The sequence below is a fragment of the Mytilus californianus genome, unplaced genomic scaffold, assembly GCF_021869535.1.
Source record: "Mytilus californianus isolate M0D057914Y unplaced genomic scaffold, xbMytCali1.0.p SCAF_46, whole genome shotgun sequence".
In the NCBI taxonomy this organism is placed as follows: domain Eukaryota; kingdom Metazoa; phylum Mollusca; class Bivalvia; order Mytilida; family Mytilidae; genus Mytilus; species Mytilus californianus.
This window is the reverse complement of record NW_026262697.1, coordinates 382,998-671,355: the sequence shown is the minus strand read 5'-3', so window position 1 is coordinate 671,355 and position 288,358 is coordinate 382,998. Positions and strand designations below refer to the sequence as shown.

General features: G+C 32.9%; 7 protein-coding genes and 2 long non-coding RNA genes across 66 annotated transcripts; 4 read left to right on the top strand and 5 right to left on the bottom strand.

Annotated features, from left to right (window-relative positions):
- Window positions 1-21,408: 21,408 nt before the first annotated feature.
- Window positions 21,409-23,570, bottom strand: LOC127699997 (uncharacterized). Its single transcript, XR_007981340.1, has 2 exons — window positions 23,033-23,570; window positions 21,409-22,630 (listed from the first exon to the last, which is right to left on the bottom strand). It is a non-coding gene; the product is annotated as an uncharacterized LOC127699997 (long non-coding RNA).
- A 3,364-nt stretch (window positions 23,571-26,934) lies between these two features.
- LOC127700020 (polycystic kidney disease protein 1-like 2) lies at window positions 26,935-86,154 on the top strand. The gene is made up of 21 exons (XM_052203459.1): window positions 26,935-27,164; window positions 28,082-28,263; window positions 55,445-55,618; window positions 58,631-58,774; window positions 59,060-59,184; window positions 59,782-59,934; window positions 61,158-61,316; window positions 63,159-63,296; window positions 65,408-65,510; window positions 66,191-66,426; window positions 68,781-69,011; window positions 70,018-70,465; window positions 71,778-71,923; window positions 73,753-73,983; window positions 75,660-75,830; window positions 77,013-77,173; window positions 78,869-79,514; window positions 80,233-80,365; window positions 82,500-82,753; window positions 84,761-84,784; window positions 86,013-86,154. The coding sequence occupies exons 1-20, from the start codon at window positions 26,935-26,937 to the stop codon at window positions 84,782-84,784; spliced, it is 4,089 nt and encodes a 1,362-aa protein (XP_052059419.1). The 3' UTR covers window positions 86,013-86,154.
- LOC127699996 (uncharacterized) lies at window positions 30,414-34,090 on the bottom strand. The gene is made up of 17 exons (XR_007981339.1): window positions 33,970-34,090; window positions 33,607-33,870; window positions 33,475-33,573; window positions 33,310-33,441; window positions 33,145-33,210; window positions 33,079-33,111; window positions 32,914-33,045; window positions 32,848-32,880; window positions 32,650-32,781; window positions 32,518-32,616; window positions 31,952-32,484; window positions 31,820-31,885; window positions 31,688-31,786; window positions 31,391-31,456; window positions 31,193-31,291; window positions 30,660-31,090; window positions 30,414-30,626 (listed from the first exon to the last, which is right to left on the bottom strand). It is a non-coding gene; the product is annotated as an uncharacterized LOC127699996 (long non-coding RNA).
- LOC127699992 (uncharacterized) lies at window positions 39,251-50,156 on the bottom strand. Of its 50 annotated transcripts, none has more exons than XM_052203405.1 (7): window positions 50,022-50,156; window positions 40,445-43,668; window positions 40,176-40,212; window positions 40,065-40,138; window positions 39,769-40,027; window positions 39,584-39,657; window positions 39,251-39,546 (listed from the first exon to the last, which is right to left on the bottom strand). In XM_052203405.1, the coding sequence occupies exon 2, from the start codon at window positions 43,663-43,665 to the stop codon at window positions 42,145-42,147; it is 1,521 nt and encodes a 506-aa protein (XP_052059365.1). In that variant the 5' UTR covers window positions 43,666-43,668; window positions 50,022-50,156; the 3' UTR covers window positions 39,251-39,546; window positions 39,584-39,657; window positions 39,769-40,027; window positions 40,065-40,138; window positions 40,176-40,212; window positions 40,445-42,144. The 50 variants fall into 50 exon arrangements, 49 of the variants coding, with proteins under 49 accessions (XP_052059365.1, XP_052059371.1, XP_052059358.1 ...); XM_052203411.1 differs by having other exon boundaries at window positions 39,621-39,657; XM_052203398.1 differs by having other exon boundaries at window positions 39,251-39,731; window positions 39,769-39,842; window positions 39,917-40,027.
- Window positions 86,155-107,028: 20,874 nt separating the features above from the next.
- Window positions 107,029-112,609, top strand: LOC127699991 (thioredoxin, mitochondrial-like). Of its 2 annotated transcripts, none has more exons than XM_052203370.1 (4): window positions 107,029-107,076; window positions 109,134-109,527; window positions 111,289-111,427; window positions 112,424-112,609. In XM_052203370.1, exons 2-4 carry the CDS (start codon window positions 109,139-109,141, stop codon window positions 112,535-112,537), a joined length of 642 nt encoding a protein of 213 aa, XP_052059330.1. In that variant the 5' UTR covers window positions 107,029-107,076; window positions 109,134-109,138; the 3' UTR covers window positions 112,538-112,609. The 2 variants fall into 2 exon arrangements, with proteins under 2 accessions (XP_052059330.1, XP_052059329.1); XM_052203369.1 differs by having other exon boundaries at window positions 107,035-107,072.
- A 1,472-nt stretch (window positions 112,610-114,081) lies between these two features.
- On the bottom strand, window positions 114,082-182,288 carry LOC127699990 (annexin A4-like). 7 transcript variants are annotated; one of them, XM_052203368.1, is made up of 16 exons: window positions 182,205-182,288; window positions 176,801-176,942; window positions 176,450-176,542; window positions 173,678-173,797; window positions 170,345-170,618; window positions 170,172-170,302; window positions 141,570-141,651; window positions 141,019-141,113; window positions 139,501-139,614; window positions 135,697-135,787; window positions 133,537-133,616; window positions 132,813-132,869; window positions 128,460-128,649; window positions 126,461-126,519; window positions 119,417-119,539; window positions 114,082-115,917 (listed from the first exon to the last, which is right to left on the bottom strand). In XM_052203368.1, exons 2-16 carry the CDS (start codon window positions 176,927-176,929, stop codon window positions 115,855-115,857), a joined length of 1,701 nt encoding a protein of 566 aa, XP_052059328.1. In that variant the 5' UTR covers window positions 176,930-176,942; window positions 182,205-182,288; the 3' UTR covers window positions 114,082-115,854. The 7 variants fall into 7 exon arrangements, with proteins under 7 accessions (XP_052059328.1, XP_052059323.1, XP_052059322.1 ...); XM_052203367.1 differs by adding an exon at window positions 118,857-118,919 and having other exon boundaries at window positions 115,775-115,917; window positions 170,172-170,618; window positions 182,205-182,275; XM_052203363.1 differs by having other exon boundaries at window positions 170,172-170,618.
- A 5,929-nt stretch (window positions 182,289-188,217) lies between these two features.
- LOC127699989 (uncharacterized) lies at window positions 188,218-194,470 on the top strand. The gene has a single exon (XM_052203360.1). The coding sequence runs from the start codon at window positions 188,501-188,503 to the stop codon at window positions 191,066-191,068; it is 2,568 nt and encodes an 855-aa protein (XP_052059320.1). The 5' UTR covers window positions 188,218-188,500; the 3' UTR covers window positions 191,069-194,470.
- Window positions 194,471-204,564: 10,094 nt separating this feature from the next.
- On the bottom strand, window positions 204,565-279,275 carry LOC127699987 (lysosomal alpha-glucosidase-like). 2 transcript variants are annotated; one of them, XM_052203358.1, is made up of 21 exons: window positions 279,216-279,275; window positions 275,171-275,815; window positions 263,675-263,826; window positions 262,957-263,125; window positions 262,328-262,424; window positions 252,181-252,419; window positions 251,395-251,523; window positions 250,200-250,307; window positions 233,989-234,102; window positions 232,272-232,356; window positions 228,046-228,163; window positions 226,051-226,184; window positions 224,585-224,736; window positions 217,801-217,949; window positions 216,798-216,882; window positions 213,677-213,858; window positions 212,845-212,900; window positions 212,563-212,595; window positions 210,398-210,447; window positions 209,440-209,592; window positions 204,565-208,176 (listed from the first exon to the last, which is right to left on the bottom strand). In XM_052203358.1, exons 2-21 carry the CDS (start codon window positions 275,783-275,785, stop codon window positions 208,114-208,116), a joined length of 2,883 nt encoding a protein of 960 aa, XP_052059318.1. In that variant the 5' UTR covers window positions 275,786-275,815; window positions 279,216-279,275; the 3' UTR covers window positions 204,565-208,113. The 2 variants fall into 2 exon arrangements, with proteins under 2 accessions (XP_052059318.1, XP_052059317.1); XM_052203357.1 differs by lacking the exon at window positions 212,563-212,595 and having other exon boundaries at window positions 212,812-212,900.
- Window positions 237,721-250,088, top strand: LOC127699988 (uncharacterized). The gene is made up of 2 exons (XM_052203359.1): window positions 237,721-237,830; window positions 247,518-250,088. The coding sequence occupies exon 2, from the start codon at window positions 247,704-247,706 to the stop codon at window positions 249,189-249,191; it is 1,488 nt and encodes a 495-aa protein (XP_052059319.1). The 5' UTR covers window positions 237,721-237,830; window positions 247,518-247,703; the 3' UTR covers window positions 249,192-250,088.
- Window positions 279,276-288,358: the final 9,083 nt, after the last annotated feature.

Genomic DNA, 288,358 nt, shown 5'->3' with positions numbered 1-288,358 from the left:
TTCTTTACTTATAAAGATATTTTTCGCTCGTATTTACTGTAATATATTATTGATTATGTCAGTCATATGTTTCGCTACGGTGGAGTTGATCTGTACTTTTGAAACGTCACTCAGTCATTTTGAAATTCAAATTACAGTAACACATTGCTTAGGCGGAGGATGACAAGCATGACGCCTTCAAAGCGACAAAGGATTGAGCAAGAACGTATTGACTTCTATTTCATATTTCCACTCAACAGAAAGTAATACTCTATTATACTCTCATGAAAAAAAAAGTTCCACGGCAATATTATTTACCTACGAAAATATGTTTAACCCCACACGCACCAGCCAATTAATAACATTGCTGAAAAATGATCCCCAGTCAGTAAGCTCTAGATATATTTAAAGTCTAAGGTACGGACCATTTGATTTGATAGGGCAGTCTGAGATATTTTAGAGAAAAAATTCTTACCCTGATTTTTGCCTTAAACAAAAATTCTATCCGTATCTGTAATGAAAACAATTATCGTGTCCCCTTTTTTGCTATAAGAAATAAAAATCCAACAGAATTATTCAGCATTAAATGAACATGGTGAATAAAAAACGGGCGTAATTTTTTTTTTGGGGGGGGGGGGGGGTTGCATGTAAATCCCATATCTTGATTTGGAACCCCTCACTTCCCTTGTTGAGTGAAACATTTCAACCAAACATTTGGATAAAAATTGCTTGTTTGTCTTTTTTTGTGTCGGTCGTATTATAAACTTCATTGAATAGCCGTATATCATGTTTATAACAAGTAATCTGTGAGGTTATGCTAACTAACCATACAACAAACGAGAATTTTCCATGTCCATTTTTAACTGACAAATCCCACATCAAATATACTAGTACATAGCTTTAGATCCATTCAATCATTTTATAATAGACAACTAATGGAGAGAATGCGGCATCAAAAATGTCCAACCCAAGCTTACCGGCACTTTAACTATAAAATATACATACCCCACGTTAGAAACCGTCACTAAAAATGTGCATTTTACACTTATTTTATGTTTTGTAGCCAAAAAAAAGGTCAAAAAAATTTTCCATACACGCCCCCCTTTCCAAAATCCTGGATCCGCCCCTGGGCTAATACGAGGGTGTTAATTTACTCTATCACATGGCTAAGCGGGTGACAATTTTTTGAATGTCACCCTCTCGTCCAGACCAATCAAAAATCGATAATTTAAAGGACAATGAATTGAATTTACATCAAGTAATTAAATACAATGCTTAAGTTCTACGTTTTGGCTCAGATTTTATTATTTGACTGTCAAAATAAAAAAATAAAACATCTTGCCTCACTTTTGTTGTTTTTTCTAATACCCGTAACGTTGTTATGTTTGTGACGTCATAGAAAATACTTCTAAAATAAAATTAATATGTAAAAGACAATAATGATAGGACATTCAGTATAATAAATTAAATAACACATAGCTGAGAGGGTGATAGAGCAGATTAGTACCCCTCGAAAAATCATTGTCAGCCTTGGCTTCAGGGTAACAATCTGCTCTATCACCCTCTCAGCTATGTGTTATCTATATATTGACACCAAATCCACCTTTTTAATGACAGAGGTTAAATAATAAACATCTTTATGACTAGTTTTCTGGTCTGCTTTCGGTTACATAAAAAAGGGAGATGTGGCTAGTTGAGCTGAATAACTGTAAATGAGATTAAGTTCGAATCAGTGGAACCCAAAACCACTTCATGAGACAGAAAACGACTCACCATAATTTAAAAGTGCTCAAATGCAACCCTTAATGGTAGACTTTAAAAAAGAATGCCCTCTAACATTATTTATTGAACAAAAATGTGATCGTCTAGTAGCGTGTAAATGTAACAGTAAATTCAGTCCTGTAGTAAAACTTGTCCCATGGACTTTTTTCCTATGTAATCAAGTCCATGACCATTATTTTCCTAGGCCTGAATGTAAGTCTCAGGATAAATTTTCCTAGGAAAATAAGTCCATAGCTAGTAAAATATGTCTGGCACTAGGAAAATTAGTCTGGGACATAAATTTTATGAAAAGATTAATGCACAACAAACAAACTCAACAGTTATAATAGGCGGTGACTTTAATTTAGGTCATATAGATTGGTCGAACAACTTTGTCATCTCAGGAAAACCTGACCAACACCAACATAATTTGTTACTTGACTTGATAAATGATTCAAACTTACATCAAGTAGTAGACATACCAACAAGAAAAGATCGTATACTCGACCTAATTTTAACAAGCAACCCTACTTACATTAACAAAATAAGCACACTTCCACCTATTGGTCTTAGCGACCATGATATTGTCTTTGCTGAGGCAGATATCTGGCTAAACAGGGTAAGAGAAAAACCACGTAAAGTTTTGAAATATAACAAGGCAAACTGGAACAACATAAAATCAGAGTTAGAAAAAATCCATTCAGACGTAATAAACCTCTATAAACAATCAGACGTAAATACTTTATGGGAGCTTTTCAAAACAAAGACTTATAAACACAATCCAAGCAAATATTCCATCTAAAATGCTAACATACAAGCATACACTACCATGTATAACTAATTCAATTAGAAAACTCATAAACAAGAAAAACAGACTATATAAGAAACGCAAAGATAGCAACTTCTCTGACAAATATTTAAAACTTAAAAGGAAAGTACAAAAAGAACAAAGAGAAGCTTACTGGAATTACATTGAAACAATAATTTGTGACCTACCTATAAACGAACCACACAAACCTTCAAACAATCAGGCAAGGCCAAAAAAAAACTTTTCCAGTTTATAAAATCCATAAGAACAGACAAATCCTGTATCTCGGCTCTCAAAAAAGATGGTAACCTCATAACTGACACCACTGAAAAAGCCAACATCTTGAACGACCAATTTCAGTCGGTTTTCACATCAGAACCCAATGACACCATACCAGATAAAGGACCTAGCGAACATCCAAATATTTCTCATCTAACCATATCTACACCTAGTATTACAAAACTTCTAAAGAACATAAACCCCCACAAAGCCACCGGCCCAGACAACATTAATGGTCGAGTTCTTAAAGAACTACACGAACAAATAGCACCAATATTACAGCCTATTTTCAAAAAGTCCTTTGACACTGGGCAAATTCCAATAGACCGGAAATATACTAACGTCTCTCCAGCTTTTAAAAAGGGAGACAAACATAAAGCAGTAAACGCAAGTTAATGTAACACATAGTTACAAAGCATTTAATGATCCACCTTGAAAATAACAACATCCTCTATGATCACCAACATGGCTTCCGAAATTCACGCTCGTGTGAAACTCAGCTACTTTCCTTCATACAAGAATTATCAGAAACAGACAATAAAAACATTCAAACAGATTTAATTATTATAGGGATTTTGCTAAGGCATTTGATAAAGTTCCGCATCGAAGACTTCTCTATAAATTAAAATATTATGGCATCTCTGGACAAACACTTATCTGGATACAGGCATTTCTTTCGAACGGTACACAAACTGTTGTCATAGATGGAAAGTCATCTTAAACTGTCCCTATCACATCTGGTGTCCCGCATGGTTATGTATTGGGCCCTGTCTTGTTTCTAGTATACATTAATGACCTACCAGACTACTTGACCCACAGTAATCTCAGGCTATTTGCAGATGATAGCATAATATACAGACCGATCAAATCCCAGAGTGACTGTAATAAACTCCAAGTAGATCTAGATGCGGCAGCCAGTTGGGAGAGGGATTAGCTGATGACTTTCCATCCAGATAAAATGTACTGTGCTATCTGTCACAAAAAAGAAACAACCTATACAGCACAACTACATTTTAAATGGTCATACACTTGAATCAGTAACATCAGCTAAGTACCTTGGTATCACAATACAGTAAAACCTCAAATGGGACAAACATATAAATGACACTACATCCATTTGAAGGTAACAAATCACTGGGTTTTCTAAAACATAATCTAAAAACAACAAACCCACACACAAAAACCCGGCAGGCATACCAAGCACTATTCCGACCTAAACTTGAATATTCTTGTTCTGTTTGGGACCCTCACACAACCGAATCGGTATCCAAAATTGAGATGGTCCAACGACGAGCTGCTCGGTATATCTGCAATAAATACCACAATTCGAGTAGTGTTACAAACATGCTTACCACATTAAAATTACCATCACTATCAGAACGTAGGGTACGCACAAGATTGGTAATGATGTATAAGATATCATACCATCTTGTTGCTATTCCATCTGACATACTCATTAAAGCAGACTCAAGAACTAGGAAAAACCATACACTCACTTCAGGCATATACATACATCTAAGGACTCCTACAGACATTCATACTTTCCTTATACAATATTATACCACAGTGGAATCAGCTGTGTGAGCTCCTTGTGGTACTTGTCCAGGCACCATCCGTTGATAGCTTCAGAGAACAGCTCACTTCAGTTGTTCTCTGTACTATTATTTAATAGCATTAATTAAGATTGTATATAGTTTTAATCACAAATTTGCTATTTTCGCACTAAATAATTACATTTTGTTTAAATTGGGGTAAAATTTTGTAAATAGTCCACGTATGCGGACAATATGTAATCATCGGATGTCGATGGAATATTGTAGACCTATACCAAAAGAAGAAAAAGACAACTCTTAAAAAAATTATTAAAACACAATAATTACAAATTCCATTGTTTACATGTAAATGATTTCTTTCCTTAAAAATTGTCCTAGTAAGGAATATTAATGACATGGACATGACTGATTCCTAGGAAAATAAGTCTGGGGACATAAATTACTGACATCGGACTAAAAATACTAGTTAATTCTGTAACCATGGACTTTTTATACCAGTAATATATATCCACCGGACACATTTTACCAAGACTAATTTATCTCTTACATAATTGAAGCACCTGTAAGACGCCAGTAACGACCAACATGTCTCTGATATATCTCCACTGGAATAAACTCCGGATAATGAATTTTACCTTGCATTTTCCCTCTATTCGAATGCTGATTTGCGTCTCACCATAGATGGGTTTATACATCTATGGTCTCACCAAGGATACTCTTGTCACAATGTTTTGTCCTGATTCGGAATCTTTCTTCAGTGTTAACGTTTCTATCCATCATCGTGTGGAGAGTTAGTTTATTGACTTCCGGTTCATGTTGCAGAGAGGCAGGCGACCATATATATTATATACACTGCCAGAGACATATAGTACAATTATATGTCTCTTACACTGCGAAATTCAATCTCGTAACTACTTTTATCATAATTATGGCTGAGTTTAAACCCGTGACTTAAAGCATGTCATGAGCCACTGTCTACCCTTTTTTCGTACGACATTCTTAGTGGCGGATCCTAAACTTTTTCTATATAATCAACCAAATGTTTCCCACAAAAGGGGGTGGGGCCCGGTTCCCCTAGGCCCCCACTGGATCCACCTATGATTCTTGCCATGCTAGTTCAACAGTCTTTTTTCATGCTTGTGTATATACATTTGTAATTGTGTACATCTCTATTGATTATTGTGTTATATGCATTGATTGTTATTTTTATTGTTCATTTTAATGTGTGCATCTAATTGCATTCTCCATCCTCGTTATAAGGGAGCTACCATTTGATTTTTATGGGGGCTAGGATGAAAAATTTTGTCCTGCATTTTATTTTAGTTGTAATCCATGTCCAGCCTTTTTATTTTTCACTCTATTCGGTCCTTCCTTTTTTATACGACCGCAAAAATTAAAAATGTTTTGGTCGTATATTGGTATCACGTTGTCGTCGTCGTCAGCGTCAGCTCGTCCGAAGACAGATGGTTTCCGGATAATAACTTTAGTATAAGTAAATAGAAATCAATAAAATTTTAACACAAGGTATATAACCACTAAAGGAAGGTTGGGATTGATTTTGGGGGTTATGGTCCCAACTGTTTAGGAATTAGGGGCCAAAAAAAAGGGGCCCAAATAAGCATTTTTGTAGTTTCCAGACAATAACTTGTGTTAAAGTGTATGAATCTCTCTGAAATTATACCACAAGTTTCCATACTACGAAGGGATGGTTAGGATTGACTTTGGGGGGTTATGGCTCAAACCATTTAGGAATCTGTTTGAGAACTTGTAAACGGTCGAGATCCCCACCCCTAAACCATATATATTCATGTATGGGACTATAACAAATCAAATGAAATATATAGGGAGTCCCGGCTGGGGTTACCCCTGCCCCTCCTGTTTGATAACTTGGAAATGGTCGAGATCCCCACCTCTAAGCCATATATATTTATGTATGGGACATTAAAACAAATCAAATGAAATATAGGGGAAGTCCCTGGTGTCACCCCACCCCTCCTGTTTGAGAACTTGTAAATGGTCGAGATCTCCACCCCTAAACCATATTTATTCATGTACAGGACAATTTAACAAATCAAATGAAATATATGGGGAGTCTCTGGGGTCACCCCACCCCCAACTGTTTGAGAACTTGGAAATGGTCGAGATCCCCACCCCTAAACCATATGTTTACATGTATGGGAAATAAAACAAATCAAATGAAATATAGGGGGAGTCCCTGGGGTCACCCACCCCCTCCTGTTTGAGAACTTGTAAATGGTCGAGATCCCAACCCCTAAACCATATATATTCATGAATGGGACAATTTAACAAATCAAATGAAATGTATGGGGAGTCCCTGGGGTCACCCCACATCCTCCTGTTTGAGAACTTTGAAAAGGTTGAGATCCCTACCCCCCTACCCCATATATATTCATGTATGGAATAATAAAACAAATCAAATGAAATATAGGGGAGTCCCTGGGATCACCCCACCACTCCTGTTTGAGAACTTGGAAATGGTCAAGATCCCCACCAATAAACCATATATATTCATATATGGGACAATATTAAAAACAAATCAAATGAAATATAGAGAGAGTTCCTGGGGTCTCTCCATCCCCTCCTGTTTGAGAACTTGTAAATGGTCGAGATCACTACCCTAAACCATATATATTCATGTATGGGACAATATAGCAAATCAAATGAAATATATGGGGAGTCCCTGGGGTCCCCTCACCCCCTACTGTTTGAGAACTTGTAAATGATCGAGATACCCACTACTAAACCATATTTATTCCTGTTCGTCATTTCAAAAAGATTTGACTGACATACAGGGTCAATCCCCTAGGCGTCACATATGCATATCACTTTACTAGACCAAACCAATATGTACTGGACTTTGCCCAATGTCAGGCGACCATGGGAATGACGAATTATGGGAGCTCTGCTTTTGAAAACCATGATGAAATATTAATCAATTTGCCTTAATAATCAATTCATTAGATAAACATAAATGTACAATATACAAATGTTTAATGTTTGTTCTTTCAGATCTTTAAAAATAAAAATTGAAGCAACACTGGCACAAATTTCATATTACGTTTGCCTATGGTTTTTGGTTAACTGCCTACAGCGCTTACAGTGCTTTGATTTAAGGTGTACTTATTAAATTTTTCTTTCATGTGATTTTTATTTGAATAACTCTATTACTAGTAGTATATGTCTTAAAGATGTACACAGCTGAGGAGCCAAAAATTTCTAGAATTAAACTTTTTTTCTTAGACTGATTTTTGGGTTTATATGACTGTAAGAAAATAATTGATGAAGAAAAAAATCATGTGGTGGTGCATTTCTTCTTTTGCTACAGCCATTTGAAAGTACCCATTTTTAACAATTTTCCAAATTTTTATCAATTTTTACTCGTTTTTGGGCAATTATCATGAAAAAAAAATCACAGTTTCAGAATTAAACTTTTTTTCATAATTTCAATAAAGATGAAGTGGACCAATCTGAATAAATTTAACTTTAAAAAGCTATAGGTTGGTGTTAATATTAGAAAGTTTTATAAAATTTTTTGCTTTTTCGTGTCAAATTGACCATGCTGTCAATTTTGTAAATTTTGGATTTTTCTCTCCTTTTTTTTAGAACAAAAAGCATATTATTTCAACTTCTTTGTTTTAAATGATTGAAAAAATACATATCTAAGAATTTTGAAAAGAAAAAAATTGATATGGGATGTACATATTTTTGGTAAAATCATTTCTTTGTACCCCTCATCCATTTTCTCAACATTTTGGCAGATGAGACTGACCAGATTGGTTATAAAATTTAAAAATTTTATTATTCAAAAAATAATTATTGTAAGTTCACATTTTTTTCTCAGAGTTTAGTTTGATTATAATATTTTTTGAATTCATTGATATTTTCCACTTTGAATAACTCGAACGAGATTTCAACGAAACTGAAACATCAGAAGAATACATCCTTAATCTAATCTAAATCTTATTCAGCATGTTGAGGTTCATCACAAATTACTATTGTTTAAAATGGCTGTATTTACACCCAAACATTTACTCTTTGTACAGACAAACCTGTGCCACTACAAAAGTTTTAAGGTTAGGAAGCACCTAATTTTGAATATATAAAGTTAAACACCAATTCCATACATTTTATTGTGTACTAAATTCAGTTACATACTTGAATGAGTTTAACTGTTGATCTTATTTTAATAACAGATTAGGCTGCGTTACATGGGTTCCAACAAGTGTTTTATGCTGTGTAATCATTAATTCTCCATAGGATTCTTTTATGCCTTATACTTTGTTGAATGCACACTATCTCTCCAAAATCAATCAATGTGATGCTTGTTGCATGAATGATGAAATCATTCCCAATTTTTTCTGATCAGATTTCAAATGGATTTCAAGCCTGCAGATAAGAACATGTGAAAAAGTGGTTGATTAATTATCAATTTTATTTCATTATATAGATACAGATTATGCAACAACAGACAGTATATCAACAAATATTCAAAGTACCACAACAGAAGTAGCCACAGAAAGCCACAATTCTGAACTGAACAGTGCCACTGATAGCTCAGAAGTATATGATACCACTTATAGCCACAGAACTGACTTGAACAGTGCCACTGGTAGCTTGTCAACGGAAGTATATCATACCACGGATAGCCACACAAGTGAAGTAAATGATGCCACCATCGTTCATTCTCCAGATATGTATAGCACTTTCAATAGTGAAGAAAGGACCACCAGTAGTCTTGAAGATTCCACCAGCAGTTATACTACAGATGTGTATAGTACTGTCACTAGTGCAGATATTGCCATTGACTGCCCTACAACAAATGCCATCAACAGCTATACTACAGATGTGTATCCCTCAACAACAGATGTTTTCAATACAACAGATAATGGCAAGACATTCAATGTTTCACCTACCCTATTTACATATATTCACCCACCTTATTTCATATAATCACCTACCATATTTACATATATTCACCTACCCTATTTACATATAATCACCTACCTTATTTACATATATTCACCTACCCTATTTACATATAATCACCTACCCTACCCTATTTACATATATTCACCTACCCTATTTACATATATTCACCTTCCCTATTTACATATATTCACCTACCTTATATATTCACCTACCCTATTTACATATAATCACCTACCTTATTTACATTTATTCACCTACCCTATTTACATATATCACCTACCCTATTTACATATATTCACCTACCCTATTTACCTATTTACATATAATCACCTACCTTATTTACATATATTCACCTACCCTATTTACATATATTCACCTACCCTATTTACATATAATCACCTACCCTATTTATGTATAATCACCTACCCTATTTACATATATTCACCTACCTTATTTACATATCTATTTTCATATGTATAATCACCTACCATATTTGCATATATATATATTATCACCTGCATGTACCCTATTTGCATTTATGAGCCTCCTCATGGGGTTTTTAATTATGTGATTAGTTGGCTGTTTTTAATAGTGATTATTTGATTACCAGACCAAATATTTCATGATTATTTGATTATTTGATAATCTAGGACTGTATTTTTGATTATTTGATTATCTTGTTTAAAAAAATAATTAATGATTATGTGATTATATTGGCAAAAAACTTGTGATTATGTGATTACTTGGACACCCCAATGAGGAGCCTCATTTATAGATAATCACCTACCTTATTTAAATATACTTACCTAGCCTAATTATATATTGTTGTATTGTTTGCCTTCCACCCCTCAGGGTATAAATATGCATTTCTTATGAAAAATACAAAAATTACACCTGGATACAAAACCGATCACTCAGCCATTGTTTTCACATTTTCTGCCAGTCTTGATAAAAGGGGTAAGGGATATTGGAAGTTTAATTCACAGTTGTTGAGAGATACTGAATATGTTGAAAAGGTAAAGATGTGTATTAAGCATACTGTTTCTGAGTTCTATCTTTCAGACAGTATAGATGACCTATTCCATGTACAATTTACTTGTAACGATCAATTTTTTCTTGAAGTACTGAAGATGAAAATCCGATCCTTGTCCATTACACACAGTATATCTAAATCAAAAGAAGAAAAAAAAGCCACTCTGAAACTTGAAGAAGACATACAAAATTTAGATATTATTATGAATACAGCCCCTACTGAAGCTGTACAGACCACTTTAAATGATAAAAAAATGGAATTAGAATCCATGAGAGAGCAGAAGATAGAGGGTTTACTATTACGGTCCCGGGCAAACTGGCATGAAAATGGTGAAAAATGTTCCCAATATTTTTTAAAATTAGAAAAGAGAAATTTTATAAAGAAGACAATGGTTGAAATGATTGGTGATCAGGGTAATCATATATCTGACCAATCCACGATTCTCTCAGAACAACATAATTTTTATAAAAATTTGTATTCAAAGAGAAAAATTGATTGTTCAAGTGAAAGTTTTTTTTCTCACGATGTTGCCCTTACACAGGAACAACATGACCTGTGTGAGGGTAACTTGACATATGAGGAATGTGCTATAGCATTGAGTAAGATGAAAAATGGAAAATCCCCAGGAAGCGATGGATTTACTGTCGATTTTTTCAAATTCTTTTGGAGAGATCTTGGACCATTTGTTTATCGATCATTATTCTATGGATATGAGTCTGGTCTTTTTTCAGATTTTCAATATCAAAGTGTCATAACTTGTATACCAAAAGAAGGAAAAGATAGGCGATATATTAGTAATTGGCGACCTATCAGCCTATTAAATACAGACATTAAAATAGCTTCTGCAGCTATAGCAAACAGAGTCAAGTCTGTATTACCATTTATTATTAGTGACACTCAAAAGGGATTTATCAAGGGGAGGTTCATTGGGGAGAATACTAGATTATTGTATGATTTGATGCATTATCTTGAATATCACAACATGAGCGCCTTACTTTTATTGGTTGATTTTGAAAAGGCATTTGACTCTGTTGACTGGGTCTTTTTACAAAAAGCATTAAAAAGTTTTAATTTTGGTCCTTCGATGTGCAGATGGTTCGAGACTCTCTACAAAAGTGCTAAAAGTTGTGTAATCAACAATGGCAATCTATCAAATTTTTTCAATCTTGAGAGAGGTTGTAGACAAGGGGACCCGCTCTCCCCTTATTTGTTTGTTATTGGTGTAGAGTTATTATCTTTGAAACTTAAGTCAAACCCCAAAATTTATGGTATCCTCATCAATGAAAAACAAACACTATTAAGTCAGTATGCAGATGATACTTTTCTAACTTTAGATGGTAGTGAGACATCACTACAAGAAAGCCTCAATTGTTTTGATTCTTTCTATATGTTATCTGGATTAAAAATGAACAAATCAAAGACAAGAGCTGTCTGGATTGGTAACAAAAAATATTCTGATCAAATATTGTGTCCTAATTACAATCTTATGTGGTCACACACAAACTTTAAACTTTTAGGAATAGATTTTTCGCTTGATTTAAAATGTATTCTTGATATTAATTTTAGAAAAAAGATCAAAGAGGTTTCAGCTATACTAAAAAGCTGGCAACATAGAAAATTAGCATTACTAGGTAAAATTACTGTAATTAAGACTCTGGCATTACCGAGACTGATTCATTTGTTGACTGCCCTGCCAAATTTACCTCACTCACAATTAAATGAGCTGAGTGCTATGTTTTTTAATTTCATTTGGAATGGTAAGACTGATAGAGTCAAGCGTAGTACTCTTATTGCAGATTTTTCACAGGGAGGATTAAATATGGTGCATTTGCAGTCTTTCTGTACATATCTTAAATTATCTTGGGTAAAGAGATTTTTATCAAATCCAGATGGTACTTGGCAGAATTTATTACTAGCAGAACTAAAACAGTTAGGTGGTGACAGAGTCTTTACATTACAAAAGGATAAGATTAAAGAAGTTTCTAATTGCTTAAAAAATCCATTTTGGAAAGACATATTTGATTGTCTACACATGGCAAAGCCCTATACAAAGTTATGTGTTCCAGAAATTTTGTCATTGGATATTCTAAACTTTATACCAATATCTGAATATCCTGTATATATGAAATGGAAGTTATATGGTATACAGTTTATAAGGGACATTGTAGATAGTCAAAGTAAATCACTATTAACATTTCAACAAGTAAGACAAAAACTTAATTTGGAAAATTTTTTGAAATACTATAGTTTATTATCTAACATTCCAAAATATATCAAAAAATACATCAAAGATTATTGTGATTTGAACTTAGAAAATTTTGTTCCTTTTGATGCATTTTCTAAAAGGATCTTGGAAAATAAGAAGTTAAAATTTGTATACAGAGATCTTGTAGATAAAATATGCATACTCCCATATGAGAAATTTTTGAAATGGGAGGATGTAACAAATTCTGAAATCTCAGAATGGTCGAAGTATTTTTCTCTTTTGAAAAGATGTTGTAGTAATACATATTTAAAGAATTTTCAATATAAAATATTACATAGAATTATACCTACTAATACATTTTTATATAGAATTAAGCAAAAGGAAACAAGTCTATGTACCTTCTGTAATGAGGAAGAGGAAACAATAGAACATTTATTTTATGATTGTAATGTTACATACAATTTTTGGTTGTCATTTTTACAGAAAATCAAATTATTTGATGAGCAATTCAGCATCAGTAAGATGGAAATTTTACTGGGATTTATTACTAAGAGTTTGTTTATAAATTTGTTAATTATTATAGCTAAAAACTACATCTTTAGATGTAAGTTAAGAAATATAGCTCCTAGTTTTGTAGGACTTAAATCCAGAATAAAACAATACCAATCAAATGAATTTTATATTGCAAACAAAAATAATAGAGCAGCATCTTATGAAAGATTCTGGTCCCCACTACATACAATTTTTTCATGATTTATTATCGTTTATACTTTAAATTATACTATAGTGAGCAGTTGATATTTGATTTTTACTTTATATATAGACATACATGCATACTAATGGTAAGATCGCAAGGACTGTGTGTAAGTAGTGAGAGAAAGTGTGAGTGTGAGCAGCTATATTTATTTATTTATTTATTTTTTTTTCTTTAATAACTATATTCTTGAATTATGATAATGAATATAAATTAAAAAAAAAATGGATAGTCTTGTATATAACTTTCAGTGTTTGCCCCAAAAACCATAGTCAGGTGGTGATTGTAGGGGTATTGTAAAATCCTGACTATTGAAAACAAATAAAAGATAAAAAAAAATAAATATGCATTTCTTAATAAATATATATATTTACCTACCCTATTTACATATAATGATCTACCATATTTATATATATATATATATATAATCATCTACCCTATTTGCATATAATCACCTACTCAATTTACATATAATCGATTACTTTAATTACATATAATTACCTACCCTATTTACACATAACCAGCTATGCTTGCTCCCGGTGTGTCAGATTTGTTCCAAGTTTATGTTTCTGGTAGATCAGGTTCACAAATACTGTCTTAAGATTTCTACAAAACATTTAATAATTTTAATAAATTAACAAGCGAGTACACAAATTTGACAAAAGCCTATTTATGGTGAAATTCTGACCAGATCTGCTTTATAAGTTGATTTATTTGGTGTCGATTAGGCTGATTTTTAACAGGCCTCTTATTTTAATAATTTTGTGATGACAATTACTTGATTTTGATCCTTTTTTAAAATTATTTTATCAACATTAAGGTAGAATTTTTAAAATTCTTTGACAACCAGATACCTACTTGTTATCAACTGCATGTTCATTGTTTTAACCCTCAACAAAAGCAGCTGCATGATTCACAGATTTGTATTAAATTGTGTTTGTTGCATATCACATATCCAACTTACACAGTGGAACCTGTCTAAAATGAACCCTACCTTCACTTAGATTTATATCAGTAGGGCAATTCAGTAAAAGGGCTTCTGGAATTTAACCTGTTTAATTACCTGTCAAATTCAATTGAAATTGCCAAAGATATTGACTTTTGACAGGTTTCACTGTATTTATATCTTCCACTTTACCTATATATTGATTGTTATGGCTGTATATGTTGTATATAACCAACAACAATACCTAATTATGCACTCTTATAAAAGAAATCCTAATTTTGACAAAAATTTTGCCTAAATTTGACTAGTTTTTGCTTCAAACGACATAGGCCACATACAAGAACCAAGGCCACATACAAGAACCAAGGCCACATACAAGAACCAAGGCCACATACAAGAACCAAGGCCACATACAGGAACCAAGGCCACATACAAGAACCAAGGCCACATACAAGAACCAAGGCCACATACAAGAACCAAGGCCACATACAAGAACCAAGGCCACATACAAGAACCAAGGCCACATACAAGAACCAAGGCCACATACAAGAACCAAGGCCACATACAAGAACCAAGGCCACATACAAGAACCAAGGCCACATACAGGAACCACTGTAAATTTTTGTTAGGATGTGTATTTGACCCTTGTTTTTATAACAATTTTATTTTGGTCGAAAGGTGTGGCCAATGTTTTCAAGAAGGAAATAGACCTTACAAATGAATTAACACCGGCACTTTGGCTAAAAACTAGTAAAATATCATACTTATGATGCTTTCAACATTGTTAAAACAAACAGCAGACAATAAAAGTGTTTTTCCAATGTCCGTCTAAATTTGCATATTTAAGATCGTAAATATAGGTTTCTACATATGGTATTACAAAGTTTGATTTTTAGTGCCATTTACCGTAAATGAAGGTTGTTCCTGAAACATGTTGTGAGCATGCAAATCATTAATAGACATTTTTTTTTTAATTCAAATTGACAACTTGCATTTGAAACTTAACATGGAACACCTTTTCAGGTTCCACATATTTATTTACTAATATGATATCGATGAGGAATGAAATTTCAGTTGAACAAACAGATATTTTAAAAGAGCCCAGTATTGAGCGCCAACTTTTTATGTTAATTAATTTTTCTTCTTTGTACATACTCATGATAATATATCTATGTAAGTTCTTCGTACATAATATATATATAAGTTATAACACTAGCCTTTTTATTGATTGTATTTTTATCTTTTACCATATGTTTGCATCTATTTTTTTTCATCAAATTTATTGCATGATCTATTACTTTTATTGAATCCTGCATGAGGCCCTACACAGAATAATTTTGTATATGGTTGTACATTATATGAAAGATATCAACTTTATATGCATGCAGTATTTATTTACCTAATTGATTATTTGGGTGGTTTTTTTTGTAGCCAATTGAATACTGTTAATTCAGAACTTTTGTGTGCATTTATTATTACGAATGTTGAACAAAAATTCAAGATTAATTTTAAATTATTGTAATTTTAGGAAAAGCTTCAAACAAACAATGCTATCAAAATGAAGGTTATGAGTTTTTATTTTTGATAAATCTATTCAGTCGCAATTTTGCGTAAATTATGATAAAAACATTGAAAAAATTTCAGGTTTGTACAATTGGAAAGTATATTTATAAAATGCAGTTTTTATATGTAAAAAGTAAAATAACAAAAATACTGAACACTGAGGAAAATTCAAAACGGAAAGTCCATAGTTAAATGACAAATCAAAAGCTTAAACACACCAAATGAATGGATAATCAACTTTTGTGAATCATTGAAAAAAGGTAGTGAAAGTATTAGTAATTTATGGAGTAATTTTTATAGAAAAAAAAACAAGTTAGTGTTTACTATGTATACATATACATGTATGTCTGAAAAGCTGAGAAGTTATTTGTAATAATTTTTTACAGGTACAGTTGAAAGTTATTGGCTAAAATGGACTGCTTGGGGACCTTGTATGCACAACCCAGGATCTGTGGACTCTTGTGAGGGATATCATTCTAGACAAAGACAGTTTTTTAGTACAGGACACTGGATAAAAACAGATGAACAGTGTCAGAAATGTTATTTTACAACTGGTAAACAGATCATCATTTATTTTTTTATGTCTGCCTGTGATTTCTCAGTCTGTGTTAAATTTATTTTCAGTCTTAAAATATCAACCAAAAATCTTAAAACAATGTCATAAACCTGATTAAGTGACCGTTTTTAATGTTCACACTTGTAATATTGGAACAGTCTTGTTCCTGTATTGTTAGGAATCACAGTTTATGGCCAAAATCGGGAAAAATCTGTCTAAATTCCATAAGAAATTCACAATGAAATATTGTCCCGAAGAACCTTACAAAATTTCACGGAGAAAGACAGACGCTATTTCATAATGATATATTGTCCTGGACAGTATTTCATTATAAAATGTTGTTTATGGACAATATTTTTCTATGAAAAGCAGATAATATCTCATGAGGGACATAATTTTATGCTGCAGGTTCAGAACAAAGTTATTGTTAGCAGGCTACAGGTACATAGATTGTTTGAGGTCAATAAAAAGGTGCTTGTTATTGTGAATAATTTATAGCTAAAAAGATATCTTAATGTTTTTAGACAAAATCACATTTAAAACATTAAATATAATGGAAGGATTTAGATTTGTTCATTTTTGTCAAGCCTGCGACTTTTGTCGCAAAAGCGAGACATAGCAATCCTACATTCCGTCGGCGGCAGCGGCGTCCACAAACATTCTCTCTGTGGTTAAAGTTTTTAAAATTTTAATAACTTTCTTAAAATATCCTGGATTTCTACCAAACTTGGACAGATGCTTGTTTATGATCGATCGTAAGATAGTATCCAGAAGTAAATTTTGTAAAATAAAAAATCCTGTTTATCTGTATTTTACTTATAAATGGACTTAGTTTTTCTGCCAGTTAACATTACATTCACTCTGTGGTTAAAGTTTTTAAAATTTTAATAACTTTCTTAAACTATCCTGGATTTGTACCAAACTTGGACAGAAGCTTGTTTATGATCAAAAGATAGTATCTAGAAGGAAATTTTGTAAAAAAGATTTCCTGTTTTTCCGTATATTACTTATAAATGGACTTCGTTTTTCTTCCAGTTAACATTACATACAGTCTGCAGTTAAAGTTTTTAAAACATTTATTAGATTCATAAACCATCCTGGATTTTTACCAAACTTGGACAGAAGCTTCTTACAATCAAAAGATAGTATCTAGAGGAAAATTTTTAATAATTTTTTCCCTATTTTTGTTGAGCCTGCGACTAACAGCAAAAGTGACGAGACACTGGGTTCCGTGGAACCCTTACGAATTTTTTAATTATTTTTTTATTATTTGGTGAGAAAACAATTGAGAAACTTTGATTGTTGAAAGGGATTAAGAAAGAGTGAGACTTTGTCTAATAGATACCCCATGCTCCTGAATAAGAAGTCAACAGTAACATATAGCATATTAATTACCTTTATCTAAAACTTTAATATTTCTGTCTTGGTTGGTTGGCACTGAGAAGGATATTACATTGTGATTTTTAGATCTCACTAGCAAGAACAATAGTTTTACTTTTTGGAAAATCATCTAATATTTTTCATTTATTTCTTTGTAGAAAAAGTAAATGGGAATTATTCCACCTGGACAGAATGGGAAGACTGTTCCACTAATTGTAAAGGGAAAACAAGTAGATACAGAACATGTAATAACCCTTCACCGTGTAATGGGGGCAGGAATTGCAGTGTTCTTGGTGTAGATACACTCACAAAGGACTGTGGTATGTTGATAGCCGACCATATTTACACTTTAATTGTATGTTGCTAGTGTTTTGATCTTGTACAAAATGATTGGAATACTCTCCTTTATAGAATGGATGGTATACTGCCAGCATTATGTCCATCCATCTGTCTGTCTGTTCACAGTGTTCTGATAAAAAATGATGGAATTTCCAAACTCATAAAGTGGATAGTACACTGCATACACTATATCCATCCATCTGTCCATAAATAATCTCATATCAAAGTTACCCAGGCGTATGATTTTGTAAGCCAGACACCCGTTTTGTCTACAAAAGACTCACCAGTGAGCCTTGAATCCACAGAGTTCATTTAAGGTCAAATAAAGTACCAAGTTGAAGAGCATTGAGGAACCTCTGTCTGTTCTCCTGTTTTTCTATCGAAGAATTATTCTTCAGCTCTTGTTTTAAGGAATGATTTGATAATTGGCTTGGAACTTATGATGAGTTGTACCATATTAAGAATTTTCCAGTTTGGTGATACTTTTGATTTTTATATTACTTGCTAAAAAAACTTTGAACATATTTCTCAGCCTTTGTTTAAAGGAGTGATTTGCTATTTCTTGTTGAACTTTGATGAGTTGTGCAATATGTAAGTAATTTCTTGTTTTTAAGTCACATCCTACTTCACATAATACTTAAAATGTTCATAATACCTGAGTATGGAAATTGTCGGTCCCACATTTCTCTGTTTCTGTATTATAATGCGTTGATACTTTTATCTTGAACACATTATGAGGAGCATCATGGTGTAAGCAATTTTCAAGCCATTTGAGTTTTTATCCCTTCACATTAAAATTATCTCTAACTTTAACTTTTAACCTTGACCTTAAAATGGTTCCTAGTTTCAATCATAAGGTTGCCCTTTAAAATTTATTGGCAATAAAGATTTGTTGATCCTTATGTAGATGACAGACGATTATGGTAGGTATACAGTCAGCCAAAATGTTGCTTTTGTTAATATTTTACCATGTGCTCCTAGAAAAATTGCAGTTCTTTTCAGGCCTAGTGCTGTGGATTCAATTTTTTTGTGGCTACCAATTTTTAGTGGATGGAGAAAAAAATAGCGTTTTAGTGGATATTCAATTTTGTGGTTTTGCCAAAGTTTGAATATTAGCCCAAAGAAAATTTTTACATCATTGAATATTTAAATTCATGGTTCACTTGAATACCCACCAAATCCCCCAAAACTGGAATAAAAATGAATTCACATTTTATGCTGCTCTACTTGGGGAGCATGGTCCATAAAATGAATCATTGGGTTTTTTTCATGTCTAATAAAAAGCAGTTGATCTTCTTTGAGAACATAGTCCATGAAATGAATCATTATTATTTTTTTTCAGGTCCAATAATTGGTGACTATCCATCCTAGAGAGCATGGTCCGAAGAAATAATCATTATCGATTATTTCAGATCCAGTAGATGGTGGCTGGTCTCTTGGGGAGCATGGTCCATAAAATATATCATTGTTAATTTTATTTTAGGTCCAATAGATGGTGGCTGGTCTATTTGGGTAGTATTGTTCATTTTTGAACATTTACTTCTTAGGTAGCATGTTACAGTAATTCAATCACTGATATTTTTAGGTCCAGTAGATGATGGCTTGTCTACTTGGGGAGCATGGTCCATAAAATAAATCATTATTATTTTTTTTTTAGGTCCAGTAGATGATGGCTGGTCTATTTGTGGACCATTGTTCATTTTTGAACATTCACTACTTAGGTATCATGTTACATTAATTCAATCGCTGATATTTTTAGGTCCAGTAGATGGTGGTTGGTCTACTTGGGGAGAAAGGATTATTAATTCAATCACAGATATTTTTCAGGTCCAGTAGATGGTGGGTGGTCTATTTGGGGAGAATGGATTATTAATTCAATCACTGATTTTTTTCAGGTCCAGTAGATGGTGGCTGCATGGTTTACTTGGAGAGCATGTTACAGTAATTCAATCACTGATATTTTTCAGGTCCAGTAGATGGTGGCTGGTCTACTTGGGGAGTATGGTACAGTAATTCAATCACTAATTTTTTTCAGGTCCAGTAGATGGTGGCTGGTCTACTTGGGGAGTATGGTACAGTAATTCAATCACTGATAATTTTCAGGTCCAGTAGATGGTTGCTGGTCTTCTTGGGGAGATGGATTATTAATTCAATCACTGATATTTTTCAGGTCCAGTAGATGGTGGGTGGTCTAATTGGGGAGAATGGATTATTAATTCAATCACTGATATTTTTCAGGTCCAGTAGATGGTGGGTGGTCTAATTGGGGAGAATGGATTATTAATTCAATCGCTGATATTTTTAGGTCCAGTAGATGGTGGGTGGTCTACTTGGGAAGAATGGATTATTAATTCAATCACTGATATTTTTCAGGTCCAGTAGATGGTGGCTGGTCTACATGGGGAGAATGGTCTACCTGTTTACCAGAGAATATGACATCTATTTACGGTATTGGGAATCATACAAGATCACGTAACTGTTCTGATCCTGAACCTGTCTGTTCAGGCGGACCTTGTGAGGGAATCGCTAATGAAACTGGCTTATGTACAGGTAACATATCTGTTATAAAATACAGCAAACCAACAACATCTGTTAACCAAGAAAGTCATATGTTTACAGCTTACCACATGATATACATATGCCAATGTCTTTATCTATAGTTCTTAAGATTAACATGTAGACTATCCACAAATATTAGTAAAAAGAAAACTAGGTAATACATTGATAAAAATAAATAGTTTTTTAGACTTACAAATAGAATATCCATAAAGATTAGTAAAATGAAAACAATAGCTTATACATTGATAAAAATAAATAGAGGAGAAGAGGATCAAAACAATAAAAGGGTGAGGTTTCAGCTTGACAAATAGAAGACCCTTCTTATTGGGAATTGTCTAGCCAGTGATGTTTTTGTTTGATTTCATTTCTGCCACCATGTTTAACCAGTGATGTTTTTGTTTGATTTCATTTCTGCCACCATGTTTAACCAGTGATGTTTTTGTTTGATTTCTTTTATGCCACCTTGTTTAACCAGCAATGTTTTTCTTTGATTTCATTTATGCCACCTTGTTTAACCAGTGATGTTTTTGTTTGATTTCATTTATGCCACCATGTTTAACCAGTGATGTTTTTGTTTGATTTCATTTATGCCACCATGTTTAACCAGTGATGTTTTTGCTTGATTTCATTTATGCCACCATGTTTAATCAGTGATGTTTTTGCTTGATTTCATTTATGCCACCATGTTTAACCAGGGATATTTTTGTTTGATTTCATTTCTGCCACCATGTTTAACCAGGGATATTTAAGTCTCCCAAACGAAGTTTGGGAAGACTTATTGTTTTTACTCAGTTCTTATTATTATTATTATTCTTCTTCCTCTTCCTCTTCCGCCGCTTTTAAATTTGAACTTGTCCGCACCCGTTCTCCAAAACCGCTTGTCAGATTAACTTAGGATTTCACAATATGTTAGACTAACATGTCTAGTGGTGCAATCAGGGTTTTGTTTGTGCAATGGGGTTTATAAAGGGGTACTTTGAGGGGCAAAAAGAAAAGAGGGTTTTACTATAGAACCCTATGGGATTTTATTTTTTAAAATTTTCAAATGATTATAAATTGAAAACCGTTTGTGATAGACACAATCTTTTTAATTGAAAATGTTCTAAATGATAAAACCCATTAAATGAAATACAGGGTTAGTCCCCAGGGGTCACCCCCACCCCCTGCCATTTAAGAAAGTTCTAATACCTTGTAAGTGGTCAAGATCCCCACCCCTAAACCATATATATTCTGGTTTGTCATGCTAAGATGGTTTGAATGATATACAGGGTTAGTCCCCAGGGGTCATCCCGACCCCCTGCCATTTGAGAAAGTTCTAATATCTTGTAAATGGTCGAGATCCCCACCCCTAAACCATATATATTCTGGTTTGTCATGCTAAGATGGTTTGAATGATATACAGGGTTAGTCCCCAGGGGTCATCCCGACCCCCTGCCATTTGAGAAAGTTCTATTATCTTGTAAATGGTCAAGATCCCCACCCCTAAACCATATATATTCTGGTTTGTCATGCTAAGATGGTTTGAATGATATACAGGGTTAGTCCCCATGGGTCATCCCAACCCCCTGCCATTTGAGAAAGTTCTAATATCTTGTAAATGGTCGAGATCCCTACCCCTAAACCATATATATTCTGGTTTGTCATGCTAAGATGGTTTGAATGATATACAGGGTTAGTCCCCAGGGGTCATCACAACCCCCTGCCATTTGAGAAAGTTCTAATATCTTGTAAATGGTCGAGATCCCCACCCCTAAACCATATATATTCTGGTTTGTCATGATAAAGCACATCAAATGAAATACAGGGTTAGTCCCCAGGGGTCACCCCCACCCCATGCCATTTAAGAAAGTTCTAATATCTTGTAAGTGGTCACGATCCCCACCCCTAAACCATATATATTATGGTTTGTCATGCTAAGATGGTTTGAATGATATACAGGGTTAGTCCCCAGGGGTCATCCCGACCTCCTGCCATTTGAGAAAGTTCTAATATCTTGTAAATGGTCGAGATCCCCACCCCTAAACCATATATATTCTGGTTTGTCATGATAAAGCAAATCAAATGAAATACAGGGTAAGTCCCAAGGGGTCACCCCCACCCTATGCCATTTAAGAAAGTTCTAATATCTTGTAAGTGGTCAAGATCCCCACCCCTAAACCATATATATTCTGGTTTGTCATGCTTAGATGGTTTGAATGATATACAGGGTTAGTCCCCAGGGGTCATCCCGACCCCCTGCCATTTCAGAAAGTTCTAATATCTTGTAAATGGTCAAGATCCCCACCCCTAAACCATATATATTCTGGTTTGTCATGCTAAGATGGTTTGAATGATATGCAGGGTTAGTCCCCAGAGGTCATCCCGACCCCCTGCCATTTGAGAAAGTTCTAATATCTTGTAAATGGTCGAGATCCCCACCCCTAAACCATATATATTCTGGTTTGTCATGATAAAACACATGAAATGAAATACAGGGTTAGTCCCCAGGGGTCACCCCCACCCCATGCCATTTAAGAAAGTTCTAATATCTTGTAAGTGGTCGAGATCCCCACCCCTAAACCATATATATTATGGTTTGTCATGCTAAGATGGTTTGAATGATATACAGGGTTAATCCCCAGGGGTCATCCCGATCCCCTGCCATTTGAGAAAGTTCTAATATCTTGTAAATGGTCGAGATCCCCAACCCTTAACCATATATATTCTGGTTTGTCATGCCAAGATGATTTGAATGATATTCAGGGTTAGTCCCTAGGCATCACTAATGCATATAACTTTACTGGACCTAACCAATTTTCACTGGACTTTGCCCAATGTCAGGCGACCCTGGGAATTACGAATTATGGGAGCTTCGTTTGGGAGACTTCGTAACAGCATCCTGTTACAATCATTTCTTGTTTTGTTTGATTTCATTTATGCCACCATGTTTAACCAGGGATATTTTTGTTTGATTTCATTTATGCCACCATGTTTAACCAGGGATGTTTTTGTTTGATTTCATTTATGCCACCATGTTTAACCAGTGATGTTTTTGTTTGATTTCATTTATGCCACCATGTTTAACCAGGTAAATTTAGTTTGATTTCATTTATGCCACCATGTTTAACCAGGGATATTTTTGTTTGATTTCATTTATGCCACCATGTTTAACCAGGGATATTTTTGTTTGATTTCATTTATGCCACCATGTTTAACCAGTGATGTTTTTATTTGATTTCATTTATGCCACCATGTTTAACCAGTGATGTTTTTGTTTGATTTCATTTATGCCACCATGTTTAATCAGGGATATTTTTGTTTGATTTCATTTATGCAACCATGTTTAACCAGGGATATTTTTGTTTGATTTCGTTTATGCCACCATGTTTAACCAGTGATGTTTTTGCTTGATTTCATTTATGCCACCATGTTTAACCAGGGATATTTTTGTTTGATTTCATTTATGCCACCATGTTAAACCAGGGATATTTTTGTTTGATTTCATTTATGCCACCATGTTTAACCAGTGATGTTTTTCTTTGATTTCATTTATGCCACCATGTTTAACCAGGGATGTTTTTCTTTGATTTCATTTATGCCACCATGTTTAACCAGGGATATTTTTGTTTGATTTCATTTATGCCACCATGTTTAACCAGGGATATTTTTGTTTGATTTCATTTATGCCACCATGTTTAACCAGTGATGTTTTTGCTTGATTTCATTTATGCCACCATGTTTAACCAGGGATATTTTTGTTTGAATTCATTTATGCCACCATGTTTAACCAGGGATGTTTTTGTTTGATTTCATTTATGCCACCATGTTTAACCAGTGATGTTTTTGCTTGATTTCATTTATGCCACCATGTTTAACCAGTGATGTTTTTGTTTGATTTCATTTATGCCACCATGTTTAACCAGTGATGTTTTTGTTTGATTTCATTTATGCCACCATGTTTAACCAGTGATGTTTTTGCTTGATTTCATTTATGCCACCATGTTTAACAAGTGATATTTTTCTTTGATTTCATTTATGCCACCATGTTTAACTAGGGATAAATTTCTTTGATTTCATTTATGCCCCCATATTTAACCAGGGATATTTTTGTTTTTATACCCAACGAGTTGCGGAGGGTATAATGTTTTTGACCTGTCCTTCCTTCCGTCAGTCCGTCCGTCCGTCAGTCCGTCTGTCCTGTTTCTTGTCATCGCAACTCCTCTCAAACCACACAACAGAATTTCACGAAACCTTTTTAGATAATAAGGACATACTATGTAGTTGTGTATATCGACAGGAAATTACGATTCAATTTTTTTTCCAGGAGTTACGCCCCTTTGAACTTATTTGCCCAATATACTACTGCAACAGTTTGTCATCTCAACTCCTCTCAAACCACACAACAGAATTTCATGAAACCTTTTCAGATAATAAGGACATACTACGTAGATGTGCATATCAACAGGAAATTACGATTCAATTTTTTTTTCCAGGAGTTACGCCCCTTTGAACTTATTTGCCCAATATACTACTGCAACCTTTTGTCTTTGCAACTCCTCTCAAACCACACAACAGAATTTCACGAACCCTTTTTAGATAATAAGGACATACTATGTAGTTGTGCATATCGACAGGAAATTACGATTCAATTCTTTTTCTAGGAGTTGCGCCCCTTTGAACTTATTTACTTTAATGTACTACTGCAACAGTTTGTCATCGCAACTCCTCTCAAACCACACCACAGAATTTCATGAAACCTTTTCAGATAATAAGGACATACTACATAGATGTGCATATTGACAGGAAATTATGATTCAATTTTTTTTTTGATACAATTTTTTTTCCTTACACTTATTTTATTTCTCCAATGACAATGTGGGGACGTGGGGTATGTGAGCACGCTCAATAAGGTTCTTTCATTATTTCAGTGATACCTCCTTGCCTGACTAGTGAAGTGTTTGATCAGAATTATTTGTCAGAGGATTCCCCCATGGTTGTTTACACATCTGCTAAGGTCATTATTGAAGCACTGCCTCAGAACTTATGTTTTACCAATACATCTATATTTTATTCGTGGGAGCTATTTAAAAGAATGACCGATGATAATGGTACAGTCACAGAGATCAAAGAAAACCGTACCAGTAGTTCCTTTTATTTTTTACTCCAACCCCATGACCTTAAACCAGGGTTGTATCGTTTACATGTCAAGATTGGTTATCCCGAAGACTTCACACACTGGATGGTAGAATCCATGTATTTAAAACTAGAACATCCTCCACCAAACACGTTCATTAAAGGAGGAACAGGCAGATATATTGGTGAAGGTTCCGTGAACTTAGATGGAAAGTCAGGATCATACAGTCTGAAAAATGGACCAGGAGATCCATCAGGACTTGTTTTTGATTGGGCATGCTTGAACTTTGTCACAAACGACATTTACAAATTACTTAGTTTCAAGATTGATCCGTTGTATGTATTTCTTGAACAGCAAAATGTGGAGAAATGGTACGACACAGATTTCTTACAAGAAGTAGATGAGAAATTAATGAGAATAAATGCTTCAACTTTATATACACATGTACAATCCCTGGATAATGCTACTGGGAAATTAGCTGACGATTACAATGTAACTATAAGAGAAAGATATAAGACGAGTTATGTAGCTGGTCAGGACGATGGTTCGTCAAAATATGATTTATATGTCAATGATAACTATACAAATTATTATTACTATGTTATAGAAACCAAACCGTTTCAGGATTTCTTCCAAATAAAATATATGAAAGAACTGTCCAAAGATGCTCAACCAAAAATATTCAAGGAGATAGTTCTACCGAGTGATAATGAGTTAGTTAGGAATGAGTATAATGAGCTGGTTAATGACCTTTTCAATGAGGAGTCTTTATTCGTTGATCACTTAATGGATTTTCTTGACCTTCTTTCAGATAGTTATTTAACAATGTTAAGTCTTTACAACTTTGAAGGTGTACCTATAGAAGATTTGACAACTAATTCACCATTTCTTATAGTCCTAGATGATTGGTTAAGAACAATTAAAGACATTCGTGATGACCTTGACCTGATGAATTCTACCATTAATACGTATGCATCTTATGTTGACATAATGGAGAAGGGGTTACAATTAACGGATTATATCAAAATGGACGATTTTCTTCAGTTGTATATTAGGAAAACAGAGAAAGAATTTAAACATTTCTACCTTGACTTTTTGAGAGATTTTTACAATATTATAATACAAATAAACCAAGTGGATTGGAATAGGTTAGAAATGATAGAGAAAAACTATACACATTGGCTGTATGGTTTAGTGGAGGACAATCGATGTGCCCACTTTAGTCCTAAAGCTGATGGGTATGCTGAGTTACAGGTACAGAGACATGACGTAGTTAATGGAGTTGGTTATCTTATATACCTGCGTACCATCTTTGAAGGATCGTATGGATACTTTGTACAGCATGCTCAGACTATTGATGGAGATCCACCAGAACTAGAATTAGAGTAAGTTCTTGTTTATTAAGGTAGTTGTTATTGGCTTTGAGCTAGTTTTCAGTTACTACAAGTACTTTAAATCAGTGATTTGTGTCTATTTTTTTATTTTTTCGTGCTTCTTACTGATCTATTGAGTTAAGCCATTTTGCAACTGATTTTTACAGTTTGTTTTATGTTATACTGTTACATCACTGTACCAAGTTAAGAGAGGGTTGAACACACACAAACATGTTTAACCCGCCACATTCTTAAAATGCCTGTCCCGAGTTGTTTTGCTGTAAATTAGTCTGTTATATTCTTTAACATGCTATTGTTCATAATATTTCTCAAGCTCTAAAACTCTTTGAGTGTATACAAATCGTCAATTAATGTGATAGTGACTTCAAAACCTAATCACCTGAAGGACCACAAAAATATCAAATGACATTAAGGTTCTTGGATTCGGAAACACACATGAATGAAGTGCAGGGTTAAATGAGGCATCCCTGTTTTGTCTCAATCAGTGTACAACATTAACTAGATACAGAAAAACTCATATTTCTGCGAAACCAATATAATAGAAAACTAAGATAATTTAGTTCCCACAGTCCCCAAAGTGGATATCAAACCAATCTCAGACTAGAACAAATAAAAAAAAACTAAATAATATGATGTTCAAGATTGTTGACAGCTACTGAAAACAAACTCATAGTTTTCCTGACCCTACATATATATACATGTATACACTTTGTAAACCAGGGTATACAGTTTTTGTCACTGAAACAATATAACTTAGGAAATTTGTTAGCTTATATTTATAACCAACCCAATAATAGTGATTGTATAAATATTACAAGCTAGACATCCTGTTTATTTTGTATATATATAAGTATTAATTTATGAATATTTGAAAACATATTGATAAAAATTGTCTGATTCAATTTAAGATGTCGCCTAAACTGTATGAAGAAAACAGCAACAACTTCAATACTGTCTCTGGTAGCAGTTTGTCCATCTTGTACAATGTCAGAACTGACTGATGCAAAGTTCTCATGGAATTTCAAACATTTTCTTATTGATACAAGGAAAGTTGCAGATTATCCCAACTGGCAAGACATGATGTTATCAGGTTAGTATGAATAGATAAGATGGAAGAAACTACATCAGTGATCAGTCCTACCTAATATGAATTGAAAATTCACTAGACCTCCTCCTCAATAGAATGCTTGTCCCATGTAAGTGTAAAGTTAACTAATGCTCATTATTGAAGGCCGTACGGTCTCTGGTCAATAGTAATGTCTCATTGTTAGGCATACTGCATATCCTTATTTTTATAATGTTCTTGCTGTTAATACCCTCTGTATCTCAAATTATAGAACTTTTCACCTTGAGGAGTATTTTCCTCTTTCTGAACTCACCAGTCATCATTTGTAGTAATGTATTTGTTAAGTTTGTAAATTTAAATACAAACAATTTTGTATTTATACTTGCCTTGTTACTAATATGTCTACAGGATCAGTATAATCTTTGAAAAGTTTTCACAGTTCGAACCTCTGAATTTAACAACATTTTTAAAGGATTGGCTTTTTAAATAATTTCAACCAATATTACCATTTTTGTCTTGCCTGCTATGTAAGCGAGGTGGGGGTGGCGTAAACTATTTGTTTTCAGCTTTATATTTCAGAAGGTTATAAGACCTGGGTGCTTCATACCTTGTATGAGGATCCCTTATGTTACGAAGTTTTCATCCGTCATATGTTCATTGTCCTTGATCTCTTTTTCATTGTTCAGTGACTGCTTTAAAAAAAAATGCAGTTTTTCCTTCATTTGAAATACTCACTTATCATGATTAATAGGATAACTATATTTGGTAAATGGGATCCTTGCAAGGGGTTTACATGTCTGTGTGTCAGGTTTCACCTTACCTCGACCTCATTTCATGGATCAGTGATCAAGTTTAAGTTTTTATGGTCAGGTCCATATCTCAGATAATTTTAGCAATAGGTCAACTGTATTTGGTGTATGAAATGCTTGTAGGGTGTACATGTCCGACTGGCAGGTTTTTTCTGACCTTGACCTCATTTTTGTGGTTCATTTCTCAATGTTAACGTTTTGTGGTTTGATAGGTTTTTGAAATACTATAAGCAATAGATCAGCTGTATTTAGTGTATGGTATGATTGTATGGTGTATATGCCTGTCTGACAGGTTTCATTTGACCTTGACTTTTTCTTCATGGTTCAATGGGCAATGTTATGGTTTGAGGTTTTAGTCTAATTCTCAGATACTATAAGCAATAGGGCCACTATATTTGGTGTATGGAATGATTGTAAGGTGTACATATCTGTCTAGAAGGTATCATATGACGTTGACATCATTTTCATAGTTCATTGGTCAGTGTTTTGTCAGTTTATCAGAAACCACAAGCAATAGGTCAACTACTGTAAATTCAATGTTTTAATTAATGCGAAAATACAACAGTAAAGGGTTCGCAATAATAAAAACTTGCTCTAATAATTTTAGGAGTGATTTTCCTTCACAAAACTTTTGCCATTGCATTAATTATATCTCACATTTTTACCAGTAATCAGTATTTCGTAATAGTAAATGCATGCATTAATTTCTGAATTTACAGTATAGTTGGTGTATGGAATGATTGTAAGGTCTACATGTTTGTCTGGTAGGTTCATCTGACCTTCACCTCATTTTCATGGTTCATTGATCATGGTTAATTTTATGTGCAACTTGTAGTAAAACCTTCAAAAAACAGACTTCCAACATAAGGTCAATCATGATTAGTAAAACAGGCGAGACATTTCAGGGTGTTCACTCTTGTGTCTATTTTAAGATGAACGAGAATAGGCAATGACCCACACAGATGGACAGATATATGTTGTGTTGTTACACCACTGTCCAAGATCAGGGGAGGGTTGGATGCCCACAAACATTTTTAATCATGCCACATTTTGTATGTACCTGTCCCAAGTCAGGAGCCTGTATATCATACTTGTTTTTCGTTTATTGTGTTTTAACATAAAATAGGCTGTAAATTTTCTAGTTGAATTGTTTTACATTTTTCATATTAGAGTTTTTTGTAGCTTATCTATGGGGTATGGGTTTTGTTCATTGTTGAAGGGTATATGGTGACCTATAGTTGCTAACTTCAACATTGATTGGTTTCTGGTGGATATTTCCCTCATTGGCAATCATACTATATCTCCTTATTTTATATATCAATAGTTTAACACAACATGCTTCCAATAATTTCATTCATTATACTGTTAAAATATTTACAAGTTTATTAATAAATGTACACAACTTCAGACATATTGACAAAGAATACCAAAGTTTACTACATAAACCTTAAATAGGAGTCATCTAGAGTCTACATAAACCTTAAATAGGAGTCATCCACAGTCTACATAAACCTTAAATAGGAGTCATCCACAGTCTACATAAACCTGAAATAGGAGTCATCCAGAGTCTACATAAACCTTAAATAGGAGTCATCTAGAGTCTACATAAACCTGAAATAGGAGTCATCCAGAGTCTACATAAACCTTAAATAGGAGTCATCCAGAGTCTACATAAACCTTAAATAGGAGTCATCCAGAGTCTACATGAACCTTAAATAGGAGTCATCCACAGTCTACATAAACCTGAAATAGGAGTCATCCAGAGTCTACATAAACCTTAAATAGGAGTCATCCACAGTCTACATAAACCTTAAATAGGAGTCATCCAGAGTCTACATAAACCTTAAATAGGAGTCATCCACAGTCTACATAAACCTTAAATAGGAGTCATCATCCAGAGTCTACATAACCTTAAATAGGAGTCATCCAGAGTCTACATAAACCTTAAATAGGAGTCATCCAGAGTCTACATAAACCTTAAATAGGAGTCATCCACAGTCTACATAAACCTTAAATAGAAGTCATCCACAGTCTACATAAACCTTAAATAGTAGTCATCTAGAGTCTACATAAACCTTAAATAGGAGTCATCATCCAGAGTGTACATAAACCTTAAATAGTAGTCATCTACAGTCTACATAAACCTTAAATAGGAGTCATCCACAGTCTACATAAACCTTAAATAGGAGTCATCCACAGTCTACATAAACCTTAAATAGGAGTCATCCACAGTCTACATAAACCTTAAATAGGAGTCATTCACAGTCTACATAAACCTTAAATAGGAGTCATCCACAGTCTACATAAACCTTAAATAGGAGTCATCTACAGACTACATAAACCTTAAATAGGAGTCATCCACAGTCTACATAAACCTTAAATAGGAGTCATCCACAGTCTACATAAACCTTAAATAGGAGTCATTCACAGTCTACATAAACCTTAAATAGGAGTCATTCACAGTCTACATAAACCTTAAATAGGAGTCATCCAGAGTCTACATAAACCTTAAATAGGAGTCATTCACAGTCTACATAAACCTTAAATAGGAGTCATCCAGAGTCTACATAAACCTTAAATAGGAGTCATCCAGAGTCTACATAAACCTTAAATAGGAATCATCCAGAGTCTACATAAACCGTAAATAGGAGTCATCCAGAGTCTACATAAACCTTAAATAGGAGTCATCCACAGTCTACATAAACCTTAAATAGGAGTCATCCAGAGTCTACATAAACCTTAAATAGGAGTCATTCACAGTCTACATAAACCTTAAATAGGAGTCATCCAGAGTCTACATAAACCTTAAATAGGAGTCATCCAGAGTCTACATAAACCTTGAATAGGAGTCATCCAGAGTCTACATAAACCTTAAATAGGAGTCATCCACACTCTACATAAACCTTAAATAGGAGTCATCCACAGTCTACATAAACCTGAAATAGGAGTCATCCAGAGTCTACATAAACCTTAAATAGGAGTCATCCAGAGTCTACATAAACCTTAAATAGGAGTCATCCAGAGTCTACATGAACCTTAAATAGGAGTCATCCACAGTCTACATAAACCTGAAATAGGAGTCATCCAGAGTCTACATAAACCTTAAATAGGAGTCATCCACAGTCTACATAAACCTTAAATAGGAGTCATCCAGAGTCTACATAAACCTTAAATAGGAGTCATCCAGAGTCTACATAAACCTTAAATAGGAGTCATCATCCAGAGTCTACATAACCTTAAATAGGAGTCATCCAGAGTCTACATAAACCTTAAATAGGAGTCATCCAGAGTCTACATAAACCTTAAATAGGAGTCATCCACAGTCTACATAAACCTTAAATAGAAGTCATCCACAGTCTACATAAACCTTAAATAGTAGTCATCTAGAGTCTACATAAACCTTAAATAGGAGTCATCATCCAGAGTGTACATAAACCTTAAATAGTAGTCATCTACAGTCTACATAAACCTTAAATAGGAGTCATCCACAGTCTACATAAACCTTAAATAGGAGTCATCCACAGTCTACATAAACCTTAAATAGGAGTCATCCACAGTCTACATAAACCTTAAATAGGAGTCATTCACAGTCTACATAAACCTTAAATAGGAGTCATCCACAGTCTACATAAACCTTAAATAGGAGTCATCTACAGTCTACATAAACCTTAAATAGGAGTCATCTACAGTCTACATAAACCTTAAATAGGAGTCATCCACAGTCTACATAAACCTTAAATAGGAGTCATTCACAGTCTACATAAACCTTAAATAGGAGTCATTCACAGTCTACATAAACCTTAAATAGGAGTCATCCAGAGTCTACATAAACCTTAAATAGGAGTCATTCACAGTCTACATAAACCTTAAATAGGAGTCATCCAGAGTCTACATAAACCTTAAATAGGAGTCATCCAGAGTCTACATAAACCTTAAATAGGAATCATCCAGAGTCTACATAAACCGTAAATAGGAGTCATCCAGAGTCTACATAAACCTTAAATAGGAGTCATCCACAGTCTACATAAACCTTAAATAGGAGTCATCCAGAGTCTACATAAACCTTAAATAGGAGTCATTCACAGTCTACATAAACCTTAAATAGGAGTCATCCAGAGTCTACATAAACCTTAAATAGGAGTCATCCAGAGTCTACATAAACCTTGAATAGGAGTCATCCAGAGTCTACATAAACCTTAAATAGGAGTCATCCACACTCTACATAAACCTTAAATAGGAGTCATCCACAGTCTACATAAACCTTAAATAGGAGTCATCCACAGTCTACATAAACCTTAAATAGGAGTCATCCACAGTCTACATAAACCTTAAATAGGAGTCATCCACAGTCTACATAAACCTTAAATAGGAGTCATCCACAGTCTACATAAACCTTAATTAGGAGTCATCCACAGTCTACATAAACCTGAAATAGGAGTCATCCACAGTCTACATAAACCTGAAATAGGAGTCATCCACAGTCTACATAAACCTGAAATAGGAGTCATCCACAGTCTACATAAACCTGAAAAAGGAGTCATCCACAGTCTACATAAACCTGAAATAGGAGTCATCCACAGTCTACATAAACCTTAAATAGGAGTCATCTACAGTCTACATAAACCTTAAATAGGAGTCATCTACAGTCTACATAAACCTTAAATAGGAGTCATCCACAGTCTACATAAACCTTAAATAGGAGTCATCCACAGTCTACATAAACCTTAAATAGGAGTCATCCACAGTCTACATAAACCTTAAATAGGAGTCATCCACAGTCTACATAAACCTGAAATAGGAGTCATCCACAGTCTACATAAACCTGAAATAGGAGTCATCCACAGTCTACATGAACCTGAAATAGGAGTCATCCACAGTCTACATGAACCTGAAATAGGAGTCATCTACAGTCTACATGAACCTGAAATAGGAGTCATCTACAGTCTACATAAACCTGAAATAGGAGTCATCCACAGTCTACATAAACCTTAAATAGGAGTCATCCACAGTCTACATAAACCTTAAATAGGAGTCATCCAGAGAGTCATCCACAGTCTACATAAACCTGAAATAGGAGTCATCTACAGTCTACATAAACCTGAAATAGGAGTCATCCAGAGTCTACATGAACCTGAAATAGGAGTCATCCAGAGTCTACATAAACCTTAAATAGGAGTCATCCAGAGTCTACATATTCAAGACTTTAAAAAAAAGGAATTTACATCTTATATAGTATCACAGCTGATACTACATCTATTTTTCTTTTAAAATTACTTTAGTTTAGAAAAATGAATTACTTTTACTGCAAAAGAAGTAGACATAACTTATTTTATGACCCTACTCACCAAGACATGATGTTCCTTTGTACTATAATAGAAAAACAAAGGATATGGGTTATCCATCCATGACACAAAATCAATACATCCACAGCAAAAAAAACCACACAAAAAGCAAATATTCTTATCTAAAAGGGCTTGGTCTTTTCACAATGCTAGTTATAGCCAAATGGATTATTTCAATTTGTAGTTGGGTTGTTCCTTCAAACTGATCAATTGGTGAACATTTGTTTAGCCCATTACTACTGAAAGGTTGTTATTGTTAAGCAAGTGTAAGATAAGAAAAAGAAAATTCTTACCAACCAATTCATATGTTTCACATTCTTCATTCTTAACTATTGTTGATACAATTAGACACCTATTTGTCAGTAAGATCAGTTTCAAAAGTATGACTTGGATAATGGCACTAAACAAACAGATTGCCTAGGGAGCAACCATTTAACTTCAAAAGGGGGGGGGGGGGGGTATGGTTTTTTTGTCTGAGTCATAAATGTTTTTCGCGCAAAGAAGGAACATTTTTTTTTAGTTTTTTGACGCTATTAAATAATTTTTTTCAAAATATAACACTATAAGTTATGGAAAAAATCTAGATTCAGAACCTTTTTTTTTTGTCATCTGCTTGACCACAATTCTTTTTTTCATCAAATTGGGGATCAGAATATTTTTTAGGAAAAAACCATAACCCTCCCTTGAAGTTAAATGGATGTTCCCTTATATATAAAAGTTGCCAACCTGCTATTATGGAAATGTTTCAGGAATTTTCCCTCAATTTTTTCTTCTGAACTTGGGAACTAGTCAAATTTTAGCAACACTTGTGAAAAAGACAGTACCTATTTTGAATAATCAACTCCCCCTACAGTTTTTACCTAATGTCACAGTACCTAAATTGCACCGAGTACCCAAATTGCACCTATTCAAAAAAAATAGCTGCGGAAATCTTACAAGTTTTCCTTGAGACTTAACAATTTGTATTTTTATGATTTGACATTGTATGCGTCTTTCAACATAGGTTAATGTATTTAAATGTACACAAAACTTTCACAATATATATCTAAAGATGAAGCATTCACTGGAAAAAGTAAAATCTACAGAAACGTCGCATTTCTTAAAAAAATGAAGAGTAGGCATGGACTAATGTCAAATTGTTCTAAATATTTGAAGAAATAAAACAATACATCTGTTATTCGATTTTTAAGGATGTGAACTTAAGTATGGATGCAATTTGGGTACTCCTCATTACAGAATCATGAATCGTTTGGAGGTGGGTTCAAACCCATTTTTCTATCATTCAATATGGATTCAAAATCAAATTGGTGTAACTATATAGTAAATTAGGATATGTCTACAAAAAAAAAAAACCCACAGAATGGAAACTTTTGTCTAGATCATAAAAAAACCTAGGTGAAAAAACTGTCAAAATAGGGGCAATTTTGGTACCCTCACGTAATATTAATTAGCAACTTTCCCCATTTTCCAGATAAACGAATTTAGTCATACCTCAGCAAAATTTTCAAAGTTATAGAGGTTGTGAACCTGATTTATTGTTATTGTTGTTATTGGTTTTGGTAGGCGGCTTACTTGTGTAGTAATTGTGCTCATTCCTTAACATATTTTTAGTATTACATTTTGGCGAGTAATTATATGGAACTGGGATGAACAGGGTTGACTGTTTTACAAATAAGTATACATATAAAATTAAAATTGAGAATGGAAATGGGGAATGTGTCAAAGAGACAACAACCCGACCATAGAGCAGACAACAGCCGAAGGCCACCAATGGGTCTTCAATGCAGCGAGAAACTCCCGCACCCGGAGGCGTCCTTCAGCTGGCCCCTAAATAAATAAGTATACTAGTTCAGTGATAATGGACGTCATACTAAACTCCAAATTATATACATATGTATACAAAAAAAAATAATATTAAAAAACAAAAAAACAAAAAAACAAAAAAAAACAAATTGAAAAGATAATTCCTAATGAAATGTAAATTAATAACTGATAGTTATCATAAAATTGTTTAGAAATTTACTCAAGTCTGTTCACCTTTGTGTTGTTTAGGTAGCTGTGATATACTTAGAAAAATAAAGTATATCTTGATAAAATGTAGAATAAAGGTCCCCTTTTTGAATTATTTCTCTCTGAAATCCTACTTTTAAATTTGAATGTTGATACTATATTCTGGTAAATGTTTTGCAGTAGTTTCCAAGTAGTGCAGCCGGAAGGAACTATAAAAATTCCTATTTCTTCCAACTGAATTCCCAGACTATGGAAAAATTATTGGCATAAAATATTTAAGATTATAAACAATTAAGAATTAAATATGGTCCCTTAATTATTCCCCCGGTAGGTTATTATATCGAGAAACATAGAATAAGGCATGTGCTAGTTAAATGCAACCAATGCTGGGACGATTGATGTAGCAGAAAAAGAATCCTTTAGTAAGGATTGAGATTTTGTAGCCATTCCTTTTCCATAACGGTCGCATATATTATTACGAATATCATTCTAAAGACATACTGGTATTTAGTGTTTATGACCTCCACCCCTGATGAGAAAAGAACACTTTTGTCATTGAATGAGAAATCACCCCTACCTACACCCTTTGTCGCCTATTTAGCTATATATACATGTAATATATATTAGAAGAAAAAATAGAAAAATATGAAAAAATATTAATACCAGTATAATATTAAAAAAATGTAATTGTTTAATTTTGTTTTTTAAGTACAGAGATTGTCAGCTAAACAATAGTACAGGGTTGTGCATATATATTTATATTAGAACCTGATTTAAAACAAATCCCAGATTTTAACTTTTTATTTTTCTGTATATTAAAAATGTGCATTTTAGACCATTCACCATTGTTCAACACACATTTTATGCATCCTGACTGTTTGAGTCTTTCATCCTTTTTTTACAAAGCAAAGCAATTATTTATTGCTCAATAAAAGAATGTTTACAACTAATTACCAATAACACTGACATAATGATGTATCCTCGTCATAGTATTACATTGATCAGTTTGAAGAAATTGAATCAGACTTTAACGTGCTAAAACATTAAAGCCAATTGAAGATGTAAAATCATGGACAAATCTTCTGACAGTTCATCTATTAAAATTGTAAAAAATTGTAAAAAAGAATTAAATATTACAATGTGTCCTTGTGTTTCAAATGTAAAAATTTTACCCTTTAAAAGTATGAAAGACCATTATTCAAAATGCATGTAAATGCAAAAATGTGAGACAAAATGAAAAATTCAAAGTTCAAAGAATGTGTTAATTTAAAAACTTTTTTGAATACTTCCACAATTGAAGAAAATAAAAAATTTCAAAATACGACATCATGCAAGTTCATATAAAAATTCAATGTATAAAAATCATGATAACAAACACAAATAAAGTAAAGTGTAAACATGGTAAATCAGAATGTTTGCGACTAAATTTGATATTGTTTTTGTCAAAATTAATGATATCACATTGGTCATTTTCACCGCATTTATCATAAAATACAATATTATTAGGGCCCCGCTGAATGGCGGACGCCCTATAATGATCAGTCTGTCCGTCAGTATGTCCGTCCGTCTGTCCGTCCGTCCGTTCGTCCGTCTGTCCGTCCGTTTGTCCGTCCATCCGTCCTTAACAAATTGTGTCCGCTCTATTATCTAGAGAACCGTTATGATTTCAAAGTTTATGCTTGACATGTATATTAACCAACACCAGAAGGTGTGTCATAATGTATGTACAACTTCCTTGGTCAAAGGTCAAGGTCAAAAACTTTGGTTTTAGTTGACAACCCCATGTCCTATGGTAAAGATTGTGTCCGCTCTATATCTTGAGAACCGTTATGATTTCAAAGTTTATACTTGACATGTATATTAACCAACACCAGAGAGTGTGTCATAATATATGTACAACTTCCTAGGTCAAAGGTCAAGGTCAAAAACTTTGGTTTTAGTTGACAACCCCATGTCGTATAGTAAAGATCGTGTCCGCTCTATATCTAGAGAACCGTTATGATTTCAAAGTTTATACTTGACATGTATATAAACCAACACCAGAGGGTGTGTCATAATTTATGTACAACTTCCTAGGTCAAAGGTCAAGGTCATAAACTTTGGTTTCAGTTAACAACCCCATGTCCAATGATAAAGATACAAATTTTTTACCACACATTATTCACAGTGGGCCCACAGAGATGGCTCCCATCTCAATGATATCTAGTTTTTCTCAAAATTCTTTTTGCAATAATTTTTATCTATCCGATTAAAAATGTTAATTGTTACTGACATTTCAGTATATAAACAAGTCAATGTTCAGTAAATCTTAGAACATAAAATAATAATTGGTGTAAAGAGTGGAGAAAAATTACGTTTAATATTTGAAGTTTAATGGCAACAAATATTTTTTTGAATTTGATTAATTTCATGGTGAACATTTTTTTTTTTATTCTAACAGGACAAGGTTCATTAGGGGGTTGATTTGGCCCTGTAAATTTACCAAAAACAAAACATTGCTTGATGGAATACAATACAAGTTGTAATGGCACAATATGAGCTAGATTTTTGAGATATTTATCTCAAACGGTCTTATTGAAAGAACATTCAATTAGGGAGCTACCATTTGATTTTTATGGGGGAGGTCTAGGATGAAAAATTTTGTCCTGCATTTTTTTTAGTGGTAATCTCTGTCCTGCCTTTTTATTTTTCACTCTAATTGGTCCTGCCTTTTTCTTTATTAGTTTACCCTGCCTTTTTTTTACATAAATTATCATCCTGCCTTTTTTTTTGCCAAGTTGCTCGTCCTGCCTTTTTTTTTACTCAAAACTCCTGTCCTGCCTTTTTTTTTTAAAAATTTCATCTTAGCCCCCCCCCCCCCCCCCCCCCCACCCAATATAAAAATCAAATGGTAGCTCCCTTATGCTATATTAACATAAAGCAAAAGTGCTCCAAAATTTATTTTGTTTGTAATTTTTTGGTTTGTGAATAGATCAATACAAATATGGTATATATTGATCTTGATCATTCTTTAATTTAATGTTTAAAAAGAGACAACTTCCTAGTTTCAAAGAAATCAGAGAAGAAAGCCTAGAGCACCTAAAGTTTGATATATGATTAGGTAGTGCACCTAAAGTTTAATAAGGGGATATGATTAAATAGTGCACCTAAAGTTTCATAAGGGAATATGATTAGATAGTGCACCTAAAGTTTAATAAGGGAATATGATTAGATAGTGCACCTAAAGTTTAATAAGGGAATATGATTAGATAGTGCACCTAAAGTTTAATAAGGGAATATGATTAGATAGTGCATCTAAAGTTTAATAAGGGAATATGATTAGAAAGTGCACCTAAAGTTTAATACGGGAATATGATTAGATAGTGCACCTAAAGTTTAATAAGGGAATATGATTAGATAGTGCACCTAAAGTTTAATAAGGGAATATGATTAGATAGTGCATCTAAAGTTTAATAAGGGAATATGATTAGAAAGTGCACCTAAAGTTTAATACGGGAATATGATTAGATAGTGCACCTAAAGTTTAATAAGGGAATATGATTAGATAGTGCACCTAAAGTTTAATAAGGGAATATGATTAGATAATGCGCCTAAAGTTTAATTAGGGGATTTGATTAGATAGTGCACCTAAAGTTTAATATGGGGATATGATAAGATAATGTACCTAAAGTTTAATAAGGGAATATGATTAGAAAGTGCACCTAAAGTTTTATAAGGGAATATGATTAGAAAGTGCACCTAAAGTTTAATTAGGGGATCTGATTAGATAGTGCACCTAAAGTTTAATATGGGGATATGATTAGATAGTGTACCTAAAGTTTAATATGGGGATATGATTGGATAGCTATATATAGTGCACCTAAAGTTTAATATGGGAATTTGATTAGATAGTGCACCTAAAGTTTAATAAGGGAATATGATTAGAAAGTGCACCTAAAATTTAATAAGGGAATATGATTAGAAAGTGCACCTAAAGTTTAATAAGGGAATATGATTAGAAAGTGCACCTAAAGTTTAATTAGGGGATCTGATTAGATAGTGCACCTAAAGTTTAATATGGGGATATGATTAGATAGTGTACCTAAAGTTTAATATGGGGATATGATTGGATAGCTATATATAGTGCACCTAAAGTTTAATATGGGAATTTGATTAGATAGTGCACCTAAAGTTTAATATGGGAATATGATTAGATAGTGCACCTAAAGTTTAATAATGGGATATGATTAGATAGTGCACCTAAAGTTTAATAAGGGGATATGATTAGATAGTGCACCTAAAGTTTAATATGGGGATGATGAGTAACTATCATATTTATTTTTACTGATACTATAATAAATACATTTTCTCTTTCAAGTTTTCCATAAATATTTTTATGATTATTTCTTATGCCCTATATATATAGAGCTGAAGGTTTAAGTTTAAAAAATTATCGTAAATACATATTTGATTTTTTTATAAAGATTGTCCTTTTTCCATAAATAATTATTTAAAAAAGTATCTTATTAAATCTATAATTCTAGATATTTCTTCAATCAGAAGTACAATGTATAAAGATATGTGATTGAACATTAGCTAACTTGACCATACTAAAAACACAAACATCTATTCACTTGCCTACATTTCTCTCACATTCAAACACTAAACCAATATCATCACTTAGGAATATAAGGATTTGTGATGTGAATATTAATTAGACAGTAACCCAACAACACAATAAAACATACATCTATACACTTGCCTACTTTTCCTCTCACATTCAAACTCCAAACCAATATCTCAACTTAGAAATATAAGGATAAGTAATGTAAATATTAATTAGACAGTAACCCAACAACACAATAAACACATACATCTACAAACTTCCCTACTGGTACATTACCTCTCACATTCAAACTTCACACCAAATATCACCACTTAGGTATATAAGGATATGTGATGCGAACATTAATTAGACAGTAACCAAACAACACAATAAAAAGATAGCTCCATACACATGCTTTCATTACTTCTCACATTCAAACTTCACAACAGATATCACCACTTAGGAATAAATAGTCCAGCAACACAATGAAAACACACATCTTCACACCTGCATACATTTACCCCCACATTCAAACTCCAAACCAATATCAACACTTAGGAATATAAGATATGAATATGAACATTAATTAGACAATTACCGGGTACCTAAGGACACAATAAAAACATGCATCTATACACTTGCCTACATTTCCTCTCTGCATTTAAACTTCACACAAAATATCTACACATTGGAATATAAGGATATTTGAATTGAACATTATTTACACAGTTACCCTAAATTGCAATAAAAATATACATTTAAATGCTTGCCTTCATTTCCTCTCACATTCAAACTTTACACCGCTATCAACACTTAGGAAAAATTATGATATGTGATGTGGACATTAGATAGTCAGTAACCCAACAACACAATAAAAACATTAATTAGATAGTTATCCAAAACTGTTTTGGTTCTTTAATATACATCCTTGGCTTTCAAATATTCAGCTTTGAGCATTCCTGATGATGGTAAATTCAGAAAAGTGCTTCAGAGGAATGAAATTTATAAAGTGTTTAAAAACATACATTTATACACTTGCCTACCATTTCTCCTACATTAAAACTTCACACCAAATATTACCACTTGTTACCAATATATTTGTATATTTCTGACAAAGTTTCCTAATCAGATAATATAATATGATTCCTTAGTGTGTATGTCATCCTGTAGATAAATTAAATTTTGTCAAGTATGTGCTATTGTAATCACAAATAAAACCTGAAGACTCATTATGTTTAAAACAAATACACTTTGGATTCTCCAGTCCGTCCTCTTTACTAATCAGTACTTTACTATTCTGTCCATCTTTTGATATTACTATTATTCTATTAGATCCATAGTCTGCTACAATAATGTTACCATAAGTATCTGTACAAAGTCCTAGTGGTCGTGATAAATCCTGTGTATATTGCCAGATCTGTTTACCTGATCCATCCACACAGTATACTGCTTTACCTATATAGTCACTATAGATTACTCTGTCATTACGGTAAACAAGGTGATTCAGGTATGATTTACTCTCAACTTGTATTGACTTCAGTGTATTTCCTTCCAAGTCTATAATACGGATTTCATCAGGATACAAACCTACAGCCAGAGAATTATTGTAGAATGATAAACCCCTGCATCCTTTGTCTAATTTGATAACTTTGGTAACTGTTTCATTCTCCATATTGAAGATCTCAATGGCTTTCTCACCAGGATAAGTTATGGCTATAGTATCCTGATTGATCTGTGTAACACTCCAGGGTTCACCAGGTATAGGTAGTTGTTTCTGTAGTTTGCCATCAGAAGTAAGTAGGTAAACATTACTATACCGTTCCACTACTATAACTCTTCCATCCATCAGACAAATCATTTCATTAATCACCTTCTCCATGTTGATCTCTATCTTTGTCTCAATATTCATGGTCATGTTGTTTATGTTGGATTGTTCTTGTGATTCTACTTGTGCTTTCCTCTTTACACTTGTTTCTCTATTCATGGCTACTTCTGTCTTTATAACAATGACTTCTCCTAAGGATTTTAATGATCCTAATTTAGTTAGTATTTTTTCTATGTCACCATTTTGCTTCATTTTGATGTCAAATTCTTTGACTCTTTCATCTTTTTCCAGATCTTCAACATATCTTTGACATTGATGTACTTGTTGTTCAATCTGATGTACGCCTAGAAAGGATTGTAGTTTAGAAGTATTTGTTATGACTGGTTGTAAATGTTCGTTGATTTCTTTCAAGGTTTTCTTTTCACCTTCAATTTCAGAAATGAAATCAGTTGTTTTTGATTTTTCCTGATTCCAAATAATATCTGTTTCTTGGCATAACTTTTTCTCCAGGTGGTCTAAATGTTTGTTTATTTCTTGTCTAATTCCTTTAATTGATTTCTTAATGCTACCAATTTGATTTTCTCCTGATTTTATGTTTTTGGATTTCTTGTTGATTAATGTTTCCAAAAAAGATAAAATAGAATTTATGTCCTTCTCTACAGATTCCTTTGATTTTTCAATCTTGGTTTTCTCCACTACACTTGATAAACTTTGTATTCCAGTACATTTTGAATGACTAGTGGAAATACATTTATCACAGCAAGGCATTAAATGACCGGGGCAGTACAAGTTGAGCTGTTGACCATGTTTGTCACATTCTGTTTTGATAGCTTGGCTAGGTTTACTGGATGCCATGACCTGACATATAAAAAAAATTATTTAACCTGCTTAGTACAGTCTACATGGGTCAATTAGACCTAAAAATGTAAAAATCATAAGTTTATGTTTTTGTTGGATTGTACCTGCTTCAAGATACAGTCCACTTGGGTCAGTTAGACCTAAACATGTAAAAATCAAAAGTTATCTAACTTGCTTGGTACAGTCCACGTGGGTCAGTTAGACCTAAACATGTAAAAATCACAAGTTGTCTAACTTGCTTGGTACAGTCCACTTGGGTCAGTTAGACCTAAACATGTAAAAATCAAAAGTTATCTAACTTGCTTGGTACAGTCCATGTGGGTCAGTTAGACCTAAACATGTAAAAATCACAAGTTATTTAACCTGCTTGATACAGTCTAAATGGGTCAGTTAGACCTAAACATGAACAAATCATAAGTTATTTATCCTGCTTGGTACAGTACATGGGTCAGTTAGACCTAAACATGTACAAATTATAAGTCATTTAACCAGCTTGGTACAGTACATGGGTCAGTTAGACCTAAACATGTACAAATTATAAGTCATTTAACCAGCTTGGTACAGTACATGGGTCAGTTAGACCTAAACATGTACAAATTATAAATCATTTAACCAGCTTGGTACAGTACATGGGTCAGTTAGACCTAAACATGTACAAATTATAAGTCATTTAACCAGCTTTGTACAGTACATGGGTCAGTTAGACCTAAACATGTACAAATTATAAGTCATTTAACCAGCTTGGTACAGTACATGGGTCAGTTAGACCTAAACATGAACAAATCATAAGTTATTTAACCTGCTTGGTACAGTACATGGGTCAGTTAGACCTAAACATGAACAAATCATAAGTTATTTAACCTGCTTGGTACAGTCCAAATAGGTCAGTTAGACCTTACATGTACAAATCATAAGTCATTTAACCAGCTTGGTACAGTACATGGGTCAGTTAGACCTAAACATGTACAAATTATAAGTCATTTAACCAGCTTGGTACAGTACATAGGTCAGTTAGACCTAAACATGTACAAATTATAAGTCATTTAACGGTTAACCAGCTTGGTACAGTCCACACATAGGTCAGTTAGTTAAATTATATTCTTTACACCTGATAATTGCTCTGAGAATCAGTTACTGTAGATAAGAATTCTAATGTGTAAATTACAAGATAATTAAGACTATTTACCTTGAATTAATGTCTTCATAATAATTAACTTTAGGTGAATGTAAAATTGTGAATGGAAAGCTTGTTCAGCTTTGGTTAGTGTCTTTGATCTCCGTCCAGCTTGGGTTAGTGTGTTTGATGCCTTAGGTAGCAATACACAGTTAGCCATGGTGAATTTTTTAAATATGAAAGTGTTTGTACAATAAAATTGATTTTTAGATAATTGAAGAATAATATAGCCTTCTTAGTGGGTTTATATGAACATTTATATTGTTTTTAGCATGTTTTATAGGCCATTTTTCTGTTTGACTGTCCGTATTTTCCTATCCGTACCGCCCATAGGTCCATAAATTATTGTAGTGTTTATCAACAAAGATTTTGCGCTCGATCTTTTCAATTCAATTTTATGGAAAAACGAGCAGAAATGCATATGATTTTTTTTGGACCTCTTGATAGATATATGTCTATGGATTCAGGAAAGGTATCACTGTAATTGATTGAAATTTTCCTTTGGACCAAATTTTGGAGACTTTTGTGACATGTTCACCCCCCTTTTATGCAATATTTTGTATCAAAGAAATGCAGATTGTTGCCATGATTACACCCAAAAGAGATTATATTTCACCATTATAACCATTAGAAATCAAATCTATAGAAGATTCTCGTTCTATAAATATACACATGCATAACACAAATATTATTTGTTAGAAAGGAAGGGAAAAAGGGTGTTTAAAAATTATGAGTGTCAATTTTCAGTTTTTTTCCTAACTGTGTATTGCTACCTTGATAATCGATTTAAATATATGCCTTTGGGGTATTTTTTGTTGTCAAATGAACTTGAAACTTGGTACACATTTTCATTATTATGTGATTCCAATCTTAATCGACTAGGATTGCCAGTTTTCCTACCTAAGGTCGATGGTTCTCTTGCTTCCTGAATTGTAGATCTTGTCTTGCTGATCATTTTTGCTAATTTAAGTTTCTATCTATCATAATTTTTAAGATATAAACCAAAAACTCAAAAAAATTGGTGATAAGCATCATCAAAGGGCAATAACTCTAATAAGGAGTAAATTGACGATTTCGACAATGGAATTTATTTGTAGAACTTATCTAGCTGATCATTTTTGCAGTTTAATGTTTCTCTGTATCTATTAAAGTTTTCAAGATAATAGGCAAAAATAAAAAAAAAATTGTCAATCAAGGGCAATAACTCCCGAAGTCATCTGACAATTTTGATGATATGGACAATTGGTAGAGCTCAACGTTCTGAACATTTTTGCTCCTGTCAGATTTTCTCTATTCATAACAAATTTCAAAATAATAGACAAAACTTGCATTTTTATCCCTATGTTCTATTTTTAGCCATGGCCGCCATATTGATTGGTAGGCAGGGTCATCGGACACATTTATTAAACTAGATACCCCAATCATGATTGGCGATGACTTTCGTTTAATTTGGCCCAGTAGTTTCAGAGGAGAAGATTTTTGTAAAAGTTAAAGGACGACGACAGACGACGGATGCCAAGTGATGAGAACACTAAAAAGGACTAAAAATTGAAACCAAACAGGACATTGAATCAGAGCTATGCATAAGGGAGATAGATTTCTAATTTAAAAAGAATTCCATAATTTAATAAAGGCAAATTTTAGTAAAACAATATCTGTATTTTCATGCCAGTATCAATGTAATGGTTACTGGGCTGGTGATACCCCTGAGAAATAGGCCTAGTTGTAATAATAATATTTACAGTACCAAATTTACTGCAAAAGATGCACATTATGACAAATAAGCTAGTCCAAACCAGTTACAAATCTGAAAGAGCTGAATCTTTTAAAAAAAAAGCAGGACTAAAGTTAAACCAAATTACCAGTAAGGTTTTGACCCATTAGTGGTTCACTGAAAATGGCATGGTGAGCATGGTGTTCAATGGATACTTATATATTCTTGTTGAATTGTGTAATCACCCACATTTCCTGGCATCTGAAAAAGATTCACTTGACATTGGCCTCATTTTAATGGCCTTAGATTTTCTAGCTTTTTAGTGCCTTTTATGTTGGAATATGTGGTATGGGATTTGCTCATTGTTGAAGGCCTTAAGGTGACCTATTGTTGTTAGCTTCTATGTCATTTGATATCTGGTGGAGAGATGTCTCATTGGAAATTAATCATACAACATCTTATTTTTATAAATCCATTTCTCAGTTACTATATATGTGAAATATCAGTTTACTATAATTGGTCAATAGAATTATGGTAAGGTGCAAATAAATGTCTGGTTCAGCTGACCTTGACCTCATTTTAAGTTTTCATTAGTCAATGTTAACTGTTTGTTATATCTGTAGAAATATCTTAATCTCAAAGACTTTTAGTATGAGCCAGTCTTAAACAGTAAATCAAATGTGATATTGAAGTGTGTCCACTCTCGTTTTAGTATTGCCATACAATAAAAGTTTTAGCAGGAAATTTGATGAATATTATTATTCCTCTAGACATGACATTTCAAATGTATCCACTCTTGTATTAGTAATGTTTTACGAATAGGGTAATTGTAGGAGTATTGGGAAATTATCTTACTAGAAGATCTTGTATTAGTATTGTCTTACGAAAAGGGTAATTGTAGGAGTATTGGGGAATTATCTTACTAGAAGATCTTGTATTAGTATTGTCTTACGAATAGGGTAATTGTAGGAGTATTGGTGAATTATCTTACTAGAAGATCTTGTATTAGTATTGTCTTACGAAAAGGGTAATTGTAGGAGTATTGGGGAATTATCTTACTAGAAGATCTTGTATTAGTATTGTCTTACGAAAAGGGTAATTGTAGGAGTATTGGGAAATTATCTTACTAGAAGATCTTGTATTAGTATTGTCTTACGAAAAGGGTAATTGTAGGAGTATTGGGGAATTATCTTACTAGAAGATCTTGTATTAGTATTGTCTTACGAATAGGGTAATTGTAGGAGTATTGGGGAATTATCTTACTAGAAGATCTTGTATTAGTATTGTCTTACGAATAGGGTAATTGTAGGAGTATTGGGGAATTATCTTACTAGAAGATCTTGTATTAGTATTGTCTTACGAATAGGGTAATTGTAGGAGTATTGGGGAATTATCTTACTAGAAGATCTTGTATTAGTATTGTCTTACGAAAAGGGTAATTGTAGGAGTATTGGGGAATTATCTTACTAGAAGATCTTGTATTAGTATTGTCTTACGAAAAGGGTAATTGTAGGAGTATTGGGGAATTATCTTACTAGAAGATCTTGTATTAGTATTGTCTTACGAAAAGGGTAATTGTAGGAGTATTGGGGAATTATCTTACTAGAAGATCTTGTATTAGTATTGTCTTACGAAAAGGGTAATTGTAGGAGTATTGGGAAATTATCTTACTAGAAGATCTTGTATTAGTATTGTCTTACGAAAAGGGTAATTGTAGGAGTATTGGGAAATTATCTTACTAGAAGATCTTGTATTAGTATTGTCTTACGAATAGGGTAATTGTAGGAGTATTGGGGAATTATCTTACTAGAAGATCTTGTATTAGTATTGTCTTACGAAAAGGGTAATTGTAGGAGTATTGGGGAATTATCTTACTAGAAGATCTTGTATTAGTATTGTCTTACGAATAGGGTAATTGTAGGAGTATTGGGGAATTATCTTACTAGAAGATCTTGTATTAGTATTGTCTTACGAAAAGGGTAATTGTAGGAGTATTGGGAAATTATCTTACTAGAAGATCTTGTATTAGTATTGTCTTACGAATAGGGTAATTGTAGGAGTATTGGGGAATTATCTTACTAGAAGATCTTGTATTAGTATTGTCTTACGAAAAGGGTAATTGTAGGAGTATTGGGGAATTATCTTACTAGAAGATCTTGTATTAGTATTGTCTTACGAAAAGGGTAATTGTAGGAGTATTGGGGAATTATCTTACTAGAAGATCTTGTATTAGTATTGTCTTACGAATAGGGTAATTGTAGGAGTATTGGGGAATTATCTTACTAGAAGATCTTGTATTAGTATTGTCTTACGAAAAGGGTAATTGTAGGAGTATTGGGAAATTATCTTACTAGAAGATCTTGTATTAGTATTGTCTTACGAATAGGGTAATTGTAGGAGTATTGGGGAATTATCTTACTAGAAGATCTTGTATTAGTATTGTCTTACGAAAAGGGTAATTGTAGGAGTATTGGGGAATTATCTTACTAGAAGATCTTGTATTAGTATTGTCTTACGAATAGGGTAATTGTAGGAGTATTGGGGAATTATCTTACTAGAAGATCTTGTATTAGTATTGTCTTACGAAAAGGGTAATTGTAGGAGTATTGGGAAATTATCTTACTAGAAGATCTTGTATTAGTATTGTCTTACGAATAGGGTAATTGTAGGAGTATTGGGGAATTATCTTACTAGAAGATCTTGTATTAGTATTGTCTTACGAATTGGGTAATTGTAGGAGTATTGGGGAATTATCTTACTAGAAGATCTTGTATTAGTATTGTCTTACGAAAAGGGTAATTGTAGGAGTATTGGGGAATTATCTTACTAGAAGATCTTGTATTAGTATTGTCTTACGAAAAGGGTAATTGTAGGAGTATTGGGGAATTATCTTACTAGAAGATCTTGTATTAGTATTGTCTTACGAAAAGGGTAATTGTAGGAGTATTGGGGAATTATCTTACGAGAAGATCTTGTATTAGTATTGTCTTACGAATAGGGTAATTGTAGGAGTATTGGGGAATTATCTTACTAGAAGATCTTGTATTAGTATTGTCTTACGAAAAGGGTAATTGTAGGAGTATTGGGGAATTATCTTACTAGAAGATCTTGTATTAGTATTGTCTTACGAATAGGGTAATTGTAGGAGTATTGGGGAATTATCTTACTAGAAGATCTTGTATTAGTATTGTCTTACGAATAGGGTAATTGTAGGAGTATTGGGGAATTATCTTACTAGAAGATCTTGTATTAGTATTGTCTTACGAAAAAGGTAAGTGTAGGAGTATTGGGGAATTATCTTACTAGAAGAGATATCTATTGTCTGAGTATTCCTTAAATTAAAAGTGAAATAATTGTTATAGGAATATTACCCCTTATTTTACTATGTACAATATTCTCCAATAAGATTACATTAACAATATTAGTTTTACAAACATATACCCAAAATAAAAGTATAAAGTGTACCTCTTGATTTTAGGTAAATATCACTTCATCTGTATAGTTTTCTACTCTACTTTAATTCTTCTCTGTCATTTTCCCAAAATTTTGTTTGTACCAGGAAGTTTATTAAGACATGTTTATACATGATCTATGTAACCAGTAAACATTTAAATGACTGATAATACCTCTAGATATGATATCTTATAATAATCTTAGTTTAAAAATAGATTTAAAAGTATTTTTTTTTGCTTTACAATAAAAGTTCAAAATTTTTCTATTCTGTTTTTGTATTTAAATACATTTGTAATTTCTATTTTTTTTTTTTTTTTTAATACAAATGTTCAATGTTTAATTTATAATATTAACTTGAATACTTTCACGTATAGGCGGAAACAGCAAATTTAATTAGCATTGCAAGAACTATGAAAAGGTCATGGTTAGATGAAACTACAATATTGATAATATGACTGGAACTATTTATTGACTATTTATAGGAGTAACTACCTTTAAATGATGACTTTTGACCTATCATAGTCTCTCATCTATAAAAAAATATACAAGCAAAAACTGAACTTAAAGGGGCACTAGCTACGAGATATATAAAAAATCTAAAGTACGATTTTTTGTTTGTTCAATCATTAATGAAAGTGAAATAGTGAAATAATATATTGCTTTCAGCAGCCAGAATGGTTCAATTTTGTCAAAATAAGCTTAGAAACATTGATGATGAATTATTCACTTGCAAGTGAATAATTCGACCTCATTGAATCCGTATTTATGTGAACTTCAATTTAACCCCTTAGCTAGAGATTGTTACCGCATGCATTGTGCGTGTTCAATTATTTAAAGGAAAAGAATGTCAACATTGAAAGTGAAACAAAGGTAAATCATTTAATTGACTGATTCGATCCACAAAAAAACATTCTTATACAGGTAAAAACGATGATTAACATATATTTTTAATCTATAATATGAAATTAAACAGACCTAGAAAAATCCAAATGCACAAGTCTGATATCTGTTTATATCTATATTTATGTTTATATCGCTTATATGGCAATCGGAGGTCTTCAGAGGCCAACTCGACATTGACAGTTAATTAGATAGGGTCTAGACTAAAATACACACGAAACGAAGCTACATATTATTGAGCCCATGCCCGGTATATTGTTTATTTTAGACTTTTTATAATTTGGATAAATGTTTTACATTGTTATAAATCAAATATGAGAATTTGAGTCAAATCGGTAAACATGAATTTGACAGCTAGTGCCCCTTTAAGTTGATATCCCTATATCATGTATATAATTTTTTTTTAAATATTTTGACGTAACTGCATAATTATCTTGACAACTGAAATAGAAAGATATTTTGACTAGTAAAAGAATTAGTAGTACAGGATCTATAAAAGTGCATTTTATGACTGAAATCTAGTTTCTTTTTTCAACAAAAGTTGAAAAGTGTCTGCTTTTCAGTTTTTTAATTGATTTCATTAAAGCTGTATTATAATTGTGAATTCTACTAATTTTTGTTTTTATATGCAATCAAACTTTTAAGTTTGAACAAATAATACCTAAGAAGCATATGATAAAATGCAAAAAACAAAGCAAACATAATTAAATTATGAGTCTCCTGTCATTAAAAAGTTGTTTAATTGACCAATATGTTTCCCTAATACTGCAAGGCTATTGTAAAATGTCCTCATGGAAAGTTGGCATTACATTGAAATTGTTGAGGGTTGAAGAAATAAGTTTAATTTTGCCACATTTTATATGTGCCTCTACCTTCTCAGAAGGCTGTAATTTAGTGGTTGTCATTACTTACTGTTTGTTTTATCTGTTTTACATCAACTAGATTCTCCACTTTATCAACCAATAGAATGAATAGAGAACAACTGTCATATTCCTGACTTGGTACAGGAGAACAACTGTCATATTCCTGACTTGGTACAGGAGAACAACTGTCATATTCCTGACTTGGTACAGACAATATAATGAATGGAGAACAACTGTCATATTCCTGACTTGGTACAGGAGAACAACTGTCATATTCCTGACTTGGTACAGACAATAGAATGAATGGAGAACAACTGTCATATTCCTGACTTGGTACAGACAATAGAATGAATAGAGAACAACTATCAAATTCCTGACTTGGTACAGGAGAACAACTGTCATATTCCTGACTTGGTACAGGAGAACAACTGTCATATTCCTGACTTGGTACAGACAATAGAATGAATGGAGAACAACTGTCATATTCCTGACTTGGTACAGTCAATAGAATGAATGGAGAACAACCGTCATATTCCTGACTTGGTACAGACAATAAAATGAATGGAGAACAACTGTCATATTCCTGACTTGGTACAGGAGAACAACTGTCATATTCCTGACTTGGTACAGGAGAACAACTGTCATATTCCTGACTTGGTACAGGAGAACAACTGTCATATTCCTGACTTGGTACAGACAATAGAATGAATAGAGAACAACTGTCATATTCCTGACTTGGTACAGGAGAACAACTGTCATATTCCTGACTTGGAACAGACAATAGAATGAATGGAGAACAACTGTCATATTCCTGACTTGGTACAGGAGAATAACTGTCATATTCCTGACTTGGTACAGGAGAACAACTGTCATATTCCTGACTTGGTACAGACAATAGAATGAATGGAGAACAACTGTCATATTCCTGACTTGGTACAGGAGAACAACTGTCATATTCCTGACTTGGTACAGACAATAGAATGAATGGAGAACAACTGTCATATTCCTGACTTGGTACAGACAATAGAATGAATAGAGAACAACTATCATATTCCTGACTTGGTACAGGAGAACAACTGTCATATTCCTGACTTGGTACAGGAGAACAACTGTCATATTCCTGACTTGGTACAGACAATAGAATGAATGGAGAACAACTGTCATATTCCTGAATTGGTACAGGAGAACAACTGTCATATTCCTGACGGTACAGGAGAACAACTGTCATATACCTGACTTGGTACAGGAGAACAACTGTCATATTCCTGACTTGGTACAGGAGAACAACTGTCATATTCCTGACTTGGTACAGGAGAACAACTGTCATATTCCTGACTTGGTACAGACAATAGAATGAATAGAGAACAACTGTCATATTCCTGACTTGGTACAGTCAATAGAATGAATGGAGAACAACCGTCATATTCCTGACTTGGTACAGACAATAAAATGAATGGAGAACAACTGTCATATTCCTGACTTGGTACAGGAGAACAACTGTCATATTCCTGACTTGGAACAGGAGAACAACTGTCATATTCCTGACTTGGTACAGGAGAACAACTGTCATATTCCTGACTTGGTACAGACAATAGAATGAATAGAGAACAACTGTCATATTCCTGACTTGGTACAGACAATAGAATGAATGGAGAACAACTGTCATATTCCTGACTTGGTACAGGAGAACAACTGTCATATTCCTGACTTGGTACAGGAGAACAACTGTCATATTCCTGACTTGGTACAGACAATAGAATGAATGGAGAACAACTGTCATATTCCTGACTTGGTACAGGAGAACAACTGTCATATTCCTGACTTGGTACAGGAGAACAACTGTCATATTCCTGACTTGGTACAGTAAATGGAATGAATGGAGAACAACAGTCATATTCCTGACTTGGTACAGACAATAGAATGAATAGAGAACAACTGTCATATTCCTGACTTGGTACAGACAATAGAATGAATGGAGAACAACTGTCATATTCCTGACTTGGTACAGGAGAACAACTGTCATATTCCTGACTTGGTACAGGAGAACAACTGTCATATTCCTGACTTGGTACAGACAATAGAATGAATGGAGAACAACTGTCATATTCCTGACTTGGTACAGGAGAACAACTGTCATATTCCTGACTTGGTACAGGAGAACAACTGTCATATTCCTGACTTGGTACAGTAAATGGAATGAATGGAGAACAACAGTCATATTCCTGACTTGGTACAGACAATAGAATGAATAGAGAACAACTGTCATATTCCTGACTTGGTACAGTAAATGGAATGAATGGAGAACAACAGTCATATTCCTGACTTGGTACAGACAATAGAATGAATAGAGAACAACTGTCATATTCCTGACTTGGTACAACCAATAGAATGAATGGAAAACAACTGTCATATTCCTGACTTGGTACAGACAATAGAATGAATAGAGAACAACTGTCATATTCCTGACTTGGTACAACCAATAGAATGAATGGAAAACAACTGTCATATTCCTGACTTGGTACAGACAATAGAATGAATAGAGAACAACTGTCATATTCCTGACTTGGTACAGACAATAGAATGAATGGAGAACAACTGTCATATTCCTGACTTGGTACAGACAATAGAATGAATGGAGAACAACTGTCATATTCCTGACTTGGTACAGGAGAACAACTGTCATATTCCTGACTTGGTACAGGAGAACAACTGTCATATTCCTGACTTGGTACAGACAATAGAATGAATGGAGAACAACTGTAATATTCCTGACTTGGTACAGACAATAGAATGAATGGAGAACAACTGTCATATTCCTGACTTGGTACAGGAGAACAACTGTCATATTCCTGACTTGGTACAGGAGAACAACTGTCATATTCCTGACTTGGTACAGACAATAGAATGAATGGAGAAAAACTGTCATATTCCTGACTTGGTACAGGAGAACAACTGTCATATTCCTGACTTGGTACAGGAGAACAACTGTCATATTCCTGACTTGGTACAGGAGAACAACTGTCATATTCCTGACGTGGTACAGGAGAACAACTGTCATATTCCTGACTTGGTACAGACAATAGAATGAATGGAGAACAACTGTCATATTCCTGACTTGGTACAGGAGAACAACTGTCATATTCCTGACTTGGTACAGGAGAACAACTGTCATATTCCTGACTTGGTACTGACAATAGAATGAATGGAGAACAACTGTCATATTCCTGACTTGGTACAGACAATAGAATGAATGGAGAACAACTGTCATATTCCTGACTTGGTACAGACAATAGAATGAATGGAGAACAACTGTCATATTCCTGACTTGGTACAGACAATAGAATGAATGGAGAACAACCATCATATTCCTGACTTGGTACAGTCAATCTTTTTTTAGCTTAAAATTGAAGAATTTTCCAACTTTTCTCATCAAAATTTTCAAACAGCTGTCAATCATGTATCAATTTTGTGTATCAATTCATGCAGTTTTCACAGCAAGTTTGCACTTATTCTTAAGTTCCGAACCTCTCATTATAGAGTTGTTTGAAAAAGTTTTCTTCTTTAAATATTTCCATATATTTGAATGTTTATTATAAACCCTTCTCCATTGTTGAAGAAACGTTCTGTGCAACCCAACCATTTGAAGAACTGATCATTTCTTTTATTTAATAGATACTAACAACAGACGGTTTGTGATGAAAGCAGGACTTGCGCAGAACCAAGGTTATATTATAGAGGCTACTATTACCTTGCTGGGTGGAAGACTGAGTAAGAGTATGTGGATTGTAACTACCGATTATCTCCCTTATGGAGGGTCTTGTCGTGTGGAACATAGTTCTCATTTTGGTGAGTACTTTTATGTTGGTTGTCCCTACATATTATCTCCCTTATGGAGGGTCTTGTCATGTGAAACGTAGTTCTTGTTTTGGTGAGTTCTTTAATGTTGGTTGTCACTACAGATTATCTCCCTTATGGAGGGTCTTGTCGTGTGGAACGTAGTTCTCATTTTGATGAGTACTTAATGTTGGTTGTTACTACAGATTATCTTCCTTATGGAGGGTCTTGTTGTGTGGAATGTAGTTCTCGTTTTGGTGAGGAACTTTAATGTTGGTTGTTACTACAGATTATCTCCCATATGGAGGGTCTTGTCGTGTGGAACGTAGTTCTCATTTTGGTGAGTACTTAATGTTGGTTGTTACTACAGATTCTATTCCTTATGGAGGGTCTTGTTGTGTTGAACGTAGTTCTCATTTTGGTGAGTACTTTAATGTTGGTTGTCACTACAGATTATCTCCCTTATGGAGGGTCTTGTCGTGTGGAACATAGTTCTCATTTTGGTGAGTACTTTAATGTTGATTGTCACTACAGATTATCTCCCTTATGAAGGGTCTTGTCTTGTGGAATGTAGTTCTCATTTTGGTGAGTACTTTAATGTTGGTTGTCACTACAGATTATCTCCCTTATGGAGGGTCTTGTCGTGTGGAACGTAGTTCTCATTTTGGTGAGTACTTTAATGTTGGTCGTCACTACAGATTATCTCCCTTATGGAGGATTTTGTGACGTGGAAAAGTAGTTCTCATTTTGGTGAGTACTTTAGTCTTGTTTTTCATGAGAAATTTAGTTAGTTATTACTACAGTGTATATTTCTTTTGGAGGGTTATGTGAACTCATTTTTAGCTCACCTGGCCCTTTTCTCATCACTTGGCGTCCGTCATCCGTCGTCGTCCTTCGTCCGTTAACTTTTACAAAAATCTTCTCCTCTGAAACTACTTGGCCAAATTTAACCAAACTTGGCCACAATCATCATTAGGGTATCTAGTTTAAAAAATGTGTCTGATGACCCCGCCAACTAACCAAAATGGCTGCCATGGCTAAAAATAGAACATAGGGGTAAAATGTAGATTTTGGCTTATATCTCTGAAACCAAAGCATTTAGAGTAAATCTGACAAGGATAAAACTGATTATCAGGTCAAGATCTATTTGCCCTGAAATTTTCAGACAAATCTGACAACCTGTTGTTGGGTTGCTGCCCCTGAATTGGTAATTTTAAGGAAATTATGCAGTCTTTGGTTATTATCTTGAATATTATTATAGATAGAGATAAACTGTAAACAGCAATAATGTTCAGCAAAGTAAGATCTACAAATAAGTTGTCATGACCAAAATTGTCAGTCGACCCCTTTAGGAGTTATTGCCCTTTATAGTCAATTTTTAACAATTTTTCGTAAATTTTTGTAATCTTCTACAAAAATTTTCTTCCCTGAAACTACTGAGACAAATTTAACCATACTTGGCCATAATCATTATTAGGGTATCTAGTTTAAAAAATTTGTCCGATGACCCCGCCTTCCAACCATCATGGCCGACTTGGTTAAAAATAGAACATAGGGGTAAAATGCAGTTTTTGGTTTATATCTCTGAAACTAAAGCATTTAGAGCAAATCTGACAGGTGTCAAAAATGTTCATCAGATTTAGATTTATCTGCCCTGAAATTTTCAGACGAATCCGACAACCCGTTGTTGGGTTGCTGCCCCTGAGTTAGTAATTTTACAGAAATTTTACAGTTTTTTGTTATGATCTTAAATATCATTATAATATCTAATATCTAATACCATTAATTATGATTTTAACCTTATTTTACATGATTTCCAAAGCATCAGTAAATACAGGTGAGCGACACAGGCTCTTGAGAGCCTCTAGTTTTACATTGCGATGACCGTGAGGGCATTCCGATGTATTAATGTTGCCACAGAGATTTCTACTTACGAAACTTTTGTTTTTGACTGGTTACCGATCTATAAATACGCAGACATTATCGAGTGCAAAATAACATTCCTTATCGCTTGTTATAAATTCATTTCTTCAATGGATACTCATAAATATTTTTTTTTAGAACATAAATTAATAATATGAAAATGTTTTGTCGTTAGAAATATATATATATATATATAAGTAAAAAACTCATTAATATCTATGCACATGTACAGAAAAATTGTGTTAACGCATGTGGAAGAATATCTCAAGAACGTTTTGCAGGAAAATATGAATGCCTAATCAAATCCAATCTATTAGAAAAATCGAATTATTACAGAAGAGTGTCCACCATGCACTTGCACTGCACTATTATTAGAACAGTAGAATAGAATGATATACAAATGGATGAAAATCATATATACATGTAACTGTTTTATACAAATATTAATATAATATATAACAACAAACCAAAGTATACTGATTTGTATCACTACAATATAATAGTTATAACGGTGAGGTGGAATTCCCTGTCATTTATTCATCATCCATGCACAAACTTGTCTCAGAAAAAAATATATCTCTGTACATTAACTTCACTTTCAAGTTATAGAGATGTGATTTTTTTCTGAGACAAGTGCTTGTGACCATCCACAAGAACTTGCAGTCATCCGATGTTCAGTACTTCAGTTTGATTTTATATGTGGCCTGTGTTAAAATGATGTGTGGTCTTCTGAAGTAGCAGTCAAATTTTAGCTTTTGGCTTAGTTTACTAATGTGTGGCCTGGATTCAGATTATCTTGTTGCCTGCAGTAGTGCAGTTTGTGGATTGGTAAAAAGTATATTATTGTGGTAGAATAAAATGTATTTCTATATTCTATGATGCTATAGGCCCTTAAAGTACACACCGGCATGGTGGGTGGAAGTACTTTTTGGATTTAGCCACTATAAAGAATATAATGTATACCTTGGTCCTTAGTACACACTATTATCTTTGATACTGTCATTAGCTTAGTTGATTTGTATTTATGTATTTTAATCTTTCTAAATATTTTGTCTGTCATTTTGACATTTGATATTAACAGAGCATACCTTGTTTTTTTAGCTGATCAATGGCAAGTGACAGCTAGTGGTTGGAAAGATGAAGGATTTAGAGACAGAAGAGATAAAAGAATAGATTGGAAAGAACAGCTTAACTATCGAATAGATCAAGTCAACTCTGAGGACTCATCTTTACTGTATTATGGGTGTAAGTAGGAATAGCAAACACAGAGATCACTCCCAAGATCACACAAGATAACTCCCAATATCAACCTAGTGACTCCCAAGATCACTCATGTCTAATACGTATATTTTCTGTGTAATGTGTTGTGTTTTGTAAGTTGTATCTTCTTACATTGACAAGTTCTGTCTTTTCTTAACCAAGGTTTTTTACTCCAAACTTCACTGGTATTTTCGTTTTCTCTACTTTTGTGATATATATTGTGTTTTATCTGTATTTATCTATTAAAGATCTATGATTTGATATTTCTAGATGAAGCAGTCAGCCATATAAAGATAAAACCTGGTTTGGAAGTTGACAGTTACACAGTTACATTAGAAATACAGATTTACGATATATTTAAAGATTATGCTACATGTACTTTACAGATTGGTAATGTAAGTATATCTGCAAGGTAAAAAATGAAATTAAGAGAGGCAGATTTTCTAAATATTTAAAAAATTTAAGCTGCATAATTAAATAAGCACTTTATCCTTTTGAAATAGCCCTAATAGTAAAAAGTTGTTTTAATTCAAATTATAGATTACAACAAAAGTGCCACTAGTGTTAGTCATTGAATATTTTTATACAAACATTAGTGCATGGCCGTATGGGGAGATTAGTATTAAGATGAAAATATGTATACTTATCCCGAAATTATTGTGCCATTTCTAGGTGGATGGTGTTTTATGTAACTGTATAAAACATTGAATTCAGTGCCTGAAATATCCATGCCAATTTCCATGGTGTTGATATTCTGATCGATTACATGCCTTTGGCTCTTTAAAAAAAAAGTGTTATGATTTAAACTGATTTTAAGTTATACTGAAATGTTCAAGACCAAGTATTAATGCTCATGACTGATTATTTGTGAAAAGTTGCTGATTTAGAGTAGAAATATTAGTGTTGACCTGTCGACTTAGGTTTTAACAGGTATGGAATAATGACTGATTAATCTACTCAGTAAATAACTGGTATAATTCTTACGATTTCAGTTAAGACCTCCTGTTGCAGACGCAGGTAATATCCAGGATATCTCAGCTTACATCAAAGATTCAAGTACTGATATAGAATATTATTACCAAACAGGCAGTTATAAACTGGTGGCAATGAATACTGAAGTGGCTGGAGCCACTGTTACTAATTTGGTTAGTATCTCTACAGAAAAGGTAGTTGTAAATAGGTGGCAATGCATTCTGAAGTGGCTGTAGCCACCTTCACGAATTTGAGCTCAGAAGGAGAAAGAAGCCATTTCAGGTTAGAATATTTTGTATACAAAATATGGTTACATGTATTTAAGGAATGACTGTAATATTTTTTCTGTCTATGAAGAAATAACATCAAAAATGTGGTGCACACTGAATAACCCGCGTAGCGGGTTATTTTTAAGTGTGCACCACATTTTTTATGTTATTTCGAATGGACAGAAGAAATATTACAGTCTTTTATTATAATTTAATTCTTAATTCCATTTTAAACCGGAGTAAACCATGAAAAAACGTTGATGACGTCACGGTCACATGACAAAATTATGTCTATGAGCTGATAAACAAAACAACGTCAGCCAATCAGAAGACGCGTTACATCCAAAATTAAATTATTACCAAATGGACTTGAATACCGGTACTTAACTTGAAATTATCACAGTCACTTATTAGCTAAATTAGTTTCAATACAAAACTGTTTTTTTAGATGTCTTTTGGTAACTTTTGTCATTGGATTGCTGTCTCAATGAAATATAGCCCAACCCTGAATGCCCCTGGTTTTATTCTAGGAAACCAGTATCTGAAATACTAACTCCCAAATAAGCATTTTCCTGAACAGATAACTCATTACTGCATGACTAACACAGGGACGTAACAGACAACTCTCCTACTCCAAGGACAACCTACCAACTGTATTTTACAAACCACTGAATACTGGTTAAATTACCATTCTTAACAGATAACTGATGTCCTGATAGCTACAGATAAATTATCTGGAACATTTTATCCACTGGATAGCTCATAGTAAGGATAATTTCATTTACTGGATAACTTATCTGAGACAGAAAGGAAAATTCTGTCTTTCTTTTTACATATCCAGATGGAATAATTATATCAGCCAGCTGGTAACAACTAATAAATTATCTGGCAATGGGTATATATAACATTTAATCCAGAATGGATATTAACTTTATTCATTAAATTCACCCATTAGGTATCTGGAAGTGGATAAAAGCCAGGAAACTATTAAAGGATCTCTAAATTTACATCACATTATTCTACCTCCGAAGAATGGCTGATATTGTTTCTACACTGTTAAATAACAGTTATTTTGTCAAATCCAACTATTACTCCAGCCTATAGCTTGAAATATTCTATCTTTACAGCAAGTACCAGTAACAGCTGTAGATGTTGACCCCAGTGACTGGGTCAATCTTGGGTACCAGGAACTGTCTGACGGTAGCACAAGACAATACAATTTTGATGAATTGTGGGAAATCTACCAGAATCCACCACAAGAAGATTCCACAGATGTTATACAACATGTGGGTAAAAGAAGTCGGCAAAACAGCTCATACTTGGCCCAACATTAACTGAAAATTATAAAGTAACCAGGCAAAACAGCTTATACTTGGCCCAACATTAACTGAAAATTATAAAGTAACCAGGCAAAACAGCTTATACTTGGCCCAACATTAACTGAAAATTATAAAGTAACCAGGCAAAACAGCTTATACTTGGCCCAACATTAACTGAAAATTATAAAGTAACCAGACTAAAAAGCATACTTGGCCCAACATTAACTGAAAATTATAAAGTAACCAGGCTAAACAGCTTATACTTGGCCCAACATTAACTGAAAATTATAAAGTAACCAGGCAAAACAGCTTATACTTGGCCCAACATTAACTGAAAATTATAAAGTAACCAGGCAAAACAGCTTATACTTGGCCCAACATTAACTGAAAATTATAAAGTAACCAGGCAAAACAGCTTATACTTGGCCCAACATTAACTGAAAATTATAAAGTAACCAGGCAAAACAGCTTATACTTGGCCCAACATTAACTGAAAATTATAAAGTAACCAGGCAAAACAGCTTATACTTGGCCCAACATTAACTGAAAATTATAAAGTAACCAGGCAAAACAGCTTATACTTGGCCCAACATTAACTGAAAACCATAAAGTAACCAGGCAAAACAGCTTATACTTGGCCCAACATTAACTGAAAATTATAAAGTAACCAGGCAAAACAGCTTATACTTGGCCCAACATTAACTGAAAATTATAAAGTAACCAGGCAAAACAGCTTATACTTGGCCCAACATTAACTGAAAATTATAAAGTAACCAGGCAAAACAGCTTATACTTGGCCCAACATTAACTGAAAATTATAAAGTAACCAGACTAAAAAGCTTATACTTGGCCCAACATTAACTGAAAATTATAAAGTAACCAGACTAAAAAGCATACTTGGCCCAACATTAACTGAAAAGTATAAAGTAACCAGGCAAAACAGCTTATACTTGGCCCAACATTAACTGAAAATTATAAAGTAACCAGGCAAAACAGCTTATACTTGGCCCAACATTAACTGAAAATTATAAAGTAACCAGGCAAAACAGCTTATACTTGGCCCAACATTAACTGAAAATTATAAAGTAACCAGACTAAAAAGCTTATACTTGGCCCAACATTAACTGAAAATTATAAAGTAACCAGACTAAAAAGCATACTTGGCCCAACATTAACTGAAAATTATAAAGTAACCAGGCAAAACAGCTTATACTTGGCCCAACATTAGCTGCAAATTTCAAAGTAACCATACATGATCGAAAAATTTGCCCTAACATGGCTACGTGAAAAGTGAATATAACTATTGCCAAACCTTAAAAATTTAGAAAAATATTATGTTTTTCTTGTTATTAATCATCTTCAGAGTATATTTTGGATTAAAAAAGGTATATGTACATAGGAGACAAAACTATATATTTAGAGAGATAAGTAAATAGCTTTAAGAATTATGCTTCACTAAAGTTATTTTGTTTCTTGATTGTGCAAAATATTTCCTTAGAGGAAATACAGATGGAAATTGGTAGCTAATCAGAATTGTTCTTCATTGTCATGATTTAGACAATATAATTAAGAAATTATGTCATCACAACATTAAAAATCAGGTCAAAATCATTTATATTTCTTGATTTATGCATTTCCCATTATTATTTTCATTTTCATAAAGCATTGTCTAAATGAGTTACAGCCCCTTCTCCCTTCTGTCAATAATTGTTTTTCTTACAGTTTTTGACATTTCTTATTTTCAAAAACTAAGAAATGAAAAACTGGCTAAAATTTTTTGAATTCACAATACATACAAATATTTTACAGGCCTTGTCTAATTTCTCTAATGTACTTGATAAAGTATCAACTGAAATGGAGGCTAACTCTATAACCAACATACGTCAAATAGTAACCAGTATGGGAACAGTCATAGAAAACAGAGATTATGTCATCAACTCATCAGCAGTAAGTAGAAAATGTCTTACACTGTTAAATCCTTCAAATCACTAAAGGTGCACTCTATTACCCACGTAAATCAACATTTGACAAATAGTAACCAGTATGGGAACAGTCATAGAAAACAAGGATTATGTCATCAACTCATCAGCCGTAAGTAGAAAATGGCTTACACTTTTAAATCCTTCAAATCACTAAAGGTGCACTCTATTACCCATGTAAATCAACATTTGACAAATAGTAACCAGTATGGGAACAGTCATAGAAAACAGAGATTATGTTTTCAACTCATCAGCAGTAAGTAGAAAATGTCTTACACTTTAAATCCTTCAAGTCACTAAAGGTGCACTCTATTACTCACGTAAATCAACATTTGACAAATAGTAACCAGTATGGGAACAGTCGTAGAAAACAAGGATTATGTCATCAACTCATCAGCAGTTAGTAGAAAATGTCTTACACTATTAAATCCTTCGAATCACTAAAGGTGCACTCTATTACCCATGTAAATCAACATTTGACAAATAGTAACCAGTATGGGAACAGTCATAGAAAACAGAGATTATGTCTGCAACTCATCAGCAGTAAGTAGAAAATGTCTTACACTTTTAAATCATTCAAGTCACTATAGGTGCACTCTATTACTCGCGTAAATCAACATTTGACAAATAGTAACCAGTATGGGAACAGTTGTAGAAAACAAGGATTATGTCATCAACTCATCATCAGTAAGTAGAAAATGCCTTACACTGTTAAATCTTTCAAGTCACTATAGGTGCACTCTATTACCCATGTAAATTAACATTTGACAAATGGTAACCAGTATGGGAACAGTTACAGAAAACAAGGATTATGTCATCAACTCATCAGCAGTAAGTAGAAAATGTCTTAATACACTGTTAAATCCTTCAAGTCACTATAGGTGCACTCTATTATCCATGTAAACCAACATTTTGCAAGTGGTAACCAGTATGGGAACAGTTACAGAAAACAAGGATTATGTCATCAACTCAATAGCAGGAAGTAGAAAATGCCTTACACTGTTAAATTTTTCAAGTCGCTATAGGTGCACTCTATTACCCATGTAAATTAACATTTGACAAATGGTAACCAGTATGGGAAAAGTTACAGAAAACAAGGATTATGTCATCAACTCATCAGCAGTAAGTAGAAAATGTCTTAATACACTGTTAAATCCTTCAAGTCACTATAGGTGCACTCTATTACCCATGTAAATTAACATTTGACAAATGGTAACCAGTATGGGAACAGTTACAGAAAACAAGGATTATGTCATCAACTCATCAGCAGTAAGTAGAAAATGTCTTACACTGTTAAATCCTTCAAGTCTCTATAGGTGCACTTTATTACCCACATAAACTAACATTTGACAAATGGTAACCAGTATTGGAACAGTCATACAAAACAAGGATTATGTCGTCAACTCATCAGCAGTAAGTAGAAAATGTCTTACACTTTTATATATAATAAACTCTATATAAGTTTAGTGTGTATAAAGTGCATTTCAGCTTTTCTTAATTAGGAACCCTTAAGTCTACATTTGAATGCCAGGGATATGTGAATATGCTTCAACATTAGGAGCTATATGACCTGAAAGGTAAATTCTTCAAATCAATAGGAAAAGGTGCTCTCTATTAGCTACATTAACCAACCTACATTAGATAGTAAACACCAGCATGGGAACTTCATAGTTAACAGGTTTTATGTTGTTAGCTCCTCAGTTGTAAGTAAAAAATGTCTTAAAACTGATAAATTCATCAAATTGATATGAAAAGGTGCTCTCTTTTACCTACATTAACCAAGGTACTTTAAAAATCAATAAGAAAAATTGCATTTTATTAAAATAGGAAAGGGAGGTGTCATTCATATAAATGATTATATTGTCCAAACCTCTGCAGTAAGAGCACTTGATAAATACCTCAAATCACTAAGCAAAGGTGCACTTTATTACACACTTATAAAATAAATAACAAAAGAGCTGTCATTTATATCAATAATTGTCAACTCCACACCAATAAGTAAAAAAATATATCATTTACTAGTCTTTCCTTTTTCCTTTCCTTGGAATGTTTTTTAGAAATATGTTTGTTTTGTTTCAGTCCAAAGCCTTTGAGGGAAATAGAAGGTTAATTGATAAATTCATCAACTTAAGTTCGACTGATGCTTATCCAAAGTATGAAGATTATATTTCAACATCTGAAGGTATGTTGGTTTTTTTCAACATAAATACAACTGATATTTGTGTCCCAAGTATGAAGATTATATTTCAACATCTGAAGGTATGTAGTTTTGGTACAACATAAATACAACTGATATTTATATTCCAAGTATGAAGATTTATCATTATATTTTAACATCTGAAAGTTTAGGTTTACACCCTTAATACAAGCCATTTGTTTTAACATTTATTTGCCTGTAAACTTTTATAAAAAAAAAAACTGCTATATCTAGAAATTTTATATTATTTCAGTCATTGATAAAAGGAGATGCTGATATTTTCATTCTATAATGATATGTTATCATGTAATTTTTCATTCTACCATGTCAATTAATATAATTATATGTATGCAATAGGTCTTATAATTTATAACCATTTATTGTTAATGAGTTTGTGCCAATAAAAATATTTGTATTTGTATTTGTATATGTTTAGCATATATTCTTTTATATTCTTTTATACTTTTTAAAGAGCCTGTTTTAACAACAAATCAAATATATGGCTTTGGAAGGTCTAGATGATATGAGAGTTTAGGAAATGGTATTAATTGAATTGGAAAACTATTTCTGCTTTTCATGAAAGGTCCACAGAATCTTCCCCTATGATACGTCTTTACAAGTTGTTTAATTTTTCAAAAGTGTTTAAATCTCCTACTATGTTTCAGGAATAATAAGAGTATTAAGTAATGCTTTAAATGGGATCTTACCAGACTTGTCAGCAGACGTTCCGTCGTCAATAGATATCTATAGTCTGCAGCAGGATTTGTCTTTCAAAAAACAATTTGCTAAAAATGAAACTAATGGAACAGATATGGTTGACATGACAACGATGGAAAGAGCCTACATAGCAACACAAATAGCTCTGAAAAAACAACTTAAATTAGAGGATAAAAGTCTAGATGTAAGTTGAAAGGTTATTGGTTTCCATGACAACTGTCACTATTATGTTTGATTATCAACACAAATGTCTATATGGAAAAGTCTTTGAATTTTTTTGTGGAAAAACTGAGATGTAACTGCCAAATGGCTAAAAAAAGGATTGTGAATTTGGCATCAAGCAATTTAGTTGAAAGCTGTGGTAGTTGTATTAAAACCTCAGAACTCAAGATAGTAGAAATTTTGATTAAGCATGTTTTTTGTATGAAATTTTTTAGATTGAGTTTATAAAGCATCCAATTCAAAACTCCGAACTTTTTTTATGTTCAAATAAGGCTGTTTTAATGCATGTACATTGACTTGTCTATCTGGTACTTTTGATATTATAAGTCTATTATTTTAGAAACCAGTTATTCCAATGATATTTTCTTAAATTCTACAACATTCAGAACAACATTTTAAGTTACTTCAACCTAACTTTTATTCTTAATTATTGAAAAAAAGTTTAAGGATCATGTCTTAGGAATCAAAAATATTATTGATCACTCGAGTAGCAGTAGCCTGATATGTAAAATTATCACAAAATAAGATCAAAGTGAAAGCAAAATTTAAGAAAATAACGTCAAGTGTAATTCTCTTTTAAAGTACAATTTTTACAAATTTACTAAATTGTGTATACCATCTGCTACATTTCATACTTGAGTAACTTTCATGTTTAGGTCAAGATTGTAGACAATGATATTTTACCTTTCCTTTTAATTGTATTTCATTCATTTCTTGAACATCCTTTTAACATGTTATTACAAAAAGTGTTTAGCTCACTGGCAACAAATGTTACCTCATTTTCATGGATCAGTGACTTTTTAGAGCTAACACAACTCTTTATATACATAATATGAATATATGGAATTGGGGTTTGTTTGCCAACCATTGAAGTAACTATACCATAAGACTGTCAACCAATAATATAACTATCCACCATAAAACTGTCAACCAATAATATAACTATCCACCATAAGACTGCCAACCAATGAAATATCTATCTACCATAAAACTGCCAACCAATGAAATAACTATCCACCATAAGACTGTCTACCAATGAAATAACTATCCACCATAAGACTGTCAACCAATGAAATAATTATCCATCATAAGACTGTCAACTAATAATATAACTATCCACCATAAGACTGCCAACCAATGAAATAACTATCCACCATAAGACTGTCTACCAATGAAATAACTATCCACCATAAGACTGTCTACCAATGAAATAACTATCCACCATAAGGCCAAGTAAATTTAATTAGTAGATTTTCATCCAAATTTTTGAAAAAAATGGGGCGGGTGGGAGGATTTTATTTTTTATTTTTTATTAGATATGAAACGCTCTTGTGACGTGTTCTTCATATATGCAAGTGTAATAATAAGGTTCTATCATGTATATACATGTATAACGAATCAAACATAAAAAGAAATGCAAAAACCAAAATTTGAAACAGGAAGTTATTAAAGAAATGAAATTATCGACAGTTACCGGTAACGAAAATGAACAAAATCCGGAAATCTTAAATTTTTCAAAATAAAAAAAATTGGGGCGGAACGATTTCAGAGGGGCGGGCGGGGATGAAAATCTATCAATTAATTTTAATTGGCCTAAGACTGTCAACCAATGAAATAACTATCCACCATAAGACTTCAACCAATGAAATAACTATCCACCATAAGACTGTCTACCAATAAAATAACTATCCACCATAAGACTGTCAACCAATGAAATAATTATCCATCATAAGACTGTCAACTAATAATATAACTATCCACCATAAGACTGCCAACCAATGAAATAACTATCCATCATGAGACTGCCAACCAATGAAATAAATATCTACCATAAGACTGCCAACCAATGAAATAAATATCTACCATAAGACTGCCAACCAATGAAATAACTATCCACCATAAGACTGCCAACCAATGAAATAAATATCTACCATAAGACTGCCAACCAATGAAATAACTATCCACCATAAGACTGCCAACCAATGAAATAAATATCTACCATAAGACTGCCAACCAATGAAATAACTATCCACCATAAGACTGTCAACCAATGAAATAACTATCCACCATAAGACTGTCAACCAATGAAATAACTATCCACCATAAGACTGCCAACCAATGAAATAACTATCCACCAGCTTTTTTCTGGATTTAACTTCATCAGAAAAGCTCAAACCTAAGCTCTTTTCTGGATTTAGATTCACAAGAAAGCTGATGATGCAGATAAACTAAGATTCATTAGGTGCTGTACGACCAATCAATCATTACTGAGTTATCAAATTCCTACAGTTAAAAACTAAAAATTTTATTTTGTAGGTACAAAATGAGACTCCAGGAATATTCCAATCCTTGACATCCCTAGGGACTATATTAGAAATGTTGAATCACAGGAAACAGTTACCAGTCTATGTGAAGAAAGAAGGAATTAGTACCAGTATGGATAACAAGACCATTCCAGATATACTAAAGGATGGTATTTCTCAGGACTCAGTCGACTTAGAATTCACTACATCCAGTGTAGATATTGCTGAGGAACAGAAAGTTCAGGTCAAATACACAATTTTCAAGATTTTATTCTTTTTATATACCTCTCAAACAAAGTTTGGCAATATGATAATCTGTCCAAATTAAGGCTTGAGTCCCTTATACAATTTAATCCAAACGTTTTACAATTATAGATTATTGTGTGTCAAATTTGAAGTAGGAAGGTTGTGTTTCTTAGTAAAATATAGGACTAACCTTTATGTTCACAAAAGAAAATAGGCAACAGATGAAGGCATCTCTCAGACAACAAAAATTTTAAACATCATATTACTGTAAACCAACTTATTTTCACGGATACTTTATTTCGCGTCTAGCCCTTTCTAGTCCACTTCGCGGCGATTTTATTAAGCAATTTTCTAATTTACTTGATGTAGTTAAATAGGGAAAGATCCAAGTTTTACATATTCGCGCAATTTATATTCGCGTTATTTTTCTACTCGCGAAAGTCGCGAAAAACTGATAAAGATCAGCAGTATAACACTTATATTGTCAGCAATTTACTTTTTTGTCTTGTTATAGTTTGATGTCTGTATCCAGTCATACTGTAAACCATGGTTATCTGATCCTCCATATCAAGGTCTAGAGCCCCCTGTCAAATTATCCATACTCATAACCAGACACATTACAATTCAGAACAATAATTTCTTGCAGGATAATGGAGAGTCCATTTGATTTCTTGTCACATTACAATTTAGAGCAATAATTTCTTGCAGGATAATGGAGAGTCCATTTGAATTTTTGTCACATTATAATTCAGAACAATTATTTCTTGGAGGATAATGGAGAGTCTATTTGATTTCTTGTCAAATTACAATTTAGAACAATAATTTCTTGCAGGATAATGGAGAGTTCATTTGATTTCTTGTCACATTATTATGGTAAAAGTAGTAATCTGTTATATGTATATATATATGAAAACAGTAGAACTTTTTCATGAGATAATGGAAAGTATATTTTTCCCTCCTAAATTGAAATGGTGAAAATATTAACAAGGTTATATCTATTACAGATTACAGTGTTTGAGAACAATCCATTTTCCTGGGACAAAACTGAGTCTAAATTTATTTCCTCTGAGACCATCTCTGTGTCAATAGGCACTGATGGAAACATGGTTGTACCTTCTAAACTCAAGTTTCAAAATTCTGTGGGGTCATCTAATGGTCTGACAGTCCAGATAGCCATACCCTCAGATGGGGAAATGAGTCAGAAGATCATGTATAAAATGTATTGGAGGAATCCAGAAGACAGTATCATAGTGGGTATAGGTAATGCAGAAAGTTCTCTCGAACATGTTGTATATATCCGGAAAGATTTACATCCCTCCGAGTCGGTATATGATTTAAAGAAAACGGTGGACTCTGGACATTGGACGTCTGCTGAATCATTTAGTGTGTTAATAAGTGGAGGATTATATGATGAGACAGCTTTAGTTTATATAGGGATATTTTTAGAATCAGGTTTGTACATTTATTGGATGTGGGTTCAGTAACAGATAATTCATGAAAATTGGGAGGTTGGTGGATAATTTTATAAGCTAATGGTAACCCTGGGCATTAAGTAAGGTCTGATATATGGCTTTACAAAAAGTCAATGTTTGGACTGATATATAGCTTAACAAAACGTTACAGTTTTGAAAATTTGCAAATTGAAAAGACAATGATATTGTACAAATACAAATATTTTACAAATATTTTATTGACACAAACTCAATTACAATAATTGGGCCCATACAACTAGTATACAAGTGGTTATGATGCAGCAATTAAACAATACTACATAACATATTAATAGGCACATTTCAAACAATGAAATTTGCAGTTATATATATATTAATATACATAGGTTAATATAGAATAGGCTACTGACATATATACATTGTATGTTATAGCTTCATAATGTTCATATTACTCATTTGTCAGGACATTTTTCCTTAATTCAAATGATTGATTAATAAAAGATGATATTAATCAAAGTGTTTTTCTACACTTGCTATTAAGTAGTAGTTTGATATATTCATCCTCAGTTTTGGATTGTTTGTCATAATTTTTAAAATTGGACAATTTTGATATAAGTACATTTCTTTGTGATTCATAATTTGTACAGTGCAAGATAAAATGTTTTTTCGTCTTCTATATCATTATTATGACATAATTTGCACAAATGTTTTTCAAAGATCATATATTTTAATGCCACTGTTGAGTCTGATGTAGAAACACGCATCTGACATACAAAATTGTAAGTCTGGTATCTATGATGTTTTATATTATTACTCTCTTTAGAAATAAGAAGATGTGGTATGAGTGCCAATGAGACAACTCTCCATCCAAGTCAAAATTTATAAAAGTAAACCATTATAGGTCACAGTACGGTCTTCAACACGGAGCCTTGGCTCACACCGAACAGTAAGCTATAAAGGGCCCCAAAAAATTACTAGTGTAAAACCATTCAAACGGGAAAACCAACGGTCTAATCTATATAAAAAACGAGAAACACTTATGAACCACATCAACAAACGACAACTACTGAACATCAGATTCCTGACTTAGGACAGGTGCAAACAAATGCAGCGGGTTTAAACGTTTTAATGGTACCAAACCTTCACCCTTTTTCTGAAACAATAGTGTAACATCACAACATAGAAAGACGCTCTATAAAATATCAACTGAAATAGCTTAACTCAATCAAAGGCTTTGTATATTTAAATGGTGATTTAATACACCACAACACAAGTCATTTGATTAAGATTTTTCCCTTTCAATATATATTTAGACAGTAATTCTACTGCAACATCCAGAAAGAGAAGGTCAGCCCTGGAGCAAAATACTACTGTCATAGAATATTCTGTCTTGGCTACTACAACAGGGTGTCGTGTGTGGGACGATGTCACACAGCTATGGGAGAAAACATCTTGTCAGGTAGGTAGAGAATACTAATTTATGTGGATTACAACAGGGTGTTGTGTGTGGGACGATGTCGCACAACAATGGGAGAAAACATCTTGTCAGGTAGGAAGAGAATACTAATTTATGTGGATTACAACAGGGTGTTGTGTGTGGGACAATGTCACACAGCAATGGGAGAAAACATCTTGTCAGGTAGGTAGAGAATACTAATTTATGTGGATTACAACAGGGTGTTGTGTGTGGGACGATGTCACACAGCAAACGGAGAAAATATCTTGTCAGGTAGGTAGAGAATACTAATTTATGTGGATTACAACAGGGTGTCATGTGTGGGACGATGTCGCACAACAATGGGAGAAAACATCTTGTCAGGTAGGTAGAGAATACTAATTTATGTGGATTACAACAGGGTGTTGTGTGTGGGACGATGTCGCACAACAATGGGAGAAAACATCTTGTCAGGTAGGTAGAGAATACTAATTTATGTGGATTACAACAGGGTGTCGTGTGTGGGACAATGTCAGACAGCAATGGGAGAAAACATCTTGTCAGGTAGGTAGAGAATACTAATTTATGTGTAATACAACAGGGTGTCGTGTGTGGGACGATGTCATACAGCAATGGGAGAAAACATCTTGTCAGGTAGGTAGAGAATACTAATTTATGTGGATTACAACAGGGTGTTGTGTGGGGGACGATGTCACACAGCAATGGGAGAAAACATCTTGTCAGGTAGGTTGAGAATACTAATTTATGTGGATTACAACTGGATGTCGTGTGTGGGACGATGTCGCACAACAATGGGAGAAAACATCTTGTCAGGTAGGTAGAGAATACTAATTTATGTGGATTACAACTGGATGTCGTGTGTGGGACGATGTCGCACAGCAATGGGAGAAAATATCTTGTCAGGTAGGTAGAGAATACTAATTTATGTGGATTACAACAGGGTGTCATGTGTGGGACGATGTTGCACAGCAATGGGAGAAAATATCTTGTCAGGTAGGTAGAGAATACTAATTTATGTGGATTACAACAGGGTGTCATGTGTGGGACGATGTCACACAGCAATGGGAGAAAATATCTTGTCAGGTAGGTAGAGAATACTAATTTATGTGGATTACAACAGGGTGTCATGTGTGGGACGATGTTGCACAGCAATGGGAGAAAATATCTTGTCAGGTAGGTAGAGTATACTAATTTATGTGGATTACAGCAGGGTGTCAGACAGATATTTAAGAACACCTCATTTTGAGAAAGTAGGATACAGATCAACCATTTCATAAAATAAACATAACCCCAGCAAGAAAATAAATTATGATCAATTTTGATTTGAAAAAAAATTGGAAAAATTTGATTGATCATAAAAAATTTAGATTAAAAAAAAAAAGATTTATATGTAAATTCTTTTTGAACATCTATTGAATATTTACTCCTAGGAAAGAAAATTAGGAGATAGAATTATGGCTACTGAAATATCCTACATATTGGGCTTTCATATAGTTGCTTGCTTGGTTATATTTCAAATTTTAACTAAATGCAATTTTGTGAATATTATATTTTTTACATATTTTGTTAGTTGTTTACTGTAAATTCCCCTATGGGTCAGAAAAGCTTAGTATTTTTGTTTTTAATTTTAGCCTTCGACAGAGTCCACAGTAAAGTTAAGTATTTTTCGTTTGTTATTTCAGCCCTCATCTTAGTCTACAGTAAAGTTAATTATTTTCGTTTGTAATTTCAGCCATAACTAGAGTCAACAGTAAAGTTAAGTATTTTCGTTTGTAATTTCAGCCCTCATCAGAGTCAACAGTAAAGTTAAGTATTTTCGTTTGTAATTTCAGCCCTCATCAGAGTCCACAGTAAATGAGACTGTCTGTTTATGTAGTAATCCACCAGGGAATAACTTTGCCACAACATTCTACGTACCACCAAACACTATTGACTTCAGTTCAGTGTTCTCTAAGTTTGACATCAGTAACTCAGCTGTATTGTTCACTATAATCAGCATCATAGTCCTGTTTCTTCTAATATCTATCTGGGCCTTCAGACAGGACAAAAAAGATCCAGAAAAGGTACAGTATTGAATGGTTTACAAATACCTAAATAATAATTTCAAAAGGAAACAATATATATTTATAACACATAGCTGAGAGAGTGATAGAGCAGATTGTTACCCCGCGAAAATATTGTCTACTGAGGCAAAGCCAAGGTTGACAATGTCTTTTCGAGGGGTAACAATCTGCTCTATCACCCTCTCAGATTTGTGTTATTTAATTTATTATACTGAATGTCCTGTTATTACTGTCTATTACATTTCAAATTCAAAGTAATAAACTATGTCGTCTTGTACATAACAATCATCCGTATTTATTAAAGCGAACACTTGAGCAAGCATCTCCTTTAAGGGTAACAGAGTATTTGCCATGGGATAGAGTAAATTGTCTCCCTCGTATTAACCAATCAAAATCTGGCATTTTGACATGAAGTATAATAAATGTTAATAACATATTGCTGTTGCTATTGATTGAGCAACCAACTGTAGGCATGGGTGGAAATAGGAGATTTTTTCTAGAAATGGGAGATTTGACCCAACTATCAAGAGCGGTCTTTGAAGGGAAATTTCTGAAGTTAAACAAATATAGTTGGAGGCTGGTATCTGGAGAGTTGACATGTATCTGGAGAGTTGATCATGAATGTGGAGAGTTGACATGTATATGGACAGTTGACACATCTGGAGAGTTGACACATATCTGGAGAGGTTTGACACATATGGAGAGTTGACACATATTTGGAGGGTTGACACATATCTGGAGTTGATATGTATCTGAAGAGTGGATACATATTTGGAGAGATGACACTTTTCTGTAGAGTTGACACATATCTTGAGAGTTTACAGGTATCTGCAGAGTTGATACATATCTGGAGATTTGACATGTAACTGGACAGTTGACAGATATCTGGAGAGTTGACATGCATGTGGAGAGTTGACATGTATCTGGAGAGTTGATCATGAATGTGGAGAGTTGACACATATCTTGAGAGTGGACATGTATCTGGAGAGTTGACATGTATCTGGAGAGGTTTGACACATATTTGGAGGGTTGACACATATCTGGAGTTGATATGTATCTGAAGAGTGGATACATATTTGGAGAGATGACACTTATCTGTAGAGTTGACACATATCTTGAGAGTTTACAGGTATCTGCAGAGTTGATACCTATCTGGAGAGTTGACATGTAACTGGACAGTTGACAGATATCTGGAGAATAAACACATCTGGAGAGGTGTCGCACATATCAGGAGAGTTAACTCCTCTCTTGAGAGATGACAAGTATCTTCAAAATTGACACATATCTCGAGAGGTCTGACATATATCTGGAGAGTTGACACATATCTTGAGAGTTAGCATATATCAGGAGAGTGTACACATAAATGGAGAGATGACATTTATTTATAAGGCAAAGGTTATATTGTCAATGTATTTGTTGCTCTGTATGCAGATTTTCCTGAAATCATTAATGTAATTAGCATTTTTGTCCATTCTTAAAAAAATGCAATTTAACAAATGCTTACAATAATTTCTGAATTCACAGTACCTAAAAGTATTATGACAAGTAAAACAAACATGAAAAATCTACTCAATTAAAACCAAATAGCCCTTCAGGAGCTCATCAGGTAGCACCAGTCTCATATTAATGAATACACAGTATTACATAATTTTTCTTTCTTATTTTATCTCTTGTAGTGGGCCATCTCCTATTTAGTTGACAATGCTCCCACAGATGAATACCTTTATATGATAACAGTATACACAGGACTAAATAGAAATGCAGGGACTAAATCTAATGTTAGATTTGTGATCTCTGGGGAGAAAAAATCAACAGAGGTTAGATATCTTGATGATGGACAAAATAAGGTAATTTGTATGATGTAATTAGGGTTTATACCTAGTATTTGCATTTTTCAATGTGATTTCAGCCTTTTTCATAAAAATTCTGGGGAAGTAAATATCGGTTCATGGTTTGAGATGTATGATTTAGAGGATTTTATAAGGTAAATATAATTAGCTCTCGATATCTCTGGTTTTTATATACTGTCAAAGATGAGACGTTTTATAGTATACCAATGTCCATCCGTCCTTCAACACTTTGTACTATAATGCAAATCACTTTAACTAATTCTCATATAACTTTAACAAATCATTGGAATTGACAAAAAAAAGCTCCCTTTCGATTCTTTATTTATTTTATATGTCATTACGGAACTTTGACCTTTATATTTAAGGCAATTTTCCATGAATTGAGCACTTACTCAAAGTTTCCTGATTTTATTTTCTCCAAACTACATTATTTTGCAGCTTGATGAAAGGAAGCCCCCTTGTGATTCTTTTAATTTTCTGGTTTGTCATTCCAGAGATTAGGGAAATTTAACTGTTACATTTAAGGCAATTTTTCACCAATAATGCACACAAACTCAAGTATTCCTGGATTGATTTCCTCCAACTTTACTTTATAATTGGGATTGATTTCCTCCAACTTTACCTTATAATTGGGATTGGTGAAAAGAAGCCACATTTTAATTTATTTAATTTTCCAGTTTGCCGCTCCAGTGTTATCGGAGTTTAAATGTCTGATTTTCAGAATTCTTTTTCACATATTGTACCATTAACTTGAGTTTGCTTTAATTGATTCAGTGAAAACTTTACAGAATTGTTGGAATTTGTGAACATAAGATTAAATGCCCTCAAAATATCCCATTTTATTCTTGCAACAATTTCAATATGCACAATAAGGGCGTACCATGCGCTCATAGTGCAGCTGTTAATTATCTAGTTTTGTGAGGTTTTTCTCTCCATGATGCTTGCATCACATATCTAAATCAAATTTGAATTGTGTTGAGTATTTAAATGATTAATGTTTTTGGTTCTAATAGGATAATGCTGATAAATGGTCAGCTGAAGTAAAAGAAAGATTGTTTAGCATATAACTGACTGATAATAATCAGATAAATTATATGTATTTACAAGGCTTGGATAAACACCAGAATAATTATATATTTACAAGGGTTGGACAAAGAACAGAGTCATTATATATTACAGGGTTTTGGGATAGGCAGTACAAGGAGATTTGTAATGAGTGTTGCCCAACAAATACACAATCCTGCATTCTTACAAATATGGCATGATAATACCGGGAAAGGTGGTGCTGCATCATGGTACCTAAATAAAGTCTTGTTGGAAGATGTACAGACAGAGGAAAGGTAAGACAGAGGTCATTATTGTTGTCATGATAATACCGGGAAAGATGGTGCTGCATCATGGTACCTAAATAAAGTCTTGTTGGAAGATGTACAGACAGGGGAAAGGTAAGATAGAGGTCATGATAATACCGGGAAAGGTGGTGCTGCGTCATGGTACCTAAATAAAGTCTTGTTGGAAGATGTACAGACAGGGGAAAGGTAAGATAGAGGTCATTATTGTTGTCATGATAATACCGGGAAAGGTGGTGCTGCATCATGGTACCTAAATAAATTCTTGTTGAAAGATGCACAGACAGGGGAAAGGTAAGACAGAGGTCATTATTGTTGTCATGATAATACCGGGAAAGGTGGTGCTGCATCATGGTACCTAAATAAAGTCTTGTTGGAAGATGTGCAGACAGGGGAAAGGTAAGATATAGGTCATTATTGTTGTCATGATAATACCGGGAAAGGTGGTGCTGCATCATGGTACCTAAATAAAGTCTTGTTGGAAGATGTACAGACAGGGGAAAGGTAAGATAGAGGTCATTATTGTTGTCATGATAATACCGGGAAAGGTGGTGCTGCATCATGGTACCTAAATAAAGTCTTGTTGAAAGATGTACAGACAGGGGAAAGGTAAGACAGAGGTCATTATTGTTGTCATGATAATATCGGGAAAGGTGGTGCTGCGTCATGGTACCTAAATAAAGTCTTGTTGGAAGATGTACAGACAGGGGAAAGGTAAGACAGAGGTCATTATTGTTGTCATGACAACAGTTAGAATTAAAGTGTGGTGCTTGTAAGTCACATTTACAGACTTTAGATTAGTAGGACATAGCTTGTTGGACATTGCATGTCTGTAACTCCTCCTCCTTGTTAAGATAAGATTTGATCCTGAGATAATTTGGTATGAGGTATATTTAATATGAACTTAGCTGATACATAATAGATATATCACAATTTAAACTATCCAAAATCCATCTCAAAAAGGTATTCTTTAGTGTTTTACTCAATTTATCTTCATATTTAAATTATAATAACTTCCTTACTAACATGTTTCAAATTGTAGAAAAAGTTTTTACTGATCAATCAATCTTGAAATTGAGGCCAGAGCATCCTTTTGAGATGAATTTTGGATATTTTAATTGTGATACTTCCATTATGTGTTTGACACTTCATCTTAATATATACTTGAAGGGGAAAACAGCATTTTTGTCCCCCTTGCTTTAAAAGAAATTGTAACAAGACTTACCCTTAGGCCCACTGTTTCCAGTGACCTCAACATTAATTTGGTTGTTGATTTGGAAAGTAGAGAACCATAGAATAAATATGTAAAAACTATGGAGTTATTAAATGTATTCAAAGTATTAAATTTTCAAAGAACTTATTGTGTGAAAAAAGAAATTTTTTACCACGACGAACCACATCACGAAAGGATTTTCGGGGTGTGCTAAGTTACGGAAAAAGAATCTCACTTCATACCCTGAAAATTTAACCAGATATGTGAAAATGTCTCAGCTTATAAAAGAGCCATCATACATATCCAAGTTTACGATATGGATAGAGCTTATATGTTACCATTACCACCTATGGGAAATCAATTGTGTATATTGGCCCTTATGCATGACATGTCTTGATTGTAAATTGAAATAAAATGCTTACCCTTAGTTTGAGTAAACAGATATATATGTGAAGTGTATGATTATATTGTAGATACCTGTTCCTGTGTAACGAGTGGCTGTCATTGGACCATGACGATGGTAAAATACAGAGCATCATCCCTGTCGTGGATACAAAAGAAACCAAACAGTTTTCTTTTCTTTTCAACGAGCAGACACGAGAAAATACTACAGACAGCCATCTTTGGTTGTCAGTTGGCCTTCGCCCAGAACCAAGTAATTTCTCTCGACTACAAAGATTAGCTTGCTGTCTGACATTACTGTTTCTGACCATGATTTCTAATGCTATGTTTTATGGCCAGGGAACAGAGTCCAGCCAGGTGTCATTAGGACCATTGAACTTCAGTTTAGCAGGGATTTATATATCCTTCATCAGTTTATTGTTAACAATTCCAGTGATGTTGATGATAACATATTTATTTAGAAAATCTTGTCACTTGAGGAAAGACACAGCCATGTCAGACATGGAGAGATTGACAATATCTAATGGAGGAGATGAACGTACATTACCATGGGGATGTCAGATCATAGCATGGGCTTTAGTTGTATCTGCTGTAGTCCTATCTGGATTCTTTGTTATATTGTATAGTATGGAATGGGGCAAGACCAAGTCAGAACAATGGCTTCTATGTTTCTTCCTCTCATTCTTTGAATCTATGTTTGTGATGGATCCATTAAAGGTAGGTCGTCATTAAATCTCAGTTGTTTAATGAATAAATACTGTGGATTCATTTATTTTCATGGATTGAGAATAAATTGAATTTTTGTGGATGTCTCATTTTGAGGTTTTGCCAAAGTCTGCAATCAAACCTACAGAAAATTTGCACTTTGTTGATATTTAAATTCTTGATTCACATTTACGCCTCAAATAAAAAAAATTGGTATCCCACGAATACTAATGAATCTACAGTAGTCAGGTCCTTTATGATAGTGTAATGCTATCTTGGGAGGTAGGATATCCCTGCATCAGTTACATTCATCATGATTATGTTATAAAATACTATAAATGATCATAAATTGTAATGTTTAAATCTTGCATGGTGAATATTAAATAATCATGTTTTGTATAACGATTTCAACTGGTCTGTGAGAATCAATATAAAAATTAGGAGGTGTGGTTTAATGATACAACTATCTAAAAGAGAGCAAATGGTGTAGACTCAAGCAACTAGAGGTCTCCATACTGAGTCAGCGATGAGCAAAACCCATTCTGTAATAGTTATTAGTAAGCAATGAAAGGCCCCGGCATGACACTCTTTTTGAAACATTATAGTCGTTATAATTGTTTAAAAAATCTGATTAAAAGTCATGTCCTATATTTTAAAATTATCTCCAGAATTGAAAGTAAATCCTTCTGTGATAATTTGTTTTAAAATCTATTTTTCCCCCTAATTTCAGATAATTGTTATCTCTACAGTTTTTGCCTACATATCTAGAAGAGCAAAACAAGAAAACAATGTTGTATACAACAAGGAATTATTACTAGAAGAAATCAAGAAGAAAGCAGCTTCACCCGTGTCTTATTTTATTGGTATGGAAAAGTACATTATATAATAAAACATCTAATCTACGACAAGTAGATAAATGTCTTAGCCCCAGATCTAATGCATTGCTAAAGCCTGTAGTAAAATAATACAATATACATTCTATAGAAGTGCTCCTTTTCAAATGTAATTGTATAATATATATGCAGTTTCAAAAATTACTTCTTACAAATAAATCAAAAATTATGTGGGATATACATTAATGAGACATGAACCTAACACTACAAAACAATAGACCACTTTTGAGTTTGTTGCATTTTGTCAAAAACTTTGGTTTTAGTGATCATCATTCGTGCATTTAGGGGCATCACCACTTCCTTCACATTTTGAGCGAGAGGTTGAAAAGTATGCTACTATATTGCACGACTATTTGGCAAATTAAATTCTTATAACTGATAATCAGCACTGCTGTCATTAGGGAATTGGGATTAAGTGCCTACCGAACAAACATTATTTCTAGTTTATCCTGCACAATGACAATCATGAAGATGCTTGATGAACTTTAATAGTGGAGGGATACAGGCAGGCTCCTCTATCTGGCAAATGACGTCATAATGGCGCACATAATTGATGAACTTTTTGGGTGAATTACAACTCGAAAGAGGTCTATTCCTTAAAGATATCTTGTTCTTTACACATATATAAAAATAAGGAGATGTGGTATGATTGCCAATGAGACTATTCACCAAAGTTCAAATGAAGTGGATTTAAGCAATTATAGGTAACAGTACAGTCTTCAACACAAGAGAAAATCCTTACCGTAAGGTTGGCTATAAAGGCCCTGACATGAAAAATATGAAACATGTATGTTTTGCTGTATAATAGTCCGATGCATGTTCTGCCAGTTACTTTTGTCATTATCACAGCTAACAAGGCTCACTGATAACTGGTTGAATGCTCAATTTGAACATCTTGGCATTTTCAGTCTTTGTGTACAACACTTTAAATATTACAAGAGAATTTTCTGTTATTAATTATCAGAAATTTATATGTCCCTATGCAAATTAAATTTCTCAAAATACATAGTTTTTGTCCAGCCTGCGACTTTTGTCGCAAAAGCGAGACATAGCAATCCTACATTCCGTCGGCGTCGTCGAAACTTGTTTATAATCATAAGATAGTACCCAGAAGAAAATTTTGTAAAAAAAAATCCTGTTTACCCGTATTTTACTCATATATGGACTTAGTTTTTCTGCCAGTTAACATAACATTCACTCTGTGGTTAAAGTTTATCAAATTTTAATAACTTTCTTAAACTATCCTGGATATGTACCATACTTGGACAGAAGCTTGTTTGTGATCATAAGATAGTATTCAAAAGTAAATTTTGTTAAAAAAAAAATCCTGTTTATCCGTATTTTACTTATAAATGGACTTAGTTTTTCTGACAGTTAACATTACATTCACACTGTAGTTAAAGCTTTCAAAATTTTAATAACTTTCTTAAACTATCCTGGACTTGTACCAAACTTGGACAGAAGCTTGTTTATGATCGAAAGCTAGTATCTAGAAGGAAATTTTGTAAAAATTATTTCCTGTTTTTCTGTATATTACTTATAAATGGACTTAGTTTTATTCCAGTTAACATTATGTACAGTCCGCAGTTAATGTTTTTAAAACATTTATTAGATTCATAAACCTTCTTGGATTTTTACCAAACTTGAACAGAACTTCTTACAATCAAAAGATAGTATCTAGAGGACAATTTTTAATATTTTTTTCCCCATTTTTGTTGAGCCTGCGACTAACAGCAAAAGAAGGCAAGACACTGGGTTCCGCGGAACCCTTACGAATTTTTAGTCTGCTTTGAACAATTTTTTTTTAAAGTTACGGTTAAACTTCAAATACAAACCCAGTGGCGGATCCAGAGGAGGGTTCGGGGGTTGAACCCCCCCTTTTTTTTTGGACGATCAATGCATTTGAATGGGGACATATAGTTGGAACCCCCCTCCCCCCCTTTTTCCTGGGTTGGGAACCCCTCTTTTAAAAATGGCTGGATCCGCCCCTGATACCGGTATATCTGTTGGTATTATATTGATTCCTCCGTCTTAGTCAAACTATCTGTCAATACCATTTTATAGAATAGGGAGCTGAAAAATTAATTTGAGTCTTTATTTGTAGATACATTTAGAAAAGAGTCTTCTCCATTAAATCCAGATATTGTCTCCAAACTGAAGGTACAGAGAAAGGAAGTATTAAAAGCAGAGCACATCTTTACAGAGTTAATTCTGTATGCTGTATTTCTTACCGTACTGTATCTGATCAGCTTCAGTAACCGGGATGTACAATGGTATTACTCCAAACAACATATTGAGCAACAATTGGTCGTCAGTAACAAGGACATTATATCATGGGACACAATGAGGTTTGAAAATGTAAGATTTCTTAGTGTGTGTTAGTACAATATCTGCAAAGCAAAAAGGATTTGTAAACGTATAAAATTCCTTTAAAGATGATCAATTCACTAGATATTATTGTTTACTTTGAATTTAATCTAACATCTGGTTTACATATATTGTATTTTGGCTCACCTGACTACAAGTGCTAGTATTGGTCATGTCATCACAAAACATTTTTGTCCCCCGTGTAACGCATTGCAGAGGACATGGAAATACCAGGCGTCCGTCCGTGTGGCCTTGTTAGCGCTCTCACAGGCACAATTCTTGCCAGATTTTTATAAAACTTATACTATAGGTGAATATCAGCAATATCTCTGACAAGTTTCATAATGGTGGCAGATCAACTTTTTTAAAAGAGTTATGCCCTTGGTAATATTAAATTTATGCAAAAAATGGCCTCGTTTGCGCTCTCACAGGTACAGTTCTTGCCAGATTTTTATAAAAACTTGTACAATAGGTTAATATGAGCAATATCTTGGACAAGTTCTATAATGGTGGCAGATCATCTTTTTTAAAAAAGAGTTATGCCCCTTGGAAATATTTAATTTATGGAAAATGGCCTTGTTTGCGCTCATAACGGTACAATTCTTGCAAGATTTTTCTAAAACTTATACAATGGGTTAATATGAGCAATATCTCTGACAAATTCTAAAATGATGGACGATCGACTTTTTTAAAAAGAGTTTTGCCCCTTGGAAATATAAAATATGAACAATGCAGGGGACATTGGAACTCTGTTCTTTTATTTATCTATAGTTTACATCATTTTTATCCCTTCAAAACAATTTTGACGAGCAACATAATGATGTCCACTAGTGGAGCAGGATCTGCTTACCCTCAGAGCTCCTGAGATCATCCCTAGTTTTGGTGGGATTAGTGTTGCTCAGTCTTTAGTTTTCCATAGTTATAATGTTTTGTGAACTTGTTAGTCTTTTTGTTGACTTGTTTATTGTCATTGTATTGTTAGTTTATCTTTTACTAAGAGTTTTGATTGTCCACTTGTTATCTCATTTTGGTTAAAACCAGCTTCTGAGTGGGTAATTTCAAATCTTGTCCTTTGAAAAATAAGGGTTTATCTAAAAAAAAATGAGTAGATAAGGTGATTTGAAAGCTATTAACAGAAACTCCTCTTTTAATTTTGATACTGTTGATAACAGAGAGTTTGACGTATTGTATTAACACTAACTGTTGTTGAGTGAGAGCTTGACATATAACCTTCTCCCTCCTCCCTCATATTTTAAGGTCTTCCATTTAATATCCACTTCACTTTTTTAACATGTAAACATATTTATGTATTCTACTGTATTGTTTATTTCCTCAACATATGTACCTTTGTAATATTGCATAATGTCTATGGAGGGGTCTAAATACAGCACAAACAACATTTTCCAAAAGACCAAAAAAGTGAAAAAGTATATTTTAACAAAACGCATTTGACTAACAGGTCGAACAACAAATGTTCTTAAACCCTGCTGACTGCCATTGGCGATTGCCAAATAAACGGATCACCGATGTAATAAATGGATCTTAATTATAAATTTAATACTAAACAGAAAACAATAAACTTGCGGAAAAGATGGTATACCGCAAATAAAAGGTGCAAAGATTTTAGTACACCATATCCGGATTTCGACAATTAATGTCTCTTCAGTGATGTTAGGAATCGAAACGGTATTTGGAAAGACATACAATTTACCTCAATTTAGGTTAGACTCTTGAATTTTGAGGAGTCAAAATAGGATGAACGGATCATATAAACCTGAAGGCAAATATAATACAAGCCCAAACGAAAAAATATAAACAAGTCTAAATTGAAAACAACGTTCAAACCTATGATTGCGTTGGATAAAAATCGCAATTTTTATACGTGTGCATGGAAAACAAATTTCTTGGTAGAGGGGTTTAAATACAGTACAAACAACATTTTCCAAAAGACAAAAAAAGTGAAAAAGTATATTTTAACAAAACGCATTTGACTCACAGGTCAAACAACACATGTATATATAAGTAAGTATATACATTAACTTTTGGTGATCTTGTCACATAGTATTAACACTTAACTATAAATTTTTTTGATGGAGAGCTTGACATATAGTATTAACACTAATAACTGTTGGTGGTGGACAGCTCGACTTAAAGTATTAATACTTATTGTTGGAAATCACTAATGGAGAGCTTGGCATATAGTATTAAACCGTATTGTTGGTGATTGAGAGCTTGACATATAGTATTAACACTAAATGTTGCTAATGGAGTGCTTGACACATAGTATTAACACTAAATGTTGGTAATGGAGTGCTTGACACACAGTATTAACACTAATGTTGGCAATGGAGAGCTTGGCATACAGTATTAACACTAAATGTTGGCAATGGAGAGCTTGACATATAGTATTAAAACTAAATGTTGGCAATGGAGAGCTTGACATATAGTATTAACACTAAATATTGGCAATGGAGAGCTTGACATTTGTGTTAACACTAAATGTTGGCAATGGACAGTTTGACATATAGTATTAACACTTATTGTTGGTGATGGACAGCTTGACATATAGTATTAACATTAACTGTTGTTGGTGGAGAGCCTGACATATAGTATTAACACTTATTGTTGTTGATGGAGAGTTTGACATATAGTATTAAAACACTAACTGTTGGTGATGGAGAGCTTGACATATAGTATTAACATTAACTCTTGTTGATGCACAGCTTGACATATAGTATTAACACTAACTGTTAGTGATGGAGAGTTTGACATATAGAATTAACACTTACTGGTGTTGATAGAGAGTTTGACATATAGTATTAACATTAACTGTTGTTGATTGAGAGCCTGACATATAGTATTAACACTAACTGTTGGTGATGGAGAGTTTGACATATAGTATTAACATTAACTGTTGTTGATGGAGAACCTGACATATAGTTTTAACACTAACTGTTGGTGATGGAGAGTTTGACATATAGTATTAACATTAACTGTTGTTGATAGAGACTGACATATAGTTTTAACACTAACTGTTGGTGATGGAGAGTTTGACATATAGTATGAAGATTAACTGTTGTTGATGGAGAGCCTGACATATAGTATTCACACTTATTGTTGTTGATGGAGAGCTTGACACATTGTATTAATACTTGTTCAAAGTTGACCTTGTGTGTCTTTTATGTGTTTGTAATATCAGGTTGTCTCATTTGCATATATCTCACTTCTATTCAACATTTAATTATTACAGGTAAAATCAACTGCAGATTTTTACACCTGGCTGAGTGATACACTGGTCCCTTTCGTCTTTCCTAAACAATCTTACTATGCAGAGAACCTGACAGCCTACTACAGACAATACTTACAGGACCAGGTTAATTTCAGATTAGGACCAATCAGATTACGTCAAGTCAGAGCTGTTGAAAGTAAGTTGTTTTCAGAATAAAACCAATCATTTGAGAAGATAATGTGTATCTTGTTATGATAAATATTCCCTGATTGCAAAAGATGTCATGACACTCACTCATGTCAAATATATTGAAATATTTTGGCCATCTGCAACACTGATGACAAGTGGCGTTGCTGGACATATTTTGAAGGTGAAGCCGAATTTCGGCATGGGGTCTGTGAGACAAAAAGGCCCCCAGTGGTTCCAGGGAAAAGCCCTGCTTGGGGGAAGCTCCTGGATTTTAGGGTTTAAGACCCACAAATACGAACTGAAAATATTGAATATTAAGGTTGAGTCAAAAGCATTTTTGTTTGATACAAGTCAAATATTTTTGTGAAAAATTGTATATTTTTCCTCCTAGAAACTAAAATCCAGAAATTTAAGAGGGGTAGAAAAAAGTTATATTGACTAGTATAATTAAAACCACCACATTGTTTGGAGATAAAATATAAACAATATATCCAGTTAAAGTGGGTACGTACAGATGGGCAGCGAAAGACAACTTACGAGATCAACTAAATGGAAAAAGACAAACGAATGAATATAATTAGGGGATGGATCACACTTGCCTTTGGTTGTATTTAAAGCAAACATCGTGTAAAAGCTGAGCAATATTCATGGTACAAAATTATGCATGATTCTAAGTTTCCTGCCATGTTTGCAAGTGAATAAACTCAAAAAACTGTTTTGTTTTATTTCAAAATACAAACTCAGTAGGGTAATTGTTCGAGGAAGCATGTCACGTAGATAAAGTCAGTCGAAACCTTATGTGTGGTTATTAAGTCTCCCAAACGAAGTTTGGGAAGACTTATTGGTTTTGCTTAGTTCTTTTTCTTCTTCTTCTTCTTCTTCTTCCGCCGCTTTTAAGTTTGAACTTGTCCGCACCCGTTCTCCAAAACCACTTGTCAGATTAACTTAGGGTTTCACAATATGTTAGACTAACATGTCTAGTGGTGCAATCAGGGTTTTGTTTGTGCAATAGGGTTTATAAAGGGGTACTTTGAGGGGCAAAAAGAAAGGAGGGTTTTACTATAGAACCCTATGGGATTTAATTTTTTTAAATTTTCAAATGATTATAAATTGAAAACCGTTTGTGATAGACACAATCTTTTTAATTGAAAATGTTCTAAATGATAAAGCACATTAAATGAAATAAAGGGTTAGTCCCCAGGGGTCACCCCCACCCCCTTCCATTTAAGAAAGTTCTAATACTAAGTACCTTGTAAGTGGTCAAGATCCCCACCCCTAAACCATATATATTCTGGTTTGTCATGCTAAGATGGTTTGAATGATATACAGGGTTAGTCCCGAGGGGTCATCCCCACCCCCTGCCATTTGAGAAAGTTCTAATATCTTGTAAATAGTCGAGATCCCCACCCCTAAACCATATATATTCTGGTTTGTCATGATAAAGCACATCAAATAAAATACAGGGTTAGTCCCCAGGGGTCACCCCCATCCCCTGCCATTTAAGAAAGTTCTAATATCTTGTAAGTGGTCAAGATCCCCACCCCTAAACCATATATATTCTGATTTGTCATGCTAAGATGGTTTGAATGATATACAGGGTTAGTCCTCAGGGGTCATCCCCACCCCCTGCCATTTGAGAAAGTTCTAATATCTTGTAAATGGTCGAAATCCCCACCCCTAAACCATATATATTCTGGTTTGTCATGATAAAACACATCAAATGAAATACAGTGTTAGTCCCCAGGGGTCACCCCCACCCCCTGCCATTTAAGAAAGTTCTAATATCTTGTAAGTGGTCAAGATCCCCACCCCTAAACCATATATATTCTAGTTTGTCATGCGAAGATGGTTTGAATGATATACAGGGTTAGTCCCCAGGGGTCATCCCGACGCCCTGCCAATTGAGAAAGTTCTAATATCTTGTAAATGGTCGAAATCCCCACCCCTAAACCATATATATTCCTGTTCGTTATGTCTCGAACATTTGAATGACGTATAGGGTCAGTCCCCAGGGGTTCCCCCCACCCCCAATGTTCTAGTATCTTGTAAATGGTCGAGATCCCTACCCCTAAACCATATATATTCTGGTTTGTCATGCGAAGATGGTTTGAATAATATACAGGGTTAGTCCTCAGGGCTCATCCCGACCCCCTGCCATTTGAGAAAGTTCTAATATCTTGTAAATGGTCGAGATTCTACCCCTAAACCATATATATTCCTGTTCGTCATGTCTCGAACATTTGAATGACATATAGGGTCAATCCCCAGGGGTTCCCCCACCCCCAATGTTCTAGTATCTTGTAAATGGTCGAGTTCCCTCCCCTTAACCATATATATTCAGGTTTGTCATGCCAAAATGATTTGAATGATATACAGGGTTAGTCCTTAGGCATCACTAATGCATATAACTTTACTGGACCAAACCAATTTTCACTGGGCTTTGCCCAATGTCAGGCGACCCTGGGAATTACGAATTATGGGAGCTTCGTTTGGGAGACTTCGTAACAGCATCCTGTTACAATCATTTCTTGTTAATTATTAAAAGAGTCAATCTCTCTCACCAGTGACTTTAAACAAAAATGCAAGCCTCTTGTCCTTTTTGGTTGCAAGACAATCAATTACTTTATCAATGTCAATGGGCGTCTCTTTGTATGCGTGAAGGATATATAGACCCGAAAGTCATACAGTTGTCATCATAGAACGCAGATGTTTTGACCCTGCACATGACACTGAAACTGCGTTCAGCGGTGGCAGTGGTTACTGGCATTGTCAAAAGAATGAGCAAACGAGTGTAAATGATTTGATATAGGTCAAAATTGGTCAAATTCAAGCAATATTAGTCTGCTCTAAAAAGAGGGGGGATAAAGCGCAGGGGATGGTAAGGAATGGGAGTATTAGAAGTGATGACGTTGACTTCAAAAACTTTTTTTATCTAATCGCATATTGTCCATTTCTCCTCCCCCTTCTCATTCCCTCCCTCTATTTGTTTTTTTTATCAAAACGATGTTGAAGCCTTGGTTTCCGCGCTTCTGGTCCGAGTACACAGTTATTTCGTAGTGCATTTCTTTTAGACAATAAATGAAAATTAAAAAAATCCCACCTGCGCTTTCTCAATAATATTTTTACAGTGTGTTGTACTACTTTTGGGACAAATTATATCAAAATTATAGAAAACTTCATCGGCTCTAACTCAAAATATGGACAATTTCATGCTAAGGGGGTCTTCAAATCTTTTGACAGCTTCCGAAGTGCTAATTTTTAACATTTTTCAGCTGGACCAAATCACTACTTTACTTTAAAATTCATGACCCAAATTTTTTTACAGTGTCATTTCACCCCCCTACTTACTATTTGAGTCATAAAACATGGAGAAATAAATTCGGAAGGGGTATAAAAAAAATCGACAAGTAACACACTGTCCACACTAGGGACTATATTCGTGGACAACGAAAATCAAAGGACGATAACTGTGTACCCGGACCTAATAGGGTAGAAAAAGTTGACCAATCTTAATGAAACTTGGTATGACTAAAGCTTATTAAATTATAAGACTGCTTACAAAGTTTCATGGCAATAGGATATATATTATAGACAATATGACTAATTCTATATTCAACTTTGAGTGTTAAATTTAGACGTTAAAATTGAAAATTTTCAACTATCAACATTTGGGGCTTAAAAAATTAAAATATTGCAAAAAAATACTTTTGAAATGCCTTAATATATAATATATTATGTATTAAAAGCAATAGAGTACTCATTTGATTTATCAGACTTATCATAATTATTAAAAAGTCAAATTTATATGAGCCTGTGGCTAAAAATGGAGGTTTTCCAATGAAGGGGGGCCTTACATGAAGATGTAATATTTTCCAGCAATTTTAAATTTGTAAAGCTTTTTGGTTATAAATAATCCTTACATATGTATTTAATGTACTTTAAATGGAAAGAAAACTTACAAATAACATATCACATTAGTTCAAAAGGGTCTTAGGCCAAGTAAGACTGAAAATAATTTAGGGTCAATTTAGGCCGTATCACATATTTACATTTAAAAATGCATATTGAAGCTATATGAAATAAAATTTTGTGTCTTTTCTATCATTTCTATACTCAGGTGACATGATACAATAAATTTGAGCACAAAAAGACTCTTGCATTCAACTTTTTTTGCAGACAGTATGGTCTGATACAAAGATTTTTCACTTTTTAGTGAAAAACATGCATGCAATTTTAGTCTCAACAGGCTTATATTTGAACCACTTGCTATCCTACTGAAGAAAAGAAAGATATTATGTGACATAAAACAGGTACAAAAGACATTGTTAAGTGCTTTTTATACAAATTTAGTGAGGTCTTTATAATGGACTTCAACTTTTATGTTCCAAGCTCCTGACATTTAACTTGATCCAAACAGGGCGTTAGACGAGGATCATATATACAACACATTTTGCACATATTGTCTGAGATAATCTTCTTTTCTGTAGAGTCAGAGTTCACAAATGAGTAATACAACTGGATTGAAGCATAGAAACACAAATATTGACACATAAAAACCTGTCAGATAGAAAGTCAGAATGCCACTTATGCATCAAAATTGAAAAAGCTGTGAAATGCTTATTTTGACCATAAAATGCCAAAATTGGTCATTTTTGCAGAAATTCTATCAAATAAAAGTTTAAATCCTTTAGTTTTATGCTATTTGATAAATTGACACCATCAAATCATTCAGGGAAGTTGCCAAAGTACAGATTCTATATTTCCTGATTTCACCTCTTAGGTCCGAGTACACAGTTATTTCGTAGTGCATTTCTTTTAGACAATAAATGAAAATTAAAAAAATCCCACCTGCGCTTTCTCAATAATATTTTTACAGTGTGTTGTACTACTTTTGGGACAAATTATATCAAAATTATAGAAAACTTCATCGGCTCTAACTCAAAATATGGACAATTTCATGCTAAGGGGGTCTTCAAATCTTTTGACAGCTTCCGAAGTGCTAATTTTTAACATTTTTCAGCTGGACCAAATCACTACTTTACTTTAAAATTCATGACCCAAATTTTTTTACAGTGTCATTTCACCCCCTACTTACTATTTGAGTCATAAAACATGGAGAAATAAATTCGGAAGGGGTATAAAAAAAATCGACAAGTAACACACTGTCCACACTAGGGACTATATTCGTGGACAACGAAAATCAAAGGACGATAACTGTGTACCCGGACCTTCTGCCTAGCTAAGCCACTGATGACTTGTCAAATTGAGCATCTTAAGCAAAAAAATTGGTTCTGTGAATGTGATTAATTAGTTACAATGCATTTGTTGCAGTAAAAATTGGTACTGTTAATGTCAATTATGCATATGCTGCAGTAAAAATTGGTACAATTAATGTTATTTATGCATATGCTGCAGTAAAATGGTATTGTTAATGTCAGTTATGCATATGCTGCAGTAAAATGGTATTGTTAATGTCAATTATGCATACGCTGCAGTAAAATTGGTACTGTTAATGTTATTTATGCATATGCTGCAGTAAAAATTGGTACAATTAATGTTATTTATGCATATGCTGCAGTAAAATGGTATTGTTAATGTCAGTTATGCATATGCTGCAGTAAAATGGTATTGTTAATGTCAATTATGCATATGCTGCAGTAAAATTGGTACTGTTAATGTTATTTATGCATCTGCCGCAGTAAAATTGGTACTGTTAATGTTGTTAATGCATCTGGTTTTAGTTGACAGTCATATAAAAATGAGGAAATTGATATAACTTGCTATGATAAATATTTCCTGGTTACTGAAGATTTCACAACACTCTCTCTCTCTCTCCCCTCCCTGCCCCCCCCCCCCCCCCCCCAAAAAAAAAATAGGTTAAGGAACTTATCATTTTTTAACCTGGGAAGGGGGGACTGGTCAAAATGTAGGGGGATCAAGTTTTTTCTGTAAGTGGAAAAGGGGGTTCAATTTTTTTTATAAATTCAAAGTGAGGGGGGGGTCAATTTTATCTCTAATGAAAAATTTGTGAACTTTTGAATCTTCAAGTATATCCTACATATCATGTGTGTCAAAGGTAAATGTTTTGCATGTTAAAATTTTGGCATGTTTAATAGAGGGGGATCACATTTTTTTAAATGTTTTTAAGGTGGGGATAAAATAAAACTAGTGAAATATTATGGGGGGATCAAGAAAATTTTATATGTTTGATTTCAAAATGACCAGTCCCCCCCTCCAAGGTAAAAATTGAGAAGTCCCTAATTTATTTTGTGCCTGTTTTCATTTGACGTACTGTCCTGTACAATTTTGGGATGATGATATAACTTGCTATGATAAATATTCACTGGTTACAAAAGATGTCACAACACTCCCCCTCAAATAAGTTAATTAATACTGTGTCTGTTTTCAGTCAACTGTCCTGTACAATTTTGGGACGATGATATAACTTGCAATGATAAATATTCACTGGTTACAAAAGATGTCACAACACTCCCCCTCAAATAAGTTAATTTATATTGTGTCTGTTTTCAGTTAACTGTCCTGTACAATTTTGGGATGATGATATAACTTGCTATGATAAATATTCACTGGTGAGAGAAGATGACACAAGTTATTGTGTTGGTTGGGAGAGTGGACCATGTGTCAGAGAAGAGGCTGTCTATAATATAACATCAGCAGCATGGAAGTTTGCCTCAGCAGTAGATATCTGGGGACTACCCACTACAGGACTCCATTCCATATATAGTGGTGGTGGATATTTAGCAGACTTTGGTGTAAATTTTGAAATATCTAGACAGATTGTGAATGACTTATACAAATATGTTTGGATTGATAGAAAAACTCGAGCTGTTTTTACAGAATTTACATTGTATAATGTTAATGAAAATTTATTTGTATATTTGTCATTTTTATGTGAGTTTCCCGAGGTTGGTGGAGTTTTACTGACTCCATCTATTCAATTTTTTAGACCATACCAACATGTTGGTAGTTATGGCCTCCTTGTGTTTATCTGTGAGATTTTTATACTTTTGTCCTTCATCCTTTTTATGGTTAGAATGATTATTACCATTTGTAAAGAAGGTGTCAAATTCTTGAAAGAGAAGTGGAATGTTTTTGATTTATTCTTAGTAATTTTATTTTTCATTGGTTTCATTATGTACGTTGGTAGATGTGTGATGATTAACAAAAGCATGGATGCTTTCCACAAAAATATATACAAATTTGTAAATTTTGGTCACCTAGCAACATGGGATGAAATGTTAAATGTTGTCATAGCAATATTGATTTTTTTAACAACAATTCGTTTAATGAGAGTTTTAAATTATAGTACAAGAGTTACACAGTTGGCTACTGTTTTGTCGCATGTCGCTAAGGATTTATTTGGTTGTTTAATATTGTTTTTCATTGTCTACATGGCATTTGTAGGCTTCGGCCATCTTATTTTTGGAAGACATTTAGTCACTTACAAAACATTGTTAGTGTCCGTGACAACCATTACTAATGCTATCATTGGTAAAAACAGTATTGACGATTTATTTGTAACTGCTCCAGTTCTTGGACAAATTTACTACTTTCTGTTTGTGTTGTTTGTTATATGGATATTAATGACAATGTTGTGTGCCACACTTAACATGGGTATAAGGGAAGTTAGAAGGAAATCTGTTGCTCTACCTACACCATACGGCATCCTTGACTTGACCTCTAACCTATGTAACCAGGTCATAGCCTCTGTCTTAATGTTAAATCCTAAACACCATTCGGATGTAAAAGAGAACCAGTCAGTAGGGAACTTCTCTGAAGTTATTAATTACCAGACAAAAGACTTAGATCTAAAGGATCTTTTTATTGACGAGTTCAATCCATCACATAACTTCCTCTATGACAAACCTAAAAAGAAAAAAAATATTCTTAATGCACCCCAATGTCATTACATTCAGAAAAAACAAATTTGAATTAAAGATTTTTGATAACAAATTTTTGTTGCAATCAGTACTTGACAAGTTTATGAAGAAGGAGAGCCAGTAACCCTGATTATTGAACAGCCCTGTGAAGGTGAATTTTAAATTCCAGTTGTTTGAATCAATATAATGTGTATGTATTGCTCAATGTATTTATTATATTTGAAAGCTATAATAAAAAAAAAGTGTACATCTTCTTCATATTTTATAAATGTATTAGCCTGAAATAGGAAAGACATCATTTTAGTCAATTTTTCAAAACAATTGTCACTTTTATTGACCTTATTTCATGATTTCATATGTGGCGCCACCCCTAGCCCATTGAAATTTTGATTGTAAAGTAAAGAACATGATTTATAAAGAACATTTCATCAATAATATTTTTGGGCATGGGATGGCACTGCTGTCAATTTTGCAGAAAACTCATAAATTTTGGCAAATTTTGTTAAAACCAGGTTTTAACAAAGTCATCTACGTTAGTGACCTCATAAAATCACTACTGACACATTTGGTGAGAAACTTCTTTTACTGAAACAAGAGTTTAATATAAGTTTTCGTCAAATTTTCACAACATTATTGCAATTTAATTTTTTTGGGATTTTTAGGGCCAAAATTATGAGTAAGTGAACCAACTCTTTTGTGAAAGACATTTGTTCTTGTTTATAGCATAAAAGTTAATCTTCATGTAATTTTTTCAAAGTTATGTGTCTTAAAAAAACCTATCTTGCATGAAAATTTATCTTCAAGACATAAAAAGTAATACACAAAGATATTGTGATTGAATCAAACTTTTAATTCAGTTCCTTCTGTACTGTATTAATTTTTAACTTTTTATATTGTATTAAAACAATAACAGTTGTAAACATGTTTAATTAATCAGCAAAAATCAAGCTGCAGAAACTTCAAAATATAATGCTAAAAACATGAATAATTTAATCTATAAAAATTGCACATTCAGAACTGAAACATAATTAATTTAACCTTTAGAAACTTGCACCTTAAGATCTAACATCCTTCTTAACTACACTTTGTACAACAGTAATTCACGTTGAATTCAAACTTTAAATTACTTACTTATATACCAAGTGTTTTCTTTTTATTATCATGGTAGCTAAATGTTTATAGTTTATTGTCGAGCCTGCGACTTTTGTCGCAGAAAGCTCGACATAGGGATAGTGATCCGGCGGCGGCGGCGGCGGCGGCGGCGGCGGCGGCGGCGTTAGCTAACTTCTTAAAAGCTTTATATTTTAGAAGGTGGAAGGTCTGGATGCTTCATACTTTGTATATGGATGCCTCATGTTACGAAGTTTCCGTCAGTCACATGTCCAATGTCCTTGACCTCATTTTCATGGTTCAGTGACTACTTGAAAAAAAAGTTAACATTTTTTGTAATGTTAGATTCTCTCTTATTATAAGTAATAGGATAACTATATTTGGTATGTGCGTACCTTGCAAGGTCCTCATGCCCGTCAGACAGTTTTCACTTGACCTCGACCTCATTTCATGGATCAGTGAACAAGGTTAAGTTTTGGTGATCAAGTCCATATCTCAGATACTATAAGCAATAGGTCTAGTATATTCGGTGTATGGAAGGACTGTAAGGTGTACATGTCCAACTGGCAGGTGTCATCTGACCTTGACCTCATTTTCATGGTTCAGTGGTTATAGTTAAGTTTTTGTGTTTTGGTCTGTTTTTCTTATACTGTATGCCATAGGTCTACTATATTTGGTGTATGGAATGATTGTCAGGTGTACATGTCTAGCGGGCAGGTGTCATCTGACCTTGACCTCATTTTCATGGTTCAGTGGTCAAAGTTAAGTTTTTGAGTTTTGGTCTTTTTTTCTAATACTATGTGCAATAGTTCAACTATATTTGGTATGTGCGTACCTTGCAAGGTCCTCATGCCCGTCAGACAGTTTTCACTTGACCTCGACCTCATTTCATGGATCAATGAACAAGGTTAAGTTTTGGTGGTCAAGTCCATATCTCAGATACTATAAGCAATAGGTCTAGTATATTCGGTGTATGGAAGGACTGTAAGGTGTACATGTCCAACTGGCAGGTGTCATCTGACCTTGACCTCATTTTCATGGTTCAGTGGTTATAGTTAAGTTTTTGTGTTTTGGTCTGTTTTTCTTATACTGTATGCAATAGTTCAACTATATTTGGTGTATGGAAATATTTTATGATCTATTGGCAGTCACGCAGGTTTTATTTGACCTTGACCTCATTTTCAAGGTTCATTGCTCAGTGTTAAGTTTTTGTGTTTTGGTCTGTTTTTCTTAAACTATAAGCAATAGGTCAACTCTATTTGTTGTATGGAAGAATTGTTAGCTGTACATGCCTGCCTAGCATGGTTCATCTGACCTTGACCTCATTTTCATGGTTCATTGGTCAATGTTTAGTTTACTTGGTTAATGTTAAGTTTATGTGACAGTTGTAATAAAGCTTTATATTTAGGACTATCAACATAATATCAATGATTAGTAAAGAAGGCGAGACATTTCAGCGTGTGCACTCTTGTTGTTTGATGAAAGGGAGATAATTATAATTTTTTTTTCTAAAAACAAGTTCAAGATTACTTTTGGCTCTTTATCAAACCTCATGTTACTCAGAAAATAATAGTTACAATCTATCATAACAAGTTCAAGGTCACTTTCTGTGTATTTTTAATACCTAATACTACCTAATGACCAAACCCATCAATATTACTCAAAATAAGTCCAAGGTCACTTTGAATATACTTACCGTTATGCTACTTGATATTCCAAAATAATAAAAACCACAAATTATGCTACTTGATATTCCAAAATAATAAAAACCACAAGTACTATTTATACATTCAAAATGAATTGATAAAAAAGGATTGCTATTATTTACTATTTATATTAATAAAGCATCATTGACAAATAAGTTTTCATTGTGTTATTCCAATATTTGATGTCCTGATTATTAGAAGTACTGTTCAGTATCGACCCTTTTTTATGTGCAGCTGGCCTCAAAGGCCATGTGAGCTTTTGCCATCACTTGGGGGTCTGTCGTTATCATCTCTCTGTCATCAACTTATAAAAATATCCTTTCTGAAACTACTGTGCCAAATGTTACCAAACTTTACCTGTGACTGTTGATTATGGCAGATAAGGGACTTGAGCTATCAACAAACATAGCTGGTGTTGCTAAAAAAGATAATACATATAATATTCTATTTTTGACTTTATTTCAAAAACTAAAATAGTAAGAGCAAAACCGTTGTGGATAAAAATGATCAACAGGTCAATGTCTTATTATCTTCTATGAATTTTTCAGCAAAATCTCACAAAAATTTAGAAATTATGCACCGGAAGAGCACACATATCACATTTACAGGACAGCATAGATAGCCTGCTTCTTATGAGCTTATGGCCATTGAGGAAGAGCTTTTCATAATCAGACCATACATCTCTCAATAGCTGATACTAAAACTGAGAGAGCAAAACCAGGTCAAATAAACAGCTGAAAACAGCTAGTCAAAGATTGCTCTACCTACTCTCAGTCATTTAGGGAATTGAGTCATAGCAATATTAAACCTATCTTAAATGGTTGGCCCCTCAAAGCTATTGACAGTAGGTTATGAAATAAACTGTTCAGTCATGTTGAACCTCAACTGATATCATCGCCTCCCTCAAAGCTAGTGACAGTAGCCTATAAAATAAACCGTTCAGTCGTGTTGAACCTTAGCTTATATCATCACCACAGGATCAATTGACACATGCCATTCAGGTTAACATCATTATTTATGGAGGAATGTCAGGTATTTGTGGTAATTAACATCATTGTTTATTGAGGAATGTCAGGTATTTGTGGAGATTAACATCATTGTTTATGGAGGAATGTCAGGTATTTGTGGTGATTAACAACATTGTTTATGGAGGAATGTCAGGTATTTGTGGTGATTAACAACATTGTTTATGGAGGAATGTCAGGTATTTGTGGTGATTAACATCATTGTTTATGGAGGAATGTCAGGTATTTGTGGAGATTAACATCATTGTTTATGGAGGAATGTCAGGTATTTGTGGTGATTAACAACATTGTTTATGGAGGAATGTCAGGTATTTGTGGTGATTAACATCATTGTTTATGGAGGAATGTCAGGTATTTGTGGAGATTAACATCATTGTTTATGGAGGAATGTCAGGTATTTGTGGTGATTAACAACATTGTTTATGGAGGAATGTCAGGTATTTGCGGTGATTAACAACATTGTTTATGGAGGAATGTCAGGTATTTGCGGTGATTAACAACATTGTATATGGAGGAATGTCAGGTATTTGTGGTGATTAACAACATTAATTATGGAGGAATGTTTGGTATTTGTGGTGATCGACAACATTGTTTATGGAGGAATATCAGGTATATGTGGTGATAAACAACATTGTTTATGGAGGAATGTCAGGTAATCTGTGCTGATTAACAACATTAATTATGGAGGAATGTCAGGTATTTATGGTGATCAACAATATTGTTTATGGAGGAATCTCGGGTATTTGTGGTGATTAACAACATTGTTTATGGAGGAATGTCGGGTATTTGTGGTGATTGACACTATTGTTTATGGAGGAATGTCAAGTATGTGTGATGATTAACAACATTGTTTATGGAGGAATGTCGGGTATTTGTGGTATTTAACAACATTGTTTATTGAGGAATGTCAGGTATTTGTGGAATTTAACAACATTGTTTATGGAGGAATGTCAGGTATTTGTGGTGATTAACAACATTGTTTATGGAGGAATATCAGGTATTTGTGGTGATTAACAACATTGTTTATTGGAGGAATGTCAGGTATTGGTGGTGATTAACAACATTGTTGTTTTGGAGGAATATCAGGTATTTGTGGTGATTAACAATATTGTTTATGGAGGAATGTCAGGTATTTGTTGTATTTAACAACATTGTTTATGGAGGAATGTCAGGTATTTGTGGTGATTGATTATCTGATTTATTGTTTAAAGCAATGGTATATTTCATCTCTTCTCTCTGTATTGATATTCATGGGAATGAATAGTCTAGGCGAGCACAATTCGTGTTCTAGATTGTTAACTCCATTGGTATCGTTAATCTGCTCTGACGTTCAGTTATTTTGGTGGTTAAGCTTCTATCTAAAAAGAATGTAAAGTACACACATCACAGTCAATATTCAAAATAAAAAAACATCAGTAGAAAAGACAAAACATTTCATCAGAAATGAAAATAAAAAAATAAATAAATATTTAAATTTCGGACATCACAAATAGGAGAACATGGAGGATGAGCATCTAAAGTTAACTGGTTTATTTGTTATTGACTAACATAAAATAATGAATATCATGCATCTGCATCATAAATGCATAAATATATAACTAAAAAACAACAATGGCATTTCAACAAGGCAACAATAACATATAAACAAGACAAGACGACAATGACTTATCAACAAGACAACAATGACTTATCAGCAAGACAACAAAGCAACAATGACATTTCAACAAGACAACAATGCAACAATGACATATCAACAAGACAACAAAGCAACAATGACATTTCACCAAGACAACAATGCAAAAATGACATATCAACAAGACAACAATGCAACAATGACATATCAACAAGATAACAATGACTTTTCAGCAAGACAACAAAGCAACAATGACATATCAACAAGACAACAATGCAACAATGCAACAATGACGTATCAACAAGATAACAATGACATATCAACACGACAACAATGCAACAATGACATATCAACAAGACAACAATGACTTATCAGCAAGACAACAAAGCTACAATGACATTTCAACAAGACAACAATGCAACAATGACTTATCAACAAGATAACAATGACTTATCAGCAAGACAACAAAGCAACAATGACATATCAACACGACAACAATGCAACAATGACGTATCAACAAGATAACAATGACATATCAACACGACAACAATGCAACAATGACATATCAACAAGCAGAGATGGGTCCGATTACTTTCAATGTAATTGATTTAATTACAATTACTTTGTAAATTGTACAATTAAATTAAATTAATGATTACATCATTTCTCAAAGTAGCTGATTAAATTAATGATTACATTGGCAAGTAATCATGATTACATCTGATTACAATGAATTTTCAAAATAACCCATTTTAATGATGTTAATATATAAATATAATAACTGTAGCATGTTTTGAGAAACAATTTTATTGGATAAAATTTTCCACATTAGGAAATGCCTGTACTAAGTCAGGAATATGACAGTTGTTATCCATTCATTTGATGTGTTTGCATGAGCTTTTGACTTTTTGAATTTTCCATGGAGTACAGTATCTTGTTATTTTAATTTTTGATATGTTATTAATGATAACTTAAAAATTCATCAATTTGACATACCAAAAAGATTCATAACATATATGTACATGAACATTTTGTCACTGGTTATGGCCCTTTACACTTTACCCTTATATAATTATTAATCTTTGAAATATTTTGACTTCGGTTGAATAAGATTTGCATATTTTATGTGTATTTTAGTTATCAGTCAAAAACGTAAAAAGATATCTATAATTGTTATACTATTGTTTAATAATCATTGCCCATTTTACATGTAATTATATATACCAAAATGTGTTTATACAACCTATTTTTCACAATTTTTAATTGTGCTAATTAGATTAATTTTCTTTTATCTTTTATAATATTGCCCTAAGAACAGAATAGGTAATTGAAATAAAAACATACTTTAATTGGTCTCCTTCCTGTCAATCGCAATTCAAAGGTGACAATAATCACAACATTAACAAAGGATTAAGATATAACTTGAATATAGACAATAGTCTTTATCAAATGAACATCTTTTTATTGTGAATATATGTATAATACTTTTTACTCAGGCTTAAAAGGACTTTCAATACTGTAACAGTTTTTTTTTAAAGAAGTAAATGAATCAATTAAGCCTAAACTAATACTAGCATGAATTATTTACAATAAAAACCTATGGTCAATAAAAAAGTTATTCCTTCATACATGTATTTCTTTTGATTTATTCAGTAAAAATTAAACTCAGGATCTTAATTGTCATCATTAACCTAATAAGTCAAACTTATTATGATAATAATCCTTATCTTGAGATGTGTCAAAAAATTTGAAGTTGCCTTTGTATGTCCAGATATAACACCTGTACAACTTAAAATGTTCACACAATTATATGATTTTGTTTTCATTGTAATCAGAATGTAATTAAAACGTAATCAGGATTACAAGGTATTTTGAAAAGTAATTGATTAAATTAAATTACATGTAATCAGATTTTTGGCTGATTAATGATTACAATGATTACTTGAAAAATTGTAATCGATTACAGCGGATTAATATATAACAATTACAATAACCCCAAGTCTGTCAACAAGACAACAATGCAACAATGACGTATCAACAAGATAACAATGACATATCAACAAAACTACAATGACATATCAACAAGTCAATACGGTAACAATGACTTATCAACATGTCAGTTCGACAACAATGACATCAACAAGAAAACAATGACTTATCAACAAAACAACAATGACATACCAACACGACAACAAGGACAACAATGACGTATCAAAAGGACGACAATGATTTATCAACAAGGCAACGATGACATATCATCAAGGACAACAATGACCATCAACAAGTCAACAATGACATATCAACAAGTAAATAAGGCAACAATGAAATACCAACAAGACAACAATGACGGATCGATAGGACAACAATGACTTATAAACAAGACAACAGGGCAACAATGAAATATCATCAAGGCAACAATGGCCTATCATCAAGGGCAACAATGAATTATCAACAAGACAACAAGGCAATAATGACATATCATCAAGGCAACAATGGCATATCATCAAGGACAACAATTAATTATCAACAAGACATCAATTAATGACTTATCAACAGCAACAATAACAACAAATAATTTATTTGAGTCTCACCTCTTTAAAACATTTGATATAAAACACAATATAATATTAACAGATCAATTTATAAAAGAGCCCCGCTCTAGAAAGAGTTATGAGATAAAATTGAGAATGGAAATGGAACATGTGTCAAAGAGACAACAACTCGATCAAAGAGCAGACAACAGCCGAAGGCCACCAATGGGTTTTCAATGCAGCGAGAAACTCCCGCACCCGGAGGCGTGCTTCAGCTGGCCCCTTAACAAAAATGTATACTAGTTCAGTGATAATGGACGTCATACTAAACTCCGAAATATACACAAGAAACTAAATTAAAAATCATACAAGACTAACAAAGGCCAGAGGCTCCTGACTTGGGACAGGCGCAAAAATGCAGCGGGATTAAACATATTTTTTTGAGATCTCAACCCTCCCCCTATACCTCTAGCCAACGTACAAAAAACAAACACACAACAATACGCACAGTAAAACTCAGTTCAAAAGAAGTCCGAGTCCGATGTCAGAGAAGGTAACAAAAGAACTAAACAAAATGACAATGATACATAAATTAACAAAGGACTACTAGCAGTTACTGACATGCCAGCTGCAGACCCCAACTAAACTGATTGAAAGATTATGTCTTCATCATATGAATATCAAGTACACTCCCTCCCGTTAGGGGTTTAGTATTATACCATCATAAAATATATGAGAAGAACATAACCCGTATCATGCCAACAACTGGTTTTAGAATAAATGTGTTTATTTCCGATGCAAAGACCCTATAAGTGAATCAATATTAAAGCCAAAATATGCAATCTTTAATGACCTGGCAACAGTAACGTAACTATATCCCTTCTTAATAAGTCTGTTAAAAGGTTATTTTAGCTTTTGAGGTGAATGCCGACATTTTTGTGCTTTGTAAAGAATATTACCATAAAAAATTAGATGTGAAATACCTGAACGTATAAGATGTCTGCATGTTGAATTATATTTACGAATGATGTCCTTGTACCGATGATAAAATTTAGTAAATGTTTTGACTAGTTTGTGATATCGAAAACCCTGGTGCAATAATTTTTCAGTAATACACAAATTTCTCTCGCTAAAATCTAATACGTTGTTACATACACGAGCGAATCTTACAAGTTGAGATATATAAACATCATAAGATGGTGACAAGGGAACGTCATCATCTAAAAATGGATAAATAACGATAGGAAATGAAAAATCATCTTTTGTATCATAAATTTTGGTATTGAGTTTCCCGTTAACTGTAAAACACACATTAAAAAAACATTTATATTACATATATAACATATATCAATATATCTTAGTATAAAACATCATAATATTAAAAAAAAAATTATACAAATTAACAATAAAACATTCTATACACTTATTACGAGTATAAAATACACTTTCTTTTAAAAAGTACTTCATCAACAAGACAACAATGACATATCAACAAGGCAACAATGACACATAAAATGACTTATCAACAAGACAACAATGACATATCATCAAGGCAACAATGACACATAAAATGACTTATCAACAAGGACAACAATGACTTATCTACAAGACAGCAATGACATATTAACCAAACAACAATGACATATCAACAAAACAACAAAGACAACAATAACTAATCAACAAGACAACAAGGAAACAATGACATATCAACAAGACAGCAATTACTAATAACAAGACAACAATGATATATCAACAAGACAGCAATTACTAATAACAAGACAACAATGACATATCAACAAGACAGCAATTACTATAACAAGACAACAATGACATATCAACAAGACAAAAATTTCTTATTAACAAGACAACAATGACATATCAACAAGACAAAAATTTCTTATTAACAAGACAACAATGACTTATCAACAAGACAACAAGGCAACAATGACATATCAAGAAGACAAAAATTTCTTATTAACAAGAAAGCAATGACATTTCAGCAAGACATCAATGACTTATCAACAAGACAACAAGGCAACAATGACATATCAACAAGATAACAATGACATTTCAGCAAGACAACAATGACTTATCAACAAGACAACAAGGCAACAATGACATGTCAACAAGATAACAATGACATTTCAGCAAGACAACAATGACTTATCAACAAGACAACAAGGCAACAATGACATGTCAACAAGATAACAATGACATTTCAGCAAGACAACAATGACATATCAACAAGACAACAAGGCAACAATGACATATCAACAAGATAACAATGACATATCAGCAAGACAACAATGCAACAATGACATTTCAACAAGACAACAATGCAACAATGACATTTCAACAAGACAACAAGACAACAACGACATTATCAACAAGACAACAATGACATTATCAACAAAACAACAATGACATTATCAACAAGACAACAATAACTTATCAACAAGACAACAAGACAACAATGACATATCAACAGAAGGTCCGATGAGATATTTGTTTCCAGGTAAAGACATTCCTAATGTTGGATTGTAGTTCATGTAGCTCTAAACCTCGTCGTTTATTATCTCAAGTTCTTACAAAATACAGAAAAGACATAGTATTCGTCAACAAATATCTTGAACTACAGCAATGGTTGTGACATAGGTACCTCTGATGCCTTAACCCAAGTATGACCCATAAAAACAAACAAGTTTTTTTTACAATGGGGTCCTTATAGTCTTGGTTTAAAAAAAAAAGAATCATTCAATATTACAGCAATAAATAGTATGCATGAATCACAGCTTAAAACATTCGTATAAAAAGCAATTTAATGAAATACAAAATCTGCATCTGACATTGACCTGAGTTTACTCATTAGGTGTTTTTTTTAACTTCATACTTAAATTTTATTTTTGAATTCACATGAATACCTTTTACAATATCTGGCAAAGCATTCCAGTTTTAATACAAATAAAACAGAAAGAAGAAGATTCTACACCTTTGACATAAAAATTGTAAGCAGTTGTTCTAGTAACTATTCGAGGAAGTTCTTGAAAAAAAACATTTTTAAGTATTCTGGACATTTGTTGTGAAAAATATTAAATACATGATTCAGACGATATGTTCCCGGCATTCAAATGCATTCATCGTCCAACAAATAAAAAGGTTTTAATAACACTTTTGCAAAATTTTGCTATTCCAGTAAGTGTAAATAAATCTGATGAATTCATCAGTTCTTTTAATTTTAAAACATTTGGGCTATTACATATATTTAAAGGTAAAAATTTAGCTCTTACATTGTTGAAAAAGGTACATTTGAATAAGTAATGAAACTCGTCACCAACGTGAAACGAGGACTATAAAATTCATGAAAACCAAACAAAACTTTAATAATTATCTATAGTGTATGGTGCAATAAAATATTATAAGATAAATAAAAAAATATTGTACACACGATGCATAGAAATCTAGCTATCGACAGCATTTGTTCTATGAATGTTGAATACTGAAATGTATATATCTGCAAATTATATCTGCAAATTTTGCAAAAGTGATGCAGACGCAAAAGAATCAAGTGTTATGTTCAGTTCATGTCTGCAGTGGCAGCACCTTTCTGGGGCCAGACTAAAAAAAAATCACCAAAAAGCAAGGCACTGGTTTTGCAACGCTTGTAAAGCAGGTACGGGTTGTTGGGTGTTACTTTTTGTTTCAAAACTAATAGGATATTTTTTTTAAAGTTTTAATCAGAATGTCGATTTTGTATATGGGTTCGTATGTTTTGCTTATGTGTATTATATATTTTTTTTAAAGAATTTTTTTTATAACTCCTATTAAAGAAAAAAAGTACTAGTATCATTTTAATATTTTACTTTTTAAAATTTTTTTAAAAAGACATGTTTTTAGAGACTGTAAAGAATATCAATTTTAATATGCACGTTATGTATAAATGTTTAAAGAAGACTATATAGTTGTATAGAGAGTTCTTATTGAAGTGTATGTTTCTATATTTTTTCTATTATTAATTTCTCTACTTCTATTTTAATCTTAATTAAGACCGGCAAAATAGCAAAACTCTATGTAAATCGCTATTTTGCCGGAGCCGGCAAAATAGCCACTGCCTTATTTAATAGTGTCCCAATTACAAATATTGTTTCATTCTTGAAGGAAGTTGGAATATATTATAAAATATAAAAATGTTGTATAAATTCAAAATGATTTTAATTTTTATCACGTTATATATCTTAGTATTTGAATTTTATTTGTAAATAAAGAATTTGCTTTAGACTTGAATTATAGTTTATTGAAGGACCTTTTGTCTCATTTTAAAACTACTGTCCTGTCTGTAAAAATGGGGAAATTGAGGATGAACAACATTTCTTATTACAATGTAATAGATTTACCTCAAAACGAGAAATATTAGAAAATAAAATAAATGTTATATTTAAAATACAGCGTAACATTACCACTGATGATAAAATATCTCTATTGGTTAACAATAGCTCAGCATTATTACTAAGACTGTCCTCCTCTTTCATATCAGAGTGTCTAAATATAAGAAATAGCGAACTAATATGAATCACCAATATGTAACTTTTCATTCTATAATGATATGTTATCATGTAACTTTTCATTCTACCATGTCAATTAATATAATTATATGTATGCAATAGGTCTTAACCATTTATTGTTAATGAGTTTGTGCCAATAAAATATTTGTATTTGTATTTGTATTTGTAAATCGTAAAAACATTTGAATAAGCTCTCGCCGCAATATAGCCTTTTTGTGCTCATGCGGCGTAAAGCAAACACCAATCAATCAATCAATCAATCAATCAATCAATCAATCAACCAAAATAAAATGTTCTTAGTCTTACATCAGCACGGTTTAATCACGGAACGCCGACACGAGTTTTCCAATATCATTTTATTGGTTACAATATTTGTTCTAGATATTAACCCTTATGTAAAAATAATACCCTTGGTTTTTTTTACTGTGTGAGTATGTACACGTCTCTTATATATAACCTTAAACTGAGTTAACTAACAATTTAATAATCAATTTTTAGTTTACCAGACCCAAAGGTCCAAGTGAGCTTTTGTTATCACTTGGCGTCCGTCGTCCGTTAATTTTATAAAAATCTTATCATCTGAAAATACTGCCTTACTGGGCCAACCAAACTTGGCAACAATCATCGCAACTTCCGATGCAAGGTTGTCGGCTCTCCGATTTAACTACAAAACACATACGACCATACATATACATAACATCCCGCCCCTGAAAAAGAAAATTTCCCAAATTTTATTAAAATTGTGGATGTGTTTATTTCCATATACAATTCAAGTAAAGAGAAAATGCAATATAAATTCAAACTACATAATCACTTCCGTGTTAAAAAAATCTGTTTCAAAATAATCTTTGTAAATACACATCTGTAATAACTGAAATATTGGTTGCTGACCAGTTCTCACATCTAGTATCCATTTGCATATACACCAGTATCAACTATGCAGAAAATCCGAATGTCTGGCATCTCAGTCTCCCCCTTAGGACCTTATGCACGCATTACGTTCATTCATCTACAAGAACTTAAAAAAAATATGCATTTGATGCATTTACTCAATCAACTAAATGGAAAATACTAGAAATTTGTCATAAATGTAGCTGTATACAACAAAATGATAGATATTCATCAGAGACCTTTAACTCTTAAAAATGGTAAATATTACATCAATATATATACCGAAACACTTCATAAGTTACATGTGCATGTGTCAGTAAAAGAAAATATGACTATTTCTCCCTCTCTCAATCTCTCATACTACACACTCACAAAATAAAATAAAGATGAAACATATGAAAAGCTCCAGAAATGAAAATATCAACCTAGGTTTTATTTATGACTATTATCCCATAGCTACTGACAATCCGCTGTCCAATCAGGCCAACTGTTTTCAGAAATTTTGGTGTATAAACAATACATATACACACACCAGAAAATTTATAAAAATGCCTCAGAAAAGTTTTATAAAAAAATTAAGTTGTAATTCAGAGTCCGTTTTTTCCTTGTAACTGTGTAGCGTACGACGAGATAAATCTCACATTTACCATTTCTGTAGTAGAATTTCTTAATCGTCCAAAACTGTTATACATTTTCCCTGCTATGAACATTGCAAATATAATACATAGGTCAAGCCAATTAGTTCCTAAAGATAGTAAGTCTAATTACAAAGCATCAATTACGAAGTAAGATGATAGGACGGGACGTCACATTAACACAGGTTACAGTTATCAGCACACATAAACACACACAGCTGTTTTCTTGATGTCTTACTCAAATGTGGTTAAAAGTTTGTTAGTGTAGAAATTTCGATCGAGTTCAAATGAAAAATTAAAGATCAGATGACAATAAACAATTACGAAAAACTTTTGATATTAATAAACATGTAGTTTAAAAACAGTTCTTTGAATTTTACAGTTTTGTTTTGTTGACGAAAAACTCCCAGTTTTCTTTGGTTGAGGAAAACCTCGTGGTCTAGACTATTAGAAAGTTGATTCTTCATCTTTGGGACAGCTCACATAAAATATACTTAAAGGGATCGTTTTGAAGTCCTCCACCATATTACGTACATGGGGGGACATATACTTGCCTCCCCATGCTGCTAAATTTATAATTGCTTAAGAGCAACAAAAACACATCTATTGCCATAGCACGTTTATTCCAAAGAGACAGATAACATCACATGACAAATATGCATCATACAAAGGGACATAACTCTCACGACTTAACTACAAAACACATTCGACCATACATATACATAACAATTGTTGTAGAAAATGCAACAGTATTGATACGTAATACGACTTTGATTAAACTGGCGCTTTAGTTCTGATTGCATCATAATAATTTAATGTATGTAGATTGTTTCCATAACTTAATGTCACATTTTTGTCCATTTTATAAAAATCACAACAATGAATGCTCTATCTGTAAAGTCAGGTAATAGACATGTAATTTTACATTAAACAAATATTAATAGTTGTTCTTTTTCTTCCAGAATAAATGACAATACAGATTTCAACACGTATCTACTTACAATATGGACATCTCATTTCACCATACTTGAGGATGGTTATTGGATCAAGACAGAAAGTATCCCGTAATACAGCAGGCACTTGTTTGTCAAAGTTCTCAACAAGAACATTATCACAGAAGTTCTCTAGGTCAACACAAACATTGTCACAGAAGTCATATAGCTGTTATTTTCTGACACATAAACTAGTACAGAAGCAAACATTACTATCAATAAATCTACCAGCAACTGTAAGACAATCTCTACAATGTTTATCCACAGAACCAAATTTTGAGCAATTTATTATACAAAGTGAGAGTGATTTTGATAAGAAAGTTTTAGAGAGTCCAATACCAGTTGTAGTTTATTTCTTTACAAGGTGAGATATTTTGTCAGGGAAAATACAATAAATATAAATGTAATGAAAAAAGATAATAACTCTTGAGGCGATAATAACTTTCCAAGAAATATAACTTGCAGGAACCTATGTGTTTGAATTTGTGAGAAAAATCTGATAGAAATGTTTCTATAGTATTTTAAAAAATCAATATATAATAAAGAAAATAATTAATTAATGAATAAGAAGATTTAGAAAAAAAAGCCAAATGTCAATTGATATAAAACAAAAGTAATTGTACCATCTAATCATAACAATATCATATAGGTACAAAGTACAAAGGAAAAGTCACAAGTCTACAATCTTACCAGTACATTGTCATACAAGTACAATGTAATCAATATAATGTCATAATGTCATTCAAGTACAGTGTAATCAGTATAAAGTCATACCAGTACAATGTAATCAGTATTAAGTTTTGCAGGTAAAATGCAATCAGTATAATGTCACACAAGTACAATGTAACCAGTTCAATGTCATACAAGTACAATGTAACCAGTTCCATGTCATACAAGTACAATGTAATCAGTATAATGTTATACAGGTACAAAGAAGTCATTGCAATGTCACACAAGTACAATGTAATTAGTATAATGTCATACAGGTACAATGTAATCAGTGTGTCATACAGGTACAATGTAATCAGTGTGTCATACAGGTACAATGTAATCAGTGTGTCATACAGGTACAATGTAATCAGTGTGTCATACAGGTACAATGAAAGTAGTATAATGTTGTACAAGTACAATGTAATCAGTATAATGTCACACAACTACAATGTTATCAGTATAGTGTCATTCAGGTATAATGTAATCATTAGAATGTCACATACAGGTAGCTACAAAGAAAGCAGTATAATTGGCAAACAAGTACAAACTAACAGTTGATTTACAAGAACAGGGATCTGCTTACTCTTCTGGGACACCTGAGATTACTACAAGTTTTTGGTGGTGTTTGTGTTGCTCAGTTATTAGTTTTCTATGTAAAAAGAAAATTAAAAAAAATACCGAACTCCAAGGAAAACTCAATACGGAAAAGTCATTTATCAAATGACAAAATCAAAAGCTCAAACACATTAAATGAAAGGAAAACAACTGTGTAGTGTTGTGTAAAATTTTGTATGTCTCTAGATCTCTATAGGCTTTTGTTTCATGCCATGGTGATGTTGGTTTTTGTTTCATGCCATGGTGATGTTGGTTTTTGTTTCATGCCATGGTGATGTTGGCTTTTGTTTCATGCCATGGTGATGTTGGCTTTTGTTTCATGCCATGGTGATGTTGGCTTTTGTTTCATGCCATGGTGATGTTGGTTTTTGTTTCATGCCATGGTGATGTTGGTTTTTGTTTCATGCCATGGTGATGTTGGTTTTTGTTTCATGCCATGGTGATGTTGGTTTTTGTTTCATGCCATGGTGATGTTGGTTTTTGTTTCATGCCATGGTGATGTTGGTTTTTGTTTCATGCCATGGTGATGTTGGTTTTTGTTTCATGCCATGGTGATGTTGGCTTTTGTTTCATTCATGAATGTCCCTTTAGTAACTTTTGCCTTTCTCTTTCAAAATTATCTGTGCAATATTTGTATGTGTGTAACAGTGTACATGTACAAAGTAATCTATCCAATTATTATGTAAGAACAGAGAAATAAATACAATTGTAAGAGTACAAAGTAATTAGTACAATTGTTATACCTGCATGTCCTATTTCAATAAATTCAACATAAGTACGTTATATTTGTTATTTTTAGAACTTGTGTTCCATGTGCAGTAATGGCACCAAGGCTTGAAGACATTATAGTTTCCTATGGAACAGCCATAAATTATTTTAAAGTTGATGTAGACAGCCACAGAACTTTGGCTAAGACATATGTACAGGGTAAATCCGGGGTATGTATGACTTCTTCGTGTAGGTGTAAACAGCCATCCAAGTTTGACTAAGACATATGTACAGGGTTAATCTGGGGTATATATGACTTCTTCGTGTAGGTGTAAACAGCCATCCAAGTTTGACTAAGACATATGTACAGGGTTAATCTGGGGTATATATGACTTCTTTGTCTAGATGTAAACAGCTGTCCAAGTTTGACTAAGACATATGTACAGGGTTAATCTGGGGTATATATGACTTCTTTGTCTAGATGTAAACAGCCGTCCAAGTTTGACTAAGACATATGTACAGGGTTAATCTGGGGTATATATGACTTCTTTGTCTAGATGTAAACAGCCATCCAAGTTTGACTAAGACATATGTACAAGGTTAATCTGGGGTATATATGACTTCTTTGTCTAGATGTAAACAGCCGTCCAAGATTGACTAAGACATATGTACAGGGTAAATCAGGGGTATGTATTACTTCTTTGTCTAGATGTAAACAGCCGTCCAAGTTTGACTAAGACATATGTACAGAGTAAATCAGGGGTATATATGTGACTTCTTTGTTTAGATTTAAACAACAGTCCCAAGTTTGACTAAGACATATGTACAGGGTAAATCTGGGGTATATATGTGACTTCTTTGTGTAGGTGTAAAAAGCCATCCTAGTATAGCCAAGACATATGTACAGGGTAAATCTGGGGTATATATGTGACTTCTTTGTGTAGGTGTAAACAGCCATCCAATTTTGACGTAAGACATATGTACAGGGTAAATCTGGGGTATATATGACTTCTTTGTGGGGCAGGCTTGACATAAAATGAAAAATTGAAAAGGTAAATAAAATAAATTCATGTGAAATATCCCCAGGTTAATGACTTGTAAAATTGCGAACTCATTCACAGTTGATGTGCAAGTTTTAAAACCCAAGCAAAGAGATAAGGCATTGAAATCAATAAAAATCACCAAAAATATCCACATTTAGTTATAAATCTTATTTAAAATTTCAGGTCAAGGTTATGCCAACCCTAATTGGAATGAAGAATGGACAAGTTGTTAGTAAGATTCGAGGACTAAAAAGTGAGGAACAAATAAAAAAATTTGTAGACAATTTAGTGATATGAAAAAGCACTTTAAATCTCTGTTGCCAATATATGTTTATAGTTTTGTGTAAAATAAACTTGTTATTTTTATAAGTAGACAATTCATGAATGTTTTTATGCCCCAGTTATGGGCATTATGTTTTTCAGTCTGTGCATCCGTTCGTCTGTCTGTCCCGCTTCAGGTTAAAAGTTTTTGGTCAGACAAGGTAGTTTTGGATGAAGTTGAAGTTCACCTTTCAATAATCTTATGCATTTTTTATTTGTTTTTCTTTTATTGTTTTGTACATAAATCAGGCCCTCAGTTTTCTCGTCTGAATTATTTTAAATTTCTCATTTTGGGGTCTTTAACAGCTTACTTTGCTGTATGGGTTTTTCTCATTGAAGTCCATACAATGACCTGCAGCAGTTAACTTCATTTAGTGTCTTGTGGAGAGTTGTCTCATTGGCAATCATACATCTTCTTACTTTTATATTGGTAATGTTTTCAAAAGCATATAAAAAGATGTTGTAGTTGGTTAACAAAATTCAAAACCATACAAACTCAACCGATAATGTTATATTATTTTCACTTGATGTGAAATAACCCAGAGTTCTATAGATTGTGAAATGGTGAATTGACTCCTTTCATAATATCTAAATTGGTCTAGACATTGGACTTGTGTGTTATCATGTATGTCCTCCTCTGTAGACTAGTGAACTCTAGATATATTAATAGATATGTACAGATGTAGGTATATGTCAATCAGTAACCCAACATAAAAAACAACCAGACATTTCAATGATTTAAATTTTTGGTGCATCCAAGTTTTAAAAAAAAACTAGAAATAATGTTTGTTGAGTTTCTTATGGGAAAATATCTGAAGAAATACATATTGAACTTACTGAAATCAAAATCCAGACACAATAACTAAAATGAGTATAACGTCAACAGCCAATCAATGATCTGACCAAAGACCTACCTATGAATGTAACAACCAAAACAAGTCAATAAGGTCATTTTGTACCCAATTATTGCAAAAGACGCAAATCAAATCCTGATAAAAATCTTAACTTCATCATGTCTTATCCTGCCACATTCTGTATGTGCCTGTACCAACTCAGACTCCCAAGTCATGAGCCTGTAATTGAGTGGCTGGTGTTGGTTGCTGTCTATCATATTTGTTTATTGTTTGAACATAAATCAGGCCTTTGAATTTCTCTTTTCCATTGTATTACATTTTGTCATGCTGGGACTTAACTAGATGTTAACTATATAATATGGATGTACTCATTGTTTAGGGCCTTGCTGTGACCCATAGTTGCTTATATCTACATCATTTGGTAAATGTTAAATAGTTGTCGTATTAGAAATAATATCACGTCTTCTCTTTTTTATATTCAGTACCTTCTAACAACTCACTCAATTTGGTCAAGAAGCCCACATGTCAGAAATAAACCTTTATCAAAAATTGAAGAAAAGAAGAATGGAAAATAAACAAGACAAATTACTACATGCTTTTCGTCAAAACATCTCCACTTTTAAGTGTCACAGTACCAAATTATTAAATAGTATCAATAAAATAAAATTCAACTTTTGAAATATTTATTTAATATAAAATTTGAAGTATTTAAATAATATAGCAGTAACAAATACATCTATATAAAGGAAACCATGATTTCTAATGAACACAAATATTTAAATTAGGGGGCATATTTCATTTAATAACAACATCTAGCAAATCAATAGTTTGATCAAGGGAGATAATTATTCATATTTGTAACTTCAAATAAACACAACTTAAATTATTCTAATCTATTACCACATCTCCAGTGAACAACAGTCAAAACAATATTGGAATATAAGGGAGGTAATAAATTTAGAAATTCGAAAATGTCAAATAGGAAAAAGGAACAATAGAGATTTTGTAACAGCTCTAGAATTTTTTTATTAAATAATTTTATATCTAAATAAAAGCTTAGAAAATAGTTTCCCTGCATCTTTCTTAATATGTATAGTACCACTACATCACAAAATTATTCTCCTTTTAATATTTATTACTAATCAGGAATTATTATGCTCTTACTGTGGTAAGGTTAAATATAAATGTTGTATATGACATTTAAAAAGATAAGATTCATAAAATATAAATTAGTTATATTAAAGTTAAGTTCAGCATTCCTAAATTAAAGAAAAAAATCAATGTAAATACAAAACATTGTAAAAAGATAATGTTGATAAGAAAGTGTAAGTTGAAGCATAATTACCACTACAACATATCTACTAGAGGATTAATACACATAAATTAAGCACTTTTAACACACAAATTAACAAAAAACTTTTATAACATGCACAAAAACTCATCTTTAACAACATTATTGGCATAGATTTTCATCTCATTTCACTCCCAAAGTTTTAACCTGTTATTTCACAGGAAAATGCAGGCAGTAGCAGACGTCCAAATGACCAAGGGGGAGAACAAATCAGAAGGGTGCAGCATGTTAAAGGGAAAAATTGTTTAGGACACTTCACCTTTGATTTTACTGCCAAAATAATTATTTCACAAATAAATCCATTTGAAAACTTATTGATCAAATTTTCAATACTTTGAACTATGAGATTGGAATCAATGGTTCAAGTATATAACATTTTAATGAATGAACTACAAAGATCAAAACAAATTGCAAGAACTTTTCTTATTCATGTAAAAATGAGAAAGACAAAATTTTGAGTCAAAGGTTCAACATGTAAACATTGCAACACTTTACACCATTTAGAAACTATTCTGTCATCACATACACTAAGCACTAGAATATACTTTATTATTTTATTTGAGAAACATTATGCATTTGTTTTTAAAATTTCTCTTCCTAAGCATGGAACTTAATTTGTTTATATCTATGAAAAAAGTATACCACATAAAAACATACTGACTAGTACTGTTAATAAAATGTCATCAAACTATGTCAATGGGAGATAACTCTTGCAGTACAATTAGTTTATAAAGGATGATGAGACTACAGGAACAATCTTGATACAAGAAAACCATTTGGTTATATTATGCACATTTGCATATAAAGGTTCTTGTTGATGTTGTATAATGATACAAATAAACCCCGTTCCCTCCTGCCGTAATTTTACAATCCATAAAAAGTTATGAAAGGAAAACCATCAAATTTCTAAGAATAAAACCATAGAATCTAATACACATAAAATTGAAAAGTGTTCAAACAGATTATATTTATACATGTTTTTTCCCCCACAAAAATCAAGTAAAGAAATGCTGCCAAAAACTGTAAATTACAAATGCTGGTGTAGAATGAGAGGACGACTATAAAGTAGAAATGTCACGGTCTGTTGATCAGTATCCTCCCTGAGCTACCAGAGCCATCAGTACCTTCTTATAGTCACCTGATGTGTCCTCCTATAATACAAATATCATGTGATTATCATGTGACATTAACAAACTGATGTAGTCACCTGATGTGTCCTATAATACAAATATCATGTGATTATCATGTGACATTAACAAACTGATATGTAGTCACCTGATGTGTCCTATAATACAAATATCATGTGACATTAACAAATTGATCAACTCTATTATATTATTTATTTGATCACTGACAATGACAATGATTGAGGAAAATAATTCTTGCCAGTTTATTTAAAACATGGAATAAAATGGCTTCAATTATAATTGGTTATTAGACATTTAGAAATAAGAATAATTTGTTTCTAGAAAACCAAATCATGTGATACGATCTGAATCATCAATTGGTCCAATATATTTATTACACTCTGACAGATTTTATGATGTTTTAGTTTAGGCCAGCGCCTGTTTCTAATGAACTTGTGTTGTAAGATTACTGTCTTATATAATGTACTCAATAAAACTCCTCTTATTCATATGTTAAAACACAGTTATTGAAATTCAGAAATCAGTAACAAGAACATTTTAATTATCAATTCTAATGGAACATTGTTTAGTATGTTCAGTTTGAAAAAGGCAACGAATTTCAACGCATCAATAATAAGATTGATTGTGTGAATTGTGCACCCAGTACGGAAATCATGTGACTGATCTTAGAATGTATGAGTTAGCAGTGTTTTCTTGTAGTTGCGTTGGAACATAATGGAATGGAGATAACAGTATTGTACTTGAAGATTTGTGGGTATCAATCTTTTATTTGATGGTCTCAAATATCTGTTTACTGGCTCCACTAGCACATTGCCAGTAATCTAAATTTAGGACTATTTAATCGTCAATGGATGCCTGCAAATCTTTAAATACCAGTACAATACTTTAAATATCTTTTGAAACTGGTCTCATCTGATCCCAGAGAGTTCTTAAATTGCAGGAAATACATGCAAAATTTATCTGACAATCAACTGACTATAAATGAAAAACTTCTTTGTAACAAACACTTAAAGAACCTTTCTATCAGAAGTAATTTAGAATTTAAAATTCATAGTACAAAATGTATAACAAATGTAAAATTCAATTTCAAAAGATTTAAACAACAAACTTAAAACATGAGACCAGTTCCATTATAAGATTTTTTGGACAAATTTGTTAGTATAGAACATAAACATAAACAAATGCACTTCCCCACAATTCTAAAAGTATAATACTGTGTTGGATTATTTCACCAAGACTGAAAGATTCAACTCCCTCAGGTCAAGTTCACGTTACTCTGTTATATTTTGGTTTGAAGTATGGTTCCTTAATAGCTATAAGCATTTGGTTTTAAAATTAAATCATAAATGTACCTGATTATAATAATTCAGTAAAATACTTTTTTTTAAATCCTATATTATAAATCTAATAGTTGTGATAGAGGTAATATAGTAAAGGTATGTACTTATAAATAAAATAAATAAAATGTAATATATATATTTCTCTAATTCTTCGTCAATTTATCCCTTTCTGCACCCATTGTATAAAAAAAATTTAATCAACGTGTGGTTCGTTTGATCTCAGTTCTTCATTGGTTAAAATCCTATTATGACGTCGAATTTTCTTGCTTTCCTCTGAGTTTCCTATTGTGACGGCATGAAAAAAGGCGACCATGCCTGATGACGTCACATAGAAAGAACACATCTTTTTGCAGATCATTCGAAAAGAAGGAATAAATTTGCCTGCGTATTGTTTGAAAATCATTAGAGAAACAGATTCCACCACCAAATCTCGTGTAATACCATATTTATCCACTCTCCACAGTTAAATTTTAAATATTTAAAACGCTCGGCGAGCCTCGCGTTTTAAATTTGAAAATTGAACTGTCTCGAGTGGATAAATATCGTATCACACTCGATGCAGTGGTAGAATCTATATATATAGATAGAATAACTCCACAATGATTATACATGAACTCTACTATAATTGTTACTTTTTAAGATGAACTAACTACATTCAGTTATGTGTATATGTAACCTTTAAACAAAGAACTCAATGTGATAAAAAATTTCGATTTTTTTTTTATAATGAAATTGGCAAGTATCCATAAAATAGCATAAAAAATACCAACCAACCCTTTTAACAGGAAGTGAAGTTACCCACAAAATGTAATGAATGCCTAACAGTGTTATAGTGCAATGTAATAATAGGAGAAATATCCTCGTGAAATAATCCACAAGTTGTACTAAATATTGTAATACATTAATCCAAATATTGTGAACAAAATATGAGCAATATTATAATGCAACCGCTCAAATAAACACAAGAATGAAATGCAATTATCCAAAAATGAACAATTTTGTAAATGCCATGATTCAAAATAAACAAGATTGAAATGCAATGATACAAATAAACTTTTAAAATGCATGATCCAAATACACTTTTAAAATGCATGATCCAAATAAACTTTTAAAATGCATGATCCAAAAAAACTATTTTGAAATGCAGTTATCCAAATATGAATACAATCTGATTAGAATACAGATTGTGTGTCCAGACTCTACTTACAAGGATCTGACAAGGCTTTGTTCAACTTTCTGTTTTGAAAAATATTAAATAAGCCAATAAATTTCCGATTTCAAATTTTGAAAGTTGTGTATCATTACAAAAAAACTAGGGGATCCAAAAATTATTTTAAAACAGAAAGTAGAATGGAGAGTTGTCAGATTCTTGTAAGAGGAGAAAGGACAGAGGATATGTATTTTTTAATCAGATTGATATGAACAATATTGTAAACAAATCAATATGTAAAGCATTTAACTGAAGGCAGCAACATTACAATTAAAACAAACAGATATACTGATAAGCTTCATATCATAAAATTAATTTCTTATTTTATTCACTCTTTGAATTGTGGGGATTTATAGAACAAAGACAACTAATCTATAAGTAAAATCATTTACTCCCTATTTAGATGCTCCTATCAGGGAACATAGAATAATTTTATAACATCCGGATGTATCACCCTGAAATAAAGGGAGATAACAGTTATGTAAAGTCTAGATAAGATGTTCAAGTATAGACCAAATAGGAGATGACAATGATGTACAGTCCAGATAACAATGACTCTAGTGAAGACTTTTAAGCATAGAACAATTTTATAATTACAATAATTATCACATATTTGTTACAAAAACAATGGGTTTGGCGTATGTAATAATCACTGATTTGCCTACGTCATATTGCTGTCCAGGTTAAATTACCAGGGACAATATGGGCTTCCCATACAATCACATGGGACATTATCAGCCCTCATGGCAAAATCCGTATCGCCCAAAATATGGACAATCCATGCAAGTAAATAGCTGTTCTCATGAGGGAAACCCCCCATAAATATGTTAAAACAATACAGATCAATTCATATAAACTGTTTTAAAGATTTACATTCCATTCTCAATTATTCAGTCTAAAGTTTTATTGTCACCCTTATCTTATTGGAACCATTGCATGAACTACAACTCACCCTAATAAATGTATCTAAAGATTTGCCATAGAGTCTTTGGAACTCTTGTTTGATTTGCACCATGTCAACTTCAGCTCGAGTAACAACAATACGAATCAACGTACGATCGTCTGTTCCAAGTCCCTGTAACATATAAAACATCTTATTAATATTCAATGTCAACTTTTTTTGTATGCATTTAAAAAGAAATGAAAGCCACTTTGTGCAGATATAAGGGGCAATACTGATAGAGCATAATACATACATAGGATAACAGTGATATAAGGGGCAATACTGATAGAGCATAATACATACATAGGATAACAATGATATAAGGGGCAATACTGATAGAGCATAATACATACATAGGATAACAATGATATAAGGGGCAATACTGATAGAGCATAATACATACATAGGGTAATAAAATGCTTCGCTGGGGCGCAGCTTGATACGACCGCAGAGGTCGAACCCTGAACAGTTGGGGCAAGTATGGACACAAAATTCAAGCTTGATACAGGTATGACTTTGGATTGTCATTAAATATTTGACACAGCATAGGTTTCTGACACAGGATGAATGTGGTGTAAGAACTGGAAAAAATTTAATTTACCTATTATGGTGGAATATCCATAAACTAAATAGTTTGTTAATTTCAATATATCAAAGAATATGTAGAATTCAATGTTTGATGTAATGTAATAAAGTTGAAATTTGGACCGTTTTTGTTCAATGTGGACCAATTTGGTAACATGTATAAATAATCAAAAATCTAAATACATGGGAGCCCATTTAAATACATCATAAAGGTATTAAAATAGAAAGTGACATCATAGTCATGGCTAAAAATAAACAAAAATCCTTAATCAGCAACATTTAAAGTAATATCTAAAAATAAAATTCCTTTGTAACCATAAAAGCCCATTTAAATACATCATAAAGATATTAAAATAGAAAATGACATCATAGTCATGGCTAAACATAGCAAAAAACCCTTAATCAGCATCATTTAACAGTAATATCTAAAAATGGAAATTACATCATAAAGGTATTAAAATAGAAAATGACATCATAGTCATGGCTAAAAATAAACAAAATCCTTAATCAGCATCAGCAACATTTTATAGTAATATCTAAAAATAAAATTCCTTTGTAACCATAAAAGCCCATTTAAATACATCATAACAGATATTAAAATAGAAAATGACATCATAGTCATGGCTAAACATAGCAAAAACCTTAATCAGCATTATTTAACAGTAATATCTAAAAATAAAAATTTCTTTGCAACCATAAAAGTAAAATAGAAAATGACATCATAATCATAGCTAAAAATAAACAAAAATTTTTTTTATTGGCAAGTTTTAAATGGAGTTTATTATACTAAAATAATAAATTTGCAACCATAAACATGATAAAACCCCATTTAAACACATCATAAAAGTATTAAATAATTCAACTACATCATAAGGCTATAAAAATAGAAAATGACTTCATAGTCAAGGCTAAAGGTAAACAAAAAACCTTCATCAGCAAAATTTTATATTGGCAAATTTCCAATGAAGTTTATTACACTAAAATTGTTGGCAAATTTCCAATGCATTTATTAACAATAAAGTTATTGGCAAATTTCCAATTTACATAATTTAAAAGCAGTGTAGATGAGATATTTAAATGAGTTTGAATTACCAACCTTACACTGCTTTTAAATAATGTTCTTTACTCAATTATTTGTCTATTAAAATGGAAACCCTTGTTTTTTAACCTTTTTCCCCTTATTCCTTAAACATTAGAGCCATAACCCCCCCCCCCCCCCCCCCAAAGCCAATTATTACTTTCCAATGTAACCTAAATTTCCAATATACATAATTTTAAATTTCAATTCCTCATGATATATAACCGTATCATTATTATTTTCTTTCATATATAAATCTGAAACAACCATCTTTAAATGGAAAATTTTAAAGAAAAAAAAAAGGAAAAAAAAAATCCTACCCCCCACACATTTTTTCAACCCCCTTTTGATTCATCATCCCCCACCTCAATCACAACCTTCAATTTGTGGTATGGTACATTGCAATACAATTTCACAGAGATCCATACACTTGAACACAAGTTTTTGTTGCAAACTAAAAAAATCCTTATTTTCGACCAATATTTGGCCCCTTATTCATAAATGTTTGAGCAATTAACCCCAAAACTCAATTCCTACTTTCTCTTCGTGATAAAAAATAACTAACTTAAAATGTAAATTTTAAACAAAAAAAAAAGGAAAAAAAAAAATTACCCCTTTTTTTACCCCCGCCCCCCTTATGATTCATCACCCCCACCCCCCTTTCCTCCCAAACCAAGCTCAATAACAGCCTTGCCTTTGTGGTATGGTACCTTGTAATACAATTTTAGAGAGATCCATACACTTGAACACAAGTTATTGTCTAGAAACTAAAAAATGCTTATTTTAAACCCCCTTTTAGGCCCCTTATTACTAAACGTTTTGGGCAATTACCACAACACTCAATTCCAGCTTTCCCTTTGTGAAATGGAACCTTGTAGTAAAATTTCAGAAAGATCCATACACTTACACACAAGTTATTGTCATGAAACTAGAAAAATGCTTGTTTTTTGCCCCCTTTTGGCAATTAACCCCAAAATCTATCCCAGCATTGACCCTTTGTGATATGGAATCTTGTGGTACAATGTCAAAGAGATCCATATGCTAACACACAAGTTATGTCTGGAAGTTACAAAAATGCTTATTTTCGGCCCCTTTTTGGCCCCTAATTCCTTAACTGTTGGTACCATAACCCCCAAAATCAATCCCCACCTTCCTATTGTGGTATTGAACCTTATGGTAAAATTTCATAGAGATCCATTCACTTAAACTAAAGTTAGAGTGCGAAAACCATTGTGTATTCGGACGACGACGCCGGACGACGACGACGACGCCGGACGACGACGACGACTACGACGACGACGACGACGACAACGACGACGACGCCAACGTCATACCAATATACGACCTCAAAATTTTTTTGCGGTCGTATAACAATGATATAAGGGGCAATACTGATAGAGCATAATACATACATAGGATAACAATGATATAAGGGGCAATACTGATAGAGCATAATGCATACATAGAATAACAATGATATAAGGGGTAATACTGATAGAGCATAAAACATACATAGTTAAGCCATTTCAATTGATATTTTATAGTAGGTCTTTCTATGTTGTGATGTTACACTATTGTTTCAGATAAGGGTGAAGGTTTGGTACAATTAAAATGTTTAAACCCGCTGCAATTGTTTGCACCTGTCCTAAGTCAGAAATCTGATTATATAGATTAGACCGTTGGTTTTCCTGTTTGAATGGTTTTACACTAGTAACTTTTGGGGCCCTTTATAGCTTGCTGTTCGGTGTGAGCCAAGGCTCCGTGTTGAAGACTGTACTTTGACCTATAATGGTTTACTTTTATAAATTTTGACTTGGATGGAGAGTTTTCTCATTGGCACTCATACCACATCTTCTTATATCTATATAGGATAACAGGAATCACCAAAACTATTAAAAACAAGAAATGATTGTAACAGGATGCTGTTACGAAGTCTCCCAAACGAAGCTCCCATAATTCGTAATTCCCAGGGTCGCCTGACATTGGGCAAAGTCCAGTGAAAATTGGTTTGGTCCAGTAAAGTTATATGCATTAGTGATGCCTGGGGACTAACCCTGTATATCATTCAAATCATCTTGGCATGACAAACCAGAATATATATGGTTTAGGGGTGGGGATCTCAACCATTTACAAGATATTAGAACTTTCTCAAATGGCAGGGGGTCGGGATGACCCCTGGGGACTAACCCTGTATATCATTCAAACCATCTTAGCATGACAAACCAGAATATATATGGTTTAGGGGTGGGGATCTTGACCACTTACAAGATATTAGAACTTTCTTAAATGGCATGGGGTGGGGGTGACCCCTGGGGACTAACCCTGTATTTCATTTGATTTGCTTTATTATGACAAACCAGAATATATATGGTTTAGGGGTGGGGATCTCGACCATTTACAAGATATTAGAACTTTCTCAAATGGCAGGGGGTCGGGATGACCCCTGGGGACTAACCCTGTATATCATTCAAACCATCTTAGCATGACAAACCAGAATATATATGATTTAGGGGTGGGGATCTTGACCACTTACAAGATATTAGAACTTTCTTAAATGGCATGGGGTGGGGGTGACCCCTGGGGACTAACCCTGTATTTCATTTGATTTGCTTTATTATGACAAACCAGAATATATATGGTTTAGGGGTGGGGATCTCGACCATTTACAAGATATTAGAACTTTCTCAAATGGCAGGGGGTCGGGATGACCCCTGGGGACTAACCCTGTATATCAATCAAACCATCTTAGCATGACAAACCAGAATATATATATGGTTTAGGGGTGGGGATCTCGACAATTTACAAGATATTAGAACTTTCTCAAATGGCAGGGGGTCGGGATGACCCCTGGGACTAACCCTGTATATAATTCAAACCATCTTAGCATGACAAACCAGAATATATATGGTTTAGGGGTGGGGATCTTGACCACTTACAAGATATTAGAACTTTCTCAAATAGCAGGGGGTCGGGATGACCCCTGGGGACTAATCCTGTATATCATTCAAACCATCTTAGCATAACAAACCAGAATATATATGGTTTAGGGGTGGGGATCTCGACCATTTACAAGATATTAGAACTTTCTCAAATGGCAGGGGGTCGGGATGACCCCTGGGGACTAACCCTGTATATCATTCAAACCATCTTAGCATGACAAACCAGAATATATATGGTTTAGGGGTGGGGATCTTGACCACTTACAAGGTATTAGAACTTTCTTAAATGGCAGGGGGTGGGGATGACCCCTGGGGACTAACCCTGTATTTCATTTAATGGGTTTTATCATTTAGAACATTTTCAATTAAAAAGATTGTGTCTATCACAAACGGTTTTCAATTTATAATCTTTGAAAACTTTAAAAATAAAAAACCAATAGGGTTCTATAGTAAATCCCTTTTTTCTTTTTGCCCCTCAAAGTACCCCTTTATAAACCCCATTGCACAAACAAAACCCTGATTGCACCACTAGACATGTTAGTCTAACATATTGTGAAACCCTAAGTTAATCTGACAAGCGGTTTTGGAGAACGGGTGCGGACAAGTTCAAATTTAAAAGCGGCGGAAGAGGAAGAGGAAGAGGAAGAATAATAATAATAATAATAAGAACTGAGCAAAAACAATAAGTCTTCCCAAACTTCGTTTGGAAGACTTAACTATAGCGATAAATAATGTTAACATGGGATCAAGAGTCTAAAAATTTCATATCATTCTAACACAAAAAAAATTAAAGAACTACCTTTGTTCCTATATGATAATTCGCATAGCATTTAAACTCATACTCTCCATATGGCTTGTACATATAAATAATAAGATGTGGTATGAGTGCCAATGAGACAACTATCCATCCGAGTCACAATGTGTAAAAAAGGTCAAAGTATGGCCTTCAACACAGAGCCTTGGCTCACACCGAACAGCAAGCTATAAAGGGCTCCAAAAAACTTAGTGTAAAACAATAAAAACAGGAAAAACCAACGGTCTAATCTATATAGTCTCAGGATTGTGTCTGTATACATCTTTTTTCTGTGGGCTAGTCATGATGCTTTTGATTTTCTTGCTTGAGTTGTCTAAAGAAGCCTTACCCAAATATATTTTGCTTCATGATGGCTAATTCAAAGATTGTAAAGTTTGTTAAAAATATTTTTTACGGTAAAGTGCAGATAATATCTAGTAAAATGTCCCTAATAAGTTAATGTGTGAATGTCCACATTTTCACAATATCATTGAGACATCAAGACCTTTCTTCACTAAAGCATCAAATATGTATCAGCCTATTCACTTATCGATGAAATTACCAGAATTTTTATATATTTTCAGGGACCAGATAGTGCCCCTTTTCATACCTTCTCTGTTCTATTGTTAGTCCCCCCTTTTTAACACAATTAACAAAATCAGTTTAGTATCTATCTAGATGTACATGTATTAATAACTTTAATACGAATTGTTAAACATATACAGTTTCTCAAAACAAAACTTATTTAAACAAGCATTCTGTGAGTATTGCCTGGCAATGCATAGTCCCCTACTGGTTAAAAATTCGTTGTACTGGAACAAAATGCTACCTTGATCTATAACTTGTCATGGTGTAAACTATATAACAAATATAAAGTCAATACCTTCAAGGATGACAATAAAAAATGTGGAAAATTGATTGAGTGAATTTTCTAAGTCCAAGGACCATAACTTTGCACAAAATCATCAGACTGAAACAAAATTAGAACTTGATCTGTAACTTGTCATGAGTAAACAATACGCCAAATATCAAATCAATATCTTTAAGCATGAAGAAAAAAAGTGTGGAAAACTGATTTGCTGGACTGACAGTGACAGACAGACAGACAGACAGACAAGACAGACAGACAGACGGACAGAGTGCAAACCTAAAGTCCCCTTTGACTTTGTCGGTAGGGGACTAAAAATATGACCACTGGAGAATGAAATTGAGGTCAGGATAAAATGAATTAACAAAACGAATATTTTTCCCCTGTCATGCATACGGAAAAACAGACATTATTAAAAAATTCGAGATCAAGGGCACATAATGTGATAAAGGATCAGAAAGGCATGTACTTCTTATAATGAATACAAATTCCAAATATTGTTGACAAGTCATGGACATTAAATGTGAAACTTGATACAAAAACAATTATCTGATAAATGAGCTTGAACATAGGGTCTACATGAAATGTCGGTCTTTATTCCATACAATAAACTGATATACCAAATATTCTTGAGACAATAAATGACAACAGATGGCCAACACATTCTACCAGTCATTGTGAGGAAAAGTAGTAACACTATTCACACCCTTTTTTCTCCTTCAAAACCATGCACTTTAACATCATATTCAAAACACACTATAATGAAAATACTGTTTGATAAGTACTGTACCTTCATAGAGTGATAAAGCTTCTGAGCAAAATAAGCTGGTCTGTTTTTGACGACTCTCACTGAAGAAAAACAAATAACATTTAAATTAATGACATTGAAACTTTTATTTGAACTTTATAGTTATAATTGTTATATCTTCGTGGTATCGTTATTTGATCTTTATAGTTATAATTGTTATATCTTTGTGGTATCGTTATTTGAACTTTATAGTTATAACTGTTATATCTTTGTGGTATCGTTATTTGAACTTTATAGTTATAACTGTTATATCTTGGTGGTATCGTTATTTGAACTTTATAGTTATAATTGTTATATCTTGGTGGTATCGTTATTTGAACTTTATAGTTATAATTGTTACATCTTGGTGTTATCGTTATTTGAACTTTATAGTTATAATTGTTATATCTTTGTGGTATCGTTATTTGAACTTTATAGTTATAATTGTTACATCTTGGTGGTATCGTTATTTGAACTTTATAGTTATAATTGTTACATCTTGGTGGTATCGTTATTTGAACTTTATAGTTATAATTGTTATATCTTGGTGGTATCGTTATTGGAACTTTATAGTTATAATTGTTACATCTGTGTTATCGTTATTTGAACTTTATAGTTATAATTGTTATATCTTGGTGGTATCGTTATTTGAATTTTATAGTTATAATTGTTATATCTTGGTGTTATCGTTATTTGAACTTTATAGTTATAATTGTTATATCTTGGTGGTATCGTTATTTGAACTTTATAGTTATAATTGTTATATCTTGGTGGTATCTTTATTTGAACTTTATAGTTATAATTGTTATATCTTGGTGGTATCGTTATTTGAACTTTATAGTTATAATTGTTATATCTTGGTGTTATCGTTATTTGAACTTTATAGTTATAATTGTTATATCTTGGTGTTATCGTTATTTGAACTTTATAGTTATAATTGTTATATCTTGGTGTTATCGTTATTTGAACTTTATAGTTATAATTGTTATATCTTGGTGGTATCGTTATTTGAACTTTATAGTTATGTTATATCTTGGTGTTATCGTTATTTGAACTTTATAGTTATAATTGTTATATCTTGGTGTTATCGTTATTTGAACTTTATAGTTATAATTGTTATATCTTGGTGTTATCGTTATTTGAACTTTATAGTTATAATTGTTATATCTTGGTGTTATCGTTATTTGAACTTTATAGTTATAATTGTTATATCTTGGTGTTATTGTTATTTGAAGAATTTGGTTTTGATGGCATATCTTTTGACAGTTTAATTCATTTACAACTGAAATAGACTTAACATATGGTATAGCAATCTGTCTATTGTTGAAGACCTTATGTAGTCCTCTAAATCACTTTACATTTAATTCTTTGTGTTGTTGGGATGCTGTCTCTCTGTTATATACCTCACATAAAATTATTTGCAAGCAACATTTTCTAAATTGCCAATCATTAACCTCACATTTTTGTTCATTGTTCAACAATCACGATAATAAATGCACAAAATTTTCTGAATATCCCAGTCATGCCAGTAATAATCATTAATTTTAACAATAATAAATAAATTGTTTAAATAACATTCATTGTTGTTTCTACATGTTTATCATTTGTTTTGTAAACACATTTTTTTACAACAACCAGTACCACAATTAACTAACCTATAGCTAAGATTGATTTCTAAGTTGCATTCTGTACAAGTAACTCACCTTTTTTAACATTCAGATTTTAAAGTTGCCTGGCATATAAGTAACATACCGATAGCTAACATTCAAATTTCTATGTTGCCTTACATACAAGTAAATCAACTATAGCTATCATTCAAATTTCTTAGCCCAGTGATATATATATATATTACCTATAGCTAACATTCCTATTTCAAGGTTGCCTGACACACAAGTCACTTACCTATAGCTAACATTCCTATTTCAAGGTTGCCTGACACACAAGTCACTTACCTATAGCTGACATTCCTATTTCAAGGTTGCCTGACACACAAGTCACTTACCTATAGCTAACATTCCTATTTCAAGGTTGCCTGACATTTCACTTTTAATGGATTGTTCTATGTCTTTGCCGGCCATTTTGTGATAAGCATCAAACACAGCACGTAGTTGTTCATAACTCTGAGAAGCCATGATGGCATTAAATGTTGACTCATCTGTCCCAAGTTTCTTCTCTCCTGCTTGTAGTAATCTCTGAAATAATCAGAAAATATCAATTAATTTCAAGATGGCTTTTTTCAATTATCCACAGAATATACATACATTTGCACCTGTCCCAAGTCAGAAATCTGATGTTCAGTAGTTGTCGTTTGTTGATGTGGTTCATAAGTGTTTCTCATTTCTCGTTTTTTATTTAGATTAGACCATTGGTTTTCCCGTTTGAATGGTTTTACACTAGTAATTTTGGGGGCCCTTTATAGCTTACTGTTTGGTGTGAGCCAAGGCTCCGTGTTGAAGACAGTACTGTGACCTATAATGGTTTACTTTTATAAATTTTGACTTGGATGGAGAGTTGTCTCATTTGCACTCATACCACATCTTCTTATATCTATAACACAAAAATATAACCAATACTCCTTATACACTACAGGAAGCCTAAAAGTATCGACTAACATCAACAGCAGAAACTCTCCGACTTTTGAACAGTGGGAGTGAGAATCATATGAGGATCCTGAACCACAAGAACCCTATAGATATGACACTTATATATGTAATGTTATTATCAGTGGGGATCCTGAACCACAAGAACCCTACAGATATGACACTTATATATATGTAATGTTATTATCAGTGGGGATCCTGAACCACAAGAACCCTACAGATGTGACACTTATATATGTAATGTTATTATCAGTGGGGATCCTGAACCACAAGAACCCTATAGATATGACACTTATATATGTAATGTTATTATCAGTGGGGATCCTGAACCACAAGAACCCTATAGATATGACACTTATATATATGTAATGTTATTATCAGTGGGGATCCTGAACCACAAGAGCCCTATAGATATGACACTTATATATATGTAATGTTATTATCAGTGGGGATCCTGAACCACAAGAGCCCTATAGATATGACACTTATATATGTAATGTTATTATCAGTGGGGATCCTGAACCACAAGAGCCCTATAGATATGACACTAATATATGAAATGATATTATCAGTGGGGATCCTGAACCACAAGAGCCCTATAGATATGACACTTATATATAAAATGATATTATCAGTGGGGATCATGAACCACAAGAACCCTATAGATATGACACTTATATATATGTAATGTTATTATCAGTGGGGATCCTGAACCACAAGAACCCTATAGATATGACACTTATATATATGTAATGTTATTATCAGTGGGGATCCTGAACCACAAGAACCCTATAGATATGACACTTATATATATGTAATGTTATTATCAGTGGGGATCCTGAACCACAAGAACCCTTTAGATATGACACTTATATATATGTAATGTTATTATCAGTGGATATACATCTGTGATCCTCCAGGTTAAAGGTTTTAAAAGGTATTAATTTCCTTCTTTCTGATGGCATATCTAGCAAATTATATACTAAGTCTATTAAAAAAGGAATAAAAGAACACTGTTCCAATGTTCTGTCCAATAAATTTTTGGGAGGTTTTCTTTTAAATCTTTTTCTTAAATATCCTACGATAAATGAAGGCATAATATTATTTGCAATGCAATTGTCCGGAATATTTCTATTTCCAAGGGCCTAACTCCTGCCAAAAATATTTGATTGGCATTGATAATTTAAATCATTCAAGACCATGCTGATGAAAACCTTTGATTTGACAGAAAATGAAGTAAATGGTATGACTTAATCATACAAATAAAATTGTAAATAAAAGAAGAATGTGTCTGAGGACACGAATGCCCCCACTTAAGCTTTCCAATTTTCAAAGTTAAAAAGGGGCATTACTCTAGAACGGTAAATGACTCACAACCCAAATTCAAACTCTGTCTGCATGTTGTGGTTCTTATCATTGTGTACGAGTTTCATAAAATTTGCATTAGGCAAACTAAAGTTAAGTGCAGAAATGAAAATTGGACGGACAGAAAGACAGTCAAGGGTAACCAGTGTTCTCCCCAGGCCCTTAAAGGACCGCGGGCCTGCGATGTATAATTTTCTACCGTGGTGGTATCGTTCTTGCCGCGATGTATAATTTTTCTCCGTGGTGGTAAAATTTTCGGTAAAAAAATCGTAAATCGGTAAAGTTTTAAACGACTTAAACCTTTTCCGTGGGGTATAAAATTTCAGATGAAAACTGACCAGTTCAAACCAGTTCAATCCAGTTCTTACAACTAGGTTGTTTACACCACGTGATCGATTTACCTTTTGAGGTTAACCTTGATGATTGGATTTAATCGATGTACATGATTCTTTTGTGTTTTAATTAATTAAGAGATCATAATTAATGATCAGACTTGTGAGGGACAAGCAGACATTTGTTAATTAACTCTATTACTCCAGCCTTTGGTTATAAATAATTTGCGTATTTTAAACGTGTTGGAGTTACTTCCCCTGATTTAGCTTATTACAAATTAGTGCTCCAAAAATATTATCTATCACTGAAAATAGAAATAAAGTACAAATTGAATGCAAAATTATATAAGAATGTTAGCTTAAGGATAAAAACTTTCTTTCAACATACCAACAAAAATATATTGCAAATTATTTTTGATAATCATACTTTTATTAATGCACAGACATATTATAATAAATAGGTAGTATTTTCCAATTGTGTACTGACTTGATTTAAAGAAGTCCCAGTCTTAAGACACTGATTGGAACTCAGCTTGATATGAAATATGGGTGTACAGATAGATGATTAAAATTTACTTCTATTATCTGTCTACCAAGTAACACAATAATGATTCTAATAATAATTGTATTGTTGTTTAAAAGAATCATGTCTTAAGCTATGGAAAATAGTTTTTAATTTACTAGAGGTTCTGCATTAAAATTTAATCTTGTTTAAATTTAATTGTTATGGTGTAATCTAACAAAAATGGGGAATGTGTTGTGTAACTACAAGTATTAGGACAAATTGGCTTGATCAAAATATAAAAAGTGACTTAAGTTTAAAGACTAATAGTGCTTTCTTTTATTTATTCTTAAAAGAAATTAAAGTATACAAACTGTTTATTGATTTACTTCTTTTTTTACCAGTAATTTTTTTGACCCAAAGTCTACATAACACAGTAAACAAAACAAAGACAAAAAGGTAATGACACAAAAACTAACAAGAAAAAAAAAGGCGATGCAACGCGACACAACATATTGTACAAATCATTTTGACACGCGTTACCCTGGTGCTATCCAAAAATCCTGGGGAGAACACTGGTAACACTTAAGGCCCCTGTTGCCTACTGCAGTGGCATAAAAATAAGAAGGAATTTTTAAAAAGAACTAAAATCTTAAAATACTACAACTATTACATACAGATAATATATAAATCAATCCAATCTTGAAATTAGTTATACATAGACATTGTAGTTTTTTCAGTTTCACAATTTTTTTATTTATTCAATTCAATGCTATACTATGTGATGCGTTCCTAAAACACCTTAAAATGAAATCGTTTCTTTTATTCCTCTTATATTAAGTACACAAAATATATTTTACATCTATCATTGAATACTATTAATGTATCAATTCATTAATACAAAACATGTGGTATTTATAAACAAACAAATTAAAGTAATAGGCGACAGTTGAATAAGAAAATATGGTGTTTTCCTTAATGATGCAGATAATTAGTTCATATTCTATCCAACATCATTTTTTAAGGCTTCTTGGGGACAGAAGTAGGACTGGCTTTATCAATTTTCTATCAAAAGTTGAACATCTAATCTTACATTTAATTTTCTGAGAAAAAATGATAGCCTTAATAGACATCTACTTACCTGTGCATCTTGTTGGGCTTTAGTCGGATCAACATTCTGATTTTCCATTCTTCCTCCCTAAAAACATATATAGAAAGTCTTACCTGTGCATCTTGTTGGGCCTGAGTCAGATTAACAGTCTGATTTTCCATTCTTCCTCCCTATAAACATAGATTGGAAGTCTTACCTGTGCATCTTGTTGGGCTTTAGTCGGATCAACATTCTGATTTTCCATTCTTCCTCCCTATAAACATATATAGAAAGTCTTACCTGTGCATCTTGTTGGGCTTGAGTCAGATTAACAGTCTGATTTTCCATTCTTCCTCCCTATAAACATAGATTGGAAGTCTTACCTGTGCATCTTGTTGGGCTTTAGTCAGATTAACAGTCTGATTTTCCATTCTTCCTCCCTATAAATATAGATAGAAAGTCTTACCTGTGCATCTTGTTGGGCTTTAGTCGGATCAACAGTCTGATTTTCCATTCTTCCACCCTATAAATACAGATTGGAAGTTAATGATTGATAAATCTTTCGCTATTTTTCTCTCCAGAATATACATGTTGCTACTTTTTGAGAGATAACAAATTTCAAACTTTTAAATTCTGTTGCTGTTTTCGCTAAAACTTAGTTTTACAGGCTTTTATTCATGATTTGCTTTGAGTAGCAGATGCTTATAATTATCTCCTTTAAGTAAGAATAAAAGGTAAGAAGATCAAAGAGGCTAGTTCAGGATGGAAGGTTCTGGAACAATGATCAAATCAGGATCAAACATAAGAAGAAAACTTCAAAGGTGAGCAAACCATTTTATCCAGATTTCTAAAGACTGGATTTCACCTCACTCTCCTAAAAAAAGGTTTCTGAAGGATTTAAAACAATCTTACTAACTATATTTCAGTGTTCCCTAAGAGGATTAAAACAATCCTTACATCACGTTACCAGTAATTCCCCCTGAAACTGTATCAACTCCCGTTAGAACAATCCTTGTATCAATATCTATAACTATAATATGCCTTTTTGTCTAATGTGAAATGACCAATACTAAACATGTCAGAGCATTTTTTTACATATGATTGGTGAAAATGTGTTATTGGGTTGTTGCCTCATTGGTTTTAAATCATTATTTATATGGGGGAAAAAAATATATAAACCAGCCACTTACAGATGCCATGGAAACCATAAGTCTTTTGAAATGTCCTGAAGTATCACTAATGATGTCATCTTCTAACTTCCTACTGTATACTAAAAATAATCACACAAGTTATTACTTGATTAGTAAGAACTGCAAGCAAAAAGTTCCTAAAGCAACATGTGTGTCAAGAGAAGTATTAAAAATCTAGTGTTTTTTTTTTATACAGTATATCTATATCTGTGTGTTTGTTCATATACAAAAGAATCCCTACGAGCTTCTTAATCAATAATATAGATGATATATTACTTATAGTATATAATCAAACTGCTTTTGAGCATTGAAGGGTAGAGATTGCTTCTATTTTGCAATAACTACATTACACGTATGTTTCAGAGGAATCCATACTTTTGATTAGCTGAATGCAATCGTGAGACATTCAAATAAAATTCAACATTAATCACTGCATGTTCTTCCCATGACAATGTATAGGAAAACCCATGATAATGCATAGGAAAACCCATGACAATGCATAAGAAAACCCATGACAATGCATAGGAAAACCCATGACAATGCATAGGAAAACCCATGACAATGCATAATAGGAAAACCCATGACAATGCATAGGAAAACCCATGACAATGCATAAGAAAACCCATGACAATGCATAGGAAAACCCATGACAATGCATAATAGGAAAACCCATGACAATGCATAGGAAAACCCATGACAATGCATAAGAAAACCCATGACAATGCATAGGAAAACCCATGACAATGCATAAGAAAACCCATGACAATGCATAGGAAAACCCATGACAATGCATAAGAAAACCCATGACAATGCATAGGAAAACAACCAAAAATCTTGATATAACTCAGAATTTTATAGATGTAGCATATATATGTAATTATAAGAACTGAATGCTTCTTTTTGTAATTTTATAGGGTTTTAAAATTGTTTTTCTTATGAAGTGCTTGTGTGCTTCGGTTAATGCTTTTACACCCAAATAAAATTACGAAAATGAAGTTTTCAATTGTTAATTTAGCATTTAATTGTTATGAAACACATTTAGAAATATTTTAAAATGGAGTTATCTTTCTTTGTCTATAATTGTTGTTGAACTTGATTTTTTTTTTAGATAGATTCATGTGTCATGCACAACTTATGTACTTTTTAAAAATAAAATAGTTTTCTTGACAAGTATGGTTATACACATCATTTGTTACTTGCATCTGAGTACATATTAATAATAATCAACTGCTTGACATGGGCATGGACATAGTCTAAAAAATGTTGACCTCAGTACAGTACACTGTGTTGTTTAGATGAGGCTTAGACAAAATATATTTAACAAACCAATGACTAGGATGATAATTGAAAAAAATAGGCAGGACTGCAGGGTTTTGAAGAAAAAAAAAAGGCAGGATGAGATTATTTGCAAAAAAAAAAAGGCAGGATGAGATTATTTGCAAAAAAAAAAGGCAGGATGACAATTTAGTTAAATAAAAAAGTCAGGATAAACTAAAAAAAAAGGTAGGACCGAATAGAGGAATAGAGTGAAAAATAAAAAGGCAGGACCGAATAGAGGGGAAAATAAAAAGGCAGGACAAAATTTTTCATCCTAGCCCCCCCCCCCCCCCCCCCCCCCCCCCCCATAAAAATCAAATGGTAGCTCCCTTACAGACATTGAAATCTTACATAACACTGATCACCAATCCATGAAATGAGTTTAATATTAGGTGAAACCTGTATTACAGACATTGACATCTTACAAACATTGGATTAACCAAATAAAGTTGACCTGTTGCTTATAGTATCTGATAGCAAGATCTAATCACAAAACCTTAATGTTGACCAATGAACCATGAAAATGAGGTCAAAGTTAGATGGCTTCATTTTCCTGATGCATGTTTCTATTACAGAGACTGGAAGCAACCCGAGATTACTGAGACTGCATGAAAATGAAAAAGTTAAAACTAAATAACAATTACAAGATATATGTCCTTTTGTCAAAAAACAAAAACTGATTCAACAGAATATGAAATTTGACATAAAGCTTACACATTGAACAGGCTCCCATTTTGAATTCTCTATTTTTATAACACAAACAGGTGACCCTAATATTAACCTTGTTTATATGTAAAACTTAGTTTCCTGATTTGTTTATATTTTATATGACCTGTAACTTACATCTTTTGTATGTAGCAATAATTTCCTGTATCTGTTTGTTTGTCCTTGAACACAAAATTTCAATCATGGCATCTTCATCTGTTCCAACACCCTGTTAACAAAACAAAAAATGTGAATAACATAAAAAATAAATTAAACAAAAGGACAACAATAGCAGAGATCCAAATTTTATCATTTCCACTAGTATTGCCTTCAACAAAGCAGGAGGTACATTGATGCAATACAACTCACTGTGAAAGAACTTTTATTCGTGGGTATCAATTTTCGTGGTTTGAGCAAAAGTTACATGTTCCTGGGTTCTTAAATTCGTGGATTTTAGTTTTCTGAAAAAAATCAAGTGAAGAATATGAAGCCATCAGAAACGAAGATTCTTGAAAATATTCATGTTACCTTATCATGATTTGTGGGACATTGCAAAATAAGGTGTTCATTTTCACTTACTTGTTCATCTTTCATTATTGACAATATTCATCAAATTTCTAAATAAATAATTGCTTTCAGAAATAAGCTGATTTACTTATGCTTACAAATTGTCTCAATAGAAGGAAATTGCATAGTAAACATTTAAATATTTGCACACTTGTACATGTTGTAATCAGAACTGATGAAACTAATTAACCCGAGATTGAATGATCAACAGATTAACAATCATCAAAGGTGTTAATTTGGCCATAAACATGTCATTTAAAGAAAACAGTTACATAAAAAAATGCTTCAAATGTACCTCTCTTTAATTGAAGATTTAATTAATTATGAAATGAAAAAGCAAGTCCAATATGAAATAGTTATATTTTTTTCCCCTTTATTAAGAGAATTATGAGGAGATAAAATTATCATTACATATCATCACTGGAATACTTTCATCGATCAAAACTAATTTTTCATGAGAACAAGCATTCTGAGAGTATTGCATGGCAATACATTGTCCCCTACTGGGTAAAAATTCATTTTACTGGAACTAAATGCTAACTTGTTCTATAATTTGTCATGGTGTAAACAAAAAGTAAATATCATGTCAATATCTTCAAGGATGACTAAAAACAGTGTGGAAAACTGATTATATGAGTGAAAAAAACATTAGATATGATTAATAGTTCTCTAAAATTAGATATGATGTAATACAGTGTATATCTATTTTCAAATTATAATCAAATATAATTAATAATTCCAAATATTTTTTCTTTCATTTGTCACAAACTAATATAGATTTGTAACTTATCTATAAAATGTCAGAAACTTTTATCTTCACAATGTAATGAATTGAAATATATACATTAATAAAAATAGATTATTATCTAATTAAAGGATTTCTCTTCATAATTTTTTTTATATCTATAGCATTCAGAAAATTAGTTTATACTAAATAACAAACAAACCTGCCAAAGAATTCTTCAAATAATTTAACAAAGAATGTCTTTAAAAAAATGAGTTATCTCCCTTTGTACAGAAATATGGTTTAACATAGTACTCTAACATTAGATATGGTCCAGAGTTATGGTCCATAACTCTGGACTAAATCATCAGACCGGAACAAAATTCGAATTTGATCTATAACTTGTCATGATAAAACTATATACCAAATATCAAATCAATATCTTCAAGAACGAAGAAAAAAAGTCTGGAAAGCTGATTTGCCGGACTGATGGATGGACAGACGGAGAGACAGACAAACAGACAGACGGACGGAGTGCAAACCTAAAGTCCCCTTTGACTTCGTCGGTAGGGGACTAATTAAAAGCTTAAAAGTCGTACAGTTTAAGTTTTTTTCAAAAATAATTGGGTAAAATCCTGTCTGAAACTGTATATGTAGTTGATGGTGCATTTGCTGATATTCGATGTATTTTCTAGATTATATGCCAATATCCATGTAGTCAAAGCTACATGGGGATCTTTCAACGTCTTGATTTTGAAAATAGTTTGTTATATATTACGTTGGACACTTAAATTCATAGATAAAGCCATCCACGAAAACCACAAAAATTGTTACCCCACAAATAAGAGTATTTTCACAGTATTTGACTTCAAATTCTCCAGGAAAAACTTACTTTGTAAACAGACAAAATATATATAAAGTAATCAAAAACAAAAATCAATGAAACCTAAAATATTGTACAGGATTATAGACACACACAATTTCTTAAATCTCAGTCAAAACAAGTTGACTCAAATGATTTAGAGTAGACCACATCTAGTATTTATATTGTGAAGACACTTGTTGAAGACTGTATGATGACTCTCTGTTTTATTTGTGTTCTGTTGGTGTCTCAGTCAAGCCTGTTGTCTTTTCTGTATTAATATAAAACCCGTACTAGCTACTCATTGTATACATATACTGAGGATGTCATATCTTTGAAAGGTAGTTGAATGGAAACTATCATTTCAGTACTTGATATTTAGCATGTGAGATTGAATTATGGGGATTCAACAGGAGACGGAATTATAGGGACACAACAGAAGATGGAATTATGAGGACACAACAGGAGATGGAATTATGGAGAGACAACAGGAGATGGAATTATGGGGACACAACAGGAGATGGAATTATAGGACACAAGTGATGGAACTATGGGGACACAACAAGAGATGGAATTATGGGGACACAACAGGAGATGGAATTATGGGGTCACAACAGAAGGTGGAATTATGGGGACACAACAAGAGATGGAACTATGGGGACACGACAAGAGATGGAATTATGGGGTCACAACAGGAGACAGAACTAGTGAAACTGTGAGATACTGCTCACTGATGATACCCCCGCCCAAATATTTCAATAAATAGGAAGTTGTTGAGTGATGAATCTGAAAACGCATCACACGGTAAAGCTGACTTATATAAACCCTGAAACCAAATTTCAGAAATCCTTATGATGTAGTTTCTGAGAAAGATGCAACGAAAAATATTTATGACGGATGGACGGACAGACAGAGGTAAAACAGTATACACCACGTTTTTAAAGCGGGGGTATAATTATGGGGTCACAACAGAAGATTGGATTTAGGGGTCACAACAGGAGATTGAATTATGGGGACACAACAAAAGATGTAATTATGGGGTCACAACAGGAGATGGAATTATGGGTCACAACAGGAGATGGAATTATGGGGACACAACAAAAGATGGACTTATGGGAACACAACAGGAGATGGAATTAATGGGACACAACAGGAGATAGAATTATTGGGACACAACAGGAGATGGAATTATGGGGACACAACAAAAGATGGAATTATGGGGACACAACAAGAGATGGAATTATGGGGACACAACAGGAGATGGAATTATTGAGACACAAGAAGAGATGGAACTATTTGGACACAACAGGAGATGGAATTATGGGTCACAACAGGAGATTGAATTATGGGGACACAACAGGAGATAGAACAAGTGAAACTGCGAGCTACTGCTCACTGATGATACCCCAAGCCCAATTATGCATTTGTTGTTGAGTGATGAATCTGAAAATGCATCACACAGTACAGCTGACTTATATAAACCCTGAAACCAAATTTCAGAAATCCTTATGTGTAGTTCCTGAGAAAGATGCGACGAAAAATATTCATGGGACGGACGGACGGACCAATGGACGGACAGACAGAGGTAAAACAGTATACCCGCACTTTTTTAAAGCGGGGTATAATTATGGGGTCACAACAGGAGATTGAATTATGGGGACACAATAGGAGATGGAAATATGTGGTCACTACAGGAGATTGAAGGCAGACGTCAGCCATCCAATCAATAATGACTATGTGTCATATGTCATCAAAATAAAAGATTACATTAAACAGTAGTTATACTGACCTTCATTGCTCGTTTCAGCTCATAAGCATCAAATTCATCCCATGGCATCATCAAAGCAACAACACAATCTTCAAATTTACCTCCTAACTCACTCTTCAGTTCTTTGATTAAATCCTGTTCAAATAAATAAGGTAAAGTTTGACTTGTTCTGTCTCTATGTACACAAATACAGTCATTTCAAATTATGTAAGAGTGGATATCTAAATTCAAAAAGAGAAATAGATATTGTATGATTACAAAGTGTGCATTACCTTTCTGCTGTGTAAATCTTACTTTAAACTAAGGAGGTAGAATTAAATTTATATGTCAAACGGTCACGAGCAATAAAATATATTTAAACTGATATCTATTAAAAGATGCATTCTGATGCCTATCTTAAAGATAGCTACAAAGAGTCCCAGTGTAAATAATTCAGATAAAAAAATATCCACAAATATCAACAAGCATCTGTACATTATTAAAAACCATCTGGTCACAAGAACAAATTCACCAAAGCAAACAGTTATCACAAATCTATTTTTAGTAACCAAGACATTGACATTGGATGTAATAGGATTTAAAAGTCATTAGAGATCTTGCTCTTGTGACCATATATCCAAGTTAGGTTGAAATTTCATATGTAGTACAGACATCTGGAAAACAGTTTTCTGCACATATTTCAGTCTATTTTAAGTAACTCTGACCTTGACCTTTGATGTTATGACCGGACTTTCCTATCATTATTTGTGACTATATCAACAAGAACAGTTGCAATCCCATGTGAAGTATTGGATTTAGCATCCTGAATCCTCTTTTCTTCATAAATTTCACGCCATTTTATAATAACTATGACCTTGTCTTTGGATTTAGTTAAAATCAATAGGTATCTTCTTCTGATTATATGTGACTATGTGTCCAATTATGATTGCAATCCAATATAAAGTTTAAGGGGCTTAATTCAAACAGATATTGATCAACTTTATATAAACTTTAATCTGTAACTTTTCATCACAGCAACAGCTCTATCAACTAAAGAGTTCTTATATTATTTTTGTTAAAGGCTCATAATTGTATGTAAAACTTCTCATAGGAACAAAACTTAATCTGTAACTTCAAATAAGTTGATGTTATCTTAAAACTCAAAGCTATATGAATATGTCCCTTTCCAAACAAGTGAGTACACCTGAAGTTCTAAATACCTTTCCAAAAATGTGAGTACACCTGAAGTTCTAATCATCTTTCCAAACATGTGAGTACACCTGAAGTTTTAATCATCTTTCCAAACATGTGAGTACACCTGAAGTTTTAATCATCTTTCCAAACATGTGAGTAAACCTGAAGTTCTAATCATCTTTCCAAACATGTGAGTACACCTAAGTTTTAATTACCTTTCCAAACATGCAAGTACAACTGAGTTTTTAATTACCTTTCCAAACATGTGAGTACACATGAAGTTTTAATTATCTTTCCAAACATGTGAGTTCATCTGAAGGTCTAATTATTGTTCCAAGCATGTGAGTACACCTAAATTTTAATTACCTTTCCAAACATAGTTTTAAACATGGTTCTGATTTGCTGTCTCTGTTCACCTGATCTGAAGGCTAAAACATCTATGATGGCTTTCTCATCAGTACCTGTAAATTAAATCACTTTATAAACAATCTTTCAACAGAATAAAACTTATCTCCCCTTGGTATAGTAACAGTGGTAATCTTAATAAATATTGTGGATGTTTTCCACTATTTAGAATAAATAAAGATCATACAAATATGCATATTATTTCCTTTAAGGTACAGTCCAACTAGCCTTTCTATGGCATTTCTGATTTTTATAATAGGATTGATGTCCTATTTTCTCCTTTTCATTAAGGGTACCTATAATTCTAAATAAGATCACAACTTAATTATCTGACCAAACATGATTCTATTTATAAATATTGATGACATTAAAGCTAACATGAATTTCTTTTTTTTTTTAGATTTTTGAGATTTCATGACCTCCTGTTTAAAAATATAAAGTGATTAAAATTCAGGTTGCAATTGCAATCAAGTTACCACATCTCCTTGTTTTTTAATCTAAAAGTAACTCACCAAAGCCCTTCATGGCTTTCCTCAGAATGTTGGCATCATTTTCTGCATTAAAGTTTTTGGAAGGCTTCAATGTTCCTTCAGTCTACAAAATATAAGTTATCATTATTTTATCATGTAACTTATCATTATTTACTAGATATAATTAAATGCAACTTATATTTTTGTATCTCGCCGTCTTCAGACATTATTTTCTTCAACCTCTATTATCCTTCACTGAACAGGGGCTTTTAAGTGAAATTGCATAAATTTCCCACTAGTTCATGTTTTTATTAATTATTATCTATTTCATAAATTACTAATACTTAAAACCACAATAAGAACATAAAGAATTATCAAATATTTTTTAAGGCTAGTATCAAACAAATCCGGGACACCTATGATCATATCAAACTTTTTTGGCTCTAAAAAAATAAGTGAATCCTGGAATTTCATGACCTAAACTAAAAACCTTTAAATAATGATTCAGATTGTAAGGTATGTATTCAATAAAAATTCTCATAAATCATACATTCATATAAATATACGGTAATTTTGTTTTGTTTGTTTGTTTTTTTTCGTTATTACTGTTTTCTAGAAAGCATTCTTGTAAACATATGATCAGTAGCCTTCTCACGGAAAACATGCCAAATATTGAGGAGTTCAATTGCTCAGTGTTTGCAGGGGAGGTTATTATTGCCACTAAATTTTCCACTGTATAACAATACTCTTGAAATAGTATACATTTGACAGGAAATAAACATCTTTAAAATGTTTGATATTTGATACTTTTTTTCTGAATCTATTTATAACTTGAGCTGACATCCTGGTAGTGTTACAGACTTAGCAATGTGAATTGAGTAAGTGTCCATCATTTCAGACATGTCCTCTAGATGTATGTTCGTCAACACATTTTGATTGGTTTCCATATAATAAACATCTTCAAATATCCTTTCATTCATATTTTATAACAAAGTAGTAAAACACCAAATCTGGTACCAAAACACTAAATTTGGTATCAAAATTAGCAAAGACACAAAATCTGTACCAAAAAACAATAAATCTCAGCAAGGATTTGTATAGTGAGATAAACAAATCTTGATCTCAGCAGGTACCAAAAGCAGCGAAAAACACTAAATTTAGTACCAAAAGTACCAAAACATCAAATCTGATACCAAAAGTAGCAAACTCACTAAATCTGTACCTAAAGAGGCAAAAACACTAAATCTGGTACCTAAATTAGCAAAATCACTAAATCTTGTATCAAAAACACTAGATCTATATAAAAAATAGCAACAAATGTAGCAAAAACACTAAATCTGATCCAGTTTCAGATATCACTTGAAGTTTAAATGATTGAAAAGACAAATGATGTCTTGAAACCTGTCTAATAGCAATATTTGAGTTCATAAGTTCAGATAGAATATATAAGTCAGTTCAAAATGACTATATTGTTAGGCCACACAACAAAAGTAAGTGTGTTTAGTGTTTCCTACATAAGAAAAAAAGGTAGGTTAGAATTAGGGGTGTAACATGTCTTCTTGACATTACATCCAGGATAATCTCAGCAAGAATCTTGAAACATGGCACAATGTCAACACAATAGTAGTAGATTGAGGAATTATGATAATTGTCCTATTAAAGGACAGATTCATGGGCGAAGAAGACAAGACTATAGAAGTGTTTTGTGAAATTGTTCAAAATGTTCAAACAGGAACACACCTATTTTCCATGTAATGATACATGTATGAAACTAAACCAGAGAAGTTAAAGAATATTATCAAAAACAGAATGTAAAATCAAGTTAAAATGGACCTTATTTGGACATAAACATTCATTGGAATAAATGAAGATTGATTGATAGATTGTTGTTTAAAGCCACTATGAGGACTATGTCAACAGTTTTATCCTTTAAATATTTTGCTTTCATTTTTATCCCTGAAAAAACATTTATTTTTAATCAGATTTTTTTTTTATATAAAAAATCAATGAAAACTGGAAAACTTTTTTTATATTGCTGTTATTAATGGAGCAGCATCTTTTATTACAATATACAATGTAACTTATATTTGAAACATCACAAAAATGACTGTACATGTAAAAGGAAACAGACAAAATGTCATGACAAGAAATTAGTACTTTGAGACAATAAGTAAGATTTTATCATAAAATCTCTGAAAATCATGAAAATAGGAAACAGGAAAATCTGTCCATATTGTAACTTTATTTTAAAGATAAAATGATGATTGTGTTTAAGGAAACTGATAAAATTTTGTGACCAAAAATTACTACTAAGATTTTTATCATGAAATCTCAAACGGAAAGAAACAGGTAAATTTGTCATGCTAATTAAGATTTAGATAAAGGTATAGATAGAACTTAAGATTAGTATAGCTCATTGTATAGCAACAAATTGTTCCAAAGCCCAAGAAGAAGCATGAAGAAAGGATTTTTTATACAAATAAGTTGATTTATTGAAACTGTAGATTACAGTTGGTAGATTCAGATACAAAAAAGGGTGGCATAATCTGGCAACTGTCTGATCATTAATGTATATATATGTGTATTTATATACAAATAAGAAGACATGGTATGAATGCTTATGAAAAAGATAATCACCAGAGTCCAAAATGACAAGTAACAAAATATCACCTGATTTGGACTTTCAATAATGAGCAAAACCCATACTGTATAATAGAAAAGAAAAATAGTCAACTATAAAAGGCCCCAATATGACAACATGAAACAACTAAACGAGAAAACTGATGCTTTTTGAAAAACAATAAACGAAAAACAAGTATGACAGACACCCTTCAAAGACATCCACTGAATAACAGGCTTCTCACTTGTGACAGACACATCAAGAATGTGGCAGGGTTTTTGATCATCAGTGTCTTATTGATAATCATACCATATCTCCTTAGTTTCATATAAATAGTACTTAATCAAAAGACATCAAATTACAAACAAGTGGATATAAACTCTGAGAATAATTACTCACAAGAGTACCCTGCATAACTTGCTCACAGGAGAAAAAAAACATACATTACAAAGATTTGAGTCATTACTCACAAGAGGACCCTGCATAACTTGCTCACAGGAGAAAAAAAACATACATTACAAAGATTTGAGTCATTACTCACAAGAGGACCCTGCTTAACTTACTCACAGGAGAAACAAACATACATTACAAAGATTTGAGTCATTACTCACAAGAGGACCCTGCTTAACTTACTCACAGGAGAAACAAACATACATTACAAAGATTTGAGTCATTACTCACAAGAGGACCCTGCTTAACTTACTCACAGGAGAAACAAACATACATTACAAAGATTTGAGTCATTACTCACAAGATTACCCTGCTTAACTTACTCACAGGAGAAACAAACATACATTACAAAGATTTGAGTCATTACTCACAAGAGGAACCTACATAACTTGCTCACAGGAGAAACAAACATACATTACAAAGATTTGAGTCATTACTCACAAGAGGACCCTGCTTAACTTACTCACAGGAGAAACAAACATACATTACAAAGATTTGAGTCATTACTCACAAGAGGACCCTGCTTAACTTAATGTTATTCAGGGTTATATCTGGTCTATATACCAGCTTTTATAAGTGTTTGGTATAACTATAAATTTTCACTTTGTACTATGAACATCAGAAATATTTATTTTGTAAAAATATTTCCTTTCTCTATTAGTACTGTACACGTATACCTAACAACAAAATTATTTTCATTTACCTGTGTTTAAAGTTATTGCAAATGGCTGATATTTTTGTTCGAGCATATTGTTTTTCTTTAATTGTTAAACATTTCTTACCGATATAACATGTTACTTTTATTATTCTTCCCTTAGTTTATTTATTTTGTATTTACATTGTGTCATAGGCCAAATTTATTTGTTCAGTGTATGTTCAATGGTGTTAATATGTCCTTTGAATGAGTTAAGCTATTTCAGTTGATATTTTATAGTGTGTCTTTCTATGTTGTGATGTTACACTATTGTTTCAGGAAAAAGGGTGAAGGTTTGGTACCATTAAAACGTTTAAACCCGCTGCATTTGTTTGCACCTGTCCTAAGTCAGGAATCTGATGTTCAGTAGTTGTCGTTTGATGATGTGGTTCATAAGTGTTTCTCGTTTCTCGTATAGATTAGACCGTTGGTTTTCCCGTTTGAATGGTTTTACACTAGTAAAATTTGGGGCCCTTTATAGCTTACTGTTCGATGTGAGCCAAGGCTCCGTGTTGCAGACCGTACTGTGACCTATAATGGTTTACTTTTATAAATTTTGACTTGGATGGAGAGTTGTCTCATTGGCACTCATACCACATCTTCTTATATCTATATACATTACAAAGATTTGAGTCATAATTCATACATACATATAAATATAAGGTTATTTTGTTTTGTTTGTTTGTTTGTTTTTTCATCATTACTATTTTCTAGAAAGTTTTCTTGTAAACATATCTCACGGAAAACATGCCAAACATTTTGGAGTTCAATTAATTGCTCAGTGTTGGCAAGAGAGGTAATTTATTGCCACTTAATTTTCCACTGTATAACAATACTCTTGAAATAGTATACATTTGACAGGAAATAAACATCTTTAAAATGTTTGATATTTGATACTTTTTTTCTGAATCTATTTATAACTTGAGCTGACATCCTGGTAGTGTTACAGACTTAGCAATGTGAATTGAGTAAGTGTCCATCATTTCAGACATGTCCTCTAGATGTATGTTCATCAACACATTTTGATAGGTTTCCATATAATAAACATCTTCAAATATACTTTCATTCATATTTTATACCAAAGTAGCAAAACACCAAATCTGGTACCAAAACACTAAATATGGTATCAAAAGTAGCAAAGACAATAAATCTGTACCAAAAGTAGCAAAGACAATAAATCTGTACCAAAAGTAGCAAAAAACAATAATTCTCAGCATGTATCAAAAGCAGTGAAAAACACTAAATTAAGTAACCAAAAGTAACAAAACATCAAATCTGATACCAAAAGTAGCAAACTCACTAAATCTGTACCTTAAGAGACAAAAACACTAAATCTGCTACCTAAATAAGCAAAATCACTAAATCTGGTATCAAAAACACTAGATCTATATCAAAAATAGCAACAAATGTTGCAAAAACACTGAATCTGATCTAGTTTCAGATATCACTTGAAGTTTAAATAATTGAAAAGACAAATGATGTCTTGAAACCTGTCTAATAGCAATATTTGAGTTCATAAGTTCAAATAGAATATATAAGTCAGTTCAAAATGACTATAATTGTTAGGCCACACAACAAAAGTAAGTGTGTTTAGTGTTTCCTACATAAGAAAAAAAGATAGGTTAGAATTAGGGGTGTAACATGTCTTCTTGACATTACATCCAGGATAATCTCAGCAAGAATCTTGAAACATGGCACAATGTCAACACAATAGTAGTAGATTGAGGAATTATGATAATTGTCCTATTAAAGGACAGATTCATGGGCGAAGAAGACAAGACTATAGAAGTGTTTTGTGAAATTGTTCAAAATGTTCAAACAGGAACACACATATTTTCCATGTAATGATACATGTATGAAACTAAACCAGAGAAGTTAAAGAAAAAAAATATTATCAAAAACAGAATGTAAAATCAAGTTAAAATGGACCTTATTTGGACATAAACATTCATTGGAATAAATGAAGATTGATTGATAGATTGTTGTTTAAAGCCACTATGAGGACTATGTCAACAGTTTTATCCTTTAAATATTTGCTTTCATTTTTATCCCTGAAAAAACATTTATTTTTAATCAGATTTTTTATTATATAAAAAATCAATGAAAACTGGAAAACTTTTTTTATATTGCTGTTATTAATGGAGCAGCATCTTTTATTACAATATACAATGTTACTTATATTTGAAACATCACAAACATGACTGTACATGTAAAAGGAAACAGACAAAATGTCATGACAAGAAATTAGTACTTTGAGACAATAAGTAAGATTTTATCATAAAATCTCTGAAAATCATGAAAATAGGAAACAGGAAAATCTGTCCATATTGTTACTTTATTCTAAAGATAAATTGATGATTGTGTTTAAGGAAACTGATAAAATTTTGTGACCAAAAATTACTACTAAGATTTTTATCATGAAATCTCAAACGGAAAGAAACAGGTAAATTTGTCATGCTAATTAAGATTTAGATAAAGGTAAAGATAGAACTTAAGATTAGTATAGCTCATTGTATAGTAACAAATTGTTCCAAAGCCCAAGAAGAAGCATGAAGAAAGGATTTTTTATACAAATAAGTTGATTTATTGAAACTGTAGATTACAGTTGGTAGATTCAGATACAAAAAAGGGTGGCATAATCTGGCAACTGTCCGATCATTAATGTATATATATGTGTATTTATATACAAATAAGAAGACATGGTATGAATGCTTATGAAAAAGATAATCACCAGAGTCCAAAATGACAAGTAACAAAATATCACCTGATGTGGACTTTCAATAATGAGCAAAACCCATACTGTATAATAGAAAAGAAAAATAGTCAACTATAAAAGGCCCCAATATGACAACATGAAACAACTCAAAGAGAAAACTGATGCTTTTTGAAAAACAATAAATGAAAAACAAGTATGACAGACACCCTTCAAAGACATCCACTGAATAACAGGCTTCTCACTTGTGACAGACACATCAAGAATGTGGCAGGGTTTTTGATCATCAGTGTCTTATTGATAATCATACCATATCTCCTTAGTTTCATATAAATAGTACTTAATCAAAAGACATCAAATTACAAACAAGTGGATATAAACTCTGAGAATAATTACTCACAAGAGTACCCTGCATAACTTGCTCACAGGAGAAAAAAAACATACATTACAAAGATTTGAGTCATTACTCACAAGAGGACCCTGCATAACTTGCTCACAGGAGAAAAAAAACATACATTACAAAGATTTGAGTCATTACTCACAAGAGGACCCTGCTTAACTTACTCACAGGAGAAACAAACATACATTACAAAGATTTGAGTCATTACTCACAAGAGGACCCTGCTTAACTTACTCACAGGAGAAACAAACATACATTACAAAGACTTGAGTCATTACTCACAAGAGGACCCTGCTTAACTTACTCACAGGAGAAACAAACATACATTACAAAGATTTGAGTCATTACTCACAAGAGGACCCTGCTTAACTTACTCACAGGAGAAACAAACATACATTACAAAGATTTGAGTCATTACTCACAAGATGAACCTACATAACTTGCTCACAGGAGAAACAAACATACATTACAAAGATTTGAGTCATTACTCACAAGAGGACCCTGCTTAACTTACTCACAGGAGAAACAAACATACATTACAAAGATTTGAGTCATTACTCACGAGAGGACCCTGCTTAACTTACTCACAGGAGAAACAAACATACATTACAAAGATTTGAGTCATTACTCACAAGAGGACCCTGCTTAACTTAATGTTATTCAGGGTTATATCTGGTCTATATACCAGCTTTTATAAGTATTTGGTATAACTATAAATTTTCACTTCGTACTATGAACATCAAAAATATTTATTTTGTAAAAATATTTCCTATCTCTATTGGTACTGTACACGTATACCTAACAACAAAATTATTTTCATTTACCTGTGTTTAAAGTTATTGCAAATGGCTGATATTTTTGTTCGAGCATATTGTTTTTCTTTAATTGTTTAACATTTCTTACCGATATAACATGTTACTTTTATTATTCTTCCCTTAGTTTATTTATTTTGTATTTACATCATGTCATAGGCCAAATTTATTTGTTCAGTGTATGTTCAATGGTGTTAATATGTCCTTTGAATGAGTTAAGCTATTTCAGTTGATATTTTATAGTGTGTCTTTCTATGTTGTGATGTTACACTATTGTTTCAGGAAAAAGGGTGAAGGTTTGGTACCATTAAAACCTTTAAACCCGCTGCATTTGTTTGCACCTGTCCTAAGTCAGGAATCTGATGTTCAGTAGTTGTCGTTTGTTGATGTGGTTCATAAGTGTTTCTCGTTTCTCGTATAGATTAGACCGTTGGTTTTCCCGTTTGAATGGTTTTACACTAGTAAAATTTGGGGCCCTTTATAGCTTACTGTTCGATGTGAGCCAAGGCTCCGTGTTGCAGACCGTACTGTGACCTATAATGGTTTACTTTTATAAATTTTGACTTGGATGGAGAGTTGTCTCAATGGCACTCATACCACATCTTCTTATATCTATATACATTACAAAGATTTGAGTCATGACTCAGAAGAGTACCCTGCATAACTTGCTCACAGGAAAAAAACATACATTACAACAATTTGAGTCATTACTCACAATAGGACCCTGCTTAACTTGCTCACAGGAGAAACACACATACATTACAAAGATTTGAGTCATGACTCAGAAGAGTACCCTGCATAACTTGCTCACAGGAGAAACAAACATACATTACAAAGATTTGAGTCATTACTCACAAGAGTACCCTGCTGAACTTACTCACAGGATAAACAAACATACATTAAAAAGATTTGAGTCATTACCCACAAGAGTACCCTGCTTAACTTACTCACAGGAGAAACAAACATACATTACAAAGATTTGAGTAATGACTCAGAAGAGTAACCTGCTTAACTTACTCACAGGAAAAACAAACATACATTACAAAGATTTCCGTCATGAATGACAACAGTACCCTGCTTAACTTACTCACAGGAGAAACAAACATACATTAAAAAGATTTGAGTCATTACTCACAAGAGTACCCTGCTTAACTTACTCACAGGTTCAAACGAACAAACATTACAAAGATTTGAGTCATTACTCACAAGAGTACCCTGCTTAACTTACTCACAGGATTAAACAAACATACATTATATAGATTTGAGTCATTACTCACAAGAGTACCCTGCTTAACTTACTCACAGGAGAAACAAACATACATTACAAAGATTTTAGGTCATTACTCACAACAGTACTCTGCTTATCTTACTCACAGGAGAAACAAACATACATTATAAATATTTGAGTCATTACTCACAAGAGTACCCTGCTTAACTTACTCATAGGAGAAACAAACATACATTACAAAGATTTTAATCATTACTCACAAGAGTACCCTGCTTACCTTACTCACAGGAGAAACAAACATACATTACAAAGATTTGAGTCATTACTCACAAGAGTACACTGCTTAACTTACTCACAGGAGAAACAAACATACATTACAAAGATTTGAATCATTACTCACAAGAGTACACTGCTTAACTTAATCACATGAGAAACAAACATACATTACAAAGATTTGAATCATTACTCACAAGAGTACACTGCTTAACTTAATCACAGGAGAAACGAACAAACATTACAAAGATTTGAGTCATTACTCACAAGAGTACCCTGCTTAACTTACTCACAGGATTAAACAAACATACATTATATAGATTTGAGTCATTACTCACAAGAGTACCCTGCTTAACTTACTCACAGGAGAAACAAACATACATTACAAAGATTTTAGGTCATTACTCACAACAGTACTCTGCTTATCTTACTCACAGGAGAAACAAACATACATTATAAAGATTTGAGTCATTACTCACAAGAGTACCCTGCTTAACTTACTCATAGGAGAAACAAACATACATTACAAAGATTTTAATCATTACTCACAAGAGTACCCTGCTTACCTTACTCACAGGAGAAACAAACATACATTACAAAGATTTGAGTCATTACTCACAAGAGTACACTGCTTAACTTACTCACAGGAGAAACAAACATACATTACAAAGATTTGAATCATTACTCACAAGAGTACACTGCTTAACTTAATCACAGGAGAAACAAACATACATGATAAAGATTTGAATCATTACTCACAAGAGTACACTGCTTAACTTACTCACAGGAGAAACAAACATACATGATAAAGATTTGAATCATTACTCACAAGAGTACACTGCTTAACTTACTCACAGGAGAAACAAACATACATGATAAAGATTTGAATCATTACTCACAAGAGTACACTGCTTAACTTACTCACAGGAGAAACAAACATACATGACAAAGATTTGAATCATTACTCACAAGAGTACACTGCTTAACTTACTCACAGGAGAAACAAACATACATGACAAAGATTTGAATCATTACTCACAAGAGTACACTGCTTAACTTACTCACAGGAGAAACAAACATACATGACAAAGATTTGAGTCATTACTCACAAGAGTACACTGCTTAACTTACTCACAGGAGAAACAAACATACATGACAAAGATTTGAATCATTACTCACAAGAGTACACTGCTTAACTTACTCACAGGAGAAACAAACATACATGATAAAGATTTGAATCATTACTCACAACAGTACCCTGCTTAACTTACTCACAGGATAAACAAACATACATTACAAAGATTTGAGTCATTACTCACAAGAGTACCCTGCTTAACTTACTCACAGGATAAACAAACATACATTATAAAGATTTGAGTCATTACTCACAAGAGTATTCTGCTTCACATCCATTATGAAGACTGTAAATAATCCAAAATAACACCAAATATTGTCTATTCAACCAAGATATGACCTGGGTCTTATGTTACAAGGAAATGAGATATCCTGACAATTAATACTACATTTTCTAATTGTGATAGGAAACAGATTAATATAAGGGAAAGACTTCTTTTTAACCCCCCTCCCTTCAAAAGGAAGTCTTGTCTTATTACATTGGTTGTAATGAAATACTGTGATTTCTCAGTAAAATAAAATCCTATTATTTCACTTTAATGGGTGTTGTTAAGACATTGTCAATGACTTTACATCAAAATGAATTGAGTGTGCGTAAATTTTTTTTTTATATTTCCTACTTTATTTCAATAAAAAAAGCCAAGGTTCACGTTCAATGTAATAAAAAGAATAACTAATTTAAAAAATAGAAATATTGAAAATATTCTACTTGTGACCCAACAACACTGATAATTAACTCATGCTTGAACTAATATTGTTTTGTCACTCATTGAATATTATTCTTAAATTGAATTCTTAGATCAGTTATTTCATAATTATTAACTTGAATTCAATTAATAAAATATGTTTACACTAACAAAAACTTTATAGTAATAAGAGATATTTCATAAAAGTTTAATTGAAGCATAGAGTATCTTGACATATAGAAGGAAAGTTTGTAATATCATACTCCCATCTACCTATACACTAACCGCACTATTTCTGACAATTAAAAAAGCCTCTAAAGATTTTCATGGGAGCCTCTGAATTTATTTTTTTCAAATTAGAATTTTAATCTGAGGACCAGCCTCCTAACAGGGATACAACATTATTTACCTTGAGGAAAATCTCCCAATTCTCCCTCTTTTTTACCTTGAGGAAAATCTCCTAATTTTCCCTCTTTTACCAGTTTTCATTTTACATGTTATATTAAAGTAGTAATGTTAGACAAACTATTTTTTAAAACATAACTTGTTTATACACTATATGTATATTGACCTCTGAAGTACACCTAGTGTGTCTGAGAATAGTATAACATTGAACATTTAAAACTTATACAGGGTGACTAAGGTGTACCTTAATTACTTTGCATGTATTTGTCAAATAATTCATGTAAACATTAACTGTACAATTAATCAGTAAATAATTTAACAGAAAAAGTCAGATAAAATATGCAAGACAAGATGACAAAGGTTTCAGGGCAAATCTCCCTCATCAAGAATTTCCCTCAGATGGATACCAACACAATTTGGAAGTTAAAAGGTCAATAGTTTACAACTACAACTTAAATGAAAATAACCAAACTTCATCCTGTAAATATTAATCCTTTGATCCATCATAATATTAGGATCTGTATACTTCTTTTTATGTGTCATCCCTTTTTTTCTTTTTTTTATTCCTATTACCTGGGACTATACTATACTAATGTTAGTAAAATGGTATCAGATATATTACCAAGTATAAAGTAGAAACAGTGGATTAAACATTTGTGTTTTAACTAGTCCTTGTTTAATTTGTTTTATTTCTCAATTTGTGCCTGTATGGTCACATTGCCTGTAATACATGTAGGTCAATGACTGATGACTTAGTGATGTGTGTAATATCCTGTTTACACCGAGATGTTAAATAAAATTGGATACCCTGCATTAAACATGCTTTTCAATAACATATAGTCAAATCGCAGAAAGATCCCCTCCTTAATTATTGAAAACTATCATTCATATCTTGTTGTCAATTAGAATTATACACCTACTTGGGCTAACGCCCTCAAGGTGTATCTAATATATAAAGCCTCATCAATAATTACATTGATAAACAGAAAATATACCTAGTCATGTATACATACAGGATTCTGACCAGTATTAAATAGTATATACAAACATAAGAGTGTATCACTCAATACAATTCAGTTTTATAGAAACACTGAATGGGACAAAATACTTGTAAAAGACTTAACAATAATATTATACACAACTTCATATGAGTCATAATATGAATGCTTCAAATTGAGATAAATATAATATGATAAACTTTTAGATGTAGTGAACGTTCATACACATAGGAAATTTGTGTACATCGACATTAATTATACATATAAATTAAATTGTCTGTGCATGACATATTTATCTTAATCTATAGCTAGCTACCTGCATTTCCTGTTGCATAATTTTTAAATTCAAATAATCTTCACACTATCTTTTCAATATTTCCACAGGTAAATACTACTATTTACTAAATATACAACTGCACTAAAAAAACTATTGATCTTTTATTAAATAGTGTATATATATATATAGTTATAGTAAATACATTTATACTTCATCAAATAGGGAATAACTTTTTAATACATTGACAAATGTTATGAAAGCTTACCGCCATGGCTGTGATGTAGAATATCAATAAGACCAGTCACCTTGAACACAAATCACCAGCCTAGATTACTTGTGTTATTTAAATTACATCTGTACTGGGAAATCTTATAGATATAAATAGCAACAGTCCTGATTAGTTATCTTTTAAATAACCTCAAGGAAGAATAGGTCAAAATGAATTCATTTAACAGCTTTTTTTAATAAAAGCATGTGTTTGAATACTTTGAAGGGAAAATACTAATTCACTTCCTGATGGTATATTGTCAAACATTTTGGTTTTTTTTAAATAGATTTTAATAATTGTGCACACAAAGAAATTTTGGAATGGCCTTAAAATTCCTTCTTCCCATTGTAAAATGATACTTATAATAGAAAAAAAAAAGGATATTGGGTATCCATCCATGACACAAAATCAGTATATGCACAGCAAAAAACACAATAAACTGTTAAAACAGAGACACGTCTCTCCTGTCGGCATAACATTCAGAAGAAGACAATCTGACGGACAGCAACATTGCTTATTAATTCAGTCCCTGGACCATGATCTAGTGGGCAGGGCCTGAAAATGGTCAACAAACTGAGATGTACAGACAGTATTGTAACTTCATACAAAATATTGTTTTCTATTGTAAGTAGTTGACTGTTCCTTTCAATCTAACTTAAGCAGTCACTGGACCATGTCCTAGGGGACAGGGCTTAAAAAAGTTGACAAACTGTTATGTACTTACAGTAATGCAACTTCATACCAATATCATTGATCTATCACAAGTAGTTCTTATCAAACTGACCGAAGCAGAAAACTTAACATTGAGAATTGCTAATTAATTCAAAGTCAATAGACCATGACCTAAGGGACAGGGCCTCAAAATAGTCATCAAACTGATATGTACTGATAGTAATGCAACTCTCTATTAAATATCAATGATCTATCACAACTAGATCCTATTAAACTAACTTAAGCAGAAAACTTAACAATTGTTGACGCCGTCATCACCGTCACTGTCACGGTCCCTGGAAAAGCAATCCCTATGTCTTGCTTTCCTTGACTTTCGTTGTGGGCGAGACAACTCGATCCTATTAAACTGACTTAAGCAGAAAACTTAACAATTGTTGACGGCGTCATCACCGTCACTATCAACACGCTGGAAAAGCAATCCCTATGTCTTGCTTTCCTCGACTTTCGTTGTGGGCGAGACAAAAACATAGGAACAGTGCTTTTATTGCTGTTCTTCATCTCAAATTCACATTGAGACCTTCAATACTCTCACCTCACTGCAAGTTTAAGACCAGTTTGAGCGGAATTCTTTGCAAACTGATGATCACCCCACAACTGGGAATTGAAGAACAAAGCAATGAAGCAATATATCAATAAAATAAATTTGGCAATGAAATTTAGCCCGACAATAACACTGAAGCATTATACTACTGTATAAGGGCATAAAAAGATATACCTTTTCTGTATCAAACTGTACTCGAGAATTCCATTTTATTTAAAGAAAACAAACCCAAAGATTGTATTACACTGTCATATACTATTTGTATTTTATATTTCAAATTTATTTTTCTCAAATGTGTTCCTTTTGGTTTCATTTAATATTATGTTTGTGTTGTTTTGGGTTTATTCCTCTCCTGGCACAACTGATTCAATTTAAATCTTTAAACATGAAAATTTGGGGAATGAAATTGAAATTCATCATCTTGACCGTTTGGTTGTCATTTACTTTTGAGGATCCACCAAAAACCCTTATTCTAAATTTGACCCTTACCATGCCTAAACCTAACACTAACCTTAGCCCTTAATTAATACTGCAAACAAACCTTAACATAACCCTTACCCTAACCTAACCTTTACCCTAAAATAAATCCTAACCTTAAGGTAAAATTTTGTATTAATGTACCTTGCATTGGAGAAACTTATCTGGAGTACGTTTTAACATAAAATTGATTTTATTAACATTATCAACAGATAGGTAAAAGTAGTAGGATAGGATACAGGTATAACAGTCTACAATCTTATCTATATTGAGATAAAGCTGTATTATCTTTATTGAGATAAAGCTGTATTATCTATATTGAGATAAAGCTGTATTACCTATATTGAGATAAAGCTGTATTATCTATATTGAGATAAAGCTGTATTATCTATATTGAGATAAAGCTGTATTACCTATATTGAGATAAAGCTGTATTAGATAAAGCTGTATTACCTATATTGAGATAAAGCTGTATTATCTATATTGAGATAAAGCTGTATTATCTATATTGAGATAAAGCTGTATTATCTATATTGAGATAAAGCTGTATTACCTATATTGAGATAAAGCTGTATTATCTATATTGAGATAAAGCTGTATTATCTATATTGAGATAAAGCTGTATGTGTCAACATTGTTCCCACTTTGATATTGTATATATTATCAGCCACAATGGAACTACTTGCTCCTATCTATATTATCAGCCACAATGGAACTACTTGCTCCTATCTATATTATCAGCCACAATGGAACTACTTGCTCCTATCAATATTATAAAGAACTACTTATAACTATGCTCCAAGGGCATATGTGATAAGAACTTCACAGCAGTTTTATTAGTTTCTTAATCCAACCCTGACTAAACAGATACAAGAACAAGTACATAATTATGTGAAAAGCATTTCAGAGCAGTTTTGTCAGTTTTTTAATCCTACCCTGGCTAAACAGATAATCATTGCAATTTTTAAAATGGTTACTTAATGTCAATACAAACTACCTATATGGAAATATGGTAAATTGGTTTTGGGGTTATTTCTGTGTGTATATCATTTGATGTCCAACAAAGGTTAATTACAAAATGCTGTTATACACTATATTATAATCCCAAGCAACAATAAGGAATATTCATATTAATCTAATGCCCAGAGCAGATAACAGAGCAATCATTCATAGATACACTTCCAATCAATAACATTCCTATTGCCATATGATATTACTTTCCTGTCCTACAGCTCCTACAGCAAAATCTATATTCACAGTCCAACAAGTTTATATCGGATCGAACAGTAAAACCTGTATTCAGAGACTGACTAGTTAATAGAAAATCAAACAGTAAACTATAAGAGTAGTTGAAAGGAAATTTTAAGCAAGGTTTAAAACATAAATAAAGGTTCCTAGGAGCTTGAATCGCTAGCCTATAAATTCACCCCTTAATTAATCAAGAGAAGATAAATACCAACAAATAAAGCTAAAGATGACTTTTTTTTTTTTTTCATTAGACAGGATTCATACAGAGATCCTTGCATACATTATTCCTGCAAAATTATTTCTTACTGGCCAAGCAGTTTCAGAAAACATGAGGCTCGTAAGAGCCTGTTTTCCTCATCTGTCAAAATTTGGCTGTTTATAGTTTCTAACTTTCTATAAAAGTTCTGAAGATATAATCAGGCAAAAACTGGAAATAATTAAAATTTAAGACCAATAACCTTTTTAAGAGTCATCCAATGATTTACATCATTTTTTGCATGTTTGTAGATCTTGTATTGCTGATCATTTCTGCTGTTCACAATTTCTAACTATCTATTAAAGTTTTTGAGATACAGTGTTGTGTAACAGGCAAAGGGAATTTAACTACTATAAGGGGTCAATTGACAATTTCTGCCATGTTGACTTATTTCAAGATCTTACTTTGCTGACCATTTTTGGTATTTATAATTCTCTCTATCTATCATAGTTTGCTGCAAAAAAATGCAAAAATTGGTAAAATCTGCCTTTCAATGGCAATAACTCCTGTAAGGGGTAAAGTGCTGATTTTCGACATTTGATTCATTACTGGATCTTATTTTGCTGAACATTTTTGCTACATTCATTTTCTCTTTATCTATTATAGTTTATGCCAAAAATACAACAAATTGAAAAAAAATCATGTTTCAATGACATAAAGGTGGTACATAACACTACAGGGAGATAACTCTGTAAAAATCAGCTGCACGTTTTAATCACTTTCTATTGTTAAGGAAATATTAAGCTTCTCAATGATCAAAATTAGTGTTTGTCAAACTGCTATATATCCAATGAAATTTTTTCAGATAAAGTGTGTGGTTCAAGTTTTTTGAAATTTTCATATTTTTGTCAAAGGGTCAAAGAAAATATTTTGTAAAAATTTCATGAAAATTAAACAAACCAAATTAATTTTAGTCAAGGTGTTTGGTACCACCTTAAAGGGGCATTAGCTGTCAAAATCATGTTCACCTTCTTGACTCAAATTCTCATATTTGATTGATAACATATGAAAACGTATATCAAAATTACGAAAAGTCTTATATAAATAATAAACTCAATAATATATATCAGCATTTTTCTAAAAATTCCATAGTAGATAGACCATGACCTAGTGATCATTTTCAGAGATAAGTCTTGTCCTGTTGGTCATTTGTACCCGTCTCAGTTTTGATCTAGCTGCTTTAGTTTTTGAGATATTAGCCAAAAACTGCAATTTCACTTCTATGTTCTATTTTTAGTAACATGCCATGTTTGTTCATGGATTGATCCCCATACACATTTAAAAACAGAAGGTTAAAAATATGATTTTATTTTAAGTTTTGAATGGTCACAGTAAATGACCTTAATGTTACATATTACCGGTATGCTTGCCACAAGATTGACAATAAAGATGACACCTGCTTGTAGAGAAATTTACTTGACGTACACCAAGGGATGGCAATAGTTATCAATTGCAAGCAACATGTTGTCTAGATCTACATCACTGGTTATTTTTTTTCAATCAAAAATAAAAAATGAATCAAAGCGCGAAAGCGCTGTAAAGGCAGTTAATTACAGGTTGTGTGTATTTTTAGTCCAGTTATATCATTATCTTGCATAGTACATTGTACTTATCAGAGGTGGCTTTCAGTATTTAAGATTTAGAGTTCTCTAATGATATTGAACAAGTTTTATGAATGTCATATTCTGAGCACTATATGAAGGCGATTGTTCTCACTTGTTTATGAACTAGTGCATTATGTCCAGTTTGTACCTTTTTTATCTATGTTTATAGTCAAATACTGTTTAAAATAGTTTGGCATTTTCTTTTTAGTAATAAGTAAATGTTATCAACTGTATTTTATTCAACTTTGCAAATGTGGTTTGTTACTGGTAAGTACAATGTATGGATGATAGTTGTTTCATTGGCAATCATAACACATCTCCTTATTTATATAAAATGATCTATATTCAACGACATCAGGTACAAAAAAAATGTATGTAACTTAACTATGATTGGAAACCCTTGACTTCTTTCTTTTATATAAACTTTTGATTTGGTACCATAGAACTATGTAGAATAATGTACATTGCAACATGTCAACTCTTTCAATGACAATACTTTTTTTAGAAACTATAACTCCAAGCAAAATTATATTTCCAAGTATAAAGTAATTTATGAATGAAACAAGAGTGCACACGCTGAAATGTCTCGCCTTCTTTACTAATCATTGATATTATGTTGATAGTCCTAAATATAAAGCTTTATTACAACTGTCACATAAACTTAACATTAACCAAGTAAACTAAACATTGACCAATGAACCATGAAAATGAGGTCAACGTCAGATGAACCATGCTAGGCAGGCATGTACAGCTAACAATTCTTCCATACAACAAATATAGTTGACCTATTGCTTATAGTTTAAGAAAAACAGACCAAAACACATAAACTTAACACTGAGCAATGAACCTTGAAAATGAGGTCAAAGTAAAAAAAAACCTATGTGACTGACAAATAGATCATAAAATATTTCCATACACCAAATATAGTTGAACTATTGCATATAGTATTAGAAAAAAGACCAAAACTCAAAAACTTAACTTTGACCACTGAACCATGAAAATGAGGTCAAGGTCAGATGACACCTGCCAGCTAGACATGTACACCTTACACTCATTCCATACACCAAATATAGTAGACCTATTGCATACAGTATAAGAAAAACAGACCAAAACACAAAAACTTAACTATAACCACTGAACCATGAAAATGAGGTCAAGGTCAGATAACACCTGCCAGTTGGACAGTCCTTCCATACACCGAATATACTAGACCTATTGCTTATAGTATCTGAGATATGGACTTGACCACCAAAACTTAAACTTGTTCACTGATCCATGAAATGAGGTCGAGGTCAAGTGAAAACTGTCTGACGGGCATGAGGACCTTGCAAGGTACGCACATACCAAATATAGTTATCCTATTACTTATAATAAGAGAGAATTTAACATTACAAAAAATCTGAACTTTTTTTTCAAGTAGTCACTGAACCATGAAAATGAGGTCAAGGACATTGGACATGTGACTGACGGAAACTTCATAACATGAGGCATCAATATACAAAGTATGAAGCATCCAGACCTTCCACCTTCTAAAATATAAAGCTTTTAAGAAGTTAGCTAACACTGCCGCCAGATCACTATCCCTATGTCGAGCTTTCTGCGACAAAAGTCGCAGGCTCGACAAAAAGGAGTTCTTAATTAAGAAATAAACTGATTTGCTGAGCGCAGCTGGATACACCTGCAGAGGTCCAACCCTGAACAGTTGGGGCAAAAATGGACACAATATTCAAGCTTGATACAGGTCTGAATTTGGATTGTAATTAAATATTTGACATATTATAGTTTCTGAATAAATGTAGTCAAAGAACTTGAAATCGGTTATATGAATTGAATTTATATTCAATAAAAGATTTCTTGCTGTTGTGCAATACACTGTGCTGTTGCGCAATACTTAATAAATCTGTTGCCAGACTATAAACAAATAAAGTTCAATTTCTTCTCAATGTCATATTTGAAATTTATGAAAATCAATAGGGAGATTACATCAATAGCTATAAATAATTCACCAAAGTTTCATGCGAACTGCTTAAAGCATTTTTGAGTTGTTGTCCAAAAACTGGAAAATCCCCCCTTTTTTAATGAATAAAACCCCACAACTCAGAAATGTAAAATCTAAAATTTATAAAATTCTAAAGGGAGCTTACGGATTGATAATTTAGTCTTAGATGCAAGATTTTTTTATCAGTTGTTAGTGGCTTTGAACTTGCTGTCAGTAAATGTGAGTACTCTCAGATCTGTACTTAAGTGTCTATTTGTTGTTTGGATGTACAACTACCCGGCCACGTCCACTTGTATTTGTATTTATCCATCTGATGAGTTAAGCCTCTTTCAACTGATTTTTATAGTTCGTTCTTATATTGTACTGTTACACCACTGTCCCAGGTTAGGGGGTGGGTTGGGATCCCGCTAACATGTTTAACCCCGCCACATTCTGTATGTACATGTATGTGCCTGTCCCAAGTCAGGAGCCTGTAATTCAGTGGTTGTCGTTTGTTGATGTGTTGCATATTTGTTATTCGTTCATTTTTTGTACATAAAGTAGGCCGTTAGTTTTCTTGTTTGAATTGTTTTACATTGTCATTTCGGGGCCTTTTTTAGCTCACTGTGCGGTATGTGCTTTGCTCATTGTTGAAGGCCGTACTGTGACCTATAGCTGTTAATTTCTGTGTCATTTGGTCTCTTGTGGAGAGTTGTCTCATTTGCAATCATACCACATCTTCTTTTTTATATTTACATCAACAGATATAAACAATTCACCAAAGTCAAACTTAGTTGTAAGATCTCTGAAATTTTTTACACGGTACAAGTTTTTCTAATTGTTCATGTTGTTGGAGATTGTACGGTGAAAGTAACACCTGTAACTGCTTAACCCATTTCTTATGCACTTTGGTTCGATAAACTCACTGAATATCATACCACATCTCCTTATTTTTATATGCATTACAATTTACATGTGCATGTAATTGTAAATAATATTTATATATTTATATCAGAACAAACTTCATTGCGTCACTTTTATTTATGCATCCTTTGGCACAACACAAGTTCTAAAATTACACAACATAAAACAACTAAATGTTATTTCAGATGAAAGTTTTGTTTCAGTTCCATTCATAGGATTTATTAGAATTTTGTATGTTTTGCCAAGTCCAATAATTAGCTCTATGTGCACGTGTTAATTGGAGACTTTTCTATCCCGTATAAGAGTTTTGGAACTAATTCTGTTTCTTTTTTTGAAAAAAAGTGAGCAAACAAATCTTGCACATTTAAACCTTTGTCTGCCATCACACTGTCACCTGGATCACATAATTGAACTATTCTACATCTTTCAATTATTTCACAGTCACTGGTACAACCAACATATGCATTAGAGACATAGTTGACTAAACCACCAGGTGTCGAACATACAAGTATTTTCAGTGTTTCTGTTTTTATATGATGAAAAGGTTGCCTGAGCTCTAGGAGCTTTAGGTTTTATCACGGGATATTCTGTGCTGTCAATAATAATCCAAGTTGTAGGAAACTTTAATTTGAAGTTGGATGGCGAAAAATACCTGACTAAACCACTTAATGGCCAAGTGTTAGCCTCACGCCACTGTTTAGACATAAAAACAATCCATGTTTACACAATATTCTTAACACTAGTTTCAATCTAGAATCTAGACAGTTCAAAGTTGGTTGTATAATGCCTCAATTTCATCAAAGTCATAAAAAAACTGATTTTCAAATGACACCCTATCAATTTGAAAATATATGTATCTCAAACAATGTGCTGCTGGACCAAGTGTGGTGAAAACAAATAAAAATTTAGTATACAACTCTAATACCGGTATAAAAATGCATGGCTGTGTCACGTGTCTTCATTTCAAAATTCTCTGCTGAAAATATAGGCATTGATGGTGTTTGCGTAATTCCATCTGTGAAGCTCAACATTAGCTCGGCAGTTGGTGGTGGACGGTCATAAATCCTGTCTGCAGTATGAATGACTTCTTCAGGAAAACCAACTTTATAATCAAAACTTTCCTCTAGATTTCTACTACAATATTCATCAAGTTTAGTTCTTTTGTTTTCACAGGAAACTGCCCTGATTTTTCTTTTTGCGGACGATTCAGTCTCTTGCTTGGTCCAGGAAAATAGGCTGGGAATGGCAGTAGATTTAAGTCTCTGTATGGTGGGTTTGCGCCCTGAAAAAGGTTATAAAACATTAGTTTTTTGATAATTAAATGAACTTCCATTAGCAATGCATACTTTGTACTACCTGGCAAAATATTAACTAGATTTATTCATTACAATCTGGATAAAACTATGTTAGCCTGAATCAATGTACATCAAAATGTATGTTATGTAAATCCAAAGGACAAACAATGAGAGACATATGCAACAAACATACATTGTTTGTACCTAAATAACTATAATATAGATGAGAGCATGTCAATGTTTTGTTCCTGTTAACATTGTCATTGATATTTTTCAAGAAAGTCTATGAGGCATAGCTTATGCATTCCTGTCGTTACTACATTAGCATAATTACTGCTAAAATAATTCTCAGTATGATATACCTCTTGTAAGAAATCATTATAATTGTAGCAAGCACCAAAAAATCTCAAACAGATCACATTGAATCGTAATCCAAAAAATTATGACGTCTTGAATTAACCACCCCATTTTATTCTAAACCGATAATTGCGGTTGTAAACAGACTTTGGTTTATTCGCATGGCGATTACATATATAACTATATATTTTAAAAAGGAAATAGAGTTTTACCATGAATAGTTTCCTGCACGTAGTCTTTTTCAGTAAAATCTGCCTTGCAAACAACAGCTGATTGAGATGGACTCCACGATTTCATCGTGTTCTCGTCCAATCTGCGTATGGGCCATGGCGTTGATCCAACTTTTCCTTCTTTTTTAAGTCATTTGGAAATGCATGTCCTCCTCTTAAATGACATCCAGGTACACAACAACAAGTACTTGGCATGCGCATCGTTAACTAAAAATGCAACTGTAATAGTTGCACAGTGCAGAAACCGGAAGTTGAAGAACAGGATCGGCTACCACTGCGCCACCTATTCAGGAACGATAATTTGCTACTTTATATAACTGCGAAAATAACAATAACATTAGACGGGTTCGCGTGCATAAACAGAAATGCGCTTTAAATTGTATAATATAATTCATGTTCAGTCGACCTTTAATTATTATATCAACGACTGAAATGATTTATAAACATCTAGTTTGCAGATAACACTCGAAATTAACCAGACCTCTTTCCACACGGAATTCAAATAATTCTAGTTTGTCAATCGGTTGACTGCTTATAATGTAAAATACAAATATATCAAAAGTTTTTAAAACTAACAAAACACAATGATCGTTTCTCTATTTTCCAATGTAAATGAAATGAAACAAAAAACATTTTATATCACAATAAGAAGAGGAGAGAATCAACATTTTCCGGATCTACTTGGAGCCTAATGACCCCCCACGTAGATAAGTTGGATATCGCGGAAAGAAAGATTAACACGGCAACTAGAAAGGCATTAAAGCACTGCCTTTAAAAATTGTATTTCCTGATATGAAAATATTCATCTTCTAAAGTTTTTTACATAAACTTCCTTCTGAATTGTCAGACAAAACTTTAGCTTGTAAAATAAATATTGTGAAGGAAAATAGCTCATTACAGTTTTGCTTAAGTTTCTCCCATTTTCAAGTAATGTTCAAGGTCATTTATAAATAATACCTTAAAATTGTTTTAAATCAAGTTGTAGACAAGACAAGATCACAATTATATTGATTTAAATATCATGATTGATAATGCATAATGGGGTCAATAAATCCGCAAGGATTACAAGCCACTTTTATCATATAGTCAATATCAATTATTTCACAAGTGTTTATCGAAACATCATCTTTTTATCATATAAAGCTACTGCAAATGTAGGTTTCACTTGCTAAGATTTAGATTAACTAGAGAATCAATAGGTTACAGCAAGGATTTGTATAGTAAGAAGGATTGGAATCTCATGGTTTATCGTTTTATTTTACGCGGCGAGACTTTGCTACTCGCCACTGCTACTTGTCATTTACGATATCGGAACAATTATTCGCTATATACTATACAAATCCTTGGTTACAGGGAAGTAAATCCCTCAAAATATGTGACAATGTCATATCAAAACTGTTGTTACAATGTACAAAACAAATTGCAAATAAAGAATACTTTATTTTTGATAGATAAATAGGTCAACAATGAATTACTCCTTTGTCCCTCAATTGCTAATGTTTAATTCGTCTGAATATTGGTTTCATTGTTTCTCATATTGTAACAGGAGGATGGATCCAGAAGGTTGTTAGAAGGGAATTGGTGCTATCTTATGGATTTAAACAATGATAACAAAAAAACATTATCTATTATTTTATGACATTTTAAATTATTTATCAATTAAGTTAATGAATTTCAGTGGGTTATTTTTTTTTTACTCATCATTTTCTTAAATACCTTTTATTGAAATATCATCATAGATTTCAATAGCTGCAAGGAATAAGGTTTGATTGTTATTGCTACATAAACATAAAACTTGTGTGTTGAACAGAAAGTTTGTTACATAAACATAAAACTTGTGTGTTGAACAGAAAGTTTGTTACAGATACTACAGACCTATGTACTGCTGCTAAACTTTAGGAGATAAACAAACTCATCTTGGAAAAAAGTAAATAATAGAAAACTTTACTATGGTCTTCCGCCTAACCTCCTATGGTTTTATTAACACTCTATAGATCCGTAGGGGTTCAGTAGCAAACCATATAACTTATAATCTTCCAAGTGGTGCTTTTTCTAGGAAAAATCGGACGTCATAGCAAATATCTTTAAGTCACAATGTCCTATTAGGCGTTTCCCCAAAATGATCCCGGGTCAACCAAGGCAGTTCATTCATAACATCAAAACATCGTGTATCGGAAAACATAACTATGATGCATCCAATTCAACTAAGTCAATATAAGTCACATTAGCTTCCTTCTTGGGTGACCCATTTATCCCCTCAAATGCATTCTGACAAAGTTTAGGACTGAAAGTCACCCTTTTTTTTGGAAAAGAACTCCTGTTTTCAACAAAATGAAAGTTAGTTTAGATGTTAACCCAATAAAACAATACCAAATATATCTGCAATAATTGTTTATGTGGTTTATATATAATTATATTTTAACTTTCTATATAAACGTTTAATTAACTAAATGGAGAATGTGTCCCCATGGCCACAGATGATGCCCCCATTTGCATACAACATTATAAAGGGACATAACTCAAGAACGATAAAAGTGACGCTCCCAAATTTTTACTTGATCTGAGTTTTAAGGCAATAAGTATTGTGTAAAGGTTTCATAATTTTTGGTTGGGGCAAACTTAAGCTACAGAACGGAAACTAAAAATTTTGCAATTTTTCGATTTATAAAGGGGCATAACTCGATAATGATTAAAGTGACCCTACAAAAATTCAACTTGATCTGTGTTTTGTGGTAAAAAGCATTGTGTATAAGTTTCATAACATTTGGTTGAGGCAACTTAAGTTAGAGAACGGAAACTAAAAAAATTTTGCATTTTTTTCCATTTATAAAGGGGCATAACTCGCGAATGGTTAAAGTGACCCAACCAAAATTCAAACTTGATCTTTATTTTGTGGTAATAAGCATTGTGTATATGTTTCATAAAATTTGGTTGAGGCAAACTTAAGTTAGAGAACGGAAACTAAAAATTTTGCAATTTTTCCATTTATAAAGGGGCCTAACTCTAGAACGGTTAGAGTGACCCTACCAAAATTCAAACTTGATCTGTGTTTTGTGGTAATTAGCATTGTGTATAAGCTTCATAACATTTGGTTGAGGCAAACTCAAGTTAGAGAACGGAAACCAATTTTGGGACTTACGGACGTAGGACAAGGGTAAAACTTAATGCCCCCTCCGCTACGGCGGGGGCATAAAAAAATATATTCACTGTAAAATCAGTAACTTTTGTGATATTTTTTACTATCTCAAAAGTTGTAACAGAATAGGTATTGCAAAATAAAAACTTGTTTTTAAAATCTTGACACTATTTATATATATTATCTGTATGCAATAATTGCTGAAATTTTAATACTCATTCTTTGTTCTTTATTCAAATTTACAATCAATTCATGCAAAAAATTTCTGAATTTACAGATTAATTCTAAATCACTACCCATGATCTGATATAGATCCTAACCTATATCAATGAATCAATGAGGCAAACTTAAAATGAATAAGAGCTTTCATAAATTAAGTTTGTGTAGAAATTATCTGATCTGCAGCATCTGTAACAAATCTAATGAACATGAAACAAATAAACCAACAGCAGTGTCACCTTCACCTTGACCTTTGTTTGACAGGAATAAGTTAGCTGGGATAGGAACAATTGTTATTCTGAAATCTACTGGTAGAGAAGCAGATCATTATCATATTGGTTTAAAATAAATCTGATTAAGTCATATATGCTAAGCAGGTAAGAAAATAACTGCTTTGAATGCATTTCCATGCAGATTAAATATTTACTGTTTCCAAAAATTTAATGAAACAGAAATTTAGATCATAAAAATAAACAGATCAAAATATTTCTAGATTCTCATCATCCCTTTACACTTGTCCAAAAAATATACATTCCCAGTTTATTCCCCATACTCCATGACAGGATATTTCAAAACCACAAGTTAGAAAAAAAGATTGCTAGTGAAAAGACTGTCAAATGTCCTGACTAGTTGATGCCAATTCTAATGTTCAACTTGTATATTTCATTCAATAATTAATAATGGTTCTATACAATACATGTATCTGTAAAGTACTATAATGGTGAAATAAATTTAAATTGTAACTTAAAAGGCAATGGCCATGGCAACAAAAGACATTACTACATTGACTGGGTGTAACCTTGACCTTTGGAGTTCTGAGTTGGAGATGGTCATAACAAATTCATTTCACCATAGAATCAACAACTGATGAATAACTGAGATCCAGCCACGTCATATAAAGGTATGGCCACCACATCATTCAAATACCTTTTCAACCTTGATAAAACTTATCATACCAATGAATGCAATATCAGTGTGCATAACAAAGGCTTCTGTAATAAACTGACCTTGACCCACACTGGGTTAATGTCATTGAAAACTATTGTGCAAAGTATATAATTTACCCAAATAGGCAGTATAGATAATAGTAGCCATATGACATTTGTGACCTTTGGTGAAGTTCATGAACCTAGAAATATTTTTGTTAGAATGTTATTACTCACAAATAATTAATTTCAATACTGCATCTTTTTCCTTTAAAAACTGATATCATGGTAAGTTCACAATTAGATAGATATATCTGCATAGTCTACCAGTATAATCATACAGAACTATATACTTACAATCTTTTTCCTTGGAGGCAGAGGAGGTGGGGGTGTGTCATCGTTAACTTTAGGCCTTTGTCTGGGATCAATTTTAGATGTTTGTTTGGGTTCAACTTTAGACGTTTGTCTGGGAACACCATTAGATATTTGACTTGGAACACCATTCGATAATTGCCTGGGAACAGGCTTTGGCTAAAAAGTATTAGGTAGATTTTCATTTCTACTTTTTCATCTGTAATTTTTAGAGTAGACCTTTCAAGTTTAGTCATTAGTACAGCATAAAGGAGGATCTAGAATTATCCTACTTTTAAGAGAGGGTCAATCATGATTTAGATGTGAAAATAGAAGGTAGACTTTCTTAATATTTCACAGTTTTATAGGCCAATCATACTTTGGTTGCTAGGTATGAAGGAGATTTTTATGTTTACTATTAATTGAGTTTTATGAATGGAGAACTGTAAACTCTGAAATTATTGTGAGGTTTATATTAATGTAACTGGGTGAGTATTTCAAATATCAAAGGAACTAGCATTCTGATATCTGTATGCAGATTTTCCTGAAATCTCAATATTTATTGTTGCAGTTTTGCCCATTCTTCAAACATCATAGTAATAATTTTTGAATTGTCAGTACAATGTAATATAAAACATTGGCTGCAAAGCTACAAAAGTATGGGATAGATTTTAATGACTACATTTTAATTCATAGTTTCCTGATGAGGTACCTTAATATAAAGCTTTAGATGCAAAGCAGAGAGTAGATTTTTACATCTACTTTCAATTTGTGGCACTAAATTGTTTAATATCAAGATTTTGCTACAAGTATGCAATGGGGAGAGAGAGGAGATATTTTCATGTCTGCTTTATATTGTATATTTTAATTGGCATCAGCCTGTCAAGCTAAGGGATTTTAGAAGAGGAATTTATTATCAGATAGATCTTCTTTTTATTTCACAAATAAAATATAAAGCAATTTATATGAAAATAGTAGTCTGCAACTTCATGAGAATAATATGTATGGACTAAGATATCCATATTCTCTTGTTGTTATTTCTCTTCCAGACAAGTGTTTTCCTTAAAATTGCTGTTGAAAGTTCGCAAAGCATCTCTTTACAACAGGGATGTTTATCATAAGAATAAATACAAAAGACCCTCCTTTTTATTAAATAAATTGGTACTATCACAAAAATATTTTCTTGGACCATTACATAAAATAATTCAAAATCTTCATGGGTACATAGTTATTGGAAATATTAAGTAATATTATATTTGGCACCAACAGGACAGGTTAAAGACAGAATGACTAGGATTCACTATAGAGTATGGGATAGGATTACTCAGGCTGGCTGTGAGTTACTTCCCTTACTTTATGAGTAAATGTACCTGCTGACCCCTGCTAGCTGAAATGAGGATTGTCTCCCTTACCTTCTGAACAAATGCATTTGCTGCTCCAGCTGGCTGTGAAGGTCTAGGTGGTTGTGAAGCATACTGCTGTGAGGGAGGTTGCTGTTGTTGTCCATAACTCTGTGGCTGACCAGTTGGTTGACCATATCCACCTGGTTGTGATGTTGGCTGACCAGTTGGTTGACCATATCCACCTGGTTGTGATGTTGGCTGACCATAGCTACCAGGTTGTGATGAGGGTGCACCATACCCTCCTTGCTGCTGTGGAGGTGGGGCACCATATGATCCTCCAGCAGGAGGTGGGGCAGAGGCTCCATAGGACTGTCCTGACTGTGGATAACCTTGGTTATAACCAGGTGTTGGTTGCTGTGGAGGTGGGTTGAATCCTCCTTGTGGCTGTGGGGGACCATAGCCACCCTGAGGGGGAGGGTTGTACCCTGGAGCAGATCCATAGGCTGGTGTAGAACTCTACAAATAAACCATCACATTATAAGACATAATGCAAGAAAATGCTGGACTTGTAATGAAATTGCTTCACCCTTTTTTGAAGGCAATTCCCATTATTTAACTCTTATGTCTGTATGGGAATATTTATCATATCTCTCAAGATCCAAAAAAACACATCTTGGTTAAGTACAAATATTTACATTTCTGGCCAGGAATTTTAATCTAAACAATGAATCTATGAAGTTAAACAGATGATTGTACCAACCACTCCAGTAAACTTTACAGAATAACATTTACCCACTTAAATGGCAATAACTTTTAACCCCATAAAGGACAATAACTTTTACCCCCCATAAAGGACAATAATTTTTACCCCCATAAATGACAATTATTTTTACCCCCATAAAGGACAATAACTTTTACCCCCATAAATGACAATAACTTTTACCCCCATAAATGACAATAACTTTTACCCCCATAAATGACAATAACTTTTACCCCCATAAATGACAATAACTTTTACGACACCTATACAGCCAGTTTTTCTTTAATAATAGCTGGAAGTATAAACTAGAACACTAAGCCTGCAATACCCTATTTAAAGTAAATGCTTGGCATTCTCTCAACTATTTATTACAGCTTCAATAAACAATCTAGAGTCTTCTTCCCATCTTGAATTGAAAAGTAGCAGAAAAAAATTGGGCTAGATCTTTAATGAAATGTGTAAATTTTGAGAGATGTTATTCATTGGTAAGACTTTTCATTAAAATGAAGAAAATTGTGTGTTTTATCTAATTTTTACAAATACAGAATATCTATTGTTTGATCTTAATTTTATTAAATTTTGTCATACAAGTGAAGATAACTGAGATAAAGAAACTTTAAATAAACTGCTTCGCCAAGCGCAGCTGGATACGACCACAGAGGTCTAACCCTGAACAGTTGGGGTAAAAATGGACACAATATTCAAGCTTGATACAGGTCTGAATTTGGATTGTAATTAAATATTTGACACATTATAGGTTTCTGACACAGAATAAATGTAGTCAAAGAACTTAAAATTGGTTATATGATTTGAATTTATATTCAATTGAAGATTTCTTGCTTTTGTGCAATACACTGTGCTGTTGTGCAATACTTAGTAAATCTGTTTTCAGACTATATACAAAGAATTAGCAATTGTGACCCCCAATTTTTCTTTGGAAAATTGACAATTTCTTAAATCTTGAAAAAAAAAAAAAATTTTACCCCCCCCCCTTTTCCAAAAAAAATACCATTTGAAGAAAATTTTCTTTTTGTAAAATGTGGTACATTTTAAGAGACATCAATACACTTAAACACAATATATTGTCTGAAAACTAGAAAAATGCTTGTTTTAGACCCTTTTTGGCCCCTTATTCCTGAACGGTTTGGACAATTACCCCCCAAAATGAATCCCAACCTTTGACTTGTAGTATTGAACCTTGTGGTACAATTTCAGAGCAATCAATATACTTATACACAAGTAATTGTCCTGAAACAAGAATAAACAGCTGCGCCATGAGCGCATGATACGCCCGTCGTCTTGTGTGTGAATTTTTATGCAATTAGCATAAATAGTTTCTGACATACGGCGTGTCATACGAAAACCCCCCATTTTTTTTTACAAAAAACTCAATATCTCTAAAATAAAATTTTGAATCAAAACCAAAAACTATACAGATCTTTAGATTAATATAACTAAGAAGTGTGTAAAATTTTAAGCAATAATCATAAATCGTTTTTGAGATACGGCGTGACATGTGAAAACCCCCCCTTTTGAAAAAAAAAAAATCAATATCTCAAAAATAAAATTTTGAATCAAAACCAAAAAGTATACAAAATTTTAGATTAATATAACTAAGAAGTGTGTAAAATTTTAAGCAATAATCATAAATCGTTTTTGAGATACGGCGCAACATGTGAAAAACCCCTCCCCCTTTTTTTACAAAATACTCAATAACTCAAAAATAAAATTTTAAATCATCACCAAAAAGTATACAGATCTTAAAGTTAATATAACTAAGAAGTGTGTAAAGTTTTAAGCAATAATCATAAACTGTTTTTGAGATACGGCGCGACATGTGAAAAACCCCTCCCCCTTTTTTAACAAAATACTCAATATCTCTAAAATAAAATTTTGAATCATCACCTAAAAGTATACAGATCTTAAGATTAATATAACTAAGAAGTGTGTAAAGTTTTAAGCAATAATCATAAATTGTTTTTGAGATACGGCGCGACATGTGAAAAAAAACACACACCTGTTTTAGTTACTAAGTCCCGTAACTCAAAAAAGTTTTAATCTTATTTTCACCAAAAAGTATACAGATCGTTTGACCATCATAAGAAACAACTATGTTAAGTTTCATGAAATTTGGATAAGTCATTCTCAAGTTACTGTGCTACATGTTTATGCCGGACAGACAGACGGACAGACAGACAGACAGACAGACGGACAGACAGACAGACAGACAGACAGATGGAAGGACGCCGGACATTTGTAAACCATTATACGTCCCGTCAAAAATTTGACGGGCGTATAAAAATGCTTGTTTTCGGACCCTTTTTGGCCCCTTATCCCTAAACGGTTGGGACCATCACTCCCAAAAACAATCCCAACCTTTCTTTAGTGGTATTGAACCTTTTAGTAAAATTTCATAGAGATCCATACACTTAAACTTAAGTTATTGTCTGGAAACCAAATGTCTTCGGATGACGAGGACGACGACTCAGAGGACCGCATGATAGCAATAAACAACCCCAAAATTTTTTTGGGGTCGTATAAAAAGTTTTTCTTCAAATTTACCTGTTTTGTTTTGTTGCAAGAAAAAGACTCTTGTGACCCCAATTTCTACTCTTTTTTTCAAAGAACTTTCGAGACCCTCTGGTTTTGTCCCATTAATACACACCTTCAAAAATTTGAAGGCTAAAATTTCATTCAATGTATTGATGCTGTGATTGAAAATAATAGGATTGGTGATTGCTTTACGCCACATCAGCAGAAAATTATATGAAGATTTGGCAGTTTTTACAGTTAAATTAATTGACACCAGGTTTACCTGATACTGAGGTTGTGGAGGACCATAACTTGAAGGCATGGCTGGTTGAGGGGGCTGTGGTGCTCCATATGATGCAACAGGAGGTGGTCCATATCCAGCTGCTGGTGGAGGTCCACCAACCTGAAAATATTTAAATGGCTCTTTTTTCAAATACATGCAATGTGAAATTTACACAATCAAAACAATTTTACACACATTTCGGTCAAAATATCAATCAACAAGTTGTCCCTCAAGTTTATAAATATTTTTGTTTATTCTTTGTTTAAATAAAAAATGAAATATATTTACATGTGATTTTCCATATCTAATTTACATAAAAAAGAAGAAGATTTGGTATGTTTGCAAATGAGACAACTCTCCAATGGAGACCAAATGTTGTCTTACTTGAAGTAAATGTACAAATATTTATACTAGTATAGTATAAAATGCAATAAAAAATCATTTTAAAAGAAAATTCAACATTTTATGATAAAATTCACTAAAAAAGTTTTTATATTGGAAGTCAATTTTCTTCCATAAAGACAATGCCTAATTTACATATACTCCTCAAGATAAAGTTTACTGACAAAACTATTTAACTTCATGTTTTTCTGAAAATTTCTACTAATAATTATAGCAGCTAATTTAGTTGAGAGACTTTATAATCTTCAACGGTAAGATACAAATCACAAAACTGAACTTGACCTGTATTTTATGTTGGATAACATCATGTTCAAATTTCAAAAACTTTGGTCAAGTGGTACTTACAAAAAATAAAAATGTTAAGGAAACTAAGGGCATAACTTTTGAAAAGCGAGTTTCTAAAACACCGGATTCAAACTTGACCTTTATTTTATGATCCATGACATTATATTCATACTTTTCCCATTTGAAGGTTTTCATCTTTATATTCCATGAATACCTAATATAATCAATCAAGGTGCTTGTGAGCACTGAATGGTAAGAGTTGCATTCATTTTGCAATGGGCACTTAGTTAATCATATATAAACATTGCATTTGCAGTGAGAGGCAAATTTTGAATTGGAGATATCATCCTTTATCCATTACTGTATTTCGTTCAACTATAATTTATATAATTATGAACTAAGGAAGATAACACTACTTTTATAATGCTATTTTTAGAACTGATAGATTCACTTTAACATAGTGTTCTTCACTAGTACGGTTATCCACAAACACATCTATTTTGTTCCTTGAATATCTGAGTATACAAATCATTAATGCATTACTTAAAATACAAATGGATAAAATGTAAAAAAAAAAAATTAACAATGTTACTGTTCTTTGAAAAGTAGTAAGTCTTAGTGATGAAGTCAGGAAAATATAATTTTCATCCAGAAACAAAAATCTCAATTAGTAAGGTAACTAATTATAAGGGCTACTGAACTGTAAATGTCAAAAACCACCAAAATCAAACTTGGGCTATACATGTATGTTATGGGTTTAAGTTTCAAAATCAAACTTGGGCTATACATGTATGTTATGGGTTTAAGTTTCAAAATCAAACTTGGGCTATACATGTATGTTATGGGTTTAAGTTTCAAAATCAAACTTGGGCTATACATGTATGTTATGGGTTTAAGTTTCAAAATCAAACTTGGGCTATACATGTATGTTATGGGTTTAAGTTTCAAAATCAAACTTGGGCTATACATGTATGTTATGGGTTTAAGTTTCAAAATCAAACTTGGGCTATACATGTATGTTATGGGTTTAAGTTTCAAAATCAAACTTGGGCTATACATGTATGTTATGGGTTTAAGTTTCAAAATCAAACTTGGGCTATACATGTATGTTATGGGTTTAAGTTTCAAAATCAAACTTGGGCTATACATGTATGTTATGGGTTTAAGTTTCAAAATCAAACTTGGGCTATACATGTATGTTATGGGTTTAAGTTTCAAAATCAAACTTGGGCTATACATGTATGTTATGGGTTTAAGTTTCAAAATCAAACTTGGGCTATACATGTATGTTATGGGTTTAAGTTTCAAAATCAAACTTGGGCTATACATGTATGTTATGGGTTTAAGTTTCAAAATCAAACTTGGGCTATACATGTATGTTATGGGTTTAAGTTTCAAAATCAAACTTGGGCTATACATGTATGTTATGGGTTTAAGTTTCAAAATCAAACTTGGGCTATACATGTATGTTATGGGTTTAAGTTTCAAAATCAAACTTGGGCTATACATGTATGTTATGGGTTTAAGTTTCAAAATCAAACTTGGGCTATACATGTATGTTATGGGTTTAAGTTTCAAAATCAAACTTGGGCTATACATGTATGTTATGGGTTTAAGTTTCAAAATCAAACTTGGGCTATACATGTATGTTATGGGTTTAAGTTTCAAAATCAAACTTGGGCTATACATGTATGTTATGGGTTTAAGTTTCAAAATCAAACTTGGGCTATACATGTATGTTATGGGTTTAAGTTTCAAAATCAAACTTGGGCTATATTTTATGGGTTTAAGTTTCAAAGGCAGAGTGGTTGTCATCTTGGCTTTTGGCTTGGGTCTTCAGGTGTCCACTGAAATGGCGGCACACAAGGAAAATGTTTGACTTATTTATTGAATATAATTTCAAAATATTTTTTTCTGCTATTCATCTAATCTAATAAAGAAATCTAGCAGTCGTAGTTAAAAAAAATACCATGATTTGGTCTCAAGCAGCTTGGTATCACTTGTTTAGCAGAAAAAAATATTCAATTTAGTTTGCCCTCTGTCTATTTTTAGCAAGATAGCCATAGTGGTGAGTCAGGTACTTACATCAAAACCAATTTGACCTGGCTGACTTGGATATCCTCCAGAGGAAGTGCCATAAGCTGCTGCAGATGCACTCTCTACTGTTGGCATGGAAACCTTTTAATAAAAGAAACAATAATTTATTTTTTGGCATCCAACAGGTTTTGTTTACCATTTTTGTCTATGAAGAGGCAGTTAAATGTCCACTGTGATTGTTGCTTGCATTTCATGGCCTTGTGCAATGAATTTAAATAGAATAAGATTTTTTTCCATTGGAAAAATTCTGTTGTAAAATATCTAGAAAACATAGCAAAGAGAACATACATTCACATGAAAATTTCCTCATACACAGTAAATCGTTCCTTGTCTACATACCTGTCCATACCCTCCTTGTTGGGGGAAGCCTGGCTGTGGTGCTCCTTGTTGTGGGTAGCCTGGTTGTGGTGGTCCATACCCACCAGGGGGAGCCCCATAGCCGGGATTGCCTTGGTATGGATAGCTCATTTTCTTTTATATTCTAAATTCAAAAGAAACACATATGTAGATTACAATAATAACAGACAATAAATACCTCTGAACTTTAAAGTAACACCTAATGTCAAGGGACACAGCATTTTGGACAAATAGTTTCAAATCAAAAGATATATTCAACTTACATTTACTGTTTAAAACAATTGTCATCAAGATTCATGGTCATGATAGTTAAAATAAAATGCTCTGTGCGTCGCAGCTTGATACAACTGCACAGGTTGAATCCTCAACAGTTGGGGCAAGTATGGACACTACATCCAAGCTTGATACAACTCTGAATTTGGATTGTATTTAAATACTTGACACATCATAGGTTTCTAACACAAAGTGAATGTGGACAAAGAACTGAAAAATTTGAAATTGGACAGTTACCTATTTTGGTCCAATATCCAAAATCTAAATACATGGATGGAATCAGCATATCACAGAATCCCAAGAATTTAATTTTGGATGAAATCAAACAAAGTATATTTTGGACCCTTTGGCCCTTAATGTGGAAAAATTTGAAGACAGGCCCCAAAATTAAAATCTAAATACACGGTAAGATTTAGCATATCAAAATACACCAATAATTCAATTTTTTAATGAAATCAAACAATGTTTTATTTTGGACCCTTTAGACCTAAATATGGACCAATTTGAAATCAGGATCCAATTCTAAATAAATGGTAAGATTCAGCATATTAAAGAACCCCAAGATTTCAAGACTTTGAATTAAACCCCATTGAAATTGGTCAAGAAATAAGTAATTTATGCAAGGTATTAGTAAAGTTTTGTTTTTGGCCCCTTTTTCCTAAACCATTAAGGTCATAACCCCTGAAAGCAATCCCAACCTTCCTTTTGAAGTATGGAACCTTGTGGTAACATTAAATAGCAATCCAAAGACTTTTACTCAAGTTATTGTCCAGAAACCCGAAAATCCTATTTTTATCTTGCCCCTTTTCAGCCCCTAATTCCTAAATAGTTTGGGCCATGACTCCCCAAATCAATCCCAACCTTCCTTTTGAGGTATAAATGTGGTAAAATTTCAAAGAGATACATAAGTTATTGTCATGAAACAAGAAAAATGCATGTTTTTTGGCCCCTAATTACTAAACAGCTGCGACAATAACCCCCAAAATCAATCCCAACCTTTGTATTTTGGTATGGAACCTTGTGCTAAATTTTCATGAAGATCCGTACACTTATACTCAAGTTATTTTCTGCAAACCAGAAAAATACTTATTTTTGGCCCTTTTTTACTAAACAGCAACGACAATAACCCCCAAAATCAATCCCAACCTTCCTATTGTGATATGGAACCTTGTGCTAAAATTTCATAGAGATCCATACACTTACTGTATACTGAAGCTATTGTCTGCGACCAAAATGTCTTCAGACAACAAATTAATGTCTTTGGACAACGAGGCAGACATCGCCATAACATGATAAAAACGCAAAAATTTTGCGGTCGTATAAAAATGATGGTAAATGGATTACTACTGTTGAACATTTTTCAGGGAAATCTACCAATCTACCATTTAAGCTCCCTATGGAGTATGGAAGCTTATATTACCCTGACCACTGACCTTAAGCAAGAAAACATGAAAATCCTAGTCAATTAAGACACCTGCCACATGCGGGGTTGAACTCACAACCTCAGTGTTGACAGGCTAGCAACACAGTAGATGGACTACTTAGACCACTTGGCCACCGAGGCCCCTCTAAATTGGAAAATACTCTACAGAAAATCACAGGTCAACTGCTTATCAAAATTCTTTCAAAAATGAAATCAATCACAATCAATATGGAATACAAATAAGTTTTGAATGGATAGCTGGTCATGCAAGTGTACATGGCAACAGAATTGCTGACAGTTTGGAAAAGGGCAGCAAAGGAAGCTAATGACATACATGTATCCAATGAAGCACATTTTACAGTAACCAAGCAGTCCAAGCAGACAAAAGAACAGATGCAAGATCATTCGTAATTAAACAAGAGTGCACAAGCTGAAATGTCTCGCCTTCTTTACTTATCATGCTTATCATTGATATTATGTTGATAGTTCTAAATATAAAGCTTTACTACAACTACATGTATCACATAAACTTAACATGATCCAAGAAAATGAGGTCAAGTTCATATAAACCAAACAAGAAATACATGTACACCTTACAATCATTCAATACACTAAATATAGTTGACCTATTGCTTATAGTTTCTAAGATACAGACTTAACCAAGAAAACTAAACATTGACTAATGAACCATGAAAATGAGGTCAAGGTCAGATGAACCATGCCAGGCAGACATGTACAGATTGCAATCCTTCCATACAACAAATATAGTTGACCTATTGCTTATAGTAATAGAAAAACAGACCAAAACACAAAAACTTAACACTGAGCTATGAATTGTGAAAATGAGGTCAAGGTCAAATAAAACCGGCCAGACTGACATGTACATCATAAAATATTTCCATACACCAAATATAGTTGACCTTTTGCATATAGTATTAGAAAAAAAGACCAAAACTCAAAAATTTAACATTGACCACTGAACCATGAAAGTGAGGTCAAGGTCAGAAGACACCTGCCAGCTAGACATGTACACCTTACAATCATTCCATACACAAAATATAGTTGACCTTTTGCATATAGTATTAGAAAAAAAGACCAAAACACAAAAACTTAACTATAACCACTGAACCATGAAAATGAGGTCAAGGTCAGATGACACCTGCCAGTTGGACATGTACACCTTACAGTCCTTCCATACACCGAATATGCTAGACCTATTGCTTCTAGTATCTGAGATATGGACTTGACCACCAAAACTTAACCTTGTTCACTGATCCATGAAATGAGGTCGAGGTCAAATGAAAACTGTCTGACGGGCATAGTTATCCTATTACTCATTATAAGAGAGAAATTCACATTACAAAAAATCTTAACTTTTTTTTCAAGTAGTCACTGAACCATGAAAATGAGGTCATGGACAATGGACATGTGGCAGACGGAAACTTCGTAACATAAGGCATCTATATACAAAGTATGAAGCATCCGGGTCTTCCACTTTCTAAAATACAAAGCTTTTAAGAAGTTAGCTAACACCACATCCGTTGCCACTGGATCACTATCCCTATATAGAGCTTTCTGCAACAAAAGTTGCAGGCTCGACAAAAAAGGCAACAAGGATGGGATAATAGTGATGTAGGAAGATTCTCTACAATGTTCATCAACATGTACATGAACCAGAAAAAGTGTTACATGTATATGATTTTACAATTAAAAAAACATCAGGTATTATCAGTTATTAAACATGTTAAAGATCAGGAAACTAACTAAGAAATTGTCAACATACAATTAACATTAATACAGATCCAAATTGTGAATGTGGTCAACTAGAAACCATCATTCACTATTTACTTCATTGTGAACTTTGGAAAAGAAAAACTTTGACAAAAGTTAAATTTTCATATGGGATCTGTACACCTGAACTTTTAATATCGTTCAAAAGGAACGACAACTATCCCATTGTAAAAGTCTTTACTAAAGTGTTTTTTTGGAGATTTTATTAGTGATTGAGACTCTTTTAATTTCAATTAATTTTACATAAAGTTGACACCTATTAACACATGATTAAATAATGTGAGTTTAACAAAAACAAGAAAATATTTTGTAAACGCGAGACATTTGAATTACATGAGCGACCATCCAGTGTCAAGAGGATCATCTACAGAAGACGGATTCATCTGTTATTCAGAACACCCTGAGAGTTGCAAGGATACAGTGGAATCATGCACATTTCGTATCAGGATAAATTGAGATGTGTAACTTTACATACGAACAACCCACCAGCCAGGACAATCCCTAACAAAACACCAAAGAAGTGTCAAGATACAGAATAAGTCAGTTGCACCTAGGAACAGTATATCTAACCGGATATGAATCTGATAGGCTTTTAAGTATAAAATTGATAAAATCCCGAACTTTACGAAACTGCTGAGATTTATGGATTATGGAAGAGTGACGGAAAAACTATCAGAACTGCTCAATAAATTAACCACATAATTCCAAACCTTTAACAAATACAATGAACTGGGAAGTTTTATCGTAAAGTAAATATATTTTGTAATATAATAAAAGTGTGATTTATTTGATGTGAAGTGTTTTAAAATGGTTTGTGAAATTAGCAGTTACTGGGAATGCCATCAGCGCCATTTTTTTATTACCCCATTTGCATTTTGTACCCTTCTGTGATGAAATGAATGCGATTATGAAAAATTTGAAGTGACAGATTACAAGTTCGATACACTGGCATCACTTATTACTTAGTTTGAATGACATTTAATGCAAAGCCGTTAATAGCGAGTACATATTTTACACATGTCCGTTTCCATATCTATTGTGTCATTTATTAACTATGACCCGGCGAAAAAATCGGCTATAATTAGGTAGTGTCAACTCCCGTCAATAATAAATGGTATTAGCCCAAATTCGAACGAATGACACAGAACTATTGTATTGGTCAAAGTTGCCCCCTACTTTGACCTGGAGATCAATAGACGTATTTACACTTGTATGCAAATTTGTCCCCCATTATGTAAAATCACACAGGTTCCCGTAAACTTTGACATCATAATTCAAAACATTCGACGTCACAATTAAAAAGTGATTGTTGCCCGACGTCAAAAGGTGATTCGGAGTAGATCTAAGGTCATTCAGAGGCAAAATATAGCTAAATACCAAAAGTGTAAATACGTTTATCTTCTGAAATCTCTTCGGTTTGTCTGTTCCCGCAGCGGCATGGCAGCCAGGTGGTTCTCTCCGAGTACTTCGGATTACTCCACCATAATAACAGACTGCCCAGTGTCCTAGCACTCCCTTTGTGTTGGGGTGGGGGATGTCCTTGTAAATGTTGTTGTAAATACCATGAATACGTTAGTGACACATCTCCATTAATCCCGATTGGGAGTGTACACGGATTCCACTGTACCCTCGCAGCTCTCGATGGGCGCCCCGAATAACGGAGGAATCTACGTACATACATACATACATACGTCAGCGCAATATTCAGCCACTTCCTAAAAGAAGAACTAAATCCGGGAAGACACTGTCATGACTGTGATCCCCCGAGAGTATCGCATCTGACAAATTAAAAGCCTCGCAACCCTACATGTTCCGAAGTGTTAGTTAGCATTATGGACTTATTCAGTTTTTACTGAAATAATTTAAAGGAAGCTTTTACCTTTTAAAATTTAAACTTACTTTTCCTTCTCGTTATTTTCTGTACTTTCGAAATGTCAAAACATATTCCGGAAGTTTGACAGGAAACTGGAATGCCCAATGAAAACGAAAAAACATATATTTGAAACAGACCGCAACGTACGCAAATCATAACTTGCTCCTTTCAGTACGCAGTACGCTAAGATAAGACTACTATAACACTTTTTAGTAGTCTCAGCAATAAGTTTGAATATAAGCAGGGTTAGAATTTGACCAAACTAGGAGGTGCTTGTATATAATAATAATATATTAAATAACAGTCAACATGATATGGGTTTACATGGGAGTGAAAGGTCTTGCGAAACCCAATCATATTATCAGTATACAATATCTAACGAAATCAGTGGCAAATGGCAATCAGATAGATGTTATACTTTTAGATTTTTCTAAAGCATTTGATAAAGTCCCCTATTAAAGACTAGCTCAAAAATTAGATGTTTACGGTATTAGGAATCAAAACTTAAATTGGATAAGTGTTTTTTTAGCTGACAGGCAACAGCAGGTACTTTTATATGGTGTCAAATCTTCCAAATTAGCTGTTGACTCTGGTGTTCCAGGGAATAGTATTATGCCCCACATTATTTTCACTATTTAATAATGACTTACCGGAACATGTAAATTGCAATGTAAGACTTTTTACCGAGAGGACTGCTTATTATATAGAAATGTAAATAATAACTCTGATGTTCAATTACTCCAAAATGATTTATCTAGTTTAGTGCAATGGGAACAGGACTGGAAAATGAATTTTAATCCTGAAAAATGTTATGTAATACATATATCTAAAAAAAACTTAACCGTTCTGCTTTTGATTATACATTACATAATAATGTATTAGAATCTGTTAGGACAGTAAATATTTGGTTGTAACTATAAGTCATGATCTTGACTGGGGTACACATATAAATAATAATACCTGTTAGGCCAATAAAACCTTAGACTTTCTTCGTAGAAATTTAAAAAAAAACTGCACACATAAGGTTAAAAACCTTGCGTACATATCACTTACCCGTCCAGTCGTCGAATACTTTCCCCTGTTTGGAATCCTTATAAAAAGCACCACATCACTCAGGTTGAGTAGATTCCGTGTAAATCAATCAGATCTGTCTATAAGGATTATAAAGACAGAACACCAGGTGCAGTTTCCGACATGATAAATTCTTTGCAATGGTACAGTTTACATAATAGAAGAAAACTAGAGGCTCTAAAGAGCCTGTGTCGCTCACCTTGGTCTAAGTGCATATTAAACAAAGGACACAGATGGATTCATGACAAAATTGTGTTTTGTTGATGGTGACTTGTTTGTAGATCTTACTTTACTGAACATTCTTGCTGCTTACAATTATCGCTATCCATAATGAACTTGGCCCAGTAGTTACAGTGGAAAATATTTTGTAAAAATTTACAAAAATTTACAAAATTTATGAAAATTGTAAAAAAATGACTATAAAGGGCAATAACTCCTTAAGGGGTTAATTGACAATTTTGGTCATGTTGACTTATTTGTAGATCTTACTTTGCTGTACATTATTGCTGTTTACAGTTTATCTCTATCTATAATAATATTCAAGATAATAACCAAAAGCTGCAAAATTTTCATAAAATAACCAATTCAGGGGCAGCAACCCAACAACGTGTTGCCTGATTGGTCTGAAAATTTCTTGACCTAATGAACAATTTTATCCTGTCAGATTTGCTCTAAATGCTTTGGTTTCAGAGATATGAGCCAAAAACTGCATTTTACTCTATGTACTATTTTTTAGCCATGTCGGCCATCTTGGTTTGCGGGCGGGGTCATCGGACACATTTTTTTAAACTAGATACCCTAATGATGATTGTGGACAAGTTTGGTTAAATTTGTCTGAGTACTTTCAGAGGAGAAGATTTTTGTAAAAGATTACAAAAATTTACGAAAAATGGTTAAAAATTGATTATAAAGGGCAATAACTCCTTAAGGAGTCAACTGACCATTTTGGTCAAGTTGACTTATTTGTAGATCTTACTTTGCTGATCATTATTGCTGTTTACAGTTTATCTTTATCTATAATAATATTCAAGATAATAACCAAAAACGGCAAAATTTCCTTAAAATTACCAATTCAGGGGCAGCAACCCAACAAGGGATTGTCAGACTCATCTGAAAATTTGAGGGCAGATACATCTTGACCTGATAAACAATTTAACCCCATGTCAGATTTGCTCTAAATGCTTTGGTTTCAGAGATATAAGCCAAAATCTACATTTTACCCCTATGTTCTATTTTTAGCCATGGCGGCCATCTTGGTTGGTTGGCCGGGTCACCGGACACATTTTTTAAACTAGATACCCTAATGATTGTGGCCAAGTTTGGTTTAATTTGGCAATGTAGTTTCAGAGGAGAAGATTTTTGTAAAAGTTAACGACGACGGACGACGACGACGGACGACGGACGACGGACGACGGACGCCAAGTGATGAGAAAAGCTCACTTGGCCCTTTGGGCCAGGTGAGCTAAAAAGCTAGATTAATAATGCTATATAAAATTAATTGGGGGTCAGTAGAAGTTCTAATGGACAATTTAATAAAATCTGATAGACGTACTAGGGGGCAACATAAATTTGGGCAAATTGCAACTATTATTGACTTCTACAAATATTCTTTTTATCCAAACACCATCTCTGACTGGAATTCAACACCTGAAACAAAAGGTATATCTGAAACCCTGGAATCCTTCAAAAGTGGCATATCTTCTCTAACATTTGAAGGATCCACACACCTTATCAAACCACCAAAGCAATTGTACATTATGTATATATGTTATTCAATAGACTATTGTATTTTATTGATTATAGAAATTTTAATTAAGGCCATATGTACATAGTACACAAGTTCCGGGAAGTTTTACACTCTTACTTAGGAGTCTACTTCCGTATTCGGAAGAATAAGAAATTTGCTTTTGCAAATAAATGATTGAAAATGGGGGGAAAAATGGGGGGGGGGGGGGGGGGGGGGTTTGAAAAAAAGTACTATATGAAAAATTAAATAGGCTTTGAACAAATGTGTACAAAAGTGAAAAATAAATTTTCGTGTGGCGAAAGAGAAAAAAATACATCCGTAAGGCAACAGATGAAAATAAATGATCAATAGTATATACCTTATTGATGCCGACGGACTTATTTTGCCTAATTATCCTTCTAAGATAAATGGTTCTCAATTAAGCAATTATAAATCTATATATGTTTGTGTCGGCTGCAAATAAACTTTGATTGCTTCCTAATAAAATTGAGAATGGAAATGGGGAATGCCTCAAAGAGACAACATCCCGACCAAAAAGCAGAAAACAGACCAAGGCCACCAATGGGTCTTCAACACAGCGAGAAAATCCCGCACCCGGAGGCGGGCTTCAGCTGTCCCCTAAACAATAAGTATTCTAGTTCATCGAAAATGGACGTCACACTAAACTCCGAAACATATAAATTAACCAAAACTAAAAATTCCTCACCTGGCCAGTAGGTATTATGTTATAAGCATTATTTGCTTTTTTGCTGAAGTGACTTCCTTCTATTCTGAATTGTCACCATTATCGCGAACTTTCTGTTTTCTTCTTGTTTGTATCAATCCCTTATATAGTGGGGTTATTAATGTCATAGTGTTCTACGGTAAATTTTAACGATTTAGAAATAAGGAGATACGTCATGATTGCAAATGATACAACTATCCACCAAAATCAAGTTGACGTGGATGTATGCAATTATAGGTCAATGTACGGTCTTCAACAATGAGCAAAACCCGTATCACATAGTCAACAACAAAATGTCCCGATATTACAAAATATGAAACATTTCTCACGAGAAAACCAACAGACTGATTTATGAAAAAAACAATCAACGAAAAACAAATACGACAAACTGCAAAAAAAAATCACTAAATAACAGGCTCCTGACTTGCAACATATTTTGTGAGCCCTCAAACCTCCCCAAACATGAGACAGCGACCATATAACAGCTCAACATAAGAAACTTTAAAAGGAGTTGAAAATGGCTAAAACCAACAGATTGGCACGTAGCACACAAAAACTAACATAAAAATAAAAGACACAAAGTACCAATCTAACAGTACTCACAGTCAATAAGAACAAGTCCAAAGCTAATTACAACTAATAGATCATATTCTCACAGACTTAAGTATCAATCAATACACATCCTATGAATTAAGTGTAAAGACGTCACGAACTGTCTAAGAAAAGCACGACCTTGTGCAGTTCCAAAATATAATAAGACGTCCAAGTGACTACATTTTTAAAAAGAAGATTATGCAAAGTATCAATAAGTTTAATGGGTCGTTTCTAAAATCACTACGGGCTCAATAAATATCTTTACCGTAAAATGAGGATGTAATACCCCTTTTTTCATAAGATTTTACAGGTATACAGCCTAACTGCCAAGCAAAAATCTTTGTATCTATGAAACAATTTAGTGCTATTAAGTAATTTGTGGTAACGAAATCCCTGACTTGATAATTTACCATAGTTATATATAGATTACGTTAATTGAAATCTAAAACTACAAACACGGATAAAGCGAACGAGTCGGGAAAAATACACACGATAAGAAGGGAACAAAGGAACATCTCCACCTAAAAAGAGAAAACGAAAATTATCTCTTTTGTCATAAATTTTTAATAGAGCTTACCGTGTGAAGGTTTTTTTTGTAGCTTATTGTGTCTCTTGTAATTTTGTCTACTTGAAAAATATTCTTTTTTTACGCTTATTTGTTTTCTGTTACCGATGTTTTGTTTGAGTGTTCTATAGGCGATGAAGATAGTTGAGTTTACTAGTAATCAACATTTATTCCAGTTACTGTGTGTGTTGTGAAGCTCAAGTTTTTCTAACACCGCGATTCTTGAACGAGAATGTCTAGGAGTCTAGAATAACAGATTTGAACATCTGATGATATATTACTGAATTATATGCATACACTCCCCCCCCCCCCCCCCCCCTTATAATTTGTGTTCCCTATTGCAATTGAAATGTGTATGCTATCTACATCGCAAGTTTTTGTCTGATATTCTGGTAGTCTTTGCAATTCAATGAATTTTGCAATTGTATACAGCAGTAATATCAATAATAATTTGAAAAGATTTTCGTTTTTTTTTTTATTATTTTTGTGTAAACGTCCGAATTGTTTTATTCATCGGATTGTTTGTTTTCCTTTGAGGAATAAACAAGAGGCTATAAGGAGCTTGGATCGATCACCCGGTTAATATAGGCCAATTTGATTTATGTAATGCATCAGATGCGCATTTCGACGATAAATGTCTCTTCAGCGATCCTCGAGGCTAAAATATTTTTAAATCCTAAACCTAATACAAACATAATATAAACGTTGAAGAGCAGATGTTGATATGTGTAACCTATTGCTTCTGCAATACCGGCAGACGGTAACAGGGCGTGATGCATTGTCATGGTGTATATCATTCAACTGTACACTTCTGACTTAAAATGTTCAAGACTAGATATCAGAAAGACGCACAGATTCAACATACATTAAGAAGATTTACATTGACTGTACCAGTATTAAGTCATTCTGGAGTATATCTGAATCCCTTGCTCGTTCACTCACAGAATGATATTTTATTTTTTTTTATATCTCGTAGCCAATGCTCCTTTAAAACCTCAAACTTTATACTATGTATCTTTTGGGTCATTCATCCCTACTTTGTTCGAACTTGGTTCAGCAGTTTCAGAAAATATCTTTGAAAATTTGTTAGACGGACGACGGACGAGCGATGACAATAGCCAACGTGGTCTTATGGCCAGGTGAGATAAAAATAATATGATTTCGAATTTGACGCTGTATGTTGTCGTTGTGTGAAATTACATTGGTATTAAGATTTATTGTAGAAGGTTTTCATAATACAATATATTTCATTGGCTAAAAATTTCTGCATTAACCAATCCAGAGCATTTTTTCTGTCCGTTTTTAGAATATTTTACTTGCACAGGTAAATATGTTTACAACACCTGTACATGTGCATGTACTACTACAGTGTAAATTTGTTGTTTCAATAGAAAAAATAATGTACACAACAGACTAAATTAGTGTGAAAGTTATGATCAGATGTATTTATTTACGACTATAAAGCTGTAGAAAAAAATAGTGATATGATTAAAAATCGATTGCACATATATCGGCAAATAAATCAATGACTCTAAGATAGTCAACAGCTGAGACATGTAAAAAGCAGTTCAATATCTACTATGATTAATAACAATTGGAATACCTGGATCGTTACTATAAGATGTCATTACGTATAAGATTGCTGTTTAATTTTCCAACGTATAAAGTGCTCGCTGTTTCCATTATTTCTATAATTGTTGGAGTAGCTAGTATATCCCTCTCTGTAATTGGACTTGTTAATCAAATATGGGGACATTATGTTGCTACCGGGATATGGAGCGGTTCTGTGATTGCAATCTCTGGATTCTTTGGAATAGCTTCCGCACAAACAAGAGGAGTATGTGTTGTAAAGACATTTATGATGTTCTCTGTGTTTTCCTGTCTGGCTTCGTTCGGTGTGATAGCCTTGTCCGTTGGCGGACTTATATATGACAGTAAATTTTATCTTGAAACAGTCTACCGCCACCCGAATACTCGACTAATTCACGGTATGTTACTAGGAACAGGAACATTACAAACTATTTTATCACTTATCTGTTCAATAATTTGTATCAAACACGTCTGTTGTCGCCCGAAGCCTAAACACCCTCCTGCATCGACCGAAGAGGGACAAATCAGGGACGAATTTCGTAGGGGTACTGACAGAGGAAGCCAATCAAGCTCTGCTCCTTTAATGTCACAATCTAAAAAAAGACGTAAGCAGAAGTCAGGTGGTGGTGTATATGTCTCTGGTGATCACCCATCCACTTCCGGTGAACATTTGGATTCTGCTGAGCATCATTCCAAAGAAAGGAAAAGAGATGATAAAAAGCGAAACAAGGGTCTTAAGTCTTCGGAAAGAAGTAACAATCATCCGACAGAGGGTGACAGGCAATATTCGTCAGATAGAGAAAGACGTCATTCATCAGAGAGAGAAAGACATCACTCATCAGACAGAGAACGACGTCATTCGTCAGATAAAGACAGACGAGAAAGAAGTCAACGAGCCTCTGTTCGACAACATAGTCCTGATAGGTATGCGAATAAACCAGATACAAACGAAGAATTAGTAAGTGAAGGCATAGTAGAACAAGCGTGTGCCGCTGTAGTTACCGCTAATCGCGAATGTCTTGCTAACAACGGTGAAAGTTTTGAGCTAATTAGTAACGACATGGATGGCTTGCCTCCATACGAGGAAGTTATAAGGGACGATGGAATACAGGATTCTTTTATCCCAATTTCAATAACGGATGCAGACTTCGAAGGTCGCGAATGCATTTCCTTGTCTTCACATGGCAATGTTTCACCTTCGAAAGAATTCACCGAAGTTAAGCAGGTAGATGCGGAACAGGAGGCGCTACTTTGTCTATCGGCCGCATTACAGTCACCGGTAATCTCGAACAATTCAGGAATCTCGGATCTTCTTTCGGATCATATAATCAACGGATGCAACTTGAGCAGTTTGTCCGAGAATAGCATCATGGGATCAGATAATGTTAACAGGTTATCGACTGAATTGGTTATTCAGGATGAATTAGACAACGAAGAAGATAACGAAAATGATAAACAAGGTTTGTCATTTACAGAAAAACAAGCGTTATTGCAGAAATACCATACTGTTGATCCAGATCCTCAAGGTGTTATGTATAAAGAATTTTCTCGTGGTTCCGATTTTATAAAAGAAACTATTGTCACAAAGCCAAAAAGATCTAAAAGTTTTCAACAAACTCGGGAGCGTGATTTTGCCCGAGGAAAATCCGTATCTACCCGACAGCTTAGTTGCGATACGGAAAAGAGTAACGATTGTTCTGATAAGCCTGACAGTTTTAGATCTGCCAGTAAAAGTTTTTCAAGAACCTCCTCGGTACCTGGGAAACCTCCACCAAAACCTCCAAGAACAAGTTCATTGAGACAACACAATATAGAAAGCAAAGAGAGGCCTAAAAGTGCTACATTACCATATTCTCAGTTTGCAATAATGAAAATCCTTGATGAAGGAAAAACTGACACTACTGAAATCAAACAAACTGTAAACACCGTTGCCAAGGTGTCAGAACCTACAAGGGAGGAATTTTTGGAGATCAAAACATTTGATATTAGCAAAATCCAACCCCCGAAATTCCGTTACCCTCGTGCAAAACTCACAGACGAAACTTTTAAAGAACCAATAAATACTAACTCTGAGGTGAAGTCTACAAATCCTCGGATGGAAATCTCAAAACAATTCTCTGTGAAAAACGAACATGGAACCAAAGAACATTCATATAATTTCCCCAAACCAACATACACGGTTGCTTCTACACCATATTTGTCGAGTTTAAATAAGAATACGAACTCTAAAGATGACGATGAACAACATCCGTATACGAGCAAGAATAAAGACCGAGAATCACTGAATTTATCATTATCAACTTCATCAAACGTTAACGCCATGGAAACTCTGAAATCCCCCTTAAAATCACCTACAGACTATAGTGCAGTACCTCTCAAAGAGATATTGTTGAAAGGACAAAGTACAAGTAGAAACATAAAACGTCCTTCAAACGAAGGAGAACTGTCCAGTACCTCAGATGCAAGTTCAGAAGAGTCGTCTGTTCATGAAGTAGCAGACGATAACGCAGCACGTGCGGATTTAAATCATGAACATGATCGTGACAGTCAGAATTTGTCGGACACGGAAGGTAAACCAATGTATAGTTTCTTATTATGATTTTCTTATAGTTTTATGCAATTCTACAAACTAAATGAGAAAAAAAATTTTTGCAATGGTTTATTGTCTTCTATAATCTTTATTTTTAATTCTCTTAGTTATAGACAATTAAAATTAGCAGTCACCAGTGCATAGTATGTGAGCAATGACTTTTAAAGGCTTTCATTGTTATCTTGTTCCTCTACATTTGAAATGATAATCATATACATGTACCCTTACCAGTTCTGGTGAAAACCTGGTAATATTTCCTACGTGTCACCCCCGTCTTCTTACTCCGACTGATTTTCTTAAATTATGTGTTTTGGTTCAATTTTCAAAGTTGATATGATATTAGTTGTCATTGGCTTTGAACTAGCTGTCAGTAACTGCAAGTACTCTCAGATCTGTACTTCGTGTCTTTTTGTTGTTCGTCTGTCCCACTTCAGGTTAAAGTTTTTGGTCAAGGTAGTTTTTGATGAAGTTGAAGTCGAATCAACTTGAAACTTAGTACACATGTTCCCTATGGTATGATCTTTATAATTTTAATGCCAAATTAGAGTTTTGACCCCAATTTCACGGTCCACTGAACATAGACAATGATAGTGCGAGTGGGGCATCCGTGTACTATGGACACATTCTTGTTATAGTTTGTTCTTATGATGTACTGTTACACCACTGTCCCAGGCTAGGGGGAGAGTTGGGCGCCCGCTAACATGTTTAACCCCGCCACATTCTGTATGTGCCTGTCCCAAGTCAGGAGCCTGTAATTCAGTGGTTGTCGTTTGTTGCTGTGTTACATATTTGTTTTTCGTTCATTATTTTGTACATAAATTAGGCCGTTAGTTTTCTCGTTTAAATTGTTTTACATTTATCATTTCGGGGCCTTTTATAGCTAACTATGCGGTATGGGCTTTGCTCATTGTTGAAGGCCGTACGGTGACCTATAGTTGTTAATATCTGTGTCATTTGGTCTCTTGTGGAGAGTTGTCTCATTGGCAATCACACCACATCTTCTTTTTTATATGATATTCATAATAATTCCCTTATATCGTACAACACAACTTTGTGACAGTTTGGTCACATTGACCTATATCATATGCTTTAGTATCTTCTTTTGATTAAGTTTACACATTTAGTTTTATTTCTCAGACACAATGATGATTACTGGTATTATAGATGGATATTACCTCGACCATATTATCGATTAGCCTATCATGTTTTGCATTGGTCTTGTCATTTTCCCGAAACTCTATGTCATTTTGTTATAAAGTTTTAAAAATCCAAGAATAAGCCAGTCAAAACTTATACGTCCATCGTTAAATGTAAAGCAGTTTATGTTGTAGTGTACATATATAGAGCAACGGCCATTGCGAAATAAGCCAGTAGACATGGTTACATCGGTTTTTAGACTCGAACTATTTCTGCTGGCTTGTCATTTATGCTTTTTATAGACTGGAACTTGATTTTTTTTAATGTTTTTGATTCTATAGGGATATGATTGAAGAAGATGTGCTTGTCTTAGAACAAACATTATTGCGCACTACGTATACAGATGTATAATATATATATTTTTTAATGACATGTCATTCACAGGGTAATTTAAAATCACTTTGTAGTATTCTTTCAATCATGCTTATAATGTCTTTATTACATGTTCCCATTTTAGTAAGGATAAACATTATGATACTGGAATTGTCTGTGTCGCGCAAATTATATAATTATATAAATTAACACGAAGTTATTGGAATGGGGATTGGTTAACGATTTTTGGATATGGACAATTCTTCTTTTTCAATTCTTAAATATTATTAGTTCATTTCCTAACTTCATTTAGAGACTTGATACATAATTTTATAAGTGAATTTTAATTCAATGCCGTTTTCGTGAAGTACAGTAGCAGTTTTATTTCAACTTGACGCAAGTCCGTCCGTATATATACGCCCCTTTTCGGTAATATTTCATAGGTATTTCACGACTTCTGTCATCAAGCGTGGTACAACGCCATTAAGCAGCCTGTGAGTCACAAAGACCTTATATTTAACACTTAAATGACTCAGTGTATGATGTTTTGTGTTCATGTTTGTTCTCCGAAACCTTTAATAGGGTTTACAAGATATTTTACTATTGCAATTTTTTTTGCGAAAAACATGACTTATCAGCAAAATTTTGGTCTCTATGACCTACGTTTTACTCTGAAGAACTTTGGTGAAGTTTTACGTACAAATGTACAATAATTATCGAATATTTCTATAATATAGTACAATTGTTTAGTGCAACTGTTAAGCAACACTTGAGTCACTTTGACCTACATTTCAGATTTAAATGACCTTGGTTAGGATTGTATTTACATGTAAAACTATGTCTATTTTCCAGAAACAAATATTATTAGTAATCAGTAGACTAATCATCACTGCAACCTTTTGGTATAGTAAATAGTAAAATTATAGTCAGCAAATTGTTGGTCAGTTTTACCATGTTTCCTAATATTTTTTTCTTCATTTTTTAGTCTTGTTCATTTGTTCATTTCAAAAACCTACACTTGTGTATTTATGTATTTATTTGTATTATGTATGTACGTGCTATTCTTGACCTTTGTTTTTTTGCTGCTCAATGAAAGATCTGTTACATTACCCATTTCTTTTGTAACTTCAGAACTTGGTTATTTTTATAACATAATTGCATGATATTATTAGGTGAAGGTAATTTCATTTTGCAAGGACGATTTCATTTTCCAAATCTGTTGAATATACCGTGTTTGGTCAGCTCGGTCAAGTTATTTAAGGACTTCAATACCGAGTCAACCTATCATTATTTGTAAAAGATAAGTTGCAAATGTGTTTATTTAATTATTATTATCTAATAAGCTGGTTTATTTAATTTCTCACTAATCAGACCAATATTGCTTACATAGAAAAACCCAAGAATTTCAAATATACTGATTACCTATTTTTTATATATATAATTTTTATTTATTTAGTTTAGTTGTGCAATAGCGTATAAGCCGGAGGGGCAAGGAGGGCTTTCAAGAGAATGTGTGGGGAGAGTAAACTATGTTTTTGCCCCTATCACTTGTTTGCAAAATGAAATAATGAGTAATGCAGAAAACACAACATAATTGAGTAAACAAATATTTGGTGATCATATTTAGCAAACATTTGCATTAGAGTTCAGTGAGACGAGTTTCTTAGAATATTAGTATAGTGATAACCCCCTTCTTAAGAATAAAACCCCAACAACAACAAAACCATTTACACCGACAAATCAACATCAACTGTGGTTTTTAATTGACACACTGTCATTATATTGTTATTTTCACTAGCATATATCTGTTGTAATTTTTGCTTGATATCACGTTCTGTTTATTGTTATAAGGTGCTATCTTTTTGTTAACAATGCAACCCTAATAAATATTTATGAAATGTTTGTTGTGTTGTTTTGTCTTGATTATTACCCCTCCTTGAAAAGTGTGGAGTATGGAAAAGAGTTAGAAGATACAAAGTGGGTAATGAAAGACAAAATATAAACATCACTTTGACCAAAAGGTAAAAGAAAAAACGATAAACAAGTTTAGAACAAAAACGTCACGCAAAAACATAAAATTGAGCAATAGGAACCCCAATACAATCAGAAATGAACTCTAGTGCTTTTGTGAAGGACAAGCAGTTGCTCCTCTTCTATAAAGATCTTCACACGTTTTTACAATGGGTCTCTATAAATGTTTGACTGAAGTGCGACTTGACAGTCATCTTGGATGTAAAATCGCAACAAAATCAAACGTTTTGTAGAGTGATAAACGGACCAAGTAAAGTAACATACCCTTTTACTTCAGCAATTTTAGGTATAGTGGTTCGAGAGAACGAAAAAGATATCTTGGAGAAACGCGTAATATTTTAGCAATGCATGGTAGTTTTTGTCTCGCCTGCGACAAAAGTCGCAGTATGCGAGACATAGGTATTACTATCCGGCGGCGGTGGTGGCGTAAACTATTTGTATAAAGCTTTATATTTCAGATGGTAGAAGACCTGGATGTTTCATATCTTGTATGCAGATACCTTATGTTACGAAGTTTCCGTCGATCATATGTCCATTGTCCTTTATCTCATTTTCATGGTTCAGCGACTGCTTGAAAAAAAAATTGAGTTTTTTTGTCATGTGAATTTCTCACTTATTATGAGTAATATGATAACTATATTTGGTATATTGGTTCCTTGAAACGTCTACATGTCCGTCAGATAGAGTTAACCTGACCTCGACCTCGACCTCATTTAATGGACCAGTGATCAAGGTTAAAGTTACGTGATTAGGTCCGTTTCTCAAATACTATAAGCAGTATGTCAACTATATTTGGTGTATAGAATGATTGTAATGGGCACATGTCAGTCTGGCAGGTTTCATCAGACCTTGATCTCATTTTCATGGTTTATTTGTCAATGTTGAGTTTTTGTGTTTTTGTCTGTTTTTCAAGTACTATAAGCAAAGTGAAGTATATTTGGTGTATGGAAAGATTGTAAGGTGTACATGTCTGTCTGGAAGGTATCATCTGACCTTGACCCCATTTTTATGGTTCATTGGTCAATGTTAAGTTTTTGTGTTTTGGTCTGTTTTTCAAATACTAATAGCAATAGGTCGGCTATATTTGGTGTATGGAATAATTGTAAGGTGCACATGTCTGTCTGACCTTGACCTCATATTTATGATTCATTGGTCAATGTTAAGTTTTTGTTTTTTGATCTGTTTTTCAATTAGCATACGCAATAGATCAACTATATTTGGTGTATAAAAAAAGTTGTAAGGTATATATGTCTGTTTGACACAATTTATTTAACCTTGACCTAACTGTCATAGATTTTTTAAAATGTTAAGTTTCTGTACTGCTTTTAGTAAAACCTTTTATCTTTAAGACTTTCAACATAAAATCAATGGTCAGTAAAGCAGGTGAGACATTTCAGCGTGTGCACTCTTGTTAACCTATGTAGAAAAATAAAGGGTTTTCAAAATTGCTTTTGGCCAGCCGTATTTAGTCGGTGTAATCCCATATTTCTATTGCTGAATGTTTATATATGTAGACGATTGATTATAACGCATTGCGAAATTTTTGCTACAGGAAAATTGATGTCTATGTATAGGGAATATGATACGATGATTTGAAGGTCGACATTTTGTTCCCGAGGCTTACTAATACTTTATCAGATCAAAAGATTCGGTGTTGTTCAAGTATGTTATTTTTCCTTTCTCACTTAAAGTTTGTGTTCATGTTTCTAATTTTATCTATAATTTACCAACTCTATCCGGGAAGAAATGGATGCTCTATAAAACCTACATGGTGTCGGTCCATATTAAAAATGATAAAGATGTGCTATCATTGCCAGTGAGACAACTCTCCACAAGAGACCAAATGACACAGAAATTAACAAATTAACAACTATAGGTCATCGTACAGCCTTCAACAATTAGCAAAGCCCATACCGCATAACGGCCTAATTTATGTACAAAATAATGAACGAAAAACAAATATGTAACACAGCAACAAACGACAACCACTGAATTACAGGCTCCTGACTTGGGACAGGCACATACAGAATGTGACGGAGTTAAACTAGTTTAAGGCGCCAACCCTCCCTCTAACCTGGGACAGTGGTGTAACAGTACAACATAAGAACAAACTATAAAAATCATTTGAAAAAGGCTTAACTCATCAGATGGATACAAATAGAAATACATCTTACCAAAACACAGAGTGGACGTGGCAGGGTACTTATATATCCCAACAACAAAAAGACACTAAGTACAGATCTGAGAATACTCGAAGTTACTGACAGCTAGTTCAAAGCCAATAACAACTAATTAAAAAAAATCATGCATCTAAGACTAAAATATCAATCAGTACATATCCAACATCCAATGGATTTAGTGTAAACATGACCTTGTGCAATGCCAAGATAGAGGTATCGACAGATTGTAGAGCCATGCATGTGCATAAGTATATAAAAATAATATTTAGTTTGATTTTAATTTACTGATAACAAAATCAATATTAATATTGTATGCTTTTATTCTGATAGTTGATGACAACGAAATTGATAGTTAGCTCTAGCGGTTTTGTATATTTGGGATATTGTATCATACACACCTCCCCAATATCTGTTCAATAAGTCATAGATATCTTCTTATTTATATAAACAAGTCTAAATTGAAAACAACGTTCAAACCTATGATTGCGTTGGATAAAAACCGCAATTTTTATATGTGTGCATGCAAAACAAATTCCTTGGTAGAGGGGTCTAAATACAACACAAACAACATTTTCCAAAAGACCAAAAATGTGAAAAAGTATATTTTAACATAATTATATATATATATATATATATATGGTAAATTATATGGCCTTCCAAATACCGTTTCGATTCCTAACATCACTGAAGAGACATTTATCGTCGAAATCCGGATATGGTGTACAAATTTTTGCACCTTATGTTTGCGGTATACCATCTTTTCCGCAAGTTTATTGTTTTCTGTTTGGTATATTATTAATAAATTAAGATCCATTTTTACATCTGGTGATCTGTTTATTTGGCAATCGCCATGGCAGTCAGCAGGGTTTAAGAACATCCGTTGTTCGACCTGCTAGTCAAATGCGTTTTGTTAAAATATACTTTTTCACTCATTTGGTCTTTTGGAAAATGTTGTTTGTGCTGTATTTAGACCCCTCTACCAAGAAATTTGTTTTGCATGCACACGTATAAAAATTGCGGTTTTTATCCAACGCAATCATAGGTTTGAACGTTGTTTTCAATTTAGACTTGTATATATATATATATATATATTATTAACCTCATCAATGGTACGATCGTTGGCCTGATCAACTATAAATCTTACCCCCTCTCCGTTAGACTCGCAGTGTTTATGGTTAAGATCACGAACTGTTAACTCGGGAGTTATAATTATATGTGGGATGATAATGTATAACAGCGGGCTGCGGACTCTGTCGATTTTATAAAGCAGACTTCTTGGTCAATATGTACCTACAATTTGCCTCCGATGAACGTTGAACAGAACTATTATTCAGTCTGAATATAAAACTTCCATGATTCATGCAAAAATACTCTTGTATGCAGCGGAATAATTGCATCAAAACCTGGCTAACTAAAGAATTTTTTAAAGGTATTTTATGATAACAAAAATACCGAACTCCAAAGAAAATTCAAAACGGAAAGTCCCTAAACAAATGGCAAAATCAAAAGCTCAAACACATCAAACGAATGGAAAACAACTGTCATATTCCTGACTTTGTACGGACATTTCCTTATGTAGAAAATGGTGGAATAAACCTGGTTTTATAGCTAGCTAAACCTCTTACTTGTATGACAGTCGCGTAAAATTCCATTATATTGACAACAATGTGTGAGCGAAACAAACAGACATAATAGGTAAAAATGTCAAGGTGGGAAATATGGCCTCAGATTTTCGGACACATTTCAGAATAATTTTCGGCATTAAACAAGACAAAGCACTTGGGACATGAGCTTCTGTTTGTTTAGTTCGATAATCACAGTTTTATGCTTAGTTTACAACATTTTACCTTGATTTGTCTTAGATAACCTGACAATCATTGTCTTCCAAGACGCGTAATAATATTTCTAATAGCATAAACCATAAACTTAAAATATTTATTTAAAGTCGGGTATACATTAACAGTATAATATAAGCTCTGTAGAGCTTTCAACCGACATACATATGATAAACACTAGACATGAAATAAAAAGCATATCATGTATAGCATAAACATTACTAGCAAAGCACAGCAAACTATAGTAAACAATAAGCAATGCATAGTATATTAAAGCAAACAGAATGCAGACAATCTGTCGTTCATGAAATAACTAATAAGCACTAAAAGCATGTAAAGCATTTACACCAAGTTTAACAGGTATAGAACAAAATTATAATAGCCAGAGTATAGGTAAATATAAGTTCAAGCATTACATTCACTCGTAAACATGTCTCCAATCATGATCTGCTTTAATTGCATTCTGTTAAACTTTGACATTTCATTGTAGTAGAATAATTCCTTTATTTCGAACCCAAGGATTGAGTTGGGTATAGAAATTCAAATACTGTATTTCCGGGACTTCTTTCATCTGGTAGTACTATGACTTAAAACCATAGCAAAAGTAGGGTGCGCGTGAGGGATGTATGAATACGCAGGTATATCGATCCGGTTAGAATGGGGCGTTAAATCATATGCCACGTGTAGGGTGAATGCCACTCTCTCTGCACGTTGAAGAACCCTTGCACTGATGTGTCTGTAAGTGGCCTGTTGAAAGGCAAATCTTCTGTCTATCCCACATGCCCTCATTTTCAGTGACACTTCAAATACCCGGTTAGCCTACTTGCAAAGCCTACCTATTGTTTTCATTGTTTATATGTTCCCATCCTGAATATGCATAAAATTATTGTCACGTGACATTAAGCAACGACGATCAATCTATTTTGTTATTTTCATTTCATTGATAAGTGATCAAGGTTAAGTTAACGTAGTCAAGTCCGTATCTCAGTACTATAATTAATAGGTTATATATTATATATATAATATATTTGGTGTATGTAATGCTTGTACGGTGCACAAGTCCGGCTGGCAAGTTTGACCTTGACCTCATTTTCATGGTTCAGTGGACAATGTTTAGTGTTTGTGGTCTTGTCAATTCCCAGATACTATGAGTTATAGGGCTTCTATGTTTGGTGTATGAAATGATTGTAAGGTGTACATGTCTAACTTGCAGATTTCATCTGACCTTGACCTCATTTTCATGGTTCATTGGACAATGTTAAGTTTTCGTGGTTTTGTCATTTTAGCAGATACTATGAGCAACAGGTCAACTATATTTGGTGTGTGGAATAAATGTAAGGTGTACATGTCTGTCTGGCTGGGTTCTTATGACCTTGACCCTTTTTCATGGTTCATTGGTCAATGATAAGATTTTGTGGTTTGGTCTGTTTTCTATGTACTATTAGCAATAGGACCACTATATTTGGTGTATAGAATGATTTTAAGGTGTACATGTCTGTCGGCCAAGGTTCATCTGACCTTGAACTCATTTTCATGGATCATTGATAATGTTAAGTTTATGGTATACCTGTAAAAAAACCTTAATATTACAGACTTTTAACAAAAATTCAATCATAAGTAAAGCAGACGAGACATTTCAGCGTATTTGCTCTTGTTTCATTGTGGGTTTTACTTTTAGGACATATTGCTGTATATTTTCATACACAGGGTATTGCAGATAGTGTACTGTACATGGGGATAGCTGAAGCAATAAACAAAGGATAACCAAATTATTAAAGGTCAGATGTTTTTTTATAGTTTCAATCCAATTTTTGATCAATTATTGTTTATAAAAGCATAATTATTTCAGTAAACCTTCTATTCACTTAAATTTTGAAACACAATTTTAACACTGGTAAAAAAATTGTGAATTGTTGAAGCTGAACATAATCTAACTGAAAGGATCAGGATGAAGTGCAATAAATTAAAATTCCTAGCTTTTTATGTTATACTTTGTTTAATTCTTATTTTTGTATGACAGGTTCCTTTGTTATTGGTAAAACTCAAATCAACACTCAATAGTTGACATCATATACAGAAATAAGTTAATTAACTGTACGCATGAATGTAAAGTATAAGCCTTTGCTTCATACACTAGTTATATAATTGTCTCCTGTCGTTTTGTGCTTTACAGTTGGATCATACTGGAGGAAACATGGATCATTCCTGGGAACATTATACTTATGCATTATGTCCCAGCTCATACTGAAGGAACATGGATCATACTAAATGAAACTTGAAAACATGGATAATACTGAAAGAATCTTGGATCATACTAAAAGTATCTTGGATCATACTGAAGGAATCTTGGATCATACCAAAGGAAACTTGGATCATACTGAAAGAATCTTGGATCATACTGAAGAAAACTTGGATCATACCAAAGGAAACTTGGATCATACTGAAGGAAACTTGGATCACACTGAAGAAAGCATGGATCAAACTGAAGGAAACTTGGATCATACTGAAAAAAAAACTTGGATCATACCAAAGAAAACTTGGATCATACTGAAGGAAACTTGGATCACACTGAAGAAAGCATGGACCACACTGAAGGAAACACGGATCGCACTGTAGGACACATGGATCATACTGAAGGAAACTTGGATCACACTGAAGAAAGCATGGATAAAACTGAAGGAAACATGGATCATACTAAAGGAAACTTTGAAACATGGATCATACTGAAGAAAACATGGATAATACTTAAGGAAACTTGGATCATACTGGAGAAACTTGGATCATCCTGAAGGAAACTTGGATGATACCAAAGGAAACTTGGATCATACAGAGGGAATCTTGGATCATACTCGAAAACTTGGATCACACTGGAGGAAACTTGGATCATACTTAAGGACACTTGGATCATACTGAAGGAAATTTGGATATACTAAAAAGGAAACTTGGATCATACTGTAGGAAACATGGATCACACTGACAAAATCTTGGATCACACTGAAGAAAAGATGGATCATACTCATGGAAACTTGGATCACACTGAAGAAACTTTGATCATACTAAAGGACACATAGATCATACTGAAGGAAGCATGGATCAAACTGAAGAAAACACAGATCACACTGTAGGAAACTGAAACATGGATCATACTGAAGGAAACTTGGATCACACTGAAGAAAGCATGGATAACTGAAGGAAACATGGATCATACTGAAGGAAACTTTGAAAAATAGATCATACTGAAGGAAACATGGATAATACTTAAGGAAACTTGGATCATACTGTAAGAAACTTGGATCATCAAGAAGGAAACTTGGATGATACCAAAGGAAACTTGGATCATACCGAGGGAAACTTAGATCATACTCATGAAAACTTGGATCACACTGGAGGAAACTTGGATCATACTGAAGGACACTAGGATCATACTGAAGGAAACCTTTACCATACTAAAGAAAACGTTGATCATACTCATGAAAACTTGGATCACACTGGAGGAAACTTGGATTATACTGAAGGAAATTTGGATCATACTAAATGAAACCTTGATCATACTAAGGGAAACTTTGATCATACTCATGAAAACTTGGATCACACTGGATGAAACTTTGATCATACTGAAGGACACTTTGATCGTACTGAAGGAAACATGGATCATACTAAAGGAAACATGGAATGTACTGAAGGAAAAATGGATCATACTAAAGGACACTTGGATCAGACTAAAGAAACTTCGATCTTACTGAAGAAACATGTATCATAATGAAGGAAATTTGGGTCACACTGAAGGAAACTTGGATCAGAACTAAAGGAAACGTGGATCATACTGAAGGAAACATGGATCATACTGGAGGAAACTTGGATCATACTGAAGGACACTTGGATCATACTGAAGGAAATTTGGATCATACTAAATGAAACCTTGATCATACTAAAGGAAAATTTGATCATACTAAAGGAAACTTGGATCATACTGAAGGACACTGGGATCATACTGAAGAAAACTTGGATTATACTGAAGAAAACTTGGATTATACCAAAAGGAAACTTGGATGAAGGACACTTGGATCATACTGAAGGAAACTTGAATCATACTGAAGGAAACATGGATCACACTGAAGGAAACTTGGATTACACTGAAGAAAAGATTGATCATACTCATGGAAACTTTGAAACATAGATCATACTGAAGGAAACATGGATAATACTTAAGGAACATGGATCAAACTGAAAGAAACTTGGATCACACCAACGGAAAATTGGATCAAACTGAAGGAACTTGGATCACACTGTAGGAAACTTGGATCATACGGAAGGAAACTTTGATCACACTGAAGAAACTTGGATCATACTAAAGGACACATAGATCACACTGAAGGAAACTTGGATCATACTAAAGGACACATAGATCGCACTGAAGGAAACTTGGATCATACTCATGGAAACTTTGAAACATGGATCATACTGAAGGAAACATGGATAATACTAAATGAACATGAATCACACTGAAGGAAACTTGGATCATCCTGAAGGAACATGGATCACACTGAAGTAAACATGGATCATTCATTGGGAAACTTGGATCATACATTGGGAAACTTGGATCATACAGAGGGAAACTTGGATCATATTGAAGGAAACTTGGATCATACTAAATGAAACCTTGATCATACTGAATGAAACTTTTATCATACTAGGAAACTTGGGTCATACTAAAGGAAACTTGGATCATACTGAATGACACTTTGATCATACCGAAGGAAAATTGGATAATACTGAAGGAAACGGATCATACTGAAGGAAAATATGATCACACAGAAGGAAACTTGGATCACAAAGAGGGAAACTTGGATCATATTAAAGGAAACTTGGATCATACTGAAGGAAACTTTGATCACTTAAGAAAGCAAGAATCATACTGAAGGAAACTTTGATCACTTAAGAAAGCATGGATCAAACTGAGGGAAACATGGATCATACTAAGGACACTTGGATCACACTAAAGAAACTTCGATCTTACTGAAGGAAGCATGTATCATAATGAAAGAAACCTGGGTCACACTGAAGGAAACTTGGATCATACTAAAGGAAACTTGGATCATACTAAAGGAAACGTGGATCATAGTGAAGAAAACATGGATCATACTGAAGGAAACTTGGATCATACTGAAGGAAACATGTCTCATACTGAAGGAAATTTGGATCACACTGTAGAAAACTTGGATCACACTGAAGAAACTTGGATCATACTAAAGGAAACTTGGATCATACTGAATGAAACTTGGATCATACTGAAGAATAATTGGATCACACTGAAGGAAATTTGGATCACACTGTAGAAAACTTGGATCACACTGAAGAAACTTGGATCATACTAAAGGAAACTTGGATCATACTGAATGAAACTTGGATCATACTGAAGAATAATTGGATCACACTGAAGGAATTTTGGATCACACTGTAGGAAACTTGGATTATACTGAAGGAAACATGGATCATACTGAAGGAAACATGGATCATAATGAAGGAAACATGGATCGTACTGAAGAACACTTGGATCACACTGAAGGAAACTTGGATCACACTGTAGGAAACATGGATCATACTAAAGGAAACATGGATCGTACTGAGGAATATTTGGATCATACTAAAGGAAACTTGGATCACACTGTAAGAAGCTTGGATCATACTAAAGGAAACTTGGATCACACTGTAAGAAACTTGGATCATACTAAAGGAAACTTGGATCATACTGTAAGAAACTTGGATCATCATGAAGAAAACATGGATCAAACTGAAGGAAACATGGATCATACTGAAGGAAACTTGGATCAAACTGAAGGAAACATTGATCGTACCAAAGGAAAATTGTATCATACTGGAGGAAACATGGATCATACTGAAGGAAACTTGTGTCATACTGAAGGAAACTAGAATCATTCTTAAGAAAGCATGGATCATAATAATGATTTTATTTAAAAAAAAACTTCAATACAAATTAAAAGCTTTTGAAGCAATATACAATAACTGGCATCAATAGAATATAACATTATTTATCATAAATCATTATTTCAAAAGGAATAAATATCAAGAACACATAGTCAAACTATTCAACAGGGGTCATACAACTACCAACATTTCAATCACACCTTTTTTAGTTCTTACATTATCTCTTGTGTTGCATATTTTTCCTATTTAATTGTATTGTAAAACCCTGCACTTACACAGTTTAAAAACATTTATTGTACAACACTAGTAATGTTCTGTGTCAGAGATAAGTTTCTATATTTATTATGTGTAATATACACAAAATACTATGCACAGAATATTTGTGGATATATAGATCCTACAAATTTAACATCAATGGACATGAAAATATTTGATCGCTAGCTAGGGGATATTTAATGACTGAACAGGGAATTTCCAACCACTGGACAGGGAAATATCCAATCACTTGACATGGAAATATCCAACCACTGGACAGGGAAATATCCAATCATTTGACAGGGAAATATCCAATCAAGTGACAAGGAAATATTCATAACTTGATGGAAATATTCAATCACTTGACAGGGAAATATTCAATCACTGGGCTGGGAAATAATCAGTCAATGTACATTTAAATACTCAAAATTCAGCAAATGAAACTTTATACAATGAAAGTCAGTCCTTTAAAAAAAATGATGCAGGGAAAAAACCAGACTTTTATCATAAAGAAAATGTATTAAATCAAAGTTAACTCCCTTTTGCATGCGTAAAATAGATACAAAATTTTTATATATTTTTGACAAAAATATTGCCCTAAGATTTAAACATTTAAAATCATACAACATCAGCCTGACATATTCATAACTATGTGGCCATTCAAATTGTTGGATTATACATAAAAAAAAAAAAAAAAACATGTAGTCTTTTACATTTAAAAAATAAACAAAACAAATACACAGATATATTTCAACTTTATATATGCGTGTATATAGAATAGGTTTAAAACACCTTCTTATGCCAATATATATTTGAAGTTTTAGGTTTCAAGGAATGCTGACTTGTAATTACTTCTCACAAAATAGGTTTTTAGGATAATGTTGTTGCTCATATATGTCACTCTTGAAACTCAAATATAAAAAAAACTTTACAGTGATAAAATAAAAAGTAATTGCACATTTAAAAAAATTTATGACTGTTGTGTGTTAAATGCCAATAACATGGATTAATGCCTTACCTAATATATACATCATGTAAAAATACAAATACTGGTTTTCACTCATAAACCTCTGGATTGCACCAATATTTTTCACTATTAAAGATTTGATCACTGACTTATTAAATAAGCACCTTCAGTATTAAATTCATAAACGGTTCCAAGAAAACCTTTGGTTTCTCATCTGTGACTGTTGCTGTCAGTGTAATAGTGTTACGTCGTCTGCTTATTATAAATGACAAAACAAGTTTCATATAATTCCAAGATGGTTTGAAAAAGTTATTGATGTCTAAAACAATTTAACCCCACACACACTGTATTAAAATGTTATTTATAAAAAGAAACATCTATCTATAAAATACAAAAAATAGAAATCTTAATCAAATTTTAAAATATCACTTCAAATGTTATCTCTTGATCATGAAGAAGCTTCTTTCCAAGTTTCATAACAATCAATGAAGGTTTGATAAAGTTATCGCTGTCTCAAAAAACTTTCAACAAAGGCTAACCTAAATTTTGAAGACTACAATGAAATCTAGGATCGCTATGTCACGCCTTCGAAACTTTTGTCAGACTAGAAAAAAATCACACTGATAAAAATGAAATGACATAACAATCAATTCAACATAAATTAATATGATGCAATATAATTATAATAACAATATATTCACACATTAAAAATGCTACATTCCATGTAGATCTAACAAATTTCAATCAAATCAATTAAATATAGAATCAATAAAAGTTTCAAAAGAGAAACATTAAAATGGCAGGAACATTGAAGTCCATTCGATACCTACAGGCCACTCAAAATTAATTAATCAAAAATATTCCCTTCGTGGTAGAATTCTTATGCAATACCATTTCATACAAACTGATAATTATTTTCTGAACTTGTTATAATTAAATTTTTGTAACACTTCTTCTGATTGGCTGAAAGTGTTTTGTCTATCAGCTTATAGACATAGTATTGTCATGTGACTGTGACATCATCAACTTTTTTCATGATTTACTCCTTAAAAATGGAATTTAGAATTAAATTATAAGGAATGACTGTAATATTTTTTCTGTCTATTCGAAATAACCTGTGTAGCGGGTTATTTAAAAGTGTTATTTCTTCAAAGACAGAAAAAGTATTACAGTCATTCCTTGAATATTATATGTTTTTAAATAGTTGTTACAAAGAATTTTAAAATATCCCTTTTATCTAGTGACAGTAAGCAACAGAACAAACTATGAAAGTCCATGGGCTAATCAGCATCCATGTAACTGCCGGATTTTTATATAGTTTCAAAAAACAGACTTTTTAACATAAAAAGTAAATTTAAAATGACAATGCAAAGAAAAAAAATTCAAAGTGTTGCAAAACTGTTTGTCCATGTTTTATTAAGGTTAACATACATTTGTCCCTTCTAATGCAACTGAAAGGAAACACCCCTAAATAATACATTTTAAAATCAGTCACATGACTTTTTTGTTTGCATGCATAATCTCATATTTTTGTCTGGGGAAATTGTTGTAGTTTAGTTAAGTTTAATTGTTGTAAAAAATACCTTACAAAAAATGTTAAATGCAAGACTGACTATCCTTTATAGGCAAGGAGGACGTCAATCAGAAAATCCTAGAAAAAAGAAAAAACTGCTTTAGTTCAATGTCATTGTGATTACACATGTTCAGCCTGGTATCCTGTTTTTGTAAAAAGTTTTAAAATAAGGAACAGATTTATTAAAGACATCTGTAAATAATAATGTATTAAATCTTATAAAAAATGGAACTTGTTGTCAGTTGATTTAAAGTGCAACAAAACTTTTGAATCTTAAATCTAAATGTCAAGATTTCCTATCAGAAAAGGAAAGCAACGGTTTTTATATCAAATTTTTATTTTATTGAATACTTGAACGATCTTGACAATGTCATTGTCAATTATGGAATAGATGCTCTAAAATTTGTGTGGTGTTATCCAATCAAAAGGAACATTACAAGCATAGATGCATTAGAACATCCAGTCTGCTGTAAGTAAGACATATTTTTCAAGTTTTAACTAACAATCACACAGTAAACTGATATTTACATTTAAGCACATGAAATGCTGTTGTTCTGTCGCATATTTCAACTTGGAGAAAAAAGGAATCTTAATATTCAAATCAAAATAGAAAGAGGACTTTTATAAATAATAAATAAGTTAATTTGAGGGAACAAAATAATATTTGGAATTTTTTTAATTGACACAGCAACCAATGCCTCTGGAATGTAAATTTCTTCACATCTTTGACATTCCTTCAATGATACTCTATCTTTTCTCTACACCCATTGCAAAGTAAATGTCTTTAACAGATTTGCTGCAATACCTTGTGCTTTTAAAACCTGAAATATACATAAAAGGTAAAAATTAAACATATTTACAGTTTGTATAACATAAACCTTATGTAATGAGATTTGGTTTGTGTTCAGATCTAGAGGAGTACACATAGGCCAGATAATCCACCCTTTATTTTAAGAGTTCAGAACATATGTGTCACTGGAAAATTACTTTCTTACTTATATTGGGATACACATCTTTATATAAAACCTGGTACCCTATTATCACTATATACCACTTGCTCTACATAAGTTACAAATTATAAATTAACTGTTTACAAACTTTTATTTTTTTTTTGAAATACTAAGGATTTTCTACCCCAGGAATAGATTGATTACCTTAGCTTTATTTGGCAAAAGCTTTCAGAATTTTGGGTCCCAAATGCTCTTCAGCTTCCTACTATTTTTGGCCCTTTTAACTTTTTTGATTTGAGCGACACTGATGAGTCTTTTGTAGACCAACCATATGTCTGGTGTACAAAATTTTAATCCTGGTATCTATGATGAGCTTATTTACATATGGTTGAACTAGCTGCTCATCATTATTACAAGTTTTATGAGAGCCTTCTCTTGTCAATGAAAGCAACTATGGATAATGAGAGAAAGAAAGGTATAAATTATCCAATTCTTTCACAAATCTGCATATTAAAAAAAATAACTTAAGTCATGTGGGGATTATTTAAGTGTAAGTTGTGTCTGATTTTCCATAGTGTCTTTAGAACAAACACTGTAAATTCAGAAATTATTGCACGCATTTATTATTGCGATTTTTGAAAAATGGACAAAAATGCAAGATTAATTATTGCGATTTCAGGAAAATCTGCATACAGATATATGTATCAGATATCAGAATATGAGTTCTTATTATTGCGATATTCACACAGTCGCATTATCGCGTTAATAAAAACCTTGCAATTATTTCTGAAATTACAGTAATGAAAAGTGGAAAGGGCATTTGATGTATTCTGTCTATCATAAAATAATCCAAAATATACCTGAGCATGTCTCCTAGTTACACCTCAGGTCGAAAGGTGTCGTCAGTGGTAAATTTTTCTTAAATATTTTATAATTAATTTACCTTTTTTCTATTAAAAAATTATATCAAATATCTACCAATTTTACAGAGGTTTTCACGATTAAAATTGAAATTATCAAAAGTTTTTATGTACTTTTTTCCAGTTGAGTTAATAAAAATTTATCCCCACAAAAGAATAATCTACATTGAGCACTAAAGTTCCTTTTATAATTTTAAGGTTGACCAATACTTACATGCAACTTGTCATCATATGTGAATTGACTTATAGCCATGCCATTGAATTTAACTGTAGATGGTTTCTGTAAGACTCCAAACACTACAATGGATCTCAGTAACATAGGTTCATCAGTATACCCTGCATACATTACATTGTTTGTCACAATATTCTGAAATAAAACCCACATTGATTACACTGATACACTGTCATTTTATGACATATCATTCATACATGTTCTTTTCTTATGTTTATCATATAAGTAAAAATTTGATGATGGTCATCAACCAATACAAATTTACATATGTGAAGCATATTTATACAGCATAAATATATCTTTATCACACATTACATATTATATCTAAAGCTTTAGCAAGTTATTCCATTGCAGCAGGGACAGTCTATACTAACTTATAGACTGTTCCTGATTGCAGTGGGTTTCTTTGGAGTCTTTTTTCCATAATTAAATGAAGTTTAACATGATCTATCAACCGTGACTAATTTTCTATTATAATTTTTGTTACCTAAATTTCAAGAGGGTAAGTAAATACATGTAATTTTCTCGATACAATACCATTTAAAAAATCTTGAAAAAACCTCAATCTATTGCATCCAAAACAAATTTATACGTTAAGGTGGTACCAAACACCTTGACTAAAATAAATTTGGCTCCTTTAATTTTCATAAAATTTTGACAAAATATTTACTTTGACCCTTTGACAAAAATATAAAAGTTTTAAAAAACTTGAACCACTACCTTCATCGTAAAAATTTGATTAGATATATAGCAGTTTAACAAACACTAATTTTGATCATTGAGAAGCTTACTTAATATTAATTCATGTAATTTAACAATAGAACGTTATTAAAACGTTCAGGTGATTTTTACAGAGTTATCTCACTGTAATGTTATGTACCACCTTAAACGTTGGATACAAAACATGGCAAGCTGAAATTAAGAAATTAGTTGTAATTACCTTAGATGAATGAAATCTGATCATATTGAACTTTCCCATTGTGTGGGTATCTGAAATCACAAAAAAAAAATTTATTAATCTTCTCTGTTCTCTCAATTCATCTACATATATCCCATCTATCACTAGAACATGAAATAATGATTTTAATCACACATGTATAAAAATTGTTATATCTTGATCCTTCAGTTATTAAAACAGTATCTTGCTGTGTATTGTCAAACTGGAAATGGGGTAACACTAAAGCCAAGTGTCTAAGACTACTAATATCAACAAAGCAAGATTTCCCATAATTAAACCATTTCTACGGATTTGCAAAGGTTAAACATTTATAAATGATTTGTTAGCTGCTTTATTTTTCAAATGGATAGAATTGATAGGTGGATATTTGTTATCAAGACTCTCTGATTTACTGGTACCCAGTTTCTGGATAAGATGAAAACCCTGTGAGTGTTATTGCTGAGATAACTTTATTGTCTACTTTTAAGAATGGTGTTTAGTGTTGTAATTTATGAAACTCAAAATGAAAATATTCAGCTCACATACAAACACACACACCAATATATGACTATAAAATATATATGTCTATTAGTAATCCATCATCCCAGAAAAATATCACTTTATTCGACTGATATATATATATATACCTATAGTATCCCCATTTTTCTAGCAAAGATCACTTTCTACAATACAAAAACACACACACACACTCTGATATATATATGTAGGACTCAGAGGTGCGATGGGTATGCTGAAGTGCGATGGTCCACGCCGAAGTGCAATGGTCCTTTCGCTGAAGTGCGATGGTTTGGTATGCCGCTTGAATATTGTGACGTTTTCAAATACAATGTTACTTTTAAAAATACAACATGGATTCTCAGGCAAAGAAAGAAAGGAATGAAAAAATAAAATGTAACGAACGGTTCAAGTCCCGAACAGTTTTGAGCAGTACAGGTGGAGGTTACAAAAATATGTTAAACCATTTCAGGCAGCAAATCATGGGGAGCAAAGCAGCTGAAAGATAAACTTGGTCAGGAATATGCTAATCAGTGTTTGGAAGTATGCTGCAAACTTTTTGCACAATAGATAAAATATATTGATTTAGATATAAATTTTGACTTCCCTTCAAGTAATGCGTCACATGATTTTGTGTGGACAATTTAATGATAAAATTAATCATTAGCTATGTTTTTGCTATATCAAGTTGATATAATGTTGCAGTTTTATTCCTGAGATAAATCCTGCTTTGTAAGAACACTGGCACTCTAGCATAATTTTATTGTGGTTACAGTGTTAATCTTCTACAACAAGTTTGGCCGAAGTAAACCTGACTGGTCCCTACATGTACTTCCAAATTTCTCCTCCTCAGCGGAGAAGCAGCTAATTTTAAAGTTTTTGGTGGAATACGTCACACGTCTCGCTATAAGTCAAGCATAAATATAATTGGCTATTTTTTACTTCTTGGACACTGTTCCGACATCAGATAAATGGATGAATGATTGTTGGGAGAAATTTTTAAGTTTGTCATGACGTGAATAAATTATATTTTATAAAATGAGATGGACCCTGCTTAGTGCTATATATAGACACATATGTTGGACCTTTTTTTTATCGCCCTTGAACACCCCATAAAAAGACATTTTACTCCACTCAAACCCTTTATGCTTATCTGAACCATCCAATCTATTTCTGACTCTATATTGCAACGTGCCTATCGGAGAATTGGCAACTGTAAAATTAGATTTAAAAAAATCTTTGGTTTGACCTGAACAGAAATTAAACGAGCTTCCAAATGCAAGGCTAGCAGCTACTTTGGTCAAATCTTAATGACGTTATTTCATGCAGCCCATGTACATTTGCTTTTTACTCAATGTCACAGGCAGACCATCGCACTTCAGCGTAACCACCATCGCACTTCAGCGTAGTTATCAACAAGTTAATGTCATAATGTCACCATCGCACTTCAGCCTGTTAACCAACGCACTTCAGCGTGACCATCGCGGTTCCGAGTCCTACATCTATACCTATAGTATCCCCAGTTTTCCAGAAAAGATCACTTTCTACAAAACACACAAACACATTTATTTGATATTTACCATTTGTATCCCCATCGTCCAAGAAAAGGTCACTTTCTACAATACACACACACACACCTTATTGATATTTACCTATGGTATCCCCATCATCCCAGAAAAGATCACCTTCTACAACACACACACAGAAAAGATCACCTTCTACAATACACACACACATTAATTGATATTTACCTATGGTATCCCCGTCGTCCCAGAAAAGATCACCTTCTACAACACACACACACACACATCTAATTTATTCTAACCTATGGTATTTCCATCATCCCAGAAAAGATCACCTTCTACAATACACACACACACACACATCTAATTGATACTTACCTATTGTATCCCCGTCGTCCCAGAAAAGATCACCTTCTGCTGTTCCATCGTCATCTAATGATACCACCAGGGAAAATTTATTTTTACGACTAGAAATAAAAAAAAGTACCTTTAAACATTTTATTTTCAATGAAAAGAATGAAATGTGAAAGAAAAAATATTTTTTTTCATAAACAGATATAAAATAAATAGCCATTAGAGCCATGTTAGACCAATAAAAAAAAATAATGGACATTATTCTGAATGTGATTCCAAATAGATTATTTCAAATGGAGGGTCAAATGATTTTCAACAGTTTACAGTAAATTCAGAAACTAATGTATGCATTTATTATTACAAATCACTAATTTCTAATTACAATGCAAGATCTAATTGATGTGATTGCAAATATTTTGTAAAGTAAAATCATAACTGAAACTATGAATGCCAATTTTTATTATAGGGAACCAGATACTGTTGCATTTTTGGCATTAATAAAAAGATTGCTATAATTTCTGCATTTACAGAAATTGAAAAAACACAGGAATACAAGGTGGGGCTGGCTATGGGAAACTTCTGTTCAAACTGTCTTTTAATTAACCCTATTTCAAGGAACTTTCTTTTGGTTTTCTATGTTGTGTTTTGTTAGAGTCTAAAATCAAACATTACATTGTATTTAAAAAAAAAAAACACATTTGTGTAACTGGTTAAATTGAGTTATCTCCCTTAAACCATAATTTGAGAAAGGAATATGCACCATGCACTACTTTTTCCAACTTACAATTTTTCATAACATGATTTTCTTGAGAAGTATAGTAATATTATGCCTTCTTCTGTAAGTTTGTACTGACTTAATATCACAAAGTATATTTCCCTCTGTGTTTACCTGAGAGTTGTTGTCAATTCAGGATCCTGTAGTGTGATAATGGACCCCCCTCTGACATGAAGATTTATCTTATTAGCAGGGGCTTCTAATTTCACCACAGAACCATTACTGTGTATAGCTCCACCTGTGTACCAATCATACCATACACCTGATGGAAAATATGCACCTATACTGGTTGTTCCCTGAAATGTTGGAAACCAAGTTAAGTTAATAGAGAAATATTAAAACGATATAAACAAAATTTAAAAAAATAGCATTGAAAAACAAAATTTTCCAATATGTTGTCTAAAATTTTTATAATAAGCCTCAAACTGATATGCTAATTTCTTCTTGCAATTGATGTGACGTGAAAACATACATAATATTAAATATATTTTTAATATAGACTATAATTCCATACAAAAACCTTGACATGGCCATCATATTAGAATCCTCAGGATAAGAAAAATCATCCATGATTTTTACCTTTGTAACGGCAGGAGAAATTATCAATGAACTTTACCTTTGAATGTAACCTTTGTTATGACAGAAGAAATCTTCAACGGACTTAACCTTTGTTAGGATAGGAAAAATCATCAATGCATTACCTTAACCTTTAGTAAGACAGGAGAAATCTTCAATGAACTTAACCTAGGCTAAGAGCAGGAAAAATCATTCATGAATATAACCTTTGTTATGACATGAGAAATCATCAATGGACTTTACCTTTGCTAGGACAGGAGAAATCATTAATGAACTTAACCTTCGTTAGGGCAGGCAGGAGAAATCATCAATGAACATTACCTTTGTTAGGCAGGAGAAATAATCAATGAACTTAACCTTTGCTAGGACTGGAGAAATCATCAATGAACTGAACCTTTGTTAGGGCAGGAGAAATTATCAATGGACTTTACCTTTGTTAGGGCATGAGAAATCATCAATGAACTGAACCTTTGTTAGGGCATGAGAAATCATCAATGAACTGAACCTTTGTTAGGGCAGGAGAAATCATCAAAGGACTTTACCTTTGTTAGGCAGGAGAAATCATCAATGGACTTTACCTTTGTAAGGGCTTGAGAAATCATCAATGAACTTTACCTTTGTTAGGCAGGAGAAATAAACAATGAACTTAACCTTTGTTAGGACAGGAGAAATCATCAATGGACTTTACCTTCGTAAGGGCAGGCAGGAGAAATCATCAATGAACTTAACCTTTGCTAGGACAGGAGAAATCATCAATGCACTGAACCTTTGTTAGGGCAAGAGAAACCATCAATGAACTGAACCTTTGTAAGGGCTTGAGAAATCATCAATGAACTTTGCCTTTGTTAGGCATGAGAAATAAACAATGAACTTAACCTTTGTTAGGACAGGAGAAATCATCAATGGACTTTACCTTTGTAAGGGCAGGCAGGAGAAATCATCAATGAACATTACCTCTGTTAGGGCAGGCAGGAGAAATCATCAATGAAAATTACCTTTGTTAGGGCAGGCAGGAGAAATCATCAATGAACATTACCTTTGTTAGGCAGGAGAAATAATCAATGAACTTAACCTTTGCTAGGACAGGAGAAATCATCAATGAACTGAACCTTTGTTAGGGCATGAGAAATCATCAATGAACTTTACCTTTGTAAGGTCAGAAGAAATCATCAATGGACTTTACCTTTGTTAGGCAGGAGAAATCATCAATAACTTTACCTTTTTAAGGGCAGGAGAAATCATCAATGAACTGAACCTTTGTTAGGCAGGAGAAATAAACAATGAACTTAACCTTTGTAAGGGCTTGAGAAATCATCATTGGACTTTACCTTTGTAAAGGCTTGAGAAATCATCAATGGACTTTACCTTTGTAAGGCATGAGAAATCATCAATGAACTTAACCTTTGTTAGGCAGGAGAATTCATCAATGAACTTTACCTTTGTTTGGCAGGAGAAATCATCAATGAGCTTAACCTTTGCTAGGACAGGAGAAATCATCAATGAACTGAACCTTTGTTAGGGCAGGAGAAATCATCATTGGACTTTACCTTTGTTAGGCAGGAGAAATAAACAATGAACTTAACCTTTGCTAGGACAGGAGAAATCATCAATGGACTTTACCTTTGTTAGGGCAGGCAGGAGAAATCATCAATGAACTTTACCTTTGTTAGGGCTTGAGAAATCATCAATGGACTTTACCTTTGTAAGGGCTTGAGAAATCATCAATGGACTTTACCTATGTTAGGCAGGAGAAATAAACAATGAACTTAACCTTTGCTAGGACAGGAGAAATCATCAATGAACTGAACCTTTGTTAGGACAGGAGAACTCATCATTGGACTTTACCTTTGTAAGGGCTTGAGAAATCATCAATGGACTTTACCTTTGTTAGGCAGGAGAAATAAACAATGAACTTAACCTTTGCTAGGACAGGAGAAATCATCAATGAACTGGACCTTTGTTATGGCAGACAGGAGAAATCATCAATGAACTGAACCTTTGTAAGGGCTTGAGAAATCATCAATGGACTTTACCTGTGTAAGGGTTGGAGAAATCATTAATGAACTTTACCTTTGTTAGGGCATGAGAAATCATCAATGAAATTTACCTTTGTTAGGGCAGGAGAAATCATCAATGAACTTTACCTTTGTTAGGGCAGGAGAAATCATCAATGGACTTTACCTTTGTTAGGCAGGAGAAATCATCAATGAACTTTACCTTTGTAAGGGCATGAGAAATCATCAATGAACTTTACCTTTGTTAGGCAGGAGAAATAAACAATGAACTTAACCTTTGCTAGGACAGGAGAAATCATCAATGAACTGAACCTTTGTTAGGGCAGGAGAAATCATCAATGGACTTTACCTTTGTTAGGGCAGGAGACATAAACAATGAACTGAACCTTTGTAAGGGCAGGAGAAATCATCAATGAACTGAACCTTTGTTAGAGCAGGAGAAATCATCAATGAACTGAACCTTTGTTAGGGCATGAGAAATCATCAATGAACTTTACCTTTGTAAGGTCAGGAGAAATCATCAATGGACTTTACCTTTGTTAGGCAGGAGAAATCATCAATGAACTTTACCTTTGTAAGGGCTTGAGATATCATCAATGACCTTTACCTTTGTAAGGTCAGGAGAAATAATTAACAAATTTTACCTTTGCAAGGGCTGGAGAAATCATCAATGAACTTCCCCAGAGGAACTGGCTATCTATACTATAAGTGTTTTTGTCCTGTGGAAACCTAAAATGAAGTAAAGTTTTATTATCAGGTTTATAGTAAAATTTAAGTTGATATGAGGTATACCTGGTTGCATGCATTTTACCATTAATCTTCTGACTCTGACGTTTTACTGTAAATATTTTAGACTCACGATTTGAATCTATAGATATTTCTGCCCCAAACCTTGTAGTCATATAAAGATAAGATAAGATAAGATTTATTTTTTTAAAGTGTCACCATCAATCAGGGGCGGATTCAGGCGGGGGAGTAGCGAGCTGTTTTCCACCATTTTTTTATGTTAATGTATATACTGTTTGAATAGGCAGTCAGATATACATCTCTATATATGAATGAAATGTAATAACAATATACAATTATCATACAAGTTTATTACAATCAAGGAGCATTTTATTATTTCCATTACTTTTGGCAAAGGATAGTTTATTCTTGATCATTCTTGTGCCTCAATTTTCGTAACTCCTTCATATACCTTGCAAGGTGCCAGTTTTAGGAGGAAGACTCACACTTTTTTTCCTTTAGCAATAATAATTTTCCCTCTTTGAGTCTGTCACCTGATGTGGAGGTCAATATCTCCTTCTTTGACAAAAAAAAACCTATTTCACCTCTTTCATCATTCAAGTTGTTTTGATAGTATTTTCTGTGTTTAATTTTTACTTTCCTACAAAAATAATGCGTATTTAAATATTATTAAAGGACATCCAATTTGATCAAATATGATGTTCTAACTGATTAAATCCATGTATGAATAATTTTTTTCACTTTGTACTGCAATATAACATGTATTACAACCATTGTTCTTGGTATCTTATTAAAAAATTGTTATGAAAAAAGATCTTCCCGTATAATCTCCTACTTTGTAGCTCCAAAAAGTTTTTTCCACTAAGGGCTTTAGTAAAATATTCATATTTTTGTACTTACTCAAAGAACAAAGGCCTTGCGACAGTTTCTCCCATCATATGGCTTTTATGAAACAGTGTATATAAATATGGTAACAAAGAATATCTGATCATGTATGCCGTCTTTGTTGATTCTATGAGGTCCTGACTGAACGAAGCTGGATCCTGAGGCTGCAATATATAAACAAATATAGTTTATATGGTAAACCAAATATCTTTTAATACTGGTGCTCCTTGTTTATTTTTTAACACCATTTTCTACATAAGAAAATGCATGTACCAAGTCAGGAATATGACAGTTGTTATCCATTTGTTTATTGTGTTTGAGCTTTTGATTATGCCAAAAATTGTTTAGGGACTTTCCGTTTAGAATTTTCCTCGGAGTTCGGTAGTTTTGTTATTTTACTTTTTACTGGTGCTCCTTGTATATTTTTTTCTTGATGTCAAAAAAATTCTTAAATTCAGGGCACATAACAATCTTTTCCTCAAACTTGATTTCCTAGAATAATGTCATGAACTATTCAGAAACCAAGTTGCTAGCAGCAATGTACAGGTTTAAAATAAAGTTTTTTACTCTTATGATGTATGATCTAAATAGGCAACGTGATTTCCTAGAATAATGTCATGAACTGTGCAGAAACCAAGTTGCTAGCAGCAATGTACAGGTTTAAAATAAAGTTTTTTACTCTTATGATGTATGATCTAAATAGGCAACGTGATTTCCTAGAATAATGTCATGAACTGTTCAGAAACCAAGTTGCTAGCAGCAATGTACAGGTTTAAAAAAAAAAGTTTTTTACTCTTATGATGTATGATATAGATAGACAACGTGATTTCCTAGAATAATGTCATGAACTGTGCAGAAACCAAGTTGCTAGCAGCAATGTACAGGTTTAAAATAAAGTTTTTTACTCTTATGATGTATGATATAGATAGACAACGTGATTTCCTAGAATAATGTCATGAACTGTGCAGAAACCAAGTTGCTAGCAGCAATGTACAGGTTTAAAATAAAGTTTTTTACTCTTATGATGTATGATCTAGATAGACAACTTGATTTCCTAGAATAATGTCATGAACTGTTCAGAAACCAAGTTGCTAGCAGCAATGTACAGGTTTAAAAAAAAAAGTTTTTTACTCTTATGATGTATGATATAGATAGACAACGTGATTTCCTAGAATAATGTCATGAACTGTGCAGAAACCAAGTTGCTAGCAGCAATGTACAGGTTTAAAATAAAGTTTTTTACTCTTTTGATGTATGATCTAAATCATTTTGTAAATAGGCAACGTGATTTCCTAGAATAATGTCATGAACTGTGCAGAAACCAGTTGTGGGCAGCAATGTGCAGATTAAAAAAAAAAGTTTTTTACTCTTATGATGTATGATCTAGATAGACAACTTGATTTCCTAGAATAATGTCATGAACTGTGCAGAAACCAAGTTGCTAGCAGCAATGTACAGGTTTAAAATAAAGTTTTTTACTCTTATGATGTATGATCTAAATAGGCAACGTGATTTCCTAGAATAATGTCATGAACTGTGAAGAAACCAAGTTGCTAGCAGCAATGTACAGGTTTAAAATAAAGTTTTTTACTCTTATGATGTATGATCTAAATAGGCAACGTGATTTCCTAGAATAATGTCATGAACTGTGCAGAAACCAAGTTGCTAGCAGCAATGTACAGGTTTAAAATAAAGTTTTTTACTCTTATGATGTATGATCTAAATAGGTAACGTGATTTCCTAGAATAATGTCATGAACTGTGCAGAAACCAAGTTGCTAGCAGCAATGTACAGGTTTAAAATAAAGTTTTTTACTCTTATGATGTATGATCTAAATAGGCAACGTGATTTCCTAGAATAATGTCATGAACTGTGCAGAAACCAAGTTGCTAGCAGCAATGTACAGGTTTAAAATAAAGTTTTTTACTCTTATGATGTATGATCTAAATAGGCAACGTGATTTCCTAGAATAATGTCATGAACTGTGCAGAAACCAAGTTGCTAGCAGCAATGTACAGGTTTAAAATAAAGTTTTTTACTCTTATGATGTATGATCTAAATAGGCAACGTGATTTCCTAGAATAATGTCATGAACTGTGCAGAAACCAAGTTGCTAGCAGCAATGTACAGGTTTAAAATAAAGTTTTTTACTCTTATGATGTATGATCTAAATAGGCAACGTGATTTCCTAGAATAATGTCATGAACTGTGCAGAAACCAAGTTGCTAGCAGCAATGTACAGGTTTAAAATAAAGTTTTTTACTCTTATGATGTATGATCTAAATAGGCAACGTGATTTCCTAGAATAATGTCATGAACTGTGCAGAAACCAAGTTGCTAGCAGCAATGTACAGGTTTAAAATAAAGTTTTTTACTCTTATGATGTATGATCTAAATAGGCAAAGGATGAGGTTTGTACACACATAAAAGAGGCGGTTCATGTCTGTCATATTTGTTTTACTTAAAATGTTTTATCATAAATTAGTCTGTTAGTTTTCACAATTGAATTGTTTCCTATTTTTCATGTCTGGGCCTTTTATAGCTGACTAAGATTTCTTATTGTTGAAGGCAGTCTGGTGGCCTATAATTGTTTATATTCACTTTATTTGAACTTTGGTGGATAGTTGTCTCATTGGGAATCATACAACATGATCGTAGTTTTTATATTAACACAACAACATTGTGTGCCACCACTGATTTTCCCCTATTAGTCTTTGTTAAATTTGCACGTACTTTCAAAAAATTGTGCAGAATTTAACTTTGTTTCAAAGTAAGAAATACTTGGCATGAGTAAAGTTTTATCCTGGCCATTACTATAGACAAAATTTCACATAACATTTCATTGCCTATAAGATAATAACCATCACTGGAAGTTAACCAATCAAATTTTCACCCCTTTTTTTCCTGTGTACAAGCTTTAGTAACCATCCAAAGTGTCCAAAATATTCTATGGAAACACCAAATAAAAAAAAAGTGGTGCTTTGAAACACCCAAGATATATTTTTATGTCTTATATATGTTTTTACTGCAATGAAATGTAGGATTAATTTCCTACAACTGTCAAATTCAAGGGAATATTTTTTTTTCAACGCTTTTTTCGTACGTTATCTGATGTGACGTACTATTAGAGACAATATTATGAAGTATATTCTCTTGAACAATCTTTTTACAAGTAGTCAATATGGCTTCCACCCAGGTACATCATGTGTTACTCAACTCCTGGAGGTTTTGGATGAGGGGTCAGAATTAATTGATAGTGGTTTTCCACTGGATTCTATTTAACTTGATTTTTCTAAGGCATTTGATACTGTGCCGCATCAGCGTTTATTTTTGAAACTTGAAAAACTTGGAATGAAGGGCTGCATTTTGAATTGGATAAAAAGTTTTCTATCCGAGCGTAAGCAATGTGTTCGTTTAAATAATACAAATTCAGCATGGTCAGATGTTGTGAGTGGTGTACCTCAGGGAAGTGTTAAAATTTAATGCTGCTAAATGTAAAGTATTATATATTAATCCTGACAATGACCAACAATATCGTTCTGCCATGTTAGACGATTCAGAAAATTCTATTGCTTTATCTAAAGTGAATGCAGAAAAGGATCTTGGAGTAACCTTCGAGTCAAATTTAAAGTTCGAATATAAGTAATATTGTTAATAAAGCACAGAGAGTTTTATCTCTACTTCATCATTCCTTTGACTACATGGATCAGGATATGTTTCTTACTCTTTAGAGGTATTCCCGTAACAGTGTGGACAAGCGTAGTACTTTTGTTGTTAATAATACTGAATCATTTACCTTCAACTTGTTTGTCATCGGCTATCCATAACAAAGATTTTACGCTCACTCAGTCCGTCAGAGAGGCCTTCCAATAGGGATTTAAATAATCGATACATTAAATGAAACTCTTTCCGCAAAACTTTAAAGGAATTTGTTTGAAATATTTTTTATATCAGAACACACAACAGTTTCATTTTAGAGAATAATAAATGTTCAGAGCTAATATCATTAGATAATGGAAAAATACATTTACACATTTGGTTTTCATTGAAAAAACTTTAAGTCAATGGGGTTAATTCACAAAATATCTTAAGAGAAAAAATACTCCCACGTTGTGATCATTTAAGAGTAACCTACCATTTATTCAATGCATAGGATTTTTTGGTGAAATGAGTTCCAAAGATGAAAAAAAAATATCCTTTTTTTAACAGGATATTTTTCACATGGATCATCGTTTGAATCATTCAGTCATACAGAGATCTCATATGATTAGTTTGCCTTTGATATTCCACACAACTCAATTGCCTCTACTTATGTATATATCTATATGTATATCTAATTAATTAAAAGACTTTTCTGTTTGTAAATTTGCTTTTATGTAAAGCGGAAACTGTTACGCTTGTGTGTGATCCTTTTTGTCTCTTTGACCAAAGATAGTTAGTCATAAACTAAATTGCAGTACTTGTCGATATATCATTCTTGTATCTCACAAATGTGGGTCTTTTATTTATAATTCCACCTTATGTAATAATGCTGTATTTTGATTGGATGAGAGAAATGGTATTTTTCACAAATATTCTATATATTGAGATTTTCTTTTCTCTGCCAGTGTATTTGTCATTAGGGAAGTCTATGTGCCGGGGAATTTGCTAGCAAATACCACGGCAGATAGGAAATACCATTTCTAAAAATAACCCGACTTCCTAAGACCTCTAGACTTTTCATTGAGATGGATACAAAGAACATTCGGTGGAATTAAACAATCATACTATGCTTACAAGGGGTATTTGCCAAAAATACTGGTTGAGAGGTAAGCAAATTTCCAGAGCCTAACGGCTCTACAGCTCTTGGAAACATTGCTTACCTCTCAACTGGTTTTTTTGGCAATCAGCCCTTGTAAGCATGATATATTTGTATACAAAACTTATTTTCTTGTAACGTATTTTATTGTTGAAGAATGAATGTTGCCCGTTTTTTAAAAAATTTTTGTAGTTTGTTTGTGTCTCAATGACATACAACCGGATCCCCTTTTCTTCATATTTAAGAACATACGAGATGACATCAATACCAATTCATGACACAAAATAACTGAGTTAAACTAACAGCAGAAGGAAGAAAAGGAAAAGCGCTTTCACGGCTGTACTGTCACAATCTGGTCTTTGAAAAAAATGTTGTAAATAAAAAAAAAAAAAAAACAAAACCAAAATTTTGAATGTTTATATTGGAAAAAGTAAAGTTGTGTAAGTTATAACAATTATTTCAATTTCAATCTATATTAAGCTGTTGCTTTTTTCCGCTTCGAGCAAATTTTGACCAAATTTTAAAAATTAATTTCTTGCATGATACATATATTATATGCACATTTTCATTGCGATCTTAAAAAGGACGAAGTTGATATATTAACTGTCGTCAATTATTGTGTGTGTGTAAGTTGGGCCGTTTAAAAAAATATTAAAAAAAATGAATTGATTCTAAAAAAAAAGGAAAGGAAAAAAAATACTTTGTTTCAGAAAAAAGAGGAAAAAAAACTAATTGATTTACATTCAAAATTAGGGACGAAAAAAAAATATGACACTCAGATTTAAAAAGTAATGTTCATGTATGTGCATGAGAAAAAAAGAAAAAAACAATCCCCCGGTCACAAAAAACACACACACACACAAACACACACACTCAGAAAAGGAAGAATAGTCGGTGCATAATTATTCTGCTACCAAGGGTTTTTCACAAGTATAGTAGTTAGCAGAAAAGTCCCAGTTTCCAAAATACACCAAACTATACATTTTACATACTAGTATTTCGTGAAGTAAAATGCAAATTTCTCAAGGCTTGGTCCAAATAGCTTTTTTCTGTCCAATATCATGCAAGTACGAAAAAGACCGTACGAAAGTATATTTTGTCTATGATTTGTAATTGCAAAACTATTGAAAGTTGATCATGCATTTGTTCTAAAATAAAATTTTACACAAGATAAAAGTTAAAAGATACTAAGTGAAAAAAATTAGACAACTGCAATGGGTTAATCCCTTTAACGTCCAAAAAATATAATAGCCAACACATACATTGTAAGTTTTAAAGCTAGTTAAATGAATTTTTATGTTTAAAGAACGTGCGATATCATAAAAATTGTTTATCAAAACATAACAAAAACACAAGTAAAGAATGTTTAAGTATTCAATATTAATCAAAACACAAAGGTTATTCCTGTACTAATATTTTGAATTATTTGATTTAGGCGTTGAGAACCTTTTGTGACCCCACAGTTTAAATGTCTATAATAAATATGACATGATAAGTGGGCGTTACAGACAAATGTTCACCAAATTTAACCCAGTCAATGGGGAGACTTGAGTGCGCCAAAAAATGGTCTCGTCCACACTGTTATCAAAACGATACTATAAGTCAATTGTTTGTCCACTGTTGGAATATGCTATATGTGTTTGGTCTCCGAACCTTAAAAAAGATATTCGTAAATTGGAGTCTGTCCAAAGAAGGGCCACTAAACTCAAGAATATAAGTCATTTAATTTATAAAGATTAATTACATTCATAGGGATTGCCAACCTTGGAGTATCAGTATTAGATGGTCCTTGTAAACCAGAGGCCTAAGATACTACACAAGTGCAAGTTGCATCAGTTTCAGGAAGTCCGTGTAAACAAGAGGCCCATGATAATACTTACATGTATGTGGCAGCAGTTTAAGTTAATCCGTATAAACCAGAGGCCCATGATAATATTTACATGTAAGTGGCAGCAGTTTAAGTTAATCTGTATAAACCATTTTTAAGTTATTAATATTTGCCTTCAGTCCAACTGAGTTATGGCTCCTGGAGAAAGGATAAAATGCTCCTAACTGGTACCATCGCTGACAAAGATCTTCTGTAGTATCCAGTTGAAATCCACAAATATCAGCTCCAATCATTGATATACCAAACATGTTAAAGTTCAACAGCTCTAAAATTTAAACACTCCAATCATTGATATACCAAACATGTTAAAGTTCAACAGCTCTAAAATTTAAACACTCCAATCATTGATATACCAAACATGTTAAAGTTCAACAGCTCTAAAATTTAAACACTCCAATCATTGATATACCAAACATGTTAAAGTTCAACAGCTCTAAAATTTAAACACTCCAATCATTGATATACCAAACATGTTAAAGTTCAACAGCTCTTAAATTTAAACACTCCAATCATTGATATACCAAACATGTTAAAGTTCAACAGCTCTAAAATTTAAACACTCCAATCATTGATATACCAAACATGTTAAAGTTCAACAGCTCTAAAATTTAAACACTCCAATCATTGATATACCAAACATGTTAAAGTTCAACAGCTCTTAAATTTAAACACTCCAATCATTGATATACCAAACATGTTAAAGTTCAACAGCTCTAAAATTTAAACACTCCAATCATTGATATACCAAACATGTTAAAGTTCAACAGCTCTATAAATTAAACACTCCAATCATTGATATACCAAACATGTTAAAGTTCAACAGCTCTATAAATTAAACACTCCAATCATTGATATACCGAACATGTTAAAGTTTAACATCTCTATAAATTAAACACTCCAATCATTGATATACCAAACATGTTAAAGATTAGCATCTCTAAAAATTAAACACTCCAATCATTGATATAACAAATATATTAAAGGTTTAGCATCTCTAAAAACCAAATATGATAAATTTGAAAATCAAAAAAAATTATTTGAAGCACTCCAATCATCCATTTACCAAACTTAATTAAAGTCCACCATCTTTAAAAAATTTGAACACTCCTAACATTGATCTACACAATCTGTTAAATTTTAATTACCATCTATAAAATATAAAATCCAATCAAAAATATTTCTGAAATAACAAAATGCTTCAATCTAATATTGATATATCAGGCATTCTAAAGTTTGAAATCTTTAAAAATTGTTTTAAAAAGGCTCTAATCATCGTTTGATACCAAACATTTAAAAAAACATAAAGACCCTCCAATTATTGACACAAGCAAGAAACATTTAAAAGTTCAACATCTCTTAAATGCTCCAATCATTTATATATAAAAAAGTTTTAAAACTGAAATTGATATATCTTGAACATGTCCAAGGCCAATATATCTATGAAAAAAAGCCATCTTACACGCTATTTATTTTAGGATTTTTGATTTTAAACATATCATTTAACCAAACATGTATATTATTGTATATTTATAGAACTGTACTCTGTCTCTAGTTATAACCTTGGATGGTAATATATTACCTGGGATAGACATTGCCATGTCATGAAACGTAGCAAAATTATCTCCTGACCAGTGTCCACCATAATAACCTTGACCAGCATATGTTGACCTTGAGATGATAAATGGTCTTTTATTTCTGACAGTCTTCAGTGCCCTGTAAATTATAGCATAAAATATAAATGGTATATTTTTTTCTTATTTTCTCCAAGATACAATGGATTAATGAAATATTAAAACAATATGTATAGTCTTTTGTTCCCATGCATCAGTCATAACAACACTAATAGAGCTGTAAGCAGAATTTCATACCCCTGATATTCCATTTGACTAGATTAGCAAAGTCAATATTTTGCCATGGGAGACCCCTAAAACCATTATAATAAAAAAATAAAGTTAGTGCACAATGGCGTTATGTAAGAAAAATTCTTTGAAAGATTCATTAAAATCGCATCAGTGGTTTAAGAGGAGTAGCAAATATAAGATGCCTACCCCTATCACATATATGGCATTCAATATTTTGCAATAAGAAACCCTTGAAATCATTTTGATTTAAAAAAAAAAAGAAAATAAGAGAGCTTAATTGAACAAATATATAAAGTTTTATTGAAAGTATCAAAAACAACAAATAAGTATGGAATAATGTCTTCCTTGTGAACCAGAGGCCCATCATGATACTTAACAAACATGTAAGTGGCAGCAGTTTAAGTTAATACGTATAAACCAGAGGCCCATGATAATACTTAAGCAACATGTAAGTGGCATCAATTTAAGTTAATCAGTATAAACCAGAGGCCAATGATGATAATTTACCAACATGTTAGTGGCATCAGTTTAAGTTAATCCGTATAAACCAGAGGCCCATGATAATATTTACATGTAAGTGGCAGCAGTTTAAGTTAATCTGTATAAACCAGAGGCCCATGATAATACTTAACCAACATGTAAGTGGCATCAGTTTAAGTTAATCCGTATAAACCAGAGGCCCATGATAATATTTACATGTAAGTGGCAGCAGTTTAAGTTAATCTGTATAAACCAGAGGCCCATGATAATACTTAACCAACATGTAAGTGGCATCAGTTTAAGTTAATCCGTATAAACCAGAGGCCCATGATAATATTTACATGAAAGTGGCAGCAGTTTAAGTTAATCCATATAAACCAGAGGCCCATGATAATAATAACACTTGCAAGTGGCCTCACTCTTAGTAAGTCCTTGTAATCCAAAGTTCTATAATATTTATGTGTCAGTGGCATCAGTATTAGATGGTCCTTGTAAACCAGAGGCCTAAGATACTACTTAAGTGCAAGTTGCATCAGTTTCAGGAAGTCCGTATAAACAAGAGGCCCATGATAATACTTACATGTATGTGGCAGCAGTTTAAGTTAATCCGTATAAACCAGAGGCCCATGATAATATTTACATGTAAGTGGCAGCAGTTTAAGTTAATCTGTATAAACCAGAGACCCATGATAATACTTAACCAACATGTAAGTGGCCTCTGTTTTCAGTTAATCCATATAAACCAGAGGCCCATGATAATATTTACATGTAAGTGGCAGCAGTTTAAGTTAATCTGTATAAACCAGAGGCCCATGATAATAATCACACCTGCAAGTGCCTCACTCTTAGTAAACCAAAGTTCTATAATATTTGTGTCAGTGGCATCAGTATTAGATGGTCCTTGTAAACCAGAGGCCTAAGATACTACTTAAGTGCCAGTTGCATCAGTTTCAGGAAGTCCATGTAAACCAGAGGTCCATGATAATACTTACAAGTAAGTGGCCTCTGTTTCAGTAAGTCCTTGTAAACTAAAGGCCCATGATAGTACTTACATATAAGTGGCAACAGTCTCAGTAAGTCCCTGTAAACCAGAGGCCCATGATAATACTTACATGTAGGTGGCATCAGTTTCAGTAAGTCCATGTAAACCAAAGGTCCATGATAATACTTACATGTAAGTGGCCTCTGTTTTCAGTAAGTCCTTATAACTAAAGGCCCATGATAAAACTTACATGTAAGTGGCCTCAGTTTCAGTAAGTCCATACAGATTATGTACATTGTATGATATAGATAAGTTCTGTTGTGACGTGGCACAAATTGTAGAAAACCTCAGACTTCCTCCTGCAACATCTGTTAAAATAAGTATGTATATAGTGAAATAGAGCTTGAACGATTTTAATGTATTGGCTAATAAGATATCAAAAACCTTTATCATAATCAAAGTTGTTATCTTAATGGTATTTTCTGGGATCTGTGAATTAACAGATATATTTGTGGTAACTCATACTTATAAAGTTCAGTCTTTTAAACATCCCTTTAAAAAGTAAAATAACAAAAATAAGGAACTCAAAGGAAAATTCAAATGAAAAGTTCTTTAACAAATGGCAAAATCAAAGTTCAAAACACATCAAACGGATGGAAACAACTGTCATATTTCTGCACAGGCATTTCCTTATGTAGAAACTGGTTGACTAAACCTGTTTTTATAGCCAGCTAAACCTCTCACTTGTATGGCAGTTGCATAAAATTCCATTTAAAGGACACAGAGTCTGTACCACAATATTTACAAGGACCATGATTAAATTCTAGATTGGTCCATCAATTACCTTTTGCAAAAGTTTATTCATTCATAAAAACCTATTTTCTTTATAAAAAAGAAGATGTTGCCAATGAGACAACTCTCCACAAGAGAGCAAATGACACAGAAATTAACAGCTATAGGTTACCATACGGCCTTCAACAATGAGCAAAGCCAATACCACATAGTCAGCTATAAAAGGCCCCGAAATCACAAAAGTAAAACAATTCAAACGCGAAAACTAACGGCCTAATTAATGTACAAAAAAATTAACGTCTTTGTTTGTTATTAAAAAATGTATGTGATGTTCTTTATATTTTGCTTGATAATATGCATATTTTCATATCTGATAAACCATAAAATTTACAAAATATGGCAATTCATTCAGTGTAGCAACAGTACCTTCCTTGTTCTACAAGATGTATCACACATATGGTAAATCTATAACATAAGTTAGTAATGTCACTATGCCACATAAAACCTAATTTGAAATATATCAGATAGAAAGGCTTGCCAAGATGCACATACATAAACAGTTTAAAGTTATAGGTAAAAGTCATCATAGATACTCTGTTTATAAATTTAGTACACTAGACAGTCCTTTTTCTAAATTTTTTAGTGGTTAAAACAATTGCCTCCTAACTAAAAGAGGGACGAAAGATACCAGAGGGCGTTCATACTCATAAATCGAAAATAAACTGACAACGCCATGGCTAAAGAAGAAAAAGACAAACAGACAAACAATAGTATAGACACAACATAGAAAAATAAAGACTAAGCAACACGAACCCCATGGAAAACTGCAAATGGAAAGCTTTCAATTGCAACACTTCCTGACTTTTTTTTTTATTAAACAAGCTATTTTGTCAAAACATGGAGTACTTTCAATTTTGTAAATGATACTTTCTTTTATGAGCTGTATAAAAAAGTTTGTAATTGATCAATAAAATAATAGTCTTAAACATTTGTTTTTCAAGAACAGAATTTTTTGTGTGGGAAAATTCAAAGAACCAAAAATTAAAACTATTATAGTCTTATCATGGAGGATATTATGTGGAATTCTAAGGGCAACTGTCAATTTATGTTCTATGAAATTCTTAAATTCATACCAGGGACATATGGAGGATCCTCCATGCAATTCTTAGGACTTAAGTTTATAAATTGCAACCTGGGACATGTGGAGGATCTTCTATGAAATTCTTAGGACAACTCCTAATAGATCCTTCCCTGGGACATGTGAAGGATCTTCGATGGAATTCTTAGGAAAACGTTTAAAAGATCCTTACCTGAGATATATAGAGGATCTTCTATGGAATATTTAGGACAACTCTTAATAGATACTTACCTGGGACATATGGAGGATCTTCTATGGAATTTTTAGGACAACTCTTAATAGATACTTACCTGAGACATATGAAGGATCTTTTATGGAATTCTAAGAACAACTGTTAATAGATACTTACCTGGAACATATGGTTGATCTTCTATGGAATTCTTAGGACAACTGTTAATAGATACGTACCTGAAACATATGGAGGATCTTCTATGGAATTCTTAGGACAACTGTTAATAGATACTTACCTTGGGTGTATGGAGAATTGTTTATGGAATTCTTAGAACAACTGTTAATAGATCCTGTCCTGGGACATATAAAGGATTTTCTATGGAATTCTTATGACAACTGTTAATAGATATTTACCTGGGACATATGGAGAATCTTTTATGGAATTCTTTGAACAACTGTTAATAGATACTTACCTGGGACATATGGAGGATTTTCTATGGAATTCTAATGACAAATGTTAATAGATACTTACCTGGAACATATGGAAGATCTTCTATGGAATTCTTAGGACTACTGTTAATAGATACTTACCTGGGACATATGGAGGATCTTCTATGGAATTCTTAGGACAACTGTTAATAGATACTTACCTGAGACATATAGAGGATCTTCTATGGAATTCTTAGGACAACTGTTAATATATCCATACCTTGATCATATGGAGGATCTTCTATGGAATTCTTAGGACAACTGTTAATATATCCTTACCTTGATCATATGGAGGATCTTCTATGGAATTCTTAGGACAACTGTTAATAGATACTTACCTGGGACATATGGTGGATCTTCTATGGAATTCTTAGGACAACTGTAAATAGATCCTTACCTGGGACATATGGAGGATCTTCTATGGAATTCTTAGGACAACTGTTAATATATCCTTACCTTGATCATATGGAGGATCTTCTATGGAATTCTTAGGACAACTGTTAATAGATCCTTACCTTGATCATATGGAGGATCTTCTATGGAATTCTAAGGACAACTGTAAATAGATCCTTACCTGGGACATATGGAGGATCTTCTATGGAATTCTTAGGACAACTGTTAATAGATCCTTACCTGGGACATATATAGGACCTTCTATGGAATTCTAAGGACAACTGTTAATAGATCCTTACCTGGGACGATCCTTACCTTGAACATATGGAGGATCTTCTATGGAATTCTTAGGACAACTGTTAATAGATACTTATCTGGGACATATTGAGGATCTTCTATGGAATTCTTAGGACAACTGTTAATAGATCCTTACCTTGAACATATGGAGGATATTCTATGGAATTCTTAGGACAACTGTTAATAGATACTTACCTAGGACATATGGGGATCTTCAATGGAAATTTTAGGAAAACTGTTAATAGATCCTTATCTTGAACATATGGAGGATCTTCTATGGAATTCTTAGGACAACTGTTAATAGATACTTACCTGAGCATATGGAGGATCTTCTATGGAATTCTTAGGACAACTGTTAATATATCCTTACCTTGATCATATGGAGGATCTTCTATGGAATTCTTAGGACAACTGGTAATAGATACTTACCTGGGACATATGGAGGATCCTCTATGGAATTCTTAGGACAACTGTTAATAGATCCTTACCTGGGACATATGGAGGATCTTCTATGGAATTCTTAGGACAACTGTTAATAGATACTTACCTGGGGCAAATGGAGGATCTTCTATGGAATTCTAAGGACAACTATTAATAGATCCTTACCTGGGACATATTGAGGATCTTCCATGGAATTCTTAGGACAACTGTTAACAGATCCTTACCTGGGACATATGGATGATCTTCAATGGAATTCTAAGGACAACTGTTAATAGATCCTTACCTGGGACATATGGATGATCCCTTAATGGAATTCTAAGGACAAATGTTAATAGATCCTTACCTGGACATATGGAAGATCTACTATGGAATTCTCAGAACAAGTGTTAATAGATCCTTACCTGAGACATATGGACGATCTTCTATGGAATTCTTAGGACAACTGTTAATAGATACTTACCTGGGATATATGGATGATCTTCTCTAGAATTCTTAGGACAACTGTTTATAGATCCTTACCTGAGACATATGGAGGATCTTCTATGGAATTCTTAGGACAACTGATAATATATCCTTACCTGGGGCATATGGAGGACCTTCTATGGAATTCTAAGGACAACTGTTAATAGATCCTTACCTGGGACATATGGAGGATCTTCTATGGAATTTTTAGGACAACTGTTAATAGATCCTTACCTTGAACATATGGAGGATCTTTTATGGAATTCTTAGGACAACTGTTAATAGATCCTTACCTGGGACATATGGAGGATCTTCTATGGAATTCTTAGGACAACTGTTAATAGATCCTGCTACAAAATTGGAGATCTCATTCATGTCCTGAAATATTGCATATTTTTATTGAAATGGTTAAATAAATAAAATTATATAAAAGAAAATATCAAAATTAAAAAAAAAATGTATTTTATATTAATTTTATATAAAGAAAGAAAAAAATCCATTATAAGAAAATAAACTACATTTTAATGGTGGTTAGGTAATTTCAAAATTGTTCTTTTTAAAATAAACTGGGACAGCTTAAGTTATTCAATACTAGTTCATAGTTCAACTTTTAGATATTATCCTTTTGACTTTTCATAAATATATCTTTTGCTTAATATTACAGATCATATGAATTGCTATACATAATGATATCAAATATTAATGAAATCATTGCAGAGATATAAAGGTGTTGCAATTGGTGCATATGAAATACTTAAAGTATATACTGTAAATTCAGAAATTAATGTGTGCATTCATTGGTGCGATTTTGTCATTTTGGACTTAAAGCGATTTTTAATTTTTGCAATAATAAAAAAAATCCTGTTTAATTCACATAAAAAATTTCAAAATGCCAGTGTAAATTATAGCAATTATAATCATGTCTTATTTTTTGCAATGACATTGCAATAATTTCTGAATTTACAGTATATATTATGAGTGTTTTTTTTGGGGGGGGTATTTCTTTAAAACATGACAGCAGGATACAGATTTCCTTTTATCCTTTTCAGTTAAAGAGTTGGAAAACAGTCATTAACTGTTTGAACCCTAGAGATATAAATGACAGCAAGAAAGTGATAATGTCTTTCCTTCCCAAGGGTATCACCGGCCCAATAGTCAATATTTCTGAGTTGACATCAATTTTCATTAAATATTAATATGGTCATAATTACAAATTAACTGTTACAAAATTTTGACTTTTTTTTTTAAATACTAAGGATTTCTACTCCAGGATTAGATTACCTTAATTGGTTGACCATTATGGATATCTGTTTCACAGATGATAGCAGATATGTTCCTAATGTTGTAACTACAATCCTGTCCCCTTTTCACCAATGTTACCTACTGAATTAGACTTGTTACTGGTTTTGTACTAACGACTGGTGCTTACCCTTCCAAAACACCTGAGATCAACTCCAGTTTTTGGTGGGGTTCTTGTTTCTTATTCTTTAGTTTTCTATGTTGTGTTTTGTGTTCTACTGTTTGTCTGTTGGTTTTTTTCTTTTTTAGCCATGGCATTTTCAGTTTATTTTCAACTTATGAGTTTGAATGTCACTCTGGTATTTTTAGCCTCTCTTTTAGCTGTATTTAACAAAATCTTTTGGAACTTTGGGTCCCCAATACTCTTTTTCTATACACTTTATAAAATCTCTTTATCTTTTTTGATTTGAGCGGCACTGATGAGTATTTTGTAGACAAAACATATGACTGGCGTATAAAATGTTATTCCTGGTATCGGTTTACTTTTTTCACATATAAATGTCATGTGATATCATTTCATTACTTACAATCATAAATGTCATGTGACATCATTACTTACAATCCACATATAAATGTCATGTGACATCATTACATATCAATGTCATGTGACATCATTACATATCAATGTCATGTGACATCATTACTTACAATCCACATATAAATGCCATGTGACATCATTACATATCAATGTCATGTGACATCATTACTTACAATCCACATTCCATCAAACTGTACTTTGTCATGGAAACTCTTTACAAGCTGTGTCCAGTAATCAAATGTTCTGTTGTTTGTGAAGTCTGGAAAAACTACATCACCTGGCCACACCTGTAACAGTGTAATGATAGAATTACTTGAAGTCTGGGTAGACTACATCACCTGGCCACACCTGTAATAATGTAATGATAGAATTACTTGAAGTCTGGGAAGACTACATCACCTGGCCACACCTGTAACAATGTAATGATATAATTACTTGAAGTCTGGGAAGACTACATCACCTGGCCACACCTGTAACAATGTAATGATAGAATTACTTGAAATCTAGGACAACTACATCCCCTACCAAACACCTGTAACAGTGTAATGATATAATTACTTGAAGTCTGGGAAGACTACATCACCTGGCCACACCTGTAACAATGTAATGATAGAATTACTTGAAATCTAGGACAACTACATCCCCTACCAAACACCTGTAACAGTGTAATGATATAATTACTTGAAGTCTGGGAAGACTACATCACCTGGCCATACCTGTAACAATGTAATGATAGAATTACTTGAAATCTGGGAAGACTACATCACCTGGCCATACCTGTAACAATGTAATGATATAATTACTTGAAGTCTGGGAAGACTACATCACCTGGCCATACCTGTAACAATGTAATGATATAATTACTTGAAAACTGGGAAGACTACATCACCTGGCCACACCTGTAACAATGTAATGATAGAATTGCTTGAAGTCTGAGAAGACTACATCACCTGGCCATACCTGTAACAATGTAATGATATAATTACTTGAAGTCTGGGAAGACTACATCACCTGGCTATACCTGTAACAATGTAATGATATAATTACTTGAAGTCTGGGAAGACTACATCACCTGGCCATACCTGTAACAATGTAATGATAGAATTACTTGAAGTCTGGGAAGACTACATCACCTGGCCATACCTGTAACAATGTAATGATATAATTACTTGAAGTCTGGGAAGACTACATCACCTGGCCATACCTGTATTAATGTAATGATAGAATTACTTGAAGTCTGGTAAGACTACATCACCTGGCCACACCTGTAACAATGTAATGATATAATTACTTGAAGTCTGGGAAGACTACATCACCTGGCCACACCTGTAACAATGTAATGATATAATTACTTGAAATCTGGGAAGACTACATCACCTGGCCACACCTGTAACAATGTAATGATATAATTACTTGAAGTCTGGGAAGACTACATCACCTGGCCACACCTGTAACAATGTAATGATATAATTACTTGAAGTCTGGGAAGACTACATCACGTGGCCACACCTGTAACAATGTAATGATATAATTACTTGAAGTCTGGGAAGACTACATCACCTGGCCATACCTGTAACAATGTAATGATAGAATTACTTGAAGTCTGGGAAGACTACATCACCTGGCCATACCTGTATTAATGTAATGATAGAATTACTTGAAGTCTGGGAAGACTACATCACCTGGCCACACCTGTAACAATGTAATGATATAATTACTTGAAGTCTGGGAAGACTACATCACCTGGCCACACATGTAACAATGTAATGATATAATTACTTGAAATCTGGGAAGACTACATCACCTGGCCACACCTGTAACAATGTAATGATATAATTACTTGAAGTCTGGGAAGACTACATCACCTGGCCACACCTGTAACAATGTAATGATATAATTACTTGAAGTCTGGGAAGACTACATCACCTGGCCACACCTGTAACAATGTAATGATATAATTACTTGAAGTCTGGGAAGACTACATCACCTGGCCACACCTGTAACAATGTAATGGGTATAATTACTTGAAGTCTGGGAAGACTACATCACCTGGCCATACCTGTAACAATGTAATGATAGAGTTCCTTTTTTTATGGGACAGACAACAAATGGAAACAGACAGATGTAAAACAATATACCCCAATCCTCTCTTCCTTTGGAGCAGGATATAAATATTTCAAGATTCAAATATCCTTTTCAATATAAACAATATTACCAATAAATATTTGGATGCAATTTCCTATTTTTATCCTCTTTCAATGGTTAAATAGCTAAAGTTTCAAACCAACTCTGTATTAACCTTTAGTGATATATAGTTATTGAATAACAGAATGCATAATATTGTGACTTTACAATTTAGTCTTAATCTGGACATTGTCTGCTCTATGGTCGGGTTGTTGTCTCTTTGACACATTCCCCATTTCCATTCTCAATTTTATTAATACTAGTAATGTATTTTACTTTTGTGTAGCAAGAAGAGAAGAAGGTACTTCTACTTAACAAAATACCATTCTAACCATTTGGAAGGTCTAGTCACTTGAAATCAACAACAAGAGACACAATTTGATATACTTTTATTTGTAATTTATAACTCTTTTAAAATTTAAGATTATATATATTGCTTAGTTTTTCAAGAATTGAGAAGGTCTGTGATACAGGTGATGATGTCATGTCTCCATACACAAGTATATCTTCCCAAGAAGCTTTCAATTAACAGAAAATCAAGCATTTCCCTATCTTAAGGGCATATGATACAGTTACAGGGGAGGTAATGAGGTTGCTAATGCAAAATTGTATTTTTCACGATTTCAAACTGTGACACATTGGGAAATAGATGCATTTTTCTAACTGATTTTAGTCAGTAGCTTGAAAACAGGTACATGGACCCCTCTTTTTTAAATGGTATTCAGCATGATAATATATGAAGATTATTTGTACCAATTTTTTCGACAAAATAACAGATGATTTGTTTTTGGAGTGCAATAAATTTACAACAAAAATGCTGTTGTTTTTTTTTCTCTTTCTAAAATCCAGAATATTTAATAAAAAAAAAATATTCTGAAAGAATTGTTGCATAGTTTAAAATTAACATAGCTATGTAGATAAGAAATTCAAAATGTGATGACAAGAATCCACTTGGTTTTTTTTTTACATATTTGAATTTACTGGGTAAAAAATATAGCTTGTATTAAAGTTTTGCAAAAAATTCACAGTGAGATTTAAACTGTATCGCAAGCCCTTGAAGTAAAAACATTTGTCTAATGATATTAGAAGTATTTTGTTTTTATGCTCTGTTCTGTTATTGATATTAATGACAGGTGACAGTATGGTCCCCCACCAGTAGGGGTCATTTTTTACTTTACAATCTTCCTATTAATCAAATTGTCATATTTTATAGCATAGAGAAGAGTACATGCTCACATGCCTGTCTCAGTTCAAGAACATCCTCAATGGCAGTCTTAAGTTATGTTATAGTTTTGTTGTTAAGAAATTTTAATTACACATCAATAATCATCATGGTTTATTTGTGGATTATCAGCCTGACATATTGAATTTATAGACATGTTGACCTCTAGATATATTTTGGTTTTTTTATGGTTGGGTTGCTGCATTATTGAAATATACTATCTCCTTTTAAATCAAACAGAGGATTGGAACAAGGTAAAAATGGTCTAAAAAGGACAAAATGCAGAAAAGGCATTTGACATATAAAAGATTTGAAAAGTTAATAAAAAAATGAACAAAAAAACTCCTATTTTATGGCAAATATTGAAAATCAATTACAACTATACTTTAACAATTTACTTTAAATTAATCTTTAAAGGTCCAAAAGATAATCATCAATATGTGTACTAACAGGTATAATCTATGTCATTTAAATGTTTACTGGTTACATAGATCATGTATAAACATATCTTAATTAACTTCCTGGTACAGATACATTTGGGGAAAAGACACAGAAAAGAAAGTAAAATTAAATGTAAACAGATGAAGTGATATTTACTTAAATCAAGAGGTACACTTTTTATTTTTATTTTGGGTATTTGCTTGTACAACTAATACAGGGAAAGTTTTGGGAACAGACACAGACAAGAAAGTAAAATTAAATGTAATTAGATGAAGTGATATAATGATCAATTGACTCATATCAAAAAGGTACATGTTTGAAAAAAAAACCACCTTTACCATTCTATTTTGAGAAAGTAAAAACTACTGCCTTAAATGAGGCCTCATATTTGTTTTACATAATTATATACCTTCAAAATGCATAAAAGGAAAAGCCAAATATTTGAAAGCCAAGATGTATATACTGACAGAAAACGTTGAAAAGCTATAAAACAAAAGGACCTAAAAAAAATCACAAAATCCTTCTAAGGCCAAATTTGCCTGCAGGAGTTGAAATCTTAGGTTCTGTATGATTTCAAATTTTATAAACGGGCATACAATACAGAAAGTTCTATGTTGATATTTTCCTTAAAATTTGACACAAGAGTGATTTTTGATATGCATTTTCAAAATATGGAAAAAAAATTATACCTTCTGGCTTCATGTAATTTTCGAGATATTTCAGTATAGTTTGCATGTTTCTTGTACAAAAAGAAAATATTTAAATAATTAAAAAAAAAACACCTAAAAAACCTTTCAAGGTGTAAAACCACCAAATCATAGTACATCACATCCGGTTGCATACGAAAATAGGTCGAAAAAAAATATTCCCTTGAATTTGACAGTTGTATTCCAAACTAAAAGACAAATTGAAAGAGTTGGTATTACATTGTTTCATTAAAAAGAATGGCGAACGTAGATACAAGTATCTTGTCTTGGGGAGGGATAAATCCTACTTTGTAAAGAATCACTCTGATTCAAACAAAAAATTCTCTGAAACTGACATTATCAAGATGCTTGACTTCTTGATTGACAACATATTTGTTACGTTTGGAGGACGTGTTTTTCAACAGACTGTCGGAATTCCAATGGGAACCAATTGTGCCCCTCTTCTTGCCGACTTGTTTCTTTATTATTATGAGACTGACTTCATACAGGAACTTCTTAGGAAGAAAGATAAGAAGTTAGCAATATCCTTTAACTCTACATTCCGCTATATAGATGATGTTCTCTCACTAAATAATACAAAATTTGGTGACTATGTTGAACGAATCTATCCCATCGAACTAGAGATAAAGGATACTACAGATACAGTTAAGTCTGCCTCATATCTTGACTTACATCTAGAAATTGACAATGAGGGTCGGTTGAAAACAAAATTTTACTACAAAAGAGATGATTTCAGCTTCCCAATTGTGAACTTTCCATTTCTATGTAGCAACATTCCAGCAGCGCCTGCATACGGAGTATATATCTCCCAATTGATACGATATTCCCGGGCTTGTGTTTCCTATCATGATTTCCTTGATAGAGGATTGCTGCTCACAAGGAAGCTATTAAACCAAGAGTTCCAAATGGTGAAGTTAAAATCATCCCTTCGTAAATTTTACGGACGCCATCACGAATTGGTTGACCGTTATGGAATAACCGTTTCACAGATGATATCGGATATGTTCCTTATGTCGTAACTACAATACCCTTCCCTTTTCACGAATGTGACTTACCGAATTAGACTATTTACCGGATTTGTAATAACATAAGCAACACGATGGGTGCCACATGTGGAGCAGGATCTGCTTACCCTTCCGGAGCACCTGAGATCACCCCCAGTTTTTGGTGGGGTTTGTGTTGCTTAGTCTTTAGTTTTCTATGTTAAGTCATCTGTACTATTATTTGTCTGTTTGTCTTTTTATTTTTGGCCATGGCGTTGTCAGTTTGTTTTCGATCTATGAGTTTGACTGTCCCTCTGGTATCTTTCGTCCCTCTTTTGTATGTAATTAATCCTACATTTTATTGCAGTAAAACATTTCTGGGTCATAAACATATATCTTGGGTATTTCAAAGCACCATTATTTTTTTATTTTGGGTTTCTATAGAATGTTTTGGAAGCTTGAGGTTACATGCATGGATACTAAAGCTTGTACACAGGTTAAATAAGGGAGAAAATTTGATTGGTTAACTTCCAGTGATGGTTATTTTCTTATATGCAATGAAATGTTATGTGAAATTTTTTCTATAGTACTGGACAGGATAAAACTTTACTCATGCCAAGTATTTCTTTATTTGAAACAACAAAGATAAATTCTGCACAATTTTTTAAAAAGTGCAAATTTAACAAAGACTAATAGGGGAAATCAATGGTGGTATTACACCTCAAATGGAAAGAAAGTTTTTTGCACAGTGTTCCTTAATTTATAAGTCTTTGAGAAAGTAAAAAAATTAAGATTAAATGAAATCATACTATAAAAATCCATACAAAGATTTCTTGCCAATACAAATGCAGAAGGACAAAACATTTAGTGTATTTTTATCTTTCAATAACTCTATAACATCCTTGAAGATGAAAAAGTTGATTTAAAAAAAAAACAAATTATAAAGAGTTCCATGGGGTTTCTTTTTCTTGCCTGTGATAGATAGCTTCTCTCAGTGTAAAAGTGTTATGTTGATTGACAGAAAACATACTAGTCCTCCATTTATCAGTAAAATACATAAGAAATAAAAAATTTGTGTCTTTTCAAATCAAGGACAAAATAATTGCAAACTCATCAAACTCATTGACGCCTAAAAAACTGAAGCCGACAACTGAACCTATATATTGACACCACTGTTGACAATGCAAGAAGGTAGTATCGCTATGCCATGCTTTTCAAACAAATTTTTCGCCACAAATATTATGACCACACAGTAGATTTTGGGTGCTTCAATATACACAAAATTGAGAATGGAAATGGGGAATATGTCAAAGAGACAACAACCGGACCAAAGAGTAGAAAACAACCGAAGGCCACCAATGGGTCTTCAACGCAGCAAGAAAATCCTGCACCCAGAGGTGGTCCTCAGCTGGCCCCTAAATGAAAAAGGACGTCACACTTAACTCCAAAACATATAAATGAACTAAACATAAAAAACATACAAGACTAACAAAGGACAGAGGCTCCTGACTTGGGACAGGCGCAAAAATGCAGCTGGGTTAAACATGTTTGTGAGATCTCAACCCTCACCCTATACCTCTAGCCAATATAAAATAAAGAAACACATAGCAATACGCACAGTAAAACTCAGTTTAAAAGAAGTCTGAGTCCGATGTCAGAATAGGTAACAAAAGAAACTAAGCAAAATGACAATGATACATAAATTAACAAAGGACTACTAGCAGTTACTGACATGCCAGCTCCAGGACTCAATTAAACAACATGTTTGTTTTCCATTGGCAAATACTTTCAAATTCACATTTTTGATTTGATGACATAAGTGATTTCTCTGTGAATTTTTGATGCTTATCATTAGCAACTTTGCAAAACAACGCCTTAAATCTTTATTTACCCATTTAGAGATTCTTATTTTCTATTCCTAATTGACCAATTCCATGACAAAGGCTTATATTGCATCAATTCTAGGAATATTAACTAGTAAGCCTAGCAGTCAAATTATTCCTTTTTCAAATTGATTGAGGTTTAAACATAGTTCCTTATGAGACTTGAGAGATTGGGGAAGTCAAATATCACTGTCATAACATTGAAATCTTTTAAAACTTTTTTGTGGTTGGCCTATATTAAAACATTGTACTCTTCAATCCTGCATTACGGTGATATCCTTAAAAGTTCTATAAACTGATAATTATATAGTGTATGAGCTCAAAACTTTATTCATAAATAATAAAATATCTAAATATGGTAAAAGAACAGAGTTCCAAAGTCCCCCACAAAGGGCCACATTGCGCATATTTTATCTATCAAGAAGCAATAACTAAAAAAAAAAACACTTTTTAATTTTTTTATTGTATACTATTCAAACAAGAGTGCACACTCTGAAATGTCTCACCTTCTTCACTAATCATTGATATTCTGTTGATTGTCCTAAATATAAAGCTTTCTTACAACTGTCACATAAACTTAATATTAACCAAGAAAACTAAATATTGACCAATGAACCATGAAAATGAGGTCAAGGTCAGATGAACCATGCCAGGCAGGCATGTACAGCTAACAATTCTTCCATACAACAAATATAGTTGACCTATTGCTTATAGTTTAAGAAAAACAGACCAAAACACAAAAACTAAACTATGACCACTGAACCATGAAAATGAGGTCAAGGTCAGATGACACCTGCCAGTTGGACATGTACCCCTTACTATCATTACATACACCAAATATAGTAGACCTATTGCTTATAGTATCTCAGATATGGACTTGACCACAAAAACTTAACCTTGTTCACTGATCCATGAAATGAGGTCGAGGTCAAGTGAAAACTATCTGACGGGCATGAGGACCTTGCAAGGTACGCACATACCAAATATAGTTATCCTATTACTTATAATAAGAGAGAATTTAACATTCCAAAAAATCTGAACTTTTTTTTCAAGTAGTCGCTGAACCATGAAAATGAGGTCAAGGACATTGGACATGTGACTGACGGAAACTTCGTAACATGAGGCTTCTATATACAAAGTATGAAGCATCCAGGTCTTCCACCTTCTAAAATATGAAGCTTTTAAGAAGTTAGCTAACGCCGCCGCCGCCGCCGGATCACTATCCCTATGTCGAGCTTTCTGCGACAAAAGTCGCAGGCTCGACAAAAACCCTTCAAAGGCATTACTTAAAGTATACTATAAGTTTTAAAAAAATTGTACCCGTGAGAGTGCTAACGAGGCCATTTTCCATAAATTAAAATTTCCATGGGTCAGAACTCTTTAGAAAAAGTCGATCGTCCACCATTATAAAACTTGTTTGAGAAATTGCTGATATTTACCTATAGTAATGAATAAGTTCTATAAAAAAATATGGCAAGAATTTTTCCCATGAAAGCTCACACAAGGCCATTTTCCATAAATTAATTTTTCCAAGGCTCATGACACTTTTGAAAAAGGTCGATTGTCCACCATTATAGAACTTACCAAGATATTGCTGATATTATCCTATAGTATGATTTTTTATAAAAATCTGGCAAGAATTGTACCTGTGAGGCCACTAACAAGACCAGACAAAAAGGTAGACACAAGGACGCACGGACAGACGCCCTGTATTTCCATGTACCCCTCAACATGTTACACAGTGCAAAATAAAATATTCAATTTAATAAAGTACATGTATGCTCAACTTCAGATACAGTTTTCAAAAATATTTTTCCAGAAGTCAAGATGTTGAAAATGAAAATAAGTTTATCCTGCAATTATCCAACTATTTGTTGTACAAATAACAGGCCCTAGGTACACAAATAAATTATTGCTTTATTTGTACATGTAAAAAAAAGTCTCCTGTTACCCAATTTCCATGTTGAGCAAGCGGTATAGTAAAATTTCTTTTTGCATGACAATTTATTTTGGAGTCCTTTTCACTGTCAGTTTTTTAAATTATGTTGATTTCTTTTAAAAATCAAAGACAACTATTTGATTTTAAACAAAGAAGGCTTTAAGGGTTGGATATAAATGGCAGGATAAAAACAATATACTGTGGATTCATTTATTTTCGTGGGTACCAATTTTCGTGGATTAAGGAAAACTTACATGTTCGTTGATATTTAATTTCGTGGTTTTGACGAAGTCTGCATACAAGCCTATGGAAAATTTGTTATTCGTTGAACATTTAATTTCGTGGTTCACCTGTACCCACGAAATCCACGAAAATTGGTATCCAACGAATAATAATGAATCCACAGTAATATATATGTTCCAGACCATATGAGTATTTGGACCCTACGCGTACGGTCCTGACTGTATGCATACTTTTTCAAAATACGCATGAAAATCATCACAACAAGGAAATGTAAACAAACGATGCAAAAATGTGTTATATAAGCCATTTTTTGTATACATATAAGACATATAAGTACAATTATCATTTAGATTCATCCAAACCTATCTAAATATGTTATTGTAAATAGTTTAAGCATGTCATTTATTCAGTTTGCTCCGGTCTTTTATGTCAATTTAATAGTGCGTTTATTTATGGGAACGGCAAATAATGCCTTCATCTAGAGCGCTTCGATCCAAAACAATTGCCGTATTTGTCCTATTAGAATCGAAATAATTCATGGGGCTTGAATATATTGTGATTTTACCACGGGTTGTCCCTTTATGCCGATATTTTACCCCTCGCTATCGCTCAGGGTAAAATATTTGTCATAAAGGGCCACCCCTGGTAAAATCACGATATAGTCAAGCCCCAATGAATTATTTCTTAATCAACATAACTGAAATCTCGAATTAATATAAAAAGTTCAATGTAATTGGAATAAAAACTTAATGTGTTCACTATTTAAAAGTTAATCTCCTGTTTATCAGAACAGAATAGGGAAGATACTGGACAGAAATTATAAAAAAATCTGTTCAAAATACAATGAGAAAATATAATAAAAAAGTGTCGAAAAATAATGCAAAGATTGAAAAAGGTAGCTTTGTTACTGTGAGAAAAGCATTGGGGGGTGTAGAGTTGATGATATTATTGGTAAGGATGCAAGTTTATACAAACTATCATGTGAATTTGGCATATTGAACTCTTGTTATGTTATGGGTGATATAGAATTTTTGACACTCAAAATTGAAACTGCACATTGGAAACAGAAGGAATTTCATTGCATGCTGCCACAAAACAACCAAGCAAGAGATGCAAATGCAAAGGAACATGAACACTACGTGTAAATGTAAGAAATCTGATGTTCCTTGTGGCAGCAAGTGTCACCCGGGACGAGAGTGCCAAAATAGGATTTAGATAGACAATTAAATACAGAATTATTTAATTTCAATTGATTTTTTAATTAATGTTAACTTATTCACTTTATTCATCTAATTGTAATAATATTAATTTGTAATACTTAATAAAAGTTTCTTGATAAATGTTTTTTATAAAATAAACCCATCTGGTCCAAAACATGTATGATCCAGCTCGTACTAGACCGTATGAGTATACGCATACGGTCCATACTGTACGCGTGCAATCCAAATACTCATATGGTCTGGAACATATATATACATTGTAGAAAATATAAAATGAATTTGTACCTGCTACATTAATATTACAGGTGAAAATTTCGGAAAACCTCGCTTTTCATCCTGTTTCTAAAGCCCTTACAAATAAACAATTTGTACAATATGTATCATTTTAGAGTAAGAAAAATATTAAAATGTTTGTTATATATTAGCTTCAACTTGAATATGATGATTATCTATGGGGATATTCAAAATGTCCCTTTGGTATCTTTCACATCTCCTTTTGAATATACCATATCACTATTTGGGAAGCTGCTACACTTTAATTTTTAACTTGATACAACAATCACTTTTTAGCTCACCTGGCCCAAAGGGTCAAGTGAGCTTTTCTCATCACTTGGCATCCGTCGTCCTTCAGCGTCTGTCGTCTGTCGGCGTCCGTCCGCGTCCGTTAACTTTTACAAAAATCTTCTCCTCTGAACCTACAAAGCCATATTTGACCAAACTTGGCTACAATTATCACTAGGGTATCTAGTTTAAAAAATGTGTCCAATGACCCCACCCGCCAACCAAGATGGCCGACATGGCTAAAAATAGAACATAGGGGTGAAATGCAATTTTTGGCTTACATCTCTGAAACCAAAGCATTAAGAGCAAATCTGACATGGGGAAAAAATGTTCATCAGGTCAAGATCTATCTGCCCTGGAATTTTCAGATGAATCAGACAACCAGTTGTTGGGTTGCTGCCCCTGAATTGGAAATTTTAAGGAAATTTTGCAGTTTTTGGTTATTATCTTGAATTTTATTATATATAGAGATAAAATGTAAACAGCAATAATGTTCAGCAAAGTAAGATCTACAAATAAGTTAGCATGACCAAAATTGTCAGTTGACCCCTTATGGAGTTATTGCCCTTTATAGTCAATTTTTAACAATTTTTCATAAATTTTTGTAATCTTTTACATAAATCTTCTCCTCTGAAACTACTGAGACAAATTTATCCAAACTTGGCCACAATCATCATTATGGTATCTAGTTTAAAAAATGTGTCGATGACCCAGCCCACTAACCAAGATGGCCGACATGGCTAAAAATAGTACATAGGGGTAAAATGCAGTTTTTGGCTCATATCTCTGAAACCAAAGCTTTTAAAGCAAATCTGACAGGGGTTAAATTGTTCATTAGGTCCAGATCTATCTGCCCTGAAATTTACAGACAAATCAGGCAACCTGTTGTTGGGTTGCTACCCTGGAATTGGTAATTTTAAGAAAATTTTGCAGTTTTTGGTTATTATCTTCAATATTATTATAGATAGAGATATACTGTAAACAGTAATAATGTACAGCAAAGTAAGATCTACAAATAAGTCAACATGACTAAAATGATCAATTGACCCCTTAAGGAGTTATTGCCCTTTATAGTCAATTTTTATTAACAATTTTCGTAAATTTTTGTAATTTTTTACAAAATATTTTCTTCTGAAACTACTGGGCCAAGTTCATTATAGATAGAGATAATTGTAAGCAGCAAAAATGTTCAGTAAAGTAAGATCTACAAAACATCACCATCACCAAAACACAATTTTGTCATGAATCCATGTGTGTCCATTGTTTAATATGCACATAGACCAAGGTGAGCGACACAGGCTCTTTAGAGCCTCTAGTTTTTTGTGGCATCTGATATTTTCTCGTGTAACATCAAAATTTAAAAACACAGCTGTGATGTTCAGTTATGGTGGACAAATAGGTAGTGAACATACAAAATAAAACCCACCAGCCAATTAAGAACAAATACAGTTAATTCCCTCTGTCTATTTTGTACTGTTAATTTAGAAATTATTGTGAGCATTTTTTATTGCGATTTTGTCATTTTAAACTAAAATGTGATTTTAATTTTTAAGATATTGAGAAAAATCCTGTTCAATTCATATAAAAAAATTAAATTCGAGTTTGAATTAATGCAAATATAACCCTGTTATATTTTTCGCAATAATAAAAACATCTCATAATTTCTGAATTTACAGTATATGAAATTGTTTGTCCCAATATTGGTATTTATCTTACCTCCTATACATTTCTAGGAATATGATTGGTTAAAAGCAACTTTGTGGAGACCGTGTATATTCCATATTAGGTTAGTAGGCTGGGCTTATTTCAGTACACGGTTAGTAGTGGTGTTACGTCCCTTTATAAAAACATTACGGTACTGAGAAAAAATCTCAAAGGTTTCAACAGACCAAGAAATTGATGATGAAAGATATAAAATTCATAAAACACATTTAAAGCTAACAAGTTGTTATTGTTGGCATTTGTTTTTTTGTATGACCAATGGAAGTAGTTTCTTAATGCTAACGGTATTGAAGACTTGCTCACTTTGATAGGTCACTAGTCTAAATACCACATGTTAAGATAGTTGGTAAGATAAATTCGTTACACAGTGTGCTAGTGACGTAATACGGTATATGTGGGGTCAGTAAATACCATATGGGGATTCGAGCTTCGCTCTCACCCAATATGGAATTTACTGACCCCATATATACCGTATTAGGTCACTAGCACACTATGTAACGAATAATATTTAACCTTTTTGTATAATGAGGATATGGCTTGAGGACTGTATCACGTAGACTGGTAAGTAATTTATGATTTTATTTTGTACATGTTTAGGTTATAGAATCCAGCAAACCTATACCATGTGGACCTTGTTTCCAGGGAAAAGTAAACACTAAAGCTGACATCTGGTGTTACAACTGTGATGAAAGATTAAGTTAACATATTCTATTAACCATAAAAGATTGATTTTTGTGTGACATCAATACTAAAACTGATAAACCATCCATCTCAGTGATCAAAATGGAATGTGACAAACATGGTCAACAGCTCATCTTGTATTGCCCCAGTCATTTAATGCCTTGCTGTGATGAATGTATTTCAACCAGTCATTCAAAATGTACAGGAATAAAGAGTTTAGCAGGTGTGGTGGAGAAAACAAAAATTGAAAAATCCAAAGAAACTGTAGAGACAGACATCATTTCTATCTTATCTACTTTGGACCAATTAGTAAATCAAAAATCAAAAAACATCAAAACAGGAGAAAATCAGTATATAGGCATACAGAAATCAATTAAAGGAATTAGACAGGAAATAAATAAACATTTAGACCACCTGGAGAAGAAGTTATGCCAAGAAGCAAGTATTATTAGGAATCAGGAAAAATCAAAAACAACGGATTTCATTTCTGAAATTGAAGGGAAAAAGAAAAACTTGAAGGAAATGAAAGAACAATTACAAACAGTCACTTCAAATATTTCCAAACTACAATCATTTCTTTGTGTACATAAGATTGAACAACAAGTACATCAATGTCAAAGATATATTGAAGATCTGGAAAATGATGACAGAGTCAAAGAAGTTGACATCAAAATGAAGCAAAATGATGAGATAGAAAAAATACTAAGTCAATTAGAATCATTAGAATCCCTCGGAGAAGTAACAGTTGTTAAGACAGAAATAGACTTAAACAGACATACAAGTTTGAGGAGGAAAGCACAAGTAGAATCACAAGAACAATCCAACATAAACAACATGACCATGAATATTGAGACAAAGATAGAGATCAACATAAGTGAGATTATTACTGACATGATTTGTCTGATGGATGGAAGAGTTATAGTAGTGGAAGGGTTGGGTAAAGTTTACCTACTTACTTCTGATGGTAAACTACAGAAACAACTACCTATACCTGGTGGAGCCTTGAGTGTTACACAGATCAATCAGGACACTATAGCCATAACTTATCCTGGTGAGGGAGCCATTAAGATCTTCAATATGGAGAATGAAACAGTTACCAAAGTTATCAAATTAAACAAAGGATGCTATGGTTTATCATTCTACAATAATTCTCTGGCTGTAGGTTTGAGTAGTGATGAAATCCGTATTATAGACTTGGAAGGAAATACACAGAAGTCAATACAAGTTGAGAGTGCATCAAACCTGTATCACCTTGTTTACCGTAATGACAGAGTAATCTATAGTGACTGTATAGGTAAAGCAGTATACTGTGTGGATGGATCAGGTAAACAGACCTGGCAATATACACAGGATTTATCACGACCACAAGGACTTTGTACAGATACTTATGGTAACATTATTGTAGCAGACTGTGTCTCTGACAGGATAATAGTAATATCAAAAGATGGACAGGATGGTAAAGTACTGCTTAGTAATGAGGATAGACTGAAAGATCCTCTGTGTATTAGTTTTAAAGATAATGAGTCTTCAGGTTTTATTTGTGATAACACAGGCAGATACTTGACAGAATTCAATCTATCATGTGGATAACATACACACTAAAGAATCTTATGAATATTGCTTTTCTATGAAATAATAAACCTATAATAGGTGGTAATATTTAATAGTAAAAGTTTGAATGTGAGAGGTAATAAAGACAAGTGTATAGATGTATGCTTTTATTGTGTTGTTGGGTTACTGTCTATTAAATCAATGTCCACATCACAGATCCTTATATTCCTAAGTGGTGATAATTGTTGTGAAGTTCAATTAATGTAAGAGAAAATATACACAAGTGTATAGATGTCTGTTTCATTGTGTTGCTAAGTTACTGTCTACTTATATTCTGTCTTGATATATGGTGTGAAGGAAATGTAGGCAGGTGTATAGCGGTATGCTTTTATTGTGTTGTTGGGTTACTGTCTAATCACATATATTTAATTATATTCCTAAGTGGTGATATTTGGTGTGAAGTTTGAATGTGATAGGAAATGTAAACAAGTGTATAAATGTATGCTTTTATTGTGTTGTTGTGTGACTGTCTATTAATATTCAACTCAAATATTATTAAAAGTGAAGAAATTACCTTGTAAAAGAATTTCAAAAACATTTTAGATAATCATGATACCTTCATTCAGTGAAAATAACAGATAGGTATCAATTCTATGATATAAGGGGATACTGATAGAATATCTCCATCAAGGAAAGGAATATTAACACTAAGAAAGGAAAAGTTATCCCCTTCATAATTTTGGTATATAGACTGCCATGAGAAATTCTAATTTGAAAGACGAAAAAAATAACATTGGTAATTATTGAAAATTGGTTCAGTAAAATTGAGTTAATGGATAAATTTGGAAAAATTGAATCCTAAACAAAAAACAATCATGTACCATCTAAATATCTGCAGGTATTGCTAAAATATCTATGGAGGGATGTTTTTTTGTGTCTTTATGAAGTTTGATTCATGACAGTAAGGGTATAAACCTGCAGTAAGTGGGACACAGTAGAAAATCTCCTACCAGTAGTTATTATTTTAATGCTGACAAACAAACCTACCTTTCCTATCAGTGGTTTTCCTTGACTGTCCTTGATAAATATGTCCATCTTTATTCCTAAGTCATATGGTCCATAATTCCCTGGGAACTCATTACTGATACCTGGATCCTACAAAGATAAATATGTCCATCTTTATTCCTAAGTCAAATGGTCCATAATTCCCTGGGGACTCATTACTTATACCTGGATCCTACAAAGATAAATATGTCCATCTTTATTCCTAAGTCAAATGGTCCATAATTCCCTGGGAACTCATTACTGATACCTGGATCCTACAAAGATAAATATGTCCATCTTTATTCCTAAGTCAAATGGTCCATAATTCCCTGGGGACTGATTACTTATACCTGGATCCTACAAAGATAAATATGTCCATCTTTATTCCCAAGTCAAATGGTCCATAATTCCCTGGGGATTCATTACTGATACCTTGATCCTACAAAGATAAATATGTCCATCTTTATTCCTAAGTCAAATGGTCCATAATTCCCTGGGGGCCCATTACTGATAACTGGATCCTACAAAAAATAAATATATCCATATCTATACAGGAAAGCTTTTTAATAGAAAAAGCTAGTATTACGATATTTGTTTTTTTTGGTACCAGCTTTAAGACACATATTGATTAGAAAAATTGTTATTTATAACAATTATAAATAATTTTTATTATTATTATCATTTAATTTTTAGTTTAGAAAATATAAATGTAGGCCTAAGATAAGAAATTTCAAAATTTCTGCTGTTAAATCTTTTTTTCAAGAACTTATTATAAAGTGGGTCTCTAAATTCTTATTTGTGGAATCAACCCACATGTAATTCTATCAGAAAAAAAACATACCTATATAACTTTACCTAACTTTTTGTTAAGTAGAGATCAGTAAATATATATAGGTATACATTTTTTTTTTCAGAGGCAATTGCCTATGAATTAACTTTGTACATATATAAACCATTTGAATCACATGTAGTCCTTTGCTCATTAAATCACATGTAATTTCATTTCCCTTCTTACTATTTTAAGCATGATATATGAAGAATTTGATTTGGAAGGTGTATGAAAAAAATTTGCATGTGATACACTGTGCACACTAGGGACTATATTGGTAGACAATGAAAATTAAGAAGATAACTGTATACCTGGTCCTGTGTCTACTATTTTAGAAACAACATTAGAAAAGCAATCAGCCCTACCTACCACAATCATTATATAATGCATTCCTTTGTTATGTAAAGTGTTGACCATTGCAGGCATATCACCAAATTCTGTAGAATATGTGAAATCTTTCTTGCTGTCCATGTAGTCTATATCATTCCACTGGACATCCTGAAAATTAAATCAGTTCAAAATTAATTTTTGATGGATTTCATGATTAATCACAATAATGAAATACTGTGGAATCATTCAATTTTCGTTGACTGAGGAAAACTTACTTTTTGTGGATATTTTATTTCCTGGTTTTGCCACAGTTTGCATACAATATAAAAAAGAAGATGTGGTATGAAGCCTATTGAAAATTTGTTATTTGTTGGGACATTTAAATTTGTGGTTCACCTGTACATACTAAATTATTGAAAATTGTTGATGCATCCACAGTAAATATTTCTTTTAATTGTGTGAATAAATAGCCTATGTATATTTGTACCTATAAAAGTAATATATTGTAATTACCATTAGAAATTTCATCATTTAAATCAGAATCAAACTTCACCTTTCCATATCTGAAAACTTTATGCTGACCATTGGAAGTCTTTTATTGTTAAATAATTTTTGCTAGGTTGCGGTTGCATTGACATATTACCAACATCTCCTAGTAATCATAATGATAAATGAAAACTGGTCAAAAGAGTGAAAGTATATCAGTATTTTACCCAAAAAATTAGGGATTGTAAGCAATAAGAATAGGAAGTTGCCCATATTTACTAGTATGTTATTCAATGCCAATGACCTTTGATCTTCTTGTTATAGAAGCATTATACTAACCTGAGGTATTCCAGCTTGTCTGTTTTTTTCTACTATGGCAAGTGTCTCATTGGCTGTTTTGTATCCCCACCTACACAGATGAAAACCTAAACTCCAATATGGTGGCATAAATGAATGACCTATGACCTCTGTGTATTGCTGAATGACCTCTCCTGGAGTAGGTCCCATGAAGACATAAAGATCTATAATTCCTCCTATAGTTCTCCATGTTATAGCTGGGGAGGGTTGTAGTATCACATCTGAAATAATACATAAAAACTCCATGTTATAGCTGGGGAGGGTTGTAGTATCACATCTAAAATAATACATTAAAAAGGATAACAAAAATCCTCAAAAGTAATGGACAGTGCAAAAGACTACACCAACCAACTATCTGATGCTTTTCTACTTTAATGGTAAACCTAAGTATATATATATAATTGATGCTCTTGAATGAAAAGGGAACAATTAATCAACTTAATCCTGCAATTTATATCAAATAAAGTAGGATAACACCAATAATTTGGATGTCACAGTGGAAAATTTGAAAGCATTTGCAGAAATATATTATCAACAAAATCAATCTATAATGTTGAATATGAATATTATCTTTAGTTTTTACAGTTCTTTGGATTTATGTATTTAATACCTTTTCATTTACCTCCTGTTTCAGAGAATATTTTTATGCACTTTATAGTCTTTTTGTGAGATATTCTACAGTAAAATGATACTTATATGGCATAAATTACTTTTAGTTATAACTTCATATGGGCTTTCATTCTTTGGAGGACTTTGTTAGTTAATCATTAGCAGGTTTAAAATCATTTAAATTGGGTTTGCTATATATATAACCTAAGATTAATTGTTTACCCATAACTTTCAATATTTAAAGTGACTTATAAGGTTTAATTTGTAAATTATTAATGGAAAATTTATATAAGGTATGTAAAATCTTGTCAGACAAGCACTTTCTGCTTACCTGCTGATACCATCCTTGTAATTACCATACACAAAATGTTGTAAAATGTTGTTAAATTTCAATTTCAATTTGATGCATAATATTGTTTATTTTTTATAAGGTTGTAAAATGTAGTGACCGTTTATGCTTACATGATGCTTTCTACTATAATAGAGTATTTGATAGTTTTACTGATGCATATGTTTAACTTTTTGGGGTTTCCTAAGGTGAGATGAATTTTTTGTTCATGATTTACAATTAGATATTTTAGGCTGTCAGTGAAGAGTGGATATTTTTCAAATTTCAAATTAATACCTAATCTTGGGACTACAATTGCAAGCTGTATTTAGCTATTTGGAATTAATTATTTTCTACAACAACAACAAAAAATTCTTATTTTTTTACAAGAGTTATCTCCCTTTGCATATGGAGATGATAAATAATAAAAGATTGTTTTTACCATAAAATAAAATAAAAGCAATTGAGAACAGAGGCGGATTTAGGGGGGGGCCCGGCCCCTCCTTTTGCGGGGAAAAATTTGGTTGATTATATAGGGAATCACTGAAGCGTGACTGGAGCGGGGCCCCCTCTTAGGCAGTCAGTGGGCCCCCTCTTATAAAAATTTCTGGATCCGCCACTTGAGAAGGTCACATGTTGTAAATATAGATATATCTTTTTATGTTATTTTTATAAATAATAGTTTTAGAACTGTCTTGAGGTCTTGTCAGTACCCAAGCAATGACTAATGAGCTACCCTTGTCATAACTTAATGTAGTTAACATATCATACTTGTTGTAAAATTAAGTAAATTTTTAACTCTTGAAGTATATTATTGTTTATATTTCTGTAAGGTTGTAAAAGTTAGAAGGATCTTACTTAGTAGGATAATGTTTTCTAATACAAAAAGGAATTTTTGATAGTTTTACTAATGCATGTGTTTCAGTTTTTTGTTTTTTTTAAAGATGAGGTGAAATTAATTTTTATTCTTAATTCACAATTAGAATTTTTCTCCTAACATCAAAGATTGGATCTTAATATAGGCAATTTTACATAAATCTTTAAAGTTGGGACTACAGCTGCTAGCATCTGTATTTAGCTATTTGGAATTTTAGTTTCAAGATTTTGCTATAGTTATCTCCCTTTGCATATGGATATGATACATGAAGTACCAATTGAAAAGGTCCCAAGTTTTCATGCTGTAAATAAATATATATCTGTTTATATTTTTGTTTTATTAATAATAATAGTTTTAGTTCTTTATTTCTGTATTAGTTAACTCAAGGCTTGCAATGCTGACTTTAAATAATTACTGTATAAGTTAACTTTTGTTGTTTACTTGATATAATTAACTGTGTACAATTACTCTATTTGAAATTGATGTGTGACTTACATACATATAAAACAGCAATTTTAAACAAGCATTGACAATGGCTGACAACAATCGTGAGGCACTCACTTTTATTTCTATATAGAATAAAATTTAGCTATGGCTGCACATGATATCTGTGACAATGTTAAAAAATTGAAAATAAATTAAAAGCTTGGTATAACTCTCAATTTCATGGTTGTAGCAATAAAATGTAATTATAAGAATTGAATGCTTCCTTTTATAATTTTACAGGGGTGTAAAAGAGTTGATCATGCACCTCTTTTAAAAATATGAAGCTCTTTCAGGCTTCATACAAAATGTGCTTCGGTCAAGGCTTTTACACCCCTTTAAAATTATAAAATAAAGCATTCAATTCTTTAATAAATAAAATCAGATTTGGAGTAACTGTTTAGAGAGACAACAATTTATCCTATAAAATAATAAAATACATGTTTGCTTGCTCGAATATTTTATTGATTGAGAAATTATTTTCAATGGTAAGCAGAGTTGGTGATATTTTGTTTTTTAGGGAGAGACAGTATGCTATTTATCCTCTCATCTTTTAATTTCAAGCTGTAGAATTTTTCAATATTTTATCTAGTTTGAAACATAAGTTCTAATTTGTGTCAGATTATTTTGGTTCAAAATTTTTGAAACTCTCATTTTTTTTTTTATTTCATGTCCAAGTTTCAAGAGTAAGCTAAAGTTCTATTCCTTTGCATATGAATATACAACTTGACACAATTGTGTTTTTACTTATGCAGGTTTAATGTTTTAAATATATATATATGTTTGTTTTTTTTTTTTTTTTAATAAATAATATTTTTAGTACTTTATTTCTGTATTATTTCACTCAAGGCTTGCTTACTTCATAACTTTTAAGTATGAGTTTAATTTACATGAGACAACACCTTGAAGCAACTCTAATGTTTTAAGAAAGAACAGATTCAATATGATTGGTATGATTGCCTATAAAACGACTATCCACCAGAGTTCAAATGAAATGAATATGAGCAATTATAGGTAACCGTACGCCCTTCAACATTGAGAAAAACCCATACTGTATTGTAAGTTTGTATATTTTGTTAATTGACGATTCAATGGTCTACAACCTTGGCAAATTGTTTTTTAAGATAATTGCATTATCCTGTCGTTATTCTATTTCAAACCGTAGATGAGTTAAGCCATTTCCAACTGATTTTTACAGGTTGTTCTAGATCTGATGTTGTGCTGTTCATCATTGTCCCAGGTTAGAGGGAGGGTTCAGTGCTCACAATATCCTATTTCTCTTACATGCAATAGATACATGTATTTCCAGTTAAAAAAGATAACATTGTTATTTCAGCTTATTTTCCATTATGGAAAAAAAGAAGTATGGTATGATTGCCAACCAGTGACCAAATGACATTGAGGTTTATATAGTTAACATCTATAGGTCACCTTATGGCATTCAAAAATGAGCAAAACCAATACAGCATAGTAAGCTATGAATAGTCCCAAATTCACAAATCAATAACATTTCAAACTAGAAAACTAATGGACTGATGTATGTGCAAAACAATAAACAAAACAAAAATATGATACACAGTAACAAACAACAACTTTTGAATTGCATGCTCCTGACTTGGGACAGGCTAATACAGAATGTGGCAGGGTTGTTATTGTTACTATTTAAATCATTTCTTAAGTGAAGAAGAATTATCTGGTCTGTTTTAATCGATGTTAAATCAGGCAAAAATGTAGCGAGGTTGACATATAGAATAGAATTGCTCTAAAAGAAGGGGTCAATTTGAACTTGCAGTTGACATGAGCCTCTTCTCTGTGTTGAAGGTCTTACTGTGACTCTGAGATAAAGAACAACAATATAAGCTTGGTTTCTTTGCTTTGAAATTTCTTATATAACTAAGTCACTGTGTATCATCGCCACCGGAAATTGGGTACTAACGAAGCGGAGAGAAATGGAAAAAAAAAGTAAACAAGGTAAGAATTCATTCAATTTAAAGCATTTCTACTGATTTGGCGAGGGTACCACTTAAGAAATGATTTTCTGATATATAATTCTTTAAATTATTAGGCCGATAAGTACAAAATAAAGACAATATTGTGTGTTATACTCCAAAGCTTGCCACTTAGTACCTGAAAATTTCGAGGTCGATTGTCCTCTGTCGCCCCATTGGCAAGATATTCAACTGTTTTTCATTATTTTTCTAGACACGTTTTTAGATTATGATAGTGTGACATCATATTGACTGAAATCTGTTGTCATAAAGATGTTTTTAAAGAATATGGACCAAAACATTGTTTGTTTATTGTACGCGAATTGCAGGACGTTGTACGGCGAATTGCAAAATAACAACTTTTGTCTGTACGGCGTCTTGCAATATATTGTAATTTAAAGATGAAATTAATCACTGTTTAGATAATATCAAGTGACAAAATTTTGGCTGTATCAAAGCTTTACCGGCTTACAAATATACAAAATAAACTACTTATCAAATATTATAAAATATATGCCGTTAATTTCATTCAGAAGTCGTCGTTGCGTACCTCTATTTGACTTTTTGTTTTTAAAGACAAAAAGGTTTTTTTCAACCATATTATCCTAAATACATTCATATATCGTTATAATACTAACGACTGTTGTCTTATTTGTTGTCAGGGTGAAATTTTGTAAGTTCAATAAAAAAAACCGACCATTCATCTTTTGTTGGCGCTGTTTTTTTTTAAAAATATAAACAGTGGAGATGTTGTATGATTGCAAATAAGATAACTATCCACCAGGGTCAAATAAAGTGTATGTAAGCAATTATATGCTATCGTTTGGCCTTCAACAACCAAAAATCGTACCTTACAGTCGGCTATAAAAAGCCCCGACATGAAAATTGTGGAAGGATTCAACAAGAAAACTAACGGCCTAACTCATAACAAAACAATTAACGAAAAATAACAAATATGATAGAGATGAACCAACGACAACCACCAAACTACAGGCTCGTGGCTTCGGACAGACACATAAAGAATGTGCTGGGTTAAATAGATATAGGAAGATATGGTATGAGTGCCAATGAGACAACTCTCCATCCAAGTCACAATTTATAAAAGTAAACCATTATAGATCAAGGTACGGTCTTCAACATTGTTCATTGTTTATTTTTTCAATTTCTGAAATGAATAATTTGTTAAAAGAAAAGTGAAGAAAATACTTTGTTTTCATTGAAAATTAGGAGAAATAAATCATGAATTGTGTTTCGAATTAATGTTCTTGTTTCTTAATGAAAATAAGATTGTATTTTTTTTTTAGTTTAAGTAAATTCAATCAATCTTTTTATTTACAGGGAAAAAATAATAAAAGACTGTTGCTAAGGCTGTTTGACCTAAACTTAAATGAGTAGATGGAGGGGTAGTGAAAAGGAGTGTATTCGTCCGAATTTTCATTGTTACAGTTGTACATTTTCATGATTACTATGTATGATATTTCTCAGTAAATTCTAATGTGATATTGTGCCAATTAAAATTATATAATTAATACAAGTAAGACTTGCATTTGCCTTAAAAGATATAGCAGTACGTGATTATTTGTTTTCAAACACACCTCTGTTTTGAAACTTATAAAGGTATGGATCTGTTTGGTTGAATATAAATGTGAATTTTCAAAATCAACAGTAAGCCCTATTTTTGTGTGTGTGTAAATAATCTAATCGTTTGATAGATGCTAAAATTAAAATCATTTTTCTTAATAAGAAGAAAAAAGTGCAACTTAAGCACGCCTGAATGTAAAAAGGTGTACCCGACTTATTCGTTCGCGATAAGAATTTACCGATTTCGGTATTTTAACAAAACTGTTTATGAGGGCAAATAAATAAATGAACGCTATCAAATCAACATTTAAATTTGCGTGGATTTTTCCAAAAGAATTTATGAGTATGCACCATCAGGATTCAAAAATATTTCAATCTGTCCTTATTAGATGTTATTGCATTATAATTCTTTAAACTTACAAGTCGAAGATGCTAGCTTTTGTGAATTGTATTAATAAGTATATAATATTAAGATGACAACCAAAAAAAACTTCATACAAGGTCATCTTTATTCTCAAGTAGAAAGTTTATATGAATAGTTTATGTCATAGCCACAGCCGGATTTGTATCCCTTGTATCGGATTCTTCTTTCATTCTTTCCAAAAATGATTAATCTAAGGTTAATACTTTTTTTAAATTGAAACAGTGTTAGCCACCGAGCTTGTTCATTTCCTACTATATAGAGATATGAAGTTGTTTTTTTTTAGAAAATTAATGTTCTTTGTTCTAATATTTTGGCTGTATCTGCATTTACAAATAAGACAATAACATTAATTGAAAAAGGAGACGTGGAATGGTTTTCACTGAGAGGACTTTCAAACAAAGCCCAAATGAAATAGATTTGACCAACTATTGGTTACTATACACTTCACAATGAACAAAACCCATACCGTATCAAAATTGCCTGATTTATGACAAAATCATAAACAAATATGTCAGGCAGCAACTTGCGACAGTCGCTATATTACATGTTCCTGACCAGGAACAGACACATATATACTGAGGCGGGCTTAAACATGTTTGTGCGCACCCAAACCTCCCTTAACGTGGTGCCGTGGTGTAGCAATACAACATTTTTTTTGCAGAGAATGATAATTCTTTCATATTTCATTTTATCTGAAAGTTGAAAGAGAATTCATTCACTTATTGGTTCTAAATATTCAATGCGGAAAAATTCTCCTGCCATTACCTCCTTCCTTCCCTCCACCCACAACCCATCCCCGAAATGTTCATCACTTATATGCAAATGCTGACTAATGTTGTGTGGTTAAAACATTTGGTTGAGGCAATCTAAAGTTTGAGAACAGAAACGACAGCTTTAGCTTTTTTTCATTTATAAAAGGGCATAACTTAAAAACGGTAACAGTGACGCTACCCAATTTATAACTTGATCTGTGTTTTGTGGTGATAAGCATTTCGTGTAAGTTTTAAAACATTTGATTAAGGCATACTAAAGTTAGAGAACGGAAACCAATTATTGGGACTTTCTGGACGGACGGGAGAGACGGGTCGGACGGATATGGGTAACATTTAACGCTACGTCAGGGCAGAACAACAGGTCAGTAAAACAGTGACATGCCTTTCCGAAAGTTACAACATTTGCCAGATTTTGTATATGCCGTATTCATATTGTATACATCAGGTATGTAAAAGATGTAATAGGACTGTGTTCAAGCCTTATATTGTGTATACATCTTAAATGGTGTCAAGCGAATTGTATTTTTATCAAATGCATGATTAGATATTTGAACCTAATACTTTATTTTCTTTAAAAAGACGGCAAATAAATATTTTGAAATTAGCAAGATGCCATACAGTTGAAAACAAGTTGCCATACAGTAAATTTGTCAACATGAGCAAGTTGCCGTACCCTAGACCTTATTTTTTATGGTCTATTTTCTTAAAAAACGTTCATTTTGACAACAAATTTCAGTAAATATGATGCCACACTATAATAATCTAAAAAAGTGTCTGGAAAAATAATGAAAAACAGTTGAATATCTTGCCAATGGGGCTACAGAGGACGATCGACCTCGAAATTTTCAGGTACTTAGTGGCAAGTTCTTGAGTATAACACAAAATCTTGTCTTAATTTTGTACTTATCGGCCTAATAATTTAAAGAATTATATATCAGAAAATCATTTCTTAAGCTGTACCCTCGTCAAATCAGTAGAAATGCTTTAAATTGAATGAATTCTTACCTTGTTTACTTTTTTTTTCCATTTCTCTCCGCTTCGTTAGTACCCAATTTCCGGTGGCGATGATACACAGTGTAAGTGCATGTTAGAATTTTTTCTATGGAATTAGTACAAAACATATCACCTTATCTTCTTCAATGTCTTGGTGCCAGTGTGTATGTAATTTATAGAAATTATCAATGCATATGTAGATTTTAAATTGACTTCATACTGACTACATATGTGAAGGTGGAGATTTGTGCACTCATAAAATTGGTTTAACTCCAACACTTGTTCAATCTTGTCTTTGTATGCATGTCTGCGATTATTATTTTAGGAGTTGTGTGTCTTTGATTGATGTTATCTTTTAAACTATCTAGTACATTGTATATTTAATAATATTTTTTGCTACCCCTTTTATAATATACAGTCCGCCAAAAGTTAAGCACCACCTAAATATAACTGTCAATATTTTTTGAACTATTGCGAAAAAAATATTTATGTTTGGTGTTATCAATTGCCTATAGCATACACTAAGAAAATTCATTACGACCAAGAAAAATTAAACTCCGATATACCCGCCAAGCAACCTTTTATTAAAGGTCATCTGCACTTTTACAAATACACTGTTTCGATGCCTTCAAATCATCTTCCTACTGTCCAGCGTACAGGTGAAATTTGACCTTCACCAAGTCACTGTGAAATATGGCAAGCGGTAAGTTATCTGTGACTGAACGTTGACAAGCAATTGACATGTCAAATGCCGGTAGGAGCACTAGGAGAATTTGTAACCATTTCAATGTTAATCGCACCGTCATTGTCAGATTTTTACAACATCATATTGACACAGGAACTGTAAATGATAGACCAAGGTCCGGAAGACCCCGTTTAACTACCTATCGTGATGACAGACTACTTATTGGTCGTGCTAAAGCCAACCCATTTACTCCTACCCCAAAGCTTAGACACCACTGGCCTCCAGGTGGTCGTGTTAGTGTTCGAACATTGGTCCGTCGACTTTATAGAGGCTTCCTAAGAGCATGTCGTGTTGTCAAAAGACGTGCCCTAACAGCCAGGCACCGTATAATCAAGTTTCAAAGTGCTAATGACCATCGACGATGGAACATGAGAACCTGGCAAAATATTCATTGGTCAGATGAGAGTTGGTTTCTGTTACGACCAATAGACGGCAGAATACGAGTTTGGCGGGGAAATAAAACTGCCTATCACCAAAACAACAATTGCCCAACGACAGCAATCGTTGATGGTGGTGTTACAGTATGGGGTTTCTTCTCATACTGTTGTAAGCTGGGTATGCATATTTTGCAGGGTAACATGAACAGACAGACATACAGGGATTTGGTGCTTAGAAACACTGTAGTCCCTCATTTTGAGAATCCCCAACTTGCGCCAAGACCCTCGTACATGGACAACAACGCTAGACCACACAGGGCAAGGATTGTAACAGATTACAAAGATCAAGAAGCCATTGACACTATCTTTTGGCCTTCCATGTCTCCAGACCTGAACCCTATCGAACATGTCTGGGATGCCATTGGCAGAAATCTCAATCGCAGAGATCCACCTTTGCAAAATCTTGGCGATTTAAGAGGGGCAATTGTTGATAAATGGAATAAATTTGCTCAACTAAAGTTCAGAAGGCTTGTACAGAGTATGAGACGCCGTGTTATGGAACTGTACCGGAAGAGAGGTGGTTACACATCCTATTGACTTAAATATTGACATTAAATTTGCCGAACATACCAAATATTACTTTTAGAGACTTTTAATGATTTTGGGTGATTAATTGTTGTAAAAAAATAAAATCAAAGTAAAACTTAAATTCCGTTTCTGATTTGTGTAATTTTCACTATTTCTATGAACGCAAAATTCAAATGCATAGAACCTGCATCAGTGACCAAACTTAAGTTTATGGTTTGTTTATGGCATATGTTAGCAAAATTGCTACATGAATATTTTCTCTTTTTCGAGGATAAACTGTTTTTTTTAAATGAAAAAAATTTCGATGCAACAAAGATAGGTGGTGCTTAACTTTTGGCGGACTGTATATATATAAATATTTACCCATGGCATTACTGTTCAGTAAAAATACACCATGACTTTTCCCGTCATTCTCCATTACTAGATAAAATGGATGGGATCCGTACAGGTTTGCCTTCTCCTGAAAATTACAATAATGTTTATTTATAATTAATTACTATTTCTTCACCAAACAAAATAGATTGAGTCCGATTGTATTCAGGTTAACTGGGCAGTCCACACATGAAGCAAACATTTTAAAATGTTCTATCTATATTTAACCATTTCCAGAGAGCAAATTTAAGTCCAGTTTTTACACCAGAATTAAGTGTTGTGATAAAAAAAAACTTAAAAAGCTACATTCAAAACTTACAGGATAAGTTTCTTGATTTTCCCTCTATAGTAATGGTCAATAGTGAATATCCAGTCAATAGATTGAATAAGATACAGTTTACATGTACTGGAATTATTTTGGAGTAAAAGGACATAGAATGAATGAAGATCAGATAACATTCACAATGCATGATGGGAAATGACCATAATCTCACAGAAACAAACCTTCAAATGCTGTTCTACATCTTGCTATTTACTGAAATTATCGGATGAAGATTTCACACCATACAACAACTTTTATATCAGGTCACAAGATAGAATAAATTAAGCATACAACTTACATGTGGTGGGTTGTCTTTGTTCCACATTGTATATCTAGTCCAGTTTACATTGTGTAGCAGTGGTCCACGATGTTCTCCCAATCCATAAATAAAACTTGATGGCAAAAAACTGGACAGCTCAATAAACTGATTACAGAAAGTCAAAGGGGATGCTCCAGTTGTATTTATTCTGAAGTTGGAAGCAACGTCATGTTTTATCATATATTAAGTCTTGACCATTTTTAATAGTCCAAAGATCTGAATTTTGTTAATTCTTAAAGGTTATGAAGGTTTATTAACTTTTACAATACAAATGAGTTTTCTGACTGGAGAAAGTTTGATGACACTGGATGTCTGTCAACAAAATTAAATAATTAGGATTTACAATGCAACAGAGTTATCTCTCCTGATTACAGAAGACATAGAGTATTTCTGCAAGTTCTTTGACCTTGAATGTAGAATAGAGATCACCACTGATTTTTGGTGAAGTTTGTGTTGCTCGGTCTTTAGTTTTAATGTTGTGTTTTGTAGACTGTTGTTTCTCTTTTCTAATTTTTTTCGTTTTGTTTGCAATGGCGCTGTCAGTTTGTCTATGACTTATGAGTTTGAATATCCCTAGGGTATCTTCAACCTCTCTTTAATAAAAGTTGGGATTACAAAACAACAGAAATCTCCCGTTTTACTGAAATTTTACATTATTCCCTAAAATTCAACAACTCTGATATTAAGGAGGACTTACAAAACTACAGCGTTATCTTTCCTGATCACAGAAACACTAAATCTTTCTGTAGGTTTACTGAGACTGACTGTAAACAGTGTATCATTGACAGCTTGTGATACGTCAGGTGTGTTCAGAGGTACCTCATATCTGACAGTAGCTGGGTCAAATATCTGCAAATAAACATAAGTTCAAGAAAAGGTTTTTATTGAAACTTTGCCTAAACATTCAGAATGTTCAGATTAGTTCTGTAGATTTTTATAATTTAAGACTATGGACATCTACTTGATATCTCTTTATTTTTGAATACAAGTTATAATCTATCTGTAAATTTTTTGATAACATTAGATTTTTGTATTAAATTTAAACTATTTTAGATTAAAAGTACATTGTACATGTACATGTAGTAATAGGTACAGTAACATAGTCACCAGGCCTGACCAAAAGTTAAAAAAAAAGAACTTTGCTTTCACCTAAAGGTGTAATACCACCATTGATTTTCCCCTATTAGTCTTTGCTAAATTTGCACTTTTCAAAAAATTGTGCAGAATTTATTTTTGTTTCAAAAAATGAAATACTTGGCATGAGTAAAGTTTTATCCTGTCCAGTACTATAGAAAAAAATTAACATAACATTTCATTGCATATAAGAAAATAACCATCACTGGAAATTAACCAATCAAATTTTCCCCCCTTTTTAAGCTGTGTACAAGCTTTAGTAACCATGTAACCTCAAGTTTCCAAAATATTCTATAGAAACCCCAAATAAAAAAATAATGGTGCTTTGAAATACCCAAGATATATGTTTATGACCCAGAAATGTTTTACTGCAATGAAATGTAGGATCAATTACCTACAACTGTCAAATTCAAGGGAATATTTCTTTTATTCCTAACCATCCCTTTGTGGTATGGACACTTGTGGTATAATTTCAGAGAGATCCATACACCGTTCCACAAGTTATTGTCTGGAAACTAGAAAAATGTTTATTTGGGCCCCGTTTGGGCCCCTAATTCCTAAACTGTTAGGAATATAACCCCAAAATCAATCCCAACCTTCCTTTTGTGGTTATAAACTTTGTATTTAAATTTCATAGATTTCTATTCACATTTACTAAAGTTATTGTCTGGAAACAAAATGTCTTCGGACGATGCTGACAACGATGACAACGATGACGACAACGTGATACCAATATACATGTACGACTGCAAAATTTTTTGCGGTCGTATAAAAAGTCTTATTCATATCTAAGATCATTAACACTGTAAATACTTAAGGAAGTACACCACTAATTCATGGCCCCATTGCTTTCTATGTCAAATTCCTCAATTTCAAGCAGGCACAGCTCTTTTATTTTAAGTTCAAATAAAGTGACAATCATTGCATGTCAAAGCAACACTTTATGGTGTCTTGTACTGAAAAAATCAACATACCTTTAATGGCATATAAGAAAGAACTGGTTCCCGGAACTTCAGATGTACCATAACAGGTACTTCAGATCTGACAAACAGGCAAAATGTACCCTCTTTTTAAAATTTGGTGCAGTTTTTTAAATATTCAAATTTATAAGTCAAAAAGTGTTCTACAATGATCACCAGTCATTCAGCTTTCATTTGATACCAAAAATATTCTACATATCTTGAAAGTTACACTCATGCATAGGAACTATTTTGTGTTAAATATGTACTACTTTCTGGTATGTGCTTTCTGGCCGGGCCCGAATTAGTGGTGTTACACCTATAACAGAACCAAACTTGCTGTATTGACTTCAGCTTTACTTTATATAATTCTATGATCTATTTCAACCAATAAAAAACATATAAAGCTTTAGTCCAAGTACTATTTAATTAATTTTAAGCTCAAATTAGACTGGAAGTAACAAATAGGTTATTCAAAGAAAACTGCATATGGATATTACCAATGGCCAATAAACTTTTTTTATTTTCAATATCATTGTTCTATTTATTAATTTCTATTAGAAAAGCAATGTGCTTACCAATAGTCATATTTTTACCAGAGGTTGTTCATTTAATAAAAATATATTAGTCCAAATCTAAGACATCATTGAGAATATTGTCCCCCCTTTTTTCTTCAAATTGGAAAAGGGACATTTTTGGTATAAACCATACTTCTGTGGTACAACATAGATTATTAAGAGCAATTTATATATCCCTCAGCTGGATAACTTGCTAAACTGGTTCAAAATTGCATGTACAGTGAGTCAGTGAGATTTTGGAATTCTTACATTAGTATATACCAATTGCCTAGATTGTAAAAGGCTACCATAAGAAAACCAATAAAACTTCAAAAATCATTGGATTATTTGACCAAGAGCTATTTTTTTTGCCATAAACAAGTCATAATAAACATGTTTTATTGATTTCTATCCCAAATAATGCAAAAATAAGAACTTGGAGTCAAGTCTTGACTGCATGCATGTTGTATGACCATAAAAGGCTTAAATACCTTATTATGTCAATTTAAGAGCTGAAACTTCTCATAAACAGAATTGTTCATCCAAAAAAGATGATTAAACATGATTACTGACATCAAATATGACTTATTGTCATTGGAATAGGTACAACTTCTAAAAATTGAATTCCTGATGATTCTCTGTAATAGGAAGTACACCACTAATTCATGGCCCCATTGCTTTCTATGTTAAATTCTTCAATTTCAAGCAGGCACAGCTCTTTAAATATTTTAAAGTTCAAATAAAGTGACAATCGTTGCATGTCAAAGCAACACTTTATGGTGTCTTGTACTGAAAAAATCAACATACCTTTAATGGCATATAAGAAAGAACTGGTTCCCAGAACTTCAGATATACCAAAACCAGTCAGAGCTCTGACATAAACAAGTCAGAATAAAATGACTTCCATAGGTCAGATATAATTTGATGTAAGTGTTGTCTCCCTTCTTGCACTCAACAGAATATGACTTGTACAGGTCAGTTTATGTCAGACTTTAATTTATCATAAAATGACTTCCACAGGTCAGATTTTGCACAAAATATTGTGACTTAATATCTTCATATTCTAATAAGATTTATGCCCCTTTTTAATGCATTTTGACTTCGAGAGGTCATTTTTGTTCTGATTTGAAGCAGTCATTACTACCACTTTGTTATCAATCTCCATAAAAATATGGTGATTACTAGTTTCGAATTAAAGAGTTTTAAAAAGTGGGGCTCATCTGACATCATACCTTCTCCTTTCCAGAATCTAAACATAATATATTTATCTCATCACTTTCAATTACTTATTTCAAAATACAAAGAAAAACCAGGTGAGAAAAAATGGATCATACAATTTTCTGAATATCAAAAGATTTACAAAATACAATATTGGATACATTACATGACAATACTTCAAATCTTCCAAGGAAAAACAAGACACTTATTCATGATAAGACTATGTTAATGAAAGATATATTCTCATCCACTTTAAGCTAAATGTATTAAGAGCAAAACATTTATTATTTTAATATTTCATTGAGGTAAATACTGTTGTGCAAACTGACTCAAACAAGTCACATTATGTTCTGACTTACTAAACGTATTACAACTTTTAAGTCTAGTATTGTCATATTGATTTAAAACTGTATAGGTAAGCCAGATAAAAGACTGAGGAAATTAGGTCCCCATAAGTCACAATAATGAGGACTATAAAAAAGTTTATTTGGTATATTCAATATTAAATGTATTTTGTTTTAAACAGGTCAAATCATGTTCTGACTTAAAAGAGTCAGTCCAAAACTAAAATAAATTTATTGAAATATTTAAGCCGGGCATTGCCATATGATATTAAATGAATGTATGGGAACGTCAGATAAAAGACACAGGAAATATATGTTAAGATCCCCTAAAATAATTAACCATTTGACTTAATTGTTTCTAAAAATTTATCAAATAATAAACTCGAAAATGGCAGATTCAGAAGCAGTCTGAAAGCAAGGACTTTCTTGGATTAAAGGAAGTACACCTAGCTTTGATTAGAAATTTTGTTCTGTAAACTGACTAACAGGTCAAATCATGTTCTGACCTCAAAGAGTCAGTCAAAACTAAACTTATTACAACTTTTAAGTCTAGTATTGTCATATTGATTTAAAAATGTATGGGAGAGCCAGATAAAAAACAGAGGAAATAAGGTCCCCTAAAGTCACAATAATGAGGATTATATAAAAAAGTTTATTTGGTATATTCAATATTTAAATGTATTTTGTTTTAAACAGGTCAAATTATGTTCTGACTTCAAAGAGTCAGTCAAAAACTATACTTTAACTAATTATTGCAACTTCTAAGTCTGGCATTGTCATATGCATTTAAGAATGTATGGGAAAAACAGATAAAAGACACCCAATAATAAAGTCACAATAATGAGGACTATAAAAAAGTTTGTTTGGTATATGTAATATTCAAATGTATTTTGTATACAAGTTTCATCAAATTATCTTAAAATTTTATTCTATTTCTGTATTTTCATGACCTTTTCTTTTCTGTTAAGTTAACACATGGAACTTTTGGTTGTAAAAAATATTATTTAAAAGACCATTTGACTGAATTGTTTCTAAAAAAACTTATCAATTAACATGATTAATTAACTAAACAGTAGCAGATTCAGATAAAGGGAAAAATGGGGGGGGGGGGGGGGGGGGGGGGGGGGGGGGGGGGGGGGGCTTAGAGGAAGAAGACCTAGTTTTGATTGGAAATTTTGTTCTGTAAACTGACTTTAACAGGTCAAATCATGTTCTGACTTCAAAGAGTCAAACAAAACTAAACTTATTTCAACTTTTAAGTCTAGGATTTTCATATTGATTTTAAAATGTATGGGAAAGCCAGATAAAAGCCAGAGGAAATAAGGTCCCCTTACGTCACAATAATGAGGACTATAAAAAAGTTTATTTGGTATATTCAATATCAAATGCATTTTGTTTTTAAAGATTTTCATCAAATTATCTTAAAATTTTATTTTATTTCTGTATTTTCATGACTTTTCTTTTCTGTTAAGTTTACACATAGAACTTGTGGTTGCCAAAAAAAATAAAATTTTAATAACCATTTGGCTGAATTGTTTCTAAAAAAACTTATCAATTAATTAACTCAACAGTAGCAGATTCATATTTAGGGGGGGGGGGGGGGGGGGGGCTTAGAGGAAGAACACCTAGCTTTGATTGGAAATTTTGTTCTGTAAACTGACTTTAACAGGTCAAATCATGTTCTGCTTTCAAAGAGTCAGTCAAAACTAAACTTATTAATACAACTTTTAAGTCTAGTATTGTCGTATTGATTTAAAAATGTTTTGGAAAGCCAGATAAAAGACAGAGGAAATAAGGTCCCCTAAAGTCACAATAATGAGGTCTATAAAAAAGTTTATTTGGTATATTCAATATTAAATGTATTTTGTTTTAAACAGGTCAAATCATGTTCTGACTTAAAACAGTCAGTCCAAAACTAAGTTTATTGAAATTTTAAAGTTGGACACTTCCATATGATATTAATGAATGTATGAGAACGTCAGATAAAAGACATAGGAAATATATGTAAGATCCCTTAAAATAAATAACCATTTGACTTAATTGTTTCTAAAAATTTATCAAATAATAAACTCAAAAATGGCAGATTCAGAAGCAGGGCTTAAAGGAAGTACACCTAGCTTTAATTGGAAATTTTGTTCTGCAAACTGACTTGAACAGGTCAAATTATGTTCTGACAAATTGACTTAAACAGGTCAAATCATGTTCTGACTTAAAAATATCAGTCAAAAACTAAATTTATTGAAATTTTTAAGTCAGGCATTGCCATATGATATTAATGATATGTATGGAAAAGTCAGATAAAATACACACGAAATACATGCAAGATCCTCTAAGATAAATAACCATTTGACTTAATTGTTTCTTAAAACTTATCAATTAATAAACTCAACAGTGGCAGATTCAGAAGGGGACTAAGAGGAAGAACACATAGCTTTGATTGGAAATTGTGTTCTGTAAACTGACTCAAGCAGGTCAAATCATGTTCTGACTTATAAGAGTCTGTCAAACCCTAAATGGATTGCAACTGTAACAGTCGGGCATTGCCATGATTGTGATGTGATTGTTAGAATGTATGGATACAAGTAGGAAAAAAAGATCACAAATATTAAGTCCCAATTTTTAGAACTATATAAAAGTTAATTTGGTATATATTTGATATCTTAATATTTCATTGAGGTAAATCCTGTTGTGCAAACTGACTTGAACTAGTCACATTATGTTCTGACTTCAAAGAGTCAGTCAAAAACTATACTTTTACTAATTATTGCAACTTTTAAGTCTGGAATTGTCATATGCATTTAAGAATGTATGGGAAAATCAGATAAAAGACACCCAATAATAAAGTCACAATAATGAGGACTATAAAAAAGTTTATTTGGTATATTTTAATATTCAAATGTATTTTGTTTACAAATTTCATCAAATTATCTTAAAATTTTATTCTATTTCTGCATTTTTATGACTTTTTTTTCTGTTAAGTTAACATATGGAACTTTTGGTTAAAAAAAATATTATTTTAAAACCATTTGACTGAATTGTTTCTAAACAAACTTATCAATTAATTAACTCAACAGTAGCAGATTCAGATTAGGGGGGGGGGGGGGGCTTAGAGGAAAAGACCAGTTTTGATTGGAAATTTTGTTCTGTAAACTGACTTTAACAGGTCAAATCATGTTCTGACTTCAAAGAGTCAAACAAAACTTAACTTATTACAACTTTTAAGTCTAGTATTGTCATATTGATTTAAAAATATATAGGTGAGCCAGATAAAAGACAGAGGAAATAAGGTAGCCATAAGTCACAATAATGAGGACTATAAAAAAGTTTACTTGGTATATTCAATATTAAATGTATTTTGTTTTAAACAGGTCAAATCATGTTCTGACTTAAAAGAGTCAGTCCAAAACTAAAATAAATTTATTGAAATATATAAGCTGGGCATTGCCATATGTTATTTAATGAATGTATGGGAACGTCAGATAAAAGACACAGGAAATATATGTAAGATCCCCTAAAATAAATAACCATTTGACTTAATTGTTTCTAAAAACTTATCAAATAATAAACTCGAAAATGGCAGATTCAGAAGCAGGGCTTAAAGGAAGTACACCTAGCTTTGATTGGAAATTTTGTTCTGTAAACTGACTTTAACAGGTCAAATCATGTTCTGACTTCAAAGAGTCAAACAAAACTTAACTTATTACAACTTTTAAGTCTAGTATTGTCATATTGATTTAAAAATATATAGGTGAGCCAGATAAAAGACAGAGGAAATAAGGTAGCCATAAGTCACAATAATGAGGACTTTAAAAAAGTTTACTTGGTATATTCAATATTAAATGTATTTTGTTTTAAACAGGTCAAATCATGTTCTGACTTCAAAGAGTCAAACAAAACTTAACTTATTACAACTTTTAAGTCTAGGATTGTCATATTGATTTAAAAATATATAGGTGAGCCAGATAAAAGACAGAGGAAATAAGGTAGCCATAAGTCACAATAATGAGGACTTTAAAAAAGTTTACTTGGTATATTCAATATTAAATGTATTTTGTTTTAAACAGGTCAAATCATGTTCTGACTTAAAAGAGTCAGTCCAAAACTAAAATAAATTTATTGAAATATATAAGCTGGGCATTGCCATATGTTATTTAATGAATGTATGGGAACGTCAGATAAAAGACACAGGAAATATATTTAAGATCCCCTAAAATAAATAACCATTTGACTTAATTGTTTCTAAAAACTTATCAAATAATAAACTCGAAAATGGCAGATTCAGAAGCAGGGCTTAAAGGAAGTACACCTAGCTTTGATTAGAAATTTTGTTCTGTAAACTGACTTTAACAGGTCAAATCATGTTCTGACTTCAAAGAGTCAAACAAAACTAAACTTATTACAACTTTTAAGTATAGTATTGTCATATTGATTTAAAAATGTATGGGTGAGCCAGATAAAAGACAGAGAGAATAAAGTCCCCATAAGTCACAATAATGAGGACAATAAAAAAGTTTATTTGGTATATTCAATATTAAATGTATTTTGTTTTAAACAGGTCAAATCATGTTCTGACTTAAAAGAGTCAGTCCAAAACTAAAATAAATTTATTGAAATATTTAAGCCGGGCATTGCAGGGCTTAAAGGAAGTACACCTAGCTTTGATTGGAAATTTTGTTCTGCAAATTGACTTAAACAGGTCAAGTCATGTTCTGACTTTAAAAAATCAGTCAAAAACTAAATTTATTGAAATTATTAAGTCAGACATTGCCATTTGATATTAATGATAATGTATGGAAAAATCAATTAATAAACTCAACAGTGGCAGATTCAGAAGGGGGCTAAGAGGAAGAACACATAGCTTTGATTGGAAATTTTGTTCTGCAAATTGACTCAAACAGGTCAAATCATGTTCTGACTTAAAAGAGTCTGTCAAAAACTAAATGGATATGCATAAAATCTGGTTCATAATTTTTGAAAAGATGGAGAGATTAATGAGTCTATATTTTGTTATTCCGACTCACAAATGTCACTATGTGACAAATTTCGGGAATTTTTCTCTCCTTTTGACTGATTCCTATATGTTGTATGGGTGCCATAACTATCACTACAACATGTACAAAGTCAGCACATTCTAAGGGATGCCATCAAAAGACCAATGTAGGATAAAAAAACTTAAATCAAATAGTTTGGGGGTGGGGGTGGGGTTAAAGTTGCTGCAAGTTTTGTTTATCCAAAATCGATTTTACATAAATCCATATTGGTCAATCAATCTTTCCCAAATTAAGTTAAGAGGGGGGGTGGGTGGTCAATGAAAAAACTATGTGATGTGAATTAAGTTTTTTATCCTATATTGAACTTTTGATGTCGTCCCTAATGACTTGACCTATTACAGTATTTCTGTCTGAATTTTTTATGAATATTCTGTATTTACTAATTTAACTACATGTATGTTATTGCAAGTGTATTAATTAGTATTGTTTATTACTTATATTAAACTAAACCTCTATTAATCAATTATCTTTACTCTAAATGCTTCATGTGGCTAAGCATCTGGGGTAAGAATTATAGATGTGTAATTTCAGAGGAAAACAAATATGCCAAATTTTTTTTTTTTTTCATATAGATTAGACCGTTGGTTTTTCCGTTTGAATGGTTTTACACTAGTAATTTTTTTGAGGCCCTTTATAGCTTGCTGTTCGGTGTGAGCCAATGCTCCGTGTTGAAGGCCGTACCTTGACCTATAATGGTTTACTTTTATAAATTGTAACTTGGATGGAGAGTTGTCTCATTGGCACTCATACCACATCTTCCTATATCCATGTAATTAATAAGATGTGATGCATGTGAGAGGAAAATAATACTGAATAGACAATTCTGTTTGCACAAACACTGATAAATATAATATGTAAAGGTGGTCTCTCAGCAGATTAAAATAAACAAGAAATAATTGTAACAGGATGCTGTTACGAAGTCTCCCAAACAAATTTAAGCTCTCATAATTCGTCATTCCCATGGTTGCCTGACATTGGGCAAGTTCCAGTACAAATTGGTTTTGTCTAGTAAAGTGATATGCATAAGTGACTCCTAGGGTTTGACCCTGCATGTCATTCAAATCTTCTTGAAATGACGAACAGGAATATCATATGGTTTACCTTTAGGGGTGGTGATCCAGAACATTTCAAAAAGGGGGATGGGGATGACCCCAATGGACTTCCCCTATATTTCATTTGATTTGTTTTATTGTCCTGTGCAAGAATGTATATGGTGTAGGGGTGGGGATCTCGACTGTTTACAAGTTATCAAACATGAGGGGGTGGGGTGACCCTCAGGGACTCCACCTTTATTTCATTTGATTTGTCTTATTCACCCTTACAAGAATATATATGGTTAAGGGGTGGGGATCCCGACCGTTTACAAGTTTTCACACAGGAGGGGGTGGGGGTGACCCCAAGGGACTTCCCCTATACTTCATTTGATTTGTTTTATTGTCCTATTCAAGAAAATATATGGTTTAGGGGTGGGGATCTCGACCGTTTACAAGTTTTCAAACAGGAGGGGTAGGGGTGACCCCCAGGGACCTCCCCAACATATCATTTGATTTGTTAAATTGTCCCATACAAGAATATATATGGTTTAGGGGTGGGGATCTCTACCGTTTACAAAATATAAGAATATTTGCAAATGGCAGGGGGTGGGGGTAAACCTGGAGACTAGCCCGGTATATTTCATTCAAATCAATTTGACATTATAAAGAGCAATAGAGAAATGACAGGGATAGGGGTGATCCCTGGAGACTTGCCCTACATTTCATTTGATTTGTTTTATCATGTCCCATGATCATAAATGAAGACCAGGTGTGTGCATCACTTATTGTTCTCAAGTTATAACTTTAAAAATAAAATAAAAAACCATTGGGTTCTTTAGTTAAACCCCTCCCTTCCTTTTTCTTTTATTAAAATTTTTCCCATTTTCGTTTCATTATCATCATATCAATATTCACAATGATCGTTTTTCTCATAGGGAGAAACGAATCAGAAAGGTTAAAACATCAGTTCGTGATTGAGTTTAAAAATAGAAAAATCACGTGACGATGTTCAGCTCGAAGCAATAATTTTACTTTTTAAATTGCACTGACTGGTTAATAATGTTAATATTGTTTAAGACAACACGAGTTATCTCCCGAAAATAACAATTCATTATCATAACAACATTTTCTGACCTGAACAAGTCAGAATTGTCAAACACCAGGTCATCTAAAAGACCACGCGTCCGTATTTACAGGTCGCGCGCCTTCATGCAACAGCAAAAAAATCACTTGCAATGAACTTCTTTATAGGCAAAAAATATAAAAATGCCCATGAAAATACGGAGGTAATATGAATTACCTTTCTAAAAATGCCCACAATGACCTAGATTTTCACTAAAAATCGTAAATAATCAATATAATATTCAATGACTTCTCGTTCGAGACACTTCCAAAACAACGACTCTCAAACACGTGATCTCTTGCAAAAAACCACGTGATCGTATGTGTCGTAGATCGGCGGCAAATTCAAAATAACTTCTGGTTTGACGGACTCGAGTGAAAACTACGCAAAACAATAATTGACGCGTACAGGTCAGAATTTCAAAACACTTTCTGACTTGAAGAAGTCATTTTATTCTGACTTGTTTATGTCAGAGCTCTGACTGAAAACAGGTACTTCAGATCTGACAAACAGGCAAAATGTACCCTCTTTTTAAAATGTGGTGCAGTTTTTTTAAATATTCAAATTTATAAGTCATAAAGTGTTCTACAATGATTACCAGTCATTCAGCTTTCATTTGATACCAAAAATAGCTAAATATTCTACATATTTTGAAAGTTACACTCATGCGTAGGAACTATTTTGTGTTAAATATGTACTACTTTCTGGTATGTGCTTTCAGGCTGGGCCCGAATTAGTGGTGTTACACCTTAAACATTATCTGATTATATTACCTTAATTCTAAGTCTTGATTGTGTTTCATATCTTATTTCTACTGTTAGATCATTGATGGCTTCTGGGTAAGGTGATTGTGTGGTCCTTATAAGATCTGCATTTAATCCTAATTTTGTGTTGTATACTTTATTGACCTTGTATCCTTCATAATTAGATGGATAGTAACACCAAGGAACATTCAATGGAGGAACTATTCCTGCTGACTGGTTTACTGTCAGTCTCAATACTGGTTTCCAGCAACATCCTCTCTTCTCACAGTTAGTCTGAGTTATTGCCCCTTCAGGATCACAATCAAATCTATCTTCATTCCTTACTTTTGTACACTGTTGATTATTTTTAGGTCTTTGATGGGTCCTGTTCTGTTCAATCCCTTCTAATTTTATGTCATTGACAATATAAACAGTTTCTACTATCTCTGCTTCATATACTTCATGTTGTTCTAGATTACCAGAGACTCTGTATACCTGTTGGGCTGAGGAATCTCTGGTCTTATTACATGGACAGAAGAAGACCTTTACATAGGGTACCAGCACAGCATTAAACCAGAGCAGAACTGTCACTATGACAATTAAACTCAGTAGGACAATAATAGTTATTCTTGAACTTTCAGCCATACCAAATTTATGTGTACTCTATATTCAAACCTGAAAATTAAAAGAGAAATATAATCTTTCATGATGTGTTTACTTTTTTTTGTTTTCAGCTGTTTCTGACTAAAATTATAAGGTAATACAAAAATCTGAACAAACTGTCATGAAAAATAAGTTCCTTCATAATAGAAGTTCCAAATGGAAGAAATATTATGTAATATCATTTCAACTGGATATGTTCCTTACGGAATAACAGGTATAGAATTTGTTCCAACAGGAGCATATATTATGGCATATTTATAACAAAGTTTCCAGGGGAAATTCTGTTAGGCAGAAAAAATATACATTGACAGGGGTCAGCATCAAACAATTTATATGACATATTCAACTTAAGAATAAAGAAAAATGATATTCAGCAATGGATGAAGAGCCATGATTTAATATAAGCATTTATATCTTCTTTCATAAGACAAAATAGCTATAACTTACAAGTTATCAATTCTAGCTTCTTGTACAGTAATCATGATAAATTTTATTACATTATATTTTTTATATAATTACACCTTATATAAGAATGCCGGATTTTGATTGGTTGGTAACCAGTGTATTTTTTGCATATTCCAACCTTTTTTCCTCATTTCAAACGAAATTTGCCTTTTTTTCACCACTGCCGGTGAATATGCCTCAAATTCCCCTCTATGCCGTGGTATTTGCCATTTTGGATATTTCATTTTTACCCTCGCGAGCCTCTTCCTGCAAAAATTATTCGGAACCTTTCTCACCTGATCCTAATTATTAAGGCAACATGATTAAGCAATATTGATTTTATAACTCCTCATCCGGAAATAATTCCAATGAGAAGGTATTCCATGATTGGAATTTAATACGTATAGAAGAAGAAGATTGATAGAGGTAATCCAAAAACTGTAAACAAAAATGACAACACGACTGCAGGCACCAATCGCGTGATCGTATATTGAAGAATGCGTTGTGTATATAAAGTGGAAAAAGACGTCTATACAAATGAACGATTAAATGACGGAATGACAATGACATTTACACATAGATACTATAATGTTACATAAAGACAGCGCTAATGCGTATAAGTACATGTATAATTCCCGCTGTACTATGATAGTCTCTACTTTAATAACCTCAAAATTATGCATAAACATATTTATGGATTACAGATTACTAGTGAAAAAAAAATTTTCCCTTCACCTGTAAAGATAGTTTCAATCAAAATCTATTCGGTGTAATTAAACAGATATATCATGTTATGGAGGGGTATTTGCGAAAAATACCAGTCTTGGGACCAAAACTTCACAGTCCCTTTACTGGTATTTTTTGCAAATACCCTTCCATAACATGATATATCTGTTCATAATCCATTGCATGAAGGTTATTGACTTCCTACCTGCTGAACTTGATATCACTTTGAAAAGAAGAAAAGCCATGAGATAGCCTTTTATCTTAGTTTGATATAATCTATATACATTTAAATATTCTTATCATAATGATATATATAGATTATAAGGCCAGATAAAAAACATTGTGTGTTTACTGCTTTTTCCATATGAAAAATATGTTAAGTAGGTAGGAATACACCTTATCTATATTTGTCCGCCATTACTGGATATCACAAAGGTTTCCGTAAAATTTTGACATCATAATAGAAAATATCTGACAGGGCTCGACAATAACGCTTGTCCGATTGTCCGGTACCAGAGGAAAAAAAGGTCGGACAAGTAAAAGCTATATCAAGCTTGTCCGACGGGACAAGTTAAATTATTATGCAGAAAATAAATTTAATCCAACTTTGATGAACAAAGTAATTATAAACAAAAAACAAGAAAAGAAGATAAACACAAGTATTAATTTGACATGTTTACTTGCAATCGATAATTTGAAACTGGTTCTTTGTCAGGTACTTTTTAACAGGTAAAAGGCATACATGTACTATTCTCGGAAACCAGTCTTACTGATCCGAATCAGGATGCGCTTTGTAGATAAGGTAACTTTACAAGACAGTTCGTCACCAGCTCAGAACGATTCGGCTCCAAGTTTAATAGACAGTTTGGCACTGTAGGAGACATATTTAATAGACATGATTGATAGACAGTTTGGCAACGCAGGAGACATTTCGGGACCAAGACAAATCAGTACCTCGTTTTCCTACCTTATTCTGTTGCTTTATAATAAATACCATACCGTATTTTTTTTAACAAAAATATTTTTTAAATAAAAATGAAGAAATTATTTACCATAAAATTCCCAAATCATATTTGATCATATATAGAAGAAAAAAACAATACTTGCAATACGGTGACCTATAGTTATTAATTTCTGTGTCATTTGGTCTCTTGCAGAGAGTTGTCTCATTTGGCAATCATACCTCATCTTCTTTTTTTTTTATTGATTGAATTTGAAGAAACTTTTTTCAACTTAAAAAACCAGGATACAAATCCAATGAGTGGAAATTGACAGACCTATCAGACGGTGCCTCATGTGTAGAGTCTGATGAGACTTTGGCATTGATGAAAACTAGAACATAAGTCCTGTGACATGACTAGATTCAGTTGTTCTCGACTCATATTTTTAAAAGGTATTTCAAAAGATATAAATCAAATTCTGTTCTATTGTTTTAATTCATTTTGTTCCTTGAATCAACTTAAAATGCAAAAAAGGTTATTATTAAGATTTTTGTTGGACAAGTTACAATTTCATTCGGACAAGTAAGTTTTGGTATGTACTTGTCCTACTGGACAAGTTGGAAAAAAAGTTATTGTAGAGGCCTGTCTGACGCCACAATGGAAAAGAGATTGTTGTATGACGTCAATAGTTCAAGAGGCGCAGATTCTCGGGTCAAGTAGTGGAATTTCCAAACAGCGATAAGGTCTATATATTTTTATTTTACTCTATTTTTTTACCTTGAGAACATGGGGAGACCTTTGATTCTGTCATGATAATTGTACATGAGTACCTGGGAATTCGCCATGATTCTTCTCCCTATTTTGAGTACATGGGAGACCATTATCTCTTTTGGGATTGTGTGGCGATCTAATCAGATAATTACTTTGGACACAGAATCACAAAAGGGATTAGGGAGACATTGGATTTTATCATCATTTTTCTCTGTATTTTACTTCGAGTACACAGGGAGACCTAGGATTTTGTCATCATTTTTCTCTGTATTTTACCTTGAGTACACAGGAGACCTTGGATTTTGTCATCATTTTTCTCCGTATTTTACCTTGAGTACACAGGGAGACCTTGGATTTTGTCGTCATTTTTCTCCGTATTTTACCTTGAGTACACAGGGAGACCTTGGATTTTGTCATCATTTTTCTCCGTATTTTACCTTGAGTACACAGGGAGACCTTGGATTTTGTCATCATTTTTCTCCGTATTTTACCTTGAGTACACAGGGAGACCTTGGATTTTATCAACATACCTCTCACTTTTTTTACTACCAACAGTGCCAGTATCATTTTTTGGTAGGCATGCTGAGGCCTGAAAAGGATAGGTAGGGAAAATCTATAAAACACAAGTATCTTTTCTTTTGGCCTAATACACCTTATCGCTATTTGTCCGCCATTACTGGACATCACACAAGTTCCCGTAAAATTTTGACGTCATAATAGAAAATGTCTGACGCCACAATGGAAAAGTGATTGTTGTATGACGTCAAAAGGTCGAGCGGGATAGATTCTAGGGTCAAGCGGGAATAGCGATAAGGTGTATGAATCAATGAAAACAGCTGATCAAGATATGGACATATACAATGTATAATGTGAGTTATATTTACATGTGCAGTATTTTGAATTTATATACACTCTTTTTGTGTTTTTGCATACTTACAAAAAAGATGCGACACTTTACATGATAAAAAGATCAGTTTTCGAAAAACAATCCAAATTCAGAAGGTTATTATTTGGGATGAAAATATAATTGTTAGATTATGACGGAAAGGTTCCGGATTATTTCCGTAAATTGCCGGTGAAGTGAAGATAAGAAAACTTCAACTTTATTCTAAATGCATAAACGATAAAAACCAAGCTCTTTTGAAATTTTGTCTGGTAACTAATCACAATATCACTTTTATACTTGGTGTTTTTTTTTTTCTGAATAATTGTACCTGTAGTTCAGTTCAGACTTGGACAGAAGAATAGTAAACTGACTAAATAACTAATTCTGTCCAAGATAAAATCCGGAACAAAAGGATCCTATAGGGGGCACGGTAGTATTTCCTAGCCCATAAGGGATAATGATAGCCTTTTTAGAATTTCCACCACTTTCTAACACTGCCAAAAACTGCTTAAACAGTTAACTGAAGTACTTTCATTATACTATTCAGAAATGAATTTGAATATATGTATCATGACCGTTTACTTTTTTTATATCTTTAAAAACCTAATGCCACTAGTGCTTTTAGGTCTTTTATCATGCAGTGAATACAAAATTTAAAAAAATTCTCAAAAATTCATTTTTACCTGTATGTAAAATTATTTCATATTTTTCTACACCTGATTCATCCCTCAGTTTGGGAAAGTGTGTTCAGTTGATACTGTATTTTTTGTCCAATCACATTGTTCAGATACATTGACCTAACACAAAAGAGCAACCTAAATTCTGGAATGCAAATACTACCGTGCTACCTATACGAACTGGGACATAATATATTATCCCAGGTTCAGTAAATTATTAAATGGGAACCCTTATTGCCCCCGAACTAAACTTTGAAGCCTGCTTTTTATTGCTTGAGTTGTAGCTATTTTGTTGTTGATATTGCTCTTTACGTCTTTAATTGTGCTGTGTTTCTACTGGCGTTATCAGTGTATGTATGATATATGAAAACCCGAATTAAATAAACATTACTTACTTACTTACTTACTCAACACATGCAAACAACATATTCAAATTTCCTTCGAGCACCAAGATTGATTGTTGGTTGTTTAACATCCAGAGGCAAATATTTCATATTCCTGACTTGTTACAGACATTTCCTTATGTAGAAAATGGTGGATTAAACCAGAAACATATATATGTTTCTGATTAAACCTGGTTTCATAGCTAGCTAAACCTCTCACTTGTGTGACAGTCGCATATAATTCCAGTATACTGAAAACAAAGTGTTAGCAAAAAAACAGAAATGATAAGTAATAATGTCAAAAATTGGGGTACAGCAGTCAACATTGTGTTATAATCTTAATCATTGCGAGACCCTCATGGGTAGTCAAGGTCGTTAAACACCCCCTAGTAGTATTATAAAAACAAACAACTATGTCAACAAAGAAAAACAAAATGGCATATAGACACTATATAGACAAATAGAAATGAGAAGGTGTGGTATGAGTGCCAATGAGACAACTCTCCATCCAAGTCACAATGTGTAAAAAGTAAACAATTATAGGTCAAAGTACGGCCTTCAACACGGAGCCTTGGCTCACACCGAACAGCAAGCCCAAAATGACTAGTGTAAAACAATTCAAACAGGAAAACAAACGGTCTAATCTATATAAAAAACGAGAAACGAGAAATACTTAACAATCACATCAACAAACGACAACAACTGAAACAGGTGCCTGACTTAGGGCAGGTGCAAACAAATGCAGCGGGTTTAAACGTTTTAACAGGCGCCAACCTTCACCGGCCCTAACCTGAAATAGTACTGTAACATTACAACATAGAAAGACACACTATAAAATATCAATTGAAATGGCTTAACTCGATCAAAAAAACTACTGTGCCAAATGCTACCAATCTTTACCTGGATGTTCCTTATGGAATCTACTTAAGCAATTTGTATCCTGAAATTACATATTAACAAAAACAAGTAAAACATACACTGAACGAATAAATTTGATCTATGACACAATGTCAAAAAGACAACTATAACCTTGAACAAAATGGCGTTAAATGAAATAACGTATAATGTGTCGGGATTAAACATGCCTGTAAATGTTAAACTCTCCCCTAACCCACGACAGTTGTGGAACAGCACAACATTAGTAAGTATAAGAGTTTTCACACATGTACACACAACCTCTAAAGAGCTCCTACAACCGAATATATAAATCATATGCATATGAACACATGTATAAATAATATGCATATACACACATAATAGAAATCATATGCATATAAACACACAAACACTATAAAGAAAAAATCCTAAAAGCATGCAGCACAATAAATACTTTAGACAAAAGAGCACCATGTCCCAGGTTAGCATGGTTAGAAGGGTTCGTGTTGCTTAATCTTTAGTTTTCTGTGTAGTTTTTTGTTTTTGTTTTCGTTTTTTGTTTTTTAGTCGGTCTTCTTTATTGCCGTGGTGTTGCTTGTTTTTATTCAGCCTATGCTATAGGTATCTTCTCTCTCTCTTTTATACACTGCATCCTTGACAAATTTATGGTAAAGTTGTTAGAACTACTTTTCTCCGTTTACCTTTTAGAGATAAACGTTTTTTTTTATATATCTTAACGGGGCATTAGCTGTCAAATTCATCATCACCGATTTGACTCACTGAATTCTTATATTCGACTTATAACATACTAAAACCCATATTCAAATTATAAAAAGTCTAAAATAAACAATTTACCGGGTGCATAGACTCGATAGTATGTATCAGCATTTCGTGTGTATTGTAGTCTAGACGCCATCTAATTAACCATCGAGGTGACCTCCGAAGACTGCCGACGGTCATATAACCCGATATAAACATAAACATAGATATAAATAGATTACGAACTCGTGCAATTGGATTTTTCTAGGTCGGTTTGATTTCATATTATAGGTTAAAACATATGTTTGATAATCGTTTTTACCTGTATAAGAATGACTTTTTCTAGATCGAATCAGTCAACCAAATATATATATATATATATATTATTGTGAAACTACCCCTTTACAACGGGGACAAGCGCAAGCGGGGTACTGACACCTGCGTCATTAAAACATAGTATTTACAAACAACATTATATGATTGTAGTAAAACATGGTAAAAGCATAGACATGTGTATATATGTCTCTGGTACAAGATACTTGCAAATATTCAAAAGTCTAATAAATACATTGAGGCGCTAAAATAGCATAATACATCGGTTATTTCGTAAAAGTACATTACAGTAACAAGTTCATATTCATCTATTATTTGAAATCTTTCTGTCGTCCGTAAAAGATAAAGATTTCAACCTTGAAACCAAATGGTTTACCCTTGTTTCACTTCCAATGTTTACATTCTTTTGAAATTTCCATTTATTAACTGAACACGCCTAGTTCATGCGTAACCCATATTAAAGTTAACATGAATACGGATTCAATGAGGTCGAATTATTCACTTGCAAGGGAATAATTCATTCGCGATGTTTCTTTGCTTATTTTGACAAAACTGAACCAAACTGGTTGTTAAAAAGCGAAATATTATTTCACTATTTCACTTAAGATTAAAAAAAAAATTAAAAAAATCATATTTTACTTTTTTTTTTATATCTCGTAGCTAATGCCCTTTAAATACAAACGAAAACGAAAGTAGCTCTTTAGAAAATATAGTTAACTGAAACAATAACCTGAGCTGTATATATAAATGTATATGAATAAAAATGTATATAAAATATCGTCAATATGTACATGATTCGTGTCTTACCCTTGAGTGTTACTTCCTCATAAGATTATTTAATGTAAAACAATTAATCCATAAATATTACATCCATGTACTTTAACAAAATATCCTGATAAGTATTTTCATATGATACAGTGCTACACACGTGCTTGTAAGGAGACAGGGGATACCTAATATATAAATACTGCTGATCATGCAGTTATCACTCACCAGGACAATGATCACACATAGCTGTCGGGTTAGATGGTGAGAGAGAATTAATGGGGAAAGGAGTTATAATTCACATATTTCTTCTTTATATTAACAATACTCATTCTGAACATTTAGTAATTTTACTTTTTATGTCCCCATTTAACATACGATTTTAATACAGCCACTTGTATTTGAAATATTGTAAAAACGTAGTGTGTGAACATGGACCTCCGCCTATTCTTTTCCCTTTCTGCTCACCAGGCCCAGGTGAGCTTTTTTCATCACTTGTCGTTTGTCCATTGTTTTAAACTTGATTAAAAATCTTCTCCTTTGAAACTACTGTGCCAAATGCTACCAATCTTTACCTGGATGTTCCTTATGGAATCTACTTAAGCAATTTGTATCCTGAAATTACATAAAATGTTAAAACTGCCAATTGACCCATAAGAGGAGTTACTGCCTTGGTGAGATCCGTGCATTTTTATAGAATCTACAATAGATATCGAGGAACAGACACTTACAAACATGTTGAGTATAACCAGATCTATAAATAAGTTAACATAGTGGAATTGTCAACCAATTCTTTATAGAATGATGTTCTTACATATTTTTTCTATTTTTTGTCAAACCTCTAGTAGATGGAAACTTTAAAAAGCAAAACAGATAAGTAAATTGAGATCTACAAGTTATAGTGAATATGGCTAAACTGTCAATCTCCCAATATGAATATCCCTGAGTTGCCTGAAATGATGATTTTCTACTGATTTTTTTAATTTTGCCAATTATACCTTGAAAAATTAGACAGTAAAAATGATTATCAATACAATATCTACAAAAATGCCACTAAATGAGATTTACAAATAAGCAAACATAACTTTTGAAATAAAGATAAAAATTAATATCCAAATGTGATATTTTTACCTGTTGAACCATTCAGGCTCTTCAGAACCTTCTGTTTTATTTGGGTTTACGATTTTTGATTTGCTTTTCTTTGATATTTCAACTCATTTTCCTTTATTCCAGGTGTTCTTGATCTTTTTGCTGCTAATGATTTCTCTCTTTCTACTATATACAGTTCACCAAAGACACAGAAATGGGTAAAACATTGTAGCTAAAGGGCAATAACTCCTATATGGTTTCTATTATATTGACTTTTTTGTAGATCATTTTTGCTGATACTTTTTTGTTTACAGTTTTTCTCTTTCTATTTTTTTTTCTAAAAATAACACAAAAATCATTTCAAGAGCGTTTAACTACTTTTAAGGTCATCTGACGATTCCAGTCACATTTTTTGCACTTGTAGATCTTGTCTAGCTTATTGATTTTTTGCTGTTTAAAGTTCCTTTATTTTAGTTTTCAAGATAATAGCAAAAAATGCAAAAATTGGTAAAAAAAAATCATTATTCAAGTACAGTAACTTATAAGGAAACGACTTACAATTTCGACTTTATTGTCCTAATTTGAGAACTTTTCTAGCTGATAATTTTTAGATTAAAATTAAAGTGACTGTAGTTACCAAATTTCTGAATCTTGTAAATCAATTAAAAAGAGACAAATCAAGGGAAAAAACAAAAACTTAGGGAATTCAATGAACACTTAATGGGGCGAGGCTGAGTGAATCGACAGGGTAAGTGTCTTCTGCTTTACATGCACCACCTGCCATACAAATTCACTCTCAATCAAAATGTCAGAATCAGAGATAGGATACAATTGGTTAAATTACAGATCAGATTACTTTATTGGTAACTTAAGATCAAAGACAGCAAAAACATGTCCCTAGTGTGTTGAGACATTGACACATGGTATCGGTCAACCACTTCGTGATGGTGATCAATAAACTTATTTAGTGTCAATTTCAGTTGTTCATAGTCCTAACCCTGTTGGATCAGTTTTTGTGTAAGGGGCAATCCCTTGTAAAAAAGGTTTATTTGTCAAACAATTTGTATGTATGAAATATTTGCCCCTGGATCTAAATAAAACATTAATCAATCAATCAATTGCACCATTTTTTTATGATGCATTTGAGCAATGAAGATCTGATTACTTTCATGTTTTCATGTCATTCACTAATCATTACTACTCAGACAAACGATATCAGATTTGACCAATGTAGATCTGATTACTTTCATGCTTTATGGTCATTCACTAATCATTACTACGGAGACAAACGATATCAGGTTTGAGCAATGTAGATCTGTTTACTTTCATGGTTTCTTGTCATTCACTAATCATTACTACACAGACAAACGGTATCAGATTTGAGGAATGTAGATCTGATTACTTTCATGCTTTATGGTTATTCGTTAATCATTACTACGGAGACAAACGATACCAGGTTTGAGCAATGAAGATCTGATTACTTTCATGGATTCATGTCATTCACTAATAATAACTTTTGTGACAGACGATATCAGATCTGAGCAATGTAGATCTGATTACTTTCATGGTTTCATGTCATTGGGTAATCGTTACCACGGAAACAAACGATATCAGATTTGAGCAATGAAGATCTGATTACTTTAATGGTTTCATATCATTCACTAATCATTACTACACAGACAAACGATATCAGATTTGAGCAATGTAGATCTGATTACTTTCATGCTTTATGGTTATTCGTTAATCATTACTACGGAGACAAACGATATCAGGTTTGAGCAATGTAGATCTGATTACTTTCATGGATTCATGTCATTCACTAATCATTACTACACAGACAAACGATATCAGATTTGAGCAATGTAGATCTGATTACTTTCATGCTTTATGGTTATTCGTTAATCATTACTACGGAGACAAACGATATCAGGTTTGAGCAATGTAGATCTGATTACTTTCATGGTTTCATGTCATTCACTAATCATTACTACACAGACAAACGATATCAGATTTGAGCAATGTAGATCTGATTACTTTCATGCTTTATGGTTATTCGTTAATCATTATTACGGAGACAAACGATATCAGGTATGAGCAATGTAGATCTGATTACTTTCATGGATTCAAGTCATTCACTAATCATTACTACTCAGACAAACGATATCAGATTTGAGCAATGAACATCTGATTACTTTCATGGTTTCATGTCATACACTAATCATTACTACTCAGACAAACGATATCAGATTTGAGCAATGTAGATCTGATTACTTTCATGCTTTATGGTCATTCACTAATCATTACTACGGAGACAAACGATATCAGGTTTGAGCAATGTAGATCTGTTTACTTTCATGGTTTCATGTCATTCACTAATCATTACTACACAGACAAACGATATCAGATTTGAGCAATGTAGATCTGATTACTTTCATGCTTTATGGTTATTCGTTAATCATTACTACGGAGACAAACGATATCAGGTTTGAGCAATGAAGATCTGATTACTTTCATGGATTCATGTCATTCACTAATGATAACTTTTGTGACAGACGATATCAGATTTGAGCAATGTAGATCTGATTACTTTCATGGTTTCATGTCATTGGTTAATCGTTACCACGAAAACAAACGATATCAGATTTGAGCAATGAAGATCTGATTACTTTAATGGTTTCATGTCATTCACTAATTATTACTACACAGACAAACGATATCAGATTTGAGCAATGTATTTCTAATTACTTTCATGGTTTCATGTCATTAACTTATCACTATTACTCAGACAAACGATATCAGATTTGAGCAATGTAGATCTTATTACTTTTATGGTTTTATGTCATTCGGTAATCATTACTACATAGACAATGATATCAGATTTGAGCAATGAAGATCTGATTACTTTCATGGTTTCATGTCATTAACAAATCATAACTTCTGAGACAGACGATATCTGTATATAGTAATAAACAAGAGTGTACTCGCAGAAATGTCTCGCCTTCTTTACTGACCATTGATTTTATGTTGATAGTCCTAAATGTAAAGCTTTACTACAACTATCACATAAACTTAACATGATAAAAAAAAATGAGGTCAAGGTCAGATAAACCAAACGGGAAATACAATCATTCCATACACCAAAGATGCTTTAAATATAGTTGACCTAATGCACATAGTATTTAAGAAACAAACTTAACCGGGAAAATTCAACATTGATCAATGAACCATGAAAATGAGGTCAAGGTCAGATGAACCCTGCCAGACAGACATGTACACCTTACAATCATTACTTGCTTTAAATATAGTTGACCTATTGCATACAGTATCTAAGAAACAAACTTAACCAGGAAATCTTAAGATTGACCAATGAACCATGAAAATGAGGTCATGGTCAGATGATAATTGCCAGACAGACATATACAACTTACAATCATTCCATACACCAAATATAGTTGACCTATTGCTTATAGGACTAGAAAAACAGACAAAAAAACAAAAACTTAACATTGAGCAATGAACCGTAAAAATGAGGTCAAGGTAAAATAAAACATGCCAGACTGACATATACATTGTAAAATATTTTCATATATACACAAAATATAGTTGACCTATTGCATACAGTATTAGAAAAACAGACCAAAACACAAAAACTAAACTTAAACCACTGAACCCTGAAAATGAGGTCAAGGTCACATGACACCTGCCAGTTGGACATGTACACCTTACAACGTCTTCTGTCAAATATCGTTAAAAAACGTAAATCTAAAAGAAGACATGAAAACAACTGATGTTTCATGAAAGTTATAGAGATGATAGTTGTTTTAAGCCAATCTTTACATTTGTTTTCCTTTATCCAATATAAAATAAGTAGATTTGGTATGATTGCTACTGAGATAACTCTCCAC

Coding starts and splice junctions, on each gene's coding strand:
- LOC127699989 (XM_052203360.1), top strand. CDS start 188,501: ATGTCATTACGTATAAGATTGCTGTTTAATTTTCCAACGTATAAAGTG.
- LOC127699990 (XM_052203363.1), bottom strand. CDS start 176,929: ATGAGCTATCCATACCAAGGCAATCCCGGCTATGGGGCTCCCCCTGGT. Junction 173,798..176,449: donor CAGGTCAAATTGGTTTTGAT/GTAAGTACCTGA, acceptor AAATATTTTCAG/GTTGGTGGACCTCCACCAGC. Junction 132,870..133,536: donor TTATGGTTTCCATGGCATCT/GTAAGTGGCTGG, acceptor CTGTATTTATAG/GGTGGAAGAATGGAAAATCA.
- LOC127699987 (XM_052203357.1), bottom strand. CDS start 275,785: ATGGCTGAAAGTTCAAGAATAACTATTATTGTCCTACTGAGTTTAATT. Junction 234,103..250,199: donor GAAAACCACTGATAGGAAAG/GTAGGTTTGTTT, acceptor ACACTGTTACAG/GTGTGGCCAGGTGATGTAGT. Junction 208,177..209,439: donor CATATGATGACAAGTTGCAT/GTAAGTATTGGT, acceptor TGTATATTTCAG/GTTTTAAAAGCACAAGGTAT.
- LOC127699991 (XM_052203370.1), top strand. CDS start 109,139: ATGACAATACAGATTTCAACACGTATCTACTTACAATATGGACATCTC. Junction 109,528..111,288: donor GTAGTTTATTTCTTTACAAG/GTGAGATATTTT, acceptor TGTTATTTTTAG/AACTTGTGTTCCATGTGCAG. Junction 111,428..112,423: donor ATGTACAGGGTAAATCCGGG/GTATGTATGACT, acceptor TTAAAATTTCAG/GTCAAGGTTATGCCAACCCT.
- LOC127700020 (XM_052203459.1), top strand. CDS start 26,935: ATGATAGAGAAAAACTATACACATTGGCTGTATGGTTTAGTGGAGGAC. Junction 59,185..59,781: donor GTACTTTACAGATTGGTAAT/GTAAGTATATCT, acceptor TTACGATTTCAG/TTAAGACCTCCTGTTGCAGA. Junction 80,366..82,499: donor ACCCGTGTCTTATTTTATTG/GTATGGAAAAGT, acceptor CTTTATTTGTAG/ATACATTTAGAAAAGAGTCT.
- LOC127699988 (XM_052203359.1), top strand. CDS start 247,704: ATGGAATGTGACAAACATGGTCAACAGCTCATCTTGTATTGCCCCAGT.
- LOC127699992 (XM_052203399.1), bottom strand. CDS start 43,665: ATGGCATCCAGTAAACCTAGCCAAGCTATCAAAACAGAATGTGACAAA.